The sequence below is a fragment of the Thunnus maccoyii genome, chromosome 3 (genome assembly GCF_910596095.1).
Source record: "Thunnus maccoyii chromosome 3, fThuMac1.1, whole genome shotgun sequence".
Classification (NCBI taxonomy): Eukaryota; Metazoa; Chordata; class Actinopteri; order Scombriformes; family Scombridae; genus Thunnus; species Thunnus maccoyii.
This window is the reverse complement of record NC_056535.1, coordinates 34223290-34511647: the sequence shown is the minus strand read 5'-3', so window position 1 is coordinate 34511647 and position 288358 is coordinate 34223290. Positions and strand designations below refer to the sequence as shown.

Below are 288358 nucleotides of genomic sequence, written 5' to 3'. Positions count from 1 at the left end.
TTTGGGGAAGGTTACAGTCTCCTCAACGCTCCACACAGATCTGTGATGTTTAAGTCACATGATTCATGTACCTCATCATTTCGTTGCTAAATCTGTTTCCATTGCACTTTGTTGTCAACATGCCAAGTGTAAAAACTTTTTTACGCTTGGATTTTCTACTCTATCATGCACAAATAGAAAATGCAAATAAAAACAGGTGGATCGAAACACACCTGTTGTGTCTGGTTGTCAGAATATTTTGTTTCTTCACGTCTGTCACTGCACAAAATCATGACATTGAATTCAAACCAGCACTACACTGTGATGCTCTTGAATTCAATAAGTTTTGCTGAGTCAATCTCTTGTGTTTGGGAGCCTCAATGTAGGTTTTATTCAAACATCTGAACTCTGAGTCTGGATGACTCAACAAAGGATCTTTTGTGAGGTTTATTTTAATTTCAACCTTTAATTTTGGCCTTTTCTTTTGTCCGAGAGAACAAATTGTCTTTTGACAATACTTAGTCTCACACTCAATGGTATGAGCTGTAACCTTTCACTGCTAACCAGCACAACTTCATCAATGCAGTTCAGTCAGACTGTGAGAGCTGTGGGTGGAGAGAGACTGTGAAAGTCTGTCTGTATGCCGACACAAGACTTTAGCTCCAAACTGAAGAAGTTACAGAAGATTCACTTGGAACATTTCAGTTTACAATTATTCATTTGGAAGATGCTTTTGTCCAGTGACATACAAATGAGCTACAATCCCAGCTACAGCAGATGAAGGAGAATAAATCAAATAAATGTCTGAACCACGGACTGTAGATAAAGATGGACGTAGCGTAGTGTGATGTCACCTGTTGGTTTCATTAGAGCTGGTTTGAGTCGTACCTTATGGTCAGCAGGATCTTTTCTGTTTGCAGCCAAGACCTTTCAGAGAAGGAGCGTAGGGTTTGCCTTTCACACTCTGGAAATGCCCCGCTAACTCGGATCCGAGCTAACGCTAGCTTACTGGGAACACCGAGCGCTGCACACTTGGGCTAACGTTAGCTATTTTAGCTAAACTGTGCTAACAGGGCAGGTATCAAATAACATTTAACTTAGTGAAATACTGTGAAAATAGTCTGACTCAGTGTGAGTCCCGGAGCCGGTGATAAAGGGTGGAGGTAGGTAAAGGCAGGACTTTTCTTTGTAAAATCGGGTAGAGAGCGACACTGAGGCAACCAAGGAGCAGACGCCACCCAGTAGGTCAAGAAATAATTTATTACAAAAGGTTATAAATGCAATCTGTTTAAAAACTGTTAAACTATAAAATGTTAAAAATAAAAATATACTGCTAAAACTAATAAATGTTGAAATAAAGGTACAATACTAAAACTATTAAACCTCCATGTTGTCCCTTAAACCCACCAATTAAGGTCTGTTTTCTTTTAGGGAGAGGAGCAGAGTCTTTACACGTCTCTGAAGTGACCCGGGGGGGTTTGGCCCGTTGGCCTACTTAACAATGACTGTGGGTAACTGGCCTTATCCGTAAGGGGAGCTTGTTTATCGGTCGCCTGTTGGCTCGTCCTCCCCAGAGCTGCTGTCCTCTGTGGGCCGCCGACCTCCACTGCTCACTGATAACAAGACACAATTGGCAGTAACTAGACCCAACACCACCAGCCCGCCCACCTGTGCTCAAGAGTACTTTTCTCTCTTTTACTCACACAACTGAGAAGATTCTCACTCTGCCTGTTGTCTTTGTTGCACCGTAGTACTCTGGGTAGTTTCCTCCATCATGCTGGTGAGCCTGCGGTCCCCATGTCTTCCCCTGAATCTACTGCATGTCCTCCAGCCGCCTGGAGGGGAATGGCGCTTCTGGGAAACTGGGGAGCATCACCCTGTCTGGTTTCTGTGGTCACCACAGTGGGGCACCTGCTGGGCCTTCTCCCTCTCTCACCCAGTAGGTACACCAAGGGAAGAGGATACTCAAGCTGTCCATGACAAAGTTGGCCACATCTGGTTCTCACCTGGACCACAGGCAGGACTAAACGCTGCTCTCAATCTCTGCCGCCCCTCCTCCTGATGCATGCTCTCTCTTCTCCTTGCTTTTCACCCGATTCCTTCCTCTCGCCATGTTGCTTGCCTCAGCCTTGTTTCCGTGTTCAGGTGTCTGGTCCCTCCTCCTACGTGCGTCATTGGTTCCTCCGGCTGCATCCTCGTGTCCAATTGGTCAGCGACAATGTCTATCTAGGGCAAAAACTCAACCAGATGCAGGTACTGAGTGGTGATCACGGTGGCAGGAGGTTAGGCATCCATTAACCAAACAGTAGACTTAAAGCATGCAAATAAAACCGAGCACAGCAATAAAAGCAATTCAAAACACTATAAAATCATGCAACATAAAATAAACACCGCAAACCATAAAGACATAAAAAACACCAATAAAACCAAGACTTCTGCCATGTGACACTGGAGAGAGCAGCAAGTGAGCCAACTGTCAATCACAGCTGTCAATCAACACCTACACGGCAGACATCAAAGCTACTATTAGTCTTCAAATCTTATTAACAGGGCAATAATTTCCAAAATGACCACCGGCACACTCATCAGACCATGTCCACACTAGGCCAGCTAAATTCATAAACGCATCTTCTTTGCTGTTGTAGCCCTCCTTCCAGACTAAAATGGCATTTTTCTCCCCAGCTTTTCTCAAATGTCCTTCAGAGTGTGTAAATGTGAAAATGCTGGCTTGGCGTTGTAGTGTGATGGCAGTAGTGCAGTATTTCATTGGATGAGAAAGAAGAAGAAACACAATGACAATAACAACAATGTCAGACATCTTCCTGCGAGTGTTGTTCTTTTTATTGTCTACTTTGACAGCTTGTTTAGAGTTGAACGTAGCTAAATACCACCTTTCTCTGCTAAAACTATTTAGTCAGCTTAATACAGATGTATTCTTAGAGGGCCTGAATTTAGTGATCCGGACCTTAACGACTCATTGAAAACAATGACTGACTCAATATTTTCAAGAGAGAAGTTGAGGCTTTTTGAATGGGAGTCAGTTGGAGCATCTATCGGCCGTCAGCGCTTTAAGGTTCTTCAACCTCAAAACGTGATAGTATACACTTGGTCTCAATACTCAGTTCCACCTGACACAAGAGACACAATGCTGCACGTGCAGTGCTTAAAAAATGACTTTTTCTACCTTTTACTTTTTTTAAGACAGAGAGAGAGAGAGAAGGAGCATATTAGGTGAGTAACTTCTCTTGGAGAAGCAATTTTTGAAGTCAGAAAGGGATTCGAACCACAAATGTCTGAACCAAATTTGGAAGCAATCTATTCAGTAAACGTTGAGATATTTCACTAGATAAGTGAAAACTTTGACCTCATGGTGGCGCTAGAGGAGGTCAGAAGATCACCAAAGTCAGTAGGGTTCATCCTCTGGAGATCATGAATGTTTGTACAAAATTTCATGGCAATCTTTTCAGCAGTTGTTGAGATATTTCACTCTCCAGTTTCTTCTAAATGACTTGCTTGTTACAAAATCTATAATTCTAAATCTGTTTTGTTTTTTGGCTTCCAACAAAGGGATTTATAAACCTCTGCTGCCTTCACAGTTTGCAACTGTTTCCTGTTTCCAGCCGACAAAGGACAGAGATCAGTGTTTCTTTATGAAACGCAGCCATTCACAGTGCGGCCAACGGTCTCATGTTCACACCGCTTCAAGACGACTGCCAACACACAGAGTTCATGTTCATTATATAACGGAGTCTACTGAACCCACAATGACGTCTTAGTGTTTGTTGTTATGCTAAGGTGTGCACAGATCCTGCTGTACATACCACTACAACAACAACACACACACACACACTTAGCCGAAATGCCTGTTTTTTTCTCAGGAACTTGTACACAATGTACCCATTTATCAGCAGAATAGAGTTACACAGAGAGACTGAACAGGGGGCTGTGTGTGTGTGTGTATGTGTGTGTGTGTGTGTGTGTGTGTGTGTGTGTGTGTGTGTGTGTGTGTATGACAGGTTTTACCTGATCTGTCCGGTAGCAAAAGAGGATGTTACTCTGCTGGCAGTGTATCACACACAAACACATATTTGCATTTCTGTATTTGTGAGGAGCTTCCTTGGTCACAAACTCTCTTTAACCCCTTAAAATCCAGTTTGTTTTCATGTGTACTAGTATCCCAGTTTTAAGTTTTATCCTGGTTTTGGTCATATTCAGGAAATGAAATGAACAATTTATATCCCTCTTTACATGATTCTAACAGTATCCAGGTTTCCAGTCATCTGTGTGTAGTTGAGTGTTGATTTCTCACCATCTCAGCCACCATGTTCTGTACCAACAAAGACTGCTCAGAAACCAGGATCAGGTGTTTACATGCAACAGTATACTGGTTTCTACTGGAGTACTCCAAGCAGCATATCCAGGTTTCTCAAAACCAGGATAGTGTTTACATGTGCAAAACATAAGTGCAGATGTAAATGCCTTATCCTGGTTCAGAGACACAGTCTTTTTTTAGAAGAAACTTAAGTAAAAAATAACATAGAAAACAAATAGAAATATTAAATATTTCTGTTTGTTTCATGTATTAATTTAAGGAATGTTACAGTCTCCTCATGCTTCATGCACGTCATCATTTATTTGCTAAGCTATTGCACTTTGGTGCATTTTGCTTTTATCAATTTGCAAACTTTTTCACCTCAGCCAAGTGTGAAATCTTTTTTATGCAAAATTTATGCAAATTTTTTATTGAAAAAGTGAATAAAAATGGGTTGATTGGAACACACCTTTTAGAAGAAAAGATTGATACCACTCAATCTTGCTGCATTGCTGTACTTCTGCTGTAGCTACAGGCGGCACCTGGTTAGCTTAGCTTAGCATAAATACAGGAAACACAGGGAGCAGTGACGACACAATTCAATGAAGTCACAGCACCGGGTCAAGAAATAGTCCAACAAACCACAACATGATGTTTTCACTCTTTGGGTTTCATGCAAATGAGATACAACATGTTAAGTAGTGAGATTTAGAGGCACATGTAGGCGGATTTTATCAGCTGTTTCCATCCTTTATGCTAAGCTAAGCTAACCGACTGCTGACTGTGGCTTCATATATAACGTACAGACACAAGGGAAGCATCTATTTTCTCATCTGACTCTCAGCAAGGAAACCAAATGAGCCAAATTCCCCATAATGTCAAACTATTCCTTTGAAATAAAGTTCTGCTGGTTTGAACAATGTTTGCTGCACAGAGTGAGTTTGTGGGTCAAAGAGGTTCACCTGAAAGATGTCGACCAACCTGAACTAAATCCTAAATGTAATTTTGACCCCAAACACACGATGTAAACCTAAATTAAGAGTCGGTGATAATTTTCCATCTTGCTTTCCTTTTGAGGACAGTCAGTCCTTACAAGAACAGACTGACAATTAACTCTAACCTGATTTTTCCTTCCTCACTTTTACATGAATTCACTTCCTGCTTATCACACATACCAACACACACACAAGCATTAACAATAATCAGTGACCTGTTTGCCTGTAGCTGCTTGTGCTCCACAGAAAGAGAAAACGTGCTGATGCAGCAGTTTCTGAACTGAGTTTAAAGCAAAGTGGCAGAGGCGCCGAGTGGAAGAAAAGACTGGAGCTGCTCCAAAAATATCTGTGGAAATGTGCTTTATGTGGTGATATTTATATCAAAACTTTATATATATCCATGTACATGCTCACATATTGTACAGTGGAAGATTTGTTTAACTGTTGTTTAGGATTCAGGTTATTTTAGTTATTTAGGAACAATATGAAGTCTAATAAATGTAAGATCCCAAATACCTGATGATGCACATCTGAATGCGTCTGACACACCTCATATTAACTCTTATATGACCTCAGCTGTTGCATCAGAACAATCACAACCACTTTTTTTATGCTGAAGGGCAAGAAATAATGTCTAGTGCATTTGGATTTTTAATGATAACACATGGATTGTATTTTTTTTGTTTGCAACTCAAAGATACATATAAGCAAAGAAGAACACACAATAGATATTTATGTGAAAAACTAATACAGAACTCCGTGTCCCTGAGTAGTAAAATAAATTAAAATGTTGTAGAAAAACTTAGAAGGCAGGTTTATGTGTGTGTCTATTACTATTACTATTGCACATAAGGCTGAATTTACACCAAATCAGGCATTAGGCGAAAACGCCAGTCCTCCCAGTCATCTGAATGGGGGTAGTGCGTTTTGGCCGCAGGGACACCGCAGCAGCCTGAAAGTTGAACCAACCAGACGTCACGCTGCAATCACAGCCGTCAATCAGACAGATCAGAACTGTACAACCCTACCATGACGGAGGACAAAGACTTTAGTAGGGGGAGGGAAGCATATTTCTCTTTGTTTGATAACGTTAAAAGTAAAGTTAGGCTTTGCTGACAGCTTCCCCGAAAAAGACAAGAGAAAAAGAAAAAGAGCTGAGAGCACCAGCGAGAGAGAGTGAATGAAGACAGCTGGTAGTAGCAAGAAAGTATGTGAATGAGAGAAATAAAACATTACAGCAGTTACAAATAAACACACCCACACACTTCCGCACAACCCTGTGGAGGTGTGCCGCAACGCCTGATTTGGTCTGAATACGGCCTTAAAGACAGGTTTCTTCTGTGGAATAGTTTTTACTCAGACAGAGGAGGTTAAATGAAAGTGAATAGTGACACACAGCTAATAAGCTACAATAGCTTCCTCCACTCTGGACCCTCTGTACACTCAAACGTCAGCTCTGCCTATACGGCTTGTCATTGGTCAACAGTGCAAATTCACGGGTCAAAGTTCACTAAAGTTGAACTTAGGGCTGGCAATATATCGGATCATTTGAATTTTCCACTTTACCGTGATGTATAAAATGTCCATACAAGGTGCGCAAAAAGTTTATTTGTAGTGCAAAAGTAACTAGATGTTTACTGCTACTTTAGCTGTTTTGAATCATGACAGTCTTGTAAACTGTGACGTGATTGGTTGCACTACATGTTCACCTGCTGCAGTTTACAGGACTGTCGTGAGTCCAGGTGATGGTGACTGTGAATTTAACAGTTGCATCTACCGGAGGGACAGACTGAAGAAAACTCTGCACACTGACCTGTGCTCTCCGTTCCTGTTTATTGACGAGGACTCTCTCGACTGAACAGTTTCCAGCTTCTACCAGCAGCTGAAGAAATACTCTGATCCTTTATCTAAGTAAAAGTACCAAAAATACTTCATTACAAGTAAAAGTCCTGCATTTAATATCCTACTTAAGTATTACTAGCTAAATTTACTTAAAGTATTTAAGTAAAAGTACTTGCAGAAAATTGGGCTGTGACTGATATATTAAATACATTTAACAAATTACATTATTAATACTGATGAGTCAGTGCATAAACAGCATTTTACTATTGTAGCTGCTGGAGGTGGAGGCTGGTTGAACTACTTTGTGAAGGTCAAGGTAAATCTGAGAGGTTTTGAGAGGATAGAGATAGTTCTGCTACATAAATTTGGATAAATTTTTCAGAACGTTTCTTTAATTTTTGCATTTTTGTGAAATATTGGAGAATTTTACCTCTCTGGGCCTCAAACAGCTATTTATTTGAAACCATGTGAGGGGAAATGTCTCTTTGGTGGAACTGCAAACAACTCAGAGACAAGAACCTTAAAATAGTGTTTCCACAGTCATTTTATGCCAAAATGCATTTAAAAGTTGATGTGAAGCTTATATGAGCCTTCAGCAGTCTGAGTTAGTCATATCAAGTGGATATCTGACACATTTACAGTCTTTTTAGCATCAAATTCCCTCTTTGTGTTTCACAGCTTCATTTTTTGCACAGAAGGAGGACTGTGGATTTTTGTCCCCCATCACTTCCATTGTAAGGTCATTATGAAGGGATCTTCTAATGATCAGCATGAACAGGAGGAATGATTACAGCAAGAAAAACATGTTTCACTGTTCATTTGGACTCTTGACTGTTGTTTTAAGACCGACTTGAAAAATTGTGAACTTGTCCTTTAAACTGGACGCCCATGCTCGAATCATCTGGTATTGACTGTATTTTATGTGTAATGATGACAGCCTTGCAGGTGGTGCAGGATTCTTATCGTTCTTGCTCAACTGTCTGCAAAAAACATTATGTTTCCATCCAAGCTTGAAGAAAATCCAAATATTATTTTTTGGCCGTATCACTCAGTCCTTGTTGAACTATGAAAACCTTGCATAGATTTACTTCACCCTCTTCAAGGAATCCACTGATTTTGATTCATTGTCGCAAAATTTAGCCGTTTTAGATACAGGTGTGACCAGGCCTCTAAGATGACGCGGCAAAATCTGACAAAGGTGAAGCTGCTTACGTAAGATATCCTCCACCAAGCTTATCCTGTCTGATCTTTAAGCACTTACATAATACTGCTGTGTATTTATGCAGCCTTTCTATTCGTAGGTAAAATACTGGAATAGGGTTTGTGTGCAGTCAGTGCCGGCCAAAAAGGGTTTAGGGAACAATGCGGCTTGATGTCAGTCCTCCTGACAAACTGCGCAACAAGGCTTGACTCAGCCTCTGAAAATGTGCTCGACTTATAGCTGCAACTGTTCCAAAGCTGCTCCCGTGTTTATTTAAAGTGGTGACAAATAATTAAATTGCACTTGATCCACAGGGAGCAGATGCTGCAGAATGACAAATTATATTACACTTTTAGCTGGAAATCATCTGCAAAATATATAATTTTTTTATTTTATGATGGTCAAGCACTTTTGATAAGACGCAGGTAACTTTAGAGGAAACACAGGAAGCTCCGTGTGTTTCCTTTGATCTTCATCCAAATCAAGGAGCCTTACAAGTGACGGATAATTTGTTAAAGAAATAAATCTTCCTTTTATTTACTACTGCTTATTTTGCTGCACAAGCATGCACAAGCATTGAATGACAGGACGTTCGCTGTCTTTACTGTTAGCTCACATGCTGCATGTAGAGCTGGATATTCATTTATTCATGCATGCAGTTGGCATGAGTGAAAGTGTAATTTGTATAAAGAGAGCTGCTCAGATTATTATTATGGTTGTAATTATAGTTTTTATAGACTGATCTGATATGAGAAGAATCTCTTCAACAGCTTCTGATTGGCTCTTTCCCAGCGTTTCATTATTTATTAAACAGGTTTTATTTCCTTTGTGCTCAAGAGATAAAGACGGAGATGATGGATTTACTACAGCAGGACACATTTAATCTCTGCATGTTTTCTTTGTGCTGCTGTTTTCTTTACGTTAATCTGACGGCATTCGGTTCAGACTTATGTCGTGTTGAAGGGTTGCAGAAATGTTTCAGGTCCAAACTCGTAAGATTTTTGTCATGACTTCTTTGTAAAAGTGAACATTTATTCAGACATGAGGTTAAAGAGGGCGGCAGTAATTAGGTTCAATCATTGGCTGGTTTTCTTTATTTCTTTTAATTAATTTAAGGATAAAATAGATTTTTAACACTGTTAAGGACTGTATAAGGACTTATGGTCACATAGGCTAAAGTTGTAGAATTCACACATAAAACTTTAATTTCTGGTAGTTTTATTAGACTTAATTTCAGCGACATTTATCATTTAAATCACAGCAGTAGTTTTTTTTTGCCTCTCTTTGTGTGAGGGCAGTGTTAGCTGTAACAACGTCATATTACAATAATTGGGAGCCTTGTGTTTATTTTTATCAACATTAGATTTGTGAAAAATTATGTTATTTTATGTGTTTGATGTAAACTATGAAACTTTCATCAAGGGGGCCAAATATTTCTGCTGCAGATTTAGATACACACAATGCTTGTCAGTAGATCAGTTCATTGTTGGTTTGGATTCAAACATGAGATTTGTTGACAAGAAGAAAAATATAGAAAATCTCCAGACAAATTCTTTAAAAAATAGTATAAAAACATCTGGTGTTTTAGATGACAGGAAATACTTGTTTCATGGGATTAAATTTGTGTCATTGTAATTGAACAAAATCTCCCATGAATCAAACAAAAATTATAATAAATCGAAAGTGAATAAAAATAAATTGAAACCAAAAAAATGAAAGGCAAACCTTTGTTTTATGTGCAAATTGATTTAATTGTAATTAAATTAAATTTAACTGTAAACATGTTTTTATTGTAGTTAATTGTAAATCTGCCTACTGACACTGAACAGGATCTGTTTGTTACCAGCAGTCCTGAAATGTACATTCATGGTAAAGTTGCAGGGAGGCAGCAAATAATAAGCTTCACTGCTGGATGTGAATCCAGTCCTCCTCCTCTTCCTCCTCCACCTCCTCTTCCTCCTCCTCCTCCTGCCTTCAGGACAAACCTGCCTTCACTCGTTTTCTCACCTGCATCACAGTATTTTTAGCCATTTCTGCCTCAGGCCTTTCCTAGTTCTCACTCTCTGTTTCCCAATCTCTCTCTCTCTTTCTAATTTCTGCCCTTTTTTTTCCTCTCATCATGTCGGTGAAGTCTTGTGTGCTCATTCTTTCGTCTGTAATACAGTCGTGACTCATTTATGCATACAAGCCTGGAAGTGGTTTTTCCATGATGACAGACAGTCACTGTGACTCGAGGAAGGTGACTTCTCTGCATCATGATGGCAGCTGACTCGCCTCAAACATATGACCGTTAATATTACACCTCCAAACAGGATCTTATGCAAATTAAGTGACACACGTTTTATTTATTTTTCTCAAATGAACAAGTTTCTTCTAAATCAGCAGCTACTTTGACCCAAATAGTAGAAGTCCAACCAAAATCTACTCCAGATTATATGTTTTTTAATCTGTTCTAAGACTGAATAAACTGGTTTCTAAAAACTAAAAATAACATTTGTGACTGGCAGGTCTTCTGTTGATCCTCCCCACGAAAAAGAAACTTCTTACAGGTCGTGTTTTTTGTGTTTGTTTGAACAGAAGTAGTTCGAATGAGCGGAGGTAAGTATGTCAACAATGAAAAGAGCTTCACTGACGGACAAGCTGAAGAAAAACACATCGACTTACAGTAAACGCCTCGTCTCAGACTGACAGGATCTTAAGTTTAGTGTCGACAGATGAACAGTAACGTGTTGTCAATAAAATATTAAAAACCAGGAGCACCAGTTCCACTGACTCTCTTATAAATGTGACACTGAAACACTGAAGAGTTGAACGAGTTCAGGGAATTTTATCCACGGAGGTTTGGAACAAAAGAACAATTTAAATGATCAAATTGATATTTTTTGTGGAAATCCATTCACAGAAAATATATCTTTTGTTCATATAGACTCCTTCCGTGCCACTTAAATCGAGCTGTGAATTACTATCTCAGCATGCAGGCAGAATACCAACAACATGTTTGGCTGCAGCTTCATAGCATTAGCTTATCGTAGGTATATCATGCCCTATTTAACACAGGTTGCCGCTCCAGTGGGACTACTTTTTTCCTCCACCTACCTCATGACCTGGATAAACTGTATGTGAATGAAATCACTTTATAATAACTGTCACACTTTGCTCTGCACAAAGCATATTTACTTATTCAAACACCGCAGCACAATGATGTCAAACAGGAGTTGAGGTCTGATCACCTCCACCTCACCCTGCTGGGTAAACATTAAGTCATACAGTAACATGAAATCCTCACGGATGTTTACGACCATTACGGATACCAAGCTCCTTCCTCTTCCACTTGAAGTCACACCTCAGGAGAAGCTGTTTGTCTCCTCTTAGTTCTCCAATCTAGGATTTTTATATTATAATGTGAGGATACTGTGATCGTTTCACTCTGGCACTCTCCATTAACACAGAAAACCATTTAGGACAGACTAGATCAGATATATTCTCCATTCATGTATTAATTTAGTCATGTGGCCCGAGGGAGCAGAGCCAGAGATGATGAATCCTTCTCAGTCTCCTTCAAATGTTCTCTGTTTCTGTTTCTCTGACATCGATACAGGAAATTAACTGCACATTATGCAGTTACTCTTTATTTTACAGGTCTCGCGCTTTCTTAATAATTTCCTAAAAAGGAACTGGACGCGTAACTGTAAATTCAAAGGAAGATGCACTTCAACACTAATTATAGTGAAACTGGAGACAGTGTTAAGTTGACGTTTAGTTACTGTTGCTACGCCTGATAATCTTCATTCTCGCACAGCACATAATGCGGTTTACAATGATAGCGGTGACAGATTTACCATCGAAATTTGCAGCACAGAGTTGTAAAGTGGGAAGAAATATTTCAGGCGCCTCCTGGTTCTAAAGGTAAAACGTCTCGTTTATTTTTCCAACAGATAATGTTAGGTAACTCATAGTTTGAGCTCTTCTACAGTTTGGATTAAGCAACACGCTGAAGTTCCAAAAACTGCAGTTCCTCAAATGGCCACTTGAGTCAATCCTCATAGACCCCCATGTTAAAATGTCCAACTTTACAGCAGAAATAAACATGTTTACAGCCTGGTACAAAAAAAGATTTTGGTCTCTAAAGCTAATTTCCCCTTTCATGACAACTGTAGGGAGATGAATTTTTATATAACTCACCCGTTTAAATTATATTAAGGCTTAAAGTTATGCATAATTAAGGGCGTGGCAAGTTGCTACCACAGCAACAACATTGCTCAGGTAAGTATTTCTAAATACTAATGTTCTAACTAAACATCATTGTTCACATTTTTTTTATCAACCACACTGTAAAAGTACCAGATGGTTTGGTAGGAGAATAATGTGCTTATCTTAGTTATCACTGGTTACACTGGTAAAGTCAGCTTTTGCATTCTGTCTTTTTAAATACTTTTAAAATTCTTCCCTTTGCTTGAAAGCCATTTCTTCTGTCAGTCACGCAGTATTGACGTGTTGCTTGAATGAAACTGTAACAACAGCCCGTATCACCTTCCGTCAGGTTGTTTTCACTCTGATGTTATCTGCATATAGAAAAATCTTCACATCAGTGTTACGTAATCAAGTCAGTGATGATTTTATGACTTCTTTATGGGATTTTTGGATTGTTTGTTTTCAGAGAACAACTCTTATCAGATTACAATGACTGCTCAATCAGTGTGTGTTCTTCTATTCTCCAGTGATGCCTTTGACATATTCAATAATAAGTACAAGTGACACAAACACTAGCAGATTTAATGATTTAGGTGACAAAGAAGAATAGTGAACAAAGACAAAAATTAAATCTGAGAACATCCTCCTGCCTCTTAACACTGTGGGTTCAAATCCGTTGGTGACCTCGGCTGCGTATTTATTCCTCTGCTCTGACCTTCCTGACCCTCTTGTGGAGTGTATTGTGTAGTTAAGCTCACAGGGGAAATGATCATTTCCAAAAGTTGGGCCAGGATGTGAAACAAAAGCTCTGGAAGTCTTTGGTGTTCTCCTGCTGAATGGATCAGCTCACCTCAGACACACTAGTCACTACTATGTGATTAGCCGTTAGCCGAGCTAGCGGTGTAGCTCTGTGGATAGGAATGTTGGTCCACTACTTTGGCCCAGACTGAAATATCTCAACAAATATTGGATGGATTGTCATGAAATTTGGTACAAATATTAATGTTTCCCAGATGATGAATCCTACTGACTTTGGTGATCCTCTGACTTTTCCTCTAGCACCACCGTCAGATTGAAAAATTAATTCTCGCCTGTTACTAAAGGTGTGCCACAGGGATCCATTCTGGGCCCTGTCCTGTTCACCATTTATGTTAATCATGAGATCAGAAATCATGTCTTCCCTACATGGCTGCCAAATCCATCTGTACGCGGACGATACTGTTTTATACTGTATCGCTGATTCTGTTCAATTTGCCATTGAGAAACTGCAACTTTCCTTTCATGCACTGCAACATTCCTTCGTTAATCTCAGACTGATACTTAACGCAAATAAAACGAAATTTCTGTTATTTTCAAGATCCAAAAACTCAGACTGCAGCAATCTGCATATCTCTACTATCAATGGTTCAAACATCAAAAGGGTCATAGAATATAATATATATAGAATATAAAATACCTTGGCATCTGGCTCGACGACTAATTCACATTCAATCACTGTATCAAGAACCTTGTTGACAAATTAAAACAAAAAATTGGCTTTCTATACAGGAATAAACCCAAATGTCCCCAACCTGTGCGTAGAGGATTGTTGAATCAACTATCTACTTAGTGTTAGATTATGGGGATTTAATTTACAGAAATGCCGCTGCCTTCACACCTAGGCTTTTAGACTCGGTTTATCAGTCAGCCCTGAGATTTATTACTGGCAACGGCAACAATACTCACCATTGTATCCTCTATGATAAGAGATGCATTAATCACTGGTATCTGTATATCTATAAAGCCCTGACTGGAAACTTATCATCATACATCACATCTCTGTTACACTGGAACTCTGGTCCACTTCCAACCTGTTCCAGTGACTGTCTGGCTCTTCAGGTACCTCGTGCCGGGACTGAACCTGGAAAGACGGCTTTTAGTGTTACTGCAGGAAGCTCTTGCGATGTGACCTGAAACTGAATACTCTCATACCTCTTGGACACTTCAGGAATATAATTAATAACCGTTCACTGCCTGTCTGTAACTGTTTTAACTGATTTTGTTGACTGTGTATGTTTCTTTGTTGTTTGTTTGGGGTTTTTTTTTGTTTTTCCATGTGTTTTTCCCCATCAGCCTCATCTGTACTTTGTATTTAATACAAATAGGCTAATGTTAGCATGCTAGCATACCAAACTAAGGTGGTGAAAATGGTAAACATTATACTATTCTATACTTTATTTGATGGACTCTCAGGAGATTAGCCTTGAGCTAAAAGAGACCTAAATAAAAACCCGCTAACCATCAGCTTGTTAGCATTGTCATTGTTAGCATGCTGATGTTAGCATTTAGCTAAGTATAGCCTCACAGAGCTGCTTGTGCTCCAGAAAGCATCACTACAGACAAATTACAGTTTTAATAACCTCAGTCTGGAAGTTCAGTCGGCTTTATTTGTCAAAGTGTCTAGTGTGAATGAAATTAAATAGAAATATGTCAAAAGTAAATAACAGCTGCATAATTACATCAAATTTAAGCAACATTAGAATTTATCTCCCTACTGCTCTCACTGTGAATGAAGAGCTTAAATAGTTTGCTGAATTATAATGATGGATATGTTGTTGTGAACTGTAACTGTTTTGTAAGATTAATTATAAAAATCTCCACTCCACACTTTTTTTTGGTGGATATTCTTAATAAAGCTGTTTTAAACACCTAATGGCTGCAACTAAGTGACATATGGTTCAACTTAAGGTGCCGAAATGTTAATGATAAAAAAGATAAGTGTATATTAACAGAAGGGCAGTTACATACTGATACATATTGTTCCACTGCATTTCAACAGTGTTGCAAATATATTTTGTTAGAGGACATATAGAGACATTTTAAAGTTTTTTTAATGCCTGAATGGAGGTATAACAGGCCTGATAATTACTTGATCCCTGCTTTAAAATGTACCTTTGAGCATCTCTACCAGATGCTGCTCTGTAGCTGGACTCTGACTCCTCTAAACATTATTCTATGGGGTCTTTATTATGTATGAGGTGGAAGAGAAATGTCCAGGACAACAGTGAGCTTTTAGGTGAATTGGGGTTGTAGCCTACATGTAACACACTCCCACAGAGACAGAGGCAGAGAGTCGGTCTCAGGGGACGACGGGGAGGTTTTCCATTTCACAGATCATGTGAGCAGAGAGAGAGAGAGAGAGAGCGGGCGAGAGAGACGGCGTCAAACATGTCAGTACTTCCCATCAGAGGTGTTTGTTTTTCAAAATGTTGCTACTGAATCACATTTTTTCAGGCCTATAAACTTTAAGGGACATTAGAAAATGTGTTTATAGATACTATCATATATGCAAATGATGATGCAGATTACTGCTGCAAGTCATTAATAAGTATTTAATTCTCTTTGAAGTAAATTCTGCCTTCACAATGAAAACATAACATTCGTCAAATCTGCACATTCAAAAAGAACAAAAAGTAGATAAATACAGTATTACAAACACTACTGTTGAATATTTATATAAACATGCATTGAAACTACTGATGCTGTTTAAAATACATGATTAAATATGATCAGATTTTATAATATATAACCTTTATTTAACAAGGTAAAAGTCTCATCTAGATTAAAATCTCTTTTCCAAGAAAGCAGCATAAACATTATTACAACAACACAAACACACAAATACAACTGTCACACAATACAGACGAGTGAACACAATATCCAGTTCATATGCAACACGAGGTCGAGGATGAAAATCTGAATGAATGGTAGTCATAAAGTAGTCAGCAGGTAGTCATTTATGTGACTCATCATATTATATAACCAGTAACACCAGTATCCAAGTGGAGCGATACTGATATTGATATTGACAACACAATATGTTAAATGACAAGATGTTTCCACATGTTTACTGTTGTTGCTGCGATTTAAATCTAAAACTTTTAACAGCTAAGCAGTGTCATCAAGGCAAAGAGAGTTAATCTGAGTAGCACCTTTAAACAACGAGTGAATTAAAATGATTTATATAAGGCATAAAAGGCATTAAGAAAAGATTTTGGCTCATATAGATAGATAGATTAAGACCAAATACTTGGTGCTTGCATTTTCTAAAATGTGAGAATTTGAGGCCTTTATGTGTCAAACATGATAGTTTAACTGAACAACAACAAAACAAGACGTCAACATGAGCTCTACGAAATTATAATGAATATGTTTTCAAACGATTCATCGAGAAACTAATCAGTTAATAATTAATCGATAATAAAAAATAATCGTTAGCTGCATGGGCCTTTAATTTGAAATCCTTAGCCAGAAGCAGCAGACCTGTTGTGAGAATGGTTGGCATGGCAACGGAGAGATTAAGGAGGGGGGGTGGTACCTTTCCACGTTGGAGACCAATGACGGGACAGGTAGCAACAGGTGAGCAGGAAAAAAAAACACACACACCACACACACACGCACGCACGCACGCGCGCACACACACACACCACACACACACACACACACACACACACACACACATACACACACCACATACACACACACACACACACACACACACACACCCCGGGGGAGGGAGGGGGAGGGGGGAGATCCTGTGTGACTTGACGGGGAACTAAAGCGCAGAGGAACATTTCACCGCCGCGGAGGAAACTGCAGCTGATCTGGATTACAAACAATATTCCCTCTACAAGGATTTATAGAGTTCTGTAATCTCTCTGTAATCTGTGTGTGTGTGTATGTGTGTGTATTTATTGTAGTCTAGTGTATTGTGGATTATTGCTCTGCTGATCCACCTGTGTCTTCTTTGCTGTAATGTTTCTGCAGCACCTGTATCGCGGTGGATAGTTTAATTAATTAGAGGACTGCCTGCCTGTTTTTGTGGGTTTAACTTTAATCCCGGTCCTGCTGACTGCAGCACCATGATCAGCTCGGAGGGCCTGCGGCCGGCCACGAACGGCAGAAAGCCGCTGGGTAAGCTCGCCTCCCGGCTGGAGGAGGTGAAGAACCCGTGGCGGCAGGTCTCCACGCTGGAGCTCAGCCACAACGAGGCGGCGCGGCTCGCCACGGACGCGCTGCTGGAGCACGGAGAGAAGGAGTACCGGAGGGTGCTCACCGAGGAGCGGGAGCTCAACTTCCTCTCCCCGCTGGAGATCCGCTACATCACCCAGAATGCAGCCAAGACAGGCGGCCCCGAGAGCAACGGCACCGGCCCCAACGACCGGGACTTCGGGGACGGCGACGCCGTGTCCGAGCTCACCTCCGGGACTTACTTCCCGATGATGTCCGACGAGGAGCCGCCGTTGCTGGAGCTCGGCTGGCCGGACTCCCCGGCGAGATACGGACCGTCTGAGACGCAGATCTACTTCCAGAGAGACAAGTCTCACAACGTCAAAGACCTCATCAGGTCCCTCATCAACAAAGCCAAAAAGGTGAGAAAACACTGATGTGGATCTCAAAAACATGAGAACAGTTTATTACAGCATCCAGTCTGTGAACAAAAAGTAATAAATACATTTTTACAAGTATAAAGTTGTATTTAGAAAAGGTTTTATGTTAAAAAAAATACATACTATCTATATCTACTTACTGATTAATGAAAATATTGTAGTGGTGACCCTTTACGTAAACAAAAGTACCAGAACATGAATGTAAAAATACTCCATTACAAGTAAAAGTCTTCTGAAGTATATGGTTTATACATGATTATACAATTCTATATGACATTATTGATACTGAAGCATCAATGTGTAAGCAGCTAGTTCAACCATGTTATACACTTTACATCCCCGACTGACAAAGTTCTGACACACAAATTTGTATTATTGTTTTATAAACTTTCCTTTAATCTTTGCTGTTGTGTGAAATATTAGAATATTTGACCTTTTGTTCATGGACCTGTAAGAGTTATTGAAGTTATTGATTGAAATGACACCATGTGAGAAGTTTAGAGTAAAAATGTGTGTTTGGTGGAGCTGTTAACAGCTCACAGACATGACAAAGAGACACAAATAGGTCTACACGTGTTCTTTGTAAGAGGTAACAAGCCAGAGAGGTTGTCAGCCAAACCACTGGTTTAATCTTTAATGTGTTGTATTTAATAAGCTCATCATGCATGAAACAAAACTTGAGCTGCAAGAAGAAACTGTAGCTGTGAGATAAGAGTAAAAAGTTTAATATTTCCTTCTGAAATCAGGTATAAAGTTGCACAGAGTATAAACGTATACCTACATAAACACTAATCTGTCAGTTAATCAATGGTAGAATATGAGTCAAGTGTCTGGGAGCGTAGTAGTGTACAACATATCATTTACTTTAAATTAGTCTAAATGATGCTGTCACTCCCGTACATATGATGTAAACACTTCTCCGCGCTACACCTCAGGGGATTATAGCAGCCAAAGCTTCAGCCAAAAATAAGATTTTAGTCCAATTTTAAAAGATTTAAATAGCATTTCTAGTGTTTTTCATCAATCACGATGACACCACTGGACACAAACAGGAAGATTAAAGTCTGTTTTTCTTCTTGTTCCTTCAGTTGGATGTTTTTCTCTGTGCAGAGTTTCATTTGCTGAAGGAGGAAAGTTTCTCTGAGCTCATCGTTCAGGAGCCCAAATGAACATTAAAACATGTTTTTCTTTGCTGTAATCATTCCTCCTGTTCATACCGACCATTAGAAGATCCCTTCATAATGTATTTAAAAGTTTATCTGAAGCTAATATGAAGCTTCAGCGTCCAAATGAGTCAAATCAAGTAGATATCTTTCAACGTTAGTCTTTTTAGTGCCAAAGTTCCTCTTTTTGTTACTATACTTCCACCTGCAGCTCAACAGGGAAACACAAAGAGGGAATTTGATGCTAAAAAGACTGTAAATGTGTCAGATATCCACTTGATATGACTAACTCAGACTGCTGAAGCTTCACAGAGACTTTTAAATGACTGTGTGGACACACTGTGGATTTTATCCTCCATCACTTCCATTAAAGCACATTTGAAGGATCTTTTAATATCCAGTATGAACAGGAGGAATGATTACAGCGAGGAAAACCTCTTTCACTGTTCATACGGACACCTGACTGCTGCTTTAACACACATGTGAAAAAACTGTGAACCTGTCCTTTAAGGCGTGGACGTATGAGGATGATATATGACATCAAAACCAGTTTGGCAGCCAGTCATGGTCCAGTATGCGACTTACACAAGTGGAAACTTAAAACCTCCACCACACATTCACTTGAAAATCAATCAATCAATCAAACTTCATTTCATACAGGTTGGTGCAGTTTAAAATGTTTTACAGATGACGAACAAAACAAAACTGACACAAGAAATAAAACTAGTTGAAACAATAAAACCAGTAAAATACATAAAAGTAGTAGAACAGATTATATATAAGAGGAAATAAAATAAAATAAACAACCTGCTGCAATGATTAGCAGCACTGATGTCTTTTACTGTGGTGGAAAGTAAATAAGTACATTTACTCAAGTTCAGCACTTAAGTACAGTTTAAAATCAGAGATTATAGGATAAGTCCTCGTCTTTGTAACATTAAGTCTCAGCCCTGTTTTTGTTTTGGTGCCTCGTGTTGCCTTTTGGCACCTTGTTAGCACTGTTTGTATGGATGAGTTGACAATAAAAGTCTCTGGAGTCTCGTTGATGGAAAAGTTCCAGCTGACTCGTGTAAGAACAGGTCTCAGTGTGACTTCACTGAGAGTGAAAACAACTTATATACTGAGATGGACTTTCAGTAATCAAACAAACATCACAGAAGACTGTTTTCTTTTTTTTGGTTTGTCATCTCCGCTGTGCAGTGATTCATGTGAAATCTAAATGATGACCTGTAACACTCAGGTTGTGATGTGATGGAAGAACCCACAAGAACAAGGACATTTCTTTCTTTCAACCTACATAAAGTTGAAATTCAACGTGATGCTTGAGAGAGCTGGGTAATGATATGGAAGGAAGTTTGTCTCTGTGGGTGTGAAGGTTGGCAGGTGAGAAGAAGCCCTGCAGGGAGGGAGGACACCTGCTGCATGGAGGGAGGGGGGCTGCAGAACCAATGCCAGTTATAACAAGACTACAGTCAAGCTAGTGCTGGTACGCTGATGTTTAACATCTTCAATGGTGGAAAGTAACTAAGTACAATTTTGAGGTACTTGTACTTTACTTGAGTATTTCCATGTGATGCTACTTTCTACATTTCAGAGGGAAATATTGTACTTTCTACTCCACTACATTTATTTGACAGCTTTAGTTACTTTTCAGATGAAGATTTGACACAATGGATAATATAACAAGCTTTTAAAATACAACACATTGTTAAAGATGAAACCAGTGGTTTCCAACCTTTTTGGCTTTTGACGTCTTACAAAAAGCAGTGTGTAGTCGGGGTCACATTTCACATGTCTATGAGTTGTTAACAGCTCCACCAAATAGTGATTTTTCCCTCTAAACTTCTCACATGCTTTCATTTCAATAAATGTTCAAATGATCCAATATTTCAGCAAAAATCAAAGATTAGAGAAAAAGTCCAAAAACTGAAAACAGATTTGTGTATCAGAACTTTGTTTTTTCTTCTTTCCTCTCCCATTAATCATCTCACCACCCCTCAGATTTATCTGCTGACCCTTTGGAGGGGCCCGACCCCTAGGTTGGGAACCACTGGACTAAACTAGCTAACTGTATATAAAGTAGTGTAAACTAGCTCCACCTCCAGCAGCTACAACAGTAACATGCTGCTCTAACACTGATGCTTCACTATTAATAATCTAATGATGTCATATATAATAATATATCAGTCAGAGGGACCAAACCACTACTTTTACTGCAATACTTTAACTACATCAAGCTCATAATACTTATGTACTTTTACTGCAATACTTTAACCACATCAAGCTCATAATACTTATGTACTTTTACTGCAATACTTTAACCACATCAAGCTCATAATACTTATGTACTTTTACTGCAATACTTTAACTACATCAAGCTCATAATACTTATGTACTTTTACTGCAATACTTTAACTACATCAAGCTCATAATACTTATGTACTTTTACTGCAATACTTTAACTACATCAAGCTCATAATACTTATGTACTTTTACTGCAATACTTTAACCACATCAAGCTCATAATACTTATGTACTTTTACTGCAATACTTTAACTACATCAAGCTCATAATACTTATGTACTTTTACTGCAATACTTTAACTACATCAAGCTCATAATACTTATGTACTTTTACTGCAATACTTTAACCACATCAAGCTCATAATACTTATGTACTTTTACTGCAATACTTTAACTACATCAAGCTCATAATACTTATGTACTTTTACTGCAATACTTTAACTACATCAAGCTCATAATACTTATGTACTTTTACTGCAATACTTTAACTACATCAAGCTCATAATACTTATGTACTTTTACTGCAATACTTTAACTACATCAAGCTCATAATACTTATGTACTTTTACTGCAATACTTTAACTACATCAAGCTCATAATACTTATGTACTTTTACTGCAATACTTTAACCACATCAAGCTCATAATACTTATGTACTTTTACTGCAATACTTTAACTACATCAAGCTCATAATACTTATGTACTTTTACTGCAATACTTTAACCACATCAAGCTCATAATACTTATGTACTTTTACTGCAATACTTTAACTACATCAAGCTCATAATACTTATGTACTTTTACTGCAATACTTTAACTACATCAAGCTCATAATACTTATGTACTTTTACTGCAATACTTTAACTACATCAAGCTCATAATACTTATGTACTTTTACTGTAGTAGGATTTTTCATGCAGGACTTCTACTTGTAATGGATTTTATTTTTATATTGAGAGGATCTTTAATAAATGCAGCCTGTAATAAGTAAAACATTATGATAGTGTTGGTCTCCTGTTAATGGAGACTGTCAGTTGGGTGTTTTTGTTTTTCATGGATCCCACCTGACTTGAGTTCATTCCTCTCTCGACTGGTTTGCTTACAAACAAATGCCGGCGTCCTTCCTGTTTGATCAGCTCTTATCTCCGAGCGCTCGCTCCGTCTCTCAGTCAGTCAGTCAGTCAGTCAGCTGACCTCAGATAGGAGAAGTTTACATGCAGTAAAATGAGATGAAAGCAGCTCATTTATAATCATTAACTCTGATTAAACTGACTGTTTTTGATCAGCACTGTACAGCACTGCAGTGAGTTCATGACTTTTATGTAACTTATATAAATATGAGTTTATACTGAATGATGCTAAATTGTGTCATGATCAGCAAACTGATCACAGAACAGGCAAATAAGAAACAAAGCTGGTTTTATTGGCTCAGCATGAGTCAGCTCTCCACTTCCTTATTCTTATATGTATAAATAGACTTGTTTTATATTCCTGTTATCTGATACTGTGGCTAATAAAAATAAAAACATTTTTAGCTTATGATATTTTCTATAATCTGTAGAAAAACAAGTTGGAGGAGCAGTTCTGTGTCGGCGCGGCGCTGACGTTGACCTCTTTGCAGCGTGTTTGTGCACAGTCAGCAGCTTTGAGATCAAATGACACTGTGAATGCAGCTGATAAACGGCTGTTAGCAGAGCTGGACATTTGTTTGTTTCTCTTATCTGAAGTTCAGATTAGAACAATAAACGAGCTTCGACCTCGTCTGAGTACTGGAGCGCATCATATTGAAATGTTTGCCCCCCCCCCCCCATATATGGAATCCCTTTAGAGCACTTTGCTTGTGTCAGGGAAACACTCCCAACAAATAACTTTTAAAATATTTGTATGAAACAAATATTTGTATAAAACCCACTATTTGTGCTTTGCAGAATAATGTATTTGTATTCAGGCACACCCCTAATATATGTATATATACGCCTGCAGGCATGAACATGTCTGCACGTGTCTGTATGTGTGTGTGTTTGCACACAGCCACGTGCACATGAATACAGTCTTGGTGTGTGTAACATATATCATACCTCTGTTTCATTTCAGTGCATGTGAAGAGTTTATTTGTTAAGTGAAAAAACACTATTTAAGTTAAATTAATGTCCAGAGACTCCAGATCTCTGGAAGTGTTTTACTTTCAAGCTACTTGTATTTTTTAAATTCTAAATTCTTGGTAACATAAAGTTGTAATTAAAAATCCCATCTGGCCGCTGGTATCATTTTCTTTATCGAAAACACATTTTTACGGAGCACAGGAGGGGCCACGGAGAAAGGAAACTAATTAGTGCTACTTAATGACTCTGTTTTGCCTGTTAACCTCTTGCAGAAGGCCCCAAACATATTCAGTCATCTGGAGGTTTGAAGAAAGCAACAAAGATGTTTCCTCTGTAACATCAGTTACTTCCTATAACCATGACGCTGACGCTGAGTTTTTATGAACTGTAGTCTTTTATCCTGTAGAATCATTTTAAAGGATCTCAGAGATATCAGTCTATCAGTGTTGTGTTTACAGTAAGAGAGAGAAGCGTAGTGACGGTCAATTCTGTTAAATCAAGAGCACAAATTAGTTTGTTTTTTTTCTCCATGGCTCCTCCGGGCCTCCATACATTTTGCACCCACAGACACATTTTAAAGGATGTTTTAGTAGAAATGTTCTTGAATGAAATATGAAGCGAAACATAATAGCAGAGCTGCTTTGATGCTGATGATTGATTATTCAGTCGAGTATATATTTTATATATTAACAGCCCAAAACCCCAGTTTTACAGTAATATAAAACAGAGAAAAGAAGCTGAAAACAGAGAATCCTGGGTAATTTTGGTTTAAAAAAGACAATAAATTATTATAATCATTGCTGATTAATGATCAGCCATCTACTGCTTCTCACCTGCTAACGTGATTGGCTGCTGTTTGTCTTCCACAGTGACCAATGAGGGACAAAGGATGCATTTATAAGCAATATGAAATAAATATACAGTCTATGATGATGTAACTTTGCAGAAAAGTTGTTGCTAATCAAACCTGTAACCCTGTCAGTGTCAGCGCTGCTATGAAATCTTCATGTTACGCTGCATGCTAACATCTCTCCGGTCTCCCCCCTCGCCGCTGCAGGTGATAGCGCTGGTGATGGACGTGTTTACAGACGTCGACCTGCTGTGTGATCTGATGGAGGCGTCCAACAAACGCAAAGTCCCCGTCTACATCCTGCTGGACGAGAAGAACCTCAGCTACTTCACAGAGATGTGCTCAGCGCTCGACATCCAGAACTCACACCTGAGTGTAAGTCGCATACACACTCCAGTTTTTTACTTATTCAAACATTTAGTGAACGTTGACCCAGACAGACGTACAGTATCAGACCCCGACTGAGTTAATACACGTCGGCTACAGACACTGAAGAGCTGCTGTTTCTCTGGTTCAGCAGCTTTAGGCTGAAAGTTGGTGAGAAAATGCAAAAGGTCACAGAAGGAAGATGATATTATGAGGATTTTCTACCAAACAGTGAAACCAGTGAGATCTAAGCTGATTCTTTAAATTAAATAATTGTTTTATTTTTATGAATGGCAGCCACGCTTTAAGGATGGCAATATGAGTTTATTGGTTGGTCCACCACTATGGTTCAAACTGAAATATCCCACCAGCTATTGGATGGATTTTGTACAGACATTCGTGTTCCTCAGAAGATGAATCAGCTGACTTTGGTGATCCATCTCGCGCCATCATCAGCTCAAAATTTCATTACATCCGATACTTTGTTTTATGATAAAATACTTCCAAAACTAATGATATTCCATCAACTTCAGCTGTTCTTTGTGTTTAGCGCTAGTAAATGTTAGCATGCTAACACGAACATGGTAAAACATCAACATGTTAGCATTGTCACTGTGAGCATGTTTGCTGCTGATGTTGATGGCTGTGTTTAAAATCACTTCCTCGTTCACTTAAGCTGTTCTGTTAGTACACTTTCATGTAGTACACCGTGTGCACTACGTGCTTACTGGCGTAGTGTGCGAATTTTGACAGGGTAGTGTCGTCTCAAATCAAACACAGCCGTTGTGCACTTACCGGAAATGATGATCGCAAATTAGCATTAGCTAGCGTTAGCATTTGCGTTATCGTTTGCATCATTGTGTGTGCTACTAAATCACTACAGACTGCTAAATTAACCCAAAAAACATACTGATGGCTTATATCCGACAACAGTATAGTGGTGCTTAGTGCTAAAAAACACATGTATATCTTACATTTGTGTAATGCGGCGATGTTCACCGTGGTTACAATGTACCCGGCCGCCATTTCCAGTTTGAAAAGTGGTCCCTCCCCTTCCGCTACGTAGCCAAGATGGCGACCATTGAGGGTGAGAAGTGTCCATAGTTCCACACTCAACTTTTTGACCATTCTGAGTGCACCATCCGGGTTCTCACAGTGCACTTTATTTCCCATACTTCTCAGTGTGAACGCACTGATGCACTCAAAATGTTAAGTGTAAGTGCAGAAGTATGCGATTTGAGACACAGCATTATTCCCTACACAATAGACTAGAGCTGCAACTAACAATTATTTTCATTATCGAATAATCTGTCAATTATTTTCTCAATTAATCAATTAGTCATCAATTAGTGTCAATCATTGTTTCCCAAAACCCAACATGATGTCTTCAAATGTCTTGTTTTGTTCACAACCTAAAAGATTTTCAGTTTACTTTCATAGAGGACAAACGAAACCAGAAAATATTCACATTTAAGAAGCTGGAATCAGACAGTTTTTCTTAAAAAATTACTCAAAACAATTTATTATCAAAATAGTTGGAGATTTAATTTAATAGCTGGCAACTAAATGATTAATTGACTAATCGTTGCAGATCTAATTTATTACAGTATTTTGCAAACTCAGCAGTTTAGTCGTTTCTACACTCAGCTTACAGAAGTCACACTGGAGTGTCAACAAGAGGAATGAAAAGACTGTGTGTGCGTGTGTGTGTGTGTGTGTGTGTGTGTGTGTGTGTTAAGGTGGGACGTGTAAAGGATCTTCTTGTTTGCCTGCTCCATCATGTGCTTTGGCAAGAGTCACTATAACCTTTCGTCTGTTTTGTTCACTCTGCTGAAGTGTCGTAAAGATGTAAAATCTGTTCTGGTGCATGCGAGACAAAAGACTCTTCTGTAGTTTTAATGACGGTTGTGGCTTTAGACTGTCTGACTCATCCACTATTTTAAAGTTCAGTCAGGACGTTCACATTTATTTTACCGTTTACTGAGACAACATGCGTGTTAGTGGCTCTGGTCACGTGATGAAGTGGAACAAATCTGAGCAGCTTGACAAAGACTGAAGAAGACACATTTAAAAAAAAAAAAGAACAACTAATCAACTGAATCTGCTAATGTAGAGGAGGTTCAGGGCCTGAAAGCAGACAGCAGTTTAGCAGTGTTGCTGAATGCAGACTGAATGAATTAATATGGAGTCATAAGGCTGCAGCTAATGGGGTTATTTTTTCATTGATGAATCTGCTGATTATTTTCTCTATTTATCATTTTGTCTGTAAAACATCTGAAGATTGTGAAAAATGTCACAATCACAATATCTCATAGCACAAAGTGACGTCTTAAAATGTAAATTTAAACATAAATATAAACATAAAATAACTACATGACATAACTAGCATTACTGCTACAACCATGTGACAATTAACTACTGCCTAGTCCATTAGCATGATGCTAACACATAATGGGATTTACCATTAACATGCTAACAAAAATTAGCATCATGATAATATCTTTTAACAAACGGCCAATTTGTACATACTTCACATGTTGAACATTATAAAACAACATGTTTATACTCACAAACATATATTTCACGTGCTGTGTGGAAACCAACTGGTTCACGCTACTCACTCATTCTGCTTCTCCACGCTTTGCAGCTACAGCAAGCTCAAAGGGTCAAAACTCAATCTCAGAATTCAAAATTGGTTTAAAACACAGCCACCGCTAGGTGAAGACATTGTATCCCAGTCGAGGGGCAGCACAGGTGTTTTTGCTCATTCGTTAATTAAGGCTGCAACTAACAATTATTTCCATTATTGATTAATCCATCCGTTATTGTCTCAATTAATCGACTAGTTGTGAAATGTCAGAAAATGTTGAAACATGGTGAGATATTAGGATGTCCGAGCGTTCTTGAACACACCTCTCATAGCAGCAGGTGACTTGATGCTGAAGTTGATTTTAATGGTGCAATGAAATGATATAAAACCTGGAAGAAAAGAAATAAATCAAAAAAGTTACAATTTTAACTTTAGCAGGATTCTGTTGTTTAGTCCTGAATTAGATCATTTTCTGTTTTTTTCCTTCGGTGAGCCTCCGTACTGTGTGCACACTTCTAACAGTAAAACGTGTGTTTGGTTGCAGAACATGCGTATTCGCAGCGTGTGCGGGGACACGTACTGCACCAAGAGCGGCAAGAAGTTCACCGGTCAGGTCCTGGAGAAGTTTATGATCATCGACTGTGAAGAGGTCATCGCCGGGTCGTACAGGTGAGCTAACAATCATTAAGCATGTACTTAACCTTCTCACTTCTGTCAGTTCACCGTTTTTGACGTTTCAGTCGTGTCCAGATAACATTATTTACAGACTTTAAAGGATTAACTCTAAAAACATGAAATGTTCTTTACAGATTGTACTGTAAGTCATCTCGTCACTATCGACTCACTAATAAAGGTATAAAATGACCCAAAAATACTGAAATTTCTAAACTATCAATGATTTTGGTTTGCTGCTGTGTTAGCCACTAGCGCAGGAGGACAGAGTAGAGAGCCGAAGGGAAACAGGAACTTATATTTTCTGTTCCAGATGTAAGAAAACCTCATTAAAAATCTCATTAACATTTGTAACTCTGCTAATAAGTAAAAATCTATCTCAGTAGCTGTGTGACAGGATCTGTGTCACAAGTTACCAGCAGAAACTGCACTGCAAGCTAGGGGATGTAAAGTTTGACAGATGTGGGTATTTACCAGTCAGGGAGGGTTTTTATGAAAAAGGCTGTAGTGTTGCATTCTGGGAATTGTAGGATGCAGTGTTCTTGGACTAAGTGTCAGGATATCTCGGCCTCTGCTGCATATATGTGAGTGCTTCATACAACCTCAGTGTGTTTCCATGTGTAAAAAGTTGAATAAAGACTTTTTTGTCTCAGAGGACGCTGTGTGAAATCTGATAGATTGACTCAAATGATGTCACTTGAGTCGTTTGGGGCTGAAGACGACAAGTTTGATAAAAATCTGTGGAGTTAGAAAGAAGTGAAGTTAGCAGACCTTTGTAGCTCCTCATCTCTGCACAGTCGAGTGAATCGAGACGAGTTGCATTGGGAGTAAATTAGGCGGCAGGTTTTTACAAGGAAGAAGATGTGGAATAAAAAAAGCTGCATCAGTTTTGATCCTTGTGTCCATCATGAGTCTGACGGTGTTATAAGAATGCAACACTTCGTCGGTGGAGAGCTCAAGGCTGAAATGAAATGAAAACAGATCACAGACTGATGATGTGTAGCTGTAAGAAACTGTGTAGGTGGACTCTTCCTTTTGTAAGAAAGAACAGAAATAAAGAGACAAAGTATGAACATAAAAATAAGTGTTTGATAGCAACAGAGTCTGTGGAACGCTCACATTTAACAGTCTGACATTTACTTTGCATCCCACCTGATAAGCAGTTACGAACACGACATGCGGAGTGGAGGATTACAGGAGGAAGCTCTGGGACCTTTTGCAAATGTGTCTGTGTGGAAAAGCTTTGTAACAATGCTGGTGTTGTGCAGCCGACTGACTGCACTGTATCTGAAACCGAAAATACCTGAGTAATACCTGTAATTACAGCTACGCACTCAGCAAGTAAATGAAAGTAGAAACTCTGAACAGCAGCGGCTGCAGACACGTTTAGTGAGAGCAGATTTGAATAAACAGTAACAGAAAGGATCTCACTGTTGGACGTTTTCATAGAAATTTCTCCTTTTTCTACTTTTCTTTCACTTTAACTACAGCTTTTTGTGTTGTCATGGTTTCCTTTAGGGATGCCAGTAACGATTAGTTGATAATTGATTAATCTGCCAATTATTTTCTCAATTAAACAATTAGCAACAGTTAAGCATGCCCATCACAATTTCCTAGAGCCTAAAGTAATGTCATCAAGTGTCTTGATTTATCCGACCAACAGTCCAAAACCATAGACTGTATAAAAATATGGACGTAGTTACCGTGACGACACCCGTTGGTTTCTGAAGAGCGGTTTTGAAGCTCAAAGCGAGCCGCTCCGGCCGTCGCCATCTTGGCAGTACGTGACTCTGCCTAACTCCCAGCCAATCAAAAATAGGCAAAGAGGCGGGCCGAATGGCTGAAACAAGCCACCTAGTGGCTGGCGGACCTGTCACTCAAAGCAGCCATGTCCTTCATTATGCATAACTTTACGGTTTAATAAAATTTAAACAGGTGAGTTATAAAAAAATTCACCTCCCGTACAGTTGTCATGAAAGAGGAAATTAGCTTTAGAGACCAAAACCGTTGTTTGTACCAGGCTGTGCAGGGTGTGAGGTTGGGACTCGTAGCGTAGCGACCAGGTTACATCTCCGTCTCTCTCCTCTGCTCCGCTCTGCTCTCTGTCTCTGTGTCATGGTGGACGTATAAAGAGCAGCAGGTCTGTGTGTAATCGATTAATGGTTGCAGCTCTAGTTTCTTTTCTTGATGGGTGTGATGTCAATATTTTAAAATATATATTTTCTATCTATCTAGCCGTGATATAAAGATCTGAAGAAAAAAATGCTTGTGTGTTCTGTTAACGGATTCATCCTCAGCTCAGACTTTGCTGTTTGCACTTCAGTGTAAACATGTACTGTAGTGTATTAATGGAGGTGCTGCTCAACTCTTAACAAGGGAGTGTTGATAATGACAGGTTTGCTTCACGTAGGAAACTGTTTCCGCTCTCATTAACAGGAGACTATTATTAGTTTTTTGAGCTTTATGAAATCACCTCACAAAGCACATTTACTATTTGACATTTTAATTACACTTCTCTAATTACCTGTGTGCCTCTCGGGCCCTGTTCACACCTGGCATTAAAATGTGTCTTTGATGATCTGATCAGCACTAAGTACAGCTCAAGACGCGTTTGGATCTGATCACTCAGACCACGTTTGCAGGTTGTCTGGGCCGCGTTCTTTTATCAGTGTGTTCTGAATGTGTCCTGGACCACACTGAAAGGCCGTCTACTTAACTGACGTCCTCTGCGTAAACAGAGGTATGTCCTCGTTTGCACGCCAACAGTGTCATATTAAAGTTTGAAACAACAACGTTTGCACGCCAACAGTGTCATATTAAAGTTTGAAACATCCACGTCTCACAGGCCACCTGCTGATTAAAATGAAGGAGGTTAGCCCTGAAGTTAGCGACAACGGGTTAGCCTAACCTGACCAGGCTCACTTAAGGTGGACTGACCTTTAAGGTGGACCAGCTATTCTCATTTTAGTGACAATTTCTGCTGCTCCTGACAGAGAAATGTCTGTCTGCTGAGTCTCTCCTCTTCTTTGCAAACAGAAATGATGTACGTGTTTATTTGCAGAGCGGGGAAAGGATCACAAGTGGTCACTCGAGACACATGTGGAGACACATATTAATACCAGATGTGATCCTCTGACTGCATCAAACCTGTTACTGTTGCTTCTAACAAAGACATTATCACCTCTAATGAAAGACGACCCTGATTATAAGTCGACCAGCTTTTCCAACACCTGTTTTTATTTATTTATTTGGATTTCCATTAGCCGCTGTTACCAGGACAACAGCTACTCTTCATGGCCTCCTTGAACATTTTAAATAAAACAATGCTACAATAATGTACAGCTGCAACAATTAGCTGATAACTATTAAACTAATTGAAAGCTATTTTGATAATCTACTAATCATTTTGAGTCATTTTTTAAAGTGTCTTCTGGTTTATTTAGTCCTCTGTGACAGTAAACTGAATCTCTTTGAGTTGTGGACAAAACAAAACATTCAAGGACGTCATGTTGGACTTGTGGGAAACGGTGATCGACATTTTTCACCATTTTCTGACATTTTATAAACCAAACAACTGATCAATTCATTGAGACAAATAGTTTTGTTCCTCTCAGGGAGGTCAGAGGTCAAAGCTAGCCACGTAGCAGCTATCCTTCACTCTGGCGAGGCTCATATTTACCAACTTAAAGTCAGATTTGATTGTTGAGCAATGAGTTTGCTAATTACAAGATCAACCAGCAGCTTATTCATATCGACATTAAAACTCGGTGACAAATATTTGACGAAGGTGATTTTCATACCCACACACATTTTTGCATCTTTGTACAGTCAGTCACCTGATCGAGGTGTGTCACCAGCTTCCTACTGGTTTCCTTCCAAAGTCACATCGTGTCCCTTTTTTATCCTTCCTGGTTCTGTCCACACAGGTGGTTTTTCTGATTATCGTATTTCCCTTTTTACTGTGAGTGTGTTTTTATTCGTGGATGAAGCGAGGTTTCAGCTGTGTGTGCTAACCTGTATGGGTGGTAGAGTCAGGCATGACAGGTTGTGAATGTGGAATGAAGGGCGAGGTCTGGAGAGGCGCCAAGTGGCTCAGTCAAGGCAAATGTTGTCTTATCGCCACAGCACGCCTCTTTCTCCCTCTTCTGCTATCTTCAAACGTCCATAAGTCTCTTATGAAACCTATGAAACAGCCGGATCACACTTTGATACCCGAGGAGTGGCCGTTCCAATCGATTTGAAACGGATAAACTTATTTGAAAAGCAAATAAAAAACACTGATTCATTGATATTTAGTAGATATGGCTTGAGAAAGTGTGAAATCTCTTTATAGTTCTACACAAAAAATAAAGTGAGTCTGATCTGATGCTTGTATTTACACAGCAGCAGAAGATAATAGTGTTGATTTAATATGTATCCTGGTTCTAAAGTATTAAGTTGATCAGTTTTAAACTGTTGATCTGACATGAATGAGAGTTTAACTGGTGAATGCGACTATTGAAATTGACGTGACACGATTAGAGCTCGACAAAATGAATCGGCAACTATTCTTATAATCACTTTAGTCATTTTTAAACCTGCATTAATTGATGTTTTGTCCACTAGTTTTCAGCAGAAACAAGTAGTGAACACTGACACATCATCAGCTTTAAGTTGATATGTTGAACTTGTTAGCAAACACTTGCTTATTTCCACATCCAGCAGTTATGGAGCAACATTATCATTCATTCGGAGTCGTGTTTCTGTTCACCTGGTGAATGTGAGTCCAATATTCACTCTCTTTTAGCTCTGTTTTTGGTCTCCACCGACTCCTGAGGGAAATATCTGGCTCTTTAGCTGCTAAATGCTCCACTATGTTCACCAGCTAATCTAGGCAGGTACAGTGGCTTTCTACAGCTTTTTCTCTGAAAACGACGCTATGAGAGCGCTGAGAGTGAACCGGAACAGTGAAGTTGCAGCTGGACAGATAAACAATGAGCTGAAATTCACTATAAAGCTCCGTAAAGCCGTTACACACTGACAGATCAGACTGTGTTATTATAAAAATACTGATTATAGCTGCTTTAAGGATAAATGTCAAATATTTGCTGGTCGCAGTTTCTAAAATGTGAAGAACTTTTATGTGTCATACGTGTGTCACGTTAAACGACATTTTATGGACAAAACAATTAAATCGATGAATCGAGGAAATAAGCGTCAGTTGCAGCCCTTCACACGACCAGCCAGAGGGAAGACTTCTCACTCTGTGGGAGCTGTTGGAAATATATTAGTTATGAAATGAAGTACAAGCTGAATGTTATCTGTAAAGCGGTTTTTCATTTTTTATCACAAGTGTTAATAAATTAATGAATTAATAAACAGTTATGGGGAAAAGCAGATGACAGTATAAGTGAGCTTATCTTGACATGATTGGCCTTCCATAGAAACATGACCCAGGTTTATAATTTAATATTACTTCTGTGGTAAAGTGAAGATAGATTTGAGTGTCAAACACGACCTTAAAGCAGGTCATAAAGTGATTATATACAGCTGTAAGACGAGTCCAACCTCCTCCCTTTATAAAGAAAAAAATACCTTACGGTTGATGCAGTGGAGGCGTCTTCTCATCGCTCCCCTTCAGAACATACCAGGAATTTCACTTGAGGTGAAATCTGTCAAACATATTTGAGCAGTGAGTGATTGATCACAGAGGAAAGCTGCCCTGCAGGTTCCTCAGAGCTATCTGGCTGCTGTGAAACACTCGTCCCGTCTCAGCATGCGTCCCCCGCAGCTCAGCAAGCCGCTAATGGCTTTGGAGTTATTTAAATGTATTTTTTTAAATACATAAGTATATAAATATTAAATATGCCTGAGCTGCATGTGGTTTAGTCTCTGCAGAGATTATTAAAGGCCCTTCATGATGTTGTTTGAAAACACTCTGAGGATTAGAGTCATGTTCTTTTATTATGTTTTGCAAATGAAAGTTGATTCGTTAAATTGGATAAATTTGAAGACTAAATAGCTGCTGGCGCTCTTTACGGGACAAGTCAGCGCAAATGCTGAGAGGAAGAACTACTTCCTGCCAGTGATGACGTCAGATTGGTCACACAAGCCCGCGAACGTCTGTCCGTGCCGTAGTCTTTGTTCACGTCGTCCACTTTCATATTTCGGATCTGATTCAGCTCCAACATGTTCAGGTGGATTTTAGAAGTTGACATTTGAAGTAAAGAAGGAGAAAAAGAAGTGAAATCCTGCTACTATAGTTTGTTTACGTAGCCTCCAAAGCAGGAGGAAGCTTCCTGAAGCTGACCAATCAGAACAGAGTGGGCTCATCAGGAGGCGGGGCCTTAAAGAGACAGGAGCTAAAACGGCCTGTTTCAGACAGAGGCTGAACTGAGGGGCTGCATAAAGGACCAGTATATGATAAATAAAGAGTTTTTAACTGTAAATCATGTAAAGATATTCCAGTAGAGCCCCAGAATATAAATACAGGGTTAGGGTTAGGATACAAATATGTTTTTATATTTTGTTGAAGTTTGAGTTTCCTCGTCCTTCCGACGCTGTCAGTCAGTACAGCTCGTATGTTCCTGTAACTCTCAGTCCTCTGTTCAGCCATGAAGGCATCATTATTATTATTATTACTGCCGCTCAGGCGGATGTCACCGGTGTTCGTGCACCTGTTGTCTGGTCGATAAGCTGATGAGTCACCACGATGACTCAACACTGTCCAGGAAATTGTTAAGAGTCTATCTAGGCTGATCTGCAGTTTTATCAGCTGTAGGCGGAGGGAGATAATTTACACAGAGACAGCTGGCAGTTACAAATCTACATCACAAATTTGTGTTTTTTTTAATACTCTAGTTTTATTTATTTTTTGATATTTTTGTATTAACAAGCAGCACAACACATAGAACACATTATCCTTCCCTATTTACCACCGGGAGCCTCATTTATTGTATAATATGCTCTGTAAACATATCTGTGAATTGATGGACTGTAAAAATGTCAGATATCTGATATGACTAACTCAGACGGCTGAAGCTTCATATTAGCTTCAGATAAACTTTTAAATAGATTTTTGCACAGAAGGAAGGGATCTTCTAATGGTCAGTATGAACAGGAGGAATGATTACAGCAAGAAAAACATGTTTCACTGTTTATTTCGGCTCCTGACTGTTAATTTAAGACAGACTTGAAAAATTGTGAACTTGTCCTTTAAGGGCCGTTTCTCTCTTCTCTCCTCTCTAGTTTCACCTGGCTGTCGGCTCAGGTGCACAGCAACATGGTGATGCATTTCTCAGGTCGCATCAGCGACAGCTTCGACCGGGAGTTCCGCTGTCTGTACGCCGACTCGCAGATCATCGACTGTTTCTACAACCCGGAGGAGGAGGGGATGCCGTACTACCCGTCGTACCAGGCCATGATGGCGCCCGGCATGGGGCTGGGGCTGGATTTACTCTCTGACAGGTACCGAGAGGAAGTCCTGTTACTGATAAGATGTTTTATTTTCTTATTATTACTCAAAGGGTCACCGCTCTTTGTGACGAACCGTTTGTTCATTGTGTTTGTTGTCATGCTTGTCATCTGTTTAGCTAGTAAGACAAATGTATCCTAATGCTTTGCTTTTCCTGGTTTTATCCTGGTTTGTTTGTGTTTAGCATTTTGTTACATTTACATCTTAAATCAAGACAGACAAGTATGTTTACATTCAGTTTTTGATTATTAATTTAATCTTTAGTTTTCTTGAGTTAAATGTAGGACGGCAACTAACAATTATATTACATTTTCAATTTATCTGTCGATTATTTTCCCGATTAATCAACTTGTTTGGTTGTTTTGCTGAAAAATCAGTGTTTCCCAAAGCCCAGCATGTCTACAACCCAAAGATCAGTGTTGCCAACAAACACTAATGTGCATATTTTTAAAAATCCAACTAAAGACAAAACTGACTCTAACTAGTTGTTGTAGCGTTTTTTCAAGCAGCTATATCCTCAATATGCATCTAATCTTCTTGTTTCATCTAATCATCTACCTTTTAATATTATAAAACTATTTTAAGCAGGCTGTTGCATAGAATATAATGAAGTATGTACAGATGGATGATCCAGACACTGGAATAAACTCACCGTTTGGTCTGTTCTGACCAAACAAAATCAAACTTAATTCATTTAGAAAAAAAATAAAAGAGGATTTCCTCAGTCAAACAATGGGGATCTGTGATTGGTTGGTTCGTACGCACATTCACAGTTCATTCACATTTCTGTCTGGCTGATGATTGGTTGACTGAAGGTGCAACACTGCCAAAAAAGTAACCAGATAATATCCACATTTGAGGAACTGGAACCAGACTCGAACTTACCAAACTCACCACGCTTTACTCAGGAGTCAAACACTTCCGCTGACATCATCAGTGATGTAAGGAGAACATCCACGTAGCTGTGTGCATGTGAGCCTTAAGTCTGTTGACCTTTGACTTCTTCATCATTTCTATTGTTGCTCTGACTAAACTTCCTGCTAACGTTTGAAACAAGGACAAACATTCACTGTTTGATTAGAGATAAAAACGACGACTGATACTGGATTCTTAAAGGCCGATAATATAATTAACAGTAAGAAAAAGATAAGAATATCAGCAGCTGAACAAAATAATGATCTGTCAGTAAGGCTGCCTCAAACGTGCTTATTAAAGAGTTGTGATTTTTAAAAACATAAATATATTAAACTTTGATTAAGACAGTCATACATTCAAAAAAAATTCAGAAATTCAAACTATAAAACATTTCTGTGCTGCAGTTTCTTATCATGTATCTGCCAGCATGTATGACTGGAAAAAGCACAGATGAAATCATGTTTTCATATCTAAAATATTCATTTAATACACAAAATATCCAAAACCCAAATAAATACAAAACACACTATTTTATATTATGTGAATTTCTGTTAAATTCACGTGTTCTTTTGTAAAGTAACAGCATATACTGATATGTTGGCCCCAGTAATAACTGCAGTGTTTTATGTTTTTGTATTTGCTATATTGTTTTATGGTTGATGGGTTTATAATGTGTAATATATACGTATTTAAGTAGTTTTATAAAGTATCTACAGTATGTTCTGACTTGAGTTTGTCTGTGTCTGTATCTAATTTCACAAATAATAGATTTCCTAACCTTGTTTAAAAAAGTATTCAGTTTGCTGATCTTTATTTTCTCTCCGTCCTCCGGCAGGCAAAGGGAAAAGGTGTGCTCTGAAAACTCCAGCAGCCAATCGAGTAACAGCATGTCCAGTGTGAAGGCCGCACCTGGAATGACCTCCAACACGGTGTACAAGGTCACTCAAGGTCACGACAAGACGGAGCTCAACGGTAACTCCCACCTCAGCCCCGAGAGGAGAGGCGGAGAAAGAGGAGGACAAACCCCGACACCTCAGAGTCACGTCACACCGGCGCCACGAGTCCCCGTCGGCAAAGGATCCAATCACAGCCCGGTTCCCGATCGACCGCCGCAGAGCTACGGTCAACCAATGGGCATCGACTGGAGTAAGCCCAACCCGGGGGACATCATTAGATCGAATATAGGCGGCACGTCGTCCAAGTTCCAGGCGTTGGGGTTGTACGACCACAAACCGAACAAGTTCCACAGCGCCGGACTTGCCCCCAGTAACCCCAGCCAAAACCTGAACCCCAAGACCCCGTCACCCTCCCCGGCCAACGACAGCAAACTTGCCCCCAAGCAGAGGACTTCCTCCAACCAGTTCCTCAACAAACTCCAGGAGCGCTTCCTGCCCTCCTCCAGCAAAGACAAAGAAACCTTCAACTTCCGGAGGCCGCCTTCCCCTCACAGCTCCTCGCCCTGGGGAGGACCGGACCTCTGCCCTACTGAGCCGGAGAGCCAGCAGAGCCCGCCGCCGCCGCTCTCCCCGCCCGTGCTGATGAACCGGCATGACCAGAAGCGAATGACGCTGGGCCACAGCAAGCTGGACCTGGTGAACCATTACAACAAGATGAAATCCAAGCAGGTGTACAGTCGCTTTGAGCTCAAGAGCTCGAATTAAACTGATGAGCTCAGACTGATGTCATCTGCAAACATTCTCATCCAGACTGCGTTCCCTCTGTGTCTCTTTTTACATGTTTATAGTGGAGAAAAGTGTCCTTGGTTGTTTTTATAAAGTCCTTCGTCTGTTCCTGCGTTTTTCCTCCGTGATTCTTGAAACCACGTCGCCTCTTTTATCATGTGAGGAGACATTTCAAGTACAATCGGGTTGTGACTCTTTGTGGAGTCATGGTTTACAAAACACATGAAACAAATTGTACATTTACAAAATTAGTCATTGAAATTGATCTGATTTTCGACACCTGCTAGCTTCCTGAATCATAATTTTTCCAAAAGAAAAAAAAGGTTTGAGCTAAAAGTCTCAAATGTTTTATATAAATCAGCGTCCTAACAGACACATCTGTCAAATATTAACATGGCAGCTGAACTGTGTGCTGAAACATGACAACAGATTGCCCTCGGTTTAAAGAAAATGTGAATTTAAACTGCTATTTAAGACTAACAATTTAATATTTTTTCATTGGAGTCTTTGTCGTTGGAACACTCAGAGGCAATTCACGGAAAAGCTGTAAAAGACTTAAAAATCACTTTTTGAAATATAAATGATGATGATTCTGCAGATTTTTTTTTTTATTTAAAAAGAGGATAAAACCCTTCTTCACATATTTGTGGACAAGTTTTTCCTTCTTTTTCAAACAGCTGATGTAACGCTGGTTATCTACTGTTAGCGATATCAGAGTCTGTGCCTTTAAACATACAAGATTCGTGAGGGCCCATCATGCTGTTCAGTAATTCCACTCAGAAAGCGTAAGCTAGTTAGCGTAGCTCGCTAACATCAACACTGATTCCCACATTACTTTTCAACACCTGCTGAGTCATCGGCTGCTTCTCTCACTCAGTGTTGTGTTCATCACACATTGCACAGAGCTAACGTTAGCTAGCTAACACTGTCTGTCTTTTGTCAACTCTGTCTCCTCCTGTCGGAATTACGTTCATATACGACCAAATTGCAACTGCAAAAACGTATTATTCGAAACGTAATGCTGCTGAATAATGTTTTCTCTCAAAATAATGAGGAAATGTTAATTAACATGTTTGGCAAGTTGCAAAAATGTTGATACTGAACAAGCAGAATCAGGAAGGAAGAGACAAAACAACGGCTAACAAAGGCTAACAACGGCTAACAACAGCTAACCGGCCCTCAGCTGGTTAACAGCCCGTCTACACAGATATTGCACCAATCAAATTACCAGGAAAAAATAAAAAATGAAAATATTATTTTTAGTAATTACAGTTTTGACTAAAAATAATTTTAATTTCAGTTCGACTTTTAATGGGCTTTAATTCTCAGATTTGTTCTTTGCTTTTTGATACAAAACAAACTAAAAGTAAAAAAAAATGTTTGTTTATTTTAATCAAAATAAGAGAATTAAGAATGATGTAATATGTGTAAAGACCCAAATGTAAAGAAAACCTCTTCATCGTCAAGTTTGTTTCTTTCATTTAACAGATTTGCTTCGATTTAAAATGTTCTTCTAACACTCCTGTATTATAATGTACAACATGTGCCTTGATCATCCTGCCTTCAGGTTTACAGTAATATCTCCAGTGACTTTAAAATAAGTGTTAATTAAAGGTACACATGTGCCTATTTTAAACAACGTTGCTACAGGGAACAAACCTCGCTGTAAATAGTAGAAGTTGAAGCAGTGCGACGATATTCCTGGTGCTGTATCTCATTACAATTCTGGGAAATTAGGTGTAAATGTAGAAACTGAAGGGCTTTTTTGAGGCGATGCAGGTGGTAAATATTGTTCTCAGCAGAAATAACAGCAGCAGATAAACTGTCAACACAGTTCTGAGAAGTTTACACCCTGCAGTAGCTGTCACGCCCATAAATAAGTTTATTATATTAAGATCTTCATTACAGAGATTTTCATCTGACTTTTTACAGATTTTTTTTCAAATATGTAAATTTGTACATAGTGTTAATTAAAACATATTAGATACTGTTAATAATACTTGTATTATTTACTGTCTTTGTGATGAATTGTGCTGATGAACGGTAGTTTTTCATCGCTCGGCATTACAGGACTTTCCAAATAATTCCTCCTCAGTACGGAGCAGCAATGAAAACCGAAGCAATAACGATTATTTTGATACGCGTTTTCATTTTGTGTGCGTTTTTGTTTACGGTTTATTTCAGAACCAGTTTGGTTTGTTGGTTTTTTTTTGGTTACTCGTTGAATCAACATCTGTCTTGTGTGACTATATGTAAATACATTATATTGTATAAAGCAAATGAACTGACTGTCAGGAATTTGGGTTATTCTTAAGGAAACACTTTATAAACGGATTTGTTTGTTATTTTATTTGTACGATATGTTATTTACTGGAGAATGTGAACTTCTGTGTGTCGGTTGGTCTTAATTTGTAAGATGAACTTAAGAATTTAATAAAACAAAAAGTTGAAGTTCACAGATGTTATTTGCAAATGTTTTGTTACAGTTAAAATCATCATCTTCATCAAAAAATTAAACAAACTCCAAACAAAGTAAGACAGTTAGAGATGAACTTTAATTCACAGAGAATAGTGTGGCGGCAGGTCGGCATGTTAATTACAATACAGAAAAAGAAACAAACGTATTCAAACAGAATTCAGAGTTTAAATTTCATGGAAACGTTTTGTAATTTAAACATATTTTTGCCTCAAGCCTCAGTTCATTTCTGACCCCATGAGTCTTCATCTAAGAGGATGTGTATCAGAAATTTGGGGGTTTTTAAACTCACACAATAATGACACATCAGAATACAGAAATATAACAGAACTTTAAAAAGAAAGGGGATGCTCAGCGGGTAAAATTTGATATTCACTGGTGCTCTTGAAGGAAAAAGGAGCTGAAATCAAACGTGCAAAAGAGCAAACTTGTGGAATTTAATAAAACGTCTAGTTTTTAGTTACATGGCTTGTTCATGACGATTAAAACAAGTTTAGATGTCTTCTTCACTTCCACAACTTCCTAATAGGGTAACCAGGACAACAGGTGTGAGATAATACGTTTCATTAGGCAGGTTTCCATCCAATTATAGCGAAAATTTTAACAAAATTTCCAGGATATCAGGAAAAAAATATAATTTAAATTAATGCATGTTTCCTTCCACTCTATGTGAATATTAGGAGATAAACAGCAGTCCAAAAACAATCCAAAAACCTGATAGAAATATGACATTTCTTTAATTTTGGGAGCGTTACAGTCTCCTCATCCCTCCACACAGATCTGATGTTTTCGTCTCTTCAGGTGACGTTAAAGCCACATGATTCATTAACGTCATTGTTTATTCACTAAATCTGTTTCCATTGCACTTTGTCGCATTTTGCTTTTATTGATACACAGTTGTCCACCTCAGCAGAGAGTAAACTTTTTTTTTTTTTGCAATATATAGATGTTTTTTGAATATTCAACATTTCCACTCAGGTGTCTCAAATTGTGCAACTTGAAAATGTGAATAAAAACATGTGGATGGACCTGTTGTTTACCTCCAAGATTTCACAAACACAAAAAGACAATAAACATAAAAATGTTTATTGACTCAAATGGAAAACGATGTTACACAAAAATGGTTTTAAACATGGTGGAAATCTCTCTCTCTGCAGTATCGAAGTGAATCCTGTTGCACTCGTTTATTCTAATTTATATTTATTCCGTCATGAACCAACCTGCACATAACACACTTTTCCACATATTCACTGTGACAACTAATAAACAAAAGCACCCAGATTCAAAACACAAATATAAAACATGGACATGTAGAAACACCAGAAAAACATTCAACTTTTAGTGTTTTTACAGTTTTATACACTTTGCACTGTTGTATTTATTGATAAATACACGTTTATCAAAAGTATGAATTACTGTGGTCAGCCCTCAAAACTCTCACTTTTATATTTATTTATTATCATATTTATTATTAAATATGAATGAGTGATGCAAAGACCGTCTTGTGGTTTCTAGTAGGTCAGTAGAACGAGGATGTTTGCTGGCCATGTTTCGAGCTGTGTGCGTCGGGCACTTCAGGGATCACTTTTCCCCACAGAGCCTCTGTATGTTTTCCTGTCAGGAAATCCAGCCCAGAGTCTGGGTCACAAGCCGCAGCATGAACAATGTGACAGAATAAAAACGACAAGGGACAGAAATATGAACAATGGACCATTCAAGAAACTGTGCACGAATAAAGTCCCAAAACTGGACTGGGAGACGTCAGAAATCCATCATCCGTGACACAAATCCTGATAAAAATATCTATTTATGTGAAGGAAGCAAATACAACTGTGCTGCAACTCTCAGTTCTTTTAAATTACAGCTGCAGACTTTTCTGTTTGCCTTTTATTAAACCAAATTTGAGGGTTAATATTTTACACTGCACTGTTTTATTCTCTTTTTTTTATCTGTCTTATTCCCTTGTAGCTTCTTTTTATTTCCAAATTTAAAACTTTTTAATTGTTTCTATATGTCTTTTTACTTGTGTTGCTTTTATATTCTGTTTTAATGCCTTTCATGCTCTATGTAAAGCACTTTGAATTGCCTTGTTGTTGAAATGTGCTATACAAATTAACTTGCCTTGCCTTACAAAATAGAAGTCTCCTCAGGCCATCACCATCTAGGTTAACGTGCACACTGAATTCTGTTTTTAGGCTCAATTTTGCATTAATACGTGTCAACATTATATCTCTGTGTACAATATCTGTGCTATTAGCTTAACAAGCCAACATCATTTTACTTGTGTTGCTTTTATATTCTGTTTTGATGCCTTTTATGCTCTACGTAAAGCACTTTGAATTGCCTTATTGTTGAAATGTGCTGTACAAATAAACTTATAAAAACCAGGTGAGAACATTCTCTCCTCTCATTGGTCAGATGTGTTTGCAGCATTAACTTAAACTCAGGAGGAAGAAGGTCCTGAAGAAGTTCTTATCCGCCCGAATATCAAGAAGACAAAGTACTTCACATTATCGGTGAAAATATTTATTGATGAAACTAAACTAAATCTAAATAAAACGTGTTTGAAAATGAGATTCAGAGTGTTCTGCAAATCATTACCCACCTTCCTCTCTGACGGGAATCTCCCAAAACGATTAATTTTAAACCAAAGAGCTAAATGTAAATAACTGGTTACTGGTTTGCCAAGTTGTTTGACACGTAGCCTTAGTTTTTTTTTTTGTTTGTTTGTTTTTTTTCCGTGTATCCCTAGTTACAGGATGCCATGTTGTTTTTGTTGAGTAGTCATGGTTACAGGTTTACAGGTTGTCTCTTGGTTGTTTATGAGGAAGAGGCGTACCAGGTTTTCTGTCTCTACTACAATGTGTTGAATTCCACTTCACAGCCCAAACTGGTTGTGACAGTCAGTGGATTTAACTTAACTCATAGCATATAGATTTATAGCATCATTGCTCATAAACTGTAGTTTTAAATAGAGTCAGTTCTGGCACAGTTAAGGGTTTAGTCCCAAAAACAATTTATTTGGATAAATTACTGCAGTGTTGCTGAGGATAATAATAATCTCTGAGAACTATAATTTATATTAAACTGAATTTAAGGCTCAAAAGGAGGCATGTTTTAACATACTAACAGTCATTGTCGTCCAAAAACGATTAAAAACACATCAGTGAGCCACACCGTTGCACTGAGTGACATGTTCCTTCGGCACAAAGATCACGGTCACGTTAGTTTGTTTCCGGCTCCAAAGGCTAATAACAGTGATCACATTTTCAGTCTCTGGAGAGTGTTACATTGTAAGTTTCTCAAATAACTTCAGTACAAAGTTTAGAGGATGTGATATGTAGCACAACAAGCTAGTGAAGCTGTAAACAGAACTGCATTCATGCACATGCTCAGTGGCGTCTGTCTTACACAGAACTACTCTCTAGTGACTGAAAACGTGATGCTGTTATTAGTCTTTGGAGCCGTTTCTAAAAAAACTAACGTGACCAAACTCTTCATGATGAAGGAACATGTCACCCAGTGCAGCGGTGTGACTCACTGACGGGTTTTTAATAGTTTTTGGAACAACAATGGAGGAATAAGATATATCAGGCTTTGGTACACACACAATACTTGTTAGTAGATCAGTTCATTGTTGGTTTGGATCCAAACATGAGATTTTTTGACAAGAAGAAAACAGACTGTATAAAAATATGGACGTAGTTACCGTGACGTCATCCGTTGGTTTCTGAAGAGCGGTTTTGAAGTTCAAAGTGAGCCGCTCCGGCCGTCGCCATCTTGGCAGTGCGTGACTCTGCCTAACTCCCAGCCAATCAAAAATGGGCAAAGAGGCGGGCCAAATGGCTGAAACAAGCCACCTAGCGGCTGGCGGACCTGTCACTCAAAGCAGCCATGTCCTTCATTATGCATAACTTTATGGCTTAATAAAATTTAAACGGGTGAGTTATAAAAAAATTCACCTCCGTACAGTTGTCATGAAAGGAGAAATTAGCTTTAGAGACCAAAACAGTTGTTTGTACCAGGCTGTAAACATGTTTATTTCTGCTGTAAAGTTGGACATTTTAACATGGGGGTCTATGGGGATTGACTCGCCTCAAGTGGTCGTTCAAGGAACTGCAGTTTTTGGCACTTCCACATTGGCTTCATTTCTCAGCCCCGGAGATTGGAAGAAAAATATTGAAAATTGAAGCCTTATGCTTTAAGTACAATTTTGAGGTGTGTACTTTATTTGAGTATTTTCATTTTATGCAACTATATACTTCTACTCCAGGACAGTTTGGATGGAAAAATTGTATTTTTACTCCACTACATTTATCTGACAGCAAATTACTTATGCTTCTTTATCATTGTTAAGATTATACTGATGCTTCCCAATATTTTTGGCTTGTGACCTCGACTAAAAAGCAGTGTCACATTTCACTTTTTAACAACTCCACCGAAGACATTTCACCTCTAAATACTACTCTATAATACTCATGTACTTTTACTGTTGGAGGATTCTTCATGCAGGACTTTTACATATAATGGAGTCATTTTACATTGTTGTATTTTACTTGACTTTTTCCACCATTGCTTTAACCTGATGGGTTATTGATCCACTTGAGTTAACAGTGACACATAAAAACTGTAAACTCTGCAGTGTCTGGAGGTGGTTTGTAGGGCAGACGAGGTAACACAAGCTTCTCTGGTCATGTTTCAGACTTGAAAACTGTCGCTAGCTTTCGTGACCGTCGGCTATAGAAAAGAACTCCTTGTTGTTTAGACATTCACACAATCAATCAAACTCACCTCTGCGGCTTTTTGTAGCCTGTTCAGTTTGTACCGAAGAATCCACGACTAATTATGTAAGTACGTTCACTCAAGTACTGTATTTAAATACAACTTTTAGGTGCTTTACATGAGCATTTTAATTTTCTGCTACTTCCTGTAATACTTCTTACTCAACTACATTTTGGAGACCAATATTGTACTTTTCACTCCACTACATTTATTTGACAACTTTAGTTACTTTGCAGAATCAGATTGTTAAAATAAAATATATTCAACTAATAAATTATAATATATTATTCTAGATTAAGCTCCCCAGCTGCAACATTAGTGACGCTTACACAATAATACATAAGTACTTATAATTCAATAATATATGATATTGAAATAAACAACTAGTACTTTTACTCCTGGTACTTTAGGTATATTTTGATGCTAATACCTTTATTTAAGTAAAATTGTAAATATAAACTTGTACTTGTAACAGAGAGTTTTTTACATTGTGGTGTTGCAGCGTTTACTAAAGTAAGGGGGAAGGACTTTGTATGTTGTTACAAATTGTAGCTAATTTTGGTTTGTTTAACACTTTTTTGTTTATTATTTAATTCTGCGTGTTATTTCATAGTTTTGATGTCTTCAGTATGGCTCTACAATTTAGAAACTAATCAAAATAGAGAAAAACCCTTAAATGAGGAAGTGTGTCCAGATTTTTGACTGGTACTGTATATAACATGTCAAATATTAAATACAGTTATTATAAATAGATATAAACTTACAGGAATATAAAATGCCATTTACAAATGTAGATATTAGAGAAAGTCAGACAGAAGAAATGGTAAAAATATATATATCAAGGATTAGATTATGTGTCAGAGACACTAGAAACAAATCTAGTCCTCATTTAATTCCTAAAATTCAGTGTATTCGCAAAATTTTACTGAGAAATGTGTGTAAACATTACAGAGTGTCCTGCTTGGATGCATCGGCAGCATTTCCTGTAGCCACATGAGAATCTGATTGTTGTGCATCTTGATGTTATCTTCAGGATGCAGAGCTCTTCCTGCCTCTCAGAGCTATTTTCTGCTGACTGAGTGTCTGTTTACATGCGTTATCAAACCTGGAGTGTGTTTGTGCTTGTTTTTTTCAGGAGTGTCTGCATACAAGTACGACTCTGTGTGTGTGTGTGTGTGTGTATGTGAGCGTCCTTGACAGTTTGTGTTTTGAACCTTGTGAGTCCCGTGAGTCCTGTTTTTTTTAATGTAGAACCTGTGTTTCTACTTTGTGTTTGACCTGAATCTATGTGTGTGTGTGTGTGTGTGTGTGTGTGTGTACAGCAGGAAACCTGGTGTATTGTCCTCCCAGCGTTCTGAGGCAGATTTAAACTTTCAAACTATTTTGAACTGGTGCAACGCTGCTTTATAGAGGAGACATTTATTTATTTTATTTATTCATTTTATTACAGGGACAGTGCATATTAATAACATTTCTGAAAATATGCCAGACATAGCCAGAAAGGCTCATTTTCATCTGTTGTCCGTGGGCAGGCAAATATTACCAATAAAAGCGTTGAAAATACAAAGAGACGGCAAGCAGGTTGGATATGATGCAGGACATTTAATGAATAATATAAAGTCTCTGGAGACACTGGGAATAGGAACCAGGAACCAGGAACCAAGACCATAAACGCAGGAACACCACAGATACTAAGGCACAGGAACTAGGGTCAGAAACTTGGAACAAACACAGTATGAAAGCAGACAACTTGACAAAGACCGAACTGAAAACTGGACTATAAATACACAGGGTGAGATTGCAAACTAGACACAGGTGAAACACATGAGGTGATCACACAGGAAGTAAAGGTGACAAGACACAAGAAGAAAATATTTCAAAATAAAACAGGAACTAAAGTAAACAGACAACAGGTGACAGACTGGGAGTAGATAAACTGGGGAAGACCACTAGGAGCAGGGCTGGGCTAACCAGGGTGATGCAGGGCAGGTGAGAGGAGGTGCACATAAACACAGGAGGAAACGCACAAGGGAAACAAACAAAACCAGGCAACATAAATGCAACACTTAAACTCAAGAGAACAAAATACACAAAGAGTCCAAAAGCCACAGAAAAACTCCCCGTAGGATGTGACAATACGCCGATACAAACAAGTCTGCACTGCATAGAGACAAGACAGCTCTTAAGACACACAAAATCAACAAATAGCATGACAACATAATGTCAGGACTGGTAAAGTGTTACATACAAAGCCTATGATAAACAAGAGCAGCTCTTACACTAAGCATAATAACGACAAGTAAGACAACAAACAACACGAAAAACACCTCACTGTTCTTCACATTTTAAAGTCTATATTTATATTCTGGGGCTCTACTGGAATATCTTTGCATGATTTACAGTTAAAAACTCCTTATTTATCTTATTTTTCAGTCTCTCTCTCTCTCTCTCTCTCTCTCAGCCTCTGCGTGTCTCCCTGCCAATGTTTGTGCCAATTTCACAACACGGAGGGAATTCCTTCATACCGAGGGTTTAACACTGGAATGTCACCTGAGGCAGAAGCAGAGTTTCAGTCATGACGCACACACTCACACAAAGATCTTCTTCTGTCCATGTTTGCCTCCTGAACTTGATCCTTGACCTTCACTACTGCCTGCCTGACCTTAACCTGTTTTTCTAGACATTTTTAGGTCTTATGGAGGTTCTTCAGGACCTCAACCATTGTTAAATCCGAACTTTACCGAACTTTGTAGGTGTTATAACTCAATTTAAAGGGCTGGAAATGTGGAAAACAAGAAAAATGATCTTTGGGATGGATTAGAGTGATGTTGGGGCCTCTTGTGCTTTTCTATGTCCTCTGTCTTTTTAAGTTATTTGAAATTCACAATTCAAGACCTCATTACTGACAGAATCTAGTACAAACACAGAATGGGTGGAGAGCAGCAGTTATCTGAGTTCCTCCACAAGTTGTCTGTTAATAGGTTTAACTGATAACAGGACTTATCAGGAATGTTTCTAAAGCTCCCAGTGTTCCCAGGAGCACAGTGGCCTCAATAATTATGAAATGGAAGAAGTTTAGAACCACCAGGACTCTTCCTAGAGTTGACTGTCCGCCAGAAGGGTCATAATCAGAGAGGTGACCAAGAACCCAACCGTCAGTCTAAAGCCAGGTTCAGATTACAAGATGTTCTTGTCTGATAAGATGGTTACTGTGTCAAATTAGTTATTAATTATAGAGTCATATATTATTGCTGTTATTTGGGTTATTGAGTGTAGATTGATGAGAAAAAAATTAAAGCTATAATATGTAATTATTCCACATTAAAATGTCTAAAAAGAACTAGACCTATGTTATATATGTTGTTGAGTTGTGTACTTACATTATCCCTAATGTTTCCAACAGTTTTCAAACCCAGAGAAATCTGTAATTTAATCAAAGTAACAGACCGTTTCATTTGGTCGCCTGTCAACGGCGTCATACCTCCTCTACCAAAGAGTAAACAAGCACAAGATGCATACGGCGGCGCTGTGTTTGTCCGCTACAATGGCGTCTACCAAAGAGTAACTTACACACATACAAGATAATACATCGGCGTTGTGGTTGTTCCACACAAACTGTTAATAAATTGACTTTTATTCAGTTTTAAGCCACATTTTCATGATAAATTTAGGTGGTTTTTAACTATATCTTTTAGCCGGAAGAAGGATTTCAGTCATTGGACGTCTGGATCTTAAGTTATCAGAGAAATAAACTGGGCAAACGTTAGCAGCAGCTCAGCTAACAGCCCCTCCAGGAAGTCCGGTGGTCACCAAACATCTTCAGAGAAACACTGATTTTTTAGGTGAAACAGCTTTAATTAGTATTTTTACCGGTAATCTCCGGGTCTGTTTGTTCTGGAGAGGAGGAGACCTCTGCAAGTAACTCCCGGTAAAAACATCCCGAATGATGAACACTGGAGTAATCCTATCCCTGGTTAATTTAACAATGAAGACAACAACTCCCATGATCCCTTGCTACCGTCATCACACTCCGTCTTTTGTTGTTGTTTGGATTGAGACCCCTAGCAGCTGAAATTACATATTGTGCGTTTAAATCTACGACACGAAGTGCGCAAAATGTGAAGGTCCGAATACTTTCTGAATCGGCTGTATGTGATCAACATACACTATCAGTGGTGTAGCTTAAACATTTGGGCCTCCTTCCCCCGTCTTAATACATCCACAGTCACACCTGAACAAATAACAGCATCAACAAATACACACACGTATCTGCAGTGGTTATCAGAGCAAACTGTCATCACTGTGTGAAGCTTTCACCATGACGTTTTACAACATTATAGAACATTATTTCCATCACATTACACTTTTACAATAAAGAACAACTTTGTTATGAGATCTCTATGAACTGGATCGAGGACTATTAGTCAAGCTTTTATCACCAACATCAGTGTTGGACCTCACTGATGCTGTTGTGGCTGAATCGCTGCAGCCAGGCTGGAAAACCTGGAACCAGTTAAAGCAGCAGATTAATCAACATGGTGGCAGAAATGAGCAATCACATAATGTTATTTAGTTTTTCTTCACGTCTGTCAGTTTATTCTCTTATGGTCTCTGATTCACAGTATCTTAGGAATGTTTTATGATGTTACTTGTGCCATTAAATGTTGTTTTCATTCACTGAATCTTAGCCTCCTTAAATTAAAACTCTCAACCTTTAAGGAAGTGAAGATGGACCAAAATGAGCCTTACCTCACAAAATCCGCCCTCTTACTGAAACTCAGGTTTGGTTTGAGGTTTTGACAAAAATAGAAATGCAAGAGAGCTCGATGTCTTATCCACTGGGCGCGGCGGATTCAGCATGTGGCAGACATGTGGTTTACCTTTTGTTGCAATGGAACGTATTGGATCCTGCTGCGATGGGATCAAAGCCAAACAGGTTCAAAACAAACAGTATCAGTCATGAGGATGAAGAAACAGTAGAAGAGTGTGTAGTGCAGATTAGGAGAAAGAACCAACACTGTAAATACAATGGAAACATGAATTATACCTACATGTGGATCAAAATTTCAACACAAAAAGAAGCTATCATGCACATGTCATGTTTTTTGTCTGTTGAAAGATTCATAAAACAATGTAATAAATAAATAAATAGCCAAGAAATAGCATAGAGGAAAAGTCTCTTAGGATTTTATTCATTTGATATAGACACCCAGCTCTCGACGCACTTATGCTACAATCTGTAAACTTCACAAATAAAACAAATATGACATAATCATATGTGTTGAATGTAGTCTATGGCAAAATGACACAATATAGCCAAAACTTAGTTTTCACACTGGATAAGCTTTACTTCCTTCCAAGATGAGCTTTCCTATGATGATCAGGAAATGTCAGAGCTTTTTATAGTCAGTCATCTGACATTGTGTTTGAAGCTGATCTGATGCAATTTACACACAGTCAGGAATTCACGCTACGACACTATTTAAACGTTCATTCACTGCTATTGTCAGGCTGTGACGAGCAGCACGCCTGCACCCTATTGGAGCAGACCCAGTGACTAATCAGCTGACTGATTTAAAAAAAAAACACAGCATAACACAGCATCCTTAAGCAGCGATTAGAATAGGATATCATGTTCTCTTCCATCCTGTCGATTCTTCCATCAAAGCCATAAGAATGTCTTTTTTCTGTAGCATAAGCATGAACACTTCAAGATGTTGTGCTCTGTAATCTATTCATGATGAATTTTAAAGTTGAAAAGCTGCGCTCGCAGTATCACCTGCACCTTTCACTCGTCCTCTTCCTCCTCTTCTTGCTCCTGCTCTCCGCTGGATCAGCCGGCTCATCTGTCCAAACTCTTTCTTCCTCCTTTTGATTTGGCGGTGGACTGTTAATCGTGGCGGTTAGGCATGCTAACGCTAACGGGATTTTGCGGCAGTGGCATCGATATTTTGAATAAATGTGTTAAAGTTAAAACATTTTGCAGCATCAGCCACGAGATTTTTTCTTTTTTTCTCTCTGACTCCACTCCACCTTTTCACTTTTTGGGACATTCATCCATTTTTTATTGGCTAGCGTTATTTTAGGCATGGTGGGAGGACGGCGGTAGCACTTCCTGCACCTGCCTTGCAGTATAGTTACCATGTAACCTCCAATCAGATGGGCTGTTCCAACATCAAGTGGGCCACGGCCAGCAGGTTGAATTTTTTTCCCACATTACTGGTGGTCTTGCGGCCCGCTAGGTGAGCTGGCCTTTCTGGAATTTGCTAGAATTGCCAGATTGCCAGTCCGAGCCTGACAGTCTATACTGACCGCTGAAGGATGGATATCGCTGGCCATATATGCTCATGACAGTCGCAGTAAATTGTATCTGAGACACATTACAGTATAGGTTAATTGTTAATTGAAACAAATTACTTCATTTGAATTTGTATTTGGACATTGACTGTGGATTTTGTCCTCCATCACTTACATTCAAAGCGCATCTTTTAATGATGAATATTATCAGGATGAATTATCACAGTGAGCAAAAACCATATCAGTGCTCACATGGTCACATAAACGTTAAGACAAAAGTCAAATCAGCAGCTTGCTTTGCTTTATGTGGGGAACACAGTTATATAATATAATCCACAAGGCTTCTATAGGTGTGTATCCATCCATCTGTTTTTAATTTACATTTCCAACTTGCACATAAAAAAAAGTGGAAACACCAAAAATTTGAAATAAAAATCTCCAAATATTGCATAAAAAGTTTTTACACTTGACTGAAAGTTGGAGCATCGATAAAAGCAAAATGCAACAAAGTGCAATTTTAACAGACCTAGTGAATAAATGATGACAAACATGAAGCATGTGAAAGAAAACACTTATTAACGCATTTATTTGAATTTTCTTTTGCAGATTATCAGGAAATTACTTTTTTCTTTTTATAATTTTGATTACAGCCCCAGTTGACAGTTCAGATCATGAGTGTATAAAATGAGCATATTTTTGTAACTAACTTTGTATATTTAACTTGTCTCTTTTGTGTCAGTATTATCTTATGGAAATACAGTATCACACATTCAAGGACAATAAAAGAACTGAACTGAAGTAAACACAGCCCTGACATTTGCTAATACCTTTTGAATTAGCTTCTGAATTAGCAACATTAGCTTCTGTGAGTAGATTTACCTCAAGAAATAGTTTGTGAAAATTGGTAGAAATAAAGAGATGTATAAACCTTTTTAATCCACATTATGACTGAAGCATGTGTCACACATAAGGTGTGTTTACCACCTGCACACATGAGCGAATATATGCGCACAAACATGCAGTTTGTGGCATTTGTGTGTTTGTGGTTTTTGGTCGGTATGCACGGGAGACACATGACTCATGATAGAGTATGTCACAACGTTTAGAGCTGTGAATAACAAGCTGTTTTTATCCACTTGTGTGTCTTTGTCTTGACTCTGCCGTCGTCTCTTCCCTGTCTGTGTGTATCCTGTGTTTCTTCTTCACTTCGTCTCGTTTCTGTCCTCCTGTGGCTGTTTTCAACACTCACTGTTTGTTCTTTACACACTCAGACGTTGTCACACTAATGGAGGCTGCATGGAGATTGTGTTAATGCAATGTAATCATATTAATTAACACTGTATTACATATATTAATCACAGATCCCAGGTCAGCCACCTGTTAAAACACACCTCCATCTCTTATTTTGAGATGAAGTATTAGGCATTTCGTGGAGCCATGTTTCAAAATTCCAAGTTGAACTGAAAATTACAAGTGTACACATTATTATAAGAGAAGAAGAATATAATCTATTATTTGTTCCAATATCAGAGTGAAAGACAAAAGCTGCTGCATTGAAAAGATGAAAAAGTGTTTGTGTTTAATATTCACATCGGGCCCTTGGCAACTAAATTGGACAAAAATGCCAAAACTTATCAAAGTCTTGCTCACAGTTGGGTGTTCTGTCACATGACTGTTGGTTCTTAACAGATGACAAAGTGACAACACACACCGCCCTCTTGTGGATGCCGACGGTGAGAGAAACAAACGGTACATCTCAAGTCTCCTAATTGCATCCTTGTTTCCTTCACCTGCGTCTTTTCCTTACGTCTCAGTCCGTCCCGCCGTCTGAGGATGCAGGAGAGACGCAAGGAAACCATGTGAGGAGAGAAGAAACGAGGAAAAGTGTTTTTAGTGAAATGAGACGTCCTTTCATCATCTTTGCGTCTATATTTATTGATATTCTGATTGTGAGTTCATTATTTAATAACCCAGAATATGATCAGGGTGTCTTTTGAATACTGGAAATTATTTATAAGGCTAAATTTTCAGCCTCACATGTGACTGAATGGAAATGATGATAAATCATGTAAAATATAAATGTGTTTAAAAAGTGTTTCTTGCTGACAGACAGACCATCCATAATAAATCCATAATAAAAGTTAATGGGGGAAATAACTAATCATGAAAAGAAAAAATCTTTCTAATAATTAATGAAGAAAGTTGTTTATGGTTCTTTTGTTGATCAGACCATCAATTAACACAGATGTTTAACTAGATGATGAATCATAAAACAAATAAAATATAATAGATGCATCAGATCAGTCCAATAATAGGTTTTATGATTTAAAAAAAAAAGATTCCTGTAATGTAAGAATAAAAGTGAAAAATAAATTTAAAAAATCAATAAAAAGACAATATAAGTAAAAAAAACAAACAAACAAATAACTCAAGTAAAATCAGGATAAACTCTCAGACTGAAGAATGTTTTCACACCTGTAAACCAACTAAACACTTAGATAAAGAAATAACTGAGGATAACAAAGAGAGAGAGAGAGAGAGACAGGCAAAAACTAAACTACAATAAACAAATTGTATATGTGTGTGTGTGTGGACGAGGGATCAAGCAGCATCTATCACGTCTTGAGGCTGAAGAACCTTAAAGGTGCAATATACAACATTCAGCCCCACTAGATGTCAGCAAATAACTTTTTGCTATGTTAAGATATAGAGAGATACAGATATGCAGAGATATACAATAAAAAACAGATAATGCAAGTAAATAAGATCCAAAACAAAGTCTTTTATTACAACCAAACGTTGAACAAGACTTTTTTTTAGGCAACTACAATGTTAAAATTAACTTTAGTGAACTGAAAACACTGTGAAATAGCAGCAGCTACGCCTATATGCCATGGTTACGTCACGTAAGCAATGTTGTTGCCGTGGTAGCGACTTGTCAATCACAATGTATCCACGCCTTAAATCATACCTTGCTTTATCATCAAATTTAGATTGAATGGAGCCATAATTTACAAAATGAACATCATGCTGTATTGAAGGAGACTTGAAACTAGCGATTGAGACCATAAACTCATTAGGAAACAGTTTACTGAGGTAATAAATCAAAAGAGAAGTAGGGTCATTTTCTCATAGAGTTCCATACAATCAGACTTCTTTTTGCAGCCGGTGGAATCGCCCCCTGCTGGCCGTTAGATAGAATGCAGGTTTTTAGCACTTCCGCATTGGCTTCATTTTTCAGCCCCGGAGGTTGACGCTTGATTACAGCTAAACAGTTCACTAAAATATGTTTCTGAAAACTTTTGAGGTGAGAAATAAGCAATGCACTGACAGAATCTTGATTCATATTTGATCAGCACTGCCTAGTTTGACAGTTTTATCTAAATTTTGTGACACGTGTTTTAGATGCAGCTTGCATTTTCCCCCCCAACTTTATTGAGTAAATGATTTGTTTTGGTCTGTGGAACTGAATGTCATATATTGCACCTTTACAGTGCAATACTACTGACGGTCACTACATGCTCCAACTGATTCCCATTCAAAAAGTGTCAACTTTTCTCATAAAATACTAAGTCAATCAGTTTTTTCAATGAGTCACTATGGTCTCAATCTTTGAATTCAGGCTCAGTAATAAGTATGCTGGTGATCATTTTGGAAATTGCTGCTCCATTAACAAGATTTGAAGACTTTTAGTAGCTTTGATGTCTACTGTGTGGGTGTTGATTGACAGTTTAGATTCACAGTTTACTGGCGCAACAGGAAAAGTCAGGAGATCACCAAAGTCGTTAGGATTCATTTTCTGAAACTGAAGAAAATTATATCAATTACAAAATATACTTGCAGATCTGGTTTATACATGGTGTAGCCTCTCTGTTTTTTGTTAAGTTAAATATCTGATTTTAGCTCTAATAGTGGACCTTGGACACATTGGGACATCAGGGACAGAACAACAAATACACCCAACTTTACAGAGACCTCATTGGTTCCTGGTGTCCTTTGTTCTTCCTGGAGTACACAACAAATTAAAATCAATTATTTATGGCATAGTTACATTTTGTGGTAAAAGAGATTCCAGTAGTGTAAGAATAAAAGGGAAAAATAGATTAAAACATAAATAAAAAGACAATTTAAATAAATAAAAAAAAAAACTCAAGTAAGGTTAAGCTCTAAGATGTAGTATTTAGTATGTTTTCAGAGGAGATTTAAAAGATTTTTTTTTTAATTACAAAAGACTCATTCACAAAAATTAAGGCATAGAAACAATTAACACCTAGGACCAAAAACGAAAAATGACATTACGTGATCTATTCCTTTTTTGTTTCCCAACGAAAATCCAGAAAACCAAATTCAAAAGACCGAGCAATTTTGGTTTAGAAATCAAGTATTTTTGTCAGTTTTGTACGATAGCGGAAGCAGCTACATTAGCCTACCCATGATCCTCAGCGACCGTTGCTATGATGAAGACGCCAGCGACAGCCTTAACATTTAGTCAATATAACATTATGTAGTACTGCAGATTATTGGTTATGATCGGGATCAACGTACTTTACTGAACATTGAACTGTAAAGAAAATAATGTGTGCAAAGAAACGAAGTGTATGAAATATATGAAGGTGATAAGAATAAATTAAACATAAATAATGAATAAATAATTACATTATCATGGGTAGGCTAATGTTGTCGCTTCCGCTATCATACAAAACTGACAAAAATACTTGATTTCTAAACCAAAATTGCACGGTCTTTTGAATTTGGTTTTCTTGATTTTCGTTGGGAAACAAAAAAAGGAATAGATCACGTGATTTCGTTTTTGGTTTAAAATGAAAAAAGGAAAAAAACCATGTGACTTCTGTTTTTGGTTTCAAACGCAAAAACGAATTGGCTGAATGTCCGCAGACCTGTTCGATATTCAATCTAAAAAGGAATAACGATAAAAACCAATCGGCAAAAACCAAAAATGGACTGAGTTTGATTGGTTTTTCGTTATTTGATTCAGACACCAAAATGTTTTTTTGTTTTTTGTTTTGAAACAAATAACAGATTTACTGTTTTTTAGGTTTTTCTATTACAAATGAATTACGAATTATCCGATGATACATGGACCATTTTTTTCAATCACAAAAGACTCATTTACAAAAATTAAGGCATAGAAACAGTGAAGATTAGATAAAGGGATAACTGAGGATAACAGAGAGACATGCAAAAAACTGAACTACAATAAATAAACTTAAATATGTGTGTGTGTGTGTGTGTGTGTGTGTGTGTTGGGGGGGGGGTTGTAGGGGACATCAAATATTTTCATAGGCTCTGAGGAGAGACTCATAGGGTCAGTTGTCAGTTGTCCACAAGGTCCTTTATAAAAACAAAAAATGGAGATCAAGCAGCATCTACCACATCTTGAGGCTGAAGAACCTTAAAGTGCAATACTACTGACAGTCACTACATGATCCGACTGATTTGCGTCAACTTCTCTCATAAAATACTAAGTCAATCAGTGTTTTCAGTGTCATTATGGTCTCAATCTTTAAATTCAGGCCTTCTAATAAGTGTGCTGGTGATCATTTTGGAAATTGTTTCTCTGTTAATAAGATTTGAAGACTTTTAGTAGCTTTGATGTCTACCTTGTAAGTGTTGATTGACAGTTGTGATTCACAGTTTACTTGAACATTGACCCTCTGGTGGCACTACAGGAAAAGTCAGGAGATCACCAAAATCATTAGGATTCATTCTCTGTACCTGAAGAGAATAATATTAATTACAAAATATACTTGCAGATCTGGTTTATACATGGTGTAGCCTCTCTGTCTTTTGCTGAGTTTATTATTTGATTTCAGCTCTAACAGTGGACCTTGGACACATTGGGACATCAGGGACAGATCAACAAATACACCCAACTTTACAGAGACCTCATTGGTTCCTGGTGTCATCATCCCGGCTACATATGACTCTGGACTTTATCGTTATACATTCTGAATTACCTGAGGTTCAGACTGTTGGACACGTCTCGTTCTTTCAACCTCACGGATCAAGTTTGAGAACATGGGAGGTGGATGCTCACACAACCCACCAGGGTACAATGAAATGTACGCCCTTAGTTTGTATGAAACAGCTTTACAGAATACATGCCTCCTACCTGATGTCGGCATAGATGAGTCCCTGATTAAATACTCTGGTCTCAACTCCAGCGTTGAACTGCAGGCGTACTCTGATGAGCTGCTCAACAGCATACCAGGCTACGTCGAAAAGCTGTCAACTGGTTTGGGAGCATTAACTCCAGTCCCGAATGCTGTTGGCCTTGGGGCAATAGTGATTTCCATGATTATGGAGATAGCCATCAAGAGCTCCCAACAAACAAGTCCTGATACATACAGCTTGCTCCAACGTGTATTTGGTGAAGAGAAAGCCTCCGGTGTTCGGGACACGATGTCAGAGTATCTGAAGCGTCATCGCCTGTTCATTAACAATGACCAGCGTTTGCGGGAGCAATTACAGAGACTGGAAGAGCAGCTGAGCAATCAACTCACCACTCTGAGAAACTCCCTGATACATGACAAGCAGATGAGCACCAGAGGATTCAAAATCTGGGTCAATGGAGCCTCCTTCCACGTCCAGATGTTGATCCATGAGGCACGGCTGAAGGTTCAGGTGGGAGAACCTGCATCAGACTTGGTTAATACAATTGAAACTGCAATCACTTTGTATTTGCAGGACCTTGAAAGTTTGCTGGGGAAATACAAGACCTACAAGATTAGTACTACTGACCTTAAGCCAGACGAGGAATGCATGGGTGGCAGTGGGGTATATATGTGCTTCCCACAAAATTGTTATATCGAAGATACTGAGAAAACAAAGTGTAAAAGATTTCATAAACAACAGAATCGTAAACCCTGTTCTGGTTGTGATATCACTGAGGATTACATAAATCATGTTTTCTCAAAATATGAACCCATCTCAAGCTTGAAGAATCATTTTTCAAATATGAAGAACAACATTAACTCTCTAATCAACCAACATGATGCGTTCACTCCGCCATCATCAACCTAAGATCACTTTCCCCATTGAGCTTAGTTCAGTTTTTGTTATTTCAGCTCACTGACCTTAAAGGACAGCTTCCCCCAATTCACTTCCATTGTAAGTGCCTTATAAAGGGATCTTCTAATGGTCAGTGTGAACAGGAGGAATGATTACAGCAAGAAAAACAGGTTTCACTGTTCATTTGGGCTCCTGACTCTTATTTTGAAATATTGTGAACCTGTCCTACAAATATCACTTCTCATGCACACATAACACAGTGATTCACAAGAAATAATGTGAAGGAAAATATTGTACAAAATTTAAACTTCATCTGTTAGTTTGTTGTTAATTATTTGTGAACTGACTGATCAAGTGAGAGGATTTCTCATGAATTCATTTTAAAAGGAAGAATTGACTGAAAGTGTCATTTAAAAGATTTCATGGAAGCTTTGTTAATTTACTTTATTCTCATTTACATGTTTGATCTGTTTTTGAATTGTCTGTATTGATGATATAGGACAGTGTCAGTTATGTGATTGTGATTGTTTTGCTTTGCTGTTTGTGATGGATGTTATCAAATGATGATGTTTTACAGAATGATGATTCCCTACAGAAATGTTTTAAGGCTCATATTAAAAATGCTATTAATTTTAATTTGTGTCTTATGTGTTTTATTCCCCAAAAAACATTTACAGTGCAATCATATTTTAATACATCTTCAGTAGAGTTTTATGTCACAGTTAAAGATGTCAGTAAGTTAATCATGTCTGAAATACACATTCAACCTTTGTGATTTACAGTTTTATTTGTTAACAAGAGCTACCAACCATGTGCTGTGGAGAGTTTCTTTGGTTCTTTATGTGAGTGGTCTGGTGTCTTTCCATTGGAGTAAATTAAATTAATCTAACAAACTCATAATCCACTAAAAGGGCTAATGACTCATAACTAATAATTATACCTGCATATAGTAACTTTAAGGTAAAGTAATTTTTTTTTCCTCTTTTTGTGTCTAAAACATAACTCAGTCAGTTTCAGGTGGTTATTCACAGGCAGCCTGCATGTAAACACTGTCAGCAGCAAGTTTAACCTGCAGTGAACTACATCACAGTGCTGCCACCTTGTGGTTCAAATATTCATCTACATGACACAGCAGAGCGTCTGCTGCACAACTCTTCAACTGATATCTTGACCACTTATTTAAATGTGTTATTATCCTATTAATGCACTTTATTTTGAACATTAACAGACACCCCCCATTCAATTTCATATATTTGTATTTGGAGTGTAGAAGGAATGACATCAGCTGGGAGTATATAAGCTGTGAGACTGCGCAGCTTTCTTCAGTTGGCAGTTAACGTATAATCAGTAAAACCACTGAGGATCAGCAGACCCATATTTGATTTAGCTCTAATAGTGGACTTTGGACACAGTGGGCCATCAGGGACAGATCAACAAGTACACCCAACTTTACAGAGACCTCATTGGTTCCTGGTGTCATCGTCCCGGCTACATATGACTCTGGACTTTATCGTTATACATTCTGAATTACCTGAGGTTCAGATTGTAGGACACGTCTTATTCTTTCAATCTCACAGATCAAGTTTGACAACATGGGATCTAGATGCTCACACAACCCACCAGGGTACGATGAAGCGTACGCCCTTCGTTTGTATGAAACTGCTTTACAGAATACATGCCTCCTACCTGATGTCGGCATAGATGACTCCCTGATGAAATACTCTGGTCTCAACTCCAGCACTGAACTGCAGACGTACTCCAATGAGCTAGCCAACAGAGCACCAGAATACGTCTACAAACTGGGAATTACTTTGAGAGGATTGAGTTTAATCCCGAATGCTGTTGGACTTGGAGCATTAGTGATTTCCATGATTATGGAGATAGCCATCAAGAGCTCCCAACAAACAAGTCCTGATACATTCAGCTTGCTCCGACGTGTATTTGGTGAAGAGAAAGCCTCAGCTGTTCGGGACACGATATCAGGGTATCTGGAGCGTCATGAAATGTTCATCGACAATGGCCAGCGTTTACAGGAGGAATTACGGAGACACGAAGAGCAGCTGAGCGACCGACTCAACGCTCTTAGAAACTCCCTGAGTCTTGACAATCAGATGAGCACCAGAGGGTTCAAAATCTGGGTCAATGGAGCCTCCTTCCACATCCAGATGTTGATCCATGAGGCACGGCTGAAGATTCAGGCGGGAGAACCTGCATCAGACTTGGTTAGAATTATTGACGCTGCCATCGGTTTGCATTTGCGGAACCTTAAAAGTTTGCTGGAGAAATACAAGACCCACAAGATTAGTACAATGGAGCTTGAGTCAGACGTGCATATCAACTGTGGATATGGACCGTGTTTAATACGGTATTCAAGTTGTGCTATTAAAAATCCTGATGTTAAAGGGTGTGTGATAATTCATAAACAACAATCACTTGTCACATGTGGTGGTTGCGACGTGGCTAAGTTTTTTATGAATAATGTTTTTTCAAAATATGAACCCATCTTAAGCTTACTGAATCATTTTTCTGATATGAGGAACAACATTAACTCTCTAATCAACCAACATGATGCGTTCACTCTGCCACCAACAACCTAAGATCACTTTCCTCGTTTAACTTCATCAGTTTGTTATTACTGATTTGGGAACTGATATGAGGTGAGAGGATTTCTTATGAATCAATTATATCAAGAACAACGTTAACTCTAATTAACCAACATGATGTGTTCACTCTGCCATCAGCAACCTAAGATCACTTTCCCCAATAACTTAGTTTAGTTTAGTTGTTGTTATTTCATCTTATACATCTTAAAGGACAGGTTCACAATTTTTCAAGTCTGTCTTAAAACAGCAGTCAGGTGTCCATATGAACAGTGAAAGAAGTTTTCCTCGCTGTAATCATTCCTCCTATTCATACTGGATATTAAAAGATCCTTCAAATGTGCTTTCAATGGAAGTGATGGAGGCCAAAATCATCAGTGTGTCCACACAGTCATTTAAAAGTCTCTGTGAAGCTTATATGAGGCTTCAACAGTCTGAGTTAGTCATATCAAGTGGTTATCTGACACATTTATAGTACATTTACAGACAGATGTGAAAAATTGTGAACCCGTCCTTTAAATATCATTACTCACGCACACATAACACAGTAATGGAAAAGAAATAACGTGAAGGAAAATATTTTACAAAATTTTAACTTCATCTGTTAGTTTGTTGTTAATTATTTGTGAACTGACTGATCAAGTGAGAGGATTTCTCATTAATTCATTTTAAAAGGAAGAACTGACTGAAAGTGTCATTTAAAAGATTTCATGGAAGCTTTGTTAATTTACTTTATTCTCATTTACATGTTTGATCTGTTTTTGAATTGTCTGTATTGATGATATAGGACTGTGTCAGTAATGTGATTGTGATTGTTTTGCTTTGCTGTTTGTGATGGATGTTATCAAATGATGTTTTACAGAATGATGATTCCCTACAGAAATGTTTTAAGGCTCATATTAAAAATACTTTTTTACATTTTAATTTGTGTCATATGTGTTTTATTCCCCAAAAAACATTTACAGTGTAATCATATTTTAATACATCTTCAGTAGAGTTTTATGTCACAGTTAGAGATGTCAGCAAGTTAATCATGTCTGAAATACACATTCAACCTTTGTGATTTACAGTTTTATTTGTTAACAAGAGCTACCAACCATGTGCTGTGGAGAGTTTCTTTGGTTCTTTATGTGAGCGGTCTGGTGTCTTTCCATTGGAGTAAATTAAATTAATCTAACAAACTCATAATCCACTAAAAGGGCTAATGACTCATAACTAATAATTATACCTGCATATAGTAACTTTAAGGTAAAGTGATACTTTTTCTTCTTTTGCTACATAAAACATAACTCAGTCAGTTTCAGGTGGTTATTCACAGGCAGCCTGCATGTAAACACTGTCAGCAGCAAGTTTAACCTGCAGTGAACTACATCACAGTGCTGCCACCTTGTGGTTCAAATATTCATCTACATGACACAGCAGAGCGTCTGCTGCACAACTCTTCAACTGTTATCAGTCAGTTATAAGTCTCAAAGGCATCGCCTGTCAGGAAACACACACTGTGCATTACACTACTGTCCCAAATCCATTCAGCAGCTCCAGCTTATCCAAAATGCAGCCACAAAGAGTTTGATCATATCACTCACTTCACTGGCTACCTGTCCATTATAAAATACATTTAAAATCTTGCTTCTGGTCTAGAAAAGCCCTACATGAAGTGGCCCCTGAATATATATCTGACATGCTTCCAATTTATCAACCAGGCAGAGCTCTCAGGTCCCAGGACAGCCTTCTTCTCCAAATTCCCACAATTAAAGGCCAGATTCACAATTTTTTAAGTGTGGCTTAAACCTGCAGTCAGGTGTCTATATGAACAGTGAAAGAGGTTTTCCTCGCTGTAATCATTCCTCCTGTTCATACTGGATATTAAAAGATCCTTCAAATGTGCTTTCAATGGAAGTGATGGAGGACAAAATCCACAGTGTGTCCACACAGTCATTTAAAAGTCTCTGTGAAGCTTATATTCAGCTTCATCAGTCTGAGTTAGTCATATCAAGTGGATATCTGACACATTTACAGTCTTTTTAGCATCAAATTCCCTCTTTGTGTTTCCTCGGACAGTGTTTCCCTGTTGAGCTGCAGGTGGAAGTATAGTAACAAAAAGAGGGACTTTGGCACTAAAAAGACTGTAACGTTGAAAGATATCTACTTGATTTGACTCATTTGGACGCTGAAGCTTCATATTAGCTTCAGATAAACTTTTAAATACATTTTTTGCACAGGAGGACTGTGGATTTTGTCCTCCATCACTTCCATTGTAAGTGCATTATGAAGGGATCTACTAATGGTCAGTATGAACAGGAGGAATGATTACAGGAAGAAAAACATGTTTCACTGTTCATTTGGGCATGTTTATTTGTTGATGGCCGGGAGCTTATAAGAAGATCAACTTGTTAAGTTTTTTTTTGTGCCTTAAACTGCACAAATCAGTGAAGTAAACATGGCACATAGGAAATTGACCACTATGTCTGAAATACACATTCAACCTTTGTGATTTACAGTTTTATTTGTTAACAAGAGCTACCAACCATGTGCTGTGGAGAGTTTCTTTGGTTCTTTATGTGAGTGGTCTGGTGTCTTTCCATTGGAGTGAATTAAATTAATCTAACAAACTCATAATCCACTAAAAGGGCTAATGACTCATAACTAATAATTATACCTGCACATAGTTTAAGGTAAAGTAATTTTTTTCCCTCTTTTTGCTACATAAAACATAACTCAGTCAGTTTCAGGTGGTTATTCACAGGCAGCCTGCATGTAAACACTGTCAGCAGCAAGTTTAACCTGCAGTGAACTACATCACAGTGCTGCCACCTTGTGGTTCAAATATTCATCTACATGACACAGCAGAGCGTCTGCTGCACAACTCTTCAACTGATATCTTGACCACTTATTTAAATGTTTTATTTTCATATTAATGCACTTTATTTTGAACATTAACAGACACCCCCCGTTCAATTTCATATATTTGTATTTGGAGTGTAGAAGGAATGACATCAGCTGGGAGTATATAAGCTGTGAGACTGCGCAGCTTTCTTCAGTTGGCAGTTAACGTATAATCAGTAAAACCACTGCGGATCAGCAGACCCATATTTGATTTAGCTCTAATAGTGGACTTTGGACACAGTGGGCCATCAGGGACAGATCAACAAGTACACCCAACTTTATAGAGACCTCATTGGTTCTTGGTGTCCTTTGTCCTTCCCGGAGTATACAGCAAATTAAAATCAATGATTTATGACATACTTACATTTTATGGTGAAACAGATTCCAGTAATGTAGGAATAAAAGTAAAAAAAAGATTAAAACAGAAATAAAAAAGACCATTTAAATTTAAAAAATGGAGTAGAGATCAAGCAGCATCTACCACATCTTGAGGCTGAGGAACCTTAAAGTGCAATACTACTGACGGTCACTACACGATCCGACTGACTCCCATCAAAAAATGTCAAATTCTCTCATGAAATACTAAGTCAATCAGTTTTTTTTTAACAAGTCATTATGGTCTCAATCTTAAATTCAGGCCTTCTAATAAGTATGCCGGTGATCATTTTGGAAATTGTTGCTCTGTTAATACGATTAGAAGACTTTTAGTAGCTTTGATGTTTACTGTGTAGGTGTTGATTGACAGTTGTGATTCACAGTTAGCTTAAAAATTGACCCTCTGGTGGCACTACAGGAAAAGTCAGTAATTAGGATGAGGATGAGGAAGATCCATCATTAAGCCGCCTTCGCTTTTTCTCACACTGAACCAAACAAAGCCAGCATAATGCCGCCACCGAGCGTGCTTTTATGTAGCATGCCGTAACACAACAGCGTCAGTTCCCTGTCCCACTGTGCTGGCGATCCTTTACACAAACGTCAATCCAGCTCTGTGATTACCTCTGTTGTCGGCTTATTAACAGAGCTAGTTTAAAATCCACTAAATCCACTGCACCAACATCAGCAGCAATGATAATAGATGACAGAGTCTGACTCTGACAGTGAAACCCATGTATAATATGAATTCTACTCAAGTAGCCCATGACGTACGGCTGGTTGATGTGACTGACTTACTGAATAGTTTATTGTTTAATGGCTATTACTGTAGCAGTTTGCAGTGTTGTTACTGGAATTCAATTCTGTTAACGTTGTTGTTTGTAAGGTCACCGTTTACATTTACAGTTGTGAAACACTGAATTTTATTTCCTCAAATAATTTTAATAGATCTTCTACAGTTTCTAAAGAGGATGTTTTAAAAAAAGACCATAAACTAGAACATTTGAAAGACTGCAATGAAGTTTTCAACTGATCTATAACTAATGCATTATACATGTACGAAGGCTACTAGAAGATCAATAGAAGCCTAAATATTTAGAACTGTCTCCTGCTTTTTCTCACACATACAGATGGTATTCTATACACATACACACACACTTCTCTTTGAAACAGCAATAGTTTGCTTCTTATTGACTCATGTTGGCATAAAGTGGTGATTACTGTATGCATTTTCTCATTTCACATTATGCACTAATTACTCATTTTAAAAAGTGCCCCCAAAATGTTTTTTAAATTTCCTACACTGATGATATCAATTCAAAATATACTTGCAGATCTGGTTTATATATGGTGTAGCCTCTCTGACTTTTGCTGAGTCTCATTCTTTCAATCTCACAGATCAAGTTTGAGAACATGGGAGGTGGATGCTCACAACAGTCACAAGGGTACCAAGATGAGTATGCCCTCAATTAGTACCACACTGCTTTACAGAGCTCATGCCTCCTACCTGATGTCGGCATAGATGAGTCCCTGCTGAAATTCTCTGGTATGTACTCCAGCTCTGAACTGCAGACCTACTCTGATGAGCTAGTCAACAGTGTGCCAGGCTACATCGACAGGCTGGGATCTAGTTTGGGAGGAATGACTTAATGCTGTTGGATTTGGAGCATTGGTGATTTCCATGTTTTTAGAGATCTTCATCAACCTAAGATCACTTTCCCCATTGAGCGTAGTTCAGCTTAGACAGCTCCCCCTAATTCACTTCCATTGTAAGTGCCTTATGAAGGGATCTTCTAATGGTCAGTATGAACAGGAGGAATGATTACAAAAAGAAAAACAGGTTTCATTGTTCATTTGGGCATGTTTATCTTATTTGTTGATGAGCGAGAGCTTATAAGAAGATCAACTTTGAAGTAAACGTGGCACATAGGAAACTGCCGACTTATCTAAATGTGTTACTTTCATATTAATGCACTTTATTTTGAACATTAACAAACACCCCCCCCCCCCCCCCCCCCCCCATTCAATTTCATATATTTGTATTTGGAGTGTAAAAGGCATGAGATCACCTGGGAGTATATAAGCTGTGAGGCTGCACAGCTTTCCTCATTTGGTGTAGGATTTAATGTTAGAGTATTTTGTAGTTTATATTTTCTTTGTTTTATTCATTTTCTTCTAACGTTTAATAACATTTATTTTCAGTTTGTTCATAATGGTTAATAGAGCCCAATAAGAGCCCAAACAGTTGAGTAGCAGTGCTGTAGTTTACTGTTGCCAAGGCAACCAGGCAGCTCATGGGTTGTAATATGTCACATGTAAACAGAGAGGATGAATGAGAGATTATATTGACTGAAGTTATGAGGGAATAAGATCATTCTTTTACACTGAAAATGATAAGAATTGTAGATAATCGACTGATATAGAGAATAAGCACTTTGTGCGTCTTTGTGATCCTGTTGGTTTTAAATGTAAGTATCTACTGAATGCATGGTTATTACCCTATTTTGAAAATATTGAGATTTTGTTATATTACTGTATTTTGATATTATATTGTTATTTGATATATTACTATGATTTTTATATTTTATTGTTATTGTTTTGCATTGTCATTGTATTGTTCCGATCCGAGTGCAGATGGCAGTTAACGTATGAATCAGTAAAGCCACAAAGCGTCAGCCAACTCACATTGAGTTTTCAGTTTGTTCTGTCGGAATAAATGATTTTCTTAAATATGTCACCCCTGGAGTGAGCTTACACTCTATGGGCGTAACATAAATGCTCATTAAAAGGTCAGACAGCTCACTGTGTTACTGTGTGTTTAAGGCTGTTCAATGAAGAGTGACAACGTTTGTCAGACTCTGATCAATACTTTGGTGATCAGTTTGTAGTTTCAGTGTTTCTGTGCAAACTGATAACTTTGGGTGGGGCTGGGGCTTATTTCTACCATTTTTAGAGGAAAAAATCCAACAGGTGTATATAGTCTCTTGTCTGTGTGGCTGATCAATACTGTTGATGAAATCTTGTATTGCCTGTAAACACTGCAGTTCAGTGTCTAGTACATTATGAGGAAACAGCAGGATTGCCAGAGTGTGCATCAGTTAAACTGCAGGAATTATATGCTAATTTACTTGATTGTTTTCATGCTAACGTTACTTTAATGTTTTTATGTTTACGTTATTTTATTATTTTCATTTTAACGTTACTTTACTATTTTCATGCTAATGTTACTTTGTTTTCATGCTAAGGTCACTTTATTATTTTCATGCTGACGTTACTTCACTGTTTTCAGGTGAATGTTTATTTTTTTATGCTAACGTTACTTGCATGAGGGAGGCTTCTGTGTTTTTAACTCATGATGTTTACCCATTCATTTTGATTTTCTCTACTTGTAGAGCTAATTTTGTGTAGTCTATGTAAGTTTCTGAAATGCAAAGATGAGTGTTGCATACAAAGTCACCTCTAAAAAGTGATTGTAAGGGTTTTCAGCAAGTTTATTTTTTTCTAAATACTGAAAATGTCCACATATAAGCTATCACGACATTGTGGCTACATGTTTTCTGACACATCCTCGATTGTTTGTTTGTAAAAGGGAAGCCGGTCCGTTACCTCAGTGTAATATTTCACTTTTGTGTGAAAATGATGGATGTCAAAATTGGTGCTACAGGAAAAGTCAGGAGATCACCAAAGTCATTCGGATTCATTCTCTGAAACTGTAGAGAATGATATCAATTACAAAATATACTTGCAGATCTGGTTTATACATGGTGTAGCCTCTCTGACTTTTGTTGAATTAAATATTTAATTTTAACTCTAATACTGGACCTTGGACACATTGGGACATCAGGCATGGATCAACAAATACACCCAACGTTACAGAGACCTCATTGGTTCCTGGTGTCCTTTGTCCTTCCCGGAGTACACAACAAATTAAAATCAATGATTTATGACATACTTACATTTTATGGTAAAAGAGATTCCAGTAATGTAAGAATAAAAGAGAAAAACAAATAAAAACAGAAATAAAAAGACAATTAAATAAAATGTAAAGAAAAAAAAAGTAAAATCAGGATAAGTTCTAAGATGAAAGTATGTTTTTAGAAGAGATTTAAAAGATTTTTTTAATCACAAAAGAATCATTTACAAAAATTAAGGCATAGAAACAGTAAACACCTGTAAACCAACAAGATACATTAGATAAAGAGAACTGAGGATAACAAAGAGAGACATGCAAAAAACTGATCTACAATAAATAAACTTAAACATGTGTGTGTGTGTGTGTGTGTGTGTGTTTCTAAAAACAGAAAATGGAGATCAAGCAGCATCAACCACATCTTGAGGCTGAAGAACCTTAAAGTGCAATACTACTGACAGTCACTACATGATCCGACTGATTTGCATCAACGTCTCTCATAAAATACTAAGTCAATCAGTTTTTTCAGAGTCATTATGGTCTCAATCTTTAAATTCAGGCCTTCTAATAAGTGTGCTGTGATCATTTTGGAAATGGTTTCTCCGTTAATAAGATTTGAAGACTTTTAGTAGCTTTGATGTCTACCTTGTAAGTGTTGATTGACAGTTGTGATTCACAGTTTACTTGAACATTGACCCTCTGGTGGCACTACAGGAAAAGTCAGGAGATCTGTCCCACTGTGCTGGCGATCCTTTACACAAACGTCAATCCAGCTCTGTGATTACCTCTGTTGTCGGCTCATTAACAGAGCTAGTTTAAAAGTGGGAAAAAACAAAAAAACAAAGGCACAGCCTCTAAATCCACTGCACCAACATCAGCAGCAATGATAATAGATGACAGAGTCTGACTCTGACAGTGAAACCCATGTATAATATGAATTCTACTCAAGTAGCCCATGACGTACGGCTGGTTGATGTGACTGACTTACTGAATAGTTTATTGTTTAATGGCTATTACTGTAGCAGTTTGCAGTGTTGTTACTGGAATTCAATTCTGTTAACGTTGTTGTTTGTAAGGTCACCGTTTACATTTACAGTTGTGAAACACTGAATTTTATTTCCTCAAATAATTTTAATAGATCTTCTACAGTTTCTGAAGAGGATGTTTTAAAAAAAGACCATAAACTAGAACATTTGAAAGACTGCAATGAAGTTTTCAACTGATCTATAACTAATGCATTATACATGTATGAAGGCTACTAGAAGATCAATAGAAGCCTAAATATTTAGAACTGTCTCCTGCTTTTTCTCACACATACAGATGGTATTCTATACACATACACACACACTTCTCTTTGAAACAGCAATAGTTTGCTTTTTATTGACTCATGTTGGCATAAAGTGGTGATTACTGTATGCATTTTCTCATTTCACATTATGCACTAATTACTCATTTTAAAAAGTGCCCCCAAAATGTTTTTTAAATTTCCTACACTGATGATATCAATTCAAAATATACTTGCAGATCTGGTTTATATATGGTGTAGCCTCTCTGACTTTTGCTGAGTCTCATTCTTTCAATCTCACAGATCAAGTTTGAGAACATGGGAGGTGGATGCTCACAACAGTCACAAGGGTACCAAGATGAGTATGCCCTCAATTTGTACCACACTGCTTTACAGAGCTCATGCCTCCTACCTGATATCGGCATAGACACCCCCCCCCCCCCATTCAATTTCATATATTTGTATTTGGAGTGTAAAAGGCATGAGATCACCTGGGAGTATATAAGCTGTGAGGCTGCACAGCTTTCCTCATTTGGTGTAGGATTTAATGTTAGAGTATTTTGTAGTTTATATTTTCTTTGTTTTATTCATTTTCTTCTAACGTTTAATAACATTTATTTTCAGTTTGTTCATAATGGTTAATAGAGCCCAATAAGAGCCCAAACAGCTGAGTAGCAGTGCTGTAGTTTACTGTTGCCAAGGCAACCAGGCAGCTCATGGGTTGTAATATGTCACATGTAAACAGAGAGGATGAATGAGAGATTATATTGACTGAAGTTATGAGGGAATAAGATCATTCTTTTACACTGAAAATGATAAGAATTGTAGATAATCGACTGATATAGAGAATAAGCACTTTGTGCGTCTTTGTGATCCTGTTGGTTTTAAATGTAAGTATCTACTGAATGCATGGTTACTACCCTATTTTGAAAATATTGAGATTTTGTTATATTACTGTATTTTGATATTATAACTTTATTTGATATATTACTATGATTTTTATATTTTATTGTTATTGTTTTGCATTGTCATTGTATTGTTCCGATTCGAGTGCAGATGGCAGTTAACGTATGAATCAGTAAAGCCACAAAGGGTCAGCCAACTCACATTGAGTTTTCAGTTTGTTCTGTCGGAATAAATGATTCTCTTAAATATGTCACCCCTGGAGTGAGCTTACACTCTATGGGCGTAACATAAATGCTCATTAAAAGGTCAGACAGCTCACTGTGTTACTGTGTGTTTAAGGCTGTTCAATGAAGAGTGACAACGTTTGTCAGACTCTGATCAATACTTTGGTGATCAGTTTGTAGTTTCAGTGTTTCTGTGCAAACTGATAACTTTGGGTGGGGCTGGGGCTTATTTCTACCATTTTTAGAGGAAAAAATCCAACAGGTGTATATAGTCTCTTGTCTGTGTGGCTGATCAATACTGTTGATGAAATCTTGTATTGCCTGTAAACACTGCAGTTCAGTGTCTAGTACATTATGAGGAAACAGCAGGATTGCCAGAGTGTGCATCAGTTAAACTGCAGGAATTATATGCTAATTTACTTGATTGTTTTCATGCTAACGTTACTTTAATGTTTTTATGTTTACGCTATTTTATTGTTTTCATTTTAACGTTACTTTACTATTTTCATGCTAATGTTACTTTGTTTTCATGCTAAGGTCACTTTATTATTTTCATGCTGACGTTACTTCACTGTTTTCAGGTGAATGTTTATTTTTTTATGCTAACGTTACTTGCATGAGGGAGGCTTCTGTGTTTTTAACTCATGATGTTTACCCATTCAGTTAGATTTTCTCTACTTGTAGAGCTAATTTTGTGTAGTCTATGTAAGTTTCTGAAATGCAAAGATGAGTGTTGCATACAAAGTCACCTCTAAAAAGTGATTGTAAGGGTTTTCAGCAAGTTTATTTTTTTCTAAATACTGAAAATGTCCACATATAAGCTATCACGACATTGTGGCTACATGTTTTCTGACACATCCTCGATTGTTTGTTTGTAAAAGGGAAGCCGGTCCGTTACCTCAGTGTAATATTTCACTTTTGTGTGAAAATGATGGATGTCAAAATTGGTGCTACAGGAAAAGTCAGGAGATCACCAAAGTCATTCGGATTCATTCTCTGAAACTGTAGAGAATGATATCAATTACAAAATATACTTGCAGATCTGGTTTATACATGGTGTAGCCTCTCTGACTTTTGTTGAATTAAATATTTAATTTTAACTCTAATACTGGACCTTGGACACATTGGGACATCAGGCATGGATCAACAAATACACCCAACGTTACAGAGACCTCATTGGTTCCTGGTGTCCTTTGTCCTTCCCGGAGTACACAACAAATTAAAATCAATGATTTATGACATACTTACATTTTATGGTAAAAGAGATTCCAGTAATGTAAGAATAAAAGAGAAAAACAAATAAAAACAGAAATAAAAAGACAATTAAATAAAATGTAAAGAAAAAAAAAAACTCAAGTAAAATCAGGATAAGTTCTAAGATGAAAGTATGTTTTTAGAAGAGATTTAAAAGATGTTTTTAATCACAAAAGACTCATTTACAAAAATTAAGGCATAGAAACAGTAAACACCTGTAAACCAACAAGATACATTAGATAAAGAGAACTGAGGATAACAAAGAGAGACATGCAAAAAACTGAACTACAATAAATAAACTTAAATATATGTGTGTGTGTGTGTGTGTGTGTTTCTAAAAACAGAAAATGGAGATCAAGCAGCATCTACCACATCCTTGAGGCTGAAGAACCTTAAAGTGCAATACTACTGACAGTCACTACATGATCCGACTGATTTGCATCAACTTCTCTCATAAAATACTAAGTCAATCAGTTTTTTCAGAGTCATTATGGTCTCAATCTTTAAATTCAAGCCTTCTAATAAGTGTGCTGTTGATCATTTTGGAAATTGTTTCTCCGTTAATAAGATTTGAAGACTTTTAGTAGCTTTGATGTCTACCATGTAAGTGTTGATTGACAGTTGTGATTCACAGTTTACTTGAACATTGACCCTCTGGTGGCACTACAGGAAAAGTCAGGAGATCACCAAAGTCATTAGGATTCATTCTCTGTACCTGAAGAGAATAATATTAATTGCAAAATATACTTGCAGATCTGGTTTATACATGGTGTAGCCTCTCTGTCTTTTGCTGAGTTTAATATTTGATTTTAGCTCTAATAGTGGACTTTGGACACAGTGGGCCATCAGGGACAGATCAACAAATACACCCAACTTTATAGAGACCTCATTGGTTCTTGGTGTCCTTTGTCCTTCCCGGAGTATACAGCAAATTAAAATCAATGATCTATGACATACTTACATTTTATGGTGAAACAGATTCCAGTAATGTAGGAATAAAAGTGAAAAAAAGATTAAAACAGAAATAAAACAGACCATTTCAATTTAAAAAATGAGTAGAGATCGAGCAGCATCTACCACATCTTGAGGCTGAAGAACCTTAAAGTGCAATACTACTGACGGTCACTACATGATCCGACTGACTCCCATCAAAAAATGTCAAATTCTCTCATGAAATACTGAGTCAATCAGTTTTTTTTAACAAGTCATTATGGTCTCAATCTTAAATTCAGGCTTTCTAATAAGTGTGCTAGTGATCATTTTGGAAACTGTTGCTCTGTTAATACGATTAAAAGACTTTTAGTAGCTTTGATGTCTACTGTGTGGGTGTTGATTGACAGTTGTGATTCACAGTTAGCTTAAAAATTGACCCTCTGGTGGCACTACGGGAAAAGTCAGTAATTAGGATGAGTTCACTAACCAAGACCACTCCTTCTAGAATATGGATTTAATGGTTTATTGGGAGTGTGATGGAAGAGCAGGGTGAAAAGGAGGAAGGATAGTTAGAGGGATGGTTGGAGAGGGAAGGATGGATGGGGGAAGGGAGAGGGTCGGGGGTGTGAGGATGCGGGGGTGAGGGTCGAGGTGGAGGGATGCGGGATGAGGGGGTAGGGGTCGAAGGGATGAGGGTCGAGGGATGGGGAGAAAGAAGAGCAGGCGGGAAAGAGGGGAAGGAGGGAGGGGATAGGAGAGTGATAGATGAAAGGAGGAGAGGCGTCGACATCGGGGAGGTAAGTGGGAACAGGGGGTTGAGACTCAGGGTGGGGGTGCTGTCTCGATGATCTGGCATCTGTACGAGGCCCCCAAAGAGACTTTAACCAGAGAGGCGAGAATGGGATCTCTTAATGTTATCCGGGTCGTGATGGATGTAGGTATGAGAGTGGGACGAGGCTGGGCATGGTGTTCCGGAAATCAATTTAATGAAGAAATTGATTCCACTGAGGTAGGTCTGTATGGTGGAAGACTTGATCTTGAGTTGAGTGTGGGAGAATGTAATGAAGCAGGAGAGGGTAAGAATGTCTGGTGAAGGGAATGGGAGTCCGTGGGAGACGTGAAAGGTTTTAAAGGAATTCCAGCCGGTGAGGTATGAAGATAGTGTTCGAGGGGCGACGCTGTTGATGATGTTGTCCCGTGAAGTGGTGACCAGTTGTTCCAGTTGCGGGTTCAGTTGTAGATTGTGGCTGAAAACGGTGGGACTGGAGTTGGAAGAGGGTTGGAGGCTGGAGCTAGTTGTCTGAATTTCTGAAACATGAAACCAGAGAGTGAATCCGCGATTGCGTTTTTGTGGCCTGGAATGTGGAGTGCTCGGATGATGAACTGGTGCTGGGCTGAAACCAATGTGAGCTTGCGCACGAACTGCATGATGTCCAGATTGTGTGACCGGCCTTTGTTGAGGATGTCGACGACGGCGCTGTTGTCAGAGTGGAAAATATGAACCCATCTCAAGCTTGAAGAATCATTTTTCAAATATGAAGAACAACATTAACTCTCTAATCAACCAACATGATGCGTTCACTCCGCCATCATCAACCTAAGATCACTTTCCCCATTGAGCTTAGTTCAGTTTTTGTTATTTCAGCTCACTAACCTTAAAGGACAGCTCCCCCTAATTCACTTCCATTGTAAGTGCCTTATAAAGGGATCTTCTAATGGTCAGTATGAACAGGAGGAATGATTACAGCAAGAAAAACAGCTTTCACTGTTCATTTGGGCATGTTTATTTGTTGATGGCCGGGAGCTTATAAGAAGATCAACTTGTTAAGTTTTTTTTTGTGCCTTAAACTGCACAAATCAGTGAAGTAAACGTGGCACATAGGAAATTGACCACTTATTTAAATGTGGTATTTTCATATTAATGCACTTTATTTTGAACATTAACAGACACCCCCCATTCAATTTCATATATTTGTATTTGGAGTGTAGAAGGAATGAGATCAGCTGGGAGTATATAAGCTGTGAGGCTGCGCAGCTTTCTTCAGTTGGCAGTTAACGTATAATCAGTAAAACCACTGCGGACCAGCAGACCCATATTTGATTTAGCTCTAATAGTGGACTTTGGACACAGTGGGCCATCAGGGACAGATCAACAAGTACACCCAACTTTATAGAGACCTCATTGGTTCTTGGTGTCCCTTGTCCTTCCCGGAGTATACAGCAAATTAAAATCAATGATTTATGACATACTTACATTTTATGGTGAAACAGATTCCAGTAATGTCGGAATAAAAGTGAAAAAAAGATTAAAATAGAAATAAAAAAGACCATTTAAATTTAAAAAATGAGTAGAGATCAAGCAGCATCTACCACATCTTGAGGCTGAAGAACCTTAAAGTGCAATACTACTAACGGTCACTACATGATCCGACTGACTCCCATCAAAAAATGTCAAATTCTCTCATGAAATACTAAGTCAATCAGTTTTTTTTTAACAAGTCATTATGGTCTCAATCTTAAATTCAGGCCTTCTAATAAGTGTGCCGGTGATCATTTTGGAAATTGTTGCTCTGTTAATACGATTAGAAGACTTTTAGTAGCTTTGATGTCTACTGTGTAGGTGTTGATTGACAGTTGTGATTCACAGTTAGCTTAAAAATTGACCCTCTGGTGGCACTACAGGAAAAGTCAGTAATTAGGAGGAGGATGAGGAAGATCCATCATTAAGCCACCTTCGCTTTTTCTTACACTGAACCAAACAAAGCCAGCATAATGCCGCCACCGAGCGTGCTTTTACGTAGCATGCCGTAACACAACAGCGTCAGCTCCCTGTCCCACTGTGCTGGCAATCCTTTACACAAACGTCAATCCAGCTCTGTGATTACCTCTGTTGTCGGCTTATTAACAGAGCTAGTTTAAAAGTGGGAAAAAACAAAAAAACAAAGGCACAGCCTCTAAATCCACTGCACCAACATCAGCAGCAATGATAATAGATGACAGAGTCTGACTCTGACAGTGAAACCCATGTATAATATGAATTCTACTCAAGTAGCCCATGACGTACGGCTGGTTGATGTGACTGACTTACTGAATAGTTTATTGTTTAATGGCTATTACTGTAGCAGTTTGCAGTGTTGTTACTTGAATTCAATTCTGTTAACGTTGTTGTTTGTAAGGTCACTGTTTAGATTTACAGTTGTGAAACACTGAATTTTATTTCCTCAAATAATTTTAATAGACCTTCAGTTTCTGAAGAGGATGTTTTAAAAAAAGACCATAAACTAGAACATTTGAAAGACTGCAATGAAGTTTTCAACTGATCTATAACTAATGCATTATACATGTATGAAGGCTACTAGGAGATCAATAGAAGCCTAAATATTTAGAACTGTCTCCTGCTTTTTCTCACACATACAGATGGTATTCTATACACATACACACACATTTCTCTTTGAAACAGCAATAGTTTGCTTTTTACTGACTCATGTTGGCACAAAGTGGTGATTACTGCATGCATTTTCTCATTTCACATTATGCACTAATTACTATTTTTAAAATGTGCCCCCCAATTTTTTTTTTCTAAATTCCCTACACTGATGATATAAATTACAAAATATACTTGCAGATCTGGTTTATACATAGTGTAGCCTCTCTGTCTTTTGCTGAGTTTAATATTTGATTTTAGCTCTAATAGTGGACACATTGGACACATTGGGACATCAGGGACGGATCAACAAATACACCCAACTTTACAGAGACCTCATTGGTTCCTGGTGTCATCGTCCCGGCTACATATGACTCTGGACTTTATCGTTATACATTCTGAATTACCTGAGGTTCAGATTGTAGGACACGTCTTATTCTTTCAATCTCACAGATCAAGTTTGACAACATGGGATCTAGATGCTCATACAACCCACCAGGGTACGATGAAGCGTACGCCCTTCGTTTGTATGAAATTGCTTTACAGAATACATGCCTCCTACCTGATGTCGGCATAGATGACTCCCTGATGAAATACTCTGGTCTCAACTCCAGCACTGAACTGCAGACGTACTCCAATGAGCTAGCCAACAGAGCACCAGAATACGTCTACAAACTGGGAATTACTTTGAGAGGATTGAGTTTAATCCCGAATGCTGTTGGACTTGGAGCATTAGTGATTTCCATGATTATGGAGATAGCCATCAAGAGCTCCCAACAAACAAGTCCTGATACATTCAGCTTGCTCCGACGTGTATTTGGTGAAGAGAAAGCCTCAGCTGTTCGGGACACGATATCAGGGTATCTGGAGCGTCATGAATTGTTCATCGACAATGGCCAGCGTTTACAGGAGGAATTACGGAGACACGAAGAGCAGCTGAGCGACCGACTCAACGCTCTTAGAAACTCCCTGAGTCTTGACAATCAGATGAGCACCAGAGGGTTCAAAATCTGGGTCAATGGAGCCTTCTTCCACATCCAGATGTTGATCCATGAGGCACGGCTGAAGATTCAGGCGGGAGAACCTGCATCAGACTTGGTTAGAATAATTGACGCTGCCATCGGTTTGCATTTGCGGAACCTTAAAAGTTTGCTGGAGAAATACAAGACCCACAAGATTAGTACAATGGAGCTTGAGTCAGACGTGAAAACCAACTGTGGTGGATATAAAATGTGTGGACCACCGCGTTCAAGTTGTGCTATTAAAAATCCTGATGTTAAAGGGTGTGAGATACTACGTGAACAACAATCACTTGTCACATGTAATGGTTGCAACGTGGCTAAGTTTTTTATGAATAATGTTTTTTCAAAATATGAACCCATCTTAAGCTTAATGAATCATTTTTCTGATATGAGGAACAACATTAACTCTCTAATCAACCAACATGATGCGTTCACTCTGCCATCATCAACCTAAGATCACTTTCCTCGTTTAACTTCATCAGTTTGTTATTACTGATTTGGGAACTGATATGAGGTGAGAGGATTTCTTATGAATCAATTATATCAAGAACAACGTTAACTCTAATTAACCAACATGATGTGTTCACTCTGCCATCAACAACCTAAGATCACTTTCCCCAATAACTTAGTTTAGTTTAGTTGTTGTTATTTCATCTTATACATCTTAAAGGACAGGTTCACAATTTTTCAAGTCTGTCTTAAAACAGCAGTCAGGTGTCCATATGAACAGTGAAAGAGGTTTTCCTTGCTATAATCATTCCTCCTGTTCATACTGGATATTAAAAGATCCTTCAAATGTGCTTTCAGTGGAAGTGATGGAGGCCAAAATCATCAGTGTGTCCACACAGTCATTTAAAAGTCACTGTGAAGCTTATATGAGGCTTCAACAGTCTGAGTTAGTCATATCAAGAGGATATCTGACACATTTATAGTACATTTACAGACAGATGTGAAAAATTGTGAACCCGTCCTTTAAATATCATTACTCACGCACACATAACACAGTAATGGACAAGAAATAATGTGAAGGAAAATATTGCACAAAATTTTAACTTCATCTGTTAGTTTGTTGTTAATTATTTGTGAACTGACTGATCAAGTGAGAGGATTTCTCATTAATTCATTTTAAAAGGAAGAATTGACTGAAAGTGTCATTTAAAAGATTTCATGGAAGCTTTGTTAATTTACTTTATTCTCATTTACATGTTTGATCTGTTTTTGAATTGTCTGTATTGATGATATAGGACTGTGTCAGTTATGTGATTGTGATTGTTTTGCTTTGCTGTTTGTGATGGATGTTATCAAATGATGATGTTTTACAGAATGATGATTCCCTACAGAAATGTTTTAAGGCTCATATTAAAAATACTATTAATTTTAATTTGTGTCATATGTGTTTTATTCCCCAAAAAACATTTACAGTGTAATCATATTTTAATACATCTTCAGTAGAGTTTTATGTCACAGTTAAAGATGTCAGTAAGTTAATCATGTCTGAAATACACATTCAACCTTTGTGATTTACAGTTTTATTTGTTAACAAGAGCTACCAACCATGTGCTGTGGAGAGTTTCTTTGGTTCTTTATGTGAGCGATCTGGTGTCTTTCCATTGGAGTAAATTAAATTAATCTAACAAACTCATAATCCACTAAAAGGGCTAATGACTCATAACTAATAATTATACCTGCATATAGTAACTTTAAGGTAAAGTGATATTTTTCTTCTTTTTGTGTCTAAAACATAACTCAGTCAGTTTCAGGTGGTTATTCACAGGCAGCCTGCATGTAAACACTGTCAGCAGCAAGTTTAACCTGCAGTGAACTACATCACAGTGCTGCCACCTTGTGGTTCAAATATTCATCTACATGACACAGCAGAGCGTCTGCTGCACAACTCTTCAACTGTTATCAGTCAGTTATAAGTCTCAAAAGCATCGACTGTGAGGAAACACACACTGTGCATTACACTACTGCCCCAAATCCATTCAGCAGCTCCCGCTTATCCAAAATGCAGCCGCAAAGAGTTTGATCATATCACTCACTTCACTGGCTACCTGTCCATTATAAAATACATTTAAAATCTTGCTTCTGGTCTAGAAAAGCCCTACATGAAGTGGCCCCTGAATATATATCTGACATGCTTCCAATTTATCAACCAGGCAGAGCTCTCAGGTCCCAGGACAGCCTTCTTCTCCAAATTCCCACAATTAAAGGCTAGATTCACAATTTTATAAGTGTGGCTTAAACCTGCAGTCAGGTGTCTATATGAACAGTGAAAGAGGTTTCCCTCGCTGTAATCATTCCTTCTGTTCATACTGGATATTAAAAGATCCTTCAAATGTGCTTTCAATGGAAGTGATGGAGGACAAAATCCACAGTGTGTCCACACAGTCATTTAAAAGTTGATGTGATGCTTATATTCAGCTTCATCAGTCTGAGTTAGTCATATCAAGTGGATATCTGACATTTACAGTCTTTTTAGCATCAAATTCCCTCTTTATGTTTCCTCGGACAGTGTTTCCCTGTTGAGCTGCAGGTGGAAGTATAGTAACAAAAAGAGGGACTTTGGCACTAAAAAGACTGTAACATTGAAAGATATCTACTTGATTTGACTCATTTGGACGCTGAAGCTTCATATTAGCTTCAGATAAACTTTTAAATACATTTTTTGCACAGGAGGAGGACTGTGGATTTTGTCCTCCATCACTTCCATTGTAAGTGCATTATGAAGGGATCTACTAATGGTCAGTATGAACAGGAGGAATGATTACAGCAAGAAAAACATGTTTCACTGTTTTGGGCATGTTTATTTGTTGATGGCCGGGAGCTTATAAGAAGATCAACTTGTTAAGTTTTTTTTTGTGCCTTAAACTGCACAAATCAGTGAAGTAAACGTGGCACATAGGAAATTGACCACTATGTCTGAAATACACATTCAACCTTTGTGATTTACAGTTTTATTTGTTAACAAGAGCTACCAACCATGTGCTGTGGAGAGTTTCTTTGGTTCTTTATGTGAGTGGTCTGGTGTCTTTCCATTGGAGTGAATTAAATTAATCTAACAAACTCATAATCCACTAAAAGGGCTAATGACTCATAACTAATAATTATACCTGCATATAGTAACTTTAAGGTAAAGTAATTTTTTTCCCTCTTTTTGTGTCTAAAACATAACTCAGTCAGTTTCAGGTGGTTATTCACAGGCAGCCTGCATGTAAACACTGTCAGCAGCAAGTTTGACCTGCAGTGAACTACATCACAGTGCTGCCACCTTGTGGTTCAAATATTCATCTACATGACACAGCAGAGCGTCTGCTGCACAACTCTTCAACTGATATCTTGACCACTTATTTAAATGTTTTATTTTCATATTAATGCACTTTATTTTGAACATTAACAGACACCCCCCGTTCAATTTCATATATTTGTATTTGGAGTGTAGAAGGAATGACATCAGCTGGGAGTATATAAGCTGTGAGACTGCGCAGCTTTCTTCAGTTGGCAGTTAACGTATAATCAGTAAAACCACTGCGGACCAGCAGACCCATATTTGATTTAGCTCTAATAGTGGACTTTGGACACAGTGGGCCATCAGGGACAGATCAACAAATACACCCAACTTTATAGAGACCTCATTGGTTCTTGGTGTCCTTTGTCCTTCCCGGAGTATACAGCAAATTAAAATCAATGATTTATGACATACTTACATTTTATGGTGAAACAGATTCCAGTAATGTCGGAATAAAAGTGAAAAAAAGATTAAAATAGAAATAAAAAAGACCATTTAAATTTAAAAAATGAGTAGAGATCAAGCAGCATCTACCACATCTTGAGGCTGAAGAACCTTAAAGTGCAATACTACTGACGGTCACTACGTGATCCGACTGACTCCCATCAAAAAATGTCAAATTCTCTCATGAAATACTAAGTCAATCAGTTTTTTTTTAACAAGTCATTATGGTCTCAATCTTAAATTCAGGCCTTCTAATAAGTATGCCGGTGATCATTTTGGAAATTGTTGCTCTGTTAATACGATTAGAAGACTTTTAGTAGCTTTGATGTCTACTGTGTAGGTGTTGATTGACAGTTGTGATTCACAGTTAGCTTAAAAATTGACCCTCTGGTGGCACTACAGGAAAAGTCAGTAATTAGGATGAGGATGAGGAAGATCCATCATTAAGCCGCCTTCGCTTTTTCTCACACTGAACCAAACAAAGCCAGCATAATGCCGCAACCGAGCGTGCTTTTATGTAGCATGCCGTAACACAACAGCGTCAGTTCCCTGTCCCACTGTGCTGGCGATCCTTTACACAAACGTCAATCCAGCTCTGTGATTACCTCTGTTGTCGGCTTATTAACAGAGCTAGTTTAAAATCCACTAAATCCACTGCACCAACATCAGCAGCAATGATAATAGATGACAGAGTCTGACTCTGACAGTGAAACCCATGTATAATATGAATTCTACTCAAGTAGCCCATGACGTACGGCTGGTTGATGTGACTGACTTACTGAATAGTTTATTGTTTAATGGCCATTACTGTAGCAGTTTGCAGTGTTGTTACTGGAATTCAATTCTGTTAACGTTGTTGTTTGTAAGGTCACCGTTTACATTTACAGTTGTGAAACACTGAATTTTATTTCCTCAAATAATTTTAATAGACCTTCTACAGTTTCTAAAGAGGATGTTTTAAAAAAAGACCATAAACTAGAACATTTGAAAGACTGCAATGAAGTTTTCAACTGATCTATAACTAATGCATTATACATGTACGAAGGCTACTAGGAGATCAATAGAAGCCTAAATATTTAGAACTGTCTCCTGCTTTTTCTCACACATACAGATGGTATTCTATACACATACACACACACTTCTCTTTGAAACAGCAATAGTTTGCTTTTTATTGACTCATGTTGGCATAAATTGGTGATTACTGTATGCATTTTCTCATTTCACATTATGCACTAATTACTAATTTTAAAAAGTGCCCCCAAAATGTTTTTTAAATTTCCTACACTGATGAAATCAATTCAAAATATACTTGCAGATCTGGTTTATATATGGTGTAGCCTCTCTGACTTTTGCTGAGTCTCATTCTTTCAATCTCACAGATCAAGTTTGAGAACATGGGAGGTGGATGCTCACAACAGTCACAAGGGTACCAAGATGAGTATGCCCTCAATTTGTACCACACTGCTTTACAGAGCTCATGCCTCCTACCTGATGTCGGCATAGATGAGTCCCTGCTGAAATTCTCTGGTATGTACTCCAGCTCTGAACTGCAGACCTACTCTGATGAGCTAGTCAACAGTGTGCCAGGCTACGTCGACAGGCTGGGATCTAGTTTGGGAGGAATGACTTAATGCTGTTGGATTTGGAGCATTGGTGATTTCCATTTTTTTAGAGATCTTCATCAACCTAAGATCACTTTCCCCATTGAGCGTAGTTCAGCTTAGACAGCTCCCCCTAATTCACTTCCATTGTAAGTGCCTTATGAAGGGATCTTCTAATCGTCAGTATGAACAGGAGGAATGATTACAAAAAGAAAAACAGGTTTCATTGTTCATTTGGGCATGTTTATCTTATTTGTTGATGAGCGAGAGCTTATAAGAAGATCAACTTTGAAGTAAACGTGGCACATAGGAAACTGCCGACTTATCTAAATGTGTTACTTTCATATTAATGCACTTTATTTTGAACATTAACAGACACCCCCCCCCCCCCCCCCCCATTCAATTTCATATATTTGTATTTGGAGTGTAAAAGGCATGAGATCACCTGGGAGTATATAAGCTGTGAGGCTGCACAGCTTTCCTCATTTGGTGTAGGATTTAATGTTAGAGTATTTTGTAGTTTATATTTTCTTTGTTTTATTCATTTTCTTCTAACGTTTAATAACATTTATTTTCAGTTTGTTCATAATGGTTAATAGAGCCCAATAAGAGCCCAAACAGCTGAGTAACAGTGCTGTAGTTTACTGTTGCCAAGGCAACCAGGCAGCTCATGGGTTGTAATATGTCACATGTAAACAGAGAGGATGAATGAGAGATTATATTGACTGAAGTTATGAGGGAATAAGATCATTCTTTTACACTGAAAATGATAAGAATTGTAGATAATCGACTGATATAGAGAATAAGCACTTTGTGCGTCTTTGTGATCCTGTTGGTTTTAAATGTAAGTATCTACTGAATGCATGGTTACTACCCTATTTTGAAAATATTGAGATTTTGTTATATTACTGTATTTTGATATTATATTGTTATTTGATATATTACTATGATTTTTATATTTTATTGTTATTGTTTTGCATTGTCATTGTATTGTTCCGATCCGAGTGCAGATGGCAGTTAACGTATGAATCAGTAAAGCCACAAAGGGTCAGCCAACTCACATTGAGTTTTCAGTTTGTTCTGTCGGAATAAATGATTTTCTTAAATATGTCACCCCTGGAGTGAGCTTACACTCTATGGGCGTAACATAAATGCTCATTAAAAGGTCAGACAGCTCACTGTGTTACTGTGTGTTTAAGGCTGTTCAATGAAGAGTGACAACGTTTGTCAGACTCTGATCAATACTTTGGTGATCAGTTTGTAGTTTCAGTGTTTCTGTGCAAACTGATAACTTTGGGTGGGGCTGGGGCTTATTTCTACCATTTTTAGAGGAAAAAATCCAACAGGTGTATATAGTCTCTTGTCTGTGTGGCTGATCAATACTGTTGATGAAATCTTGTATTGCCTGTAAACACTGCAGTTCAGTGTCTAGTACATTATGAGGAAACAGCAGGATTGCCAGAGTGTGCATCAGTTAAACTGCAGGAATTATATGCTAATTTACTTGATTGTTTTCATGCTAACGTTACTTTAATGTTTTTATGTTTACGCTATTTTATTGTTTTCATTTTAACGTTACTTTACTATTTTCATGCTAATGTTACTTTGTTTTCATGCTAAGGTCACTTTATTATTTTCATGCTGACGTTACTTCACTGTTTTCAGGTGAATGTTTATTTTTTTATGCTAACGTTACTTGCATGAGGGAGGCTTCTGTGTTTTTAACTCATGATGTTTACCCATTCAGTTTGATTTTCTCTACTTGTAGAGCTAATTTTGTGTAGTCTATGTAAGTTTCTGAAATGCAAAGATGAGTGTTGCATACAAAGTCACCTCTAAAAAGTGATTGTAAGGGTTTTCAGCAAGTTTATTTTTTTCTAAATACTGAAAATGTCCACATATAAGCTATCACGACATTGTGGCTACATGTTTTCTGACACATCCTCGATTGTTTGTTTGTAAAAGGGAAGCCGGTCCGTTACCTCAGTGTAATATTTCACTTTTGTGTGAAAATGATGGATGTCAAAATTGGTGCTACAGGAAAAGTCAGGAGATCACCAAAGTCATTCGGATTCATTCTCTGAAACTGTAGAGAATGATATCAATTACAAAATATACTTGCAGATCTGGTTTATACATGGTGTAGCCTCTCTGACTTTTGTTGAATTAAATATTTAATTTTAACTCTAATACTGGACCTTGGACACATTGGGACTTCAGGCATGGATCAACAAATACACCCAACGTTACAGAGACCTCATTGGTTCCTGGTGTCCTTTGTCCTTTCCGGAGTACACAACAAATTAAAATCAATGATTTATGACATACTTATATTTTATGGTAAAAGAGATTCCAGTATTGTAAGAATAAAAGAGAAAAACAAATAAAAACAGAAATAAAAAGACAATTAAATAAAATGTAAAGAAAAAAAAAACTCAAGTAAAATCAGGATAAGTTCTAAGATGAAAGTATGTTTTTAGAAGAGATTTAAAAGATTTTTTTAATCACAAAAGAATCATTTACAAAAATTAAGGCATAGAAACAGTAAACACCTGTAAACCAACAAGATACATTAGATAAAGAGAACTGAGGATAACAAAGAGAGACATGCAAAAAACTGATCTACAATAAATAAACTTAAACATGTGTGTGTGTGTGTGTTTCTAAAAACAGAAAATGGAGATCAAGCAGCATCTACCACATCTTGAGGCTGAAGAACCTTAAAGTGCAATACTACTGACAGTCACTACATGATCCGACTGATTTGCATCAACTTCTCTCATAAAATACTAAGTCAATCAGTTTTTTCAGAGTCATTATGGTCTCAATCATTAAATTCAGGCCTTCTAATAAGTGTGCTGTGATCATTTTGGAAATGGTTGCTCCGTTAATAAGATTTGAAGACTTTTAGTAGCTTTGATGTCTACCTTGTAAGTGTTGATTGACAGTTGTGATTCACAGTTTACTTGAACATTGACCCTCTGGTGGCACTACAGGAAAAGTCAGGAGATCTGTCCCACTGTGCTGGCGATCCTTTACACAAACGTCAATCCAGCTCTGTGATTACCTCTGTTGTCGGCTCATTAACAGAGCTAGTTTAAAAGTGGGAAAAAACAAAAAAACAAAGGCACAGCCTCTAAACCCACTGCACCAACATCAGCAGCAATGATAATGGATGACAGAGTCTGACTCTGACAGTGAAACCCATGTATAATATGAATTCTACTCAAGTAGCCCATGACGTACGGCTGGTTGATGTGACTGACTTACTGAATAGTTTATTGTTTAATGGCTATTACTGTAGCAGTTTGCAGTGTTGTTACTGGAATTCAATTCTGTTAACGTTGTTGTTTGTAAGGTCACTGTTTACATTTACAGTTGTGAAACACTGAATTTTATTTCCTCAAATAATTTTAATAAACCTTCTACAGTTTCTGAAGAGGATGTTTTAAAAAAAGACCATAAACTAGAACATTTGAAAGACTGCAATGAAGTTTTCAACTGATCTATAACTAATGCATTATACATGTACGAAGGCTACTAGGAGATCAATAGAAGCCTAAATATTTAGAACTGTCTCCTGCTTTTTCTCACACATACAGATGGTATTCTATACACATACACACACACTTCTCTTTGAAACAGCAATAGTTTGCTTTTTATTGACTCATGTTGGCATAAAGTGGTGATTACTGTATGCATTTTCTCATTTCACATTATGCACTAATTACTCATTTTAAAAAGTGCCCCCAAAATGTTTTTTAAATTTCCTACACTGATGATATCAATTCAAAATATACTTGCAGATCTGGTTTATATATGGTGTAGCCTCTCTGACTTTTGCTGAGTCTCATTCTTTCAATCTCACAGATCAAGTTTGAGAACATGGGAGGTGGATGCTCACAACAGTCACAAGGGTACCAAGATGAGTATGCCCTCAATTAGTACCACACTGCTTTACAGAGCTCATGCCTCCTACCTGATATCGGCATAGACCCCCCCCCCCCCCCCCCCCCATTCAATTTCATATATTTGTATTTGGAGTGTAAAAGGCATGAGATCACCTGGGAGTATATAAGCTGTGAGGCTGCGCAGCTTTCCTCATTTGGTGTAGGATTTAATGTTAGAGTATTTTGTAGTTTATATTTTCTTTGTTTTATTCATTTTCTTCTAACGTTTAATAACATTTATTTTCAGTTTGTTCATAATGGTTAATAGAGCCCAATAAGAGCCCAAACAGCTGAGTAGCAGTGCTGTAGTTTACTGTTGCCAAGGCAACCAGGCAGCTCATGGGTTGTAATATGTCACATGTAAACAGAGAGGATGAATGAGAGATTATATTGACTGAAGTTATGAGGGAATAAGATCATTCTTTTACACTGAAAATGATAAGAATTGTAGATAATCGACTGATATAGAGAATAAGCACTTTGTGCGTCTTTGTGATCCTGTTGGTTTTAAATGTAAGTATCTACTGAATGCATGGTTACTACCCTATTTTGAAAATATTGAGATTTTGTTATATTACTGTATTTTGATATTATATTGTTATTTGATATATTACTATGATTTTTATATTTTATTGTTATTGTTTTGCATTGTCATTGTATTGTTCCGATCCGAGTGCAGATGGCAGTTAACGTATGAATCAGTAAAGCCACAAAGCGTCAGCCAACTCACATTGAGTTTTCAGTTTGTTCTGTCGGAATAAATGATTCTCTTAAATATGTCACCCCTGGAGTGAGCTTACACTCTATGGGCGTAACATAAATGCTCATTAAAAGGTCAGACAGCTCACTGTGTTACTGTGTGTTTAAGGCTGTTCAATGAAGAGTGACAACGTTTGTCAGACTCTGATCAATACTTTGGTGATCAGTTTGTAGTCTCAGTGTTTCTGTGCAAACTGATAACTTTGGGTGGGGCTGGGGCTTATTTCTACCATTTTTAGAGGAAAAAATCCAACAGGTGTATATAGTCTCTTGTCTGTGTGGCTGATCAATACTGTTGATGAAATCTTGTATTGCCTGTAAACACTGCAGTTCAGTGTCTAGTACATTATGAGGAAACAGCAGGATTGCCAGAGTGTGCATCAGTTAAACTGCAGGAATTATATGCTAATTTACTTGATTGTTTTCATGCTAACGTTACTTTAATGTTTTTATGTTTACGTTATTTTATTGTTTTCATTTTAACGTTACTTTACTATTTTCATGCTAATGTTACTTTGTTTTCATGCTAAGGTCACTTTATTATTTTCATGCTGACGTTACTTCACTGTTTTCAGGTGAATGTTTATTTTTTTATGCTAACATTACTTGCGTGAGGGAGGCTTCTGTGTTTTTAACTCATGATGTTTACCCATTCAGTTTGATTTTCTCTACTTGTAGAGCTAATTTTGTGTAGTCTATGTAAGTTTCTGAAATGCAAAGATGAGTGTTGCATACAAAGTCACCTCTAAAAAGTGATTGTAAGGGTTTTCAGCAAGTTTATTTTTTTCTAAATACTGCAAATGTCCACATATAAGCTATCACGACATTGTGGCTACATGTTTTCTGACACATCCTCGATTGTTTGTTTGTAAAAGGGAAGCCAGTCCGTTACCTCAGTGTAATATTTCACTTTTGTGTGAAAATGATGGATGTCAAAATTGGTGCTACAGGAAAAGTCAGGAGATCACCAAAGTCATTCGGATTCATTCTCTGAAACTGTAGAAAATGATATCAATTACAAAATATACTTGCAGATCTGGTTTATACATGGTGTAGCCTCTCTGACTTTTGTTGAATTAAATATTTAATTTTAACTCTAATACTGGACCTTGGACACATTGGGACATCAGGCATGGATCAACAAATACACCCAACGTTACAGAGACCTCATTGGTTCCTGGTGTCCTTTGTCCTTCCCGGAGTACACAACAAATTAAAATCAATGATTTATGACATACTTATATTTTATGGTAAAAGAGATTCCAGTATTGTAAGAATAAAAGAGAAAAACAAATAAAAACAGAAATAAAAAGACAATTAAATAAAATGTAAAGAAAAAAAAAAACTCAAGTAAAATCAGGATAAGTTCTAAGATGAAAGTATGTTTTTAGAAGAGATTTAAAAGATTTTTTTAATCACAAAAGAATCATTTACAAAAATTAAGGCATAGAAACAGTAAACACCTTTAAACCAACAAGATACATTAGATAAAGAGAACTGAGGATAACAAAGAGAGACATGCAAAAAACTGATCTACAATAAATAAACTTAAACGTGTGTGTGTGTGTGTGTGTTTCTAAAAACAGAAAATGGAGATCAAGCAGCATCAACCACATCTTGAGGCTGAAGAACCTTAAAGTGCAATACTACTGACAGTCACTACATGATCCGACTGATTTGCATCAACTTCTCTCATAAAATACTAAGTCAATCAGTTTTTTCAGAGTCATTATGGTCTCAATCTTTAAATTCAGGCCTTCTAATAAGTGTGCTGTGATCATTTTGGAAATGGTTTCTCCGTTAATAAGATTTGAAGACTTTTAGTAGCTTTGATGTCTACCTTGTAAGTGTTGATTGACAGTTGTGATTCACAGTTTACTTGAACATTGACCCTCTGGTGGCACTACAGGAAAAGTCAGGAGATCTGTCCCACTGTGCTGGCGATCCTTTACACAAACGTCAATCCAGCTCTGTGATTACCTCTGTTGTCGGCTCATTAACAGAGCTAGTTTAAAAGTGGGAAAAAACAAAAAAACAAAGGCACAGCCTCTAAATCCACTGCACCAACATCAGCAGCAATGATAATAGATGACAGAGTCTGACTCTGACAGTGAAACCCATGTATAATATGAATTCTACTCAAGTAGCCCATGACGTACGGCTGGTTGATGTGACTGACTTACTGAATAGTTTATTGTTTAATGGCTATTACTGTAGCAGTTTGCAGTGTTGTTACTGGAATTCAATTCTGTTAACGTTGTTGTTTGTAAGGTCACCGTTTACATTTACAGTTGTGAAACACTGAATTTTATTTCCTCAAATAATTTTAATAGATCTTCTATAGTTTCTGAAGAGGATGTTTTAAAAAAAGACCATAAACTAGAACATTTGAAAGACTGCAATGAAGTTTTCAACTGATCTATAACTAATGCATTATACATGTACGAAGGCTACTAGAAGATCAATAGAAGCCTAAATATTTAGAACTGTCTCCTGCTTTTTCTCACACATACAGATGGTATTCTATACACATACACACACACTTCTCTTTGAAACAGCAATAGTTTGCTTTTTATTGACTCATGTTGGCATAAATTGGTGATTACTGTATGCATTTTCTCATTTCACATTATGCACTAATTACTAATTTTAAAAAGTGCCCCCAAAATGTTTTTTAAATTTCCTACACTGATGAAATCAATTCAAAATATACTTGCAGATCTGGTTTATATATGGTGTAGCCTCTCTGACTTTTGCTGAGTCTCATTCTTTCAATCTCACAGATCAAGTTTGAGAACATGGGAGGTGGATGCTCACAACAGTCACAAGGGTACCAAGATGAGTATGCCCTCAATTTGTACCACACTGCTTTACAGAGCTCATGCCTCCTACCTGATGTCGGCATAGATGAGTCCCTGCTGAAATTCTCTGGTATGTACTCCAGCTCTGAACTGCAGACCTACTCTGATGAGCTAGTCAACAGTGTGCCAGGCTACGTCGACAGGCTGGGATCTAGTTTGGGAGGAATGACTTAATGCTGTTGGATTTGGAGCATTGGTGATTTCCATGTTTTTAGAGATCTTCATCAACCTAAGATCACTTTCCCCATTGAGCGTAGTTCAGCTTAGACAGCTCCCCCTAATTCACTTCCATTGTAAGTGCCTTATGAAGGGATCTTCTAATGGTCAGTATGAACAGGAGGAATGATTACAAAAAGAAAAACAGGTTTCATTGTTCATTTGGGCATGTTTATCTTATTTGTTGATGAGCGAGAGCTTATAAGAAGATCAACTTTGAAGTAAACGTGGCACATAGGAAACTGCCGACTTATCTAAATGTGTTACTTTCATATTAATGCACTTTATTTTGAACATTAACAGACACCCCCCCCCCCCCCCCATTCAATTTCATATATTTGTATTTGGAGTGTAAAAGGCATGAGATCACCTGGGAGTATATAAGCTGTGAGGCTGCACAGCTTTCCTCATTTGGTGTAGGATTTAATGTTAGAGTATTTTGTAGTTTATATTTTCTTTGTTTTATTCATTGTCTTCTAACGTTTAATAACATTTATTTTCAGTTTGTTCATAATGGTTAATAGAGCCCAATAAGAGCCCAAACAGTTGAGTAGCAGTGCTGTAGTTTACTGTTGCCAAGGCAACCAGGCAGCTCATGGGTTGTAATATGTCACATGTAAACAGAGAGGATGAATGAGAGATTATATTGACTGAAGTTATGAGGGAATAAGATCATTCTTTTACACTGAAAATGATAAGAAATGTAGATAATCGACTGATATAGAGAATAAGCACTTTGTGCGTCTTTGTGATCCTGTTGGTTTTAAATGTAAGTATCTACTGAATGCATGGTTACTACCCTATTTTGAAAATATTGAGATTTTGTTATATTACTGTATTTTGATATTATATTGTTATTTGATATATTACTATGATTTTTATATTTTATTGTTATTGTTTTGCATTGTCATTGTATTGTTCCGATCCGAGTGCAGATGGCAGTTAACGTATGAATCAGTAAAGCCACAAAGCGTCAGCCAACTCACATTGAGTTTTCAGTTTGTTCTGTCGGAATAAATGATTTTCTTAAATATGTCACCCCTGGAGTGAGCTTACACTCTATGGGCGTAACATAAATGCTCATTAAAAGGTCAGACAGCTCACTGTGTTACTGTGTGTTTAAGGCTGTTCAATGAAGAGTGACAACGTTTGTCAGACTCTGATCAATACTTTGGTGATCAGTTTGTAGTTTCAGTGTTTCTGTGCAAACTGATAACTTTGGGTGGGCCTGGGGCTTATTTCTACCATTTTTAGAGGAAAAAATCCAACAGGTGTATATAGTCTCTTGTCTGTGTGGCTGATCAATACTGTTGATGAAATCTTGTATTGCCTGTAAACACTGCAGTTCAGTGTCTAGTACATTATGAGGAAACAGCAGGATTGCCAGAGTGTGCATCAGTTAAACTGCAGGAATTATATGCTAATTTACTTGATTGTTTTCATGCTAACGTTACTTTAATGTTTTTATGTTTACGCTATTTTATTGTTTTCATTTTAACGTTACTTTACTATTTTCATGCTAATGTTACTTTCTTTTCATGCTAAGGTCACTTTATTATTTTCATGCTGACGTTACTTCACTGTTTTCAGGTGAATGTTTATTTTTTTATGCTAACGTTACTTGCATGAGGGAGGCTTCTGTGTTTTTAACTCATGATGTTTACCCATTCAGTTTGATTTTCTCTACTTGTAGAGCTAATTTTGTGTAGTCTATGTAAGTTTCTGAAATGCAAAGATGAGTGTTGCATACAAAGTCACCTCTAAAAAGTGATTGTAAGGGTTTTCAGCAAGTTTATTTTTTTCTAAATACTGAAAATGTCCACATATAAGCTATCACGACATTGTGGCTACATGTTTTCTGACACATCCTCGATTGTTTGTTTGTAAAAGGGAAGCCGGTCCGTTACCTCAGTGTAATATTTCACTTTTGTGTGAAAATGATGGATGTCAAAATTGGTGCTACAGGAAAAGTCAGGAGATCACCAAAGTCATTCGGATTCATTCTCTGAAACTGTAGAGAATGATATCAATTACAAAATATACTTGCAGATCTGGTTTATACATGGTGTAGCCTCTCTGACTTTTGTTGAATTAAATATTTAATTTTAACTCTAATACTGGACCTTGGACACATTGGGACATCAGGCATGGATCAACAAATACACCCAACGTTACAGAGACCTCATTGGTTCCTGGTGTCCTTTGTCCTTCCCGGAGTACACAACAAATTAAAATCAATGATTTATGACATACTTATATTTTATGGTAAAAGAGATTCCAGTATTGTAAGAATAAAAGAGAAAAACAAATAAAAACAGAAATAAAAAGACAATTAAATAAAATGTAAAGAAAAAAAAAAACTCAAGTAAAATCAGGATAAGTTCTAAGATGAAAGTATGTTTTTAGAAGAGATTTAAAAGATTTTTTTAATCACAAAAGAATCATTTACAAAAATTAAGGCATAGAAACAGTAAACACCTTTAAACCAACAAGATACATTAGATAAAGAGAACTGAGGATAACAAAGAGAGACATGCAAAAAACTGAACTACAATAAATAAACTTAAACGTGTGTGTGTGTGTGTGTGTTTCTAAAAACAGAAAATGGAGATCAAGCAGCATCTACCACATCTTGAGGCTGAAGAACCTTAAAGTGCAATACTACTGACAGTCACTACATGATCCGACTGATTTGCATCAACTTCTCTCATAAAATACTAAGTCAATCAGTTTTTTCAGAGTCATTATGGTCTCAATCTTTAAATTCAGGCCTTCTAATAAGTGTGCTGTGATCATTTTGGAAATGGTTTCTCCGTTAATAAGATTTGAAGACTTTTAGTAGCTTTGATGTCTACCTTGTAAGTGTTGATTGACAGTTGTGATTCACAGTTTACTTGAACATTGACCCTCTGGTGGCACTACAGGAAAAGTCAGGAGATCTGTCCCACTGTGCTGGCGATCCTTTACACAAACGTCAATCCAGCTCTGTGATTACCTCTGTTGTCGGCTCATTAACAGAGCTAGTTTAAAAGTGGGAAAAAACAAAAAAACAAAGGCACAGCCTCTAAATCCACTGCACCAACATCAGCAGCAATGATAATAGATGACAGAGTCTGACTCTGACAGTGAAACCCATGTATAATATGAATTCTACTCAAGTAGCCCATGACGTACGGCTGGTTGATGTGACTGACTTACTGAATAGTTTATTGTTTAATGGCTATTACTGTAGCAGTTTGCAGTGTTGTTACTGGAATTCAATTCTGTTAACGTTGTTGTTTGTAAGGTCACCGTTTACATTTACAGTTGTGAAACACTGAATTTTATTTCCTCAAATAACTTTAATAGATCTTCTATAGTTTCTGAAGAGGATGTTTTAAAAAAAAGACCATAAACTAGAACATTTGAAAGACTGCAATGAAGTTTTCAACTGATCTATAACTAATGCATTATACATGTACGAAGGCTACTAGAAGATCAATAGAAGCCTAAATATTTAGAACTGTCTCCTGCTTTTTCTCACACATACAGATGGTATTCTATACACATACACACACACTTCTCTTTGAAACAGCAATAGTTTGCTTTTTATTGACTCATGTTGGCATAAATTGGTGATTACTGTATGCATTTTCTCATTTCACATTATGCACTAATTACTAATTTTAAAAAGTGCCCCCAAAATGTTTTTTAAATTTCCTACACTGATGAAATCAATTCAAAATATACTTGCAGATCTGGTTTATATATGGTGTAGCCTCTCTGACTTTTGCTGAGTCTCATTCTTTCAATCTCACAGATCAAGTTTGAGAACATGGGAGGTGGATGCTCACAACAGTCACAAGGGTACCAAGATGAGTATGCCCTCAATTTGTACCACACTGCTTTACAGAGCTCATGCCTCCTACCTGATGTCGGCATAGATGAGTCCCTGCTGAAATTCTCTGGTATGTACTCCAGCTCTGAACTGCAGACCTACTCTGATGAGCTAGTCAACAGTGTGCCAGGCTACGTCGACAGGCTGGGATCTAGTTTGGGAGGAATGACTTAATGCTGTTGGATTTGGAGCATTGGTGATTTCCATGTTTTTAGAGATCTTCATCAACCTAAGATCACTTTCCCCATTGAGCGTAGTTCAGCTTAGACAGCTCCCCCTAATTCACTTCCATTGTAAGTGCCTTATGAAGGGATCTTCTAATGGTCAGTATGAACAGGAGGAATGATTACAAAAAGAAAAACAGGTTTCATTGTTCATTTGGGCATGTTTATCTTATTTGTTGATGAGCGAGAGCTTATAAGAAGATCAACTTTGAAGTAAACGTGGCACATAGGAAACTGCCGACTTATCTAAATGTGTTACTTTCATATTAATGCACTTTATTTTGAACATTAACAGACACCCCCCCCCCCCCCCATTCAATTTCATATATTTGTATTTGGAGTGTAAAAGGCATGAGATCACCTGGGAGTATATAAGCTGTGAGGCTGCACAGCTTTCCTCATTTGGTGTAGGATTTAATGTTAGAGTATTTTGTAGTTTATATTTTCTTTGTTTTATTCATTTTCTTCTAACGTTTAATAACATTTATTTTCAGTTTGTTCATAATGGTTAATAGAGCCCAATAAGAGCCCAAACAGTTGAGTAGCAGTGCTGTAGTTTACTGTTGCCAAGGCAACCAGGCAGCTCATGGGTTGTAATATGTCACATGTAAACAGAGAGGATGAATGAGAGATTATATTGACTGAAGTTATGAGGGAATAAGATCATTCTTTTACACTGAAAATGATAAGAAATGTAGATAATCGACTGATATAGAGAATAAGCACTTTGTGCGTCTTTGTGATCCTGTTGGTTTTAAATGTAAGTATCTACTGAATGCATGGTTACTACCCTATTTTGAAAATATTGAGATTTTGTTATATTACTGTATTTTGATATTATATTGTTATTTGATATATTACTATGATTTTTATATTTTATTGTTATTGTTTTGCATTGTCATTGTATTGTTCCGATCCGAGTGCAGATGGCAGTTAACGTATGAATCAGTAAAGCCACAAAGCGTCAGCCAACTCACATTGAGTTTTCAGTTTGTTCTGTCGGAATAAATGATTTTCTTAAATATGTCACCCCTGGAGTGAGCTTACACTCTATGGGCGTAACATAAATGCTCATTAAAAGGTCAGACAGCTCACTGTGTTACTGTGTGTTTAAGGCTGTTCAATGAAGAGTGACAACGTTTGTCAGACTCTGATCAATACTTTGGTGATCAGTTTGTAGTTTCAGTGTTTCTGTGCAAACTGATAACTTTGGGTGGGGCTGGGGCTTATTTCTACCATTTTTAGAGGAAAAAATCCAACAGGTGTATATAGTCTCTTGTCTGTGTGGCTGATCAATACTGTTGATGAAATCTTGTATTGCCTGTAAACACTGCAGTTCAGTGTCTAGTACATTATGAGGAAACAGCAGGATTGCCAGAGTGTGCATCAGTTAAACTGCAGGAATTATATGCTAATTTACTTGATTGTTTTCATGCTAACGTTACTTTAATGTTTTTATGTTTACGCTATTTTATTGTTTTCATTTTAACGTTACTTTACTATTTTCATGCTAATGTTACTTTCTTTTCATGCTAAGGTCACTTTATTATTTTCATGCTGACGTTACTTCACTGTTTTCAGGTGAATGTTTATTTTTTTATGCTAACGTTACTTGCATGAGGGAGGCTTCTGTGTTTTTAACTCATGATGTTTACCCATTCAGTTTGATTTTCTCTACTTTTAGAGCTAATTTTGTGTAGTCTATGTAAGTTTCTGAAATGCAAAGATGAGTGTTGCATACAAAGTCACCTCTAAAAAGTGATTGTAAGGGTTTTCAGCAAGTTTATTTTTTTCTAAATACTGAAAATGTCCACATATAAGCTATCACGACATTGTGGCTACATGTTTTCTGACACATCCTCGATTGTTTGTTTGTAAAAGGGAAGCCGGTCCGTTACCTCAGTGTAATATTTCACTTTTGTGTGAAAATGATGGATGTCAAAATTGGTGCTACAGGAAAAGTCAGGAGATCACCAAAGTCATTCGGATTCATTCTCTGAAACTGTAGAGAATGATATCAATTACAAAATATACTTGCAGATCTGGTTTATACATGGTGTAGCCTCTCTGACTTTTGTTGAATTAAATATTTAATTTTAACTCTAATACTGGACCTTGGACACATTGGGACATCAGGCATGGATCAACAAATACACCCAACGTTACAGAGACCTCATTGGCTCCTGGTGTCCTTTGTCCTTCCCGGAGTACACAACAAATTAAAATCAATGATTTATGACATACTTATATTTTATGGTAAAAGAGATTCCAGTAATGTAAGAATAAAAGAGAAAAACAAATAAAAACAGAAATAAAAAGACAATTAAATAAAATGTAAAGAAAAAAAAAAAACTCAAGTAAAATCAGGATAAGTTCTAAGATGAAAGTATGTTTTTAGAAGAGATTTAAAAGATTTTTTTAATCACAAAAGAATCATTTACAAAAATTAAGGCATAGAAACAGTAAACACCTTTAAACCAACAAGATACATTAGATAAAGAGAACTGAGGATAACAAAGAGAGACATGCAAAAAACTGAACTACAATAAATAAACTTAAACGTGTGTGTGTGTGTGTGTGTTTCTAAAAACAGAAAATGGAGATCAAGCAGCATCTACCACATCTTGAGGCTGAAGAACCTTAAAGTGCAATACTACTGACAGTCACTACATGATCCGACTGATTTGCATCAACTTCTCTCATAAAATACTAAGTCAATCAGTTTTTTCAGAGTCATTATGGTCTCAATCTTTAAATTCAGGCCTTCTAATAAGTGTGCTGGTGATCATTTTGGAAATGGTTTCTCCGTTAATAAGATTTGAAGACTTTTAGTAGCTTTGATGTCTACCTTGTAAGTGTTGATTGACAGTTGTGATTCACAGTTTACTTGAACATTGACCCTCTGGTGGCACTACAGGAAAAGTCAGGAGATCTGTCCCACTGTGCTGGCGATCCTTTACACAAACGTCAATCCAGCTCTGTGATTACCTCTGTTGTCGGCTCATTAACAGAGCTAGTTTAAAAGTGGGAAAAAACAAAAAAACAAAGGCACAGCCTCTAAATCCACTGCACCAACATCAGCAGCAATGATAATAGATGACAGAGTCTGACTCTGACAGTGAAACCCATGTATAATATGAATTCTACTCAAGTAGCCCATGACGTACGGCTGGTTGATGTGACTGACTTACTGAATAGTTAATTGTTTAATGGCTATTACTGTAGCAGTTTGCAGTGTTGTTACTGGAATTCAATTCTGTTAACGTTGTTGTTTGTAAGGTCACCATTTACATTTACAGTTGTGAAACACTGAATTTTATTTCCTCAAATAATTTTAATAGATCTTCTACAGTTTCTGAAGAGGATGTTTTAAAAAAAGACCATAAACTAGAACATTTGAAAGACTGCAATGAAGTTTTCAACTGATCTATAACTAATGCATTATACATGTATGAAGGCTACTAGGAGATCAATAGAAGCCTAAATATTTAGAACTGTCTCCTGCTTTTTCTCACACATACAGATGGTATTCTATACACATACACACACACTTCTCTTTGAAACAGCAATAGTTTGCTTTTTATTGACTCATGTTGGCATAAATTGGTGATTACTGTATGCATTTTCTCATTTCACATTATGCACTAATTACTCATTTTAAAAAGTGCCCCCAAAATGTTTTTCTAATTTCCTACACTGATGATATCAATTCAAAATATACTTGCAGATCTGGTTTATATATGGTGTAGCCTCTCTGACTTTTGCTGAGTCTCATTCTTTCAATCTCACAGATCAAGTTTGAGAACATGGGAGGTGGATGCTCACAACAGTCACAAGGGTACCAAGATGAGTATGCCCTCAATTTGTACCACACTGCTTTACAGAGCTCATGCCTCCTACCTGATATCGGCATAGATGAGTCCCTGCTGAAATTCTCTGGTATGTACTCCAGCTCTGAACTGCAGACCTACTCTGATGAGCTAGTCAACAGTGTGCCAGGCTACGTCGACAGGCTGGGATCTAGTTTGGGAGGAATGACTTAAATCCCGAATGCTGTTGGATTTGGAGCATTGGTGATTTCCATTTTTTTAGAGATCTTCATCAACCTAAGATCACTTTCCCCATTGAGCGTAGTTCAGCTTAGACAGCTCCCCCTAATTCACTTTCATTGCAAGTGCCTTATGAAGGGATCTTATAATGGTCAGTATGAACAGGAGGAATGATTACAAAAAGAAAAACAGGTTTCATTGTTCATTTGGGCATGTTTATTTTATTTGTTGATGAGCGAGAGCTTATAAGAAGATCAACTTTGAAGTACTTATCTAAATGTGTTACTTTCATATTAATGCACTTTATTTTGAACATTAACAGAGCGTCTTTGTGATCCTGTTGGTTTTAAATGTAAGTATCTACTGAATGCATGGTTATTACCCTATTTTGAAAATATTGAGATTTTGTTATATTACTGTATTTTGATATTATATTGTTATTTGATATATTACTATGATTTTTATATTTTATTGTTATTGTTTTGCATTGTCATTGTATTGTTCCGATCCGAGTGCAGATGGCAGTTAACGTATGAATCAGTAAAGCCACAAAGGGTCAGCCAACTCACATTGAGTTTTCAGTTTGTTCTGTCGGAATAAATGATTTTCTTAAATATGTCACCCCTGGAGTGAGCTTACACTCTATGGGCGTAACATAAATGCTCATTAAAAGGTCAGACAGCTCACTGTTTTACTGTGTGTTTAAGGCTGTTTAATGAAGAGTGACAACGTTTGTCAGACTCTGATCAATACTTTGGTGATCAGTTTGTAGTCTCAGTGTTTCTGTGCAAACTGATAACTTTGGGTGGGGCTGGGGCTTATTTCTACCATTTTTAGAGGAAAAAATCCAACAGGTGTATATAGTCTCTTGTCTGTGTGGCTGATCAATACTGTTGATGAAATCTTGTATTGCCTGTAAACACTGCAGTTCAGTGTCTAGTACATTATGAGGAAACAGCAGGATTGCCAGAGTGTGCATCAGTTAAATTGCAGGAATTATATGCTAATTTACTTGATTGTTTTCATGCTAACGTTACTTTAATGTTTTTATGTTTACGCTATTTTATTGTTTTCATTTTAACGTTACTTTACTATTTTCATGCTAATGTTACTTTGTTTTCATGCTAAGGTCACTTTATTATTTTCATGCTGACGTTACTTCACTGTTTTCAGGTGAATGTTTATTTTTTTATGCTAACGTTACTTGCATGAGGGCGGCTTCTGTGTTTTTAACTCATGATGTTTACCCATTCAGTTAGATTTTCTCTACTTTTAGAGCTAATTTTGTGTAGTCTATGTAAGTTTCTGAAATGCAAAGATGAGTGTTGCATACAAAGTCACCTCTAAAAAGTGATTGTAAGGGTTTTCAGCAAGTTTATTTTTTTCTAAATACTGAAAATGTCCACATATAAGCTATCACGACATTGTGGCTACATGTTTTCTGACACATCCTCGATTGTTTGTTTGTAAAAGGGAAGCCGGTCCGTTACCTCAGTGTAATATTTCACTTTTGTGTGAAAATGATGGATGTCAAAATTGGTGCTACAGGAAAAGTCAGGAGATCACCAAAGTCATTCGGATTCATTCTCTGAAACTGTAGAGAATGATATCAATTACAAAATATACTTGCAGATCTGGTTTATACATGGTGTAGCCTCTCTGACTTTTGTTGAATTAAATATTTAATTTTAACTCTAATACTGGACCTTGGACACATTGGGACATCAGGCATGGATCAACAAATACACCCAACGTTACAGAGACCTCATTGGTTCCTGGTGTCCTTTGTCCTTCCCGGAGTACACAACAAATTAAAATCAATGATTTATGACATACTTATATTTTATGGTAAAAGAGATTCCAGTATTGTAAGAATAAAAGAGAAAAACAAATAAAAACAGAAGTAAAAAGACAATTAAATAAAATGTAAAGAAAAAAAAAACTCAAGTAAAATCAGGATAAGTTCTAAGATGAAAGTATGTTTTTAGAAGAGATTTAAAAGATTTTTTTAATCACAAAAGAATCATTTACAAAAATTAAGGCATAGAAACAGTAAACACCTGTAAACCAACAAGATACATTAGATAAAGAGAACTGAGGATAACAAAGAGAGACATGCAAAAAACTGATCTACAATAAATAAACTTAAACATGTGTGTGTGTGTGTGTGTGTTTCTAAAAACAGAAAATGGAGATCAAGCAGCATCAACCACATCTTGAGGCTGAAGAACCTTAAAGTGCAATACTACTGACAGTCACTACATGATCCGACTGATTTGCATCAACGTCTCTCATAAAATACTAAGTCAATCAGTTTTTTCAGAGTCATTATGGTCTCAATCTTTAAATTCAGGCCTTCTAATAAGTGTGCTGTGATCATTTTGGAAATGGTTTCTCCGTTAATAAGATTTGAAGACTTTTAGTAGCTTTGATGTCTACCTTGTAAGTGTTGATTGACAGTTGTGATTCACAGTTTACTTGAACATTGACCCTCTGGTGGCACTACAGGAAAAGTCAGGAGATCTGTCCCACTGTGCTGGCGATCCTTTACACAAACGTCAATCCAGCTCTGTGATTACCTCTGTTGTCGGCTCATTAACAGAGCTAGTTTAAAAGTGGGAAAAAACAAAAAAACAAAGGCACAGCCTCTAAATCCACTGCACCAACATCAGCAGCAATGATAATAGATGACAGAGTCTGACTCTGACAGTGAAACCCATGTATAATATGAATTCTACTCAAGTAGCCCATGACGTACGGCTGGTTGATGTGACTGACTTACTGAATAGTTTATTGTTTAATGGCTATTACTGTAGCAGTTTGCAGTGTTGTTACTGGAATTCAATTCTGTTAACGTTGTTGTTTGTAAGGTCACCGTTTACATTTACAGTTGTGAAACACTGAATTTTATTTCCTCAAATAATTTTAATAGATCTTCTACAGTTTCTGAAGAGGATGTTTTAAAAAAAGACCATAAACTAGAACATTTGAAAGACTGCAATGAAGTTTTCAACTGATCTATAACTAATGCATTATACATGTACGAAGGCTACTAGAAGATCAATAGAAGCCTAAATATTTAGAACTGTCTCCTGCTTTTTCTCACACATACAGATGGTATTCTATACACATACACACACACTTCTCTTTGAAACAGCAATAGTTTGCTTTTTATTGACTCATGTTGGCATAAATTGGTGATTACTGTATGCATTTTCTCATTTCACATTATGCACTAATTACTCATTTTAAAAAGTGCCCCCAAAATGTTTTTTAAATTTCCTACACTGATGATATCAATTCAAAATATACTTGCAGATCTGGTTTATATATGGTGTAGCCTCTCTGACTTTTGCTGAGTCTCATTCTTTCAATCTCACAGATCAAGTTTGAGAACATGGGAGGTGGATGCTCACAACAGTCACAAGGGTACCAAGATGAGTATGCCCTCAATTTGTACCACACTGCTTTACAGAGCTCATGCCTCCTACCTGATATCGGCATAGATGAGTCCCTGCTGAAATTCTCTGGTATGTACTCCAGCTCTGAACTGCAGACCTACTCTGATGAGCTAGTCAACAGTGTGCCAGGCTACGTCGACAGGCTGGGATCTAGTTTGGGAGGAATGACTTAATGCTGTTGGATTTGGAGCATTGGTGATTTCCATTTTTTTAGAGATCTTCATCGACCTAAGATCACTTTCCCCATTGAGCGTAGTTCAGCTTAGACAGCTCCCCCTAATTCACTTCCATTGTAAGTGCCTTATGAAGGGATCTTCTAATGGTCAGTATGAACAGGAGGAATGATTACAAAAAGAAAAACAGGTTTCATTGTTCATTTGGGCATGTTTATCTTATTTGTTGATGAGCGAGAGCTTATAAGAAGATCAACTTTGAAGTAAACGTGGCACATAGGAAACTGCCGACTTATCTAAATGTGTTACTTTCATATTAATGCACTTTATTTTGAACATTAACAGACACCCCCCCCCCCCCCCCCATTCAATTTCATATATTTGTATTTGGAGTGTAAAAGGCATGAGATCACCTGGGAGTATATAAGCTGTGAGGCTGCACAGCTTTCCTCATTTGGTGTAGGATTTAATGTTAGAGTATTTTGTAGTTTATATTTTCTTTGTTTTATTCATTTTCTTCTAACGTTTAATAACATTTATTTTCAGTTTGTTCATAATGGTTAATAGAGCCCAATAAGAGCCCAAACAGCTGAGTAGCAGTGCTGTAGTTTACTGTTGCCAAGGCAACCAGGCAGCTCATGGGTTGTAATATGTCACATGTAAACAGAGAGGATGAATGAGAGATTATATTGACTGAAGTTATGAGGGAATAAGATCATTCTTTTACACTGAAAATGATAAGAATTGTAGATAATCGACTGATATAGAGAATAAGCACTTTGTGCGTCTTTGTGATCCTGTTGGTTTTAAATGTAAGTATCTACTGAATGCATGGTTATTACCCTATTTTGAAAATATTGAGATTTTGTTATATTACTGTATTTTGATATTATATTGTTATTTGATATATTACTATGATTTTTATATTTTATTGTTATTGTTTTGCATTGTCATTGTATTGTTCCGATCCGAGTGCAGATGGCAGTTAACGTATGAATCAGTAAAGCCACAAAGCGTCAGCCAACTCACATTGAGTTTTCAGTTTGTTCTGTCGGAATAAATGATTTTCTTAAATATGTCAGCCCTGGAGTGAGCTTACACTCTATGGGCGTAACATAAATGCTCATTAAAAGGTCAGACAGCTCACTGTGTTACTGTGTGTTTAAGGCTGTTTAATGAAGAGTGACAACATTTGTCAGACTGTGATCAATACTTTGGTGATCAGTTTGTAGTTTCAGTGTTTCTGTGCAAACTGATAACTTTGGGTGGGGCTGGGGCTTATTTCTACCATTTTTAGAGGAAAAAATCCAACAGGTGTATATAGTCTCTTGTCTGTGTGGCTGATCAATACTGTTGATGAAATCTTGTATTGCCTGTAAACACTGCAGTTCAGTGTCTAGTACATTATGAGGAAACAGCAGGATTGCCAGAGTGTGCAGCAGTTAAACTGCAGGAATTATATGCTAATTTACTTGATTGTTTTCATGCTAACGTTACTTTAATGTTTTTATGTTTACGTTATTTTATTGTTTTCATTTTAACGTTACTTTACTATTTTCATGCTAATGTTACTTTGTTTTCATGCTAAGGTCACTTTATTATTTTCATGCTGATGTTACTTCACTGTTTTCAGGTGAATGTTTATTTTTTTATGCTAACGTTACTTGCGTGAGGGAGGCTTCTGTGTTTTTAACTCATGATGTTTACCCATTCATTTTGATTTTCTCTACTTGTAGAGCTAATTTTGTGTAGTCTATGTAAGTTTCTGAAATGCAAAGATGAGTGTTGCATACAAAGTCACCTCTAAAAAGTGATTGTAAGGGTTTTCAGCAAGTTTATTTTTTTCTAAGTCCTGAAAATGTCCACATATAAGCTATCACGACATTGTGGCTACATGTTTTCTGACACATCCTCGATTGTTTGTTTGTAAAAGGGAAGCCGGTCCGTTAGCTCAGTGTAATATTTCACTTTTGTGTGAAAATGATGGATGTCAAAATTGGTGCTACAGGAAAAGTCAGGAGATCACCAAAGTCATTCGGATTCATTCTCTGAAACTGTAGAGAATGATATCAATTACAAAATATACTTGCAGATCTGGTTTATACATGGTGTAGCCTCTCTGACTTTTGTTGAATTAAATATTTAATTTTAACTCTAATACTGGACCTTGGACACATTGGGACATCAGGCATGGATCAACAAATACACCCAACGTTACAGAGACCTCATTGGTTCCTGGTGTTCTTTGTCCTTCCCGGAGTACACAACAAATTAAAATCAATGATTTATGACATACTTATATTTTATGGTAAAAGAGATTCCAGTATTGTAAGAATAAAAGAGAAAAACAAATAAAAACAGAAATAAAAAGACAATTAAATAAAATGTAAAGAAAAAAAAAACTCAAGTAAAATCAGGATAAGTTCTAAGATGAAAGTATGTTTTTAGAAGAGATTTAAAAGATTTTTTTAATCACAAAAGAATCATTTACAAAAATTAAGGCATAGAAACAGTAAACACCTGTAAACCAACAAGATACATTAGATAAAGAGAACTGAGGATAACAAAGAGAGACATGCAAAAAACTGAACTACAATAAATAAACTTAAACGTGTGTGTGTGTGTGTGTGTGTTTCTAAAAACAGAAAATGGAGATCAAGCAGCATCAACCACATCTTGAGGCTGAAGAACCTTAAAGTGCAATACTACTGACAGTCACTACATGATCCGACTGATTTGCATCAACTTCTCTCATAAAATACTAAGTCAATCAGTTTTTTCAGAGTCATTATGGTCTCAATCATTAAATTCAGGCCTTCTAATAAGTGTGCTGTGATCATTTTGGAAATGGTTTCTCCGTTAATAAGATTTGAAGACTTTTAGTAGCTTTGATGTCTACCTTGTAAGTGTTGATTGACAGTTGTGATTCACAGTTTACTTGAACATTGACCCTCTGGTGGCACTACAGGAAAAGTCAGGAGATCTGTCCCACTGTGCTGGCGATCCTTTACACAAACGTCAATCCAGCTCTGTGATTACCTCTGTTGTCGGCTCATTAACAGAGCTAGTTTAAAAGTGGGAAAAAACAAAAAAACAAAGGCACAGCCTCTAAATCCACTGCACCAACATCAGCAGCAATGATAATAGATGACAGAGTCTGACTCTGACAGTGAAACCCATGTATAATATGAATTCTACTCAAGTAGCCCATGACGTACGGCTGGTTGATGTGACTGACTTACTGAATAGTTTATTGTTTAATGGCTATTACTGTAGCAGTTTGCAGTGTTGTTACTGGAATTCAATTCTGTTAACGTTGTTGTTTGTAAGGTCACCGTTTACATTTACAGTTGTGAAACACTGAATTTTATTTCCTCAAATAATTTTAATAGACCTTCTACAGTTTCTGAAGAGGATGTTTTAAAAAAAGACCATAAACTAGAACATTTGAAAGACTGCAATGAAGTTTTCAACTGATCTATAACTAATGCATTATACATGTATGAAGGCTACTAGGAGATCAATAGAAGCCTAAATATTTAGAACTGTCTCCTGCTTTTTCTCACACATACAGATGGTATTCTATACACATACACACACACACTTCTCTTTGAAACAGCAATAGTTTGCTTTTTATTGACTCATGTTGGCATAAATTGGTGATTACTGTATGCATTTTCTCATTTCACATTATGCACTAATTACTCATTTTAAAAAGTGCCCCCAAAATGTTTTTCTAATTTCCTACACTGATGATATCAATTCAAAATATACTTGCAGATCTGGTTTATATATGGTGTAGCCTCTCTGACTTTTGCTGAGTCTCATTCTTTCAATCTCACAGATCAAGTTTGAGAACATGGGAGGTGGATGCTCACAACAGTCACAAGGGTACCAAGATGAGTATGCCCTCAATTTGTACCACACTGCTTTACAGAGCTCATGCCTCCTACCTGATGTCGGCATAGATGAGTCCCTGCTGAAATTCTCTGGTATGTACTCCAGCTCTGAACTGCAGACCTACTCTGATGAGCTAGTCAACAGTGTGCCAGGCTACGTCGACAGGCTGGGATCTAGTTTGGGAGGAATGACTTAAATCCCGAATGCTGTTGGATTTGGAGCATTGGTGATTTCCATTTTTTTAGAGATCTTCATCAACCTAAGATCACTTTCCCCATTGAGCGTAGTTCAGCTTAGACAGCTCCCCCTAATTCACTTTCATTGCAAGTGCCTTATGAAGGGATCTTCTAATGGTCAGTATGAACAGGAGGAATGATTACAACAAGAAAAACAGATTTCATTGTTCATTTGGGCATGTTTATTTTATTTGTTGATGAGCGAGAGCTTATAAGAAGATCAACTTTGAAGTACTTATCTAAATGTGTTACTTTCATATTAATGCACTTTATTTTGAACATTAACAGAGCGTCTTTGTGATCCTGTTGGTTTTAAATGTAAGTATCTACTGAATGCATGGTTATTACCCTATTTTGAAAATATTGAGATTTTGTTATATTACTGTATTTTGATATTATATTGTTATTTGATATATTACTATGATTTTTATATTTTATTGTTATTGTTTTGCATTGTCATTGTATTGTTCCGATCCGAGTGCAGATGGCAGTTAACGTATGAATCAGTAAAGCCACAAAGGGTCAGCCAACTCACATTGAGTTTTCAGTTTGTTCTGTCGGAATAAATGATTTTCTTAAATATGTCACCCCTGGAGTGAGCTTACACTCTATGGGCGTAACATAAATGCTCATTAAAAGGTCAGACAGCTCACTGTTTTACTGTGTGTTTAAGGCTGTTTAATGAAGAGTGACAACGTTTGTCAGACTGTGATCAATACTTTGGTGATCAGTTTGTAGTCTCAGTGTTTCTGTGCAAACTGATAACTTTGGGTGGGCCTGGGGCTTATTTCTACCATTTTTAGAGGAAAAAATCCAACAGGTGTATATAGTCTCTTGTCTGTGTGGCTGATCAATACTGTTGATGAAATCTTGTATTGCCTGTAAACACTGCAGTTCAGTGTCTAGTACATTATGAGGAAACAGCAGGATTGCCAGAGTGTGCATCAGTTAAACTGCAGGAATTATATGCTAATTTACTTGATTGTTTTCATGCTAACGTTACTTTAATGTTTTTATGTTTACGCTATTTTATTGTTTTCATTTTAACGTTACTTTACTATTTTCATGCTAATGTTACTTTGTTTTCATGCTAAGGTCACTTTATTATTTTCATGCTGACGTTACTTCACTGTTTTCAGGTGAATGTTTATTTTTTTATGCTAACGTTACTTGCATGAGGGAGGCTTCTGTGTTTTTAACTCATGATGTTTACCCATTCAGTTAGATTTTCTCTACTTTTAGAGCTAATTTTGTGTAGTCTATGTAAGTTTCTGAAATGCAAAGATGAGTGTTGCATACAAAGTCACCTCTAAAAAGTGATTGTAAGGGTTTTCAGCGAGTTTATTTTTTTCTAAATACTGAAAATGTCCACATATAAGCTATCACGACATTGTGGCTACATGTTTTCTGACACATCCTCGATTGTTTGTTTGTAAAAGGGAAGCCGGTCCGTTACCTCAGTGTAATATTTCACTTTTGTGTGAAAATGATGGATGTCAAAATTGGTGCTACAGGAAAAGTCAGGAGATCACCAAAGTCATTCGGATTCATTCTCTGAAACTGTAGAGAATGATATCAATTACAAAATATACTTGCAGATCTGGTTTATACATGGTGTAGCCTCTCTGACTTTTGTTGAATTAAATATTTAATTTTAACTCTAATACTGGACCTTGGACACATTGGGACATCAGGCATGGATCAACAAATACACCCAACGTTACAGAGACCTCATTGGTTCCTGGTGTCCTTTGTCCTTCCCGGAGTACACAACAAATTAAAATCAATGATTTATGACATACTTACATTTTATGGTAAAAGAGATTCCAGTATTGTAAGAATAAAAGAGAAAAACAAATAAAAACAGAAATAAAAAGACAATTTAATAAAATGTAAAGAAAAAAAAAAACTCAAGTAAAATCAGGATAAGTTCTAAGATGAAAGTATGTTTTTAGAAGAGATTTAAAAGATTTTTTTAATCACAAAAGAATCATTTACAAAAATTAAGGCATAGAAACAGTAAACACCTGTAAACCAACAAGATACATTAGATAAAGAGAACTGAGGATAACAAAGAGAGACATGCAAAAAACTGAACTACAATAAATAAACTTAAACGTGTGTGTGTGTGTGTGTGTTTCTAAAAACAGAAAATGGAGCTCAAGCAGCATCAACCACATCTTGAGGCTGAAGAACCTTAAAGTGCAATACTACTGACAGTCACTACATGATCCGACTGATTTGCATCAACTTCTCTCATAAAATACTAAGTCAATCAGTTTTTTCAGAGTCATTATGGTCTCAATCTTTAAATTCAGGCCTTCTAATAAGTGTGCTGGTGATCATTTTGGAAATTGTTGCTCCATTAATAAGATTTGAAGACTTTTAGTGCTTTGATGTCTACTGTGTGGGTGTTGATTGACAGTTTTGATTCACAGTTTACTTGAACATTGACCCTCTGGTGGCACAACAGGAAAAGTCAGGAGATCACCAAAGTCATTAGGATTCATTCTCTGTACCTGAAGAGAATAATATTAATTACAAAATATACTTGCAGATCTGGTTTATACATGGTGTAGCCTCTCTGTCTTTTGCTGAGTTTAATATTTGATTTCAGCTCTAACAGTGGACCTTGGACACATTGGGACATCAGGGACGGATCAACAAATACACCCAACTTTACAGAGACCTCATTGGTTCCTGGTGTCATCGTCCCGGCTACATATGACTCTGGACTTTATTGTTATACATTCTGAATTACCTGAGGTTCAGTCTGTTGGACACGTCTCGTTCTTTCAACCTCACGGATCAAGTTTGAGAACATGGGAGGTGGATGCTCACACAACCCACCAGGGTACAATGAAGCGTACGCCATTAGTTTGTATGAAACAGCTTTACAGAATACATGCCTCCTACCTGATGTCGGCATAGATGAGTCCCTGATGAAATACTCTGGTCTCAACTCCAACGCTGAACTGCAGGCGTACTCTAATGAGCTGCTCAACAGCTTACCAGGCAACGTCGAAAAGCTGGGATCTAGTTTGGGAGAAATGACTTCAATCCCAAACGCTGTTGGACTTATGGCAATGGTGATTTCCATGATTATGGAGATGGCCATCACGAGCTCCCAACAAACAAGTCCTGATACATACAGCTTGCTCCATCGTGTATTTGGTGAAGAGAAAGCCTCAGCTGTTCGGGACAAGTTGTCACAGTCTGTGACGCGCTGTCACACATTCATGAACAATGACCAGCGTTTGCAGGAGGAATTACGGAGACTAGAAGAGCAGCTGAGCGGCCATCTCACCACTCTCAGAAACTCCCTGCTGTATGACAATCAGATGAGCTCCAGAGGGTTCAAAATCTGGGTCAATGGAGCCTCCTTCCACGTCCAGATGTTGATCCATGAGGCACGGCTGAACGTTAAGGCTAGATACATAAATAAACGTTTATCATATTATGTTGATTCAATTAAAGCTACCATCAGTTTGTATTTGCAGGACCTTGAACGTTTGCTGGAGAAATACAAGACTTACAAGATTAGTACTACTAAGCTTGCGCCAGACCAGTATTGCGTGGCAACCGGATGGGGAAATGTATGCAAGCCAGTAAATTGTTATATTAGAAATACTGAGAAAACAAAATGTGCAATAAGTCATTCTCAACAGAATAGTGAAACCTGTGATGGTTGTGATATAACTGAGGCTTATATAAATCATGTTTTCTCAAGATATGAACCAATCACAAGCTTGAGAAATCATTTTTCAACTACCAAGAACAACATTAACTCTCTAATCAACCAACATGATACGTTCACTCTGCCTTCAATATTCTAAAATCACTTTTCCCATTTAGCTTAGTTTAGTTTTTGTTATTTCAGCTCATTGACCTTAAAGGACAGCTCCCCCTAATTCACTTCCATTGTAAGTGCCTTATAAAGGGATCTTCTAATGGTCAGTGTGAACAGGAGGAATGATTACAACAAGAAAAACAGGTTTCAATGTTTATTTGGGCTCCTGACTGTTGTTTTGAAATATTGTGAACTGTTCCTTTAAATATCATTACTCATGCACGTACAACACAGCGATTCACAAGAAATAATGTGAAGGAAAATATTGTACAAAATTTTAACCTCATCTGTTAGTTTGTTGATAATTATTTGTGAACTGACTGATCAAGTGAGAGGATTTCTCATTAATTCATTTTAAAAGGAAGAATTGACTGAAAGTGTCATTTAAAAGATTTCATGGAAGCTTTGTTAATTTACTTAATTCTCATTTACATGTTTGATCTGTTTTTGAATTGTCTGTATTGATGATATAGGACTGTGTCAGTAATGTGATTGTGATTGTTTTGCTTTGCTGTTTGTGATGGATGTTATCAAATGATGATGTTTTACAGAATGATGATTCCCTACAGAAATGTTTTAAGGCTCATATTAAAAATACTATTAATTTTAATTTGTGTCTTATGTGTTTTTTCCCCAAAAAACATTTACAGTGTAATCATATTTTAATACATCTTCAGTTAGAGTTTTATGTCACAGTTAAAGATGTCAGTAAGTTAATCATGTCTGAAATACACATTCAACCTTTGTGATTTACAGTTTTATTTGTTAACAAGAGGGATTGTGTTTAAAGACATTGACCTGGGTGAATTTATATCATTTAAATATCTCACTCTTGAGCTCAAAGCAGATTTATCAGCACTCACCATTACAGTATATTAACCAAATAACCAAATTATTAATCACTATTTCTACAGGTATTCTCAGAGCTGATCTCACTTGGTATCACCAGATATGATTGGTTAACCATGAATAGAGACTTGAATATTCATATTAATAAAAAGAATGACTCCAAAGCTATGGAGCTTATAAATTTATTGGACAGCTTTGAACTCACCCAACATGTAAATGAAGCCACTCATCAGCATGGTAACACTTAGTTATAACAACAGGGTTAAACACTGATAATGTTTCAGTTTTTGAATTACATATTTCTGACCATCATTGTTTGCTTTTGATACCAACATAATCTTAAGAAAGGCTAAAAGGGGATTTTTGGTTCAAAAGAGATTCTTAGATGGCGAGGCTGAAGAAAACTTCTCTAATATTACGATATTATTTTAGCCACACAGTGATGATTACTCTTTAAATGACATGGTTGAAAATTTCAACAATACCTTGTCATCTGCTTTAAATACTGTTGCTTAAAAAGAAGTCAACTGACAGAATCTCCCCATGGCTAAACAATAACAGCGTTAATGAAATCAAGAGAATCTGTCGGGCAGCTGAAAGAAAATAGAGAAAAACTAGGCTGACAGTTAACTGTAATATATACAAAGAAGCCATGACTGCCTGTAACAAAGCAATACATCTGGGAAGAAATGATTATTTTTCCAAGCTATTCAACACTGCCCCCCTTTTTCATATTCATAATTTCTCTGGTTTTGTTAGTTTTACTTGTCTTTGAGAAGTATTCCACCAAATATAAAACGTGAGATGACCCTGAAGCTAGGCTGAAATACAAAGTAAGTAACAGCGGGACCAGTGAGCCTTGTGAAATTTTCAAAATGCTTAATTACAAAATATACTTGCAGATCTGTTTTTTACATGTTATTGCCTCTCTGTCTTTTGTTGAGGTAAATATTTGATTTTAGCTCTAATAGTGGACCTTGGACATCAGGGACAGATCAACAAACACGCCCCAACTTTCCAGAGACCCTGTTGGTTCCCGGTGTCATCTCCCTGCTATATCTGAAGCACATGACTCTGGACTTTATACATTCTGAATTCTGAGATTCTACATTCTGAGATTTGAACTTTTGTTTGCGCCTTGTGAATCTCTCTCTCTCGTTTTTTAAGCCTCACAGATCGAGTGTTAAAACATGGGATCTGGACCCTCACAAGAAGATTATGATAGGATGTCTCAGGAGTTTTATGATACTGCTTCAGTGTACACATGCATCCTACCTGATGTCGGCATAGATAAATCCCTCCTGAAATACTCTGGCATGAACTCCAGCGCTGTATTGGAGGCCTACTCTGATAAGATGGTCGACAGTGTACCAGGCTTCATCGAAAGTCTGGGATCTAGTTTGGGAGCACTGAATTCAATCCCAAATGCTGTTGGACTTGGAGCATTTCTGATTTCCATGATTATGGAGATCTGCATCAAAGGCTCCACACAAACAAGTGATGAGTCATCCGGCTTGCTCAAACGTGTATTTGGTGAAGAGAAAGCCTCAGCTGTTCGGGACACAATGTCAGAGTATCTGAAGCGTCATCACACATTCCTTAACAATGAACAGCGTTTGCAGGAGGAAATACGAAGACTAGAGGCGCAGCTTAGCGGCCATCTCACCACCCTCCGAAACTCCCTGCTGTACGACAGACAGATGAGCTCCAGAGGGTTCAAAATCTGGGTCAATGGAGCCTCCTTCCACCTCCTGATGATAATCCATGAGGCACGACTGAACGTTCAGGCTGGAAAACGTGAATCAGACTATGTTGATTCAATTAAAGTTACCATCGGTTGGTATTTGCAGGATCTTGAGAACTTGCTAGAGAAATACAAGACTTACCTGACCAGTATTACTTCGATCTACATTATCAGGTGTTATTCCCCCGAATGTGCCATAGTGATTTCCCCATCTTGTGATCTTAAAAATAATGAGGCAACGTGTCGAATAGGAATTCGCTCACAGAGCGGTTGTTCAGATTCTGAGGTGATTGAGGGTTATATTAAAAATGTTTTTTCAAGATATGAACCAATCACAAGCTTGAGAAACCATTTTTCAAATATGAAGAACAACATTAACTCTCTAATCAACCAACATGATCCATTTATTCTGCCATCATTAACCTAAGATCACTTTCCCCGTTTAGCTTAGTTTAGTTTAGAGAGACTTTGGCACTAAAAAGACTGTAACGTTGAAAGATATCTACTTGATTTGACTCATTTGGATGCTGAAGCTTCATATTAGCTTTTACATTATAACATTTTTGCACAGAAGGAGGACTGTGGATTTTGTCCATCACCACTTATATTGAAAGTGCATTATGAAGGGATCTTCTAATGGTCAGTATGAACAGGAGGAATGATTACAGCAAGAAAAACATGTTTCACTGTTCATTTGGGCTCCTGATTGTTGTTTTAAGAAAGACTTGAAAAATTGTGAACTTGTCCTTTAAGTATCATTACTCATGCACACATAACAAAGTAATGGACAAGAAATAATGTGAAGGAAAATATTGTACAAAATTTAAACTTCATCTGTTAGTTTGTTGTTAATTATTTGTGAACTGACTGATCAAGTGAGAGGATTTCTCATTAATTCATTTTAAAAGGAAGAATTGACTGAAAGTGTCATTTAAAAGATTTCATGGAAGCTTTGTTAATTTACTTAATTCTCATTTACATGTTTGATCTGTTTTTGAATTGTCTGTATTGATGATATAGGACTGTGTCAGTTATGTGATTGTGATTGTTTTGCTTTGCTGTTTGTGATGGATGTTATCAAATAATGATGTTCTACAGAATGATGATTCCCTACAGAAATGTTTTAAGGCTCATATTAAAAACACTATTAATTTTAATTTGTGTCATATGTGTTTTATTCCCCAAAAAACATTTACAGTGCAATCATATTTTAATACATCTTCAGTAGAGTTTTATGTCACAGTTAAAGATGTCAGTAAGTTAATCATGTCTGAAATACACATTCAACCTTTGTGATTTACAGTTTTATTTGTTAACAAGAGCTACCAACCATGTGCTGTGGAGAGTTTCTTTGGTTCTTTATGTGAGCGGTCTGGTGTCTTTCCATTGGAGTAAATTAAATTCATCTAACAAACTCATAATCCACTAAAAGGGCTAATGACTCATAACTAATAATTATACCTGCATATAGTAACTTTAAGGTAAAGTGATATTTTTCTTCTTTTTGTGTCTAAAACATAACACAGTCAGTTTCAGGTGGTTATTCACAGGCAGCCTGCATGTAAACACTGTCAGCAGCAAGTTTAACCTGCAGTGAACTACATCACAGTGCTGCCACCTTGTGGTTCAAATATTCATCTACATGACACAGCAGAGCGTCTGCTGCACAACTCTTCAACTGTTATCAGTCAGTTATAAGTCTCAAAAGCATCGACTGTGAGGAAACACACACTGTGCATTACACTACTGCCCCAAATCCATTCAGCAGCTCCAGCTTATCCAAAATGCAGCCACAAAGAGTTAGATCATATCACTCACTTCACTGGCTACCTGTCCATTATAAAATACATTTAAAATCTTGCTTCTGGTCTAGAAAAGCCCTACATGAAGTGGCCCCTGAATATATATCTGACATGCTTCCAATTTATCAACCAGGCAGAGCTCTCAGTGTCCCAGGACAGCCGTCTTCTCCAAATTCCCACAATTAAAGGCTAGATTCACAATTTTATAAGTGTGGCTTAAACCTGCAGTCAGGTATCTATATGAACAGTGAAAGAGGTTTCCCTCGCTGTAATCATTCCTTCTGTTCATACTGGATATTAAAAGATCCTTCAAATGTGCTTTCAATGGAAGTGATGGAGGACAAAATCCACAGTGTGTCCACACAGTCGTTTAAAAGTCTCTGTGAAGCTTATATGAGGCTTCAGCAGTCTGAGTTAGTCATATCAAGTGGATATCTGACACATTTACAGTCTTTTTAGCATCAAATTCCCTCTTTGTGTTTCCTCGGACAGTGTTTCCCTGTTGAGCTGCAGGTGGAAGTATAGTAACAAAAAGAGGGACTTTGGCACTAAAAAGACTGTAACGTTGAAAGATATCTACTTGATTTGACTCATTTGGACACTGAAGCTTCATATTAGCTTCACATAAACTTTTAAATGCATTTTTTGCACAGAAGGAGGACTGTGGATTTTGTCCTCCATCACTTCCATTGTAAGTGCATTATGAAGGGATCTTCTAATGGTCAGTATGAACAGGAGGAATGATTACAGCAAGAAAAATATGTTTCACTGTTCATTTGGGCATGTTTATTTGTTGATGGCCGGGAGCTTATAAGAAGATCAACTTGTTAAGTTCTTTTTTGTGCCTTAAACTGCACAAATCAGTGAAGTAAATGTGGCACATAGGAAATTGACCACTTATTTAAATGTGTTATTTTCATATTAATGCACTTTATTTTGAACATTAACAGACACCCCCCATTCAATTTCATATATTTGTATTTGGAGTGTAGTAGGAATGAGTTCAGCTGGGAGTATATAAGCTGTGAGGCTGCGCAGCTTTCTTCAGTTGGCAGTTAACGTATAATCAGTAAAACCACTGCGGATCAGCAGACCCATATTTGATTTAGCTCTAATAGTGGACTTTGGACACAGTGGGCCATCAGGGACAGATCAACAAGTACACCCAACTTTATAGAGACCTCATTGGTTCTTGGTGTCCTTTGTCCTTCCCGGAGTATACAGCAAATTAAAATCAATGATTTATGACATACTTACATTTTATGGTGAAACAGATTCCAGTAATGTAGGAATAAAAGTGAAAAAAAAGATTAAAACAGAAATAAAAAAGACCATTTAAATTTAAAAAATGAGTAGAGATCAAGCAGCATCTACCACATCTTGAGGCTGAAGAACCTTAAAGTGCAATACTACTGATGGTCACTACATGATCCGACTGACTCCCATCAAAAAATGTCAAATTCTCACATGAAATACTGAGTCAATCAGTTTTTTTTAACAAGTCATTATGGTCTCAATCTTAAATTCAGGCTTTCTAATAAGTGTGCTAGTGATCATTTTGGAAATTGTTGCTCTGTTAATACGATTAGAAGACTTTTAGTAGCTTTGATGTCTACTGTGTGGGTGTTGATTGACAGTTGTGATTCACAGTTAGCTTAAAAATTGACCCTCTGGTGGCACTACAGGAAAAGTCAGTAATTAGGATGAGTTCACTAACCAAGACCACTCCTTCTAGAATATGGATTTAATGGTTTATTGGGAGTGTGATGGAAGAGCAGGGTGAAAAGGAGGAAGGATAGTTAGAGGGATGGTTGGAGAGGGAAGGATGGATGGGGGAAGGGAGAGGGTCGGGGGTGTGAGGATGCGGGGGTGAGGGTCGAGGTCGAGGGATGCGGGATGAGGGGGTAGGGGTCGAAGGGATGAGGGTCGAGGGATGGGGAGAAAGAAGAGCATGCGGGAAAGAGGGGAAGGAGGGAGTGGATAGGAGAGTGATAGATGAAAGGAGGAGAGGCGTTGACATCGGGGAGGTAAGTGGGAACAGGGGGTTGAGACTCAGGGTGGGGGTGCTGTCTCGATGATCTGGCATCTGTACGAGGCCCCCCTGTTCCTGTGTTTGAGCAGAGAAGAGAGGAAAGTTAGTGGAGAGGTCGGGTGGGAGGGACTTGCAAGCTGAGACAAAGGGGAGAGGAGCGGATATGGTGTGTCTAAACACCCTGTGGTGCGGAAATGGGTTGCGTACAAGGCGTGGTCTTTGGTTCCCGAAATTTGTTTATAAGTCTATAAACTTCATTTCACTAACCAAGACCACTCTTTCTAGAATATGGATTTAATGGTTTATTGGGAGTGTGATGGAAGAGCAGAGTGAAAAGGAGGAAGGATAGTTAGAGGGATGGTTGGAGAGGGAAGGATGGATGGGGGAAGGGAGAGGGTCGGGGGTGTGAGGATGCGGGGGTGAGGGTCGAGGTTGTGGGATGCGGGATGAGGGGGTAGGGGTCGAAGGGATGAGGGTCGAGGGATGGGGAGAAAGAAGAGCAGGCGGGAAAGAGGGGAAGGAGGGAGGGGATAGGAGAGTGATAGATGAAAGGAGGAGAGGCGTCGACATCGGGGAGGTAAGTGGGAACAGGGGGTTGAGACTCAGGGTGGGGGTGCTGTCTCGATGATCTGGCATCTGTACGAGGCCCCCAAAGAGACTTTAACCAGAGAGGCGAGAATGGGATCTCTTAATGTTATCCAGGTCGTGATGGATGTAGGTATGAGAGTGGGACGAGGCTGGGCATGGTGCTCCGGAAATCAATTTAACGAAGAAATTGATTCCACTGAGGTAGGTCTGTATGGTGGAAGACTTGATCTTGAGTTGAGTGTGGGAGAATGTAATGAAGCAGGAGAGGGTAAGAATGTCTGGTGAAGGGAATGGGAGTCCGTGGGAGACGTGAAAGGTTTTAAAGGAATTCCAGCCGGTGAGGTATGAAGATAGTGTTCGAGGGGCGACGCTGTTGATGACGTTGTCCCGTGAAGTGGTGACCAGTTGTTCCAGTTGCGGGTTCAGTTGTAGATTGTGGCTGAAAACGGTGGGACTGGAGTTGGAAGAGGGTTGGAGGCTGGAGCTAGTTGTCTGAATTTCTGAAACATGAAACCAGAGAGTGAATCAGCGATTGCGTTTTTGTGGCCTGGAATGTGGAGTGCTCGGATGATGAACTGGTGCTGGGCTGAAACCAATGTGAGCTTGCGCACGAACTGCATGATGTCCAGATTGTGTGACCGGCCTTTGTTGAGGATGTCGACGACGGCGCTGTTGTCAGAGTGGATGGCGATGGTCTTTTTGGACCATTCATGCCCCCAAAGAATGGCAGCAATGACAATCGGGTACATTTCCGAAATGGTGGAGGAAGGGGCCAGGGAAGAGAAGTCGGGTGGCCATTCGGCAGAGAACCATCTGCCGCCGTAGTAACCACCGAAGCCGACTGAAGGGGCGGCGTCGGTGTATAGCTGGATGTCATTGGCGTCTGTAACGTGGATGTTGTAAAAGAAGGAGATGCCGTTCCAGGAAGAGAGGAACTGGTGCCACACTTTTAGTTCCATCTTGCACGCACTGTCTAGCGTGACGTGGTCGTGGATGGATGGGACGGCGGTGGCTATGGAGAGAAGGTGTGACAAGAAAGATCGGCCCTGAGGGATGATGCGGGTGGCGTAGTTGAAATGGCCCAGCAGAGAGAGTAATTGACGTTTGGTGCATGTGTTGGCCATGAGAAAGTTTTGAATGAGTAGAGAAATGCGGTGGAGTTTCTCAGTAGGCAGAGATGCTTGGAGTGTAATGGAGTTGAGGGTGATGCCGAGGAATTCCAAGGATGTGCTTGGGCCTTCTGTTTTCTCTGGAGACAGGGGAACGCCGAGATCAGTGAATGCAGAAATCATTGTGGTGAGACCATATGATGGGGGCGAGGACGGTGGCGTGACCGTGAGGAAGTCGTCAAGTAGGTGGATGACGTACGGGAGTTTATAATTGTTGGAAAGAATCCAGCAGAGGGCTTCGGACAATGAGTCGAAAATTTTTGGGCTGCTCTTGCAGCCGAAGGTTAGACGCACGGCAAAATAGTATGCGCCCTTCCAGGAGACCCCGAAGAGGTGCCAGTAGTCGGGGTGGATGGGGAAGACTTGTGATGTCCGCCTTGGACAACCATGCTCCCTGGCCCGCGAGGCGGATGAGGGAAATGGCGTGGTCTATGGTGGCGTATTGCATGGAAATGTCCAGGCTGGGAATCAGGCTGTTAATGCTTGGAACAGTGGAACCGTGGGGGGACGAGAGGTCGATGATGAGCCTCTTTTTCCCAGAGTACTTCCTGGTTGCCACTCCGATTGGGCTGACTCTGAAAGACGGGAAAGGGGGGCTGGAGAAAGGGCCAATCATGAAGGCGTCATCAACTTCTTTTTGCAGTAGTCTGTCAACTGTGGTGGGTTCAGACAGGGCTGATTGCAAGTTGTTGCATATGTGAGTGGACTCGGGCGTGGTCTGCAGACCCGGATGGAAACCGTAGGTGAAGCCCTGGATGGTTTTGTAGGGCGGTGGCTAGGGCGTTGATGTTAACGGGGGTATTGAGATGCTTACACAGCTGTTGCTTTGTCGGGTTGTGTGGGCATGCGGCTCTGGTATGGGCTCCCCCGCAGAATGAACAAGTGTGGAGGAATTTGCAGCTGGAGGAGCTGCAACCGAGGTCGTTGAAGTTATTGCAGATCATCCGTCCTCCCTGGTAGAGGACAGGTCTCCCTCTCCTGTCCGTGCCTTTGGGGAGGGGGCCGAGGATGGACGGGTGATCTAAGGCAGGTTTGGGGGTGATGGATGGTGGGGGAGCTGCCATGGCAAGTGGTATGGCATGGCTGGGCTTCACTTGTCTGTAACCGAGGCGCGGGGCAGGGTGGCGGAGAGGGTGCATGCTGCGGTGGGATGGGAAGGGGCGCAGCATATTTTGCGGTGCAGAGAAGCGCGAGCTGCGAAAACTCGGCAGTAGAGCTCGTGGTCCAGTTTTCCCCAGTGCGTGCCCTGGTTGAACTGTTGGAGGCGACTGGCGGCTTGGGAGGCGAAGAGGATATGGTAGGAATAAAATCCATTGCCGCCGAAACGCAAGGCCAGGTCGAGAATTAATGACAAGTAATCATCGAGCTCGGACCTGCGGTTGGGGAAGGCTGAACAAATTATGTCTCTATACAATGAGAACGCAAAAGCGAACTCGGCGACTGTGAGGTCCTTGGAGCGAGCAGGAAGTGGCTGTTTAAGTTCCAAGGGGCCGAATGAGGTGAGCAGTTCCCTGGGGATGTGAGGATTAATTGATGTAGGGTGAATGAGTTGAGCGAGATCAATGTAATTACCGGTTAGGATCTGCTGCCTGAGGGTGGGAGACACGGGGGAGGGCCGGGCGAATGCTAGGGGGCGCACTGGTGGCTGGGCGGTGGCCAGGGTGTAGCTGCTGGATGGAGGTGCGGGAGCCAGGAAAAGGCCGAGGCAGGCCGTGTGTGAGGCTGTTGGATAAGGAGGTGAAGGTGCTGTAGTACGGGTAATGCTAGAGTGCGGGTCGTGGGGAAGGGGGGGGTAGGGGAGGGGACAGGGAGGGTGAAAAGAAGAAAGGGGGGGAAAAGGTTGGGTGTAACTCGTGGAGCTGCTGGGGCTCGCTGTTGTTTGTGCTGTCTGAGCGGCTGCCGTGGTTGGTGCGGGTGGAGGAGCAGCTGAGATGGCCGGGAGGGAAGGGGCAGCAGAAATAGGAGCCAGAGAGGAGGAAGGGATGCTGGGGTGATGGGATGTATATGTGTGGGATGTAAGTGCGGCTGAAGAGAAAGTAGGAGGAAATGGCTGTGGAGCAGAGAGAGCCTGCATAGGGTTAGAAGCAGACTGTACTGGAGAGGCTGAGGTTGCTGAGGAGGAAGGTGTGCGTGTGGCGGAGCGACGTGATGTGACGTCACGGACGTCGTCGCGCGCAACGCCGGGAACCCGGAAGATCATGGGAAGATGGACGGGAGAGAGTGCTGTCCTGCAGGGAGTTTGTGTATAATTGAAACAGTCTTGCCTTGTTGTCGGTGCGGTGGAAGGGAATGTTATTTTGGCTGAGGAAATGCTTTAAGCGAGCGACGGTCCACTCGGACATGTTTGGGGCTGAGGAGCGGTCGGTACACCGGTGGCGAGGAGAGCGCTGCACGCGGTGGCTGCTCCTCTTGGGCGGGCTCCGGGATCTCGAGCGAGGCTGGAGTGAGCGTCGGGAATAAGTAGCTTCCTTCGGACGCCGAGTACGGGACCTTCCCCTGGAGCCGCTGGGTATCGAGGGCTCGACGATACCGTCGTTGATGGAGGATGAGGGCCGAGAGGCCGGGATGAGGGAAACCGAGGATCTTTCCGGCAGGAGGCTGCCAGAAGGATCGGACACCGGGTGACTCCGGGACGTCGAACAAGTCCTCGTCCGAAGCGTTTAGGAGCAGTTTGAGGTCCATGATGTGAGTAAGAAAGTTTTTTAGTTTAGATGTTGGTGTGTCACAGGGTACTTGCAAGCTGAGACAAAGGGGAGAGGAGCGGATATGGTGTGTCTAAATACCCTGTGGTGCGGAAATGGGTTGCGTACAAGGCGTGGTCTTTGGTTCCCGAACTTTGTTTATAAGTCTATAAACTTCATGATGAGGAAGATCCGTCATTAAGCCGCCTTCGCTTTTTCTCACACTGAACCAAACAAAGCCAGCATAATGCCGCCACCGAGCGTGGTTTTACGTAGCATGCCGTAACACAACGGCGTCAGTTCCCTGTCCCACTGTGCTGGCGATCCTTTACACAAACGTCAATCCAGCTCTGTGATTACCTCTGTTGTCGGCTCATTAACAGAGCTAGTTTAAAAGTGGGAAAAAACAAAAAAAACAAAGGCACAGCCTCTAAACCCACTGCACCAACATCAGCAGCAATGATAATAGATGACAGAGTCTGACTCTGACAGTGAAACCCATGTATAATATGAATTCTACTCAAGTAGCCCATGACGTACGGCTGGTTGATGTGACTGACTTACTGAATAGTTAATTGTTTAATGGCTATTACTGTAGCAGTTTGCAGTGTTGTTACTGGAATTCAATTCTGTTAACGTTGTTGTTTGTAAGGTCACCGTTTACATTTACAGTTGTGAAACACTGAATTTTATTTCCTCAAATAATTTTAATAGATCTTCTACAGTTTCTGAAGAGGATGTTTTAAAAAAAGACCATAAACTAGAACATTTGAAAGACTGCAATGAAGTTTTCAACTGATCTATAACTAATGCATTATACATGTATGAAGGCTACTAGGAGATCAATAGAAGCCTAAATATTTAGAACTGTCTCCTGCTTTTTCTCACACATACAGATGGTATTCTATACACATACACACACACTTCTCTTTGAAACAGCAATAGTTTGCTTTTTATTGACTCATGTTGGCATAAATTGGTGATTACTGTATGCATTTTCTCATTTCACATTATGCACTAATTACTCATTTTAAAAAGTGCCCCCAAAATGTTTTTTAAATTTCCTACACTGATGAAATCAATTCAAAATATACTTGCAGATCTGGTTTATATATGGTGTAGCCTCTCTGACTTTTGCTGAGTCTCATTCTTTCAATCTCACAGATCAAGTTTGAGAACATGGGAGGTGGATGCTCACAACAGTCACAAGGGTACCAAGATGAGTATGCCCTCAATTAGTACCACACTGCTTTACAGAGCTCATACCTCCTACCTGATGTCGGCATAGATGAGTCCCTGCTGAAATTCTCTGGTATGTACTCCAGCTCTGAACTGCAGACCTACTCTGATGAGCTAGTCAACAGTGTGCCAGGCTACGTCGACAGGCTGGGATCTAGTTTGGGAGGAATGACTTAATGCTGTTGGATTTGGAGCATTGGTGATTTCCATTTTTTTAGAGATCTTCATCAACCTAAGATCACTTTCCCCATTGAGCGTAGTTCAGCTTAGACAGCTCCCCCTAATTCACTTCCATTGTAAGTGCCTTATGAGGGGATCTTCTAATGGTCAGTATGAACAGGAGGAATGATTACAAAAAGAAAAACAGGTTTCATTGTTCATTTGGGCATGTTTATTTTATTTGTTGATGAGCGAGAGCTTATAAGAAGATCAACTTTGAAGTAAACGTGGCACATAGGAAACTGCCGACTTATCTAAATGTGTTACTTTCATATTAATGCACTTTATTTTGAACATTAACAGACACCCCCCCCCCCCCCCCCCCCCCATTCAATTTCATATATTTGTATTTGGAGTGTAAAAGGCATGAGATCACCTGGGAGTATATAAGCTGTGAGGCTGCACAGCTTTCCTCATTTGGTGTAGGATTTAATGTTAGAGTATTTTGTAGTTTATATTTTCTTTGTTTTATTCATTTTCTTCTAACGTTTAATAACATTTATTTTCAGTTTGTTCATAATGGTTAATAGAGCCCAATAAGAGCCCAAACAGCTGAGTAACAGTGCTGTAGTTTACTGTTGCCAAGGCAACCAGGCAGCTCATGGGTTGTAATATGTCACATGTAAACAGAGAGGATGAATGAGAGATTATATTGACTGAAGTTATGAGGGAATAAGATCATTCTTTTACACTGAAAATGATAAGAATTGTAGATAATCGACTGATATAGAGAATAAGCACTTTGTGCGTCTTTGTGATCCTGTTGGTTTTAAATGTAAGTATCTACTGAATGCATGGTTACTACCCTATTTTGAAAATATTGAGATTTTGTTATATTACTGTATTTTGATATTATATTGTTATTTGATATATTACTATGATTTTTATATTTTATTGTTATTGTTTTGCATTGTCATTGTATTGTTCCGATCCGAGTGCAGATGGCAGTTAACGTATGAATCAGTAAAGCCACAAAGCGTCAGCCAACTCACATTGAGTTTTCAGTTTGTTCTGTCGGAATAAATGATTCTCTTAAATATGTCACCCCTGGAGTGAGCTTACACTCTATGGGCGTAACATAAATGCTCATTAAAAGGTCAGACAGCTCACTGTGTTACTGTGTGTTTAAGGCTGTTCAATGAAGAGTGACAACGTTTGTCAGACTCTGATCAATACTTTGGTGATCAGTTTGTAGTTTCAGTGTTTCTGTGCAAACTGATAACTTTGGGTGGGGCTGGGGCTTATTTCTACCATTTTTAGAGGAAAAAATCCAACAGGTGTATATAGTCTCTTGTCTGTGTGGCTGATCAATACTGCTGATGAAATCTTGTATTGCCTGTAAACACTGCAGTTCAGTGTCTAGTACATTATGAGGAAACAGCACGATTGCCAGAGTGTGCAGCAGTTAAACTGCAGGAATTATATGCTAATTTACTTGATTGTTTTCATGTTAACGTTACTTTAATGTTTTTATGTTTACGTTATTTTATTATTTTCATTTTAACGTTACTTTACTATTTTCATGCTAATGTTACTTTGTTTTCATGCTGACGTTACTTCACTGTTTTCAGGTGAATGTTTATTTTTTTATGCTAACGTTACTTGCATGAGGGAGGCTTCTGTGTTTTTAACTCATGATGTTTACCCATTCAGTTTGATTTTCTCTACTTGTAGAGCTAATTTTGTGTAGTCTATGTAAGTTTCTGAAATGCAAAGATGAGTGTTGCATACAAAGTCACCTCTAAAAAGTGATTGTAAGGGTTTTCAGCAAGTTAATTTTTTTCTAAATACTGAAAATGTCCACATATAAGCTATCACGACATTGTGGCTACATGTTTTCTGACACATCCTCGATTGTTTGTTTGTAAAAGGGAAGCCGGTCCGTTACCTCAGTGTAATATTTCACCTTTGTGTGAAAATGATGGATGTCAAAATTGGTGCTACAGGAAAAGTCAGGAGATCACCAAAGTCATTCGGATTCATTCTCTGAAACTGTAGAGAATGATATCAATTACAAAATATACTTGCAGATCTGGTTTATACATGGTGTAGCCTCTCTGACTTTTGTTGAATTAAATATTTAATTTCAACTCTAATACTGGACCTTGGACACATTGGGACTTCAGGCATGGATCAACAAATACACCCAACGTTACAGAGACCTCATTGGTTCCTGGTGTCCTTTGTCCTTCCCGGAGTACACAACAAATTAAAATCAATGATTTATGACATACTTACATTTTATGGTAAAAGAGATTCCAGTAATGTAAGAATAAAAGAGAAAAACAAATAAAAACAGAAATAAAAAGACAATTAAATAAAATGTGAAGAAAAAAAAAGTAAAATCAGGATAAGTTCTAAGATGAAAGTATGTTTTTAGAAGAGATTTAAAAGATTTTTTTAATCACAAAAGAATCATTTACAAAAATTAAGGCATAGAAACAGTAAACACCTGTAAACCAACAAGATACATTAGATAAAGAGAACTGAGGATAACAAAGAGAGACATGCAAAAAACTGATCTACAATAAATAAACTTAAACATGTGTGTGTGTGTGTGTTTCTAAAAACAGAAAATGGAGATCAAGCAGCATCTACCACATCTTGAGGCTGAAGAACCTTAAAGTGCAATACTACTAAACAGTCACTACATGATCCGACTGATTTGCATCAACGTCTCTCATAAAATACTAAGTCAATCAGTTTTTTCAGAGTCATTATGGTCTCAATCTTTAAATTCAGGCCTTCTAATAAGTGTGCTGTGATCATTTTGGAAATTGTTGCTCCATTAATAAGATTTGAAGACTTTTAGTAGCTTTGATGTCTACCTTGTAAGTGTTGATTGACAGTTGTGATTCACAGTTTACTTGAACATTGACCCTCTGGTGGCACTACAGGAAAAGTCAGGAGATCTGTCCCACTGTGCTGGCAATCCTTTACACAAACGTCAATCCAGCTCTGTGATTACCTCTGTTGTCGGCTCATTAACAGAGCTAGTTTAAAAGTGGGAAAAAACAAAAAAACAAAGGCACAGCCTCTAAATCCACTGCACCAACATCAGCAGCAATGATAATAGATGACAGAGTCTGACTCTGACAGTGAAACCCATGTATAATATGAATTCTACTCAAGTAGCCCATGACGTACGGCTGGTTGATGTGACTGACTTACTGAATAGTTTATTGTTTAATGGCTATTACTGTAGCAGTTTGCAGTGTTGTTACTGGAATTCAATTCTGTTAACGTTGTTGTTTGTAAGGTCACTGTTTACATTTACAGTTGTGAAACACTGAATTTTATTTCCTCAAATAATTTTAATAGACCTTCTACAGTTTCTGAAGAGGATGTTTTAAAAAAAGACCATAAACTAGAACATTTGAAAGACTGCAATGAAGTTTTCAACTGATCTATAACTAATGCATTATACATGTACGAAGGCTACTAGGAGATCAATAGAAGCCTAAATATTTAGAACTGTCTCCTGCTTTTTCTCACACATACAGATGGTATTCTATACACATACACACACACTTCTCTTTGAAACAGCAATAGTTTGCTTTTTATTGACTCATGTTGGCATAAAGTGGTGATTACTGTATGCATTTTCTCATTTCACATTATGCACTAATTACTAATTTTAAAAAGTGCCCCCAAAGTGTTTTTTAAATTTCCTACACTGATGATATCAATTCAAAATATACTTGCAGATCTGGTTTATATATGGTGTAGCCTCTCTGACTTTTGCTGAGTCTCATTCTTTCAATCTCACAGATCAAGTTTGAGAACATGGGAGGTGGATGCTCACAACAGTCACAAGGGTACCAAGATGAGTATGCCCTCAATTTGTACCACACTGCTTTACAGAGCTCATGCCTCCTACCTGATATCGGCATAGACACCCCCCCCCCCATTCAATTTCATATATTTGTATTTGGAGTGTAAAAGGCATGAGATCACCTGGGAGTATATAAGCTGTGAGGCTGCACAGCTTTCCTCATTTGGTGTAGGATTTAATGTTAGAGTATTTTGTAGTTTATATTTTCTTTGTTTTATTCATTTTCTTCTAACGTTTAATAACATTTATTTTCAGTTTGTTCATAATGGTTAATAGAGCCCAATAAGAGCCCAAACAGCTGAGTAGCAGTGCTGTAGTTTACTGTTGCCAAGGCAACCAGGCAGCTCATGGGTTGTAATATGTCACATGTAAACAGAGAGGATGAATGAGAGATTATATTGACTGAAGTTATGAGGGAATAAGATCATTCTTTTACACTGAAAATGATAAGAATTGTAGATAATCGACTGATATAGAGAATAAGCACTTTGTGCGTCTTTGTGATCCTGTTGGTTTTAAATGTAAGTATCTACTGAATGCATGGTTACTACCCTATTTTGAAAATATTGAGATTTTGTTATATTACTGTATTTTGATATTATATTGTTATTTGATATATTACTATGATTTTTATATTTTATTGTTATTGTTTTGCATTGTCATTGTATTGTTCCGATCCGAGTGCAGATGGCAGTTAACGTATGAATCAGTAAAGCCACAAAGCGTCAGCCAACTCACATTGAGTTTTCAGTTTGTTCTGTCGGAATAAATGATTCTCTTAAATATGTCACCCCTGGAGTGAGCTTACACTCTATGGGCGTAACATAAATGCTCATTAAAAGGCCAGACAGCTCACTGTGTTACTGTGTGTTTAAGGCTGTTCAATGAAGAGTGACAACGTTTGTCAGACTGTGATCAATACTTTGGTGATCAGTTTGTAGTTTCAGTGTTTCTGTGCAAACTGATAACTTTGGGTGGGGCTGGGGCTTATTTCTACCATTTTTAGAGGAAAAAATCCAACAGGTGTATATAGTCTCTTGTCTGTGTGGCTGATCAATACTGTTGATGAAATCTTGTATTGCCTGTAAACACTGCAGTTCAGTGTCTAGTACATTATGAGGAAACAGCAGGATTGCCAGAGTGTGCATCAGTTAAACTGCAGGAATTATATGCTAATTTACTTGATTGTTTTCATGCTAACGTTACTTTAATGTTTTTATGTTTACGCTATTTTATTGTTTTCATTTTAACGTTACTTTACTATTTTCATGCTAATGTTACTTTGTTTTCATGCTAAGGTCACTTTATTATTTTCATGCTGATGTTACTTCACTGTTTTCAGGTGAATGTTTATTTTTTTATGCTAACATTACTTGCGTGAGGGAGGCTTCTGTGTTTTTAACTCATGATGTTTACCCATTCAGTTTGATTTTCTCTACTTGTAGAGCTAATTTTGTGTAGTCTATGTAAGTTTCTGAAATGCAAAGATGAGTGTTGCATACAAAGTCACCTCTAAAAAGTGACTGTAAGGGTTTTCAGCAAGTTTATTTTTTTCTAAATACTGAAAATGTCCACATATAAGCTATCACGACATTGTGGCTACATGTTTTCTGACACATCCTCGATTGTTTGTTTGTAAAAGGGAAGCCGGTCCGTTAGCTCAGTGTAATATTTCACTTTTGTGTGAAAATGATGGATGTCAAAATTGGTGCTACAGGAAAAGTCAGGAGATCACCAAAGTCATTCGGATTCATTCTCTGAAACTGTAGAGAATGATATCAATTACAAAATATACTTGCAGATCTGGTTTATACATGGTGTAGCCTCTCTGACTTTTGTTGAATTAAATATTTAATTTTAACTCTAATACTGGACCTTGGACACATTGGGACATCAGGCATGGATCAACAAATACACCCAACGTTACAGAGACCTCATTGGTTCCTGGTGTTCTTTGTCCTTCCCGGAGTACACAACAAATTAAAATCAATGATTTATGACATACTTACATTTTATGGTAAAAGAGATTCCAGTATTGTAAGAATAAAAGAGAAAAACAAATAAAAACAGAAATAAAAAGACAATTAAATAAAATGTAAAGAAAAAAAAAACTCAAGTAAAATCAGGATAAGTTCTAAGATGAAAGTATGTTTTTAGAAGAGATTTAAAAGATTTTTTTAATCACAAAAGAATCATTTACAAAAATTAAGGCATAGAAACAGTAAACACCTGTAAACCAACAAGATACATTAGATAAAGAGAACTGAGGATAACAAAGAGAGACATGCAAAAAACTGATCTACAATAAATAAACTTAAACGTGTGTGTGTGTGTGTGTGTTTCTAAAAACAGAAAATGGAGATCAAGCAGCATCAACCACATCTTGAGGCTGAAGAACCTTAAAGTGCAATACTACTGACAGTCACTACATGATCCGACTGATTTGCATCAACTCATAAAATACTAAGTCAATCAGTTTTTTCAGAGTCATTATGGTCTCAATCTTTAAATTCAGGCCTTCTAATAAGTGTGCTGGTGATCATTTTGGAAATTGTTGCTCCATTAATAAGATTTGAAGACTTTTAGTAGCTTTGATGTCTACTGTGTGGGTGTTGATTGACAGTTTTGATTCACAGTTTACTTGAACATTGACCCTCTGGTGGCACTACAGGAAAAGTCAGGAGATCACCAAAGTCATTGGGATTCATTCTCTGTACCTGAAGAGAATAATATTAATTACAAAATATACTTGCAGATCTGGTTTATACATGGTGTAGCCTCTCTGTCTTTTGCTGAGTTTAATATTTGATTTTAGCTCCAATAGTGGACCTTGGACACATTGGGACATCAGGGACGGATCAACAAATACACCCAACTTTACAGAGACCTCATTGGTTCCTGGTGTCATCGTCCCGGCTACATATGACTCTGGACTTTATCGTTATACATTCTGAATTACCTGAGGTTCAGTCTGTTGGACACGTCTCTTTCTTTCAACCTCACGGATCAAGTTTGAGAACATGGGAGGTGGATGCTCACACAACCCACCATGGTACGATGAAACGTACGCCCTTGGTTTGTATGTAACAGCTTTACAGAATACATGCCTCCTACCTGATGTCGGCATAGATGAGTCCCTGATGAAATACTCTGGTCTCAACTCCAACGCTGAACTGCAGGCGTACTCTGATGAGCTGCTCAACAGCTTACCAGGCAACGTCGAAAAGCTGGGATCTAGTTTGGGAGAAATGACTTCAATCCCAAACGCTGTTGGACTTATGGCAATGGTGATTTCCATGATTATGGAGATGGCCATCACGAGCTCCCAACAAACAAGTCCTGATACATACAGCTTGCTCCATCGTGTATTTGGTGAAGAGAAAGCCTCAGCTGTTCGGGACACGATGTCACTGTCTGTGACGCGCTGTCACACATTCATGAACAATAACCAGCGTTTGCAGGAGGAATTACGGAGACTAGAAGAGCAGCTGAGCGGCCATCTCACCACTCTCAGAAACTCCCTGCTGTATGACAATCAGATGAGCTCCAGAGGGTTCAAAATCTGGGTCAATGGAGCCTCCTTCCACGTCCAGATGTTGATCCATGAGGCACGGCTGAACGTTAAGGCTAGAAAACGTGTATCAGATTATGTTGATTCAATTAAAGCTACCATCAGTTTGTATTTGCAGGACCTTGAACGTTTGCTGGAGAAATACAAGACTTACAAGATTAGTACTACTGAGCTTGCGCCAGGCCAGTATTGCGTGGCATATGGATTGGGAAATGCATGCAAGCCAGTAAATTGTTATATTAGAAATACTGAGAAAACAGAATGTGCAATAAGTCATTCTCAACAGAATAGTGAAACCTGTGATGGTTGTGATATAACTGAGGCTTATATAAATCAATTTTTCTCAAGATATGAACCAATCACAAGCTTGAGAAATTATTTTTCAAGTACCAAGAACAACATTAACTCTCTAATCAACCAACATGATACGTTCACTCTGCCTTCAATAATCTAAAATCACTTTTCCCATTTAGCTTAGTTTAGTTTTTGTTATTTCAGCTCATTGACCTTAAAGGACAGCTCCCCCTAATTCACTTCCATTGTAAGTGCCTTATAAAGGGATCTTCTAATGGTCAGTGTGAACAGGAGGAATGATTACAGCAAGAAAAACAGGTTTCAATGTTTATTTGGGCTCCTGACTGTTGTTTTGAAATATTGTGAACTGTTCCTTTAAATATCATTACTCATGCACGTACAACACAGTGATTCACAAGAAATAATGTGAAGGAAAATATTGTACAAAATTTAAACTTCATCTGTTAGTTTGTTGTTAATTATTTGTGAACTGACTGATCAAGTGAGAGGATTTCTCATTAATTCATTTTAAAAGGAAGAATTGACTGAAAGTGTCATTTAAAAGATTTCATGAAAGCTTTGTTAATTTACTTAATTCTCATTTACATGTATGTTTGTTCTGTTTTTGAATTGTCTGTATTGATGATATAGGACTGTGTCAGTTATGTGATTGTGATTGTTTTGCTTTGCTGTTTGTGATGGATGTTATCAAATAATGATGTTTTACAGAATGATGATTCCCTACAGAAATGTTTTAAGGCTCATATTAAAAATACTATTAATTTTAATTTGTGTCTTATGTGTTTTTTCCCCAAAAAACATTTACAGTGTAATCATATTTTAATACATCTTCAGTAGAGTTTTATGTCACAGTTAAAGATGTCAGTAAGTTAATTATGTCTGAAATACACATTCAACCTTTGTGATTTACAGTTTTATTTGTTAACAAGAGGGATTGTGTTTAATGACATTGACCTGGGTGAATTTATATCATTTAAATATCTCACTCTTGAGCTCAAAGCAGATTTATCAGCACTCACCATTACAGTATATTAACCAAATAACCAAATTATTAATCACTATTTCTACAGGTATTCTCAGAGCTGATCTCACTTGGTATCACCAGATATGATTGGTTAACCATGAATAGAGACTTCAATATTCATATTAATAAAAAGAATGACTCCAAAGCTGTGGAGCTTATAAATTTATTGGACAGCTTTGAACTCACCCAACATGTAAATGAAGCCACTCATCAGCATGGTAACACTTAGTTATAACAACAGGGTTAAACATTGATAATGTTTCAGTTTTTGAATTACATATTTCTGACCATCATTGTTTGCTTTTGATACCAACATAATCTTAAGAAAGGCTAAAAGGGTATTTTTGGTTCAAAAGAGATTCTTAGATGGCGAGGCTGAAGAAAACTTCTCTAATATTACGATATTATTTTAGCCACACAGTGATGATTACTCTTTAAATGACATGGTTGAAAATTTCAACAATACCTTGTCATCTGCTTTAAATACTGTTGCTTAAAAAGAAGTCAACTGACAGAATCTCCCCATGGCTAAACAATAACAGCGTTAATGAAATCAAGAGAATCTGTCGGGCAGCTGAAAGAAAATAGAGAAAAACTAGGCTGACAGTTAACTGTAATATATACAAAGAAGCCATGACTGCCTGTAACAAAGCAATACATCTGGGAAGAAATGATTATTTTTCCAAGCTATTCAACACTGCCCCCCTTTTTCATATTCATAATTTCTCTGGTTTTGTTAGTTTTACTTGTCTTTGAGAAGTATTCCACCAAATATAAAACATGAGATGACCCTGAAGCTAGGCTGAAATACAAAGTAAGTAACAGCGGGACCAGTGAGCCTTGTGAAATGTTCAAAATGCTTAATTACAAAATATACTTGCAGATCTGTTTTTTACATGTTATTGCCTCTCTGTCTTTTGTTGAGGTAAATATTTGATTTTAGCTCTAATAGTGGACCTTGGACATCAGGGACAGATCAACAAACACGCCCCAACTTTCCAGAGACCCTGTTGGTTCCCGGTGTCATCTCCCTGCTATATCTGAAGCACATGACTCTGGACTTTATACATTCTGAATTCTGAGATTCTACATTCTGAGATTTGAACTTTTGTTTGCGCCTTGTGAATCTCTCTCTCTCGTTTTTTAAGCCTCACAGATCGAGTGTTAAAACATGGGATCTGGACCCTAACAAGAAGATTATGATAGGATGTCTCTGGAGTTTTATGATACTGCTTCAGTGTACACATGCATCCTACCTGATGTCGGCATAGATAAATCCCTCCTGAAATACTCTGGCATGAACTCCAGCGCTGTATTGGAGGCCTACTCTGATAAGCTGGTCGACAGTGTACCAGGCTTCATCGAAAGTCTGGGATCTAGTTTGGGAGCACTGAATTCAATCCCAAATGCTGTTGGACTTGGAGCATTTCTGATTTCCATGATTATGGAGGTCTGCATCAAAGGCTCCACACAAACAAGTGATGAGTCATCCGGCTTGCTCAAACGTGTATTTGGTGAAGAGAAAGCCTCAGCTGTTCGGGACACAATGTCAGAGTATCTGAAGCGTCATCACACATTCCTTAACAATGAACAGCGTTTGCAGGAGGAAATACGAAGACTAGAGGCGCAGCTTAGCGGCCATCTCACCACCCTCCGAAACTCCCTGCTGTACGACAGACAGATGAGCTCCAGAGGGTTCAAAATCTGGGTCAATGGAGCCTCCTTCCACCTCCTGATGATAATCCATGAGGCACGACTGAACGTTCAGGCTGGAAAACGTGAATCAGACTATGTTGATTCAATTAAAGTTACCATCGGTTGGTATTTGCGGGATCTTGAGAACTTGCTAGAGAAATACAAGACTTACCTGACCAGTATTACTTCGATCTACATTATCAGGTGTTATTCCCCCGAATGTGCCATAGTGATTTCCCCATCTTGTGATCTTAAAAATAATGAGGCAACGTGTCGAATAGGAATTCGCTCACAGAGCGGTTGTTCAGATTCTGAGGTGATTGAGGGTTATATTAAAAATGTTTTTTCAAGATATGAACCAATCACAAGCTTGAGAAACCATTTTTCAAATATGAAGAACAACATTAACTCTCTAATCAACCAACATGATCCATTTACTCTGCCATCATTAACCTAAGATCACTTTCCCCGTTTAGCTTAGTTTAGTTTAGAGAGACTTTGGCACTAAAAAGACTGTAACGTTGAAAGATATCTACTTGATTTGACTCATTTGGATGCTGAAGCTTCATATTAGCTTTTACATTATAACATTTTTGCACAGACGTAGGACTGTGGATTTTGTCCATCACCACTTATATTGAAAGTGCATTATGAAGGGATCTTCTAATGGTCAGTATGAACAGGAGGAATGATTACAGCAAGAAGAACATGTTTCACTGTTCATTGGGGCTCCTGATTGTTGTTTTAAGAAAGACTTGTAAAATTGTGAACCTGTCCTTTAAATATCATTACTCATGCACACATAACAAAGTAATGGACAAGAAATAATGTGAAGGAAAATATTGTACAAAATTTTAACCTCATCTGTTAGTTTGTTGTTAATTATTTGTGAACTGACTGATCAAGTGAGAGGATTTCTCATTAATTCATTTTAAAAGGAAGAATTGACTGAAAGTGTCATTTAAAAGATTTCATGGAAGCTTTGTTAATTTACTTTATTCTCATTTACATGTATGTTTGATCTGTTTTTGAATTGTCTGTATTGATGATATTGGACTGTGATAGTTATGTGATTGTGATTGTTTTGCTTTGCTGTTTGTGATGGATGTTATCAAATGATGTTTTACAGAATGATGATTCCCTACAGAAATGTTTTAAGGCTCATATTAAAAATACTTTTTTACATTTTAATTTGTGTCATATGTGTTTTCTTCCCCAAAAAACATTTACAGTGTAATCATATTTTAATACATCTTCAGTAGAGTTTTATGTCACAGTTAAATATGTCAGTAAGTTAATCATGTCTGAAATACACATTCAACCTTTGTGATTTACAGTTTTATTTGTTAACAAGAGCTACCAACCATGTGCTGTGGAGAGTTTCTTTGGTTCTTTATGTGAGCGGTCTGGTGTCTTTCCATTGGAGTAAATTAAATTCATCTAACAAACTCATAATCCACTAAAAGGGCAAATTACTCATAACTAACTAATAATACCTGCATATAGTAACTTTATGGTAAAGAGATATCTTTTCTTCTTTTGCTACATAAAACATAACTCAGTCAGTTTCAGGTGGTTATTCACAGGCAGCCTGCATGTAAACACTGTCAGCAGCAAGTTTAACCTGCAGTGAACTACATCACAGTGCTGCCACCTTGTGGTTCAAATATTCATCTACATGACACAGCAGAGCGTCTGCTGCACAACTCTTCAACTGTTATCAGTCAGTTATAAGTCTCAAAGGCATCGACTGTGAGGAAACACACACTGTGCATTAAAATACATTTAAAACATTGTTGTCTGGTCTACAAAGCCCTACATGAAGTGGCCCCTGAATATATATCTGACATGTTTCCATTTTATCAACCAGGCAGAGCTTTCAGGTCCCAGGACAGCCTTTCTCTCCAAAGTCCTACAGTTAAAGGAAAGATTCACAATTTTTTCACCAGGAGTTAGGTGTTGATATGAACAGTGAAAGAGGTTTTCCTCGCTGTAATCATTCCTCTTATTCATACTGGCTGTTAAAAGATCTCCTTCAAATGTGCTTTCAATGTAAGTGATGGACGCCAAAATCCACAGTGTGTCCACACAGTCATTAAAAGTTGATGTGAAGCTTATATGAGGCTTCAGGAGTCTGAGTTCAATGGTGTTAATGTTGTTGATAATTAACACACATAGAACAGAAATTCACTGATTGGCGGTATCTTATTGCTGCTGTAACAGTATTGAACACTTTCATTCAGTGTTTTTCTCTGCATTCTGTGGACTTGTGAGTACATTGGGTTTACACAAGCTAATTGGATTTCATTCAATGGTGCACAAATCAAAACTAAGGTACCTAGATTAAATGCTTAGATTAGATACTAATTGGATACTTAGATTAAGACTAGATTAAGTGGCCTAATAACTCAGAACATGGTAAAACGGCCACTATACAAAGTCTTTTGGTTTCTCTGCCATTTTGCAAGTTCCATACGAAAAAAAAGGCAGTATTTAAGCCTGTATGCTGCTCATACACAAACAAAAAACTGTCTTCACCTCAGACAAAATATCGAACCAAAGTCCTTACCCACAATCCTCCCTGCTCACTGGCAGACAGTGTGTGAATAAACACCATCTGAGAAGAGCAGGGAGCCAACAGCCCAACATCCATCTCTGCTCTCACATCTTTATATTATCTATCATAAGAAGCGTTCTGGCTGTGTCTTCACTCCTTCTCTGCCCTCTCCACCTCTTCTTCCTCTCTTCCTCACATTAGATAGTCAGCTGTCCACCTTCGCAACACTTCATTCCCACTCTGCGTCATCTGTCAGCTCAATAATCCAGTCTGTCGGCCAGCTTCTCACGCTTTCTTCATGTCTTTGTCCCCCCCTCCTCACCTTTCTTGTTTTACAGCTTATTTTTTTTAACTTGTTTAAACCTCTGTCCTCGCCTCTCCTCATGCGTCTGTCCTTCAGCGATCCATCCCTGTTTTTATTCTCTCATTCTCTTTCAATCTTCCTGTTCTCTCCAGCCAGTCAGATAGCCAATTCTCACCACCCACTCCCTCCTGTTCAGTTATAACAGCTTCTAATTTCTGTGTTGTGACCCACTTTTTAGCAGCTGACATGTTCTGTTCTGGTCTAGTTTTGGGACTCCTTCTGCTCCGTAGCCTTCAGTGTTAGCAGACATTTACCAACACTCGGGATGTGATGTAACGATCGAGTGAGTGAGTATCCAACAAACATACGTACCAAACTTATCAGAGCAACACATACAGTTTAAACAACTACAAAGAATGCAAAAGCACAAATAATAATAATAATAATAATAATGATAATAATGTCTGGTTGGAAGGATCATCTAGAGCAAATCTATGAATCTATAAATTTGTCTGCTTCTAGTTTCCTCATGAGACTTTCCTCCCAAAAAACAACAGTATCAGTTCTTTCAACAAGTGCCCCACAACAACATATGTTTAGGTTCACGTGACAGCGCTCTCTAGTGGCGGAAGTGATTATGATGGAGGGAAAAGAGGAAATCAGGTGATGGTATTATTGAGCAACAAAGACCAAGTAGGGAGGAGGTTAGGGTGGATGGATGGATGAACAAAAACGTCACTTTAACATGAGAGATCTTGGACCGCAGCAGGCAGCTGTTTTCAGAGAAAAAGTTCTAAAAAGCCACTGTACACTACCTGCTCAGCACCAAATGGCAAATAGATAGTTAACTGTAGACTAGCTGGTGAACATAGTGGAACATTTAGCTGATAAAGAGCCAGATATTTCCCTCAGGAGTTGGTAGAGAGCAAAAACAGAAGCTAAAAGAGAGTGAATATTGGACTTACATTCACCAGGTGGACAGAAACACAACTCCACATGAATGATAATGTTGCTCCGTAACTGCTGGATGTGGAAATAATCAACTGTTTGCTAACAAGTTCAACATATCAACTTAAAAGCTGATGGATGTGATGATGATGAAGCTGATGATATGTCAGTGTTTGCGTAAAGAAGTACTTATTTTAACCCAAACCACAATCTTTCCCTAAACTTTACCAAACCTTGGCACATCATAAAAACTTTTCAGGTGGTAATGTGTGACGGTTTTGTAAGGCACAGAAAAATGATGTGGTCCTGCTGATAGGGGCGTCAGATCAGAAAACGCTTGTTTGAGTTGCTCTGGAGTTCATGGACCACCGTCTTTCGTTTAATTTGGAGGACTTGAAGATTCGTTCTGTTCATTCCTCCCATCCTGCTGTCTCTTCTTCTTTTTCCTCTTTCCTCTGTGGAAGCAGGTGACAGAAAATGTCCCTGGAATGACATAAACAGCGACTTCTCACTCATCTGAGCCATTTGTGATTCTATATTTGTAAAACTCTGTCGATTTGATTATAAGGTTTAGACTGGCAGAGTGCTTGTCGACAGGTCTGTCATTATATTGATTTCCTGCTTCAGCAGCTACAGAGCATTTTAAGTAAAGGGCAATTATAGAACATGTGGTGTACTGTGATCTCTGAATGATTAATACTTTCCCCCTATATCCCTCTTTCTCTCACTCCTCAGGTAGTTCTCCCTCTGTTTCACACACATGCACACACTATCACAAGTAAATACACACTCAAATACATGATTAGCACATACAGTGCTGCTTGAAAGTTGGTGAACCCTTTAGAATTTTCTCTGTTTTTTCATGAATATGACTCAAAACGTGATCAGATTTTTACACAAGTCCTAAAACTAGATAAGGGGATCTCAATTAAACAAATGAGACAAAAACATTAAACTTATTCATTTATTTACTGAGGAAAATTATCCAATCTTACATATTTATGTGAGGCAAAAGAATGTTAAACCTTGCTTTCAGTAACTGGTGTGACCCCCTTTTGCAGCAATAACTTCAACCAAACATTTCCGATAAGTGTTTATCAGCCCTGGACATTGGCTTGGAGGAATTTTAGCCCGTTCCTCCTTACAGAACAGTCCCAACTCAGGGATGTTGGTGGGCTTCTTTGCATGAACTGCCCGCTTGCGGTTCTTCCACAGCATTTCTACAGTATTAAGGTCAAGACTTTGACTCGGCCATTCTAAACATTATCTTTCTTCTGCTTTAACCATTCTTTAGTAGAGTGACTTGTGTGTTTAGGGTTGTTGTCTTACTGCATGTCCCACTTTCTGTTGAGCTTCAGTTCACAGATGGATACCTTGACATTTTCCTGTAGAATTTGCTCAGAACTCGTAGCTCCATCAATGATTGCAAGCTGTCCTGGTTCAGAGGCAGCAAAGCAGCCCAAACCATGATACTGCCACCACGTTTCACAGATGGGTTAAGGTTCTTATGCTGGAATGCAGTGTTTGCTCATCGCCAAACATAATGCTTCTTATTCAAGCTGAAAAGTTTGATTTTGGTCTCATCCATCCACAGAACATTTTTTCCAATCGCCTTCTGACATATCCACGTGGTTTTGAGCAAACCGTAGACAGCAGCAATGTTCTTGCAAGTCTGCCATGAACACCATTGATGTTCAATGTTCTACTGATGATGGACTCATGAACATTGACTGTAGCCGCTGTACAAGAGGCCTTTATTTTCCTAGATGGTACCCTGGGGTCCCTCGTGGCCTCCCAGACTATTACACATCTGCTCTTGGCGTGATTTTTGTTGTTCGGCCACTTCTGGGGAGGGTAACAATGGTGTTGGATGTCTTCCATTTGTATGCAATCTGCCTGACAGTCGACTGGTGGAGTTCAAACTCTTTAGAAATGGTTTTGTAACCCTTTCCAGCCTGGTGACCATCAACAATTCTTCTTCTAAGGTCCTCAGAAATCTCCTTTGTTCAAGCCATGACACACCTCCACAAACCTGTGTTGTGAAGCTCAGACTTTGATAGTGAAGACCCAGATTTCTCTTTTTTAAATAAGGCAGGGACCCCATGAATCACACTTGATTGTCATCCTATTGATTGAAACACCCAACTCTAATTTCCCCTTCAAATGAATTGATAATCCTAGAGGTTCACATACATTTGCCACACACAAATATGTAACATTGAATAATTTCCCTCAATAAATAAATAAACATGTAAGGTTTTTGTCTCATTTGTTTAATTGGTGTCTCTTTATCTAGTTTTAGGACTTGCATGGAAACACACAGGAGACTCACATCTCACCATTCATGTACATGGGAGAAGAGACAAGAAAAGACATTAGTCATAGAGGAGAGAGAGGAGGGTAAAGACATGAGGTGAGGCTGAACTCCTGTAGGATAGGAAACCAGATCCAGAACCTCAGGAAATGGCACCGACAGCCAGGGAAGCAGAGCGGTTCCATGATGGATGCTGGTCCAGAAAGAGATGCCTGAGAGACAAGAGAGGACAAGAGGAGAAAACAGGGAGAGAGAGGAGAGAGGAGCGCACAGCTCAGACTCTCATGTACTCGTGGAACAAAAAACAGGGAGAGATGTAATGGTTATCATAGCAGCTACAATAATCAATAATCTCGTCAGCAGGACAGCATTTAGTAAATTCATTGAGACAGAAACTGACCCAGGTCCTGCCCCTGCCGGCCTGCTGGGATGGGAGTCAGCACCTCCAAATCTGGGGGCAATGCCAGTAGTAAGTGAGAGAGAAAAGTGAGTGGGAGTGAGCTGCTGCCCCAAGTGAAGGAGTTCAAGTATCTCGGGGTCTTGTTCACGAGTGAGGGTAAGATGTAGCGTGAGGTTGACAGGCGGATTGGTGCAACATCAGCAATAATGCGGGCGTTGTGCTGGGCTGCTGTGGTGAAGAAAGAGCTGAGCCAGAAGGCAAAGCTCTCAATTTACCAGTCAGTCTACGTTCCAACCCTCACCTATGGTCATGAGCTTTGGGTGTGACTGAAAGAATGAGATTGCGGATACAAGTGGCCTAAAGGAGTTTCCCCTGGAGGGTGTCTTCACATCAAAAGGAGCCAGCTGAGGTGGTTTGGGCACCTGGCTAGGATGCCTCCTGGATGCCTCCCTCTGGAGGTGTTCCAGGCATGTCCAACTGGTAGGAGACCCTGGGGCAGACCCAGAACATGCTGGAGACATTAAATATCTCTCCTGGCCTGGGAATCCCAGGAGGAGCTGGAGGGCGCTGCGGGAGAGAAGGATGTCTGGGTTTCCTTACTCAGTCTGATGCCTCCATCCTGGATAAGCAGCGGAAAATGGATGGAATGGATGGATGGATGGAGAAACTGACACACTGTGCAGTATGAGGTAATGAAGTACTCAATTTAAGGCAACTAATTGTAGGTTAAGGGAAAAAGATGAGTTTTAAGTTTAGATTTAAAGGACTCAACAGACTTGGATTGTCTAACGTTAGCAGGGATGTCATTCCATATGAACGGGGCCCAATTGGAAAAGGAGATGAGGCAGGCATGATGGGGCCCATTTAGGATTTTTGTAAGTCATCAGAAGCACCTTAAAGTCTGATCTAACATGGATAAGAAGCCAATGAAGGGAGGCTAGAATTGGTGTAATATAGTCAAATTGTCTTGTTTTTAGTTAAGATTCTAGCTACAGCATTTTGAACCATCTGAAGATTTTTAGGACTATAGCACATGGCAGACCTGAAAACAGAACATTACAGTAATCAAGTCTGGATGTAACAAATGCATATATTAGAGTCTCTGTGTCAGCCATGGACAGGGAAGACCGAATTTTAGCTATGTTACGTAAGTGGAAAAAGGCAGTCTTGGTGATTTCCTTAATGTGCTTATAAAGGAGAGGATGGGATCAAACATAACACCAAGATTCTAGGATTCCACACTTTTGTGAAATAGTTGTCGAGTGTCACTGTTACTTGATCAAACTGGTTCTCTGTCTATCAGGGCCAATAACCAGCTTTGTTTTATCCGAATTCAGAAGCAGGAAATATAGTGATAACAATTTTTCACAACAGCCAAGCTGGCCTCTAATTTAGCAATTTGAGTATGATCATCAGCCTTTATAGGTACATACAGCTGAGTATCATCTGCATAGCAACGAAAATTTATGCCATGACTTTGTATAATTTGGCCAAAAAATATAAAGAAAGAAAAGCAGAGGGCCAAGAACCGAACCCTGAGGTACTCCATATTAAACTTCAGAGAATTTGGATGTAATATTATTATAGCGGAAACACTGTGTGCTCTCAGGTACTTAGGTTTAAGCTAAGAGAGAGCGTGGCCAGAGACACCAAAATTACAATTTAGTCTGTCTAATAGTATACAGTGATCAATGGTGTCAAAGGCTGCACTGATTCCAGTAATAGAAGCACAGAGGTGGAATCTGAATGCATCATTTACCACTCTAGTTAGAGCAGTTTCAGTGGAGTGACGGGCCCTGAAGGCCGACTGAAAAGGTTCATACAGATACATTTCTTTTATATGGGTCAAAAGTTGTTGAGACCTAACTCTCTAGTAGGCCACTTAACAAAAGAATGGAAGATTAGAGACTGGTCGGTGGTTATTAAGAGAACCTGGATCGAGGTGCAGTTTCTTAAGTAGAGGTTTAATCACAGCTGACTAAAGCTTCTAGGGACAATGCCAGTAGTAAGTGATAAATTAACCATATCTAGCATTGTAGCTCCCAGGAGAGACCACTACTACTTTACTGTGAAATCCATTCTCAGTTTATGTGCATGACGGCTTCAAGTTTCCACATCATACTGGACCATGATTGGCTCCAAGCTAGTTGTGATGTCACAAATCTTGTGTTTTGTGAAATGTTGTTGTGTTTTGCACCTCAGGGCCACCGTCATATTGGCTGTTGCACGGGGCAGATATGAGAGTATGGCTGAATCCAAATGTCTGGACTTCACCGCACTTGCAGAGTTGTGGACTTTTCAGGCGCGTTCCTGGGAAGTCTATGAGTGCTGAGGGTGTCCAAACCCACAATTCATCAAGTCCACAAGGGACCTCCAGTGGACTTTCTGCAGACTTCCAGAGAGTCTGCTCAGGTTGCAGACTTCACCAGACTTTGCGCAGAAAATGACTCATAATCCTGCAGCAACAGGCTATAAAGTGACGATGTAAAGAATACTACTAATTATTATTATTAATAATAAAAAACAATAATTATCATGATAATAATTGTAATAATAAGCTGTGTGAAATATTAACTTTTGATGACTTTTTCACTTTTGTTGTGTAGTGAGGTATAATGTACACACAGAATAACATTCCTATAGGCTTAATAACATGAATTTGTTTATCATAATGTGCTAAAGAAGACGGGCAAAGGTTGTTTTTGTCCGTCTAATATGTAAAAGTCCTCAGTTGACAATTTAATGAATGAATATAATATCAGCAGTGTTTAGCAGCTCATGTAAAGGAAAAATCTCACTGATCATTCTGACCAGATGCGCCAGAACATATCGGAACCGTTAAGAAACGTTCAGAAAAACACTTTGAAATGAGTTACAGGGTCAGAAATTTCAATCTCTTTATCTCTGTGGAAGCGCTTGGGCTCTTCAGTCCCGTCTCAGAGCGCATTTTTATCCCCTTGAGGCCCAGCGCCCTCGCAGACTTAACGCGATGACGGTGAACACGTCACGGTACGTACGACTGAAGTCCGCGAGGGCTCAGTCCGCAGGTCCGGTGGGTGGACATTAGGATTCAGCCTGTGAGAGATGTGTGTCTCTGCATCTGTAGCGCTCTTGGTGTTGGCGAAGCGCTACTGCAGCAGCATCCATCACATGTCTTCCCTCTCTCTCTCTCTCTCTCTCTCTCTGTCCGTCCCTCCCCCTTCTCCCCCTCAATGATACCCGAGCGGACCAACCTGCATCCGCGCTTTATTGTAACCAGGCTTCCCCAGCTGTACCTATATGAGCCTGCGCAATGAGCCCTCGTCAAGTGTAGGAAACCAATAGCGCGTCTGCACAAGTGAGAGACAACACACACACACACACACACACACACACACACACAGAGTCAGAACAGACGTGATGAAGCAGGAGCACACGGACTGTTTCCTCCGGTAAACAAGCGGAGCAGGAGCCTGGAAATCACCGGCGGAGAGCGGAGGGGGGGATTTTGGGGACACAGCCATGGCGACGGGAGGAGGAGGAGGAAGAGTGAAGCGGAGGAGGAAAGCGGGGCTCCCTGGATTGTGCTGGAAAACCTGCTACTTTCCCATTTTGTTCTGGGTCGTTTCCGTCTGCGGAGAGGAGAATACGTTCATTGTGGAGGTAAAATCCAAACACAAACACGGTTATTTAGATGAAAGTGGGAATTTCAGGTGTTTTTTTTTTTGTTTAATCTCCACCCTGATGTTGGCTGAATGCACAGGAATGAACATCAGCTCCGTTTTACTCCATCACTTCAATTCCGTTCCGTCTTACGCACGCAGGTTGGAGCGGAGTCGTGCGCTCCTCGGGATGTTTTTATGAGCGTTTCCACCTCTTTACCGCCGTTCCTCTCTCTCATCCAGCCTGCCTCTGCCACGAAAGTGATACCCACCCTTCCTGTAAGGAGGGACAGGGAAATAAAAGATTCAGGAGTCAGTGAAATGAATAAGTTAAAGCAGATCAACTAGAGAGCAGCGCTGTTCTCTGCCTGCTTTGAGAATCCTCGCTGTGATCTTTTTGTTTTCCAGCTGCCGTTCAGCTGAATTGACTAATTACAAACAAAGGTGGCTTAATTGCTCATCAGGTTTAATTGTTTTCGTTCGTTCATGGGCTCCCTTTCGGTCGCTGTGAGAGCTCTAGAATCGTAAATGTGCATAATTTGCTCCTCAGCTGTTTGGGCTTTTTGGCGGAGGAGTCTAAAATGGTGAGATGCAGAGAACTGTGTCAAACAAACACCATAGTCCCTCATAACATACGTTGTATGACGGATCTACAGCCCGCTATTCATGCTTGTTCATGGGAGATTGGGGTTATTAATCCCACGTCTCTTGTGCGCAACTGGACACGCACAATGGACAGGGAGGGTTTTTGATTGTGTTATATTTCTGGTGACTGTAGAAGTTTCTCTGTAATGAGCTCTCAGCCCATATTGTCAATAAATACCCATCAGCATGCAGAGAGCATTAAAATGAACCTGAATGAATGTGCTGCTTTCATGTCTGCTGAACAAAGCATCTCCAGACCCCCCCCCCCTCTCTCTCTCTCTGCCTCCACTCAGTCCAAATATAGCCTTCCTCCATAATTTATGGAAATGGCAGGGAGTTGGAGGAGAGAAGAAGAAGAGAGATGGGAGAGGTGCAGACAGAGATGTTTCTTAAAACTCTTTTGCAAATGACGGCCAGTCGTTGTACCTGATGTGTCTTGAAAGCAGGTTGCTGTCACACAAAACCAGATGCAAAGAGAAAGTTGATAATGAAACTGTGAAGGTTTGATGATGAAATGATGCTCCCAGTGTCTTCTCAGCCTCAGCAGGTCTTTGTCCACATGTGTGATGAGATGCGTTGTTCTTCGGTGCTGAGCATGCATGCTACCCTGTTTTTAGGAAATTTGGGTCATGCATTATGAAATCGGATGTTTGCAGCACCTCTCAGCTCTGGCAGACGTTTTTATTTTGCGATGTTTGTGTTGCTAGTGACACTTTCATTCAGACAAAGGAAGCGCCTGTGGCTGTGCAGAGCGTGGCTGCTAACAGACGGGGTATATGTCATGGTGCTGTGCACAGGATGAGATGTTTTCCCTGTGAAATCATAATCCTCCCGTGCTATTGTTGTTACATGTCATGCTAATGTGACCGCACACAAATGTACGGTACAGTATGAGCCACAATTCAAGGTTTGATTACAGAAGAGCTGCTGTGAAAAATGCGCTGCCCCAAATCCTTTAGTCAATATTTCAGCCAATTTGTGTGAAAATGTCTGTGGATGAAACAGAAGAACTCACATTATGCTTTGCTTGCATGCCAGTGATCAACTCATAAGAGAATTAGAAGAGATTTTAACATCTCATATAGTATGCAAACATAAATATAGTCAGCATGGCATCTTGAATTGAATGTTTTCTGTGAGCATCTATTCATATGTCGAGATCAGCTTATGTGCATTGGATTAGTGTGTTTTTACATATTTATTTGCATTATGTCTGTGTGCAAAGTGCAATAAAATGACAGATGTTGCTCCTTCCTCATATATTTCCATCTCTTCAAATCTGTTTTAAGAAAACAGTAACCTCCAAAGATCAATATATTGAAATATTTTCATTTCATAAGAGCAGGGATTATCATTTTTTCCTCCATATTTCCTCTTGAAGATGTTCTCGTGTAATGTTTTTAAGAAGGTTTCTCTTGTGAAGTCACAGCCAGCCAATCGAAATGCGCTCATCCTCGGATTTTCACAGCATCGAGGTTTCTTTGTGTCCATGTGGAGCCACTGTGTTAAGTAACTGCATGAACAAAGCTTCAGTCCCACAACAAAGACGTGGCAGTGTTGGAAACGTATCTCAGATTGTGATTTCTCCTGCTTTACTGTAGATCTTAATTGACATTAATTATTAAATGCATCCCCCTTTTTATTTGTATAATTGGAAAAGGTTTGGTATACAGATTGTCTGCCAGCTGCCTGCCTTGTTGTGTTTGAAAAAAGCTCAACCACGCTAGACTTTAAAGATCAGAGATGTTGTAAACATTGCTGTGAAGTTGTGTTTGGTGGTTGACATGCTGAATGTGTCTGTGTGTTTAACCTTGTCTCTGAAATGATTATGAGCGCACATGCTGAGATCTTTTTATGACAACTCTGCAGAGGAGATGGGGTTGTAACTTTGGTCGCAGGGGTCATGTCTGTGTGTGGCGTGATGTTTTCTGTGAAGCTGCATGAAAACATGTTTTGATCACGTCTCAACTGTCATTACTGTATTTATTTGCTTCACTTGGTGGTGCACATCATGTTAAAGTTTGAAATAAGCTATGATCCTGGGATGTAATGAGCGATTTAACTATAGTTCTCAGAGGAAACTTCTTCTCTGCTTTGAGGTTCTTGTAATGTCTGCAGAGCTGCACGTATTGACTGTTTCAAACACATCTGTCCCATGTCACATGTGTTTAAGTCAGACACCGACACGCCCCTCCAGCTTCTGTCAATCAAACACAGACACCGACACACTCCCTCCAGCTTCCGTCAATCAAACACAGACACCAACACGCCCCTCCAGCTTCTGTCAATCAAACACAGACACCAACACGCCCCCTCCAGCTTCTGTCAATCAAACACAGACATGCCCCCTCCAGCTTCAGTCAATCAAACTCAGACACTGACACGCCCCTCCAGCTTCTGTCAATCAAACACAGACATGCCCCCTCCAGCTTCTATCAATCAAACTCAGACACCGACACGCCCCCTCCAGCTTCCGTCAATCAAACTCAGACACCGACACGCCCCCTCCAGCTTCCGTCAATCAAACACAGACACCGACACGCCCCTCCAGCTTCCGTCAATCAAACACAGACACCGACACGCCCCTCCAGCTTCTGTCAATCAAACTCAGACACTGACACACCCCTCCAGTCGGCTGAGATTAAAAGGAACATTTCTGAACTGAAAAACATGTTGCAGTTAGAGATGATTAAATGTTTCAGTTGGACTTTGAAAGGTTTAGTATAAGAAAATCTGACATTTGGTATCAGCACTAGGGCTGTGATGGCATGGATTTTTTCTTACTGCTGTAAAAAGCAATGTATCTCCATGTTTTGGTGGTTTTTTTGTTGACATGCAATGAGATCATCTCAATTTAATAATAATAATAATAAACTTTATTTATTTAGTACCTCACATACAGGGGGTGTAGCTCAAAGTGAAGAAACAAAAGAATAAATAAAAACAGGCAAATTAAACAGGTGCAAATGCTGCACGATAAAACCAAACAATCACATGAATAACAAACAAAAAGAAGCAGTAAAAAGCAGGAACAATAGAATATGTGAAAGATAAAAAAATAAAACAAAGGAAGGCATAAGAACATTAAAATATGTAAAGGATAAGAATAAAACAAAGGAAGAGTGACAACTAAAAGCAATGTTGAATAAATAAGTTTTAAATTGTTGTTTAAAGATATTCATTTTGCATCTCTTATATCCTTGGGCAGGGAATTCCATAGTTTTGGTGCATAGTTATAAAAGCTGCTGATTTTCTTATTTGTTTGATAGTTTTAACAGTAGTAGAGGATCTAAGAGGTTGTGAAGGATTATAAAATGACAAAGAATTAGTAATGTAGACTGGTCCCAAACCATTAAGAGCCTTGTAAATAAGTAAAAGAACTTTAAAATCAATCCCAAAAGACTGTGGGAGCCAGTCCAGGTTAGCTAAAACTGGGGTGATACGTTCTCTCTTTCTTGTTCTAGTTGAAATCCTGGTAGCAGAGTTCTGAATTAATTGTAGTTTATCAATGGATTGTTTCTGAAGACCAGTGAAAAGAGCATTACAGTAGTCTAATCTACTTGAAATAAACACATGAACAAGTTTTTCATCATCTTGTTGGGATAGAAACAGTTGTACTTTTGCAATATTTCTTAAATGAGAGAAAACTGCTTTGGTCACTTTCTTTATGTGGGATTTAAAGTTTCTGTCTGAGTCTAGGATAACGTCGAGGCTCGTGACTTCTGATTTAAACTGTGGGGCCAAATTGCCGAGTTTGGCGAGAACTAGCTCTCTTTTTGTTTGTGGACCAACTAATAAACGTTGGTCTGCATCCACTTGTTTACTGCAGCCAGACCAGTTGTTAAATGGCAAAGGGTTTTGTCACTACTGTGTGTCATAAACATAGCTGTGGAAACTAAGCTTATGTTCTCTGGTAAGAAAGCATGTACAATGAAAAAAGCAGAGGACCGAGGCAGCTTCCCTGAGCAACACCAATAGGTATTTCCCTGATACAGGATCTCCCATCGTGACAAAAAACTTTCTCCCTGATATGTAAGAGCAGAACCAATTTAAAATACTCCCAGAGAGGACAACCCAGTTCTCAAGGTGCTCAATAAGAATACTGTCATCAGTGGTATCAAAGCAGCACTTATATCTAGTAGAACTGGAACAGAGATCTTGTTGGCATCAGTGCTGATCCTGAGATGGCTGACAGCTTTAGTGAGAGGCTGTCTCAGTGCTGTCCTGAACCCTGACTGAAACTTAACTGAAATATTGTCTTTGTTTTACTTTCTGTTTATTTTCTTTTGGCAAGCTCTGACACACGATTCCTAACTGGATGTGAACAAGCGAGCGAGCGAACATCAGATTGTTTCAGTAGTTCCTAATGAAGATGTCTTAACCTGCGTCGGCTGAGCGATGTGTCACTCTCCCCGGCTCTTTTGCAAAGTTTCGCGCACCTAACCCTGTTTTCATTGGTCAAAATCGACGCTGACGTCCGTGACATTTCTGTTTTCCCTCCCGTCAGCAGTCAACATGGACGAAGAAAGAGCGAGAGTGAAGATAAATCCACTTTTTAATCCCAAAAGTTTAAAAAACAAACTGAGCTCTCCTCCCACCGGTAACGGCTCCGGATCAGAACAGGTTTGCCTCCGGCTTTGCCCTTGACGCCACTCTGTTAGCGAGCAGCGGCTCTGTCCCTCCGCTCCATCCGGTCCTCCACACTCACACTCAGCGCTGTGACATCACTCGTAGTAATTTTTCACGCTGCATCCACTACAGTTCGCTCACTCGCTGTACGTTAGGAAGAGGTGTGAGCATCCATCAACAGCACAGTGACACATGAAACATTATACTGTATGTCTGATCACCGACCTCAGCATGAGATGCACTTCAGGTTGTTGCAGTGACACAGAAACACACAGCTTTGCTTTCTCAGCCTATAATCACAGAAGGAAGGTACAGCTTTGGAGTGAGGCTGGCGCAGTGAACACACAGATGGTCGGTTTTGTTAGCAGATGAGCAGATAGAGAGAGAAAAGAGAGAAGAAGGCTTTCAAGTCTTTGTCTGACTCACTGGCCCATGCTCCTTTGTCTGTTTGCATGTTTACGCAACAGGTCAAATTTCTGCGGTCAAAACCTACAACAGTTTCTGTGTTTTGGAAAGAATATTTTTGGCTGGCAGGTATAGACAACTGTTGTGTGGGTTGTAGCTGATGAATTGTCTTTTTGTGCTGACAGTTAAACAGTGTTAGTGATTATCCTAATGCTGTTTGATTGATTAATTAATTGGCTGGTTGATAAACAAAGGATGACAGTGTTTATAGATCACAAACAGACTGAGAGAGAAAAAAAGGCATTTTTAAATGTCACCGTGGCTTTAAAGAAGAGCGAGTAGAGTGATATTTAGGGCTGCAACTAACAATTAATGCCTTATTATTAGACTTTATGTCTTTGGAGCCGTTTCTAAACAAACTAACGTGACCAAACTCTTCATGATGAAGGAACTTGTCACTCAGTGCAGCGGTGAGACTCACTGCTGCACTGCAGCTTTTGTAAAATAGCTTTATAAATCAATAAAAACAAATGCTGATCCCTCCTCACTGATAGAGCAGGTTGGCCAGTTTTTGATATATTATGCAATGATGTATCTCATATTTTCTCTATTATGGTGTAACAGTACAAATTTCAAAACTAACATAGTCAGTATTTCTGTCATTCGAAAGCAACATCCATTTTTTTTTCTTTGCACAGTTTAGGACCAGTTTCAAGTGTTTTTGAAGAAGTTTCAGTGATAGCTGTAGATTTTGAGTGGCAGCATGAACAGAATCTGCACAGGAATAAAGAACCACATCATCTGCGTATAGATGGAAGTTACAACTTTACAATGAAGAGTAGGGATGCACGATATTATCGGCATGTCATCGGTATCGGCTGATAAAAGCTCTACAATGAAATATCAGCATCGATTATGAGAGGCCGATATGTTGCCTCCGCCGCCGCCTGACTGTGCTTCCCTCGACGGACTGTTTCACCCCGACGGTCCCGATGCTTCATCCGCAGGCTTTAACCTGAATCAAACCGGGGCTCGGTGCTCCGATTAGAGCCTGCGGAGAAAATACCGCGACCGTCGGGGTGAAATAGTCTGTCGAGGAACTACTATGTTCGGCTGCACAGATAGGAAACACTTCGGCTGACAGGATGTACCACTGTGTTTGGGGGGGGAGAAGAAAGTCATTGTAAAAGCAGCGAGTGGTTAACTGTGACAGTAGCTTTCGTTAAATCAATAAAAAGGGCAGCACAGTGTTTTTTGTTGTCTAATGCTGAGACTATATTTTTAATAACTAAAGAAGTAGCAGAAACAGTGCTATGCTCATGTGGATAAAAATGATTTCAACTGTTCACTAACAAGTGACTCAAGTATTTTTGCAAGACAAGAAAGTTTTGAGATAATTATTTAATTCAGATTTGCTACCACCTTTATAGAGAGGAAGAACACAGGCAGTCATCCAAACTGGAGGAATGATGCAAGAAGTAAAGCTAAGATTGAAAATATGAGTTATATACTCAGAAAAGAAGCCGTGCTGAGAATTTCAAAGCAAATGGTTCCAGTTCGTCATCACCTGTTGATTCTCACGCATCAGTATTGCATAAAGCGTTCAATCCTGTTGGAGACAGGAGATTCGCTGAAGGAGTGGTTTACCTCAGTAGTAGCATTAAGGAAGGATGACCTGTGGTCTTCCGCACAACAACTAGGACCAACACTACGACTGTCAAATAACTGACAAGATGCAGCAAAATGATTGTTAAAATCAGCATAAATTTCATGGCTATCAGTTATCTGAGTAAGGCCATTAACAACATCGGCAGGTCGAGAAGTGCTGGAATTGTTAGAGGTAGATTTGACTATTTTCCAGAATTTACTGGGGTTATAAGAGGAGTCTTTGGTGCATCTAGCTGGAGCCCGAGCTTTGTTTCTGGAATAAAATAAGTTAGAAAGCCCAACAGTGAACCAGGGAGTGGAGCTACAGTCGGTTCTTGTCTTTTTAAAAGGTGGATGCTCGTCTAAAACTGAGTTAAAACCGTTGTTAAAATCACTTAAAGCTAGTTCAGGATCAGTAAAGGTGATGTAGAAAAGCCTGGTCACTATGTGTGAATTAGTTTTCCTCTGTTTCACATCTCTAATGCAAACAATCAGGCAACGGTCACTGACACCGAGGTCAAAAACACAGCAGGAAGGATGTTTCTCTGGTTTGTTACCATTAAATCCATTAAGCTTGACTGGGAGGAATCCTTCAGGTTGGGGCGAGTTGGATGTGAAATAAGCTGTGTAAAATTAAGATTGTAAAAAAGTTCTTTAGGTACGCTGGTCTAAATTGAGGATAATCACCTCATGATCAATCAATGGTGCAACTAATTCACCCAATTTCTCTTTGACTTCTGAAGAAGCAGAAGGAGGTCTGTAGACATCAAATACTATAACTGCATTATTATACCCCAGATCAGTTTTCAAGGAAATTAATTCAAAATATTTAGGTATCGAGACTGAAGTCAGCTCAAGTGCAGAGAGAGATGATTTTACATATATTCCCAGAGCTCCTCCTTTACCAGCTCTGTCTGCTCTGCAAATATTAAAACCGCTAAAAGTAACAGTTTGATTTACGTCTTTTTTCAGCCAAGTTTGAGATAATAGGATACTTAAGTGATCATATTTGTTATGACTTAGTAAAGTTTTTATGCAGTCTGAAAAACCTGTGGATCATTTAAATCATTTAAATTAGAGTGAAGAAGACCCAGAAGTAGTCGACCTTAGAGCGGGAAGAGCTGAAAGATCAGGCTTCAGGCGATTCTGAGGCTGCACATTAACAGTAATGAGGTTCCTGGGACATGAACCAGATTATCTGACTGCAAATCTCAAAGGGCATCTATATATAAGTGATTATCACAGGGATGTCGAAAAATGTCCGTCTCTGGTCCGAGTCCGATAGAAAAGTTACCAAACGGATAGGGACCGGGACCCGAGGAGCATCAGACTCTGACGGACCGTGGTGACGGCGATGATGATGATGATGATGGTGATGGTGATGTTGAAGGCTGTAATGGCAGGAACGATGACAGGTTTGTTGATGACAGTAAAAAAAAAAAAAAAAAACAGTCAGGGTGGTGATGAATATGTGATGATGATGATGATGATGATGATACGTGACAGGGCAGGCAGTGAAGTTGATGGTTTTATAAGATGAAAGTGTTTTTCCAAACCTCTTACTGTCTGTTTTTTTTCTCCCGCCTCATGAGAGGAGAGCAGCTCGGGGAGAAGGGCTGGTCTCTGGGGTGTTGTAAAGACTACATTACACCCGAGAAATGGGCTAAATGAGCCTGCAATGCTGCATTTATCAGAGCTGCGTGTGTGCATGTACGCCGTGTAGGCGGGTGTGAATTCATGGCTGTTACTAGTAGTCTTAGGTCTTTGTCCTGATTTGCCTTCCTCGCAGTGAAGCACGCACATATGAAGGTTTCATATTCATGTCTATTTTTGCGATCGCTGCCCGCCGCGCGTTCAGAACATTTTGGCTTTTTGAGCGACAGCCTCATTGTTTTTACGACCCTTCCTCTCTGTCTCCCTCTTTGTCTGAGTCTCCGAGTTTTGTTTTGTTTCTTCACTTCCCTCCTCTTCACTCATTGTCTTTCTCACACACCCACACACACACACACACACACACACACACACACTTTACCGCACGCTCAGCGCAAGCTGCAGCTGTAAACAAGAGGAGTTGTCACTGCGCATTTGATGAGGCTTTTGTGCCGTTTGTAAGCAGCGAGTCAGGGACAAACTACTTGAAAAACTCTTTAAAGTACTTACAGGCAGTGATGTGTGGATGTTGAGCTCAGCTGAACTCAACCTTTTAAACAATTTACACGCTTTTTTAAAAAAACTTCTATAATATAAATTCATAACCAGGGCTGCAACGAGTCATTATTTTCACGATCGATGGATTAATCGTGCAGTTGGTAAAAAAAAAAAGGTGAAAAAATGGAGGCCACAGTAGAGTGATGTCTGGTTGTTTGGCTTTAACCTTTAAATTTACACACATCCACACTGTGAGGAAAAGTGCTGCTACTGTCTACTCCTACACACAGTACACACACACTACTACACACACACACACACACAGCAAAACACACGAAGATTAATAAAAGTAAAAAAAGTCAGGACAGTTAAAATCAGTAAGTCATGGGTCCAAAATAAGGAGTTATCTGGTTCCTGATCTGCTGCATGTGTACACAGTTTTACAGTCACCGGGTTACTACAGAGCATGTAAACGCTTTCTCTGATTATCTGGTAACCTGCTTATTTAAGTTCATATAAACACACTGACTGTATAAACTCGTAGCAGGGTGCTGAAGGGGTGATGTCATTCTTTCAATCCATATAGATGGAGTTGTGGAGTTGTCTCCCTCTCTCTCTCTCTCTCTCTCTCTCTCTCTCTCTCTGCCTCCCACTGTGTTTGCATGTACTCTCTATGCCTGCAGCCTGTGTGTTCTCATGTCTCTGTGATGTGAGTCATTCCTTTTGCAAACCTAATCTAACAGGATTAAACCAAATTACATGCAATTAATTTTATGTATAAATTTTATGCATTATGTCTTTTAATATTTCAACATATAATGCACAAAATGTGTTCATATGCATTTTTTCTCCCCCAAAAGGCTGTTTGTTCTCCTCCAGTCACCTTTAAACCTGCACTTGGCAAAATTGAAGTGTTAAATTGAGGCTGTAACAGTTGTCGAGACAAATCACAACCTGAAACTGTTTTTCTTCATTCTTTTCCTTTGTTGTAAAGCGTACGCACTCAGTAGGTGGACTCCAGTCAAAATAACAATTTTATCTGAACCAGGAACAAAATTTCACTGCAACCTGAGCCAGACCACTGAAGAGTCGCTCTGGTTGATAAAGAAAAAATGTCTTCAAAACTAGCTGATACAAAAAGGAGTTTGACAGTGAAAAACATGCGTTTCTTAACAATGTTACAAAGTGCTTTACAAAGGAAAATAAAACCAACAAGGCAGATAAAATAAGCAAAGAGGAACAAAGAGTTAAAGGCAGAAGTACATAGTAACAATAGAAGATGCACAATAATAGTAATAATAGGACAATAGAATGCACAGGAGTAAAATAATGATAAAAAATAAGATAAAATAACACAATTAACAGGTGTAAAAACAGTAATTAAAACATATCAAACATTTCCAAAAGCTTTCACAAGAAAAAAAGTTTTAAGACGAGTTTTAAAAGAAGTTAGAGACCAAGTGTGTCTGGAGTTCCCGCTGTGACGTGGGAATGACCAACAGGGCTCCATCTGTGGATCTTAAAGGTCGAGGGGGCACATACCAGTTCAGTAGATATGTAACTGGGAGCAAGGCTGTTTAATGCCTTAAAGGTAAGTAATAAATCAATACGAAGGCTAACTGGGAGCCAGTGTGCTCATACCTTTTTGTCCCAGTGATGAGACGAGCAGCAGCGTTTTGGACCAGCTGGAGACGGTGAAGGGAGCCCCGGCTGATACCTGAATAAAGTGCGTTGCAATAGTCGAGTGGAGAATATATAAAAGCATGTATAGTTTTTTGAATCAGATCAGCAAAAGATAAAAATGACCTGATTTTAGAGATGATCTTCAACCGGTAGAAACACAACTTCACAACATTTTTGACTTGATTCTCAAAACAGAGGTCAGAGTCAAATATGAGTGAATAAGTGGAGTAATAAGTGTTCATTTTCACTGAAGGAAGTACGAGACTGTTACAGTGTCTCTAATGAAGAGCGGGAACGCAAAACGCCACTGCAACAACAAACATGTCTGCCTTGAAAAAAAAACACAAAGAAGATCCACAAAACTGATTCGGTTGAAGTCGTCAAATCAAGACTCCAGATGAATAATAACATTTTCAGCGGTGAACACGGTGAATAACTCACTAATGAGCTCTTACACAAGGACTCAGTTACACAACGAAGGTGTCACGTCTCCCATTAATGCAGAAATGCTGTTCATGTACAGTTATTCTACTGGAATATCATCATCATGTAAAGCACCCTGACTGCACCTTTGATGAGTTGGATATTAATTAAGTGGACCCGTTAGACTTGAGTTCTCTTGTTTTAAAGAAATCATAACTGACAGTTTGGTCGACATCAGCTGACTCTGTGTCGTTTTTAGTTTTGTATGTTTTTAGCTGCAGCCACAGCTGGTTGACGTGACCCTGCCAGTTGGTCCCAAAACAAGTTTGAAAGAAAAAAAAACCTTAACTGCACGTATGCACGTGTGCCACAAAGATGCAAAGACTCTGAGCCTGATCACAGCTGAGTCAGTGTTGTGTCAACATGATTCAGTTACGTCTCGTTGGAGCTGCCAACACCCAAATTTTCTACTTCAAGGTTCAATTTATGTCTTTATATTGTATATAATGTTTCATTTAGATTTGTGTCAGAATCAGAAATGATAAACAAACTGAGATTTTCTCTGGGACAAACAGAAGACATACAGGGCCTTTCTTACACCTGGCGCAAAGCGGCGCCAAGCGCAACCCGAGTGTCTTTGTTAGTTTAAGATCAACACAGTTGTCATTTTCCTGTCCAGTACCCACATTTTTTAAATAGCAATTGGACTTGCGCCCATCTTAGCACCCATGGGTGTGTTGGTCTTAAAGTGAGGTGTGGTCAGGCGCATTGTTGGTGCATTGCTATCTTGAGGCAGCAGAGAGCGACTGAGCTGTTGACCAACAAAAACCTGGTCTGAGGGCAGTGGCGCAGTGTGTCACTGTTATTTCAAGGAACATTATCAGGACAGTAATATGAGGCCACACAGGACACAGCAGCACACAGACATGCAAAAGATTACAAATAAACGGATTACAATGTTAAAGATTATTATTGTGTATATTAATATATTTAAAAAAATACATGTCATAAAGCTTAGTTATAATATTTATCAGAATTAACTAATCGCAGTAATGACGGATAAAATTGCTTAATTATTTGACCAAATCGTGGCAAAACACGTCGGTATTTAAACAGACGGACAACAACGGATCAAACACAGATTGACTTTCCTGCTGCATCAATACATGATGACATGAGGAAATAAATGAAAACAATGATTCAACTAAAGAAGGAAATGAATCTGCACAGCTTCTAGCTGCTGCCAGCAGCAGGATCAGCACCTTGGAGAGCTCATCAAGTCCTGAGAACTGTGTTGATGAGTCTTTACATGATTAAAATTAATTTTCGAACAATATTTAACAAATATGCTTTAACATTTTTGAGATTACAGTGATCAAGTTTCCATACTTTCAACAATTAAAACCCTGCTGATTTGACCTGTTACTGCATGACTGAACAAAACGATTTTAATGAAACTAAAGCTGTAATTAGAAAATAAACCTTTTCAAAAAACAAATGAACAAATCGCAACAAATTAACGAACAGGATCTTAAACTGGTGGTCTGGAGCCACAGGAGGGTCCAGGAGCAGCTCGTTAAGGATCGTGCGCTTTCACTTTGCGCACGAGCAGATCCGTTGCCTCTGCAGAGAAGCGTCTCTTCTGGCAAATGCGCCATCGTAATAACAATCCGCCAAGGTGCAAGCGCACCTGGCTCTTAAAGGGAATGGGAGAAGACACTCTGATTGGTTTATTGCATGTTACGCCGAAAACACACCCACGATTAAATAAGAGACTAACCCTTTGAACCATGCGCCTGGCACATCGACCATTTTTTCCACCATTAAAATAGCAAAAGTGGATTTGGACACACCCTCAATGCACTTCTGACCGCGCGTTTTAGATCATTAAAATAGGGCTCACAGTGTTAAATGCTCATGTTTTGATATAATCATGAGCACAAACAGCACAAAAACAGCAAGATCTTAATGGAAAGACCATTATGGAGAAACATACAACAGGAGAAAGATCAATCAGATCACTTTTAACAGAAACAAATACACACTGCGTTCTTTCCAGCGTATGTAGCTGAAGCTCTAGACGAGAGTCCAGCAGCGCAGTGGAGCTTCATAACACGAGATACCGAGCAGGACGGAAATGCAAGTACAGTTCTAATTAAAAATGAATATGAGGCAACGCTCTGTCTGTTATGAGAAAAAACATCTTGCCTCTCTATAAGCTCCCCGGGTGCTGCGCAGGAGGACCCAGAGCATGGATTACGTTTGATTGCTGTAGTCGCACAGGAAGAGGAAACAATTTCACACCGAGATGTAAATTTAATTATACTATGTGCCTGCAGCTAGTACAGATCATCCTGCTGTAGCACCATAATGTTCATCACTGATCATAAAGTAATTGTTTTTTTTTTTAACTGCAATAGGATATGTCTTCTCCAAGAACATTAACTCACTAATAAAAATACAAAATACACATTTACAGCAAGAAAGTCTCAACTTCAAGCTCTGAGAGAGCGACGAACTGGTCCGACTGTGTTTCTGTGGAGTTTGCATGTTGCTTCTGCGTCAGAGACATGAAGGTTAGGGGAAATGTTGCGTTATGAAATTGTTTAACCGAAGTGTAAAGCCTGCCAGATCTTAAAGGATGGGTTCATAATTATAAGGTCTGTCTTACAGTAATCAAAAAATAATCATCAAATAGCAACATTCAGAGAAAAAAATGATATGAAACCTGCTGTTTCTGATGCAAGCGACAAACATACTCACAGCCACTCACAATTTAGGCCTTCAGTTTCTAAGAGACTTCGAATAAATGCAGTTGAATCAGCTCAAATACTCAAGACACACACACACACACACACACACACACACACACACACACACACACACACACACACACACAGGTTTATGTAATGTGAAACCCTTTTGAAACTCGCCCAGGTGAGACTGATGAGCTTGTAGCTATGACCTCATGTCTGTGGTGTCATATAACACACACACACATCACACACACACACACACACACACACACACACACACACACACACACACAGAAAAGCACCACAAAGGTCCTCGGCCACGTGCTGGAAGACACACCGATCAATGACTGCCCAGATATAGATGATGTTACGGCCACTGACACACATACACACACACACACACACTCACACACTTATAGTTATTTCACCAAAGACAGGTTTGCAGCTGATATTGGTTTAAAACTGATATATCGCTGCTATGGAGTAAAATAAAATAAAGTATGGAATAAAGTATATGTTCAACTGGAAAGTGTGTACATTATATATATGTGTATATATATATATATATATATATATATATGTGTGTGTGTGTGTGTGTGTGTGTGTGTATAAACGCTCACTTTATTAGGAACACCTGTGCAATTTAATGCAATCAAATGCAACAACAAGCCATAAATTCCACTCTTCTACTTTTTTTGTATTTATATACAGTACTGGGCAAAAGTTTTAGGTTTACTTTAAATGTTTAGATTTTTATCCATTATGCGATACCATCAGGGACGTGTCTGATAGATCCCAAATATATTCATGACATGACAACGACCCCAGGCGTCCAGCTAGAGTCATGTGTTAAAGTGAACCGAGGAGAACCGCTGCCGCTTTAAAAGCAAAGAAATATTGATTTCATTTAGGTTTTTATTCTGCTCACTGAACTTTGCATGAAGTTAATTGATAAATAAAAACCATTCATGGCAGCGTTTTACTTTTATATACAGTATATATATATATATATCCTGCCCCGGCCGTAACAGAAGCACCACCGTGTTTGACAAATGAGGTTGAAGATGCTTTGCGTCATGAGCTGTTCCTTTTTTTTTCACACAAGAAAACATTTAACAGCCAAGTGTTGAATTATGTTTAAACTTCGGGCACTAGTGTTAAAAGCGTGTTAGTGTTAAACTCTCCCACACAGTTCTTTCTATATTGATGTAATAAAGCTGAGACTTGGCACTTTAATGTAGTATTTTATTTCACATTAAATGTGCTGAAGCCTGAAGAACAAAAACTAGTCCAGATATCGACTGTCTGGACTGGATGTACAAATAAAAACTAAATCAATGAACCCACATAAACATAAAGAAAAAGCTGCAGATTACAGATTTTCATGAAATACATGTAAAATAAACATAATAACTACTACCTCGCTGTTTAAGTGACGATCTGTAAACAACATGCAGAACTCTAGAGATCTTTACTGCATCACATCAAGTGTGGTGTGATGGACAGATGGATGAACAGATCTATCAACAGATCGATGGAGATTTGACAGATGGATGAAGAAGAAGAGGAGGAGGAGGAGGCCTGGAAGTGCAAACCTTCACATTCTTACACTTGCAGGACACATTTTTGATAAAGATTCTGGTTTATACCTTCAACTCACACAGACTCAGGTACATAAAACATAAAAAATACATCAAACATGTACATCGAGTGATAACCTACAGTGTGCAACAGTGCAGCACAGAAGACTTATTTCACTGTCTGCTGATCAGCTGATCAAATCACACCTGAATGTCGCCGTAAACAAGGCAAAGAAAGCTTTGTTTACTGTTTGTAGCACATTTCATCCCCAGCAGAAAACACAATGAGCTTTATAGGAAAAATAAAGAAAATGAAGATAAAAAACAAAATCATATTGCTCAAAAAAACAGCGTACATCTGACATATTTTGTAATGTTTTGTTTCAGTTTGACAGAAGATTCTCTCTCTGCAGACGTCTGGGTTTATAAAAAAAGTCTTAAAACCCTCTGGACAAACAAGCTAAAACCAGGGCTGTTATTTTTGGTTTCTGAAAAGTTTGACATTTCGGAGACAGAGGATCTTTCACCCGACAGCGACTGTATGCTATTTGGCAGATGCTTTTTTATCCAGAGTGCCTCACAGCAACACGGCTGCATACGTTTGAAGCTTTGCGTTGTCCTGGTGGGAGCTGAACCCTCAACCTTTACTGTGTTAGTTACTCCGTTACTGTTACTGCGGTTCATCGTCAGCGTTCCTGCAGTCGCTGCTCAACTTCTACTTTTAGTTTTTTCACCCCGAAACATGAAAACTTCTTCAGCTCGGTATCTCTAGTGTGAGTTTGTGGAACTGCTTTTACCTTGAATAATGATTTAAGGAACTTTGTGAATGTGAGGATTTTTTGCTTTTATATCATCATCTTATGGTTTGTAACTTGGTCACGGCTTGTTCATTTAGTCTGACATCATGTTTATGTTGTTTTGTTTTGTTAACTAATCAGTACTGGGTGATGTGAGCATTTCCTCGGCATAATAGTGATGGTTTCTCTGAGTTAAAACAACCCGTGTTGATCTCGTCCACTCCTGTCTGCATTTTTGTGGCTGTTTTTCTGACTACAAATTCAGCTCTGATTGGTTCATCTGTCTCTGACCTCTCTGAACACCAGATCTGTGAATTGCTAAAAGAAAAATCTATGATGTAGGCAAAGTTTCAGGGATCTGGAGCCAAGCAGGCTACGTTTGATCAGACAAAACATGAAATTTAAAATCGCTTCATCGTCGGAAGTTGAGAACAAAACATGGCGCCATAGTTGCTGAGCAGCGTAATCTTTAACAGGCTTGTGACAGTGAGTGTTAAGCTCTATGATTAGATATTTCTCACCAAAATGCACCTTGGGAGTTGTAGTTAACTTCTACCTCAAAGTCTTTATGTCCATAGTCTTGTACCTTTGACGTCTTATCAAAGAACCAGATATGTTGTTCATCTTTTGTACAGATGATTCAACCAGGAGAGTTTCATGTTGATCCAAACCGTAGAAGTGCTCAAACTCTTGAGTCATATAACATCATCGATAGGAGGAATGAATGGGAACCGAGGGTGCCTGAAATAGCTCCTCACACTCCACAACTCTATAATGAAAATAAATGTACAGCTGCAGCCTTAAAATCTATTTTTATTAAAGTCATAACTTTAAAAGGAAGTGAAAAAGGACAGAGTACTTTTTTAAAACAGCTTGGATGCTGAAACTACCAGCACTCAAGAGGAAATTTCATTCCATATACTTCACGTATTTTCGTTTTCATCAAATCAAAATCAAAATCCAGCGAGGTACACGGAACCGACGGGTAAAGCTCTTCACTCCCTCCTGCTGCTCTTCGCAAGATGCCAGGAAGCCAGAAATCAAGCCACCAGTCGAGCTTTTTACAATCTCAGCCGGCATCTCTTCAGATACCCCCTGAGCCGCGCCGCTCACATTCAACTGACAGACGAGAAACAATCACAGTAGGCACCGCGCGAGTGTGAGAAAGTGTGTGAGAGAAAGGTTTTCTGAACATTTGTGACAAATGCGTCCCTGGCGGCGAGGAGCTGTTGTTGTGTTGCTGCCTGGATGGAGACACAGAGAGAGAGAGAGAGTTGTAGATGGAAGACGATGAAGTGTGTGTGTGATGTTTGTTGATGGACCAATTCCAAGAAAAAGAGGTTTGTATATTTGCATGAGCTGTCACATTTATACAAAGGTTTGTTTTCTGGATGGGGAGTGAAGTAAAGTAAATATGTACTGTATATAATTTCCTGAATTTATATACATTTAAATCTATCAGCAGTTGTTAATGTAATTTAGATGTTTCATGCAAACAAAGCGCTTAATTTATGTACAGCACAGAAGTGGTAAGGAGGTGATGGCGGTTGGATGGTGGACAAAACACAGGACGTTGACATCAGAGACCGAGGTTGACATCACGAGCGTTGCATGTTGGTAAAAGGATATTTCTGGTGATTTTCTATGTTTTTCTTCTTGTCAACAAATCTCATGTTTGGATCCGAACCAATAATGAACTGATCTACTAACAAGTATTGTGTGTGTATCAAAGCTTGTAGTCCAGAAACTATTAAAAACATGTCAATGAGCCACATTGCTGCACTGGGTGACATGTTCCTTCATCATGAAGAGTTTAGTTTGTTTAGAAACGGCTCCAAAGACTAATAACAGCATCACGTTTTCAGTCTCAGGAGAGTAGTTCTGTGTAAGGCAGACGCCACTGAGCATGTGCAGAAACACGGTTCAGTTTACAGCTTCACTAGCTTATCGTGCTACATATCACATCCTCTCGACTTTATACTACATTATAAATAACTTTCTGACTACAAGACATTTTTTAGCAGCTAACTTCATGTCAAAGTATTCCCTCTTTATTTCTCTGCTGACACGCTGTTGGCAGCTGGATTCATATTTTCTAGTTGTTTCAGGTCCTCTAATCTGACTACCGACTCTGCTTTGCTGATTTCTGACAGAATACTCTTTGGGAGTATTTTTGTGAATAGAATCTCAAAAGAAAAGAGCGCTTGCAGACACAATACAAATGCTCCCAAAAAAAGTTGATTTATTGAGTACAATTACAACGTTTTGACTTCTATTCAACATGCGAAAGATTTCACCTGAAGTCTTGACCCAGGTGTGGATATCAGGTCAAGCTTATCAATTACATCAATACGTATTGTAAATCAAATTATTTACAATATTTACACACTTAGAGGATTTTTTTTGCCTCTTTGTAAAAAATAAAGTCAGAAATGTCCTTGTGGTTTGGTGTATTTTGGACAAACTCTGATGATCTCTATTTCTAAGCACAAAACTGCTACACGGACTCACATATGGAATATGCTATGGCACGACATTATGTTCAGGGTAACTATGTCTCTGCAACCTCATTAAAGTTCTGGGGGATTGAAAAAATGTCCCTGTCACGTAGAGGTGGTGGTATAGTTAACTCACTGCTTCACGGAGAGGATTATTAGAATATTGGCTGAATGAAACTCACCCACAAGCAGAGCAGAGCAGTTCGCTTTATGGCAATTTAGGGGCGTTTATTATGTTAATGATGAAATCTCATGAACATTCACCTCATGAAGTTATGACATTCATCAGGATGCAATTTATGTTTGTCAGGAGAGTTTGTTGAGTCTTGGAACACTTGTACAGACAAACCTCACAGAAAAAAGTCAGAGAGATTTAGGAGAAGAATACAAAAATGTTCTTGCATGAGACCAATATTCAGAGAGATTTTAGGAAGAAATTCAACCTGAAACAGTAAAAGTGAGGGAGACATGTCCCAATGCAACCCCAGTGGAAATTACACCCTTACGTAGGCACCTACACACTCTTGACTTCATGTTTTACTGAAGCTCGCTCACATTCATTTGTGTGTTTAACATAATTTTCGCCTGCAGAAGAAGAGGTAGGGAAACCCTGAGTTTATGCCAGCTGATAAATTTGATCATGTCAGAGATTGTGTCCTCATCATCTCTTCCTGCTTTGTCTCGCTCATCTAATCAAGTTGAAAACACAGAGTGCAGAAAAGATGGGAATGAATTTCATTACCAAACATCTCCAAATCTGTCTCTTCATTCCCCGACCCTCCGCCAACGAGGGAATCCTCCCCGACAAAACGATGCTGACTCCTTTTCATTTTCCTTACAAATATGAAACCGCATCAGCAGACGTGGAGCTCTACGGGCGGCACATCGCAGAGTGATTTCATCCATTAATCACTCGCTGTTCAACACCACTGCAGTCTGTGTTGACTTTTGATTTCTTCTGTGGGATCTTAATATTGTACGTGATGTTTGCAGAAACAGGAAGCGGGGAGGAAGAGCACACAGAGTCCAGAGTGATTCAGCTCCCTTTTCTGTTGCCTCTCACAAAAGATCCTCCTGGGGACGATCAAATAAGACTTTCATATCCTGCTCAGATGGAGGCCGGGCGCTGAACCTCAGTACATTTAAAAGGACATTTACTAAAGCAATGTACTTAAGCACATATTTGAGGTACTTCTACTTTACCTGAGTATTTCCATGTCATGCTACTTTATACCTCTACTAATATGATGAGTTTTATAATTATGATGCACTGTTGTAGATAAAACTGCCCAACAGAATATAAAATGGTTAAAATAATCTCAGTAAAATGCTATTTACACATTAATACACCTGTAATAATTATCCAATAATATAATAGATATTAGAAACAGTCACAGGGGCCAGATTTTTTATATTGGCACTGTTTTTTTGTCTGTATAAGTCAGTTATTGGCAGAGAGGTCGACAGGCAGCAAGGACAGGGAGAAAGTCCCTGCTGGACTCGAACCAGGGACGCTGCAGATATGTGGCAACTGCAATAATCATTCAGCTACCACGTCACTCCAGATATCATCTTATTTTATTCCACACATTCTTCTTCCTTGTTCAAACTTGGCTCCTACATTACCCACAAAGCAACCCGACCACTGACAGTGGAGATTGAGGTGTGTTATGCTATTAGCGGCTAATGTAGCCTGGAGCTGCTAGCCTCCAGCGTAGATGAGGAGCAGATACCGAGGTCTGGTGTCTCCACACACACCGATGTTTTTACTTTTCAGACTTGTAGTCTTCAGCCACCACCCAACATCTCCCTCTGGAGACACAAAAGGCTTTATACTACTTTTTACACTTAGATCACCTGGAAACAGACGCTGAGGTGTAAAATCAGAGTTCCCCTTTTATTTAAACAACATGAAATACTTATACATTGAGAAGTTTGGCTCATTTTGTTAAAGGAAAAGAAGCAAATAAAGTGTTGATATTCTTCAAACTAAGGTGTTGAAATAAGTATTATTTTAGTATCATACTGGCACAACACATTTCAAACAACACCCAGCCCAACTCTTAACACAAAGTACAATAAATGAGCATTTCTAGTAACAGTGGTATAAGCTCAGGTGATACAAGGAGCAAGCAGTGTTACCTGAAGTAATAAAGAGGATAACTGTAAAAATAAAAAGGGATGATAGTGATTACTCTACTTGTTCTTAAAGAGAGGGATTAGGAGTAGCACCGTCTGAAATGGAGGATGTAGGAAAACATCCCCTCTCCCTCTCTGTGATGGTCGTCTCCCTCCCCTCTCTGTAATAGTCGTCTCCCTCCCCTCTCTGTGATGGTCGTCTCCCTCCCCTGTCTGTGATGGTTGTCTCCCTCCCCTGCCTGTGATGGTCGTCTCCCTCCCTCTCTGTGACGTGGTCTCCCTCCCCTCTCTGTGACGGTCGTCTCCTTCCCCTCTCTGTAATAGTCGTCTCCCTCCCCTCTCTGTGATGGTCGTCTCCCTCCCCTGTCTGTGATGGTCGTCTCCCTCCCCTGTCTGTGATGGTCATCTCCCTCCCTCTCTGTGACGTGGTCTCCCTCCCCTGTCTGTGATGGTTGTCTCCCTCCCCTGTCTGTGATGGTCGTCTCCCTCCCCTGTCTTTGATGGTCGTCTCCCTCCCCTCTCTGTGATGGTTGTCTCCCTCCCCTGTCTGTGATGGTCGTCTCCCTCCCCTGTCTGTGATGGTCGTCTCCCTCCCCTGTCTGTGATGGTCGTCTCCCTCCCCTCTCTGTGATAGTCGGCTTTTCACTTCAGAACAACAATAAAAACAGTTTTCTTTTTTCACTGCAGCACAACTAAACTGTCTCAATAATAGTTATGACCAATGAGCTATTGTTGGATGTTTACATTTTTAGAAATAAAAGACCAAAAAGTTATTTTCTGCCTTTCTTTTTTCCTGCTGTACCAAAATTGCACCGAACCATGAATGTTGTGTACTGTTACACCCCTAAGTCCTTTTAAGATGATACTCACTTCCCTCCAGGTGCTGCTATTTTTTTCTCTGTCTGACATTAATGCAGTGAAAGTTGAGACATATTCAGTTTGGGGCACAGGGGAGTTTGCTTACATACACAGTTTGGAGGATGACACAACCGAACAGCTGAACATAACTGAAAATAAAGGGCAGACACTCTAAAAAAAGTCTGTGTCTTCTCAATGAAGCCTTCAAACCAGTATAACACCTTGAGATTTCACAAAGTTTATTAGAGGAAATATTCAGTATGCTAAACAGCCCACTTATCAGGCCATACACACACAGTTTGGACGGCGGAACTGCCTGGCGGGTTGCACCCGTTGCACTCAAGCTGAGAGACGGTAAATAGTTTAGCAGGGGGAGATAAGGTCTATTTTTATCACAGCAGACAGACGGAGGAGAAACACTGGCAGGCTGACGCACAGGTTGAGGCATCAGAGAGAGACGGACACGGACAGACAGACGATCAGGTGGACAGACAGGCAGGTGGACAGAGATGCAAACAGACAGCTGGGCTGAGAGAAAACACTGGTGAAGCTTACAAACTTCTGTGCTGGAAGCTTTTCAATGCACGAGGAAAAAAATGTCAGCGCTGTTTTATTGTCACCACTTTAAAGGGTTTAGTATTCTTGAAACATCAAAGTATTTTTGTTATTTCCACAGCAAACATATGAGCATAAAAGGCAGAACAAAAGTTTCACCTTATGCCATTCTCTGGTCTTGCGTACAACCTCACTGTGGATCGCTTGGATTCAATAAGGTTTTATTTTGATCTTGGACTAAGTTATGTGGATATACTTTAAGCACAACACTGTTATCTCTGAGATCCCTTATAATATCCCGTACGATCTACGGGATAACAGACTTTTTTCTCCAATCCGTAACTTTCATGCTCCTGTGGATGTTATCCAGTTCATGAAAAGGCAGTTTCAGGGTTCTGGAGCTCTTCATGGATATTGATGGATTCACAGTAAGTGCAAAGAACGTGTCGTTCTTGTGAGAGAGGAGGATTCATGGCTAATCCTGGCTGCTTTCTTCAAACTTCCATCCGACTGAATGCGCTCGGTGCCTTCTACAAAAGGGGAACGGACAAAATAGTTAAATTTAGAGCACGAATTATCAAATCGACAGCGCTAATTATTAAATTTAGGGAATAGATTAGTTTGTTTTAGTGTTGCATGTAGCCTTAGCATAAAGTGTCACCAGATTATTCATGTATTTAAAAAATTGTAGTTATTCTTTGGTGTATTTAGGTTAGTAGTAGTTGTGTTATTTTGTGGATCATGTGGATTCATGAGATGCAAAAATATCAGCCACTTGTCAGGTATATTCACACAAGCTTTTAGTTGTTTTAAGTCACCAACGCTGCCATTTTTCCCAGTCAGGACAGTCTGCTTGATAATCCGGAGCACTGGTGGGAAGAAGTTTGACAGGCTGGTACCACAGTTTGTTCCCAGCAGGTCCAGCATGTCGAGGCAGTAATCTCTCAGCCACAAGCCTTCATGTCTTTTCTTCCTCACTTCTCTTTTTCATGATTTAATTTCAAAGTGAAAAGTGAGTCACTTGATGTAAAAAACAAGGGATGATTTAGGTACATCATCTTTTTAGGACCCTTTACCCTTAAATTAATCACTGATGCTGCTTCAGGCACAAGAAATTAAGATTTAGATAAAATTCTGACACAGACACTGTTCAGCACCTTCCCTGACTGCTTCCACCGCTCGCACTGAACTGATAATAATCATTTTCTGCTCTGTAGGCATGAAAATTCATTTTGTGAGGTCAGCAAAAGCAAAATACAAGAGCACAAGGTATAGATTTTGCAATGAGCTGGTTGTGTTTTATACTTTATGATGTGTTTTATTTGATTTTGCTTCACTGTGGAGGGTTTGTGAAGCTGCAGGTTCAGGGTTGCTGTGCAATATACGCTGCATCACACAAGCAGAAACACTGAAAACTGGTTGCATCAGTGAAACTTAAATCATCCGGATTCACTGCAAACTCACAGCTGTCATACATAAAAATCTGAATATGAAAGCACAAATATTTACATTATTATATACTTTTGTTTTACTCTGTCATTTATGGCCTCATCATCTGTATTATTGTTTAGTTTTGGGAAGAGATGTGCTTTCAGACTCTCTAAGGTCTCTTCTCAGCCTCAGTATTCATACTTCTCTTCATTTTTTACTGGTTTTCAGTATTTTAAGACATTTGGCTGCAATTATTCGACTAATTGTTGCAGCTGCTGATATCACGGCTGCTTCCACTGAGTCATACCATGTTCAAAGTGAAAACGTTACAAAACAGCCAAGCGTGTTGAAGTGTTGCTCAAGTGTTCGTTGGCGTGGTGATGTCATCATGGGCTTGTGTACAATTAATTTACGATTATCTTTAGTAACTAGTAAACAAGATTTAGTATTAAATAACACACTACCACAGGTTGCCTTTGTGTGTTTTAAAATGTACATTACATACCTGGTACTCCCGCAGTAGCTGCCACCTGCTGCCAAGCTGCTTGTTTTTGTGTAAGTGTCACAGTAAATGAAAAGGTTAAATAGAGCAGAGAACTGGCTGACGGCAAGAATCAGGTTTTCTTCCGTTTTTTTAGATGGAACGGAAAAGGAATTGTGGGGAGAGAGAGAAGGGGAGTGGAAATGGTGAAATAAAAACATGATTGGTTGACGCTTCCTTGTCTGAAAACCAGCTCAACTTTGATTTGTAGCGCGACGCACTCGTCACGCAGTCACACGTGTCGGGCGTCAGTTTGTAGCTTCGTGTCGCCGGCTGCCATTGAAGATGACTCGTAGCCTGTTGAACACAGTCAGGAGGAGTCAAGATTACAGACAAGTGTTGAAGATGCTTTTACACCTTTTCAACATTTAGCTAGAATGTGACTCAGATTTTGGTCTCGAATGCTTGTTGGATGCTTTTACATTCACATTTTTTATGCTTCCCAAGATTCATGAAGTGTAAATGGAGTCTTTAATTAGGTAATAAACAAGCCTGACCGATGCACATTTATCAAAACGTTATTAATACATTTGATCATAACTTGACCTTTAGTAAACATCTTGTAAGAACAGTAATAGATGGATGTTGTCATAGCAAAAACAACAAAGACAAGTGACTTAGAGAACTAATCAAATACTGGAACATTACAGCTTTGTTTTACTGTTTTCTGTCAACTAAACATAATAACCTGGTTACTTTAATAGTTTAACTATTTCCTTCAAAGTTTTTCTGCACAATTGGATGAAAAGGTGCCTATTAATGCACACTGATGTTCAAAAAAAGTCCAAACTGAGCAATTGAGCTTTGAAAGCCGTAAATCTCAGCACCCGGTGAAGTGATCATTGGAATTATTGGTTCTGATCATCAATCCTGTCAACGCCCTGATGACATAATCTGGTTATTTTTGTCCTCCAGGATAACAAAAATCTCATTTATCCCACTTTTAAGGACAGTATTACTTTCGCTGAGGACATGAGTGTGCTGCGGTCTCTCTGTGGGCAGCACCTCAATAATCCAGCGCCGCTTCCTTCCTCGTCTTCTCTGGATAATTGTGTTTCTCAGATCTTTTTTGTCACTGAAAAGTGTCTCTGTGGTTTATGAAACTCCCAGAACATCTAATGAATCACTGCCCACCAGCTATGAGAACACATTTTGTCCAAGTCAGAGAAGAACATTAATTAAATATGTTCACATACGGAGGTTTTAATCTCGCCAGTGATTTATGTTCCTTCCACATGTTGTGTGAAAGACTTGCGTGTGTGTGTGTGTGTGTGTGTGTGTGTTTGTGTGTGTGTGTGTGTGCAGAGCTTTGATGGCACTGTAGTAATTGTTGTATAATAGCAGCTGGTGAATTATTTAATTCAAACTGCTTCCTCTGAGCCAGTAGCAGCTGGCCCACTCATCAGCACACACACACACACACACACACACACACACACAAATATGGGCATACATCTAGGGGTGAAAGGACACACACACATACAGTATGCACAAAGACATACACAGGGATGCACTTACACACACAAACTTGTACTTCCACACACAAGCCTACTGACTAATGCAGTGTTGAGATCCTCAGAGACTTCATTGCAGAGTGCTGTGTGTGCATGATGAGAGTGTGTGTGTGCATTATGAGAGTGTGTGTGTGCATGTGTGTCATGCAGGGCACACTCGCACAATAAATAGATCAGAGGTTCTTTTGCCTCCGGTTCAGCATTTTTGGCAACTTTTCTGTTGCATGTAATGTAGTTATTTGTTGAAGGAGTTTACAAAATGAAATCCTAAAGAGGACATATGATGCTTTTTGTGATCTTCTGTTATTTTTATATATTTTATTCTGATGTCGAGTGTTAAACATGGTCAAAGCTTGAGGTGAACGTATGTAGAAATGCTGCCTGCAAGTCAAAAGTCAGGGCTTCAACCTTTTCTAAACATTTTGTTTGCAATAATTTTTTCTATCTTGCTGACGAGCTGATGTCGGCTCGTCGTACATGCCCATAAACAGTCGTCTCTTCTGTAGCTTTGGTTGCTAAGGTGGTTGCTAAGGTGGTTGCTAAGGTGTTTCCATTTGTTGTTCACGTTGTTCATTCTCATATTTTAGATCTGATTCAGCTCCAACATGTACAGAATGCTGCCTGTAAGTCCAAAGTCAGGGCTTCAACCTGCTCTGAACGCTTCATTTGCAACGTTTTTTTTCTACCTTGCTGACGAGCTGACATCGGCTCGTCACACATGCCCATTAACAGCCATCTGTTTTCTAGCCTTGGTTGCTAAGGTGGTTGCTAAGGTGTTTGTTTGTGTTGTCCGCTCTCATAACAGATCAGCTTTTGGCTCCAACATGTATGGATGGATTTGAGAAGTTGACATTTATAATAAAGATGGTTGAGTGAGTGTGTGAGAGAGCGAGCAGCAGAAAAGTGACAGTGAATGTGAGCGGAGCAGAGGAAAAGGTTAGCAGTAAGTTGTCAATCTGGCAGGAAATGTACAGTACAGACTTGTCAAGACCAAGGAAAGTCACGTCTGTTGTTTCCTCAAGTGCTGGAAAATTGAAGGGTGTTAGCTCCAAATTTAGCAACATAATTAGCTAAACAGAGAAATAGAGAACGGAGAAATGTGTAGCTGCTGAGTCTCCCAACTGTTGCTCAAGTGTAAGTGACAAGTAGGAATTATGACTCGTATGAGTCAGAGGGAAAGGAGACAAACTCTGTGAAGGGAGGATGGATGAGTCAACAAAACATTCAACTTTAACATTTTTCATTTCTGCTTCCTTCCAACAAGTAGGAACACAGTTTCTCATAGCCATGACGATGAATGTCCCCCTAACCTCAAAGCAGCTATAATCAATATTTTTATATATTTTGTTATGAATATTATCACAGTCTGTGTCAGTGTGTAATGTGTTTGGCTCGTAGTGATGAACCTACAGAGAATTATCAGTGACTCTGCAGCTCCTCTCGGCTTTACGGAGCTTTATAGTGAGTTTCAGCTCATTGTTTATCTGTCCGGCTGCAACTTTTACTGTTCTGGTTCACTCTCAGCGTCTCATAGCGTTTTCAGAGAGAAAAAGCTGTAAAAAGCCGCTGTACACTACCTGCCCAGCACCAAACGGCAAACAGACACAGTTAGCTGTAGACTAGCTGGTGAACATAGTGGAGCATTTAGCAGCTAAAGAGCCAGATATTTCCCTCAGGAGTCGGTGGAGAACAAAAACAGAGCTAAAAGAGAGAGAATATTGGACTCACATTCACCAGGTGGACAGAAACACGACTCCACATGAATGATAATGTTGCTCCGTAACTGCTGGATGTGGAAATAAGCAACTGTTTGCTAACAAGTTCAACAAATCTACTTAAAAGATGATGATATGTCAGTGTTGTGTTCATTACCTGTTTCTGCTGAAAGCTAGCGGATAAAAATCAGTTAAAAACGTTTCCAAACCATTTTGCTGTCAGATCTTAAAACATATTTATTTGATGTTATTCTCTTAATAGGGGCGTCAGTTTAATTTGGAGGACTTGCATATTGTAGAGAAATGAGTGATTTGTATGTATGTATATATGAAAGTGTGTATGAGGTGGTGTTGTGAGTCAGGGCCCATCTTTCTCTCCGGGGAGAAGTGACAGACTGAATCCCTCAGCGCTGGTAACCTCCCCGCGTCCGTCATGGTAGTTAGGCAGACGTTCATATTGTAGCTGAGTGCTGGTTGATGGGCTGTACTGGCTGAGAGAGGCTGGCACACACTTTGAAATATTAATGACCTACTGTAGAGAAGGGCTCAACCTCCCCCCCACCCCTCGTTATCTCTCCTTCCTTTCCCTCTTCAACCCCTCCATCTCTCTGCTGCTCTTTCAACTCCCTTCTTTTCATTTTCCTCTCCTCTCCTCTCTCTCTCTCTTTCCTCTCCTCTGCCCCCTTCTCTCTCTCTCAGGAGGGTTGTGACATTGTGTTATGTCACATTAAAGAGACAGACGCGCTGCAAAGTGAAAAAATACGACATAATAGGAATCATCCGAGGAAAACTTGTGGATCCGGCATCGATTTTCGGATCAGTGTGAATCAAATTTTCTGTGATTCGGGGAGGAAAAGCTCTTTCCTCATCCTTTCATCTCTTTCTTTCTCTCACTTTGTCTCCGACAGATTGGACAAATCTCTCTTCTCTCCTCAGCCTCAATCTCTTTCTTTCAGTTTGTCATCCTTTCTTTCTTTCTCTCACTCTGTTTCCCACATTAAAGGGAAACTCCTGCATGAGGAAACGTAATGTGAAACACCTCGTCTGTTGTGTGTTTGTGCCTTAATTGCCGGTTGCTGTAATAAGTGACATGTTTATACAGAATACTGTAACGATGTGTGATTAATGTAACACAATAATGCTTCAACCTGCATCCACTTCATAAAATCTGTGGTTGTAAACACTCACAGCCAGAGATGTGTTCTGTGTAGGGCTGCGACTAATGATTATTCTCATTATTGATTAATCGATCAGTTGTTTGGTCGATAAAATGGTGAAAAATGTTGATTTCTCTTTTCCAAACTGCAAGATTTTGTCCCGACTAACAGTCCACAACTCAGAGATGTTCAGTTTACTGTCAGAGAGGATTAAAGAAACATTTTTTCTTAAAAAAAATGACTCAAAACATTTAATTGATTATCAAAATAGTTGCTGATTAATCGTAGAAAAAAAGCATGTAACATTTCAACTCGTTCTGAGTTAAAAAATGTGTAATTTTGGGGATAAAGATGAAAAAAATTGCCAGATCTGTAACTTGTGTCTTAATTTATTTGGACAGAAAACACTAAATGCAGCTTCTGTCTTTAAATCCTACAAGTAGAATCTGCTCATTGAGTTTTTAAAAATATTTTCTCATCCAAATACTGATATCAGTGAGACAAGAGCACTCAAAGGAAAATTAAAATGAAATACTCCATAGTTGTATAAATATGTTTCATTTTTAATTTCATATATATAGAATCGGCTTCCCCTCTTCGCTGATTAGTCATCTAATCGTTCAGTTGGATCTTTTTTATGGAGACTTGAGTCATTAGTCATTACTGGAAAATAACATCACTGAAATATTCACAAACGTGTTTGGTCTTTAATATTTTATGAGATCCTTCTGCATGGCTGCATTCATCTGCAGCGGGAAGATAATACTGGAGGAGCCGTTTCACATGTTTTCAGTTAAATGGATTAATCTGTTAGTCAAAGAAATTTTACTTCTATTAGTTGAGCTCATTACTTCTAGTTTATTATTCAGTATCACCAACATACTGTATGTGGAATATAGTCTAGCAGAAGTTGGATTTATGCTTCGCTCTAAAAATGTGTTGTCTGCACTTTTGTTCAATGGTTAAACTTGGATTTTTTAATAGAGTTGTAATGGATTCTTACTTTATTGATCATTCTTTGTACCTGCTCTCTCTCTCTGTCTCTCTCTTTCAGACGTGGCTGAAGAACTACGGCTACCTGCTGCCTCACGACGTCCGAACGTCAGACCTGCGGCAGGAGAAAGCCATGCAGTCCGCCGTGGCCGCCATGCAGCGCTTCTACGGCATCCCCGTGACGGGAATACTGGACGAGACGACTATAGAGTGAGTCAGCGGAGAGGAAGGAGAGGGGTGCATTTGGGTGATAAAAGCCAAAGATAATCTCAGAGAGAATTAACTGATATCCATCTATCTATGTAGGCTTCAGTGTCAACAGATAAGTCATTTTTTTGTGAAATTATGTGTTTTCAAACAGATACTTATCATGAATGGTTTGCTCTAAAAGCCCCTGAAGTATAAACTATAACATGTCCTCCTTCCTCCATCATGTGGAGGACGGACGGACTCTGATGCTGTGTCTCAAATCACATACTTCTGTTAGTACACTTTCATGTAGTACACTGTGTACACTATATATTACTGGCGTAGTGCGTGATTTTTGACAGGGTAGTGTCGTCTCAAATCAAACACAGCCGTTGTGCACTGACGATCGCATACTAGCATTAGCTAGCGTTAGCATTCGCGTTATTGTTCGTGCTACCAAATCATTACAGACTGCTAAATTAACCCAAAAAACATACTGATGGCTTATATCCGACAACAGTATAGTGGTGCTTAGTGCTAAAAAACACATGTATAACTTACATTTGTATAATGTGGTGATGTTCACCGTAGTTACAACGTACTCTGCCGCCATTTCCAGTTTGAAAAGTGGTCCCTCCCCTTCCGCTACGTAGCCAAGATGGCGACCATTGAGGACAAGAAGTATCCATAGTTCCACTCTCAACTTTTTGACCGTTTTGAGTGCACCATCCGGGTTCTCACAGTGCATTTTTCCATACTTCTCAGTGTGAACGCACTTATGCGCTCAAAGTGTGAAGTGTAAGTACAGAAGTACGCGATTTGAAACACAGCATGTGTCAAAATCTAGTTTTTAAATTGTTACAGCTCACATTGTCTTCATTTGTTGTAAAGTTATCTTTTATAAAATTGCACAGAGAACACAAGGCAGGGCAGTAGTATTCTCTCATAATACTGTAAGGGTGAAGACCCACGACCTGAGTTAGCTACCCTTCATTTGAGACACGAGCGAATCGCTTCACAAGGTATTGTGGGATTTCAGGTGACATGAGAATGACCTGTAGAGCAAAAAAATCAAGGGATTGAAAGTTGATAAATGTCAAATTTATACAAATGAGGGTTAAAATTGACAAAGAGTGGACCAGGATGCTAAGAGAAGAGGAAGAGAGGCAAAATAATTGTTGCTTTCCTGCTTGCTAAGAAATGCTAACAGGTTAAAAATGTAGCTCAAATGTTACCTGAAACACACACAGTGGCACTTTGTTGTTGATATTGTGACGGAAACATCTCCGCTAGGGGTGCAACTAATGATCAATGAATCATATTTTCTTAGTTAATTGATAAGTTTATGTCTGTAAATGTCAGAAAATAGTGAAAAATGTTGATACCTGTTTCCTAAAGCTCAACACGATGTCCTCAAATGTTTTGTTTTGTTCACAACTCAAAGATATTCAGTTTACTGTCATATAGAACCAAAGAAACCAGAAAATATTCACATTTGAGAAGCTGGAATCAGACAATTTTGGGTTTTTTTGTCTTAAAGAATGACGATTAATCGATTATCAAAATATTTGGCAAAAACTGATGTCGATCAGCTTATTGTTGCAGCTCTGATCTCTGCGTCCTTGTCAGTCGGTGTTGACGCGCCCATATGAGCTTTCATTATCAATAGGTCTGACAATTATTTTCGTTAATATAAAATGTCAGAAAATAGTGAAAAATGCTGATCATTACTCTCTGAAGCCTAAATTAACATATTCAGATGGAGGTTGGATCACGTTTCCACTATAAATGAACCTTTCGTTTGTGAGCGGACTGAGACCACTTCCTCTAAAGGGTCTCTGTGTTGTGTTCAGATCTGCACAAACAAATCGCACTAAAGGAGGAAAACCAACCGGACTCCCGTTCAACATGACTTACATGTTGGTTTTGTGTCCAGGTGGATGAGGAGGCCTCGCTGTGGCGTTCCAGATCATCCTCACACCAGCCGCCGGCAGAGGAATAAACGCTACGCTCTGACGGGACAGAAATGGAGAGATAAAAAGATCTCCTACAGGTAATCTATCTATCTATCTGTCTCTATCTTCTGTTCATGTAAATGTTACTCCCTCTCTTTCCATTCTGTTTTTTCTCTCTCTTTCTTTCTTTTTCCCTTTCTCTCCTTCTTTTCATTCACTTTCGATCTCTTCACCCCTCCTCCTCCTCCTCCTCCTCCTCCTCTCTCTCTCTCTCTCAGCCTGAACTTGGCGAGGCCCTGATGTAAATTAGCTCCGTCCCACGGGACCCTGAATGCATCTCGTATCCTTGCGTTACATCCACCCACTCGTCTCTCCGTCTTTCTCGTCACTGCTTCTCTCTTTCCACCTGATTCTACTGTGTTCTACTGTCTACATACAGTAAAAACCCTCCACCGTGTGATCCGACAATCCAACCGGCAGCTCAGCCATGTAATATAGGTCTAATGCAGATTACAGCCGTCCCTCGAGATCCTGAACACATCCCGGCTCTCAGTGCTGCTTCTGCCCACTTTACTCTCTCTCTCTCTCTTTCTCTTTCTGTAGGTCTCTCTCTCCTTCTTCTTTTCTCCCACTCAATCCTCCTCTAAAAAAAATCTAATTCAAAATAAGATTTTGAGGTGTAAATCAAATAGAAACAAGTCTACATGTGTTTAGGCCTCGTTTCCTGCTGCAGTTTCAAATAACAATATGACTAAACATTTCTTCATGAACTCTTCGTGAACACCAGAGACGTATATGAATGAAACTTTTAGCAGACAACAGATGTGACTACATGTATGAATTATTACATTATTACCTGAATTATGTTTTTTATCATCAAAACAAGGAAATGTTTCTGACCTGCCAGACATCCGACAGATCATCAGACAGACATTAATCAGCTGTCGTGACCTCAAACTCAATGTGGCCTGATTCTGAAATTAGCTGTGAGCTAACTTAAAGGACCATACCAGTGGTTTTACACGTTTAAGACAAACTACAGACATCTGAATACAGCTGCTGTCACTGCGTCAGTTCCCAAAACATGCAGCCATATTTCAGCTTTTGTAATATTTTGCAGAATTCTCAAAATCTCTTGAATGAAATATTCAGGTGATACACCCGCCTTAAAATTCAGCGCTTCACCCACCCGAACACACGTCTGCACTTATAACTCACAGTTATTATGATTGGTGCATTCATGAGCTGTCATGTTGCTAAAACTGACCTTCACTCGTGAGGTCAGCAAAATAATTTTCATTTAATATCAAAATGATGACAAGTTTTTACAACATTGATGATTATTTGTGTTGAGTTTCCAGACATCATAGTTAAGGAATGTAGTGGTCTGTCTGTTGACCGACCTTCACTTCAGCATGTGAACGCACCACGAGGATTCACAGATCACTCTGTGATTTAAATGCAAGTAAAACTCTACAATTAACTAACTTTAAGAAAAACCAGTGCGGACGTGTGTTTCATTACGATGCGTTTCACTGTGTCGAGCCAGTTTCAGTCTCTGTGAGTCGATGACGACAGAACGAGTCACCTGTCGGTCTTTGTGACTTCAGGTTTTGGTTTGTTTGTCGGAAGCCAAAAAGCTGCAATGTAATTTTTTCATTTGGTCTGAAGTGCAGGAACCAAATTACAGCTTAAATTTAACCGAAGAACCTGAACTAAAGCACATCTTCAATATGAGACTAATGTTCACCGACACTGAAGGAATCTTTAAAATGTTTTTTTGAGGTCAGAATGAGATTAATCTTTTACGGGTCGAGCGAGTTTTCTCTTGGAAGTTAAAGAGAATTTGCAATTGCACCATTAAATATTAGACAGTTCAGTTCCCTTATTTTATTATTTTACATTAAATAGTGCATTTAAGTTTTTGCTTTCTTCCTGTTTCAAACTAACCCCTAACCCATAACCCTAACCCTAACCCTAACCCCTAACCCTAACCCTAACCCTAACCCATAACCCCTAACCCTATCTCTAAACCCTAACCCCTAACCCTAACCCATAACCCCTAACCCATAACCCCCTAACCCTAAACCTAACCCTAACCCCTAACCCCCAACCCATAACCCCTAACCCTATCTCTAAACCCTAACCCTAACCCTAACCCCTAACCCCCAACCCATAACCCCTAACCCTATCTCTAAACCCTAACCCTAACCCTAACCCCTAACCCTAACCCATAACCCCCTAACCCTAACCCATAACCCTAATCCTGTTTCAAATTATGGTTCTAATAATGTAATAATCTGTAAGCATCTTTCTGATTTGTATAATCTGTTGGATGTATAAAATATGACAGAATAGTGAACATCATAGGAACAAATATTTCAAGTTTAATTTTGAGATTAAATCTTGATTTCACTCCGAGTCACTCTACCCGACTTCCTTCCCCTCATTTCCTTCCTTCTCTTCTTCTGTTTTAGTCTTTTTTAAATAGTTTCGACACAGTTTTCTGTAGCACTCAAGTTTATAACAACTTGTACTGCTTGAACTACCACTGATAAAGATTTTTTATTAAGACACTTGAATCTCTTTCTCTCGCTCCTCCTTGGATCTCTTCCTTTCCCTCCTTTCCCCTCCACGCCGTCCTACTCAGAGCTTTATAGGTCTCATGTAAATTACGCCGCTCCCACGAGACACTGAAGGCATCCCAGCTCTCCTGCATTACAGCTTCCCACTCTGCAGCGTTACATAAAACCCACCGTGTGAGATCACAGTCCTATCTGGTTACCCCTTACTGTATTTGAGTCTCCTCAGTTCTTCCTCCTCGTGTTTCACCTGCGATCAGCTGTCACATTTCTGCAGTCGCTCAGTGTTGTTCAAGCTGCATTTACTGGAATCGTTTTTAACTTAATTGTTCTTCTTCTGAGGCGCCAAAACCATCTCTAGAGCCAGCGCTGTCTCCTATGAATTACACCCATATGTAACTAATTTGCAATGGTTAATGTTTCTGAGAAGACATAATGCTGCCTAGATTACATTACTCACATTAGTACAGTTTGATATTCTCTTACTGGAGGACAAATGTTCAGTACAAAACACATTATTTGGACCCTCGAGACAAGAGTTTGTATCGCGTCTCATGTTTTAAGTCAAGTGTATTTTAGATGCTGAACCTAAACCATCGACCTTAACTTATCACTGCGCTGATGATCAATATCAACCAACTCTAAAGCTTTTAAACCTCTTCAAGTTCATTTGTTAAATTTCACCATTTACAGTAATGTTTAGTCTCTTTAGTGCTGAAAACAGTATAAATTCATTAAACTCCACCTCCAGTCAAAAATGTGTTTTTCTTGGTGGAAAAACTCCCCAAAAAAGCCTTTAATGGGGAAAAAATGGAAGAAACCACAGAGAGTCAATCTGAGTTTAACTTACGAGCAGGATCTGTGACATCACAACTAATTTGGAGCCAATTGTAGTCTTTAGTTTAGTTAGTTTTTAACAAAGTTCATCTTATATACGATCATTTTCACATATTGAAACAAATAAAAGTAACGTTCATTCATTTTGAAACTATTGAGATATTGAAGAAAACACCAAATAGATTTTTAAGGATCAGATTATTTTTTCAGTGGTGTAAAATTACTTACATTACAGTTATAATCCCAGTAACGCTCCGTTACTGGGACAGTTTGGGGATGGGCTTGTTTGCCGTCTTACTGGTAGTTTGCTGGAGGGTTGATACCAGTTCAATCTCAGTGGGAAGGCTGGTCCGCTATATGCTAGCTTGGTGTGGGGACGCAGTTAGTCACCATCTACACTGTAAAATATCATCATTAACCTAATTCAACCTAAAAATTGTATTTTTTATTTATTTTTCATTTCATAAGTCATATTTATGAGTTCCTCTGACTTGAATCGATGAGTTGAACGAATGAACTGCTGTAAGAAACATGATCAACATATTAGCAGATTTCCCAGCATGCATTGTTTGAGACTCAGACATACATGTGTGTCTTTAATACATGTTAAAATAATCATGCTTGTTTCTTTTCATCATGATAAAAACAATGCAAATAATGATGAAGGTCAGTCTTTAATTCAGTCCTGTTGGCGACGATGATGATGTCACCAAGAGCAGCTTTGCATTTCCTCTTTGTACTGTTGTTGTTTGTCAAATAAAAAACTGGCTCTGAACTGGCCAAACGAAGGCTGAAGTTTATAAAACGTGATATTTAGTTAAGATAACTTTTGGTTGGTGTTAGAAGAACTTTCTATATCTGTTGAAATTTTAAGGCGTCCCTTTAACTCATATTTTTAAGTTGAAACAAGAAGTTACATTTTACAGTGTAAAGAGGAGAAATGTTGTGTCTTTTTAGCTGTCTCGCTAACGTTAGCCGCTGCTACATTCAGAGTTGGAGGCTGTGAGAACAAAGCTACGGCTAACGTTAAGCTAACTGTCAGCTGGTTACTTGTTAAACCACAACGTCTCCTCGTCTTCTTCTACACGTGTTAGAAGATGGAACATGAGGCTGTGGAGTAATAAGTAGAGTAATTTTTCATGTAACCTGCCAGACACTCATACAGATGAGCTCAGTCAGGATGATTTTCTTCTCTGCTCTGCACCGCAGCTGCAGTAATGTGTTGATGTGACACTGACGGCGATGCAAAGAGATGCATGTAGAGGGATTTTTAGGGCTGCTGGCGACTGTAAATCATCTCCCTCTGCTAGATGCTGGAGCTGCAGGATTATGCAACTGTATCTGTAAATGAAAATTTCCACTGATGCCTCGGGGCAGGGAGGTGAATTTAAAAAAAAAACACAGTTGAGAGATTTAGAGAGAGAGATTTAGAGAGAGAGAGAGAGAGGGAGAGAGAGGGAGGGAGAAGAGACAAGGGAAAAAAGACGAAACAGAAACACAGAAAGATGCTGAAGTTTTATGTTGCTGCTTTGGCAGCATTGTTCTTAACTTTCCTGCCAACAAAGCACATTTGATTGAAACTGACTTGAAAGAGAACATCTGCATCTGTATCTGCTCTACCTGACTGACTGACTGAAGGTCCTCTGTGGATGATGCGTGTTTTTATGAAGTGATGCTATTGTGATAAAGTCAAAGAATCAGAGATCCAGACTGAAATATCTCATCAACTATTGTATGAATTTCTGTGGAATCGGGGGCTAACGCTTCATGCTCCCCAGAGGATGAATCCTACTGACTTTGATGAGTTTTCCTGTAGCACCACCATGAAATTGTTTTTTAGTGAAATATCTCAACAACTTTTGGATGGATTGCTGTAAAATTTGGCACAGAAATCCATGAAGCCCAGAGAATTAACACTCTGTACTTTGGTGATGCTCTGACTTTTCATCTTAAGGCTGCAACTAATTATTATTTTAGTTATCGATTAAATTATCTGCTTCGAGTCAGACGCTTTGATTCTCACTCATTCTCACCTTCATTCGATACCTTTACTCCTAATTCTCTGAAAAGGGTTTTGTTATTTAAATGTATCGGGTGTGTGTGGCTGCTGTCTCTGCATCTCCAAATAGACGTGTGTGTGTGTGTGTGTGTGTGTGTGTGTGTGTGTGTGTGTGTGTGTGTGTGTGTGTGACAGTAGGCTACACCATCTGTGTGTTTTGGCCACAGGTCATTTGGCCAGCTTCACTGCCGTAACGTTCCACACCATTTACTCAAATCAGACAAATGCTACGTAGCTGTCTGCCTCACGCACACACACACACACACACACACACACACACACACACACACACACACACACACACACACACACACATTAATCGCTGGGCTTTAGGGTGGAAAGTTGGATTTATAAATATACTTTATAAAGGGATTTGCATGTAGAGAGTTATGAAACTGTCACTGTCCTCCCAAGAAAAACAACACAACAGGTCATAACGTCAGTCGCCCAAAAAAGACCTGTAATTACGTTTTAGTGACAGCTGCCATCTAGCGGTCGTAGTAACTGTGAGCAGTGGTGCAGTTCAGATGACGTTTATATATGTGGACAGATGGAGGCTTTAACCAACAATGGACTTTGCTGTAGGAGACGCTGTTTATTTCCTGTTTCCAACCGCGAGTCGGGACCATAGACTAGTATAAAAATATGGACGTAGTTACCGTGACGACACTCGTTGGTTTCTGAAGAGCGGTTTTGAAGCTCAAAGCGAGCCGCTCCGGCCGTCGCCATCTTGGCAGTGCATGACGCTGCCTAACTCCCAGCCAATCAAAAATGGGTAAAGAGGCGGGCCGAATGGCTGAAACAAGCCACCTAGCGGCTGGCGGACCTGTCACTCAAAGCAGCCATGTCCTTCATTATGCAGAACTTTACGGCTTAATAACATTTAAACGGGTGAGTTATAAGAAAATTCACCCCCGTACAGTTGTCATGAAAGAGGAAATTAGCTACAGAGACCAAAACCATTGTTTGTACCAGGCTGTAAACATGTTTATTTCTGCTGTAAAGTTGGACATTTTAACATGGGGGTCTATGGGGATTGACTCACTTTTGGAGCCTCAAGTGGTCATTCAAGTTTTTGGCACTTCCGCATTGGCTTCATTTTACAGCCCCGGAGGTTGCTGCTTGGTTGGGACAGTTTTTTAAAAAGCTTAACTACGATCTCCCCCTAACCTTAACCCCATGTTATTATTGTAGCCATGACGACGAAGGTGGCCTAGCAACATTTTAACCCAAACCATCACCTTTCCCTAAACCCAACCAGACCTTAACCACAGCTGTCACATTATGAAACATCATTACTGTTTAACAGTGATGTGTGACGGTTTTGGAAAGCACAGACAGATGATGTCGTCCTGCTGATTACTGCTGATAGAGGCGCCAGAAAACTAGAAAACTAGAAAATACTCCTATGTGTCGTTCTGGAGTCACATGATCAAACCAGGTATCGTTTCATTTGGAGGACTTGTTGCAGTCAGTCTGAACTCAGAGGTTCTTACTTGTGTCCACTGTCAGCAAACAAATATATATTATATGTGTAGACATGAAAGTCAACGCCCTTTGTAAAGGGTTTATAAGTATTGATTAACGGCTTCATTAATGGTAAAAAAATCATTTATAAGCCATAAGTAAGAATAACTTTATCTTTTTTAGTTTTTTAGTTCATCAGGACGACCCAAAAGTTATTCTAGTAAATGTCTCATAAATTATTTTTTAAATAATTAGTAAATGATTCATTAATCATTAATAAAGCCATTAATCAATGCTTATAAACCCTTTACAACGGGAAAGTGATCTCTTCTTGATTTCAAGATACAAAAAAAAATTTATTTGATACAAAAATACAATAAAAACTGCTGCCAAACAAGCGTGAATGAATTCTCTTCTCTCAGTTGAAACCCTGCTTCGTGTCTCTCACAACAAGTTGTTTACAGAACAACAACGTTGCAGTAAACAACCTGTCAGAGAGAGAGTCAGCGTGGCAGCGCAGACACAGAACGCTCTTTAAAGTAATTCCCTCTTTATGTTTCATGTTTTATATCTCAAATCGCTCTTTCACAGCAATCATCAAACAGAAAACATAAAAGGAGAAAAGTACAATCTAATTATTTAAATTGAGTTGTATATCCCTTTAAGGACGTCTCGTTCAGACTCAATCTGCATCTTCTTTTATTATTATTATTATTATTATTCCGGTCGTGTTTTATATTCGCTCGCGTCACAACTCACAATCCGTTCCCAGCATGAGGTGGCGCCCAACTGGCCGTAAACTACAGAAAGTGCAATAAACATTTCCACTTCTTAGCCAGATGGAATTATTTATTCACATCAGGAAGCTGCTGTGCGCTCATGTATAAATGTTGAATTACGGCCCATCCTGTAATGTGCTGATATTTATTTCCATAATGTATTTTTCTAGATGGGAACAAAGCATTTGCCCCCTGCTGCTCTTGTCCGAGCTTTTTTTTTCCACCAACCCTCTTCCCTCCTCCTCCTCCTCCTCCTCCTCCTCATCCTCTCCTCTCTGCCTCAGCCAATCAGTCCATCTGTCCTCCTCCTCCCTCCTCGTATCTCTCTCTCTCTTGTATTCTCTGGCACAGTTAGAAAGTGATACCAGAGGTTTAAAAGCTTTCTTTCTTCTAAAAGATGCTACATGAAAGTGTCGGGTGACGGTGAAGTGACAGATAAAACATGTAATGATACACCTTCAGCCTCTCTCACAGCTGAATAGATATGGATGGCACGTCTCCTCTCCTGCAATTACTCTATAATGACCTTTCTGCCTCATTCGTCTCTTATAGCTGCACATTTATCACCCGACGGAGGGAAACAGCTTAACTGTGCTGCTGCTGCTGCGATGGTTTCTGAGCACTAAAGCTAAAGAACTGACCGATACCGGATATAAATTCATTCATCTTAGTAAAAATACAGGTTTGGACAGATTAATGAGCACTGAACATAAAATTAAAAGGGTGTATTTGGGATTTCTATGTGTCATGTGATGTTTTAGGGGTTCTGCTGGTGTAATAAGTGTGGTTGTAGGTGTGAATGTTGGTTTCAGGAAGTCTTTGGACACAAATTCCAGCGTCATAATAGATGTTTTTTAAAGATATTCGATGAGCTGAAAAGCATCTCTGCAGGATTATACTGACTGTCTCCTTTCTGTGTATATTTGTAACTTACGCTCTTGTTTTTTTTTCTTTCCCGCAGCATATCTAACTTCACCCCTAAAGTGGGAGAGAAAGACACCCAGAGAGCGATCCGACAAGCCTTCAACGTGTGGCAGACCGTCACTCCGCTCTCCTTCCAGGTCAGAGAAGATCACACTACATTACACTTCTGCTTTCACAGTCTCTCAGAGGCCACAGCGATGTCTTCAGTTTGACTAACGGTCCGAAACCTTCCAAGATATTCAAGTCACTGTTATGTATGAAAAAGAAAAAAAACAGCAAATACGAGAAGCTGGAGCCAGAAAATGTTCTGCATTTCAGCTTGAAAAATGATTATTGCAGCCAACTCTATACATTATTACAAACAGTCATTTCTGTTGTCTTTTCCTCTCTGATTGTGTTTTTATACTTTCATCATTTTGAAGACATCTACTGCATCAAGATTAAATCATGTAAAATAGAACAGAAATGATCAAAACAAACAGAAGTGAACATAATAAATCAAAGCTATTTATCACTCAGTACCAAACAAATTGTACCAATAAATCATCTTGTTATAAAGACTAAAGAATCTTGTTATACTGAGAAACTCTTCACATCATGAGGACGAAGCATTTTAAGGATCTTATTATGAGAAAAACCATCTACTGAAAATAAACATTCTCATATAAAGATTATTATCATAACAAAGCATCTCGTTACCATCAGAGAAATAAAGTTAATATGATGGTTTCATTATCAAAAAGTTCTCATTTCGTTATTATTTTGATGCCACACAATCAAAAACATCTTGATATAATGTTGTTGTTCGTCGTTTCTTCACTACGCTCTGCTCTTCCTCTCATCCCCGCTCAGGAGGTGCCGTACTCGGAGATCAAAAACGAGGGGAAGGAGGCTGACATCATGATCTTCTTCGCCTCCGGTTTCCATGGTGACAGCTCTCCCTTCGACGGAGAGGGGGGTTTCCTTGCCCACGCGTACTTCCCCGGCGCCGGCATCGGAGGAGACACACACTTTGACTCTGACGAGCCCTGGACGCTGGGAAACGCCAACCATGACGGTGAGGTCATTCGAAGGTTTCTGCTTTTTTTTTCCTTCAGATGTGTGATGAACTTGATTCTACTGTCCTCAGATGGAGAGATTAAGACTCATTCAGACTGTTAGTATAATAATAATTGATTTCTCTAGAGGGAAAGTGGGGTGATTAAAAATGTACCTGTGCAGTCAGTGATTTTTACCACCACAGCAACAAATACAACCCCAGTTACCTTCCTGTTCTTCTCACTGGTCTCACTGTGAACTCACTGGTCCTCCTGTTATTTAAATCCAGTCTGTCAGAAAAAGACACTTCAACATGTCTCATATTTGACATCAGCGACCGATGACGTCACTTGTGTGTCAATGTGAGGGAACAGAGCTGCACAGAGCCTGAAATTACAAACTCAACTCACCTCCAGTTACCGTAGTTACCGATGCCTCTCCGTCCAGGATCTCACCCAAACAATACGTTTTTTTTTTTTCTTCTTTCTTTCTTTGTTCTTCTTTTTGAGCCTTTTCCCAGTCATAATGTTTATGCTCCGTCTGACTGATTGAAAAAAATTGGTGCCAGTTGATGGAAACAGTCTTTATGTGTGGTCTGTCCAGTCTTTGTAGGTTTCAGCTTGTCTTCAGGTGTGTGTATATTTTATTTCCAGCTCTATATTTATATTCTGGGGCTCTACTGGAATATCTTTGCATGATTTCCAGTTAAAAACTCCTTATTTATCTTCTACTGGTCCTTTATGCAGCCCCTCAGTTCAGCCTCTGTCTGAAACAGGCCGTTTTAGCTCCTGTCTCTTTAAGGCCCCGCCTCCTGATGAGCCCACTCTGTTCTGATTGGTCAGCTTCAGGAAGCTCCTTCCTGCTCCAGAGGCTACGTAAACAAACTATAGTAGCAGGATTTCACTTCTTTTTCTCCTTCTTTACTCCAAATGTCAACTTCTCAAATCCATCCGTACATGTTGGAGCCAAAAGCCGATCTGATATGAGAGCGGACAACGCAAACAAACACCTTAGCAACCACCTTAGCAACCAAGGCTAAAGAACTGATGGCCGTTTATGGACATGTGTGACGAGCCGCTGTCAGCTCGTCAGCAAGGTAGAAATAAAAATGTTGCAAACGAAGCGTTCAGAGCAGGTTGAAGCCCTGAGTTTTGACTTGCAGGCAGCATTTCTACATACGTTCATCTCAAGTTTTGGAATTGTTTTTTTTTGACATATGTTTAACATCAAACATCATAACAGAAAATCACAAAAAACTTAATATGTCTCCTTTAATTTGATTATTTTGACTGTGACCTTGGTAAACAGAATTGTTATTAACGTGGCAGCTTCTTATTCAGAGTGTTGTTCATGTAAACATACTGAACGACTGTTATGCAATACCAACTGATTAAATTATTATTTATTTATTCTATGAATATATATATATATATATATATATGGCATTTAGAAAATAAATGCTTCAACTGTGAAGACATCCTCAGTCGTCACTCCTTTATCTTCGAGCGCCGCAGTGTTTAGTCATTGGATGAAAAATGGAGGAGGAAAAAAAAAAAACACTTTGTAGTTTTTTTTCCCCCTCTCTATTTTCTTCTCTTCTTCTATCTCTGTTTGACAAATGACTTATGCCAGATTCCCTCTGCTTGAATAACTAACGTGTTGATAGAGAGAGTGAGAGATGAAGAGAGAGAGAGGGAGTGATGGAGGGGGAGAGGAGTCTGCTTTGAGAGCTTAGCAGAAAAGAGAATTAGCTTTGACAGAGAGGCTCTAAATTTGCCATCGCGCATTACGGCGAGTGTGTGAGTCTTATTCCAGTATGAAACATCCCAGGAAATGTTTCGTTTCTCAGGATGTTTGTATTTTTAATGCGTCGCGGAGTCGATAGAAACAGCTCATACACATCAGTTAATCATCTATAAGTGTCTGCGTGTGTGTGTGTGTGTGTGTGTGTGTGTGCAGTCATCCTCACGAACGTCTCTTTATCTCTAAAATCCCTCCAAACACACACACACACACACACACACACACACACACACACACACACACACACACACGCAGTAATTGAAAGATTAGAGACAAGATAGAGAGACGGCAAAGTTCTCAGACGCTACAAAAACTAATTCATGGTATCAGCTTCAGAAGGGCGTCACTAGGACAAACGGGACTCATTTTCACCTTTAACATTTAACCTGTTAACACCTGGAGGAGAAACACAAGAGGCTGAAACTGCTGAATGCAAAACATCTGTCTCCCTGTTCGGCCACCTCGCAACTTCTGTATTTTAATTTGTCGTACGCTTCTTTTTCATGTATCTTCTCATATCTGTAGACACGGTACTGTGCAAAAGTTTTAGGCACTGAAGATGTTTAGATTCTTATTCGTAATGCATCACCATCAGGAAGGCGTCTGATCATCCCAAATGTATTCTGCAGCCATGACAACGAGAAATTCATGCCTGTAACAGCCCACATAAGATTTTTTTCACCTGAAGGACTGTTGTTCATCATTTGTGATGTGAAAACATCAGATTTCCACACAGTCAGAGAAATGAAAAGTTTGTGTCCTGCTGCTGACACTGAAGCTGAGAGCGTCAGAGTCGGAAACCAGGAAACAGAGTCAATCTGCTCTGCGTCCGTTTCCATCATGTGTTTGGGTCATTCAGTGTGTTTACATGCACCGAGTAACCAGGTTACTCAGAGAAACCAGGTTACGTGGGTAATCGAGGAATGTGTTTTCATGTACTGTAGTAATCTGGTTACTGTGAATCTGCATTTACATGTAGCAGACTGTTAACCAGATTTGAACTGATTAGTAAAAGAAGATGCTGCTTCCTGACTTATTTTGCAGACTGACGGCGCAGTGACAGACAGACAGAGAGGAGCTCCTCCTCACAGCAGGAAACTGTCTGAATTAACAAACAGTCAGATGTTCAGCAGTGGAAAGTGACTTATTTATATTTCTACTTTGTTTTAGTTTCAGTTTTAGTCGGACTTTGGAAGGAATTAATTTTAAATATGAGGACACTGTGCGCTGTCTGCAGTCTGTTGTTAAAAGCTGATTAGAAACCTGGTTTTAACTGTCAGGATTAATCTACCTGAAGCCAGGTTTGTCTAATCCTCTACTGCGATTACAGAAACCAGGTTTCTTGTTTACATGACAGTTAAGAAATCAGCTGAGTGGAGAAAGCTTCAGTCTGTATAAACAAGAGGTTTCAGGTGTTTCTCCACTGATTATTTCAATCATCAACATTTAGGGTCCAGCCTCACCTGTTAGCATGCAAACGTTTGCTGATTAGCACAGATGAGGTTGATAACAAAAACTAATGCAAGTCACATATTCTTCCACATACTTACAGTCTGCTTGTTGTTACAGCTGCTGTGTATTGAAAAAACTGCTCATTTTCTTCTTGTTATGATTATTTCCTGTTTCTAAGCTCATATTCTATTTTCCCTTCTCATTTTTCACCCCCAACAAGCTCATAATCCCACAAGAATGATGAATAATACCGCCTTAAATCCAGGTCATGACATTTGTCACAACGCCGCTGCTTTAAGCAAAGTGCTGTCGCAGACGTTGTGATCAGTGAATGTAGTTTGTCATCTTTTATGTACAAACAGCTTGACTCAGTTTTGCTCTCTAGAAAGTCCAAAAACGCAGAAACTAAAGATAAACAAGAGAACAGAACATGATCCTGGAGAAGAGCAGAGACAGACTGACGCAGCGAGTGTCCAGAATAAAATATTAGCCGTCAGTAAGACCTCTCAGCAAACCCCAAACGCCATAAAAAACATTTGAAGTCTCTGACATTTCAGTTTCCACACTTTTAAACACGTGTTGGTCTCTGCTTATTTTAACACACTTAAACTAATACAAACTCTTCATCCTGGTTGTTTGCTGTCAGGAAGTGAAGCTACGTTCCTACGATGTACCGCAAGCTACCTGTATGTAGCTGCTGTTTACTGACACTGTGTCCGTCCTGTTTTGTAGGACGCATTTCAGTGCTGCAAATTTGTTTTGACAAAACAATAATTTAGTTGCTAATAAAAGCAAAGAACAACAAGCTAACACTAATGTTAGTGACTTGTGGGTTATAGTTTAAAGTCACCTTAAATTCTGAAGCTTGTAATTTATAAATTCAACCCTAAATCTAAAGGATCTAAAGGAACCAGAATCCGATTCAACAGGACTATAAAAGACCCTTTAGGTCTTTGCACACCGAGTCCGTTTTTTTCGTTCGAAATTGTCGCACGTTGTGTCAATCATGTTTACACACCAACTCCGAATCCGTCATTAAAGTTTTCGGAGCAGGTTCGATTTTCTACGTTTTTTTTGCATCTGTCAAAAGCCTTCACAGAGTTGTTTGACCACTCAGAGCCACCGTACACGCAAACAACAGCCTGGAAACACTGATACTATCAGCTCCAGCAGAGAAGTTACACACAGACGGATCACAGGACGACTACTGATCATGATCTTGTCTGTATGTTGTAGCGTTTTGAGGCTGTGCTCTGGATATCTGCGGATCCAGTCGAAAGGCCGATCACCTGTGATCACCTGTGATCACCTGTGATCACCTATGATCACCTGTGATCAGGTGTGTGTGTTCAGGATCAATTGGATCGTGGATATTGGTGGTTTTCTCTTTACTGTGTGGTTCTTTCTTTTTCTTTCAAGAACTTAGAGGACCACAAAATCATCCTCACTGCTTGACGACTCCATTTTGCCTCGTATTGCGAATTTTCTCAAAGAATATAGTAATAAAACACACCGGACTCAGTGTGTGAGGTTTCTGTACGTAACGACTTTTTGTCGGATGACGGATTAAAAAAACACATACGAAGAAAACAGACTTGGTGTGCAAAGACCTTTAGTCTTGTTTCCATCAAAAGCTGACATCAGTACCTCATATAATACTTTTGTAATCACCACTTTTGTGCCGAAACATCAGAATTCAGTGTTTCTACCTCAAATTTTACTCTTTGCAGGATGAAAAAGTCTCTGAAACAGTTTTTATTCCATCGTGGGACACTGAGGGCGTTTTCACACACGTTCACACAGTAGATGAGACGTTTCACACGGCAACATTTCAAGTGAACCAAAATGTATCAACAAAAGCCATGTGAGAGCTGTCACTCCGTTCATTGGGCAGAAATCTCGCGGGAGAACAGAGAGTTTGTTTTTCTTAGAAATAGACCATCAGCAGAATTGGCGTTTCTTCATAATCGCGGTCAACTGCATACAACAAGCTAAAATATGCAAGCAGAATGGCACATTTTAATGCAATGTGTTGCATTAATGTATTATGGCCACAGGTTAATTCACCCTGCTGCAGTTTCACGTCGGCATCCCCCTACATATAACCGACAGTTTGAACCAAGACCACCTCTTCAGCGAGGTCTCGGTCCGGTTGTACCAGAGTGTGATCGACGTGTTCACACCTGCCCAAACGAACCACATCAAGGAGGTAAACACTCCAGGGTTCGATTCAACCGAACTAAACAAGACAGGTGTGAAAACGCCCTAAAACTCTTCATTTTAAATCTGCTTCTTTTGGCGGAACAATCCACCGTTTGTTTTCATGATTTACAGACTTGATCCACTGTAGAAGTGACGGAGCAAGTGCTGAATAAATCTGCTCTTGTCCCCCTTTATTGAAAGAATATTTCACACAGGACCATATTCTAGACAGGCATAAGTTTGAAAAGGGGGGGGGGGAGTCGGTTGACATGATGACATGAAAAACGTTCTGCATATAAATGATTTTGGCTGGAGAGAAAACATATTTCTGGCGGGTAATTTTTTGTACTTTGCTGGTTCTTGGCAGGTGAGCCACAAAGTTAATTTCAAACGCTGCTTGTATAAAATGATCTCTGGCATGCAAACTCATCAGTGCCAAAAAAATGAACGTTTCAGCGGGACAACTGCCCGAGTGGAAGATAGCGGCGGACTCTGTGGACAAACGTCAAACTGGGATTACTTGAGAGACAGGTTTCATCACGGCGATATCAAACATCATCTTTATCACTGGCGTGCAGACGACTGCAGGGGAAAACATGATAGAAGAAGCCGTTATCGTCGCTGCGGGGCGCCGAAGCAGACTATAGACCAACCACAAGGGGAGAGGCAGACAGAGAGAGAGAGCCTGCTGGGAATTCCCTCAAGACGTTGTACATAAAGTGTACGTCTTGTGCTGTAAAATCATCTTTATCTTTCCTGCGACATGGAAGAAAGGGAGGCACAGGGAGAGGAGAGATAAAGGCTGGTGGAGGGGACGCAAGGGGAAGAGGAGGAGGAGGAGGAGGAGGAGGGCTGCGGTGACAGAGAGAGATAAAAAAGAGGCAGAGGAGGAGAAGGATGAAAGAAACAGTGGCGTACAGAAGAGTACGTCTGTGTTTGAAGGTGTGAGAAAGAGAAGAGCTAAATCTGAGGAAAAAACAAGTACAGAGCAAAAGAAACACAGAGATGAATAAACGGCTTTTTTGACATTAGTTCTTGGTCATTCCACCGCTTTGGTACAAACCTTAACTTGTATATAAAGATGGATATAGTGAGGTGTGATGTCACCCATTGATTTTATTGGAACCAGTTTGGAGCATGGATGTGTTATAAGAAGTGGATACAGGACTCAAAGATGGCGCCCACTCATTCCTATGAAAGTTGAAGCCAAAAAATTGGCTTCTTGCTGAATGTGGATGAAATAATTTTGGCTCTTCTAGACTTTCCGAATATTATCGGATCAAATTCTGATAATAAAAGGAGTCATTTTGCTCAAACATTTATTCAACGTTTACAGCTGTTTCTTTTCCAATGATTGTGTGGGGAGAAACGCTTATTGGGTCAGTGTGCATCATGTGACAGACTTGGAAGTTGTAATTATACAGTTTGGCCACTGTGTCAAATTGGCTTCACAGCCCGTCACTGTTCCTGGGGACTCGAGTTGAAGCTCAGGGTTGCAGCTTCTGGTTGGTGCCATCTTTTCCGTTTAGAGCCGGGACCTTCCAGACAAGGAGTCCACGCTCTGGAAACCATAGACTGGACCTGTCACTCAAAGCAGCCATGTCCTTCATTATGCGTAACTTTACGGCTTAATAAAATTTAAATGGGTGAGTTATAAAAAAATTCACCCCCCGTACAGTTGTCATGAAAGAGGAAATTAGCTACAGAGACCAAAACCGTTGTTTGTACCAGGCTGTAAACATGTTTATTTCTGCTGTAAAGCTGGACATTTTAACATGGGGGTCTATGGGGATTGACTCGCTTTTGGAGCCTGGTTTGGAGTGGTTGTTCAAGGAACTGCCGCTTGCTAGAAACACGCCTCGCTACCTCAGACCCAAGCTAACGCTAGCTTACTGGGAACACTGAGCGCTGCACAACGTTAGCTACTTTAGCTAACTCATGCTAACAGGGCAGCAGGGGCGTCATGCAGTCAAATGTTTTGAGGTTTCACAGCTTCATGATGCAAATGTTAATGTTCACACCAAACCAAATTGTTAGCAGTAATCATCTATTTTGGTTTCTATGTTTATGATCAAACTGCCCTCCTATCAGTAACAACTATAACTGCATGACGCTAATTAACACAACATTGCATTTAATATCAAATGTGAAAATGTTAGTGAAAAGGCTTTAGGGCTAACGTTAGCTGGTTAGCTGTTGATTATTTAAGTAAAGAAAGTTCACCAACATGTAGCTGCTGTTTAACTCTGTCCATCCTGGTTTGTTGGACACATTTCAGTGCTGCAGATTGTTTTGACAAAAACAATAACTAATATTAATTACTTGTGAGTTATAGTTCAAATCAATGATGCTAAAGTCACTTTAAAAGGAAATTCTGAAACTGGTATTTTATAAATTCAACTCTAACCCTAGAAAGTGTTTGTGTGGTTGTTTTGGTCTCCAGCTCTGAAACAAACTTAGTCTTGTTTCTATCAAAGCTGAAATCAATACCTTACATAATACTTTTGCCAAAACATTGTCAGAATTCAGTATTTCTGCTTCAAATTTGACTCTTGGCAGGATGAAAAAGCCTCTCAAACAGCATTTATTTTCATCACAGGACACTAAATCTCTTCGTTTTTAAGCTGCTTCTTTTGGCAACGCAATCCACCACACTTCATTTAAAGGAAAACTCTTTTAAATCAAGGCTTTTGAAGAATTACTCTGCTCTCACATGCTTGTCTCAAACTCCCAGTCCCCCGACCATCAACTTGATTCGGATTGGAAACACGGAGGGTGTCTGCATCTATATTTATAGTTTTTATTTCACTGAAGAAATTGCAGAAAATACCCCAGTTGCTCCCCAGCGCTCATTCTGTCTTAATGAGGAGTTGAAAGGTTGATAAAAAACTAGTGTATCAAAATGATTTCAACAGAATAGAAAGAAAGAGAAGAAAGAGAAGCAACGGGGGGGAAAACAGTCAAATAATTGACTGAACATCTGTTTACCTCAGAGAGAGAAACAAAAAAAGAAACAGTCAGCAGCTTCGGCTCTTTTCCTCCGACCATCTTTACAGTAACGTTAGTCTATAAGTCAGCTTCTGACCACCGAGGCTATAATGATCAAACAGACCAGCCGGGGTAAAGAGAAAAAGATAATTACGTTCTGTAATTAGGTTCAAACACAGTCAAACCAATTACGGAGCCGATGAAATGTATTATTTGAGCTCTGCGTTCGGAGCGTAAGAAGTCATTAAGTGTCTGACAGCAGCTCCGAATCTCTTACGATGATGACAGAGAGCCTGGTTTCAACAAACCACACAGGCATACATGACGTCCGGGAAAACGGTGTTATTGGGTGTTACTCTGATTAGTTTGAAGTATGAATAGTACAGTTTGTATTGTTATTGTTGAAAGATCATCCCTTTAAGAGATCATTCACATCTTCCATGTTTACCTGAATCACTCCGTCCTCGCTGTGTATTTTAACTTGTTTCATCATCTTACATCCTTTCTAAGAACATCCTGTATTTACACTAAGGATGTCCTGAGTTCATCCTACAGATGGGTATCAGGGCTGATAGGGAAGAATCAGTATCTGCAAAGACAAAGCCGATCAAATGTCAATCCTTTGATTACTCTACAGTGTTTTTTTCCACCTGTTAGTGTCGCAGCGCTGCTCTCCTGCATGTTCGGCCTGTGCTTGTGTGGGTTTCCTCCGGGTGCTTTTAGTTTTGTGATGATGCTACGTTGTCACTCATTCACTCATTTTCACAAGTGTTTTTATGACAGAACTATGACAAGTTTCAACTTTGTTATAATAAAGTGACGTTATCAGTTATCAGTATTGTGTGAGATCTTACTGAGCTCAGTCTCGTCTCGTCTACTCGGAGGAGACGAGGGGACGATTTATTTCACATAACCAAGCTTTTTGCTGGCAGAGATCACACGAATGGTAAAAAAGAAGCCATCAAATCATCATAACCCACCCAAAGCAATTTTCCACCTGCTTAATTAAATAAAAAGTTGCCCAGTTCAATTCCAGCTACTCCCACAGAGTGAGACGTCTTCTCTGTAGCGTCACATGGATTTCATTCACATCATATCAATAATAATAAGCTGATCAGTTTAATAGTTTTGTAGCCTTTGTTGCTTTGTTGTCCACTCACATATATACAATACAAATGTATTTGAGAAGATCCATTTGGAGTAAAGACGGAGAAGAAGAAGTGAAATCCTGCTACTATAGTTTACGTAGCCTCCGGGGCCGGATGGGAAGCTTCCTGAAGCTGACCAATCAGAACAGCCTGTGGAATTGTACCAAATAATACATAGAGCAGTTCAGGTTAAATAAACAGCTGCGTAACCAGAAGAGATAGAGTAGGAGTTGTTTGTTGCCAGGTCGCTTTGACCAACGCCGATCATTGACACACCCAAAAAATGTCAGGCAGACAAACAGGAGACTTCTCAATATTCCCAATGTACACCACAAATTAAGAAATGTCCTACTCTCATTGGTCAAAATCCAAGTGATCATTGACTCAGGAAAGTGCCAAAAGTCACGTCTGCTTTGGTATAAATAGGGGTTGGCTGTGAGTTGAAGGGAGCTGCTGTATTGGTGAGTTTCTGAGTTTTGTATGTTCGTGTCTGCACTGGTCTCTCTGGTCCCAGCGTTTGGTGTGAACATCTTTATATAGCCTATATATTTCTCTTATTGTCAACAAATGTCATGTTTGGATCCAAACCAACAATGAACTGATCTACTAACAAGTATTGTGTGTGTATTTAAAGCCTGATATATCTTATTCCTCCGTTGTTGTCCAGAAACTATTAAAAACACATCAGTGAGTCACACCGCTGCGCTGGGTGACATGTTCCTTCATCATGAAGAGTTTGGTCACGTTAGTTTGTGTAGAAACGGCTCCAAAGACTAATAACAGCATCATGTTTTCAGTCTCTGGATCGCTCTTTTAAGGGCTCGGATCTGGATCGGGAAGAAAAACTTAACATTTTAGCTTCATTTAGATGCATCTGTTGCAGCAAAATGAGATTTATAACATTTAACAGAGTTTGCACGGAGCAATAAATATGAAAACACAGATATTTAATTTGAAATTCATAGTTGTTTCTTCAGCTGTAACATTGAAACAATGAGGCATCAGGTTGCGGAGCGTCAGTAGGATATTTTAATATTCTAAACTCAACACATTAGCTTATTCATGAGCATATTTTAAAATCCTGAAGCAGCGGCACATTATTTATACATTCACAGATTATATATATATTCATATAACATGAATTTTACTGAACATGGCAGCAAACAGTTTACCCCTCTCTTCAATAATCCCCGTCAAGCAGCAGCAGCGTTTGAAGAACTGGTTCACGCTGGACGTACAAAGCTTCACATCCACAAGATGACAGTTTCTCTCTCGCTCGCTCTCATTTACCACAAATTCTTCTTTGATGTGAGATTTTCGTTACACTGCTGATGAGTCAACAGCATCACAGACTAACTTTAGCTCATTTTTCCAGTGTTTGACGCTGTGTCTTTGGTGTTTACACCAGGGAGGCTTTGTTCTGGCTCAGACAAGAGGGAGACATTGAAGTTTTTTTTTTTTTTTTTTGGTTAAGTATGTTTTTTTTTCTTTAGGTGAACAAAAAAATATGTCAGCAGCACAAAGTGGTTCTTGTTTTGATTTCTGCTGTGAAATAATCTTTCAAAAAAAAGCTTTTTAAGGACTGTCAGTGATGTTGAAAGTGATGATGTTTCTCTTCCTCTTCCTTTTGTCGGCTTATTTGTTCTTCTCTCCGTACCTCCACCTCTCCCCTCTCCTCCTTTCCCATGATCCTCTTCATCATTTTGTTTTCTCTCTCTCTCTCCAGGTAATGATTTGTTCCTGGTGGCGGTCCATGAGTTGGGTCATGCGTTGGGTTTGGAGCACTCCAACGATCCCAGTGCCATCATGGCTCCTTTCTACCAGTACATGGACACACACAACTTCAAACTGCCTCTGGACGACCTGCAGGGCATTCAGAAAATCTACGGTAATGATTCATTTAGTGTCCGTTAATAGATAACTGTTACTCAGGGTTGTTCTTTTGTTGGTCTGTTCATCAAAATAATGTGTTTTAATAAGTCAAAATTATACTGATACTTGTCCAAGAAAGGGCGCTGGGACGTTTGCAAAAAAATCCAGCCTGCTATGATGCTTCGTGTGCAAAGTTACCTCTACTTCCTGATTGAACTGACGTCAGATTGGTCGCACATGCACACAAAAGGCCATCCGCTCTGTAGTCTTTGTTGCTAAAGTTGTTTCGTGTTGTCCACTCTCATATTTCAGATCTGATTCAGCTCCAACATTTGCAGATATATTGAAGGAGTTCTCATTTGGAGTAAAGAAGGAGAAAAAGAAGTGAAATCCTGCTACTATAGTTTGTTTACGTAGCCTCCGGAGCCGGAGGAAGCTTCCTGTAGCTGACCAATCAGAACAGAGTGGGCTCATCAGGAGGCGGGGCCTTAAAGAGACAGGAGCCTGTTTCAGACAGAGGCTGAACTGAGGGGCTGCATAAAGGACCAGTAGAAGATAAATAAGGAGTTTTTAACTGTAAATTATGCAAAGATATTCCAGTAGAGCCCCAGAATATAAATATACACCTGGAAATGTGCAGAATACATCTTCTTTATGGATTATAACTTTAAAATTTGGTCTCACCTGCTGTGAAACTTGACAGCCTGAACACTTGACTTCACTTGAGACCTGAAAGCAAAAATGTGCAAAAGCAAAAACAACACACCTCGGATATTAATTATTAATCATAAAGCCCAGAATGCATCTGAATTATGAAGAACTGTTGTCCAGCGTCCAACAGCACAGCGCTGCGCTGGGTGAATATATATGAATGTAAATCTGCATCAGGCTGATAAATAATACACAGCTGGGTAATCTTTTCCTGGAAAGAGAAAAGATTTTAAACTAAATGTGTGACTTTGTGTTCTTTGGTCTTTTCTTTTGTGTCGGCACCAGGGACACTTTGTTCCATCCCAGACAAGATAAGATTTCAGTAAACTCTCTTATTTTTTAAGTGAACAAAGGACAGCGAAGGCCTGTCAGCAGCCGACACGTTTCCTAACATGCTTCCTGTTTACTCTGAAATAATCATGACAGCTTCTGTTGTAATGTAGTGTAACATTTATTTGTCATGCAAATACACAGAGGCAAGAAAAGAAAGTCTTTTGAGTCCGAAATAAAGAATATTTCCAATAACATTTATCATTTCATTAGTATTGATAACTGTATGTGCAGAATCTGTTGCTGCTTTGTTCGTCAGTTCCATTGGTTTAGTTTCCTGTAAGCTTCATAGCAGGAAGGTCGTCTTTGTCCTTCAGAACAAAAGAAGGATCTTAACATTAAAGGTCATGATACACAGGTGACATTTTGAGTCAACGTCGAAGGGGAAGTGCTGGCCAAAACGGTGCGGTCAACAGTATTTTTCCACTGTGCTTGTGTTCAGTGTGGATAACAGAGCCTGTTATTTTATCTGCTTTGAGTTCATCCTATTTGCCTCACTGCTCTGTCTCTCCAGCACCTGAAAATACCCACCATCCACTCTCAGTTGAAGGGCTTTATTTCAAAAATGCTGGTGTGCAGGTTCCTATTCAACCTAAAAACAAAAGACAACAAAAAAAACAAAAAACTGCAAGCTTTGTGAGGGTAGATTTATTCTTATTCCTGAAATATAAGCTGCAGGTATGAGCTGTAATTGTTCTCCTGCATTTAGAATTAAACTCTGTGGTTTGTGGCTTTAGAAGAAAATTATCGGTGCGTCATCCAATGGAAAGACAAATTCTGGCTGCCCTTTTATCTGTCATGCATCACCACGGCGCTCTGTTCTGAGTAAGAAATTATTGCACCTGAAAATGAATCACAGAAAATTACTCATGTTGTTTATCTCTTTGTGTGGTGTCTCAGAGGATCTTACATAAAAATTCATATTTACACAACTAAAAATCAGTCAATAACACAGTGACTCATGTTTCTGTGGATCTTTGTGTTCCAAACCGAACTGTATCGCCTCATAAATCCAAAAAACAACATTTGAGCAAACGATGGAACGATTCACGATTCGTCGTTACTGATGTTTTTTTTCACCAGGTATCCCCACGGCCATGCTGGAACCCACCAGACCGTTACCCACCTTACCTTCTCGGCGGACACACTCCACCTCCGAACGTAAGCATGACCGTCATTCCCGTCCGGCGCGTCCGCCCGGCGACCGGCCCGCGCTGCCTGGAAACGGCAAACCCAACATCTGCGACGGCAACTTCAACACTGTGGCCTTCTTCAGACGAGAGATGTTTGTCTTCAAGGTGAGCGGAGAAACACACTCACACACAATACAGTCGTCTTTAGGGGGGCGGCTGAGGCTCAGGAGGTAGAGCAGGTTGTCCACTAATCGGAAGATCGGCGGTTCGATTCCCTGCTCCTCCAGTCAGCATGTCGAAGTGTCCTTGGGCAAGATACTGAACCCCAGATGTGTGTGTGAATGATAAGATCCCACTGATGTGCAGGTTGGCTTGTAGTGTAGAAGCACTTTGAGTGGTTGGAAGACTAGAAAGGCGCTTTATAAATGCAGTCATCCATCCATCCATTATCTGTACCTATTGATTATGGACAGATTATGGGACAATGGACCCCTGAGCACAGACCATAGACTGTATAAAAATATGGACGTAGTTACCGTGACGACACTCGTTGGTTTCTGAAGAGCGGTTTTGAAGCTCAAAGTGAGCCGCTCCAGCCGTCGCCATCTTGGCAGTACGTGACGCTGCCTAACTCCCAGCCAATCAAAAATGGGCAAAGAGGCGGGGCCGAATGGCTCAAAACAGCCATGTCCTTCATTATGTATAACTTTACGGCTTAATAATATTTAAATGGTTGAGTTATAAGAAAATTCACCCCCCGTACAGTTGTCATGAAAGAGGAAATTAGCTACAGAGACCAAAACCGTTGTTTGTACCAGACTGTAAACATGTTTATTTCTGCTGTAAAGTTGGGCATTTTAACATGGGGGTCTATGGGGATTGACTCGCTTTTGGAGCCTCAAGTGGCCATTCAAGGAACTGCAGTTTTTGGCACTTCCACATTGGCTTCATTTCTCAGCCCCGGAGGTTGCTGCTTGGCACAAACGTACGTATATACAGACAGAAAGAGATTCAAAGTGAGCAGTGTTAACTTTTCCTGCTTCAGGAAAGGAGAGACTTTGTGTACTACTCCAGAGGCCGAAGTCTCTGATATAACTTCGGGGTTAACTCCTTCCACTTTTATCTACAGGTGCTACCACATTCACAGCTAGACCGCTAACAGCTAGTCACACATGCTCTCTCTTCTTGCTCTACCGCACATGTGTCATGTGCACTCTCTATGCACTGGGCTGTTCCTTAAAGAAACTACGCCACTTGTACAACACCGCAAACATAGAGCTGCGTCATTTGTAGTCATTTTGCAGGTGAAGCAGAACTCTCAGGTTCAAAAACTGCACCTGAACTTCAGTATTTAGTTCTTGACGGAGCGTCGATCCATCAATGAAAACTATGACGAAATTTTCGTTTGTTGACGAACGTTTTTCATGACGAAAATGAGACTAAAAGTAAACAAAAAAATGAAAAACCTTTGAAAATGTGAAAGACGGATGAATGAACAAATTAACAAATGACCAGAAATAACATCTGTCGTTCAGAAGTTGATTTAGCTGTTTGACTTGTTGCTCTGCTGTCGATAAGAAGCATCTTCATTCAGTAAACTTCAGTAAAGTCATCTGACGATTCTTGGAAAAAACGTATTTATCCGACATGATTGATGTTCAAGGTGTTTTTATGCATAGTGGGCTGCTTCTGTTTTGTGCATCTTATTGTGTTATAATAGTGTTCAGTACACAGTGCATTCATTTCAGCAGCCTTTATGTTTATGCATCTTTTGTTTATGTCAAAGTAAGGGTTGGGAAATATCACCTAAAATCAATATCACCATTAATTGCCATATTTACCTCTGTAAAGATTAATCAGAGGATATCTTAAACTGGATTATGACTGATTTATTTACCATATTTAGTAGTTAAGAACACTTTTAGGTATTTGTTTGCTGTTTGAGTAACACTTTTATGACTTCTGTTATCTCATTAACATATTAACAGAGTGCAAAGTACGAAGAATTGAACTGTGACCTTGAAGGAGTGGGAAAAAAAATCAGTCACACTGAGATATTTACTGTAAACAAATTTAATTTTAGCCGTGTTACTTTTCTACATTTGATCGGATGCACTCATCTGTATGAAGGTGGACAGAAATAGCAGCAACAGTGGAAGCAGCAGTAAACCGAGTCTCTGGTAACAACAGATTAATGCTCTTGATAGGCTCATTTGCCAGTAATTGCAGAAATGCAGGAAAGCTGGAAAAGCACTGACGTAGAAGAAGATGAGGCTGTTTTTTTTTGGGTTCAGTGCATCCAACAAGAACATAAATCAAAAAATATAGAATCCACTAAGATATCAAAATCTTACATTATAAAAGAATCCGGGGTGCATTTTGTCTGCAGGTATTTGTGTTTCAGACACACGTGTGGGCTCTATTCGAGGAGAGGATCCTGTTCCGTGTGTAATTAACGGTGTTAGCCGCGACAGACGGTGAGTCATACGGCCGTGGGTTGCTATATAAAAACAGGGTGACACTGGGGGATTTAGATAAAGCTTAATTGAACATTAAGTGGAGAGGACGAAGGGGGCCTGTGAGCGAGGTATGGTCGAACGGTCGCTCCGACGCTGGCAGCTTTACGGGTTTTGATTCCCACCGGGGAGGCTGCCGAGGCTAAAAATGTGAGCTCTGATAGGACTGTAAGGCTCTTCAGATGAAAGATTCAGCCCAGTGGCATATGGTACCATCCAGCCTGGGATCATTAGCGCTCGGCATATGCCTGCAGTATAGTTAGTAACAGGCTAACGCAGCTTCAGTACGACTATCATACCAACACACACGGAGCAGGCCTTTACATGACGATGTTCACGTAAAGATGCTGCTGCCAGACACAGTGTGTGTGTTTGAAATATCATACATGTATGAATGTGTGTGTGTGTGTGTGAGAGAGAGAGAGAGAGAGGACTGGAGCAGAAGAGGAAGAAAATCCATTTTGATGTCTCTGATCGTTAAACTGAATGTTACAAAAGGTCATAAACCCGTCTAGCCCTCCGTCTGTCTGTCTGTCTGTCACCGTGTGTCTTTCTCTTTTCTACCCGCTCACCCGTCCATACCTCTCTGTCTCTCTGTCTCTCTGTTGCTGGTGGATTCCCGACTATCCGCCAAACTGCCCATATTGTCTCATCGGCCTCTCCGCCTGTCTGTCTCACTCTGGTTCCCGTCTATCTATCTGTCTGTATGTATTTCTGTCTTTTTACTCAATATGATGTGAAGATTTTGCCGTAGCCTCACAAATTCCCTCACTACCAAGCAGCAGCAGCGACCATGTGCCTCAGACGGCCGCTAGATTGACTCCCGTTCCAAAAAAAACCCTCAACTTCTCTCTAGAAATACCGAGTCAATCATTGTTTTCAACGATTCATTATTGGTCTCAATCTCTATATTCAGGCCCTCTAATAAGAGTGCTGGCAGTCATTTTTGGATGTTATTGCTCCGTTAATAAGATTTGAAGACTTACAGTAGCTTTGATGTCTGTCGTGTGGGCGCTGCGGGCTGTTGGAAAGGAGAGCACGAAGAAGAAGACAGTAATCAAAGGACTGACACTTGATTGGCCGAAACACCCATCTATAGGATGAACTCAGGACATCCTTAGTGTAAATACAGGATGTTCTTGGAGAGGATGTAAGATGATGAAACAAGTTAAAATACACAGAGAGGACGGAGTGATTCAGGTAAACATGGAAGATGTGAATGATCTCTTAAAGGGATGATCTTTCAATATAAACAATACAAACTGTACTATTCATACTTCAAACTAATCTGAGTAACACCCAATAACACCGTTTTCCCGGACGTCATGTATTCCTGTGTGGTTTGTTGAAACCAGGCTCTCTGTCATCATCGTAAGAGATTCGGAGCTGCTGTCAGACACTTAATGACTTCTTACGCTCCGAACGCAGAGCTCAAATAATACATTTCATCGGCTCCGTAATTGGTTTGACTGTGTTTGAACCTAATTACAGAACGTAATTATCTTTTTCTCTTTACCCCGGCTGGTCTGTTTGATCATTATAGCCTCGGTGGTCAGAAGCTGACTTATAGACGAACGTTACTGTAAAGATGGTCGGAGGAAAAGAGCCGAAGCTGCTGACTGTTTCTTTTTTTTGTTTCTCTCTCTGAGGTAAACAGATGTTCAGTCAATTATTTGACTGTTTTCCCCCCCGTTGCTTCTCTTTCTTCTCTTTCTTTCTATTCTGTTGAAATCATTTTGATACACTAGTTTTTTATCAACCTTTCAACTCCTCATTAAGACAGAATGAGCGCTGGGGAGCAACTGGGGTATTTTCTGCAATTTCTTCAGTGAAATAAAAACTATAAATATAGATGCAGACACCCTCCGTGTTTCCAATCCGAATCCAGTTGATGGTCGGGGGACTGGGAGTTTGAGACAAGCATGTGAGAGCAGAGTAATTCTTCAAAAGCCTTGATTTAAAAGAGTTTTCCTTTAAATGAAGTGTGGTGGATTGCGTTGCCAAAAGAAGCAGCTTAAAAACGAAGAGATTTAGTGTCCTGTGATGAAAATAAATGCTGTTTGAGAGGCTTTTTCATCCTGCCAAGAGTCAAATTTGAAGCAGAAATACTGAATTCTGACAATGTTTTGGCACCAAAGTGGTGATTTCAACAGTATTATGTAAGGTTTTGATTTCAGCTTTGATAGAAACAAGACTACGTTTGTTTCAGAATCAGACTCTGGTTGGTTTTCACCCTTTTGGCGCGATTCGTTCGGGCAGATCTGAACACAGTAAACGTACTGGTGTGCAGAACCAAACTGAGAACCTGTAGAGCAGCGGTTCCCAACCTGAGGGTCGGGACCCCCACACGGGGTCACTGGATTAATCCAAGAGGATGCGAGATGATAAAACAACAGAAAAATCAAGCTTTCCTCAAATATTTGCTTTATTTATTGTGAATTACTGTATTTTATCTAAAAGCCTCTAAAAGTTATTCAAATAAAACAAAATAAATCATTTTTGTTTAACTGGTACGCTGGACGCTGACTGCTGTCATTAGTAATGAATCTGTTGATTATTTTCTAGATTAATTGATTAGTTGTTTGGTCTATAAAATGTCATAACTAGTGTTTACTGTCATAGAGACTAAAGAAACCAGAAAATATTTACCTTTAAGCAGCTGAAATCACTCAAAACGATTCGTTGATTATCAAAATAATTGATGATTAATTCAATAGTTGACGACTAATCGATTAATCGACTAATCGTTGCAGCTCTACATAAGACGAGGGGCCCTTGGTCGACTTTGCTTTATCTTAAGGGGCCACAAGCCAAACAGGTTGGGAACCACTGCTGTAACACTCTTGTGATTGACAGTCGGCTCAGTCCTGGACAGGCTCCAGGACTCAAACTGAGTCGGACTATTGTCACAATAGTGAATATGAACATTCCCAGTTAGCTAGCGTTAGCTCGGGTCCGAGGTAGCAGGGCGAGTTTCCAGAATGTGAAACTTTATGAACTATGAAGAACGAGCAGCAGCTGCAGAAAAGCTGTTTAATGAGAATTTACAAGTGCGGATATTTTAAACTCAGGTGCACATATACCATATATATATATATATAAATATATATATATATATGTATGTATATACAGTATATATGGATCAGCTCTTTCAAACTGGGTCATTACCTGCTGAGGAGCGTGCAGGTGTGTGTTTTGGGTCAGTCGGCTCCTCATGTGTGATCATGATGGTTTAAACATGTTTAACATGTTTAGTTTTCTAACATCATCCAACATCTCACTGCTGACTGTTTATTAACTAAAATACAACAATCTGATGAAACATGTAGAGGTGAAGTTGTGCAACTGCTGCATCTTTTTCTTTTTGTATCATGTTTAAAGTTTAATAGTGTATCTTACATATAATTTTTATGATTTTAATTTATAATTTACAGCCCGATATAATAATCATGTTTAGAGCTGCAACGATTAGTCGATTAATTGATCAACAGAAAATTAATCTGCAACTATTTAGATAATTGAATGATCGTTTTAGTCATTTTTTTAAGCAAAAATGCTGAAACATCTGCTGGTTGCAGCTTCTCACAGTGATGATTTGATGCTAATAAACTGAATATTCCTGGTTTTTCGACTTGTCGTCTTTGGCTCTGAAAAATTATAACCCTTATTTTTCACTAATTTCACACGATTAACTGATCAATCGAGAAAATAATCAGCAGATTCATTGATAATGGAAATAATCGTGAATTGCAGCTCTAATCATGTTTTCAAATAGAAAATATTTTATAAAGATTATCAAGAGAAAATAATGTTTTATGAGGTTTTATAAAAATATGAAAAGACTTTAAATGATTTTCACTGTTTAAAAAGAGAAGAACTGTACGTTTAAGTCTCTAAACGAGTCTCCTCAGCGGTGCAGCGACGCTGCAGCAAACATTTACTGTATTAACGTCGCTCGTTGAGGGAGTTTATGGCCCTGAAAGAAACACAAAAAGCTTTTGTACAACTTCAAAAACGCATCATTATCATCGATCAGAAAAACAAGGCTGATTCCTTTTTTCCTTTAACTCCGGGATGGGGGCATATTAGGACATAAAGAGCACTGAGAGCCAGTGGGCGTTTGAAAGGAGACACTCATTATGGGATGTTTCCTTGGTGAGAAACACTCATGGTTTGTTTTGCTGGATGTTGAAGCATCGATTTTCTTTTTTTCTGTTTGGGTTCAGACAGAAAAGCATTAGTGGCCTGTGGATGATGTTTGATCATTTGAGATGGTGTGTGTGTGCGTGTGCGTGTGTGTGTGTGTGTGTGTGTGTGTGTGTGAGAGAGAGAGAGAGAGAGACAAAGAGAAAGAGCCTATGCATTTGTGCATTTGAGTGTGTTAGAGTGTGTTAGAGTGTGTGAATGTGTCTTTGTGTCTCTGTGTGAGTCTGCACCTGCCTGATAGTGTGTTTGTGTGCGTGTGTGTGTGTGTGCGTGTGTGTTTGTGTGCGTGCGTGTGTGTGTGCGTGCGTGCGTGTGTGTGTGTGTGTGTGTGTGTGTGTGTGTGTGTGTGTGTGTGTGTGTGCGTGTGTGCGTGTGTGTGTGTGTGTGTGTGTGTGTGCGTGTGTGTGTGTGTGTGTGTGTGTGTGTGTGTGTGTGTGCGCGTGCGTGCGTGTGTGCGTGCGTGCGTGCGTGCGTGTGTGTGCGGTTCAGTGGGGACTGTGTTTGGCTGTGTCCTAGATCCACTGAAGCCAAATGATAATGAGCTAAGATTGATGTTCGCCTTCTTCTCCTCCTCGTCTTCCTCCTTCCTTTGCTTCTGTCGTCTCTTTTGTCTTTCTGCTTCCTCTCCTTTCCTTTCCTTTCCTTTTTTTTTTTTGCATCTCTTTCCTCCCGCCTTCCTTCACTTCCTCCACACACCTTGCACAGCCTGACTTTTTCTTATCTTGTCAGCTGTTTCTCTTCCTCTTTTTTCCACGCCTACCTCTCTCTCTATCCTCATTATTCCTATTGGTTAAATATCACAAAGTACATTTACTCAAGTACTGTACTTAAAGGAGACATATCATGAATTCTGTTATTTACATATATCCTGCTCTGATGTTAAACATGGGGTCATTTTTTGCCTTTATTTGACAGTCATTAGTGAAGAGACAGACAGGAAACGAGGGGAGAGACACGAGTTTAACTGTGACTGGAGCGCTCCCAGAACAAATATTTAAATGTAATTTGCAGAGTAAAGATATCCTCCCATTGGCTCTGCAAGTTGACATTTTTAAAGACATCCACATGGAGGAAAGGCTGTGTGAGCTGTGGAAACTGGGAGAAGTTGACATTTTCTTTTGTACAGTCAGTACAGTAGCAAGTGAAACGTATGAAAAGAGGGAATGAATGTTTAATTTTAGCATCTTTAAGTTGGCAGATTTTGTTTCTAGCGGCTGTAAAAAAAGAGACGAAAAGGGTGGTTTATTTGTTTAAAGGAGCAGTGTGTAAGATTCAGTGTCATCTAGCTTCTCTTCCAAGCGTGTAGGAGAACCTACGGTGGCCGTGAAACTTGTGAAAACCGTGAATGTCCCTCTCTAGAGCCAGTGTTTGGTTTGTCCATTGTGGGCTACCGTAGAAACATGGTGGTGCAACATGGAAGAGGACCTGCTCCCTGAATGAATATTATATTACATTTCTGCCAATGACTCCCCCTAAATCTTACACACTGGTCCTTTAATAGTTGTATTGTAAATTATTGTCAGTCATTGTAAATCATGTGGAATGCAGGTCTGGTCTTTTTCTTTAAAGGTGTCTTGTAAGTCCATGTGGGCCTGGCGTTTGTAAATGCAGGACACAATAATAAAAATCAATCAATCAATCAATCAATCAATCATCGCAGATTAACATAAAAACATATGCTGAAGCCAATGTGGAAGTGCCAAAAACTGCAGTTCCTTGAACGACCACTTGAGGCTCCAACAGTGAGTCGATCCCCATAGACCCCCATGTTAAAATGCCCAACTTTACAGCAGAAATAAACATGTTTACAGCCTGGTACAAACAACGGTTTTGGTCTCTAAAGCTAATCTCCCCTTTCATGACAACTGTGTCAAATATGATCAAACATCTGGATGACCTGAACGTACTTTATCTTAAGTTTTGTTTATTAGTAGCTCTCCTGCAAGTCATAACTCAGAGTTGTGGTTCAAAATGTTTCTGTAAGTGTATTTTAACGATCACCAATGATACTCAATTTATCACTTGTGACTTGGTCGTGTTGCAGGACCGCTGGTTTTGGCGTCTGAGGAACAACAAGGTGCAGGAGGGTTACCCCATGCAGATCGATCAGTTCTGGAAAGGTCTCCCGCCTCGCATCGACGCCGCCTACGAGAGATCTGACGGCAAATTCGTCTTCTTCAAAGGTAGGAGGAAAAAGACGTCGATGTCGAACATATTTTTGCGTCCTTATTCAACATCGATACATCACATACTGTCTGGATCGAGGACCGCAGTCTCATGGGTTCGGAGGCACCGTTAAAACCGTGTTATTTGCAAGTCAAACTGGTGCACCAGTTTGTCATTTTAGAGTCACTGTGGAGCCGACGGCGTGCTGACAGACGGAGGAAGGTGGCGTCGCTACATGTTGCTTAAGAACATCAATCTCACTTTATCTCTCCGCTAGACGTTTCCTTTGATTTTAGCTCACTTGCAGGTCCAATTAGTTAACTTTCCATGTTGTGAAGAACGTTATTATGTTTCTGTCAGCTGCTTTGTTGGGGTTAATTAGTCATAAATTATTATCTCATTAAAAAGCAAATCATTTTTCCTCATGCAACAACATCTTCACATTCTTTAAAACTCTCATAGTCTGATTCCATAAACTCTCTAAACTGCCCAAACTTGCAGTAAATCTCTGGTTTCACCGTCATCATCATCATCAGCATCATCAACGCCCCTAACATGTCCATATTAGACGACCTGTTCCTCTTTGTCTATTTGTGGGCGAGTTTCATTCATAAAAAACGTTCCCAAAGAGTAAAAAGAAGACACATTTATCAGTGTCAGTCGTCGTAGCAACAACTGCACCATGATGGAAATAAAGAGGGAAGTTAAAAAAACGTCTTTCTAAAGCGAAGCGATCCGTGACTCGTATGAGAGGAGGTCATGTGACCGTCACAGAGATATTACAGGCTACAGTAGGTGATGTTACAGTGTCAACATGATGCCGGACAAAGAGCTGCTGCTGTTTACTACGACTGACATGAACATCAGCACATATATAAAAAACAGTAAAGTGGCAGCCATGATGATGTCATATTTAAACTCCCTTCGTGAAGAAAATCTGTTGAATTTCATTTGTACCTCTGAGAAAATACTAAGTAGAAGAAAACTGATGAAAGTCAGACATTTTTTTTAAATCACTCGTATCGAGCTGCAACGATCAGTTGTCAACTGTTAAATTATTTGCCAACTATTTTGATGATCGATTGATTGTTTGGAGTCATTTCTGAAAAAGATCACATCCAAATTCTCTGATTCCAGCTTCTCAAATATGAATATGTTCTGGTTTCTTTAGTCGTCTATGACAGTAAACTGAATATCTTTGAGTTGTGGATGAAACAAGACATTTGAGGACGTCACGTTGGACTTTAGGAAACACTGATCGACGTTTTTCACCATTTTCTGGCTTTTTTTTTTCGCTTAATGGAGAAAATAATTGACAAATGAATCGATAATGACTCGTACGTGCCTCTTCATAACGGATCTGTTTGTACGAGGCCCTTTGCACATTTTCAGATTTGAAGTTTTTGTGTGTGTTTTGCTTCAAAAATCAACCGATTTCGCTCGCGATCTTCAGCGGGGAAAAAAACTTAAGCGAAATCACAGCGGTGGCATTCAAATCTACGTCTGCCATCTGCTCCGGTGTTATTAGACTCTGTCCTGCTCTCCACGTTCCCTCCTCCTCCTGAAAATATATTTAATAAAGTGTGAAATAGAGAATGGCAAAGCAGCGGGGAGCAGCCAGCCTAAAGTAATAGAATTTCAGTCTATGTACGAAACCTCCCTCATCCCCCTGCCTGCTGACTGTGGAGTCACTCATCTCTACCTCTTTCTGTTTCTCCATCTCTCTCTCTCACTCACTCTTTCTCACTTTCTCTGTAACACACACACACACACACACACACACACACACACACACACACACACACACATACCGACATCTTCTGAAGGAGTGTCCTGCTATCGCGGGCAGCCAGGAGCAGATATTAATAGCTTTGCTCTCTCAGAGCTCTCAGCTGCCGTCTCTCTCTCTCTCTCTCTCTCTCAAACACACACACACACACACACACACACACACACACACACACACACACACACACACACACACACACACACACACACACACACACACGGTGATGCTTCTTGCATTTATTTGGACGAGAGCACAGAGAAACGTGTGGACAGGACACACACACACACACACACAGTATCAGAAGGAGGATTTGTTGTTTGTCGGTGTGTTTGAGTCTGTTTTGGTTGCAGGTAATACTTTTAGCTTTTCTGGTTCAGAGAGCTTCGTTTTTTAAAATCTTCTATTTTTATGGTGGTTTTTTTACCTTGTAGAAGGTGGTTTGCACATATCAGCACACAAACCGCACTACCCAATAACCCAGAGACTGTGGCAGTGTTAATTCAATCTTTTCTGTGCTATAAATGTGGATCTAACATAGAAACGTTCTGTCTTAAAACAACACTCACACATATGTACAGTGAAAGCGCCGTTGGCTGTCGTCCATACTGGCTGCAGAGTTCCCTTCTTAAAGCACTTTCAATAATAGATATCAGTAGATAAAATCCAGGCACATATTTCTGTGCATAAATTAATTATAATTCATGTACAAAAAGCTAATATGTGATTTCAGCAGCGCAGAGTGAAAACTTCCAAACTTACAGATCTTCAGTATGAAATTCTCTTCACAGTTCAGCTAATAAACAGTCAGAGGCACAAAGGATACCCCCCCCCCCCATCAACCTGCCACCACCACTGTTGAGCTCTCATTACGTTACTAATGTAAAAAAACTCACACAACCACCACAAAATGACTCGTTTCACTATCAGAAGTTGATCCATTCAGTCTGATAACATTAAAGTCTAGAAGAGTCGCATGATTAAATTATTTTATCCACATTCAAGTTAGCAGAGGGCTAACTGGAAGTTAGCTAGCTCGGCCGGCAGAAGTCTCTGGTGCGGATTACCGTAATTACCGGGGATGCAGTAACAAAAAATTAACAGAGCAAACGGAAGCAGATCAGAAAACGAGTCTAAGTACTAAAATACGAGCAAATACACTTATCAAACAGAGAGAGTTAGAAATAAAGGCCTCTCTCTAATAGAAACCTGCTTCCAATAAAGACCTGGTACCCTCTGCAGGTGAGGCAACTATTAGAGGAAATACAGTAATTTTGTTTAGTTAGTTAATATGTAGACTCTTCTTAAGAGAAGTGCTTTTTATTTATTTATTTATTTGTTATTTACTTAGTTAATTTATGTGAAGTTAATGTATAAGTTAATCTACCTTCATACTGTTCTTTAGTGTTCTCATATTCCAAATTACATTTGATTAAATAAAACCCAGAAACCCCCCTCCCCACCCCCCCAACCCCCCCACCCAAAAAAAAGAGAAGTCTGAACTGAATGGTGGATTTGGAGAACCGTTACAGCTCTACTAGCAATAATACTGCCGATGTACATGTGGACATACGATTATTGTTTCAAGACAGAGAAAAACAACAAACTTAAAGTTCCTCTGTGGAATTTATTTACACTTGTTTACTTTCAGTGTGACTCATCAAAACACACTGTGTGAATCTCTGAGCAACAATGTTCTTTTAATCAGTGTGTTTTCCCAGTTACACTGTGGGATCAAATGTAAATGATGACTGGATTATTTGTGCTAAATGTATTCACTACACAGAAGATGGTTTAAACTAAGATCATGATCGTTAATTTACCGATTAACGCTGCTGCCAGAGTCTGAACACAACCACAAAAACTGTAGTTTCTACTTGCCAGTAATGTGTTGCAAGATCAGATATTTTGGCAGAAAACAATCAACATATTCAGTATATCAATATTCACGTTTAACAGATTTACAGAATTTTCCAGATATGTTAATTAACAACATTTCCTCGTTATGTTAATTGAAATGTTGCAGTTTGATTTAAACATAATTTCAAGGAGACAGTTTCCTTGAATCTGAATAAACATTTTAATGTATTTGCTTTTTCTTTCTTTGAATATTTTGAAACCTGATTGTTTACATCCTTGTTTACTTTGCTGACAGTCTTTCCTGCCTTTTTCTGGTGTTTCGCTGCAGTCAGTGAAATAATCTGAAACCGTTGGCAGGAATGTGTTCAGCGTCAGACGAGACGTCAACAAAACAAGAACCCATTCATGAAACCATCGCTCCATTGTCTCCACCTTTAAGACTCATTGGTTTTGGTTTTTACACGTTTTCAAAGGTCCAGATTGGTGTTTTGTTCTCTCACACACAGAAGTGTTTCCTTTTTAACGTTCCAGATTACACCAATAAATTCAGATTAACAACAGAAGTGATGCTGTGATTTTCCTTTAAAAACACAGATTCCCTCAGTGGATTTAAATATGTGTCTCCGTGAGGTATTATAATGATAAAAAACACCCGCTAAAGGTCTCACACTATCTTCCAGCGCCGTCTATTTTAAAAAATTAACGCTGAGTCAAGCTTCTTTAACTGCCTGAGGAAAACTATTAGTGGCTGAAAAGGATAAAATGAGGATTCAGCGTTTTATATTAATCTTTGTTTGTGTTCATTGTTCCTGTATGACGAGTGCAGGCTGTTTAAAATGAGTTGCTGTCAAGTCTGTCTAATTTAATAACCTGGTAAAAAAAAAAAGCTTTTATAGAGTAATTCTCTGATTTAACAGCCTGTATTTCATTTCTATTGTGTTTTTCTTTCTTTCTTAAAGCAGCTGCAGATTTTTTATTTAATCTACTGTGTTAAACTGCAGTTGAACCACGACTGTGACTGTTTTTAATTTATTTAGTTTCAGTAAATTCAACCTTAATTTATTTATGTGTATGTTTTGACATGTTTTCATCTTTTTTATCATGTCTGTCTACTAGCAGGATATCTACAGTCCTTCTTGGGAGGAACAATTGATTAGATTTTGATGATGATCTGGATCTGGGATTTTAACCATTAGATAATTACTTATAAATATTAAACTAAGGGAGAAAACACTCAATTTCAAATTTACAGGGTCTTTTTTGAAGGGTAAGAAATCAGACTTAAATAAAACTCACAGTTTCTGTCTTTAAAAAACAGAAGTTGATAATAAATATGTGATAATAACACTGAGAATATGTGTATTATCATTTAAGTGCTTCTCCTCACATCTTCCAGGCGATAAGTACTGGGTGTTTAAGGAGGTGACGGCCGAGCCGGGTTACCCTCACAGCCTGGTGGAGCTGGGCAGCTGCCTCCCCAAAGACGGCATCGACACGGCGCTGCGCTGGGAACCAGTCGGGAAAACCTACTTCTTCAAAGGCGACCAGTACTGGCGCTACAACGAGGAGAAACGCACGGCCGACCCGGGATACCCCAAACCCATCACTGTGTGGAAGGGAATACCGGACGCACCGCAGGGGGCCTTCATCAGCAGGGAGGGATGTGAGTGTCTGACTGTCTGCTTTCACTGATATCAACTCAGCTGTGATATACAGGATGTTAGTTAATGGTTGGAGCGCTCAGATACAAGTCTTAGAGGTATAACGGTGCGTTAAACGATGATGAATTTAAGTTCTAAAAACTCCAGAACTACGTAGGTCTGAACAGCATTTCTGTATTAAAGGGAGAAGTGACACCGTTGAGAAACCTTAAAGTCCTTAAACTTTCATTAATGATTCTGCTGCAGTGTGACATTCATCACTGAATATGTTTGATTTTACATTATTTCTGCTGGAGACTTGATATCAGGACTCACCTGTTCAGTTTTGTGGTTCTTGCTTTTGTGTTTTCGGGATAGTTTTGGATGTTTGGTGTCGTCATTACGGCCACTGTTTCATTGCAAATCAATCACAAAGGTCCTTGTACTTCCCCTCAGGCAATATTAACATGTATTTCTCCAGTCCAGTCATCCTTAAATGCAGGTTTCTCACTGTCAACCCTTATATATAAGGTCGTATAGCTAGTTTCGAACTATGTGTTTTACTCTTTGAACTGGAGCTCAAACAACCTTGTTAACTGTGGCAGGTGGCTGAGTGACAGGTGAGGTGATGCGACAGCGATGTGTCACTCAAAAGAGGTCCGGGTCAGATTTGTTCCCAGTCCAGATTAAATTGTTATTTGGTCTGGATTTAGACCTGAGTCTGACTATTAAGAATGTATCTATATGTAGACTCCATTTGAAAATCACACCTACTCTCTGTTAAAGAATTAAAACCGTCTACATTATATATGTAGAAATGATTTTTTCGTCTTTCAACATATTGAGCTCAAGAAGCCATTTTCCTTCTAAAGGGATAAATATCAGAGAAGAACGTCCAACCGAGAGACTAATTAGTCAACAAGTCAGTTAACTGGTCGTTGAAGCTGCCGGACAGACGACCAGACAGTCCCACACTGAATTTCTTCTCTCTTAACTTAGTGTTTATGTTATAGCAGCATCACATGGCTCAGGAAAAAATGCCAGACACACACACACACACACACACACACACACACACACACACACACACACACACACACACACACAGTCCTCTGGAAGAAAACTGCCCATCATCACTTCTACTTGTCGAGTTGTGACCTCATGACCTTGTGGCTGCCTCTGAGGGAATTGACAAGAGCCAGAGTCAGAGCTGGCTGTATCTGTGTGTGTGTGTGTGTGTGTGTGTGTGTGTGTGTGTGTCTGTGTGTGTGTGTGTGTGTGTGTGTGTGTGTGTGTGAGATCAGAGGCGGTGACATGGTCGGTCGGGTGTGGTGTCCTGGTGTTAGATGAGAAGCAATCCTGCAGGGACTTTGGAGGCAGCAGACAAGAGAGAGAGAGAGAGAGAGAGAGAGTGTGTGTGTGTGTGTGTGTGTGTGTGTGTGTGTGTGTGTGTGTGTGTGTGTGTGTGTGTGTATTACAGCCGCAGAGATCTGATATGTTGTTCTGATATTTAAGGCTGCGACTAACGATTACTGTCATTATGAATTAATCTGCCTGTGAAAAGGTTGCTCTTCTCTCTTCTCACTGTTCCCAACATTCACACAGTTTTTTAAGTGTTAAATCAATAAATTCAGTCCAAAGTTTCTGTTAATCTGTTCATTTATCTTTCATGTTGTCACTTTTTGTTGAAGGGCTTCAGTCCTGCTGTGATGTGTTTGTGACGTCAGTGGTTAATCAGTGACAGTGACAACAGGTGTGCACCATTAGATGCACTAAGCTGTGAGTCAAGTTGAAGCAGGAAAGATAAAACTGTTCTGTTGTAAATTACATTCTGTATAATTTGGTGCATTCACAACATTACTGATTAATCTGTTGGATATTTTCTAAATTAATCAGTAAGTTGTTTGATCTATAAAATGTGAGAAAATGGTGAAGACGACGTCCTCAAATGTCTTGTTTTGTCCACAATCCAAAGATATTCAGTTTACTGTCATAAAGGACTAAAGAAACCAGAAAATATTCACATTTAAGAAGCTGGAATCAGAGAATTTGGACGTTTTTTCTTAAAAGTGACAAATGATTAATCGATTATCAAAATAGTCGGCAATTAATTTAATAGTGTGACTGTAGAAGACTGTGATTGTCAGCAGTAGCAGAAAAATCCCATATTAATAATATTCTATGTGATCTGAAAGCTCGGTACCAGACCAGTTCACCCTGTGCCTCCTGTGCTGATGGTTCATTCCAGTCAGCTGAAGCTGAGCAGGTCACTGGTCTGTAGTGATGGAGGGACGGAGGAGGTGGCAGCTTGCTGCAGATTTTGCTTGTTTTGTTTTTTTCCTCCTGCGTCCGTTAGAGGGCTCATTTTGTTTGTCTGTTTCATCAATATTCTTATTAATAAACACAACGTTCGCCTGCCTTCTGACCTGCTTCCTCAGCGAACCCTTTAAAGTTTTCCAGTGCCAAATAACATCTTTCACCCTTCGTATGGGCTGCTGGCACTACACTGTTGATTATTTTCTTGATCAATAATTTTTCTAATAAAATGTGAAAACTGTGAAAAATACCTGTTGTAATTTCTTAGAGCCTGAGACGACGTCTTCAGATGTCTTATTTTGTCCGAAGATGTTGAGTTTACACACATAAAAACTTGAAACACTCATATTTAAGAAGCTGCAACCTGCAAACGTTTGTCATTTTTCTTTAAGAAATGACTAAAATGATTATTCGATTATCAGAATACTTGCTGATTGATTTTCTGTTGATTGACCGTTAATCATTGCAGCTCTAGTGATATTTAGAGTTTATGTTTGACCATTCTCATACCAAAAACATACAAATATTTTTCTACAGTATGTTTCCCTCTAGAAGTGTGTCGTCATTACTGTAAAAATAAAAACAAATTTTTACACCATCCGAGGAAACTAAAACTTTCTACTGAGACTCCTGAAATGCTCGAAGGATCAGCGGATCTCTTCTGTTTTGGAGGAAACTGTGGCAAAAGAAGACTTTTAACCTGAAAGCCATAACGCTTAAATAAATATTATAATTTAATTTAATCTTCATAGTGGAATTTTGTTAGACTTTAAGACACATTTTCAGCGATTGAATCAGCTGATCTTCAGCCTCTTTGCTTGTGATCAAACCTTACGAGCTTTCTGCGATGACAAAGAGAATAGAGTCTATTCAGACCAGAGAAAATTGTGTGAATCTAAATTATGCTAATTTATATCCTTTTCACCCATTAACCTGCTAAAATAGGCGATTGACTCCTTTCCTGTTGCCAGTTGACGAGTTTGCTTTTCTGTCTTTTTGTTCTGGTGTGTCATGTTCAACATCACGGCTAGCAGCTAGTTATGAAGGCTAGCATTGTTAGCATAGCTGTGCCGTGCTGTGTGTATAAAAATAAGCAGCAGTGTTTCTGGTGTAACGGCTGGGCAGGTGACAGGTGTGTTTACGGTGTTTGTGCGCTCTGAAAGACGTCACACAGTGGATATAAAGTCACACAGATGGACTGTTTGCCTAGCATACTAATGCTACTTAAAGCTAGCTAAAATTAGTGTGTCCATCTGGGTGTCATGTTTCCATCACTGCCGATTGGAGCCGGAGCCGTTAAATACCGGTGACTACTGCAGAGTCATTTGACCCCGAATGGAAGCTGATTGTACTCTTTCATACTGAAGACAAAAGCTAGATGTTAGTGGGTTTTTTGTCCAGTGTGGACGAGATAGAAAGCTAACTATCAAACATCAGACATCATTTTCATAACCTCACACAGCTGCAGAGGAATTAATGTCCAGAAAGTTGCAGATCTCAGCTTTAAATTAATAATTGTTACAGAACACATATCTGAACAATAAACACAAAACACAACATAATAAAAGAGATTAACTGAAAGGTGTAACGTAACGTGCTAAAAACAGGTTTTACTGATTGTTTTTAGGTTGTTGTTGGTCAAGAAGAAGATTCTAGCTTTTCCTCACATCTGTCTGAATGTGTTAGTGTGTCTCTCTCTTTCTCACATACTGTCCCATTTGTTTCCCAGCTACAGTGTTTGTCTCACAGGCATTACATGATATTGCCCTTCAATAAAAACAACCACTGCTGGGACCAAAATACTGTAGCTGCCTATAAGCTCTGTGTCACAATAGAAATGTTATTGCCTCTAATGAGATTCTGCGCCACAGGGATAAACCAGAGCTGAGAGAGGCAGCTGAGGACACTGAAGATGGATGTTTTTGAGTTGAAGAGAAAGCTTTTCTTAAGGAGTGGGGGACAGTATTTGTCAGTGTTTGTTGTGCATGTAACTGTGTGTCTCCGGAGAGTGAGATTTTGAGGAATTTAGAAAACATGATGGAGTTTTCTGGGTGGCAGTTATTATGTGTTGAGCCTCTATTCTTCTGACACAATCACAGAAGTGCAGCTCCACTTTAAAGGTGGAACAATGTAGTTTTGGTGCTCATTTTGACTTTCTTTGAATCCAATATATGTTCACTCAAGCGAACAGACTCATTCTTAAGTGACACATACAAGAGATTGAAGAGCATTTGTGGCATTCATCAATTTTCTTGTACTTTAGGAATTTTTTTAGGTATGAAAAAAATCTAAAAATGGTCTAGACCTGTCGAACAGTCACAAACTGAGAATTATAATGTTTTAATCTGATTTGAAATTTAAATATGGTATCAAAATCAACTAAAACAAACTTAATGCATAATATATATTTGGTCATCATGGCGGTTTACTGAGACATTTTTAGATGTGTTGATGTGGGGGTGTGTGGTCCATGAAGGGCGCCGCCCCTCCTGCAATTCCAATTGTTAAATACATATTTTAAAGGACCAGTGTGTAGGATTTAGTGGCATCAACAGTGAGGAGGATGCAGATTGTAACCGACTGAATACCCCTCCCCCTCCACATCCAACCGTGAAAGGCCCTCTCTAGAGCCAGTGTTTGGTTTGTCCATTCTGGGCTACTGTAGAAACATGGCGATGCAACATGGCGGGTTCTGTGGAAGAGGACCTGCTCCCTATGTAGATATAAAGGCTCATTCTACAGTAATGAAAACACAACAATTCTTCAGGTGATTTTACACTAATTAAAACATACTTATGAATATTATATTCAATTTCTGCCAAGTCTGTTTTGCTAGATGCCACTAAATTCTACACACCGCACCTTTAATGAAAATCGTTTTTGTTATTGTTGTGTGTGTGTATATATTTCAGTTGTTACTCTTACATAAATCATACATAATTACAGAAATGTGTGATGACTAATGAAAAAGTGCTGCCTACAAAGAGCCTGACGGCAGTGTGAGTGTAATATGTTTGTTTTTTTCTGGTGGCCCAACCTGACTGGTTGAAACCACACGCAAATTTTCCGCCCAGTTGCTGATTCCTTATTAGTAATATATAGATAATATTTACCCCCTGAAGGCAGGCAAAACATACATGCATCATTGTGCAACCGTGATGATATCTGTAAAGTGAAAGCAGCAAAAAGTAAAGCTAGCCACCAGCAGCTGCTACACTTTACTGCGCGTGCTCATGGCCAAAATACACAGAGCTACCTATGGCTATGGCCCCACCTAGTGGAAACATCAGGTCATGCCACTGTGCAAATTTTTATATCAGTAGTAGTAAACGGCAGCCTCAGGCTGTCTCTGCAGCTTTCTGTCCAGTATGATGTTGTGTTACAGCTGACAGTGTAACATCACCTACTGTAGGCTGTAATATTCTCTCCTCTAATATCTCTGATGGTCACATGATGCCTCTCATATTAGTCACGGAGCACTTTGCTTTAGAAGGACGTTTATTAGCATCTAACTTCATGTAAAAGCATTTCTGTCACAGTACAGCGCTGCTTTGATAGACTCATATTTTCTAATTGTTTCAGCTCCTCCTAAACACACCATGTCAAAAATCATTTTCTTCTTCAATTTACTGACGTCAAAGACCTTCTGCTCTGTTTCTGTATCACCTAGTAGAGTGTTTTTCTTTCCGGCAAGACATTTATGCACATAGTCACTGTGGTTCAGGAGTACCGACCATTTTAATTTGGGTATGTCATTTTAGGTGTTTTTACCCAAAAACAGGGATAAATTGGAAGATGTTTATATTACAAAGATAAATGCACTAATTTCTCTTCTCTTTTCTCTTTTCTTTCACCTCCTCCCCACTTTTTCTTCCATTCTCCTCCACCCACCATGTCACTGTGATCCTCCTCCGGCCCGTCATCTTCACCCTCAGACTACACCTACTTCTACAAGGGGAAGGAGTACTGGAAGTTCGACAACCAGAAGCTGACGGTGGAACCTGGATACCCCAAGTCCATCTTGCGCGACTGGATGGGCTGCGACCAGTCCGACATGGAGCGCTCCGGCGGCAATGGTAACCGTGGTGACCGCCAGCTGCCCCTCGACGACGTGGACATCATGGTGACCATCAATGACGTCCCGACGACAGTCAATGCCATCGCTGTGGTGATCCCCTGCATCCTGTCGCTGTGCATCCTGGTCCTGGTATACACGATCTTTCAGTTCAAAAACAAAGGAGTGCAGCAGAACACCATGACGCAGCACTACTACAAATACCCCGTTCAGGAGTGGGTATGACAGGCAACTTTGCTTAGAAGAGGTCAAAGTTCATGAGGTGGAGAGGGTCGAGTCGTCGTCATATTGTAGCTTATGTTGGCTAATAGCCAAGAATGCTAGCAAAGAAAATGAAAGTCACTGCTGAAAGACGCTAATTGTGCTAGCTACTGCTACAAGAAGGGCGCGCACTGGAATCGCTCTGCAGGAGTAGATGTAGACATTTGATCAGAGTGAGTGTGAGATTTGTGCCTGTCTTGTGTAAAACAGGAAGGATTCTGATATTGTCTTTTCCCCTGTTCTTCTCCGGGCAAGGACGCTTAAAACAAAAATGGCTGACGACAGCAAGAACAAGTCCACAAAGACTCCAGGAAGATTTGATTGGCTAAGAGCAGATAAACTGCAGATTTTTCAGTCTCACCCACAACTTCTCTGGCTGCAAGTGAAATGGGATCTTAAAAGCGACACTGAACTTTGACTCTTTCTTCTGGGACCTACAACACACGACTCTCCTTCTCTGTGAAAATAAAAAGAAAGAGGAGTAGGGGCAGAATATGCTCCTCAAAGCCAGACACCACCTCCAAGTCTGTTCTAAAAACAGCTTGAACTATTTCAACTATTAAGTCAGATGAAATTTAAAGAAAAAAAAGAAAATAAATTATTTAAAAATATCAAACTTGAAGATAAAATGTAGGTAGAAAGGCCATAACAAAAAGAAAACCAATGATCTCTCTGCGGATCGCTGAATTTTGTTAAAAATTATTTTCAGTTGTGTGGAGATTTAAAACTGTCAAAGAGGACCTTTTTCTCTCTTTTCTCACCATACACAACAAGAACATCCTCATCAGCATTAATTCAGACCTTTATCAACTTAAAACTCCCCTCACTTAGTCAAACAAACCACACAGCTTGGACCATTGGGTTTCAGCAGAACATTAGGGTGTCATCGGCATATAATGATAGAATAGATTAATATCAGTTTAACAGCCTTATCTGTGTTTCCACAGGCCTAACACGTTTGCTCACATTTAACAAACTGCACCCAGACAACCAGAGCTGAACTAGTTTTGTTCCCTCAGGTCTTGTCTTTATCCTCGTCTTTGTGTTTTTTGTCTTTCCACGCTCTACCGGGGAGGGAGGCTCAGAGCAACAGAGAGGGAGGATAGAGAAAGTAACAAAGAGGACAAGGAGGCAGAATAAAGCTGGGTTTGAAGATAGTGAGTTGGAGGGGGAGGGAGGGATGCACAGAGGATATACACTACCGGTCAAAAGTTTTAGAACACCTCAATTTTTAGGTTTTATTGAAATTTACTTAGTTTAATGTCTCAATGTACAAACAATTGGCGATACAAAAGAAAAGATGTAATCTTTTTGTTTAATAAAATTTAAATCCAAGTTTTTGACTCATCAAAGCAGCCATCCGTTGTAGATATAACAGGTGAACACACTTTCTTTCTACAATGGAAATCAAATATTGATGGAAAGCTCTTCCCAGCACTGTTGCAGAATTTTCTACAAATGTGTTGCACTTGCAGGCTACTTTGCTTTCACCCTTCTGTCCAGTTCATCCCAAACCAGCTCGATGGCTGTGTTGGTTGCATGATTTGAAGTCTAATGTCTTATTCTTTTCTTCTAAGGTAGTTCCGACAGCCTGGAGGGTTTTTTTGTATCATTATCTTGCTGTTGGATGAATTCCTGACCAGCTAGGTGTAGACCAGAAGGTGCTGCATGGCTCTGCTAAATACTGCCAGTCAGTCTGTGCAAGTCACCAGCAAAGGAGCCACAGACCGTCACACTTCCTCTTCCATGCTTTTATACAGACAGAGGGTTTGGAAGTAATCAGCTAAAGTTGGGATTAGGGCTGCCGCTAATGATTATTTTGATTATTTATTAATCTGTTGATTATTTTCTCGATTAATCAATTAGTTGTTTGGTCCATAAAAAAATTAAGAAGCTGGAATCAGAGAATTTGGACATTTTCTTTCTAAAAAAAAATGACTCCAAGCGATTAATCGATTATCAAAATAGTTGCAGATTAATTTAATAGTTGGCAACTACTCGATTAATAATTGCAGCTCTAATTGAGATATCTGTAGGAGTTGTTTTCATCAACTCTCAAGCTCTATTTACTTCCATTGCTGCAGAAAAGCTGTGAGTTGTTAACCTATTACTTGATCCCTGAAATTAACATAATTTTTAAATTTTTGGTAGCCTAAACTTTTTCTTCTTTTTTTTTACCTCTGGCAGTTTACAGCTTACCTTTGTACCATTAAAAGTTCTTCACCGGACTTGAGCTGCTTAAATTTCAATAAAAACCTTTGACCGGTAGTATATGTAGGCGTGTATTAGTATGCTGGCTGTGGCACGGTGACATCGACCGAGCTTAATGAAGTACTTCTGTTCACAAAGCTTTAATAGGGGCCACTCACCCTCCACATCCCTCGCTTTAATCCGACTGTCCTCCCTCGTCTTTTCTCCCCGTCCATCTGGCCTTTCTGTGCTGGGTTCACTCGTTCTATCTACCTTCTCGTCTCTACTTACCCTGTCTACCTCTGTTGCGCTCTCTTTATTTTTTTTAATCAATACACCATCTATATCCAGGTTGCTTGTCCACATTCGGTCATGTGCATCAGAATCCGGCTGCTTTCTTTATGATTTATGAAGTGCTTTTATTGTATGATTGTTTGTTGTAATTCATTTCCTGTTTTTGTCATAAGTGCCAAAATTTCTCTTTGTCTTTGGCCCTAAATCTAAAATAATTTGTCCTTTTCAACACAAAGACACAGCTTGTTTTACTTTCTGTATCAGTAGAAACATCAGTTGTCTTGTGACTTGCCTTGCGCTGGAAAGTGAGCTAAAATGTGTTGTTGTAGACTGCAGCCAAAGCTGTGTTATTCTGGTATAATCAAGTTCACTTCATGCTCTACAGAGTTAATGATAGGGCGTATGGATTATTCAGACACGACTCAAATCAAGGTTTTTAAATACAACATGCTGAAAAAGGCCAAATTGTTATATAAAATGCATTTGATTCTGGGTGTCAGGAAGGGTTTCCACTTTTCAAAAAGACACAAATTAAAGCCCTTTTCAGATGTGTTTTACATAACACTGCTGGCTTCATCTGTCTGTTAAAGTGACAGCTTTTTGTCATTCGGACAGAGGTGACTTTTACGTAAATGTTCCCCGCGGCTTCATTCAGACATGACAGGACATTTACGGAAAGAGCTGCTTTCTGGCACAATATTTGGCAGAGAGAGGTTGTTTTTGACAGCAGAGGTGTTTTTTTGTTCTCTCTCTCTCTCAGGCTGCGTCACTGATGGATTTTCAAACTTATTTTTTCTGTTGAAGTCTTAATGAAGGGGCGTCGCTCTCCTGCAGCGCCTCACTCGAATTCACTGATACGTTTTCACATCAGTTTCATCATTTATTAGAGAGCGAATATGGGGAGAGAATGCTGCTCAGAATATTATCGTGGTTGTTTGAGGGTTTTTAACCTCATTTGCTCCGGTTGCACCGCAGAGTGGAAATAGTTTTTATAGACTGATCTCATCAACTTCAATTTGGCTTGTTTACAGCATAGTTTATTAAAATGGATTTATTTTTCTTTATGAAAAAGAGATAAAGATAGAGTAATAGATTTATTTATGTCTGTTAAACTGACGGCATTCAATTCAGATTTGCGTCTTGCTGAAAGTGTTACAAAAACATTTCAGGTCCGACCTCGTAGGTTACTGTCGTGACGCTTAATTCAGACATGAGACTGACATGTTAAATTAATACCAGATTAATGTAGAGTAATGTGTTAAGAGATGCATGTCTGAAAGGGGCTGATCAAACGTGTTACCCGACTTCTGAGTATTTTTTTTTTTATTTTGAAGTTCGGGTGTTTTAATCAGCTGCCATTCGACCGCGCAGAGGGAGCGACACACGTACGAACACATCGATTTGAGTTATCTGTCCTTTAAAAAACAGGACAGATGCTCTATCCTCTGAAAGAGCAGCACTGCAGTTCTGACTATACAGCACACTTTATTTAAATACACAGGCTGCTCATTTAAATGTCATTAACTCCAGTGTGACTCATAATGGTTCACTCTGAGGCCACTCAGGCTGGGAACCACTGCTGTAGGGCAAGCTGGGACATCCTGACTGAGTCATCCAGACTGCTGATTTTCAGTTGGTTGAAAACTCATCAGATGTTTTTAAAAAAATTCTGTCATCAGGCGAAAAGTGTCCCTGTTTTATCTTGTTCCTGAAAAGTTTTTAACTATACTATCCATACATACACACGCTCATAACGCAGCAGCACGTCTCTCCACATCATTTTTAAAGCTACTTGAGACTCCGTACGTCTGAAACTGTACATAATGTCTGCCTCTTTACATGCCTCTCTGCTTCCCCTTGTTCTTGTTCTCATTCGCTCAGCTTTGTACTTTATTCACCGCTCTCTGTCCCACAGTAATTGAATGTGTTCTCAGCCCATATCCTCGCAATTACTCGCCGCTGTCGAGAGCAATTCAGCACACGCGGCGTTCAGCACAAATCGATGTCGTTCAATATCCTACGGCGCTATTTTGACTCGGTAGAAAGTGCATATTTGTTCCTGGAGGGTGTTCAATAAACACAGAACAAGACATTCTGCTCCTTTTTTACCTTTCAGCCTGTACACAGTCTGCAGGGAGGGGCGTGTACGTCTGTGGAAAACATGAATGTCTATCCAAAGAAAATTGCCTATTTGGACCAAACTTGTCTTTTCTCTTCGTGTGCTCTCAGCTTGTGTGTGATGGTCCAGACGGAGCTGCTTGAGTCAAATAGAAATGAACACCAGAGCAAAATTGAAGTGGAATTGAAAGTTAAACTTCAGCATTAATGGAATAAAAGGGCCACAAGCTTAATATGAATATTAAGTTTTTGTGTAAGTAAATGTGAATATGATCGCTGGTGAGAAAATAGAACAGTTAAAGCTGAATTTTACGTCCATTGTTGAAATATTTATCGATGAATTGCTTCTTTCAAATAGACGTTTATCATTTTGGAGTTAAGTCCTAACTGATGATAAACTGAAAGGTGCTTAATAATAATTGAAAGGACTTGCAAAACACTGAAGATATGACTCATCATGTGACCAGATTATAAGAAAACCAGCTTGTGTAATTTGACAGGAAAACAGGATTCAGCCTGTTTGTTTACTTGAGACAAAACTAACATTCATGTGGAGTCATTAGGCTGATAATGACACACAGCACTGTGGCCATTACTAGTTAAGACATGCTCCATGTTTGGACTGTTTATCTTGATACCACTGTGTCATGTATTAATTTATTAACTGTCTTCCTTATTTTTCTGGGTGGGGGAAACACTCTGCTGTACGTCTCTGCTGAATCGTTTATTGATGGAAAATACTTCAGGTTTTGCTTTTGTGCACTTCAAGGCTAAACAGGGGTAGATAATACGTGATCCATGTCCTGTAAAGGTGGTTGTCGGCCGTGTGTTGTCTCTACTCGACGCTGGTGCACTCTGTAAATAGTAGAGCTCCGGGCTAGTTGTGAAGCAGTGCAGGTTTGTCATCAGTTGAGTGTTTTGTTACGCTGTAATTTAACATGAGAGATGATGGAAAGGGAGAGTCGTGTAGCTTGTTCCCTCGATGCGATTCTCCCCAAGGGTGGGGGGGGGGGAAACATTTCATCGAGCTAATGAGGGGTTTCCATCCCACTTCAACACACCCACGTGTAATTTCACTCGCGCTCATTGTTGTTTCTAGGTGCTCATTCATAATGAAAGTGGCAGAGGTGTCGTCGCTGCTGGAAATAACTCGCATACAGGATCACAGCTAGCGTCAGTGCCGCTATCAGGAAACTAACTGTAGGTCGCACAGTCGCAGGCGTGCAGGCAGATCATTCATATCTTTATATTTGCAAGTCACTGATGCGGTCGGGGATTAAGTGCCTTGCTCCAGGGCACCACAGCGGCAGATGTTGATGGGGAGAGAAGAGCACTTCTCATGCAGTTTCCTCATGCTGGTTTTTTTGCCGCCCCGATGTTGTTTTGAATGACTCCTGTTCTCACATCATCCTCATCAGGACCCGTATTTATCAAACTAATAAAAGGACTTAAGATAAAAGTAAAAATGTTTCACTTTTACTTAAAAAAAAAACAAACGTTTATCAAACTTTTTTGTTTTCTTCAAAATGCTGTTAAATGTCAGAGAGCTGCAGAGGTTCATAGTCGATGACTTCAGTGCAGAAATACATTTTGTTTTTTTATTGAATGTCAATAAAACTAATACAGGCTTTATAAAGGTTATTATTTTGTCATTAACTCAAACACAAACGACTCGTCCACACAGACTCACAAGAAGGCTGCACATGAACATGTGATGATAAAGAAAATAATGTTTCAGATTTGTTGAAATAAATCAGTGAATGAATAAAAGAATAACGATGATTAAACACATTGTAGATAATTTTATGACAGTAGATGCTTTGTCAAAGGAAGACTTCTGCTTTCTGTCTGATTGGACTAATTATCATTTGTAATGACGCATAAATCAGAATCAGTAAGAATAGAGTCGATTGAACATTTGATAGCATCTTACGACACTTTTTTCATTCTTTTTTTTAATAAATTTATATAACAGGAGTGAAAAACAACAAGAATAAATCTGCATTGATGTGATTTGTAATCACTTTCTAATCATCTTCACATTTCTCAACAGCAGAATGTTTCACTGCACGATTTTACAGTATTACAGTATTTCACCCTTATTTATATGTTTAATCATTATAAATATATTAAGATTGTTGTTCATTCACATGTTACATTATTTAGAGATATAAAGATAAACATATAAAATGAACTTATACACGTTCCTGCAGAATAAACTGTAAGGATGTTTTCTTTTAAATGAATGTAGAGTCAATGCACATCTCTGATTGGTTATCTCGTCATGTGATCATCTGAAACTTTTACACTTGGCTGTAAATAGCAGTCGGTGATAAAAGTCTTTACTGTGTTTTTACTCTGAAGTTGGTTCTTAAGAGCATTTTTGAGTGTAAATCCAATACGTTTGATAAATACTGGTCCTGGTTACAGTGGTTTTATCAGTGACGCAGTACTTACTGACAGATGGCGATCTGTTGAAATTTAAAGGGGGGTAGTGAGCAGGTAAATCATCCTTTTCCATCATGTTTTACCTGGAAAAAAAACATCTTTACTTAGATATATTTAAGCATACAGTATGTGCCCCCCCACCTCTCATATCTGTCTGGGAGAAAAGTCTGAAACTGTGTATATATTTACTGAGATTTACAGAAGAATAGCAGTTTACAAAAGTAAAGTGTATTTCAGCAGATGTCTGTTTGTGGAAATGGAAGAAGGGTACTTGAAGAAAACATAGTGATTGCATTATTCATATTACTTATGGAACACACATAAAGACAAAATATATGTACATGAGATTTTAATATGTTGGACACCGTCTGTCCTCTTTTCTGTTTGAAACGTATTTATTCAACTTGTCACAGAGGGCGAAGGGTCCTCTGAAAAATTTGCCTCTTTTATGGATATTGTATGCAGACCTGGGATGAACCGACATCATTTACACACTGGCGTTGTTGGATTTGTCTGCCTTGGAGTGCCAGCCGGGTGGGGGGGACAGTCCACACTCGCCACAACAAGTCCCATTTCCTCCTCTTTGTCACCACTTTACCCTGCATCCATCATGAAAGCATTACCTTCACTTTAGAAGAGGATGGAAGGAGCTTGGGTGTGCCAGGCAGACAAGTTCAGTAAACCACAGAAAAAAAAGAGAAATAACTCTATAAAAAAACACAGACAAGTTCGCTTGAGTTTGGCGTCACAGCTTCCTTTAGAAAAGAAGCGGAGAAGCTGATCTCCGGTGAGAGCGCGGCGTCGTTTCGTCCCAGGTCTGGTGATGTTCTGGTGGCTTCAGACAACAGTGAGTTGCCTTTAAAGGTAGACTTAGTTATCGGACGTCGCCACTCCCAAACAGCAGTGACACTCGCCAGAGATGGTACGTCTGCATTACAGTAAAAAACTACTCCATTTAAAAAAAAAACAGCAATCAATCACTGAAAAGCAACACAATGGTGCAACTGCAGATTTGTCTTTTAGTTTTACAAACATTTCTGGAAGTCAGAGCTGATCTGAACGTAGAGAAAATCACAGTTAACACTTTATTTCACAGGTTTCATAGTTTACTGTAGTTTCCTAAAAATGACATGTAATTGTAAAAAGGTTAAAAGGACTAATTGTAGAGAAAATGGACAGTGTTTAATTGGTACACTTTAATTCCAATTAGTTTGTAACATAACCTTCTTTTACTTAAGTCTTTCTGCAGGTAGAGTTGCAACGATTAGTCAATCGACAAAAAGAAAGCAACTATTTTTATAATCGTTTCAGTCATTTTTCAATCGAAAATACTAAAAAAAAAATGTGAGAATTTGCTGTTTTTCTTCTACATATATAACAGTCAATTGAATATCTTTAAGATTGAGGACAAAACTTTACATTTCACAGACCAAACGTTGAATCAATAATGAAAATAATCGTTAGTTGCAGCCCTAATTATAGGCAAGCGTACAATTCAACAAATATGTACAACTTCAGTAATAAATGTAATTTAAAAAAAGATTTAATTTGGTCTTAATTTATCTCTGTCAGCTTTTCCAAGGAAATTCTTCTGGAAATCAACATGAAATCTACGTAACTTCTATATAATCTCCTGTTTCTGGTGCTATGTGTACTGTCTCAGACACAGTCTCTATTTTCCATATAATTAGCCCCAAACATACAGTAGTTAAAAAGTAAAGTAGTTAGAAATTATTAAAGAGGACTTTTACCCTCAGGGGCTCTACTGGAATATCTTTGCATGATTTAAAAACTCTTTATTTATCTTCAACTGGTCCTTTATGCAGCCCCTCAGTTCAGCCTCTGTCTGAAACAGGCCGTTTTAGCTCCTGTCTCTTTAAGGCCCCGCCTCCTGATGAGCCCACTCTGTTCTGATTGGTCAGCTTTCAGGAAGCTTCCTCCGGGTCCTTCTTTACTCCAAATGTCAACTTCTCAAATCCATCCGTACATGTTGGAGCTGAATCACATCTGAAATATGAGAGTGAACAACACATGGAAACACCTTAGCAACCACCTTAGCAACAGCCTTAGCAACAAATATTACAGAACAGATGTCCGTTTGTGGGAATACGTGAACAATCTGACGTCAGTTTAAGAAGGAAGTAGCGGTAACTTCGTCTTACAGGCAGCATTTCTTCAAACGTTCACCTCAAGTTTCTGATCATGTTTAACATCCGACATCAGAACAGGAAATAAATAACAGAAAATCACAATAAGCAGAATACATCCCCTTTTATGGAATTATGGAACCTGTGAAACAAAAGTGAATGAAGCCACATTCACATGTTTAGGTATATGTTTACATGCCTACAGTTGCCTTGGTAGCAAAGGTATCCTAGCAACCAAAAACTGCTTTCAAACCATCAGCAGGTTTCATTAGATTTCGACTGTTTGCCTCTTAACTGTCACTGAGTTTAAACTCATATTTACTTCCAGAAAAAACACATTTCACAACTTTTAAGTGTATCAATTCAAATTCAGACTTTTTCCACTTTAAACATCAGAAAGTCGTCTCAGGCGAAACGTCGCTGTGAGTTTGGAAGTTTGGCTTCACCTTTCTAAGTCTTCCTTTAACCCGCCTGTTGTTGCCTTTAGTTTCTAACATTCTCTTTTCTTAAAAAAAATAAATAAATAAATATTATACGTAGGTGAATAAAAACATATCAAAAGGTAGTCTTGGCAGACTTTTTGAAGATATATTGAAGTTCTTTGGATAATATCACAACTACTACTACTACTACTTCTAGGGAGATTTTATCAGACATAGCTTTAAGAGAGATTCATTTCTGTTAGTTTTTCTTATTAAAAAAAAAAAGAGAAGTTTTCTGTAAATATAATATGATTTTTGTTTGGTTTTGGGTTTTTTGACTAAATGGGTTGATTATAAAATCAAAATGAAAAAAATCTGACCTTGGCTTCACTTCTTTACATGCAAAATGATGCACCGTTTTTTTTATAGAGTCATCATGTCCAGTCAGATATCAGCTCGTGTAAATAGGAAGAACAACAAAAGCTTTTTGAAATTTTTTGTATTTTTATTTCTGTCTCTTATTTAAGATGAAAGTCATGATTCTTTGCACATAATGTTCGACCATTTTTATGACGATGCTTATATCGGATAGGCATGTTTACGTTGATGAAGATATTGAAGAAGATATTCTATAAATCCAGTTTTATTTCTAATAAGACAAAGTTTTATCATTTAAAATGTTCACATGACTGGAACAGAGATGATTTTTTTTTTCTATGTTTGGTTTGGTTTTACTGTCCCACACCGATTATATACCAATCACATCATGTTCTGTTAATGAAATGTCAATAAAAGTGAAAACTTCATTGTCTCACATGTGATGATCATTGAGAGGAAGAATATTCACTTTGTTTAATATTCACTTCTAATGAAGCTGTTTCCTGTTTCAGTGGTTTCACAGGTCAGAGTTCACCTGCGTTAGTTCAGCCAATAGAAACGCGGCTGCTGTGTTTAGAAATGGAGCCGTTATTATTTTGGTGTGTCTCGTCACCGTTTTTAGTAAATAATCACAGTAGCAGCGAACAAACAGTAGCATCACTTTCATCGATATTTATTTATCACAAATGTGACGTCACGGAAACATGAACACACTTTATTCCTGATGTTTTTACTGGAGCAACGAGGTAGTTTAATCTACTGGAGCTGATTCACCAAAAGTATTAAAACCTTTTAATTTCAAGACTCTTAAAGTCTCCGTCCACTCAAAAGTGTGTTTTTCTTCTTGTTCCTTCAGCTGGATGTTGTTTGTTTTCATTCATCTACTGAAGGAGGAAGTTTCTCTGTGATCACCTTAAATCTGAGATCAGCAGCTACGAGCAGGATTTGTGACATCACAACCAGTTTGGAGCCAACCGTGGTCCAGTATGAAACGTACACAAGTGTGATGTGGAAACTTGAAGCCTCTAGTGCATTAACACTGAGAATGAACTTTACAGTGAAGGAGGAGACGTCTTTGCATCCAGCAGTTCAACTTCTAAAATGAACAATATTTACATTATCAGATATTCTGGATTTTTAGAGAGGAGAAGGAGCAGGAGATATAAATTTAAGGATTTTAGTGGTAATTATGCTTTTGTTTTTTTTGTGGAAAAATCATATCAGACACATTATTGTTCCTAGCGGAGTGTTTTTATTTGTCTTAATACATGTCTGTAGGGGATCTTTAAACTCTCTTGTTCTCTTGTTCACAGTGAGTAGATGAGCTAGTTTGCTGCAGGTGTGAGAAACGTCTCCTTAAAGCCCACAAACACATATAAAAACACCCTTACAACTAATGTCACCGTCTACAGCAGGAAAGAAACAATATTCAAGACTTTTTTAAGAAACTGAATTGACTTTTGAAGACCTGCAGACACCCTGACATCCAGAGCGGATCTCTAAATATATTCAGTATTACACAGCTGAAGAGTGCAGCTCATACCAGATGAATTTCTGAAAGACCATTAACAGTTTTTGGGGGGCATCTGTGAGATTATGTGCAGTATAAATCTACCAGATGTGCATAATAAATCTGCCTTGTGGTATCTTGCTGAAATACCCCTTTAGGGATATATATCCTCCTCCTCTGGTGATGTGCAATATGTTCAACCACCTGCGCTGTAATGAGACCGGACACGCAGGCTCTGTAGATACTGATGCCCCCAGAACCGGTTTAATTTCATGGCAATTTAACTTTGTCATTTTGAATTTTCATGAGAACATTTCATTTCTTTTATTTTGGTCTAATGGATCATTAAGTCGCGTTTCACTGACTTATGCTGAGAAGTAACATTAACCTAAATGGGTCAATACATCACCGTCTACCAGAGTTAAAGGTACCCTGTGGATGGTTTTTTTTGATCATCCACTGAACTCAAGACAATAAAGGCACAAATCCAACATTTTATCAGGCAGACAGAGACCGGACGGCTTTAGAACATATTGAATTTTCACAATAAGTGTTTTTTAATTAGCCTGTTATTAGTCTTTGGAGCCGTTTCTAAACAAACTAACGTGACCAAACTCTTCATAATGAAGGAACATGTCACCCAGTGCAGCGCTGTGGCTCACTGATGTGTTTTTAATAGTTTCTGGACAACAACGGAGGAATAAGATATATCAGGCTTTGGATAAACATACAGTACTTGTTAGTAGATCAGTTCATTGTTGGTTTGGATCCAAACAACACAAAAAATATAGAAATTTGCCAGACATATATACTTTAAACATGTTTCCTGTTGCTTTTAATTGACGCCACAGTGTCATTTATGTCCCTACTAATTATTTGTTTAGTTTTATTGAATTAATTAAGGGAAATTAGAGAATGGTAAATCCGGTAATGGATATAAAATGGATATACCACACAGCGGCACACAATCACCACTTATGTCTGGCATCACATGTAGCACACAAATTTAGATACATTAGCATAATTATCATTAATCCTTCTAGAGGAACGGTAGCCTCTAATGGCCTCGACGTTTTTTCATTGTGTGCTGCTGAAATCTGTCTGATTAAGTGCATATGGAGCACTCGTAACGTGTTAATCCTGTTCGTTAAAGCAGAGAAAAGCTAATGCATGTAGTTAAAGGAAGGTTGTACGAGTAGGAACATCCTTTTTGCCATAGGAGGAGTTTTTATTAGACAGAAGCTGACAATCATCTAAATTATGATCCTTTGCTTACAGCGGTTTTAAAGGACGGGTTCAGCATCCAAATGAGTCAAATCAAGTAGATATCTTTCAACGTTACAGTCTTTTTAGTGTCAAAGTTCCTCTTTTTGTTACTATACTTCCACCTGCAGCTCAACAGGGAAACACTGTCCAAGGAAACACAAAGAGGGAATTTGATGCTAAAAAGACTGTAAATGTGTCAGATATCCACTTGATATGACTAACTCAGACTGATGAAGCTGAATAGAAGCTTCACATCTACTTTTAAATGACTGTGTGGACACACTGTGGATTTTGTCCTCCATCACTTCCATTGAAAGCACATTTGAAGGATCTTTTAATATCCAGTATGAACAGGAGGAATGATTACAGCGAGGAAAACCTCTTTCACTGTTCATATAGACACCTGACTGTTGTTTTAAAGGTGCAGTGTGTAGAATTTAGTGGCAACTAGCAGAAATGGACTATAATATTCATAAGTATGTTTTAATTAGTTTAAAAACACCTGAAAATAAGAATTGTTGTGTTTTTGTGACCTTAGAATGAGCCCTTTATACCTACATACAGAACATGTCCTCTTCCACTAATTTAACCTCTTCCACTCTATTTCAGAGCAAAAACTAAAATGAAAAACCACAGTGACTATGTGCGTTAGTGAGGTCTTGCCAGAAAGGAAACCTCCCAAAGTTTCTTGTTTCTTGAGGTGCTACAGAAATAAAAAATAATAAATTCATTTTTTCACTCTAAATACGTTCATGTGCCTCTATCTGTCTGTCTAACACAACCAGTGTTGTAATAGGAACAAGCTATTCTTTAAGTTAAAAACAAATACTTGATTTTGTATAAATTATGTTAATAAAACAAGGTGAAGAAGCCGATCTTTTGGGAATTATCATAGAAAATAACGTGACAAATACAGAGAGTAGAAACTAAAATGTCTTAATTAATAATTAAGAGATGTGCAAAATCTCAACAACTATCAAAGAAGTGATGGAAGTTTTAGTTTTGTTGGTTTTGTTTCACCTGGATTATTGATCAGTAGTTTGGTTCAGTCATCAGGTCCAATAAGGCGGCAGGTGCAGCTTCTTCTCTGGGTCGAGAACAAAAGTCACTAAAATACATGAATGTCTCTCTTGGTTTGAAGTGAAAACTAGACTCATTGATGGTTTTCATTTGGAATGTCATAACAACAAAAACTCAACAATATTTATTTTTTACAAGAAACTCTCCTTTAGTACAGATACAATTATTTAACAAGACATGATGCTGGAGGTCGTTTTACCAAAATCACAACCTCATCAGTTCAACATACAGTAATAAACCAAACAATACAAGAATGGAATTCACTCCCAAATCATATCAAACAACAAAATAATGTATCTGCTTTTAAAAAAAAGTGCTAAAGCCCATTACTTTAGAAGAAACTTTGGTAATTAATAAGTATTCTTATGATGTGAAATGGTTCTAAGGGCATTAAATGTTAAATGATGATACAGTCAGTCAGAGCCTTTTATTTTCTCTGTTTTTGTGTTGTTTACATTTTGTCAATTTGTTTTATTTACAGCAGATGTGCGTTATGATGCGTGTTGTCATGTCAGTGTATTGTGATGAGTTGTGTGAATATGTATTCTTGTCACCTTGTTAACTGTGTGGTTACAGGAGAACAGCTGTTGCTATGCAGAATGTGTAAAGGTAAAGTGTTGTATGGAATTGTCAACAAACTAGTGAAGACTTGACTGAAACTGGAGGATGAAACTTCAGTGTTTCTTTCATGAACAGCTGCAGGCGGATTCCCAAAAAGGACTTTTGGAGACTCCAAACTGCTGTAAACTTCCTGATTACTGAACCACAAGAACAGGAGAGAGAGCCAACCAGCTGATACATTTAATGAGCTTAAAAGATGTAAGTTACACATAGCATTTAGCTCCTGTCAGTGTATAATACAGGCTGTATGTATATTTATTATTTGAGCTGTAAAATAAGGACAGGATCTTATCTAATGAAGCAGGTTAAAAGTTTAAACACAAAAGCAAAACTCAGCATTAAAGAGCCTTACTCATCTTCTACCATCATATTAACACTGCAGGATATTCAAAAACAAGTCCTCTTGGGAGCAGAAGCTGAGCAGCGCAGAATGTGTGACTGAGATTTTCGGTGGGTTCATGAATGCAGCATCTGGCCCACAACTCAAACTCCACGTTTCCCACCTTCTCACCCTCTCAGTTTTGCTCACATTAACGTATGAACCCGTCGTACCAGGACCATTTTAGTACCAGTTGGTGCACGAGATCATGAAACACATGTTGTCCACCTTCCTGTTTCCCATCTGGCACTGGGGCAGCTCGCCGGCGGTGTCTGCAGGAGTAAAACGCATTACTAGAATGCAGCAATTTGCGTTTTATTTTCAGTGTGAACAGAAACATTTTGCTTTCCAGATGTGATTCAGCTCCAACATGTACGGATGAGAAGTTGACATTTGGAGTAAAGAAGGAGAAAAAGAAGTGAAATCCTGCTACTATAGTTTGTTTACGTAGCCTCCGGAGCCGGAGGAAGCTTCCTGAAAGCTGACCAATCAGAACAGAGTGGGCTCATCAGGAGGTGGGGCCTTAGAGAGACAGGAGCTAAAACGGCCTGTTTCAGACAGAGGCTGAACTGAGGGGCTGCATAAAGGACCAGTAGAAGACAAATAAGGAGGTTTTAACTGGAAATCATGCAAAGATATTCCAGTAGAGCCCCAGAATATAAATATAGAGCTGGAAATGAGCAGAACACGTGTCCTTTACGGGGTCACAAGCCCAATAAAATTAGAAACCACTGGTTAAATCCTTGAAAATGTGTTGTATTTTATTAGCTTATTATGTTTTCTGAACTTAATTCTTAATCTGAAAAGTATATAATGACTGATACTGATGAATGTAGTGGAAGAAAGGTGTAAAGTTGCATAAAATTAAAGCACAAGTACCTCAAAGCTGTACTTAAGTTGAGTAAATGTACTTAGTTACTGAACATGAACATTTACCTTCAGCAGCAGCAGCAGATCCGTCAGTACTGACAGACTCCTGATGTTTTTCTCCTGATGTTTCCTCTTCTGTCTTCTCAGCCTTCCTCTCATGGCTCTGCTCTCCTCCCATCATCACACTCATCAACCTGGAAGAAACACACAGGTGTGAGTGTGCACAGTGACAAACGTCTTCAGTGGACAATAGTTTAATAACCAGTCACATCTGCACTTAGTTTCTCTCCAGACAAAAAGAAAAGTGTAAATATTGTATCTGGAAACTTAAGTTGCTGTAATTGTTTTTAATGTGGTTTGGACTCATTTGTTTAGATGTGAAATCCTTCTGCACTGTATGAGTCAACATCAAATATGATTTCCTTTGTTTGGCAAAAGTAGCAACACTTCTGCTTTTGACTGCAGGTTATTAATTCTTTAATTGTGCTTTTCTGACGAGCATTTTAACATCCACAAAAGCTGATATTGATAAATGACAGAATACAAGTTAGTTTTAGTTTTCATGTTTTCAGAATGACTTCAGCTTGTAGTTAATACCTTCAGCTAGTGGATGAAAATCTATACAGGAAGTGTGAACACAGACTCGAGATTAAAGGATAAAGATGGAAATATCTTAAGACCAAAACCAACAGTTAGTTGATCTACTAACAAATACTGAGTGTGTTTCCAAATACAGTTTATTCCTCTGTGCTAGAGGAGCTCCGTCGTTGCCCAAAAACGATTAAAAACACGTCAATGAGTCACATCGCAGTAGTCACACACATCGTCCTGCTGCCAGAAATACTCACTACAGCACCAAATCTGGATTCATCCGCCGCTGAAAATAGTCCCCAACACATGCACTATTTCCTCCTGTTTGTGTAATGTTTGCTAAAAGCTTAAGTGAGCGGCTGTTCTAGGACATTTCCAAGCATTTTTTTTTAAAATCTGAAACTATATATATTGTGGCAGTTTTTAAAGATTTAGGTCTTCAATAGGAACGGTTTTGGAGTCGAGTGCCATAGAAAGGGTAGAAAAGTCGGAAAGTATCGAGAGACAGACTGATGCATTGTTGGTTTTGATCTTTTTCTAGGTGGAAGGTAGAAGTTTCAGCTTTACTGTCGTCATTCAGCACAGGGTTTAATAAAGTTGTTGCCCAAACAGGTCGAAATTGAATAAAAAACCATTAAAAAAAAAGACAAAAATAGAGCAAAATAGAATATAAAAAGTAGCACTGAAGGAAGAAATTCTAAAAAAGAAACTGTTGTATTTGCAAGAAAGATATAATGTTATCATGCACATATGAAGCTCAGCTTAAATTCAGACAGGAGGACTCTTAATCATTCATTCATTCATAATTTCACTCTTCTTTCTCCCTCTCTCTCTCGGCCCCTCCCACTTTCCACTTTCACATCAGCTGTTAGTCGCGTCACGTCTAGTTAACAAATCAGATTTCTCCATGATCCCTAAACAGCCAATCACGGCCTAGCTGTCTAACTTTAAAACCGTGTCCCTCTCTGTCGCCGTCAGCTGTCATTTCAGGCAATAATCGCATCCACCCCCACCCCATCCACCTCCTCAGCCGCAACACCGGAGCTCGCTCTTCGCCTCTCCACCCCGGATCATCATTCGTCTTCCCGACCTCACGTTCTGGCGAGGCCCCGAGGACCTCAATCCACGCCTCTTCATCAACCGCCACCAGTGTCTAGACTCCATCGGGCGGGTTATCCTATTCATGCTTTCATCGCCCCCTCCATATTCGGCCACATCACAATGGAGTCTAAACCCTATTCACTACGTAAACCGAGTCTCTCCTGATTGAAAAGCTAAAGCTTGCTGTGTGTAACACTGGGGCTAAATAACCGACTGGGTAACATTAACCCAGTATTGTACTGGTGCTATATCGACCCAAACTGGGTAAAATCTTAGACCACCATGTATAGTGGGGGGTCAACGTGGGCTCCGTAGGAGGTTAATCATGTTCGGAGCTTCACAGATGAAAAAGTCAGATATTTTTCAGCTGGGAGGCGTGTTTGGAGCGTTTCAGGGAATAAAACGAAGAGCGAGAGAGGCAGAGATAGAAAGAGGTTTGATAGAGAGGACGAGAGAGATCACAGCCGCTGCTGGTTATCAGCTCGGACATCTCTAATCCCTCCCAGAATGATCTGTCCAGGACGCCAATCCAATCAAACACAACACAATCAGTTTAGCGGACGCAGCTGATGGGATCATCTTACTCTGCTCAACACTTTACACGATCGCTGAAAGCTTTCCCGGTGGTCTGTAATGCATGCTGGGAAATTAGACATGATGAGAAGGGTCTTTAGATGTCTGTAGGGTTTTGTTTTTTTTTTCCTCTCAAGACAAAAACAAACTCAGACAGCCAATAGAGATGCAGCTAATGATTAATTTCACTACTGATTCTTTTTTTTATTCATTGACTGTTGTACAAAATGTCAGAAAATGAAAATAATGTCATCACAAGCTTCTGGATTTGTCTGAACAACACTTTAAAAACTCAAACAGATTCAGTTTATAAAGATGTGATGTCGAAAAAAGCTGCAAATCTTCACATTGGAGAAGCTGGAACAAACATGTTTGGTGTTTTCATTTGATTAATTACTTAAATTACCACCTCAGTAGTGCAGCAGCTCTAATGGTAATACTTAAACGCACAATATGTAATTTCAGCCACTAGGGGTCTCAATCAAAACAATAACAAAAGACGGAGTGTGATGACGGTGTGAAGTAGCAAGGGATCATGGGAGTTGTTGTCTTCATTGTTAAATAACCAGCTTCACCGGGATAGGATTACTCCAGTGTTAATCATTCCTGATGCTTGTATCCGCAGAGGTCTCCTCCTCTCCAGAACAAACGGACCCGGAGATTAAAATTGTTAAAAATACTAATTAAAGCTGTTTTACCTAAAAAATCAATATTTCTCCGACGATGTTCGGCAACCACCGAACTTCCTGGAGGGGCTGTTAGCCGAGATGCTGCTAACGTTTGTCCAGTTTATTTCTCTGATAACTTAAGATCCAGACGTCCAATGACTGAAATCCTTCTTCCTGTTAAAAGATATAGTTAAAAACCACCTAAATTTATCATGAAAATGTGGCTTAAAACTGAATAAAAGTCAATTTATAAGAGTTTCTGTGGAACAACCACAACGCCGATGTATTATCTTGTATGTGTGTAAGTTACTCTTTGGTAGACGCCATTGTAGCGGACAAACACAGCGCCGCTGTGTGCATGTTGTGCGTGTTTACTCTTTGGTAGAGGAGGTATGACGTCATTGACAGGCGACCAAATGAAACGGTCCGTTACTTTGATTAAATTACAGATTTCTCTGAGTTTGAAAACTGTTGGAAACATTTGGGATAATGTAAGTACACAAGTCAACAACATATATAACATACCTTTTTATATATATGTATATATTTATGTATATATACATTTAAGTAAAGTACAAGTACCTCAAATTTATACTCAAGTACAGAACTTAGTTACGTTTCAGACCTGAAGAGGTGAAAGTATCCTGAATTTCAGAGCAAAAAAAAGCAAAAATGAAAATTGTTTTATGTAACAGAAACATATTTTTCTTTCTGATCCTTTTAATCAACTTGTTACTGTTCAGATTTGTTGGGAAACCAGGTTGTTGGCCAACAAACTGATCAATTCATCAATTATTTCACTACAGCGTGTACAGTACAGTCTCAGTGTCCTCTATGTAAAGTTTACTGATTTACTTACTTAAAGCGATTAATGGATTATTGAAATTATCGATTAATCTTTTAGGCTTTTGTTGCTGATGCATCGATGTGTAAACAGCATTTTTCTGTTGTAGTCGGTTGATGTGCAGCTAATTTTAACTACTTAACTGTCGGGTAGTTTAATCTATCACAATACCTTCCAATAAGCCGACCATACTGTATGTTCTGACATCTTCTACTTCAACTACAGTTGACAAATAAATGTAAAAAGTAAAAAGTTGTACTACAGTAACAGTCTCAGTGTCCTCGCTGGTTCAGGCTGCTGAGACGTGATTGTAGAACAAACAGGAACGAAACGCTGCTGAATATTTTCACACTCGACAAACTAGATTTCATTCATAACACGATGACAAACGCAGATCGTAACCGGTGTGTCAATAAGACAGCAGAAGAAGTAATGTGTGTGGCAGTAAAATCAGGGAGCACGCCTTTAAAATGAGGAATTAACTGCCTCACAAATGAGTAACGGCGATGGCTTTCTGGCTGAACTGCGAAGCAATAACTTGTGATAATTTTCACATAAAAGTTGATTACAGGCCTAACCTTTAACTCCACAACGACATTTAACATCAGAGCGGGACCTTCTGCTGGACACACATAAAAAAATATAAAAATATAACACCAGGAGAGCAAAGCGGTGAGTATAATATAGAAGATGAAAAGAGAATTATTGGATTTATGGTGCAAAATTGATATCATCTGTTTAAAAATACTTCTCTGAGGAATCCTTTTATTCTTGTTCTTTCCAAATAAAACATATTTCATCTGAGCCGAGCAGCAGTGTGAAGCTAATCTGAGCTACACAAGCTTCATTCATGAACTTAAGAGCATCTCAGTCATCATTCAGCGCCGTCGCTTCCTCGCTTCCCCTCCCAGCTGTCTGCGCAGCACAAGTCACAGCTGGAGAGAAAGCCGAGCTAAATATAGCCGCCCTCTCTCTCTCTCTCTCTCTTTCTTTCTCACAGAAACTGTTTTGTTTTGACTCGTGCCTCCTCGTCTCCGCTGCTGCCCTCTTCAGTTCCAGATAAACTGAATCTTTTTGTCGTCTTTTACTCGACAGAAAAAAAAAACCTACATGTGACCTGCGGGATTCATTCGTTTGTCCCCGTTTGACTTCATATTTCAAGGATTAGAGGTTTAATCCCTGCAGGAGACACACATGCAGACAACAGCTGGGCCAGTTTATTAGTCATACTCAGATAATAAATACAGTATGATGCAATACTGACCGTCATTATTGATTAGTTCATTAATTAGTGCTGCAAATAATAAGAATTTCCATTATAAATTAATCTGCAGGTTATTTTCTCTATTAGTTGTTTTAGTAAATAGTGAAAAACACTGTTTTCATTTATAAGAGCTCATGCAGACGTCTTCTAATGTCTCGTTTTATCTGATCAACAGTTCAAAACCCAAATATATTCAACAAGCTGCAACCAGCAAATATCCAGCAAACAGTAACGGAAAGTTGATTAATCAATTAGTTGATTGAAAGGAAATTAACAGGCATATTTAATAGTTTCAAGCAAAAACAGCAAAACATTTTCTGCTTTCATATTCTTGATGATTTAATGCTTTTCTCCATCAAACATGATCATAAACTGAATATCTTTAACATCTGGAGACGTCGCCTTCGTCTCTTAACTGTCATTTTATGAACCAAACGATTCATCAATTAATGAGAAAATAATCTGCAGATTAATCGATAATGAAAATAATCATTAGTTGCAGCCTTGAACGTGATTAAAAGTTATCTGAATATCAAAATAGTTAATAGATTAATCAACTTATCGTTGCAGCTTTGCTCATAATGTTTAATTAATGTGATTTAGAGACGTGTTATTTATTTATTTTAGACCCTGTTTACACTCGGTTTTAAAATGTGTTTTGAGCCGTTGGATCACAAGTGAACGTCCACCGACATACATAGTGATCCGATCACTCAAACCACACGTTGAGGTGGTCTGAGACACATCTGACCACATATCATTTGTGATGTAAACTCCGGCCCATGTGAAACAAATCTGGCGACAGACTGATGTAATAACTGTGCACGAGGCCCTTTGACCTTCTAGTGGAGGTGATGTCGGCAGTAATGAGACACACAGGTGTGAACATCGATGTGTCTCGGTTGTCCGCTTGTGTTCAGATCATCAAAACACATTTTATAACCAGTAAACAGTGTAAACAGCCTCTAATTCATATAAATGGGAACCAAATAGTTTAACAGCATCATAAACTGCTGCCATAAAATAAATCAACATCTCTTAGATTAAATAGAAACTAAACATTATAACCTTCATAAAGATATGATTTATTGCAGCGATGTTGTTTTGTACTGTATTAGTTTTATCTGTTAAACCTAATAAACTGGCATGTGAGTGTTTTTCATGGTAGGAAACTGTGTGTTACTCTCCTTTATGAATGAGGTTCATCTGCTGACAAATAATTAAGATAAATAACGTCTCACCGGCAGATTAATTACAGCCGAGCTGCATTATTGATTGGATTACAGTGAGAGTGAGTTTGCTTCGGCTTTATTCTTCCTCCTCTTTAATGAATACGCTTCATTAACTCAGGACTGCTGATGGACGTCAGACTGTAAGACACATACGAGACATAAAGTAAAATCAGAGGAAGAGCAAACGCAATCTGAACTTTTATTTATCTGATTTTTAAGGCTAATATTCAGCAGTGGAAAGTACATTTACTCAAGTACTGTAGTTAAGTACAGTTTTGAAGTATTTGTACTTTACTCGAGTATTTCCATGTGATGCTACTTTCTACATTTCAGAGGGAAATATTGTACTTTCTACTCCACTACATTTATTTGACAGCTTTAGTTACTTTTCAGATGAAGATTTGACACAATGGATAATATAACAAGCTTTTAAAATACAACACATTGTTAAAGATGAAACCAGTGGTTTCCAACCTTTTTGGCTTTTGACGTCTTACAAAAAGCAGTGTGTAGTCGGGGTCACATTTCACATGTCTATGAGTTGTTAACAGCTCCACCAAATAGTGATTTTTCCCTCTAAACTTCTCACATGCTTTCATTTCAATAAATGTTCAAATGATCCAATATTTCAGCAAAAATCAAAGATTAGAGAAAAAGTCCAAAAAACTGAAAACAGATTTGTGTATCAGAACTTTGTTTTTTCTTCTTTCCTCTCCCATTAATCATCTCACCACCCCTCAGATTTATCTGCTGACCCTTTGGAGGGGCCCCGACCCCTAGGTTGGGAACCACTGGACTAAACTAGCTAACTGTATATAAAGTAGTGTAAACTAGCTCCACCTCCAGCAGCTACAACAGTAACATGCTGCTCTAACACTGATGCTTCACTATTAATAATCTAATGATGTCATATATAATAATATATCAGTCAGAGGGACCAAACCACTACTTTTACTGCAATACTTTAACTACATCAAGCTCATAATACTTATGTACTTTTACTGCAATACTTGAACTACATCAAGCTCATAATACTTATGTACTTTTACTGCAATACTTTAACTACATCAAGATCATAATACTTATGTACTTTTACTGCAATACTTGAACTACATCAAGCTCATAATACTTATGTACTTTTACTGCAATACTTTAACTACATCAAGATCATAATACTTATGTACTTTTACTGCAATACTTGAACTACATCAAGCTCATAATACTTATGTACTTTTACTGCAATACTTTAACTACATCAAGCTCATAATACTTATGTACTTTTACTGCAATACTTTAACTACATCAAGATCATAATACTTATGTACTTTTACTGCAATACTTGAACTACATCAAGCTCATAATACTTATGTACTTTTACTGCAATACTTTAACTACATCAAGCTCATAATACTTATGTACTTTTACTGCAATACTTGAACTACATCAAGCTCATAATACTTATGTACTATTACTTAAGTGGGACTTTTTATACTTTATACTTTTTTACATTGCTGCAGTAGTACTTTTGCTCAAGTAAAGGATCTGGGTTTTTCTTCTAACACTGGTAATATTTGACTCTTTATGATATAATATTGTTGGAAACAGGTTTACATAACAATAATAATCTTGTGTAAATGGTTTGTTGGTTTATTTTTAGTGTAACTTGTTGGTCTCATGTCGACCACAGACTGCAGGTTAAAGCCTCAACACCTTTACAAACACCTCAGTGGCTGCAGAGAGCTGACATGTTTACAACCTGTGTGTGTGTGTGTGTCTGTGTGTGTGTGTGTGAGCTGTTAGCTGCTGTCAGGAACAGAAATTAATTGTATCCCACCTAATCGACCCCCACGTAGCCTACGAGACCCGTCCGTCTCTGTCAGCCGCTGGTTCCGGTTAGTTTACGGTGTTTCCAGGCAGAGTATCGATCCCGTCCGACGTGTGCGCGGAGCGGCTGACTGCAAAGATGCTTTATATGTGAGAAGAGGGATCACTCCATGTAACGACTGCACCGGACATACAGAAGGCCTTCTCAGTCTTCTTCTTCTTCTTTGTATTTATTGGCGGATTAAATACCAATTTATAGGTGCATACCGCCACCTGCCGTACTGGAGTATGTAGAACAGGATTCAGTTTACAATATCCTACTAAATAAACAAAAAAACAAAAACAAAAACAAAACAACTATAATATATTCTGTTAATCAGTCTCACCTTATCACCACTAGTTCCTAGTATTCCTTCCAAATCCCGTCCCCGTTTGGCTTCTCTCACCTCATTCTTTCTCTGTCAGTGTGTTAATACGTGTTCAGCATTTTCTAGTTATATTACAATGTGCACATGCTGGTGAATTTACTTTTCCCAATAGAAAAAGTGTCTTATTTAAACTCAGTCTGGATCGCACTACTTCCTCTCTTCTATTTCTTCCTTTAACACTCTGTGCTTGAGCTGTTTTTTGTATCTTATAGTATGTTCTGACTTTACTGTCCTCATCCCACTTTTTCTGCCAAAGTTCCAATAATTTCTTTTTAATTAGTGTTACATGTCTGTTATATGTCTGTTATACTTCATGCTCTTTTTGCTGTCCTGTCTGCAAATTCATTACTCTTTAATCCCAAATGTGCAGGTACCCAATAAAATTCTACCACTATTCCCATTCTCTGAATTCTAAATAAACATTGCAACATTTCAAACAATAAATCTTCCCTGATTGATTTCAGGCTTTGTAAACTCTGCAGCAGAGTCATTACACAGGACGACTCTGTCAGGTCTTCTTCTTCTACCCACTGCAGACCAGTAATCACCTCCATCGTCTCAGCTGTATAAACTGATAAACTGATCTGTCTGGTCTTTTGAACCGTCACACACAGAATGCCATTCTCTAGAGCAACACTTTGTGTCACATCCACACATGTACTGTAAACAGCACCGTCTGTATGTTGGCTGAATCAGTAAATCTCCTTTTTTTCATAACCAACTGTTCATGTGCGTTAGACATGACCTTAGTCAACAGTGTGACATCGGAAACAAATGTCTCTTACACTTAGCGTAGTGTCGTTTCTAAACAAAATATCACTGCCTTTTTATAACAAGCTGAACTTAAAGGACCAGTGTGCAGGATTTAGTGGCATCTAGTGGTGAGATTGCAGACTGCAACAAGCTGAACACCCCTCCCCTCCCTCCTTCCCCTTACAAGTGTGTAGAAGAACCTCCGGTGGCCGTGAAAAAACAAGAAAGGCCCTTTTCCAAAAGGGAGCGGTTCTTCTTCCAAGGAGGCTGCCGTGTTGTACCGCCATGTTTCTACAGTAGCCCAGACTGGACAAATCAAACACTGGCTCTAGAGAGGACCTTCTGTGTCTTTTACAAGTTTTTTCCGCCACTGTAGGTTCTCCTCCACGCTTGGAAGGGAGGGGGAAGAGTATTCAGTTGGTTGCAATCTGCAACCTCACCACTAGATGCCACTAAATTCCTACACACTGGTCCTTTAAAGCAACATTTGAAATGGGAAAACATGATGGTCCATCACACCTCGCAACTCAATAAGTTTGGAAGACTTATAGTAGGTTTGATGTCTGTTGTGTGACAAACAAATGTCTGTATCAAATTTCATGTAGATTCAACAGTTGGTGACATATTTCAGTCTGGACTAAAGTGGTTCAGACTGAGCCACGTCGCTACTTGCTAGTGTGGCAAATAAAGACACCATACAGTTGTTTCCTGTGATGCCATTTTTAAAGCTCTTATCAAGGTCGTCTTAGCTGCAACCTGCTGATAGTTGTGGCGGTTGAGAGCCTCCCATAACAAAGCTTACATACTTCACATTCTGCCTCAAAGTAACGCATTTTGTCACCTTTACCAACAAAAATAGATTTTTTAGTTTAGAAGAGATAATATTAGTGTTTATAGTGGCAGAGAAGGCTGCAACAGTAGGACATATATCACAAAACTCTCAAACAAATGAGAATGAGAGCCGACATTTTTCCAGTATGCTTGACTGTCAAGATGGATGTTGTTAAAATTCTTCTCCTGCAAGACTTTTATCTGGTGAAAACATCCAACTAGTTAGCATGACGGCTAGCTAAGACAAATTATTTATTTATTATTAACATTATATATAAAAATCTGTGTGGATGAAACTTAAACATACAGAGAAGGATGAGGACCACAGTCAGAGTTCTGATTTCAAACTCAAAATTCTGACATTTCTGAAATAAAACCTTATTGTCAGAATTATGAAACTCAGAACTCAAATACATTTTTCACATGTGGCCTTAATCATCTTCCATAGAAACATGAGAACCTGTTGTAAAATGGTCTTTTATTTAATTTTAATTTATTCGCAAATACATAATACTGAATAAAATCCAGATAATAAAAATAAAAAATATGACTGGAGAGATTAAGAAGCCACAGATTTATACAACAGAGCTCTGCTCCACTTAAGTAGAAAGACAAACAAACAAATAACAAAACAGGAGAAAAAACCAAGCAAAAAAAAAAATAGACTGACAAAACTTTAAATTACAAGGAAAAATAAATGACAACAAGAAATAAAGAAAATGAACAGAAAAACTAATCAGTCAGTACACAACAATCCAATAAAACAAATAAATACTGTGTGTGTGAGACGATACAGAGAAAAAGGAAAAACAATATAAAGACGTCAAAAAATAATTAGACATGAGAAGATAACAATCTCTTGATAATGAATATTATGGAAACTGCCTGCAAACACTCATGAAATAATACAAAAAACCACTGATGTAGTTGATTCTATATTATGACAATAAATGGAGGCGTTACTGTCGACACAGTGGTCAACAGTGTTGTCTCCAAGGAGAAAAGAGCTCAATGTTTCTGACAGTTTTCAGCAAACAAAGGAGTCTTACATGATTGGCCCCTTGGTGCTTATCTAAGACAGTCAACCTATAGAAAAACTCCACATCCAGCAGAGTCCAGCGAGGTCAGAGTTTAACACCATTTTCACCTGCTGAGGAAACGGTAGCAGGAGACTCAGGCAGAAGATGTCTCCTCCATCCCCTCAAAGACTCCCAGGATTGTACTTTAAATCTCTTGGCAACATATATATTTATAGATAAATAGAGAATAAAAATAAGACTATTAATAAAAAATAGGAATAAAAGGTCATAAAAGAGATGAAAACAACCAAACAATTAAAAACAGTGGCCCCAAAACTCCTGAGTGGCAGCATATAGAGAGTTATTCCCATAAAAACCTGTCTGGATAAATGTGTTTTTAGAAGCGATTTAAAAGAAGAAACTCATTTTTTATTATTTGATTATTTTAGCCTAATTTCCTCTGGCTGGTCATTAAACAGTCAAGGTGCCTTAATCAAGAAAGTTCATATATTAACACAATTTCTTCTGAGATATTTTGGATCAAAACAGTAACAAAGGCATACAGTGATAATAAAAACCAATACAAAGGGAATAAATGATTAATATTAATGTTTCAGGCTTGTTTACTTTCACTTGTTTTACTAATTTAATTTCACTGTAAGCCATCCAGTAGGAAAACAACAACAACAACAACAACAACAGATGTTGAATGTGAGTCAGACAAAAACAGTGAGGAGTGAGACCTCTCTCTCCTCATAGATGCTCTTTGTCTCGCTCTGGTTCGTCGCCTCCCCTCCAACCCCAACCCCAACCTGCTGCAGTGACGTCACGCAGGTGGCGAGCTAATGGAAATGTCAACAAACAAGACGTCACACCGAGAGGCCGACGTGATTGGCTCTGAGTGTCGATCCCGCTGCTGCACGAGGAGACGGGAGGAGAGAGAGGACGGCGGTGTCTGCAGTTGCTATGCAGGTTACTGACGGAGGAATACGGGTTATGGAAGACACACACACACACACACACACACACACACACACACACACACACACACACACACACACACACACACACACACACACACACTGATGCTCAGCATCAGCAGTTGTGAAGCAAGAATAGAATAGAATAACATAGAATAGAATAGAATAGAATAGAATATAGAGGAACGGGGTGCTGATTAATTTAACATATAATCCAGTGAAAATATAACAAGATGTCATATATAGAATAAAATACATACACTAGAGAAAAATAAGAGAAATATAGACCCAAATGTTACCTAACATAACTTGATTTCATTACATTATAACACAATTTAACATAATTACGTGAACATATTTGTAATAAAATAGGATAGAAACAACAAATGTGTCAGAACCAGAAAACTGTTGTATTATGAAACATGATGCTTTTATTGGAAAATACAGGACTGCTTTCACTGAAATACCGTCTTACATTCAGCAGCTCACAAAGAAAATAAAATGTTTATTTATCATTTGTAAAGTTACAAAAACTTGATTAGTCTTTTGCTTTTTATAGCCAACGGACTGTTTTAAAAAAAAAAAAACAGGCTTAAAAACCTTTTTATCCAGGAAGGATTTTTCATCGTAACTCTTGTTATTTTTTATTTATATATTATATTATATTATATTATATTATATTATATTATATTATATTTATACAGCATTTCTGAATGAGACCCTTTTTATAACGGATGTGCGTACTACGTCACCACGTTAACCCTGAAGCGGAAGTGAACACGTGGGGTTCACGGGAATCACCGAGCACGCATGTTGGGAGGCCACAACTCTTTCTCAGGTAAGTTTACTCCGCTTATCACTGAATATGAGGCGTTATTTAAAAACAGGACTGTACTGTGTGTTGTGCCGAAGCTGCCCGTTAATAAAGCGCGTGTTTGTGGGACAGTTTCACTTCTGTCTGCTAAATATTAACTTATAAAACACCAGCGAGCCAGTTAGCCTGCTAGCTGTGATAGCTTAGTCCGGCTAAACTGTCACAGTTGTTCAACTCGTAAATAACCGGACTAACAAACTCAGTATATGATGTATGTACAGTTACAGAGCTCGTTGTGTGATGTGTGTACAGTTACAGAGCTCAGTATTTGATGTGTGTACAGTTACAGAGCTCAATGTGTGATGTGTGTACAGTTACAGAGCTCAGAATATGATGTGTGTACAGTTAGAGCTCAGTGTGTGATGTGTGTACAGTTACACAGCTCAGTGTGTGATGTGTGTACAGTTACAGAGCTCAGTATGTGATGTGTGTACAGTTACAGAGCTCAGTGTGTGATGTGTGTACAGTTAGAGCTCAGTGTGTGATGTGTGTACAGTTAGAGCTCAGAATATGATGTGTGTACAGTTAGAGCTCATTATGTGATGTTTGTACAGTTAGAGCTCATAATATGATGTGTGTACAGTTACAGAGCTCAGTGTGTGACGTGTGTACAGTTACAGAGCTCAGTGTGTGATGTGTGTACAGTTACAGAGCTCATTATGTGATGTTTGTACAGTTACAGAACTCAGTGTGTTTCCTCCATCATGGCTGTGAGAGCATCATTTGAGAAAAACAACGAGATCGGCTGCTTCGCCAAACTCACCAACTCTTACTGCCTGGTGGCTGTCGGCGGCTCAGAGAACTTCTACAGGTGAAATTTTACCTTTAACACAACACGTTTCACTCAGGCTGATACCAGCGCTGGAAAGTAACTAAGTACATTTACTCAAATACTATACAGTTTTAAAGTATTTGTTTTTTACTTGAGTATTTCCGTTTGATGCTACTTTGTACTTCCACTCCACTACATTTATTTGACAGCTTTAGTTACTTTCCAGATGAAGATTTGGCTTCTTCCACCACTGGAAGCTACATAAGCTTGTTGTAGTTGTTTGTGTAGCAGCATGTTGGCTAAAGTAAATTCTTTTGCTCTGACGAGATCTGAGCCTCACTGGCTGATGTAATCAAAGTGTTATCTCTGTTTTATGACGTTAGGTAAGATGAGGTGTGTCAGCTTAGTGACATAAGTTAGTCCTGCATGACAAAGTACATCAGTACTTACAGATGTGGGTCAATATAGAAAAATATGTTGTGACATGTTTCTGATGTCTGATATTAGCATGCAGGTTTGGGGGAATCACATTAGGTTAGTGCTTTTTTAACTTAACATTTGTTTAATTTTTTGGCTAATTGGCATCATGAATGGTCTTCCGAATCAGCTGTTAGCAGCTCATGTTTGTATTGTAGCCATGGATATACAGATAACTGTCACTGGATTTCTTTGATACTGAAGAAAACTTAAAAATTTGATGATTCTCAGTAAAGTTCTGAAGTCTCTTTTGTCTAGTATTTCTAAGCAGATGTATGGAGGTTTATTGTTTAAGGACGGGTTCACAATTTTTCAAGCCTGTCTTAAAGCAGCAGTCAGGTGTCCATATGAGCAGTGAAAGAGGTTTTCCTCGCTGTAATCATTCCTCCTGTTCATACTGGATATTAAAAGATCCTTCAAATGTGTTTTCAATGGAAGTGATGGAGGCCAAAATCCACAGTGTGTCCACACAGTCATTTAAAAGACTCTGTGAAGCTTATATTCAGCTTCAGCAGTCTGAGTTAGTCATATCAAGTGGATATCTGACACATTTACAGTCTTTTTAGCATCAAATTCCCTCTTTGTGTTTCCCTGTTGAGCTGCAGGTGGAAGTATAATAACAAAAAGAGGGACTTTGGCACTAAAAAGACTGTAACGTTGAAAGATATCTACTTGATTTGACTCATTTGGACTCTGAAGCTTCATATTAGCTTCAGATAAACTTTTAAATACATTTCTGCTCAGAAGGAGGACTGTGGATTTTGTCCTCCATCACTTCCATTGTAAGGTCATTATGAAGGGATCTTCTAATGGTCAGTATGAACAGGAGGAATGATTACAGCAAGAAAAACAGCTTTAATGTTCATTTGGGCTCCTGACTGTTGTTTTAAGACACACTTGAAAAATTATGGTCTTGTCCTTTAACATCGGATTTGAATTGTTAATATGATTGACAGATCTGTTATCAGTGTGCTGTAAATGTCTTTAAAAACAGGAGTAAACCATGTCGAAATACAGTGGGGTCCAAAAGTCTGAGACCACTTTCCCATTCATGCATTTATAAATATATATTTAATATTCATCTTTAACACTTTGCAGTGTGTTTGAAGGGGAGTTGTCAGAAACCATCCCAGTGGTTCACGCTTCCATCGCAGGCTGTCGCATCATCGGGAGGATGTGTGTGGGTGAGTAACACACACATACACACACCTTGCCTTATACACAAACATACGATCACAAATAAATAAAAAATAAAGGCGGTGCTTTAGGGTTTCCTTTATATGAGAGACAGTTTTTCAGGCTGTCTAAATATACACTAAAAGGCTTTAAACACACTGAAGTTTGGTTTTTTGGCTTCAGAAATTGCTGTTGTGAATAAAATATTTCCCATAAAATCAAGAGCAAGTTTACATGATCACAGTCTGAAGCCAAACTAACATCTGTGTATTATGTTAAAGGAAACTTCCTTCACCTTGTTTAATATTATTTTGTTTACGTCTAAGGACGAGGTTTAGTGATTAAGTCTGTCCTCCTTCAGACGTTTGATCTTTGAGATTTTGAAGATGTCAATCAATGCAGACACTTTTGTGCACGTGATGACATCACTGTTTGTCCCGTAACCAGGTAACCGTCACGGTCTGATGGTTCCCAACAACACGACAGACCAGGAGCTGCAGCACATCAGAAACTGTCTGCCGGACTCGGTGAGGATCCAGAGAGTGGAGGAGAGGCTGTCGGCGCTCGGCAACGTCATCGCCTGCAACGACTACGTAGCGCTCGTCCACCCCGACCTGGACAGGGTGAGACACGCAAACACACACACATTCACACAACTCACATTTGCTAAATTATTCAGTTAATTCCTATATTTCATCCTATATTTAATCATAGATGATCTAAAATCAGGTATGACACAAAAAAACTTCAAATCCTCACATTTAAAAGCTGCAACCAGCAAATTATTGTAATTTTTGCTGAAAAAAAATTACTGAAACAATTATTTAATTGCCAAATTTGACAACAGTTAATAGTAATGTAAGACTGTAATGTTTCTGTTTCCAGGTAATGAAAAGTTATGTCTGATGACATCTTTCTTACCTCTGAAATGTTGCTTTTATAACTTTCTGGTCCCAGTTGACAGTGTGGATTTTTTTTCCTAATAAAAGTTGTTTTTCTCAGCCACAGTGATAGAAAAAGAGTCTAAAAGCTGTTAAAATTCAGCCAGAATCACCATTAATTTAATATTTAGTGATGTGAAACTATTCCTCAGTCAGTTCTAAGTTATGTTTTAAATCCAGAGTGGAAACATTGACATCCTGGAACAGCAAAGTGATTCTAGTGATCTATAAATATTTCTCTGTTTCTCTTTTAGTACGGATGACTGTGTTTTTCCAGTGAGCTGATTGGTCGATAGTCAGGCTGTTGACAAGTTTTGATCTGATCCTGTGAAGTGAACCTGCTGCAGAGCTCACTAATCAAGAGATTATTTTATTTGATCATTTGTAGTATAAAAAAAAAAGCAGTAAAGTTAAAGACGACATCTCAGTGACGTTTGGCAGGATCAGAGATCAGCTGACGTCTCTTACAACATGCTGCGTGTCTCTCTCGCTCTCAGGAGACAGAGGAGATGCTCGCAGACACTCTGAAGGTGGAGGTTTTCCGTCAGACGGTAGCAGAGCAAGTCCTGGTCGGTTCCTACTGCGCGTTCAGCAACCAGGGAGGCCTCGTCCACCCGAAGACGTCTATAGAAGACCAGGACGAGCTGTCGTCTCTGCTACAAGTTCCCCTCGTGGTGAGTGACGGACGGAGAGTCAACAGCTAAAACCACTTCAGTTCCTCTGGGGAGCATGAAGGTGTTAAGCAGCATCTAATCGTGTCATCTAATGGTTGTCCAGATGTTGCCGTGCCGACAGCGACACCGCCAGCACGGCTAAAAAAAAAAAGAGTTTGAATTTTGAACGCGACAGTAAAGCTAACTTCCTGTTCAGGCCGGCACAGTGAACCGGGGCAGTGAGGTGATCGCGGCGGGGATGGTGGTCAACGACTGGTGCGCGTTCTGCGGGCTGGACACCACCAGCACGGAGCTGTCCGTCATCGAGAGCGTCTTCAGACTGAGCGACACGGCGCAGCCCTCCGCCATCGCCACCAGCATGAGAGACTCGCTGATCGACAGGTGAGAGACACACACACACACACACACACACACACACACACACACACACACACACACACACATGTCTTACTGTAATTGTGAGGACACTCATTGACACAGTGAATTCCTCAGCTCCTTACCTTAAGGGGACTTATTACGCTTTTCCTTAGTTTCAGTCTGATATGGCTGCTCTGAGCCCATCGGGAGGGAGACAGCAGCTGAGACTGCCTGTTAGAGACAGAAGCTGAACTGAAGCGCTGCATTATGGGAATGTGTGACAAGCTGTAGGCTCGTCTGCAAGGTAGAAAAAAGCCGTCCCCGTGTTAAGAGCAGGTTGAAGCCCTGACTTTGGACTTGCAGGTAGCATTTTCTACATACATTCACCTCAAGTTTCACAACTTTGAGTGTAACTGGGACTCAACATAGACAGATGAGAGCGGCGTCTAAGAGCTGCTGAAACGTTTTATCTGTTCAGTCCACACTGACTCTGACCTGCGTTCAGCGTAGAGGTGTGCTTGAATACAAATACATTATTCAGCAAAGCACAAATAGTGGGTTTTATACGAATATTCGTTTCATACAAATATTTAAAAAGTTATTCGTTGGGGGTGTTCCCCAGAGATAAAGCTGAGCCACTGACACAAGCAAAGTGCTCCCAAGAGACTCTCCAAACCTGTTGTTCCTCTTCTCCTTTCAACAAAGTTAAGTTGTAAAAAATAGGCAATAAATAAAAAGTGCAAAGCAATAATTGCCTTTGAAGTTCCTCTCTACATGTTACACGCTGTGCTGTCTCTGTGTTATGGGTGTATAAATAGGTAGAGGTCTGTCTGCAATGAGGCGATGAGTAAAGTTTTAGCTCAGTAATCAGCGCAGTCGTCTATGATCTGAGAGACTGCGGTTCGAGACCCGGTGCAGAGACCTCCTTTGTAAGTTAGTTTATTCATGAACACGTTAATTTTCTGAAATTAAAAGTGTCATAAAAACAAAAACAGGATTTTTAAGCCTCTTTCCACTTTTATTCAAATACAGATACAAATAATTTTGCTGCCTCAACAAATACAAATACCGGGATCTCTGCACATCTCTAGTTCAGCGTCTCTGTCAGATCCGACTGTCCAGGAGCTGAGAGGACAGACAGACTGTCTTCACCAGGCTGACTGACAACAGAAATGTATCGAACTAAAATAGTTTTCATGTCGGCTGCAGGGGGAAGAAATCAACTGTGTTTATATTTGATTGATTGATTTTTTTATTTCCCACCGTAGCCGGCGATGGTGAATCTGCCTGTAGTGAAACAGGCGAGTTAACGGGCAGACCGGGAGCCTTGATCAATCAATATAGAAACCGTTAATAAGTTCAGAACATATAAACAGCTGTCGGTGCAGATTACGCTTCACTAAACATGACGGAGGAGAAATAAATAGACTTGGAGCATAAAAAAAAACACGGAGGATGATTCACCGTTTAGACTGAAGAGTAAAAGAGGTTAATATAGAATATAGTTGACATATCTGACCTGACACACTCACAGAAAAAATACACTAAACCACAAATTACAAACCTTTATGCCAATAACGTTCAACTAAATGACTGAATAACAACTGTTAGCTTAGCATAGTCTGATATATTTCCCTCCTACTGTAAACTGAACACTGCTAACTCTAAAACACACATATTTCTGCAAAGTCACACCTACAATCACAAACCATTAACAGTTGAGTTTGTTATTTTGGAAGTTATGTTAAAGCTTGTGATGCTTCCTGTTTACATAGTTTGTTGCTTCTTATTGGACGGCACTACAGATGTTTCCTAGCAACCGATTTACACGTTACTAGTGTGTTAACTGCTGCAACACCGTCCTGTTAAACAAGCTGTAAACTCACACGTGTTTCATATATTCAGACTAAAAAGTTCTTTAAATGAACACTGAGAACAACAACTCAGATCTTGTTTGACCCAATTTTTTAATGTTTCACCAACATTCACACAGAAATGATTGTAACACTCACAACCTTCGCACTTATGTGACAGACGGACTCATTAATACATCACACTCACACACACTCTCACACTCTCTCACACACACACACACTCTCACAGGCTTCCATCTGTTCATCTTATAAACTCACTACTTGCAGCCTAGTTTTAACTTATTTTACTGCATATAAAACACATAGAAACCGAAAGAGCTGTAACGATTATTTGATTCATTTATTAGCTGAACAACAGAAACTGTTTTAACAAGTGAATAATTGTTTGTCATTTTTTAAAGCAAAAATGCACCAAATTTTCTGATTTCTGCTTCTCAAATGTGAGTTTAATGCTTTTCTTTGTCATAAACGACAGTAAACTGAATATTTTTGGGTTTTGGACTGTTGTTGTTTGACATTTAAAGACGTCATCTTTGATTCTGGGAAATCAAAACAGGCATTTTGCACAATTTTTTGTGATTTTTATGGACCAAATAAAATAATCTGCAGATGAATCCATAATGAAATAGTTTAGTTGCAGCTCTGCAAACCTTCCAAACACAAACACAGCCCTAAATTCAGTGTCCTCAAAAAAATAAAAAACATTAGAAAGTATTAAAGTCTTAACAAGGAAAAAATATTCTTCAGTAAATTAAATGTATTAGTTATAACTTTTTTTGTACCTGTTTGCGGCTGTCAGGAGACGTTCTTCATCTCTAAACTACAGTGAGACGATGTGACTGTCGATCACCTGCAGGAGTCTCACTGTAGCTGCTGCAGCTGCAGGAAGTTCCTCCACTCACTGCACAGGAGACTTTAACTAAAACTTTAATTAACTTCAATTAATTAATCAATCTGTAATTGGTTAATCCATACTTTAATTATCTGCCACCTATCTGGGTCAAGGTTGTGCTAATTGATTAATTATATTACAAGGAATTGTTATTTACAGCTGGAAAGTAATAAATTATTTCAAGTAAGGTCAATAAATTCATGTACTTGGTAAATAATCGCAGGTCTCAGTTTGACCTTCTGTTCAGTATTAAAAATGTCTTTGACAGTCTCATGTAATTTAACACCTGAAAACACATTAACTGTCATCTTTCTGGAGCGCAACTAACGATTATTTACATTATAGATTTATTTTCTGATTAATCGTTTCACATTAACCCAGAATGACATCATCCATTATGTTGTTTTGTCCAACAAACCCCAAAATATTTAATTTAGAATCACGTAAGAACAAGAAAAACAGCAAATTTTCAGTTTTAATAACATGGATGCATCAATTTGGTGTTTTTGCTTGAAAAATGACGATTAATCAATTATTAAAATAGTTAACAGAATATGACGTCTGTGTTTGTTCTCACGTTTATCTGCTGAAGGAGGAAAGTTTCTCTGAGCTCGTCTTTAAATCTCAGTTTAACACGTCTGTCTACCAGCAGGATTTGTGACATCACAACTAGTTTGGAGCCAATCGTGATCCAGAATGAAACTAACATGTGATGTGTACAAACACTGAGGATGAGTTAAACTTTACAAATCAATAATATTTACATATTCAGAGATTCAGGATGTTTTTAATGAGGAAGAATTTATAACAAGGTCGTTTCACTTTTTTTTGTGGAAAAATCAAACACAAATTATTATTCAAAGTGGAATATTTGATCATTGATATTCATCTTAAAACATGTCTGGAGGGGATCTTTGAATTGGAATAAAATCTGATTACTTTGACTTCCTGGAAAGTTTCATATTTTCATTGTTTATAGTTATGATGTATCGGTAACGTTCATCTGCCTGTAAAAGCTGCAGCTTCAGTGTATTTTTATGATCATCGCTGCCTCTCTGCCGGCGTTTAAAGAACAGTCCATCTCCTGTTTAATCTGAGTTAGAGCCATTAAATGTTGTTTTCCTGTCACTCCAACCATCTTCTCTCTCTTCCTGTTTCCCGTCAGCATGGCATAAACCACCGTCTGCCGTCTCCTCCTCCTCCTCCTGCTGCTGCTGCTGCTGCCGGTTGTCCTTCGTCTCAACAAGCCGCCGGACCTCGATTCTCAACTTCAAACACCTCCTTCCTCACAGTTCACTTCACCCTCACACAGCTCCCACCTGCAGCCTTATACTACACTCATCCTTTTCTACCTTTTTTAAAACATTTGGTTTAATCTTTCTAAAAGCCTTTTTTCCCCTCTGGTGACTTCTGTAAAATCATCAGTCGGTTACAAATCTGATGAGTTAGCTGGAGGGAAAACGGTGCGGAAATATTGAAAGAAACAGATTTAACTTTTGAACTTTTTCTCGGTTTGGATATATAAAAAGTGACCAAGGCTGTGCTAAAATGAATAAATTCAAATGTGTTTATGTGCCTGTATCTAAACTCAATTTTGTAGGAGCCTGGATGTAATTCTTATAAACCCTGATAGGAAACTGTCGGTAGCTTCGACAGACTCGCCTCCCTGAAGACGTATCTCAGCAGTTTGTTGCTTTAGTCACTTAAAGTCAGTCAGGAAACATGTTTTTTGCCTGCAGCTGTTAAGAGTTTCCCATCGACTTCATCCCGAAGCCGCCAGCTGCGTCACCACATTACAACGTTTTTTTCTGATGCTTGAAGACTTCAGACATTATTGAAGGTTTACGAGTGATACTTTTGTCTGAAGCAGAACTAATAACAAGTGTAAACAATGCAGTTAGATAAATATACGCAGGTAGAGTTTGATTTCAGTGTCTGTGATGTTAAAAGTCTGAAGAGAAGAACGTCAACAGATCAAAGTTTTCTATTCAGACTCTTAAATGAGATTCAGATCGTGCAACATGGACTCCGGATAGTTTAACTTCAGTCTGTAACAAATCAAGGCCGCATCTAAACATGGATGATGTTTCTGAACAAACAATACTTCATGTCTGTCTTGTAAAATAAAATGAATCACCCTCTTTTTATCTGTTTGTTTTCTTCTGATGTGATTCAAATTCATCAGCACTGATCACCACATATAGAAGTAAAGAGTCTTAATTAACTGTAGATGATGTGTTCAAACAGTGGAAAGTAAATACATTTTACACAGATACTTATACTTAAATATTTACATTGTGCGTTACTTTACACTTCTACATTTGACAGTTGTAGCTACGAGGGACTTTTCAGATTAAGATTTTACATTAAACATGAAGAACTTATAAAATTCAACACATTGTTTAAGATTAAACTATAACTAACTACATTTACTCAAGTACAACTTTGAGCTACTTGTACTTTACTTGAGTATTTCCATGTGATGCTACTTTATACTTCTACTCCACTACATTTATTTGACAGCTTTAGTTACTTTTCAGATGAAGATTTGACACAATGGATAATATAACAAGCTTTTAAAATACAACACATTGTTAAAGATGAAACCAGTGGTTTCCAACCTTTTTGGCTTTTGACGTCTTACTAAAAGCAGTGTGTAGTCGGGGTCACATTTCACATGTCTGAGTCGTTAGTCGTTCCCCTCTGAACTTGGTTATATTTCTATAAAGGTTTGAGGTGCAAAGAGATCACATGACCCCATATTTTACAAAAAAAAGATTAGAGAATGTTAAAAACTAATACAAATTAATGTAGCAGAATTGTTTTTTCTTCTTTCCTCTCCACAGTATTTGAGTAAAGTACATTTACAAAAATACTTTTAGTAAAATTTCAGGGTACTTACAGCTAAAAAAAGTGTTTCCATTTTATGCTACTTGATTTTTACTCCACTGCATTGATTCATTTGATAACTGTAGTTACTTTTCAGATCAAAATTTTGCATAAAAACATGACGAGCTTATAAAAAGCAAAGTGTTGTTTAAGATAAAACCAGTTTCCAACCTTTCTGGTTTGTGACTCTTCATCACGGTCGAGTCGACGCTCCTCATGTTTCTGATGCTTCAGACTTCTCACATGGTTTCATTTCAATAACTGTTCAAGGCCAAAAGAGGTCAAATTATCCAATATTTTACATAGAAATACTCCAAAATTAATACTTTAACAACACAATTAACAATCTAATGATGTCATATAGAATCATTAATCAGTCACAGAACAAGAACTTTTACTTTTGGTACTTAAAGTACATTTTTCTAATAATATCTCACTTTTTTAGGATTTTAATTGCAGGACTTTAACTTGTAATTAAGTATTTTTACTAATAAAATTTACTGATGGCTGATGGTCTCTGGTGTCGTCTACTGGTTAACATGAAACATGTTCTAACAAAAACACTGAATGATCCCACGAAAAACCGTCTTCCTCACCATGAAAACAGATAACAGACCAGAAAAATGTTTTAAAGGCAACTTTTTTTTAATTATTATTGGCAAATGCTTTGAATAAGGTTGTAGCAATGCGTCTATGTACACCCCTCCAAACAGTGACAATGTCAGAAAGCCTAAAGAAAAAAAACAAAACACTTTGTAATACAGCTCGATTATATGATCGTTTATACGCACACATTTTTTTTGTTTGTTTCAAACATACACATACACTTATTTTCAGTTTTTGGTTTGGGAAACATCTAAAAAGACTTGTTTTTTTTGCTCTAAATAAAACAATACGATTATATCTATATTGCGTAAAATCAATATACATTTATAAAAAAAAAAAAAAATTGTCAAAACATGCAAGGTTTGTAGTGCATCACATCCTTTCTTGTCTATAAAGTCTTAAACAAAGGCAGACGTACAGAGAAGAGGAGCAGATACAAAAAGAAGAGATAATTGTTATACAGTAATTCCTAAAAAAATTCAATGCCAACTCTTTTATATTCGTATTAATTTATGTGCAAAAGAAGCTCATTCATTTCCTACATTAAATACATTTTAATATGTCTAATGCTCGACTTTATGCTACCATGAGACACGCGGCGTTCTTACAAGCTCTCTCTAACACGAGGTCAGGAGGAGACGTCGCCCGTCATGGCGGAGAGATGATATTAAAACGTGGCCTTGTTTCGCCTCAGAAAGCTTCTCTGGGATCTGATTACTTCCTGGCTGCTTCTCCTGCCAAACGCAGGCCGCCTCGGCTTTGCTCGATATACAAAATGGGGATAATTTTATTGACGTTTCACTGCGCTGTCCGAGTCTGCCAAAGAGAGACAGAGAGAGGAAAAAAAAAAAAAAAGACAGACGGCGTGTCAAAACAAAAATGTCCTGTAATCATTCCTGTGTAATCGCTTGTGACCCCTCGTTTGTCTCCGTGGAGACGGCATCTCCTCCTGCACCGCCGCTCCAAACCAACAGCTTCCAGCTAGATAATTGCTCGCTTCCTAATATTCTCTACATTAGTGTGTTTTGTTTTTTTTTGAATCCGTCTCAAACAGCTTTCTTTCTTTCTTTCTTTCTTTCAAACTGAGCATGAAAAGCGAGCAAACGTTCTCACTTCAGAGACTGTCGGAGCGAAGAGCGTCCTGCGTGTTTCCACTCAAACACAGCTGCCTAAAATCTACTGAACAGGCCTTTAAAATCTGCTTCACCTGATTGGTTGTTTATGAGACATTAAATGTATATGTGGTTAAATATGGGGTGTGTGTGTGTGTGTGTGTGTGTGGGGGGGGGGGGGGGGGGGGTGTGCAGGAAGACTGACAGGTGAATCGTAACTATGCGTGTTGTGCTTACGGGGCTTCAGTTTGCTATTGATGGCTGCTAGCTAGCTCTACTGGGGGGTGTTGTAGTGTTATGATATATGATGAACAGCGTTACCCAGCAGTGCTGCTGTTCTTTGTGAGTCTCTCCAGGTGTTTTGAAACCTGCAGGGGAGGGGGGGGTCATGAAGGGATCAGTATTGCACATGTCAAATCACTGTAAATGCTGTTTAATTTTTTACGAGTGTTACAGTCACTTGTAGCCTGATTGTCAGCTACTCGGTAGCCAGCAGCGAGTTGGCAAGCTGAGCTTCAGGCTGACAGTAAATGTATGATTAAAACAAACTCAGAACTAGCTATAGAACACAAACTAAACTGCAGCTAATATCTCAAAACAGAAGACAATAATTAAAAAAAAAAAAAAACAGAAATGTGAGATAAAAAAAAGTTAAAACAGCAATCACTACGAGTCTTATCTTTCTAGCTAGTATAACTGCTGCTGAAATGACGAGACAGCAAATTACCGGGTCGTTAACGAAGCGAACTGATGTGCTGTGTTTCCACCTGCGTACGTATCAGAGGGGGAGAAACTCCGCAGCCTATCAGTGACTCCATCAGCCGAGCTTCAAATGACATCCTGAACTCTGGCTGGTTTCAAGTTTAGCTTGACTAATACATACCGTATATATATATGTATGTATAGTTTTAAGGATGAAAATCTATCAATCAATCGATCAATCAATAGTTGGTGTGTCTCAGCCCTTCAAAATAAGAGACCTCAGTCTGTGTGGGACCGAAAGAGAGAAAACAGAAGCGCTCAGAGGGACCACAGGTGTGATTCTGGACTCTGAGGATGTTCTCTGTAGCTAGTGTTGCACTTACTGACCAGTATGAAGAGGGTGTTGGACTACGACAGAGGAGGTGGGGGTGGAGTGGGGGGGTGTGTGGGGGTGGGTGGGGCGTCTGTCAGATACACACTGACTGACTGACTGACTGACTGACGGGGTGCTGCTACGTGGGTCTGCAAAGCAACAAAGTGGAGAGGATCATGGAGTTTGGTGGTTTCTGGTCAGTTCTGACACCATATACTTCTCTTTTCCCCCTGAAGCGTCCCCTCCCACCCCAACCCCACCCTCTACCCTCTGCCCTCTCCCCGTCCTCCCAGCACCTGAAGGTGCCCCGCTCTCCCTCAACCCTCCCCCCCTCTCCCTCCCCGTCTCCCTCCCTAGCAGCCGAAGGTCTCCTGCGAGGCGTAGACCATGTAGAGGAAGCCGTCCTCGTCTCTCTCCTGCTCGTAGATCTCGGAGATGGCCGTGGACACCGACACCATGCTGTGCTGGTTGACCAGCAGGAAGAAGGCCTGCGTGGGGTTCAGCTGCAGCCGACGCCTGCAGGGACGAGGTGAAGGGAATGAAACATAAAGGAAAAGAGAAGTGAGGAGATGCCTCTACGCCCAACATCACGTTAGTTAGTGCTTCAGCTTCTCAGATGCTCAGTTATAAAATACAACCTGCCACCATCTTTGTTTCTTTACATCTGTCCTGCTTGTTCTTCCACTGTTTCTCAAGTTTTTCTTTTTTTTAAGATATCAAGGAACAAGCGATTTAAGAGAATCTGTGACATTCACCAATTTCCTCACATGTAGAATAAACAAAATGTGCGAGCGATGTTGCAGGAGTGACAAACAGACGGTCTGTCTGTCTTCACGGAGAGAAGACTGACTGAGCTGATAAATGTGGCCTTGTTGTGTGCAGGACGGTCTGCTCTGAGCCTGGTGCTTTGTTTATTGAGGAAGTAACTGTGTGGGTCACAGTCTGGGGGAAAAACAAACCAACAGACAGAACAAAAGGCCAATGAGTGAATGAGGATAGAAGAGATTCTGACCAATGGAGGAGCAGCAGGCAGCCGCTGTAACGTGCAAACTAACACGCACACACCTGCCCCCATGTTTCCAGTCTACAACGTTTGATGCAACAACAACAAAAAAGACTTTGGGTGCAGTGTTGTTGTAACTGCAGGATTTCTGGCTACTGAGGTTCTTTCATGCTTCTCACTCGGTTGATTAAAGCTGCCGACTGTTGCAGAACGAACTTTAATGTGCGTTTATCTACCATCATGATCAAGCCTTGTTTTATTGCTCATAATGAATATAGATGGATGATAATGTTCCTCCATCATGGCTGCATTTAATATTTATCTCACGATGGAAAGCGATGATCTGGGGCGGTGGTTTGTCTTCCTCAAGCTCAGGTTCTCTACCAGAGGCCTGCTGGGAGTCTGAGGGTTCTGTGCAGTATCTTAGCTGTTCCTAGGACTGCGCTCTTCTGGACAGAGACCTCAGATGTTGTACCTGGAATCTGCTGGAGCCACTGTCCCAGTTTGTGGGTCACAGCCCCCAGTGCTCCCATTACCACTGGCACCACTGTTGCCTTCACTCCCCACATCTTTTCTAGCTCCTCTTGGTATGTTTCGATCTTCTCGTGTTCCTTCTTCTTGACGTTGCTGTCGCTTGGGATCGCTACGTCTATCACCGCTGCCTTCTTCTTCTGTTGTTTGTCGATCAACACGATGTCCGGTTGGTTAGCCATCACCAGTTTGTCAGTCTGGATCTGGAAGTCCCACAGGATCTTGGCTCGGTCATTCTCAACCACCTTAGGAAGTGTCTCCCATTATGACCGTGGGACCTCCAGCTCATACTCAGTGCAGATGTTCCTGTACACTATGCCAGCCACTTGGTTATGGCATTCCATGTACGCTGCATCTTACTTCCTGCTATTATGTGCTGGAGCATCTTTGCACAGTCTGCACCTGGGGTCCTGTCTGGTGTGGTAGATCTCCGCCTCTATTGATCTTGTACTGAGTGCCTGTTCCTCTGCTGCCATGATTAGTGCTTCTGTGCTGTCCTTCAGTCCAGCCTTTTCCAGCCACTGGTAGGATTTCTTGATATCAGACACTTCTTCTATCTGTCGGTGGTACATGTTCGTGTAGGGGCTTGTCCCTCCATCATCGGGTTTCTGCTGCCTGAGGTTTTCACTGATGAATCCATTAGTGTAACGATGTTCTTTTGGACTGATCTTCACAGCGATGGTTGATCAGATTTGTCACTATATATCTTAATATCTGATTTTTACCTAAAAAGGCCTGTGTAAGTGTTTTGTAAATATGTGTTTATTGACTGTCCTGGAGTCTTTTTTCCCTTATTGTTAAAATGATCTTTCAACGTTTGTATTACATCTTCTGTCTTTATATTATTCAGTTGTAGGTCTTAACATTAATATTTCCATGTATCTCTTACTGTTAGATTGTCCTTTTTAAACCGGTTTATTGGAACATCTGAACACACTGCAACAGTTTTAGTCTTTAAGTTCACATTTAAACGTGACATTAAAATGCGATCTGTGTCTGGATGTTGAGAAAAACACATCAGATCAGATCTCAGCAGGTGTAAATGGAATCTGCACCGTCACCACATTCATGACAACAAAAATGGCGCAGTAAGTTGAAAGGTCAGCTAGCTCCGCCTCTTCCTGACGGCTAAAGCGAGCTCTGTAAAATAAACTACAAGTGGTAGTAGCAGCAAAAAAAAGTGATTCAGCAATGAATAATATCTGTTCACGGCAGCGACGCACCGTCTGATTGATCTTCTCTTAAAAACGTGTTACAGTTTTTCGTGGTCGCTTCTTGTTTCAGCTCCTCTCGTTTTTAGCTCTCTTTCCTCATGTTTCACCTGCCGTCAGTCAAGTCTCGTCTTTCCATCCTCATTTTCAAACCCCAGCGTTCATTTTCGGGTGTCACTGCTGTTTGGCTCCAACAGGAGGGAAATACAACACTCCGACTGACTCTGAACGCATCGGAACAGGATGAATCTGCTTTAAATCACCAAAACAAATGACTTTATATATTTCTGCCTCATCAGCATTCAAGGCGCCAAACAGTTCCTAATGACATCAACCCCCACAGATATACATCACAGTGTTTCTGCACCGCCCGCCAGTCGAATCTTAATTTACTGCCACGTTATTTATATACCTGAACGTGTTGCTCTCTAATACGTTTGGCTGCAGCAGTTCTTGTGCTTGTAAACAAAGTGAAGCCTGAACTCGCTCTGCTGGTATGTAAAACTACCAGACAGCTCCAAATATACACACACACACACACACACACACATACCAAACATACGCTTCAATGAACTCAACCCTCTAACTGGTATCCAGTTCAGCAACCAGTGAGACAGGCTTCAAAACATGTGTGTTTGTTTACCTGATGATCTTCACCAGCTCGCTCATGTTGACGTGGTCGGGTACCAGGAACTTGGTCTTGTCCAAAACGGGCAGCTGCTTCTCTCCCTTATACCTCTCGATGATCACCTGCGGCAGCAAACGCAACACCGTGAGTCTTCACATAGGTGAGTATTTGCTTTCACGCTGATAGTTACAGACGAGAAGATCAACATCACTCTCATGTCTGTGCTGATGGAGACAGTGTGAGGTTAGCTTAGCTTAGCATAAAGAGTGCAAGCAGAGGAAGTTATTTCCTTTACTGTGGAGGATTATTGTTGTTATTATTGTGTTCTTTTACATCTGTGGACATAAACAGAGTGTTTCCTGTTTGCTCTCCTTCATACTGGTCACTAACAGACGGTTCGTCTTTCTCCACAGACCAAAAAACTCATTTAATCTGAAATCATAAAGTCTTAAACTGAATGAATTCTGTATTTGAACATCAACAAGATTCACTAAAAAATAATTAGTCTGTACTGTAAACATGAAAACATGAAAAAGAACCAAAAATAATGCAGCTCCCATAAATCTCTTGTCATAATTATATTTATGTTATTATACAAAATTAAATAAACCAGTTCTGGATTATTGTGTTAATCAGTGAGATTAAAAGGCAGATTGTCTGTAGGCAGATTTTTTTTTACCTTTGAAGGAGCCAGAACAGCTGTTTTCCCCTGTTTATGCTAAGCTAAGCTAAGCTAATCGCCTGCTCATATCAATCAACTCATCTGACGAGCAACAACGTGAGGAATCTTATTTCATAATATTCTCATCATCACAGAAATGTTGTACGATGCCACCTGTGAGACTGTTTAAATTATTTTACATATACTGGATATATTTGTAGCTGAGAAAATATTATTTGGTTTTTTGTCATTTTTATCTAAATTTGATTTATTCACAGGCTGAGTCGTAAACATTTGGCCAGTTTAATTAAAAATCCTCTTTCTAAGTATTTAGGTTTGTTGGCAGCCGGTAAAGAGAAGATGAATCAGCTTTTATGACAGATTAAAGCTGATGAGTGAAATTAAACCATCATCAATATATCATTTAACTGACAGATGTAAAACCAGCTGAAACTACATTTGAAACCATCAAATTAATAAAATATATATATATATCAGCTTTGCAAATGAATGCATTTGCTTTAGTTGTGTTTTTTTCTACTTTGTAAGTCTGCTTCACACACACACACACACACACACACACACACACACACACACACACACACACACACACACACGCTGGTTCTCCAGTAACCACAACTACGTCATATTCGAAAGCCAAATATATAAATCAACACGTCCGAACACGACGACGTCTGACTGCGTGGACTGAAATGAGTGATGAAGTGTGATGTGAATTCAACTGGAGCTTACGGGGATCTTGTTGGGGTGCTGCTCACGGATCTGCTGGACCTCTTTGCACCGGTCAGCTGTGGAAAAAAACCCACAAAGACTCGTAAACAAGAAGCCGAACTCAAAAACATGTTTTCAACTTATCTTTAACAGATATGAAGCTGATAATAACAGCTTGGTTTTATCTTTTCCACAGAACAAACAAGCCCAGATTCATAATTTAAGACCCAGTTTAAGAGAAATTTGTAAAATCATGCTCCTATTTCAAGTCTTATTATATTTAATTTAACATAATTTAATCACATCATACAACAGCCGGTGTAACAGATATGTGGAGCAAACAGAGAAAACAAGCAAACATACTGAAATAAATAACACAATACAAGTTAAATAATATAAATCATGATGTACAAGTCTAATAATTTATCCCAGGTCAGGATATATTCTTATTATTTATCATCCTAAAGGCCTGAATGGTTCTCCTTCCCTGCTGATGTCTGGTACTGGGTGTGGTTTCTGTCAGAAAATCCACAGGAAGTAAAAATTAAAAAAGTCTCCTGAACAGCGGCGAGGCTGAGCTGTGCGTCCGGACACAGAGCGACTCTTTAAATGACGACTGAACCTGCTGCTAAAATAATCTTATTTGTTCTCCGTCTGTAAATCCTCCGTCTGTGATCTGATCTGCTTTTTCATCAGACTCTCTGACCCCCCCACCGCCGCCTCCTCCTCCTCCTCCTCCTCCTCCGCTTCGTCTCGTCCCGTCTTCCCTTAAATTATGACGGATGTGAACATGTGTGAATGTAACGAGAGCAGCTAAATAAACACAAACGTCATCATATCTGACATGAGTAGAGCTGCAACCGTTACCTCCGTTCATCAATTAGTCGTTTCACAGAAAATGTATCTGGAGCAGCGACTGATGATTATTTTCATTCATGGATTCATCTGCTGATTGCTCTGTTGATTAATTGTTTGGTCAATTAAAAACACCAGAAAACCTTTAAAAGCTCAACAACATGTTACAGTAGCATCATTACATGCAAATTCTCATATTAAAAAGACCTGAAACCATCAATTTTTTGGCATTTTTGCTTGAAAAATGACTCAAAATGATGAATCAGTTATCAAAATAGCTGTTGATTAATATTCTGTCAATTGACTCATCGACTAATCGTTGCAGCTCTAAATGAATCGCCCACTTTATTGATGATTTTGATTCTTTAACGTGAATATTTTCTGGTTTCTTTCGTCCTCTGTGACCAGTAAACTGAATATTTCTGTGTTGTGGACAAAACAAGACATTTGAGGACGTCTTTCTCACCATTTTCTGACATTTTAAGGACCAAACAACTAATCGATGAATCGATAATGAAAATAATTATTAATCTCAGCCCTACATTTGTCTTTTCCTTTATTATAACTCTGTCAGAGCTCTTTATGACAGGCATGTTTTTGTAAAAATGTGTCACAAATAAACGTATCTGGGTTCTTTGTGAATGCTGCAGCGTTTCTCTCCGCGATGCTTTTATCACCTCACGATCTCACTTTACAACACGCTGCCCCGTCTGAGGTTAAGAATAACCTACTGCCCTATTTAAGGGGAAAAACTCCTGCTATTTATTTTAACACTGGCAGGGTTCAAAGCTCAGATGGCGTCGAGGACAAACAGTGAAGTGTGAATGGCTCCTTTGTTGAGGGATGTTTTTCTTCTCTGGCTGGAGGGACGGTTGCTGCTAATTGCTGGAATATAACTGTATTTATTAAAAGATACTGTTGGTTTAAGCAACTCAGCAGAAATGTGAGAGCCATCACAAATGAGATAATCCATTTTTTTTATTATTGTTAAAGCAGAAATGAGGTATTATTTGCCTTCAACCTGCTTCTCCTTCTGTTTTTCCATGACTTTAGAATTAGGTATAATTCCTTCTTCTGGCTTTGCATCAAAATCGTCAATAACTCTTCTATTTCCTTTCAAAAATTCTACTTTCATAACCGGCTGTGTTATTCCTGCTACTGAAAGAGGGAATATTACACTTTGATATCACATTATAATATGATTTTCTGTGTAATAAGACCAGCTGAGGTGACATGAGTGTGGTAGTTGAGGGTATTGCACCTCAACAGTTGGCATTCATTACTGTTGCTATGTGCTGCTTTATACTTCTATATAATCCGGGTCAGGGACAGTTTCCTGTTTAATGTTTAGTTCAGTTTACTGTCACAAAGGACTAAAAAAAAAAAAAACAGAAAATATTCACAGTTTAGAGGCGGGAACCGGAGAAGTTTAACATTTTAAATCATCTTTAAAAAAAAAAAAACCTACCTGCTGATTAAATTTCTGTCGATCGATTGGTTGATTGATTGTTGCCGCTCTAAACTTAACATCTGTTCACTCTGGTCCAGTTGTTTTGTTGTTATATAAGACCTGAGTAATGTGTGTCAGTCTGACAGTGAAGCACTTAATAAAGCAGGTGAGCAGGTCACGAAACATCATCACTTTACTGAATCTGCTATGAACTCTGAGAACTTTACAACCAATCAGTGAAGATAAATACTGTACTGAAGTACAATTTTAAAGTATTTGTACGAGTATTTCTATTTCATGCTATTTATACTTACACTCCACTATATTTTAGAGAGAAATATTGTACATTTTACTCCACTATTAGAGCTGCAACATTATTAGCATTAGTCGATTTATCAGTTAGTCGCCACAGTTCAAATTAATTGCAAACAAACTGGTTCAAGCTCCTCATATATGAATATTTTCTGGTTTCTTTAGTCCTCTGTGACATTTGAGGACGTCATGTTGGGTTCACATATACATGTCATTAAGTCAGTATGAACTGATATCACAATAAGACATGTAGGGCTACGACTAACGATTATCTTATTAATCGTTGAATCGTTTGGTCTATATGAGAAAATGGTGAAAAAATGTTATTTCCCACAGTCACATGTGTCTTTAGATTTCTTGTTTTGTCTGATCAACGGTTTAAAACCCAAAGACAATAAGTTTACTATCATGAATGATGAAGAAGAGCATTAAATCATCATATTTAAGCATTTTTGCTTTCAAAAAATGACTAAAACAATTATTAGATTATCAAAACACTTGCCAGTTAATTGTCTGTTGATCTACTAATCAATCAATCAACTAATCATTGCAGCTCTCTCTCTATATATATGTGTATTAAATATGTCAATGTACATGAGGGTATTTTGCATCATGAGTACTTAAACTTTTTATACTTACAGTATATTTTGGCTTTTAATTATAATAAAGTACTTTGGGGCTGTGACTAATGATTATTTTTTAATAGATTAATGTGTTTATTGGTTGTTTGGTCCATAAAATGTGAGAAAATGATGAAACATGTCAATCACTGCTTCCCAAAACCCAAGATGACGTCGTCTAATGTCTTCAGTTTACTGTCATAGAGGAATAAAGAAACCAGAAAATATTCCCATCTAAGAAGCAGGAAGATGAGAATTTGGACTTTTCTTATAAAATGACTAAAACGAATAATTGATTATCCAAATAGTTGGCAACTAATCGATTAGCTGACAAATGGTTGCAGCTCCAGAGTACTTTTTCAGTGTGATATTGCTATTTTTACAGTATTTTATCCACCTCTGAAGCAGGGAGTGTTTTTCCGTCCCCACCGTGACTCTGTTGCTTATCCCAGACTTCTCCGTATGGTGAGATTATGCAATGGACGGACTCTGGGCTCCTCCCTGCCCAGCACAGGGGCCGTCTTTCGGCTCAAATTACAACATAAATCACTGAACACGTGTACTGGGATAATGTGTCAGCACATGTTGTTTTCCTTTGAGCAAACACTAAATATTAAACTGCTTATTTAGTCCAGCTGTCTTGCCCAGTTTGTGTGTCAACGCTGGGCCTAGCTAGCTTCATGGAAAGCTAATAACGTGACAGTGACCCAGATGGCCTTTTAAACATTAGCAGCCAAAGCGACTACACACAGGTTAAAGGATGCTGACATGTACGGCGTCGATGATATTTACATTTCACATTATATTTGTCTGACTGAAACAGCATAAAAAAAGCTGCTAAAAAGAAATATGATCCTAACTTTACGCTCAGGAGCTTCTCGTCTATGCTGCTTTCAATCTGAGCCATAAAACTGAGATTAAAACAGCTGCGAAACACTTATAACGGTCGCGATAAACACACAACATACAACCGACTGAACACCGTGTAACGTTCACTACACTGTCAACAGACGGCAGCTAGGTGGCTAGCAGGCCGGCTAGCTGGTTTCTTACCAAATGTCCTCCTTTGTTTGAAGGGTCTGTCGGACGGCATCTCTGTTAGCGTTACTACACAGTTACAAACCTAAAGAATAAAACAGTACAGCTGCTTATAACGCAGCTGGATCACAAAGACACTGGAGGTGTTTGCGTTGAGCGTCTCCTGTCGTCTCTCCGGTCAGTCTGAAGCTCAAACAGCTCAAACAAAGCAAGTAACCGAGGCGCTGACGTCATCCGCTGGATTTAAAGGGACCGTTCACTATTTACGTTCTAACTGCCCTTATTATTATTATTATTATTATTATTATTATTATTATTATTATTATTATTATTGTTGTTGTTGTTGTTGTTATTAACACTATGCCAAACACGTCAGTGGGGGAAAGTACATTTACTTAAGTAGCTACTATATTTAGGTAGAGTTTTGAGGTACTTGTACTTTACTTGAGTATTTCCATGTGATGCTACTTTATACTTCCTCTCCCACTACGTTTCAAAGGGAAATATTGTACTTTCTACTCCACTACATTTATTTGACAGCTTTAGTTACATTTCAGATGAAGATTTGACGCAATGGATAATATAACAAGCTTTTAAAATACAACACATTGTTAAAGATTAAAGGTGCAGTATGTAGAATTCGGTGGCATCTAGCAGGACAGACTTGGCAGAAATGGAATGTAATATTCATTAGTATGTTTTAATTAGTGTAAAATCACCTGAAGAATCGTTGTGTTTTCATTACCTTAGAATGAGCCTTTAAATCTACATCAGAGCAGGTCCTCCTCCACGGAGCCCGTCATGTTGCACTGCCATGTTTCTACAGTAGCCCAGAACAGACAAACCAAACACTGGCTCTAGAGAGGGCCTTTTGCATTTCTCACAAGTTTTGCAGCCACCGTAGATTCTCTGACACGCTTGGAAGGGGAGGGGGGAATATTCAGTTGGTTGCAATCTGCAACCTCACCACTAGATGCCACTAAATCCTACACACTGCACCTTTAAACCAGTGGTTTCCAACCTTTTTGGCTTTTGACGTCTTACAAAAAGCAGTGTGTAGTCGGGGTCACATTTCACATGTCTATGAGTTGTTAACAGCTTCACCAAATAGTGATTTTTCCCTCTAAACTTCTCACATGCTTTCATTTCAATAAATGTTCAAATGATCCAATATTTCAGCAAAAATCAAAGATTAGAGAAAAAGTCCAAAAACTGAAAACAGATTTGTGTTTTTCTCTCCCATTAATCATCTCATGACCCCTCAGATTTATCTGCTGACCCTTTGGGGGGGCCTGACCCCTAGGTTGGGAACCACTGGACTAAACTAGATAGATAGATAGATAGATAGATAGATAGATAGATAGATAGATAGATAGATAGAGAACCTTATTAATCCTAAAGGGAAATTAAAATGTTACAGCAGCCACCTGACATAAATCAAAAGACAAAAACAATGAGGGAGGTAAAAGAAACAAATACAATTAAAGGCTAAATTATATACAATAACTAAATTGACTAACTCATATATAAAAATAAATAAACTAACTAAAAACAGAATAGAAAAAATAAAAAAAATATAACCATAATATTTGCTGAGCACACACTGTTTAATGATGTTAATATGCCACAGTACACTGTACTTTACTGCTACATAAGGTAGCAAGGTGCATGATTGTCCATGGATGTTAGAGTTGAGTGTACTAGATATTGATACTATACTGTACAGGTGAATTTTATAGTTACAGGTGAAAGCAATTTTGTAAATTGTAAACAGGATACAAATAGTGTAAATGTGTGTAGAAAGTGCTGAAATAAATATTGAATGGTTATAAAAGTGATAAGTAACTTTATATACATGCAGCAGATGGTTATGTGCAGTATATATACAGCTTGCTCAAATAGTAATGAATGATATGTAACTCGTTATTCCACATTTTGTATTTTAATCTAATATAAATATTTATATTTGTGGGATGCCTTAGTGTTACAGGGTTATTGCACATGTACACGTTGAAACTACTCAACTTCACCTCACTTTAAAAGTGTGTGTTTGATGTTATTGTGATTTATATTGTGTCGTTTTTTTCATGTGAATCTACTACATATTTAAAACCTGTCCAGGATTAACATGAAATGAAAATGTTGTGTACAAGAAAGAGAAACACATCACTGTAAGATAAATTCCTGATCTTCCGAGCATGTTTGCCAATTTTATGACTTATACAGACTTATATAATAAATGTTTATATCGAGGTGTTAGGGTTAGGGTTAGGGTTCCTTATATTCTGAATCACCGTATAAAACGTTAATATTATTGGATTAACATGCATCGTTGTTCTCTGCTGATGAGATCAAATGAATGCATCAGGTGCTCTTTATATTTTTTCCCTGATCCTCAGACAGTCTGAGTCTGTAAATCACTAGAAACTTAAAACCAGCTGTTTTGGTGACCTCCAGTGGTCGAAGCTCAGACTACAACAAACCTGAAGCTCTTTTCAGCTCGGTCGGCTCCGTCCACTCAAAAATATGTTTTGCTTATATTTGACTTCACTGTGTTTTCTTCTCAGAGTTTGACACTAAAGGCTGTTTTTTACATTCATCTGCTGAAGGAGGAAAGTTTCTCTGAGCTCACTTTGAAGACGTACGACCACAATTTCTGACATCACAAATATTTTGGAAGTTAATCCCAGTCCAATAAGCAATTTAAAGAAGTCTGATATGAACTCTTATAACTTCCAGCACTCCTCCACTTCATGGTGAAGTAGGAGAGATCTTGATTTGAGAAGTTAAACTTTTAAAATTAACAATATTTACATTTAAAGATCCTTAGTTTTCAATGGAAGGAGATAAAGTTGATGTGTTACAGTACAGTGCAAAAGTTTTAGGCTCTTTATATGTTTACAGTAGATTCTTCTCTATAATGCAGCACCATCAGGGAGTCTGATTATCTGCAGCAGGACAACGAGCCCAAACATCCATCCAGAGTCATGAAGAACTACCTTCATCAACCAGAAGAGCAAGGAGTCCTGCAACAGATGGTCTCTGATCTCAACATCATGGAGTCAGTCTGGGATTAACATGAAGACACAGAAGAACTGTGGCAACTTCTCCAAGATGCAGGAACAACCGACCTGCCGAGAACCTGAAACACCGAGGAGAACTGCTGCTGGTTTAAAGACAAAGCTGCTCACAGCAGATATTGATTTACTTTATGTTTCTGCTGTTTACTTTGGATCAATTTAACTGATAAATAAAAACTATTCATGACATTATTCTGGAAAGCATCACTTTACTTTTAGTGCCTCAAACTTTTGCACATTACTGTATATCAACTGTTTAAAACTATGTGTTGATCCACGACTGGAGATGACCTTTAACGTGTCTGGTAGGTCACTAATCTGTGAAAATACATTTTACTCTGATGTCACACTAGTAAAAGTCAACCACATCTTATCTTCTCCCCTAAACTGTTAACAATAAGAAAATGATAAAAAAAAACAAGAGACCACTTTGACTTTTTACATTTTTTAATTTGTTACAAATAACCATCAGAAACTTAACATAGCGAGAGCAGAGACATGTTTGTAGTGTAATTCTCTGCTCACCAGTGAAATACTGTACTTCAACATCTTTTGCCAACAAAACAATAAATAACAAACCCAAGTCTTCCATTGTTGAGATCGAGCTGACAAACAAACATGTTGTGGTCTCTCTCTCTGTCGTGTATGTCGTAGACGTCTCTGCCGTAAACACAGTGACAGAACATACAGTTTACGTCGAGAGGAGACCCAACTGGAATGCTAAAACATGGAAAAAAGAATTTGCCTGCAGACTGATTGACTGTCAGATGGTTCACACATGTTGTTGTTAAGTGAAGTGATAAGATTCAGTTTCATCCACCTTCAAATCCTGCTTTTAACTTCCTTGTACAGCAAATGCATAAAAAGCTTCTGGCAAACAAAACCTTATGATTTAACAAGACAAAGAGAAACATTCAGCTGTTTGAATGTGACAGACGGACAGACGGAGAGAATAACGAGGTGTGTAGCGGCTCCTTGAGTTTCAGTCTGAAGGGTTCTGAATGACGATCAGGAAATAATCCTTATCTGTGAAGAAAAAGGCGAAACAGTTAAACCCAAACAGACAGAAAACAGTACTTTTAATTTCTTAAACTCTTTTAGATTTCACACATACTGAGCAACCGTTAAAGGATCTTACTTGCAAACAGGGTTGAGTATCTTTTGACATTTTTCTGGTGTTAATATAACCTCCGTAACACAGTACAGACACCAACGAGATAGGTTTTTAGATCTCTTTGGAACAGCTTCGTTACGAGCTGCGACATAAAAAGCTGAATCCTGCCTGGTTCCAGATGGCGGTAAACTGTAATTCAGACGCTATAAACCAGACGCCGGGTTTTCAGAGCGCGGCAGAAGAAAAAAGCCTCTAATCAGTGACGAGCGTCTGACTGCAGTCGACTGAAGACGAGGAAGGTTTATTTGTGTATCACCTTTACACAACAACGCGAGTGCTTTTATATGAAACTTAAAAGAAACACAAAAGACCAGATTATAAATACGATTTACAGATAAAAATAAGATAAAACAGGAGAATAAAAATGACAAGATATGAATGAACAGTCTCGACTATAACAGCTCCTGTTGTGGAATAAACTTTGCTGCCAAAATACTCTTCTTGATTGTGTTTTGATTTTGACTGATGAGACTAAGACTGACAGCCCTTCATACAAAGACTACACTGACTGCTTGTGGGGCATTTTTGCCTTTATTTGATAGCTGCAAATGCAGAGACAGACAGGAAACACGGGTAACGGAGAGGAGCACGACATGCCCGACAAACCTCCGCGTCTAGGATCGAATCACAGATGTTGCAGCCACGTGGTTCTCGTCTTAACTAGAAGGCTACCGAGGCAGCAAAGGAGTTTACTCTTCACAGATAAGGCTGCGGTTTTATGTTTTTCTTACTGTCAACAAATTTCTGATATATCTTATTCCTCCGTTGTTGTTCCAAAAACTATTACAAACACGTCAGTGAGTCACAGCGCTGCACTGGGTGACATGTTCCTTCATCATGAAGAGTTTGGTCACGTTAGTTTGTTTAGAAATGGCTCCAAAGACTAATAACAGCATCATGTTTTCAGTCTCTGGAGAGTAGTTCTGTGTACGGCAGACGCTACTGAGCATGTGCAGGAACGTGGTTCTGTTGACAGCTTCACTAGCTTGTTGTGCTACATATCACAACCTCTGGACTTTGTACTAAATTGTAAATTTGAAGAAAGACAAAAGTAAATATAATATAGAAAATCACCAGACTAATCCTGTAACACTGAAGTCACTTTGCAAACCAGATGCAAATACAGCAGGTGACCTGTTTCTAACGATGTTTTACAAAAAGAATCAGATATTTTATTAACTAGCTTGTTTGAATAAAACAGACGAGAGTAATAAATGAGTATGATGTTGGTGTCTGACTGTACTGTGGCACTGTGATGATATTTATCTCTTGTTCCTATCAAGTTTAAACTTCTTGACTGTGAGTCTTGTTGGACAAACACTTCTGCCAGATGAATGTGGTGTAAATATCTACATTTCAAACTGGTTGAACCTTCATAAATGACAGTTTCTGTCTGAGCGAGTAAACAAAGAAACGTCAGGATGTAAAAGTTGTCTCAAGCGATCGTCGCTGCTTCTGAGAGAAATCGGAGGAGTGATTTGTGTGACTTGCAGGTATGAGATATTAAAACATAAATTCCGATCCCTTCTCCGTTCCCCCTCTCACCTGGAGCGATCATGATCTCGTTCTTCTTGGAGCGCACACGGAGGAAGGTGAGGTCGTTCTGGGGGTCGATGTCTCGTACGGTGCTCCTGGCCTTCATCACCAGCTGGTGGATCAGTCCCGCGTACTGAACCGTGCTGGAGTTGTCCAGAGTCGTCTTGATGGGGATTCCTGAAGGACCAGAGAGAGAGAAACAGACACAAATGGTTCAGTTACATGTAAACAAAGAATTTTCATGTGACCAGATTAAGTGAAGTGTTACTCATACTCTGTTATTTAATCTAATTAAGATCAAGATGGGAATAAGAATTAACTACCTCTGCATGTAAATGGTGTGTGCAGAAGGATGCAAATAGAGTGAAAACTGATGCAAAATATTGTTTCTGTGGCTGTTTTATCAGCATCAGAGTAAATAATACAACAGAAAATATAAAGTCGCTGTAATAAGCTTGTAGTAACACTATAAAAACATCAGACACTCACATCCCTGTATTTTTATTCTGTTTATTGAATCACTGATATATTTCCTGCCATTCACACAAGCTTCAACATACTAACAAATCATGTTATTGTGGAAATTAAGTAATTACAAATCATGTGAACATTTCAATGGGAGGCTGGTACAGATTATTTTTAAGTGGTGGAATAATAATGCTGCTGGGCTCATATATTTGCCGACATGAGCTCGTTGCAGATATATATCAGTATCGGTGTATCTATCAGCTGATAAATGGCAAGAAACTGAAGAACAGAAACATCAAAAATGTTCTGAAACATTAGTTTGTTCACCAGAGAGTTTGTGACACATTTATTTTTCAACTGTAAATCATCCTGCCCGGTACTCAAAAATATTTATTTTATGAGTTGTGTGAAAAAAAAAAAAAATCAGCTGATATATCATCATCAGTTTGGTGTCGGTCTCAATAATCCTGTATTGATCGGGAGAAGATGAATCCCAACTGTTTTGATAATCAATTGCTTTCAGTCATTAATAAATGACATTATCTGGTTCTGTCTTGTCAAATGTGATGATTTGTTGCTTTTCTCTGCATTTTCATATTCAGTAATTGTAAATTTAATATCTTCAGGTTTTGAACTTTTGGTTGCACACAATGAGACGTTTGAGGGCCGGACTCTGGGGATTGTGACGAGCAAGTTTATTTATTTGTATAGAACTTTTCATACAGCGGTTGTAACTCAAGGTGCTGTACACATAAGAAAAACATTAAAATACATTAAAATTATGACATTAAAGTGCACAATAAACACACACGGGTAAATGTTGGAGAGGAAGTGAACTGAAGGCCAGTTAATACTGGCTGGTTACCATTTGGTAACCAACCTGTTATTGGTACCATTAAAATAATTTTGGAATCAATTCTAAAAATAACTGGGAGTCAGTGTAGAGAAGCTAAAATCAGTGTAATGTTCTCACTCTGTTGGTTCTGGTTAAGAGCCTGGTGGTCCAGTTCTGATTCTGTTGCAGTTTTTTTACTGATTTTTTGAAAAGTCCAGTAAAAAGTGCTTCAATAGTCAATTCAACTAGAGATCAATTACAAACAGGTTTATTTCCAAGTAGATTTGCACATTGAGCCCTGATGTTGTGGTGCATAACAATAAAAATATACAAAATAAGAGAAAATACAAATACAAATAAGTCAAGTAATCATAAATAATAGAAAATAGACTTACAATAAAAATATGTAAAATATATTATAAACTGCAAAGAGCTGTTTAAAAAGAAGATAATGGAATATTGATCAGGAACGTGCGATATAGTGCAGTATGTGTGCAAATAATAATAAATACAGAATTGTATTGATGTAATGTGCCATGTTAGAGACAAGATTTATATAGACAAAACAATTATTTGAAAAATAATCAGCAGATTAAACACAAATGGAAATAATCATTAGTTGTAGCCAAAATCTACGATACGATACGATTCAACTTTATCGTCAGTTTACACTGAAGTCATGTTGCTCTCACTTCAGTTTCACATCAAAACAATCATACATGACACATCATATCCTCTGCAGGACAGACTGATGAATAAAAGATGAGTCTCATTAGGGGGTTGAGTTCACTCAGATGTCTAATAGCTGCACTTCTCTTATCACAAACTATCTGCAAACAACCGTAGAAACACTAAGTTTAAAAAATATCTGTGGATCGATTTTTGGAAATCTTACCTTCTGAATTGACGATGATGATTCCCTGCACTCCCTTCTGGGTCTGGATTCTCTTCAGAGTTTCCTCTACTTCAGCCTGAGAGACACAAACATGAGTTAACATCATTACATTTAGAAGAGATGGAAGATGTTTTCAGATCCTTTACTTAATTAAAAGGCCCCATACAGCAATGTAAAAATACTCCATTACCAGTCAAAGTCCTGCATGAAAAATCATCCTACAGTAAAAGTACATTACAGTTAGAAGTGAAAGTATTGCAGTAAAAGTACATAAGTATTATGAGCTTGATGTAGTTAAAGTATTGCAGTAAAAGTAGTGGTTTGGTCCCTCTGACTGATATATTATTATATATGACATCATTAGATTATTAATAGTGAAGCATCAGTGTTAGAGCAGCATGTTACTGTTGTAGCTGCTGGAGGTGGAGCTAGTTTACACTACTTTATATACAGTTAGCTAGTTTAGTCCAGTGGTTCCCAACCTAGGGGTCGGGCCCCTCCAAAGGGTCAGCAGATAAATCTGAGGGGTCGTGAGATGATTAATGGGAGAGGAAAGAAGAAAAAACAAAGTTCTGATACACAAATCTGTTTTCAGTTTTTGGACTTTTTCTCTAATCTTTGATTTTTGCTGAAATATTGGATCATTTGAACATTTATTGAAATGAAAGCATGTGAGACGTTTAGAGGGAAAAATCACTATTTGGTGGAGCTGTTAACAACTCATAGACATGTGAAATGTGACCCCGACTACACACTGCTTTTTGTAAGACGTCAAAAGTCAAAAAGGTTGGAAACCACTGGTTTCATCTTTAACAATGTGTTGTATTTTAAAAGCTTGTTATATTATCCATTGTGTCAAATCTTCATCTGAAAAGTAACTAAAGTAACATCAAATGGAAATACTCTAGTGAAGTGAAAGTACCTCAGAATTGTACTTAAGTACAGTACTTGAGTAAATGTACTCACTTACTTTCACCACCGACATTTATCTACTTTGATTTAGCGATAAAGTATCTCAGATTATTGAACTAGCTGCAGCGAGCTAACATGACAACGCCCGACTAGCATGAGCCAGCTAGCCGATTAGCAACGACTTAAAATCCCTTTTATAAAACTACACATTAACAGTCACGACGGAAATATGAACATGTTCATGAAATACACATGAAGCATTCATCGCATCCTACCATCTTCAGTATGTGAGGAGAAATCTGTGTCGGAAACTGGTCTCAGAGCTCAGCTAAATGACAGCTAACTGTTCTGTGTTGTTGCTGGGAGAAAACTGCTGAGGTAAACTTCCGGGTCAATGACGTCACCGCTGCGTTCACGGTCCACGGCGAACGTGGAAGATAAAATACGTAAAAAACTCAATTTTGACCCAATTATTAACCAAACTAATCACTTTTACCCTTTGTCCGGGTCCCATGTTGACTGTATCAACAAACTGACAGTGAAGTCACGTCCTTTATGTTATCTTTATTTCATTATGATGTCTAATTGTTTTCTGTCATTGTATTATTGTCGCACATGTTGTACGTGATGTGTTCTATAAATAAAGTGAAGGAAAAAAAAGATTAACCAAACCAATCATATCCACCCTTTACTTTGCATGAGGAGGTACAGTGGGTTAATTAATAAATGGGTGGAGGTAATTATGTGATTGACATTTTACTGCAGTATTAACTATGGGTGCAATACATATTGAACTAATTTCTATAGAAGAGGTAAAAGAGTTTTTTCTTCAGTTATTGATTCCTATATCTGACAGATATACAAAAATAGTGTATGTTTGGCCTTCATTTCGTCTGAGAATTAAGCTGCCCAAACCAAATGCAATTGAATTTCTTCGTAAATGCAACTATTCTGTGGACAAATTACCTATTAAATCAGCTCATTTTCACAAACAGGCACTTTTAGCATGGACGTTGGCCAATAAGCACAACTTTTCTCCACACAGATATTAATATGATAACATATGATATGATAAGATATTCAATTTAAACACAAAAGTCTGTTCACCCAGAAATGGAAACATTTTTCACTTATTTTTTCCATTGTATGTATTCGAAAATATTTTGGATTGATATGTAAAACTTTCTATCTAGAAAAACAGATCAAATGGTCTTGCTTTCTGGTGGTGATATTTTCATTTATTCTGAAAACAAGGCAATGGGCAAACATGTTTTTTTAAAATCTGTTTACTTTTTGGCAAATGCCACATACATAAAATGAAACAGAGCAATAGAAAACCTAACTTTAATTGATATCATACTCTATTACAATTATATAGTCAAGCTGAAAAACAGAAAAAACAACAAAGACCCAAAAAATATCAGAAACATAAAATCAACTGTATTATTTATTAATCTGTGTCCCTTTATTTATTTATTTTCCAAAGTATTATTTTTCTTTTATTGTATGTAAAAAGCTTTTTTTGTTCTTTAAACTTGTTCATGTTACTGTTGTTTAAGTAAAGAAAAAAGAACAAAATTTGTAGGAGCCATGAATGGATTAATTTCAAGTTTGAATGAATTGCAAAGTAGTAATTATTTTGTTTTATATTTTGGGTTATTTTGGTTTGTTTATTATTGCACGATCACGGGGATTGATAATCAGGTCACATGGATATGGGCGGTGGTATCCTATAGTTAATTTAAGCACCTGTTCACCTGCATGCCAGCTGGTAAGAGACAGAGGGTGAGTGGGTCGTCGTATTTTTTGTTGACCGCTGTTTTACTCCTGAACGCAGTTTTACACCTGATCGCTGTGATTATTTTGAGTAGCCTATATTTTGTGCAAGTTATAATAAGTTGATCACTTTCATTAATAAAAGTTATTAAACCTACAGTTTTGATCTCAGCGAATCTTTTTGGTAGCGTGTCGGACAAATGGCAAACAAGGCCCAACCTCAGCCTCTCAGCGACTTTTACGTTGTTGCCAGTAGTCGCTACAAAATTGTTTGGCATTTTGACCGTCACCATCTTGGTTTTTTGGAGCCAGAAGTGATGAGAAGTGAACATATTTGGACGAGCGTGTGGATCTGGGGAGGAGCTCCTCAGGGTCCAACTACAGCACCTCACGGACCACCATGGTACATCATAATGTATTGAAAAGGACGTGAAACTAGCGATTGAGACCATTAACTCATTATGAAAGTGTTTACTGGGATCATAAATCCAGTGAAAAGTAGAGTCATCTCTCATAGACTTCTACGCAAACAGCCTTCTTTTTGCAGCCAGTGGAGTCGCCCCCTGCTGGCCATTAGAGAGAATGCAGGTTTAAGGCACTTAAAACAGCAATGGCTTCACTTTTCAAACCCAGAACTTTTATTGCTATTTTTATAACTAATCATATCTCTATTATTGAGCCCTATTGTATTTCGTGTGTTTGTTTGTTTCTTTCTTTATTATTATGGGACATCAGACCTAAATTTGACCCCCTAAACATGCTAAAAAAACCCACTTTCAAACCTTTATCAATGGATTCGCAACGAAATTTCCTACAAAAAATATGATTTTTAATGTAAGACTTGGCCAAAGTCATGGGATTTCTGAGGAGATTTCACAAGAGGAGTACATTTTCCTCTCCAACTGAGAGGGAGAGAGAGAGGAGGGAAGAAAGGGGGGGGAGGTGTGTGTGGCACACACAATGGAGGCTGGTCCATAGAGGCAGAGGAGGTTGATCCTCTCTTTTTGAGAGGCAAGAGGGAGATCAAAATATAAAAAAGAATATTTGGTTGAAACCATTACCAAATCTCAGTATTATTTACAACATATTGTTTCTCTCTTCTTTGGAAAAGACACCTAAAATGATGCTCCAAGGGAGGACGGCCTCCCTAACCAATCAACAACCAGAATGCAAAATTGACATCGAGTTGGTCCAGTGATAGTTTCCGTGTATTTGATACATGCATTACTACTTTCTGATGTGAACCTACACTTTTAGATCTGTGAATGTTTTTAGTGTTCAGTCTTTCTAGTATTCAGCACTGATCCGTTCCTGTATCACATTATAAGCTTTGTGGTACTTTATATATTTCTATACTATTTCTATACTAAGAGAATACATAGGAAACACGTGTAAATCATGTGATATCTTGTCTGTTTTTGATGAGAACATAAATCTGTTGTCACAATAGAACAATACTATGAATTTGAATTTCACTTTGTTGGTAAAATCACACATCTGAACCAGTCCATGGCTAAAATGAGCTCTTCTTTTTTTTAGAAATAATATATATATGCTAAATGTCTTGAAAGAAGCAGCCTTTACACCACTCAGGGGTTTTTGTTTTTAAAAGCAAATTGTTTTATTGGCATATAAAATTGCCCCGCACTCCTCCGATTTCATCAGGAGGGGGACAATGACATAGTTTAGTATGATTTGTTGTGTTGTTGGTTTTCCTCCTGTCCTCCCCAATTTTTTGAGTCACCAGCCGCCACTGGCGTGGGGGTTGAGTGCAACTCATTTTTGTAGGATACAGCAGAAAGGCCTATATACATACAGTAGATTATATACAAACTTTGTATGAGGTTTGGTGTTATTATCATTTATTTTACAATAATTATAGGTCTTATAAGTATAATTCAGTAGTGGGGATGACCTATGAGGGGAAGGGAAAAAATGAAGTGAGGGTGACAGTTAAGTTATAAAGTGCTGTAGAAAAATACCATCAAAATTAAAATTTGTAGCTCTGTACTGCAGTTTTTCCTTTATTAGGGCCTGAGCACCTAGCGGTTCACTCACACTCTCCATTCAAATATATGATTATTTTTCTGTGTCCAGCTGCAGTTATTTATTGTCTCTACACACCTGATAGTACACATGTCAATCAAACTTTGACCAGATCATGTGGGTTAAAAGTCTTTACTTTTCTAAAAATAGACTTGATGAAAATTAGGAAATTAATTTGTTTTACACACAAACTCATAAAGAGTGCATCATGTGACATTGTAATTACACGGTTTGGCCACTGTGTCAAATTGGCTTCAAAGCCCGGCGCTGTTCCTGTATCTAGTTCTCTTTATACATCCTTGCTTCAAAACGGCAGTCCACCAACCAATGGGTGATGTCACGATAACTATGTCCCTTTTTAAAAAAAATTTTTTTTTAAATTGTTTTAAATTTTTAAAAGTCTATGGTTTTAGAGGAAAATAAAATGACCAGTATAACTATTCGTGTCTCATTTCACAAGCTGCCTTCCAGTTTTATAATTTAAGTTTTTGCTGGTGATTTAAGGCACAACATGGTCAAACTACAAGTTTGGTCAAGGTTAGACCGTTGGCCCTGTAATTTGTTATTAACAGTTATTAAGCTTTGTCACAGAAAGAGGAAGAAAGAAAATGTAGAGGAACACATTGAATTCCATTAAGTCATTGTTTTTCTTACTCCATATGTAGGGTGTTTATGAGGAAGTAGGATCAAGGAGTCAGGAGGACAAAGGAGAGCGGGGAGAAGAAGAAGAAGAGGGCGAGAACACAAGAGAAGGAGAGGGAGATCGTGAGGATGAAGAAAGTATGGTGCAGGTCACAGAAGTGTTGGACACGTCTGCTGTGGCATGCTCAAACCAACCATTCTCAGCAACTAAACCGAATCAACCAGATCCTAAATACATTGTTAAGAAGTCAGTGGGAAAATATATCCTTTCATTCCAAAGACAGTGGTACAGCAGATTCCCATGGCTCCATTTCAGTCCTGGTGTGAAAGGTGTGCTGTGCTCTTACTGCTGCAAAGCTTTTCACAGAGATACCACTGGTAAACAGATATCACTGGCAAAGAATGCAGAACCTGCATTTATTTCAGCAGGCTTCTAGAGCTGGAGAAAGGCCATTGAGCGATTCAGATTACATGAAAAGTCTGATTGTCACAAGACAGCAATAACTACCCATCTGTATGAAGACAGATCAGCTCAGTGTCAGCTGGCTAGTGTGGGTTCAACACAGCAAGAGGAAGCAAGGACATGCCTCTTAAAAATAATTGGTGCTGTGCAGTTGTTGGCAAGACAGGGTGTAGCTCTTAGGGGACGTGATTCGAGTGAGGGAAATCTTGATCAACTACTTAAGTATAAAGCAGAAGAAGACCCATGCCTCACCAGGTGGTTGGCAAGTAAAAGAGAAGTTTACACATCAGGAACAATTCAAAACAAGTTCCTTAACTTTATCAGCACCTCCATTGTTAGGGGCATTGCTGACAAGATTCGATCACTTCCACACTTGCAGTTCTCCATAATGATGGATGGCACAAGAGATCAATCAGGAAAAGAGCGGGAGGCATTGTGCTTAAGGTATGTTGACTACGATTTGTTTGTACACGAGGAATTTATGAGTCTGTATGAGGTTTCATTGGCCACTGGAGAAAATCTGGCAAGGGTGGTGAAGGATGTATTGCTACGCCTCAATCTGCCCATCACAGGCTTACGTGCCCAGGTGTATGATGGTGCAGGAAACATGGCTTGTAAATATTCAGGGGCACAGGCCATCATTCAGAGAGAGCAACTGCTTGCTCCATATGTGCACTGTGGTTCACACTGTATGAATCTCATCACCCAGCAAGCCTGTACTGCCTCAGCTGTTATTCGCAACTCCATGGAATGAGTTCATGAGTTGGGAATTTTATTCAGCCAGTCAGGCAAGCTGAAGGGTATCTTTAAGGGAACTGCAAAAACTGAGGAGGGGCCAAAGCAGGCTATTAGACCTCTTTGTCCCACAAGGTGGACAGTTCGCACAAGTGCTATACGTGCTGTGCTCAACTGATATGAGCACATATTGTGTGCTTTGAGTGAGATGGCAACAGGTGACCCAGATGCAGCAGGCAGGGCACAGGGCTTGTATGACAAATTTCAGCAGGGAAATGTTGTTCTTGGTCTTTTGCTTGCCTTAGAGACAACAGAGGAGTTGGAGACTCTCAATGTTTCTCTCCAGTGCAGAACACAGACTATAGATGGCATGCTTTCCGCTGTCGCCTGTGTGAAAGAGACTTCCGCAAAAAAAAGGAAACCCAGATAGTTTCGGAACTATTCACACCAAAGCATTACAGATGTGTGAAACGTTTGGTCTAACTCCAATTGCATTACCACGTTTCCATAGGCCACCTCAACGTTTTACCGGCTGTGCTCCTGCACATGTACATGCGTCCCCTTCTGAGTACTACAGAACAGAGTTCTACAAAGTCCTTGATGTCGTGGATATGCAGATTAGAGAACGATTTGAGCAGGAAGGAATGAGAATGATCAGAAATCTGGAGCAAGTCCTCTTAACTGGAGAGGTCCATGATGTTGTGCAAAAGTACCCAGAGTTCAATCCTGAATGTCTGAAGACACAACTAGGAACGTTCAGAACCAAGTATAATTTCCAGTCCAGCAGTGACGTTGTTGGTATTCTTCAGGGGATGTTTCTGGAGGTCCGTGGCCTCTTTGATCGACTTGAAACACTTGTGAGATTGCTTATTGTTGTCCCAGTGTCATCAGCTGAAGCAGAGAGAGGATTCAGTGCGCTCCGGAGGCTGAAGACATGGCTCCGGAGCACTATGACACAAGTATGCCTGAACAGTGTGGCTGTGTGTCATGTTCACAAGGAAACGCATGACATGTTGGATAGGAAGGCAATTCCCAAAGAATTTGTTTCTCGTACAGACAATAGAAGGAGCACCTTTGGATGTTTTGAGCAGATGTAGGCAATTTGGGCATTTTTTGCCTCTGCTTACTAAAAAATTCAGGGACATGTTCATACTCAGACATTTTTCCCTGTAACTGTGTTTTAAGGGGCAACAATATTAGGCAATAAGGACAATTTTGCCATTTATTATATCTGACACTGGTTTTGAGTACTGTTTTTGTTTTTCTTTTATTTGAAAATTTTATCAGGAATAACCCAATGTGTACTGTTTATAATGTTAAAGCTGTTATGTTCTTGCAAATTTCACCCAATGACACTGGTTTTGATGTAGCTCACTTTTCATCATGTTTCATGGATGAAATAAAAAGAATGAAAATTAAAGTCTTTACATTTTTTTGAAAAACATGTTTTTTAACAGACACTAAAAAGTCTAAAGTCATTACTTAATACTATGGTATGTGAATACTGGTGAATATAGTATCTTGTGGTGAAGGGTGTAGTGCTACAATGTACATTTTGAACTCAATATTATTTGCATATGGCGCTGAAGAAAATGTAGAAATGCATGGCATTTATTTTGATTTTTTGGTTTTTGCATGTTGTTGAGACTGGAACAGGGGCCAAAGGTGGAGGGTTGCGGTGCTCATGTCCCAGGCCTAGAACACCCACACTTTTAAAATCGCTGCTCCACCCCTGGGGTACTGTCTGTTTTTCAACTAAGTTTCTCCACCCTTTACAGTTCACTTTTGATTTTATCTTTCAGTGCTAAATGCACCTTTCTGGATGGGTTGAATAACTGGAGCTACTGCTGGATCAGTCTGAATATGATTCTGTCCAGGTCCACACCTCAACCCTGTGAACACATCTCTGTATTCCCTCAAGATGTCTGTTTCCTCTTCCCTGTCTGACTTGTAGAGTCCTCTTATTAGTCCCATTTGTGTACAGAAATCTCCTCCTAAGGTAGCAGGGAAGTTTATTATTATTATTATTTGGAATTTCAGCTAATGCACATCAGTTTTGTACTCACACTGTAGCTTTGACATGCCCAATGGCACCACCTTTCCCTCAGCTTGCAACCACTGCCTTTTTTGAAGATGAACTAAAAGATAACTCTAGCATGTGAGCGCTGTAGACTGTCCGAGTGATGCACTGCCCTCATGGTGGATTTCCACCTCTTTTCTTCTGTCAACATCCTGTTATTTCCTGTAGCAAATCGGTAGCCTAATCGTGTGAATCAGTGGTCACTGGGAGTGGATGGAACTTGTTGGTTCAGCAGGTGCGAGTGAGTGACTGGATGACTTGATACTCGGCTGTCACTTTGAGTTGAGAAGCTCTGACTCACACTTATTGATTCACTAACTCATGAGTAGCTTTGAAACAGGTTGAGTGTTTCCTCTGAGCTGTTGGCAGTCAATGCAGCTAGTGTGTGTTAAACAAAACAATGGTGTATCAGGTCTTTATAATGAGATGAACATGCAACGTTTCATTTTCTTAAACCAAAAATCATGTGCACGCCATATCCCACTGCATCAACCTCCATCAAACCTTCACACACTCCATTAGCTAGCTTGCTTCACTTGTTTACATAGAACATTGTGTTAGCTAATTATCGAGATAAGCTGAAATTAACGTCTGAATGTGAACATCAAATCAGCCTATTAATTCAAATATTGAACCATCAAACACCTCTATTCAAGTCACCAACATTCTCTAACAGAAACATTTCATAAGATTTGTTTATTTGTTCTGGTCAGGGCTGAGTTGTAGGCTGTAATCAGTAGACGAGTGTTCGTTCACCGGTGGCTGATTCACCAGGCTTTGGGTGACTGACTCAGTGAGTGATTCATAGTGACTTGAGTGAGTAAAAAGAGTCAAACCTACCATGTCTACTGTTCACTGAATGCTTATTCTACTTCATTATTACATGTCATTCATGATCTTCACACTAACATTTCATCTGTGGTTGTGCAAGAAAAAAAGCTAAAGGTCATCAAATCCAACCTGCACCTCTTCTTTCACTGTGACTGTAGGAATCTGTACTTGTCATGACAAATGACAAATAAAAAACCTTTTCAATGTGTTTTCTTTAGCATAACAGCATCATTTCCAAAAATGATCTCCATTTGACAAAGAATGAAAGTGATTTAACAGTAAAATGGGGTATTTCTTGTCAGCTGCTTGTTTTGACTTTTGAAGTTCATCCATAGTACAAATTTCTTCACTCGCTCACTTTTATTAGTTATTATATTTTTTATATTTTATGTAAAAATGTTGACCAAAACTAATTATTAAATGTGAGATTAAAAACAAATCACCTGTGATTAGACGTCTTGGTAAAGTTAGTCTTGTAAAGGCCAAAGTACGTGTCACTGCAGTCACATGATGATGTTTCAGAGGACAAAACAAATAGATCCTGACTTTCCTTTAAATTTAGAGTCAACTGAATATTGGTGTTGATTATCAGCTATGAACAGTTTAAATACAAAACAGAG

The 288358-nt window shown here is 38.8% G+C and overlaps 7 protein-coding genes, 3 long non-coding RNA genes and 1 pseudogene across 14 annotated transcripts; 5 read left to right on the top strand and 6 right to left on the bottom strand.

Annotated features, from left to right (window-relative positions):
* Positions 1–16134: 16134 nt before the first annotated feature.
* Positions 16135–38153, top strand: fam83c (family with sequence similarity 83 member C). Of its 2 annotated transcripts, none has more exons than XM_042404331.1 (6): positions 16135–16918; positions 17418–17931; positions 24575–24742; positions 27868–27992; positions 35223–35441; positions 37199–38153. In XM_042404331.1, the coding sequence occupies exons 2-6, from the start codon at positions 17422–17424 to the stop codon at positions 38022–38024; spliced, it is 1848 nt and encodes a 615-aa protein (XP_042260265.1). In that variant the 5' UTR covers positions 16135–16918; positions 17418–17421; the 3' UTR covers positions 38025–38153. The 2 variants fall into 2 exon arrangements, with proteins under 2 accessions (XP_042260265.1, XP_042260264.1); XM_042404330.1 differs by having other exon boundaries at positions 17327–17931.
* Positions 38154–105209: 67056 nt separating this feature from the next.
* On the top strand, positions 105210–110474 carry LOC121891812. The gene is made up of 2 exons (XM_042404412.1): positions 105210–106344; positions 109106–110474. The coding sequence occupies exon 2, from the start codon at positions 109311–109313 to the stop codon at positions 110322–110324; it is 1014 nt and encodes a 337-aa protein (XP_042260346.1). The 5' UTR covers positions 105210–106344; positions 109106–109310; the 3' UTR covers positions 110325–110474.
* Positions 110475–117210: 6736 nt separating this feature from the next.
* Positions 117211–119589, bottom strand: LOC121891804 (annotated as a pseudogene).
* An 11601-nt stretch (positions 119590–131190) lies between these two features.
* LOC121891817 lies at positions 131191–133647 on the top strand. Its single transcript, XM_042404424.1, has 2 exons — positions 131191–132220; positions 132350–133647. The coding sequence occupies exon 2, from the start codon at positions 132614–132616 to the stop codon at positions 133556–133558; it is 945 nt and encodes a 314-aa protein (XP_042260358.1). The 5' UTR covers positions 131191–132220; positions 132350–132613; the 3' UTR covers positions 133559–133647.
* Positions 133648–142182: 8535 nt separating this feature from the next.
* Positions 142183–221551, top strand: mmp24 (matrix metallopeptidase 24). 3 transcript variants are annotated; one of them, XM_042404302.1, is made up of 10 exons: positions 142183–143266; positions 173441–173589; positions 175505–175621; positions 184209–184308; positions 185024–185228; positions 196529–196690; positions 198799–199013; positions 207615–207753; positions 212779–213045; positions 219274–221551. In XM_042404302.1, exons 1-10 carry the CDS (start codon positions 143126–143128, stop codon positions 219636–219638), a joined length of 1860 nt encoding a protein of 619 aa, XP_042260236.1. In that variant the 5' UTR covers positions 142183–143125; the 3' UTR covers positions 219639–221551. The 3 variants fall into 3 exon arrangements, with proteins under 3 accessions (XP_042260236.1, XP_042260243.1, XP_042260253.1); XM_042404309.1 differs by lacking the exon at positions 142183–143266 and adding an exon at positions 147870–147888; XM_042404319.1 differs by lacking the exons at positions 142183–143266; positions 173441–173589 and adding an exon at positions 174341–174366.
* LOC121891841 lies at positions 185153–185866 on the bottom strand. The gene is made up of 3 exons (XR_006094188.1): positions 185620–185866; positions 185437–185481; positions 185153–185206 (listed from the first exon to the last, which is right to left on the bottom strand). It is a non-coding gene; the product is annotated as an uncharacterized LOC121891841 (long non-coding RNA).
* LOC121891836 lies at positions 196599–198932 on the bottom strand. 2 transcript variants are annotated; one of them, XR_006094186.1, is made up of 3 exons: positions 198847–198932; positions 197359–197403; positions 196599–196665 (listed from the first exon to the last, which is right to left on the bottom strand). It is a non-coding gene; the product is annotated as an uncharacterized LOC121891836 (long non-coding RNA). The 2 variants fall into 2 exon arrangements; XR_006094185.1 differs by having other exon boundaries at positions 197359–198557; positions 198847–198929.
* A 12761-nt stretch (positions 221552–234312) lies between the features above and the next one.
* Positions 234313–243709, bottom strand: LOC121894168. Its single transcript, XR_006095496.1, has 3 exons — positions 243505–243709; positions 235464–235591; positions 234313–234799 (listed from the first exon to the last, which is right to left on the bottom strand). It is a non-coding gene; the product is annotated as an uncharacterized LOC121894168 (long non-coding RNA).
* A 4531-nt stretch (positions 243710–248240) lies between these two features.
* Positions 248241–257689, top strand: eif6 (eukaryotic translation initiation factor 6). The gene is made up of 7 exons (XM_042405720.1): positions 248241–248343; positions 249056–249190; positions 250727–250812; positions 251252–251427; positions 252243–252419; positions 252616–252800; positions 256708–257689. Exons 2-7 carry the CDS (start codon positions 249084–249086, stop codon positions 256715–256717), a joined length of 741 nt encoding a protein of 246 aa, XP_042261654.1. The 5' UTR covers positions 248241–248343; positions 249056–249083; the 3' UTR covers positions 256718–257689.
* A 3850-nt stretch (positions 257690–261539) lies between these two features.
* Positions 261540–270478, bottom strand: map1lc3a (microtubule-associated protein 1 light chain 3 alpha). Its single transcript, XM_042405721.1, has 4 exons — positions 270281–270478; positions 266012–266067; positions 264613–264719; positions 261540–261740 (listed from the first exon to the last, which is right to left on the bottom strand). Exons 1-4 carry the CDS (start codon positions 270318–270320, stop codon positions 261578–261580), a joined length of 366 nt encoding a protein of 121 aa, XP_042261655.1. The 5' UTR covers positions 270321–270478; the 3' UTR covers positions 261540–261577.
* A 3296-nt stretch (positions 270479–273774) lies between these two features.
* dynlrb1 (dynein, light chain, roadblock-type 1) lies at positions 273775–279547 on the bottom strand. Its single transcript, XM_042405722.1, has 4 exons — positions 279441–279547; positions 278254–278329; positions 276065–276232; positions 273775–274371 (listed from the first exon to the last, which is right to left on the bottom strand). The coding sequence occupies exons 1-4, from the start codon at positions 279441–279443 to the stop codon at positions 274328–274330; spliced, it is 291 nt and encodes a 96-aa protein (XP_042261656.1). The 5' UTR covers positions 279444–279547; the 3' UTR covers positions 273775–274327.
* Positions 279548–288358: the final 8811 nt, after the last annotated feature.

What these genes read in the sequence shown, in the direction of transcription:
- fam83c (XM_042404331.1), top strand. Translation starts at nt 17,422, where the DNA reads ATGATCAGCTCGGAGGGCCTGCGGCCGGCCACGAACGGCAGAAAGCCG. An exon ending in GTCATCGCCGGGTCGTACAG is followed by an intron (nt 27,993 to 35,222) that starts GTGAGCTAACAA and finishes TCTCCTCTCTAG; the next exon opens with TTTCACCTGGCTGTCGGCTC. An exon ending in CTGGATTTACTCTCTGACAG is followed by an intron (nt 35,442 to 37,198) that starts GTACCGAGAGGA and finishes GTCCTCCGGCAG; the next exon opens with GCAAAGGGAAAAGGTGTGCT.
- LOC121891812 (XM_042404412.1), top strand. Translation starts at nt 109,311, where the DNA reads ATGGGAGGTGGATGCTCACACAACCCACCAGGGTACAATGAAGCGTAC.
- LOC121891817 (XM_042404424.1), top strand. Translation starts at nt 132,614, where the DNA reads ATGTCTCTGGAGTTTTATGATACTGCTTCAGTGTACACATGCATCCTA.
- mmp24 (XM_042404302.1), top strand. Translation starts at nt 143,126, where the DNA reads ATGGCGACGGGAGGAGGAGGAGGAAGAGTGAAGCGGAGGAGGAAAGCG. An exon ending in TCACTCCGCTCTCCTTCCAG is followed by an intron (nt 184,309 to 185,023) that starts GTCAGAGAAGAT and finishes ATCCCCGCTCAG; the next exon opens with GAGGTGCCGTACTCGGAGAT. An exon ending in GGGAAACGCCAACCATGACG is followed by an intron (nt 185,229 to 196,528) that starts GTGAGGTCATTC and finishes CTCTCTCTCCAG; the next exon opens with GTAATGATTTGTTCCTGGTG.
- eif6 (XM_042405720.1), top strand. Translation starts at nt 249,084, where the DNA reads ATGGCTGTGAGAGCATCATTTGAGAAAAACAACGAGATCGGCTGCTTC. An exon ending in CATCGGGAGGATGTGTGTGG is followed by an intron (nt 250,813 to 251,251) that starts GTGAGTAACACA and finishes TCCCGTAACCAG; the next exon opens with GTAACCGTCACGGTCTGATG. An exon ending in TGCTACAAGTTCCCCTCGTG is followed by an intron (nt 252,420 to 252,615) that starts GTGAGTGACGGA and finishes CTTCCTGTTCAG; the next exon opens with GCCGGCACAGTGAACCGGGG.
- map1lc3a (XM_042405721.1), bottom strand. Translation starts at nt 270,320, where the DNA reads ATGCCGTCCGACAGACCCTTCAAACAAAGGAGGACATTTG. An exon ending in AGCACCCCAACAAGATCCCC is followed by an intron (nt 264,720 to 266,011) that starts GTAAGCTCCAGT and finishes TTGCTGCCGCAG; the next exon opens with GTGATCATCGAGAGGTATAA. An exon ending in GAGCTGGTGAAGATCATCAG is followed by an intron (nt 261,741 to 264,612) that starts GTAAACAAACAC and finishes TCGTCCCTGCAG; the next exon opens with GCGTCGGCTGCAGCTGAACC.
- dynlrb1 (XM_042405722.1), bottom strand. An exon ending in CATCATCGTCAATTCAGAAG is followed by an intron (nt 276,233 to 278,253) that starts GTAAGATTTCCA and finishes CTGGTCCTTCAG; the next exon opens with GAATCCCCATCAAGACGACT. An exon ending in CGAGATCATGATCGCTCCAG is followed by an intron (nt 274,372 to 276,064) that starts GTGAGAGGGGGA and finishes TTTTCTTCACAG; the next exon opens with ATAAGGATTATTTCCTGATC.